Raw genomic sequence first — 267,152 nt, 5'->3', positions numbered from 1 at the left:
TAATGCAAAGGGCAATGAGTCAGCCACAAATGATGCTGGTTCAGAGAGATGGGCATCAAAGCAAGATTCTGATCCTCAGGAAGCAATCACCAAGGAGGGTAAAAAAGTGTCTAGGAGAATGGAGGGCAAGACGGAGCTGGAAGAACATCCTTCGGTGGGAAATGAAGGAGCTGAATGGGGCATCCGAGAAGCCCAATTTCAGAACTCCTGGGACGGGGGAAATGATCACTTTGATAGAGCAAAGCTAGTGGGGTAAGAGGGATTTTGAGGGAAGAACGCTGAATTGGAAGCAGTGGTTAATACCCGGGTTGAAAGGTTTGTTACCAGCTAGAACAGACTTTCAGAAAGTGTGGTGGATGATAGAAGAGATGTTGCAGCAATCTGAAGAACATTTTATGGGTTTTTTTTTTTAAGATTTTATTTTTAATCTACACCCAACATGGGGCTCAAACTTAGAACCCAGAGGCCAAGACTCGCATGCTCTACAGACTGAGCCAGCCAGCCACGTGCCCCAAGAAGAATTTTTTTTTCAAGTTTCAGTCGTTTTCTATTTATTTTCATTCCTATTAGATAAATTAAAACCAGCATATCAAAGTATTAATGAATATTCCTTGGATATTATTGTACAAGATAAAGCTAAATTTATTTTTAATTAGTTATTTTAAAGAAAAGTGTTAAATAATGGTGCAGGTATGATAGACAGAATATGGAAAATAATGACAGCAATATGACAGTTTTTAGAATTTGGGAAACACCAAGTTAGAAATGAGAGTTTGGGAGAGATGAGAAGTTGGGAAAAGATTAAAAGACTGTGGACATTAGGAATCATCAACCTAGAACTAATACTCCAGGCCTAGACTGAATTGTATAAAGGAGAATTGGATAAAGAGATAAGAACAGAATATGAACAAGAAATAGCTTTCTACATTTTAATTTTTTTAATTGAGATATATCAACATATAAAATTGTATTAGTTTCAGGTGTCCAACATGATTGGATGTATGTATATATTGTGAAATGATTGTCACAATAAGTGTAGTTAACATCCATCCCCACACATAGCTACAGTTTCTTTCCTTGTGATGAGAACTTTTAAGATCAACCCTCTTAGCAACTTTCAAATGTTATTGTTAACTATAGTCACTATGGTATACATTACTACTCTAGGACTTACTTATCTGATAACTGGAAGTTTGTACCTTGAACCACCTTCACGAATTTTGCCCATGCCCCAGCCCCATCTCTGACAACTACCAACCTGTTCTCCATGTCTGTGAGTTTTTTGTTGTTTTAGGTTCCGCATATAAGTGAGATCATAGAATATTTGCCTTTCTGTCTGAATTATTTCACTTAGCACAACGCCTCAGTGTTGTCACAAATAGCACAATTTCTGAAACCTTTTTAATAATTAGAAAATTAGTGGAAGCAAATATCCTGCTTATAAGAGCAACAGGAATCCTAAAATACCTCAAAGTAACTTTAATAATGTATAGGACTTATATTCGGTCAATCAATAAAACTAAAGTCCTTTGAGTTCAACCAGGAATATATTTCCATAAGCAGTGTAATAACTTGTTTGTAGATAAGAAGGCCATAATATAAAAGATAATGTTTTCCCTGAATCCATAAATTTGATGCAGTCTCTAAATTCTAAAAGGATGAGTTAGGAAACTTGACGAAATAATGCAAAAGTTCATCCAGAATGATAGTGAGAAAAACCAGAACGTTCTGAAACAGATGAGTAACGGGGGGACCTAGTAGCCTACCAATATTAAAAGTTGAAATAAAGGCACAGTATGCTGGGATTGGCACAGGCCTGGCACATCCATCAGAATAGAGTCCAGAAATAGCTCCAAATGCACATGGGAATTTGGCTGGATATGATAAAGGTGGTTATTTTAAGGGGAAAACAATTACTCAATGGTGGTTTCTTGATTAGCTACTTAAGGGAGAGTGTGGGAAGCTGGATTTCTATTTCATTCGTTATGCCAAAAGATTTAAATGTAGAAACAAAACATTAAAAGCGAAAAACGGGTGAATATTCTTTTAACCTTGGGTTGGAGAAGGTCTTTCTAAAATGGCATGCCAACCAGAAACAGACTGAAACACTTTTTAAGTTTTATCATGTTCTCAACTAAAACGTCTATTTGGCAAACTCAAACTATGAAGATTAAACTAGGAAAATATTTTTTTAGATTCTAAGTGATCTCTACACCCAAGGTGGGGCTCAAACTCACGATCCCAAGATTAAGAGGCACACACTCCACTGACTCAAGGAGCTAGGCACCCTATGGAAAAAGATTTCAAACACATGAAAAAGATTGACACAGTGTATCAGATTTCTGAGTTGATAAGAAAAGGAAAAAACAACCCAAACGAAGGACATGAGCAGATAATTCACCAAAGAAACAGAAATTACCAACAAACATGTTCAACCACAACCACAAGTGATATGAAATACAGCAATAATAAAATACTTTTTATCTGACAAACTTGAAAAAAATTCATAGCATCAATTTGGCAAGTATATATGGAAAACAGGCACTCACTGTGTAAATGTAAATACACCTTTTCTGGAAATCAGTTTAATAATATTTGTTAAAAATTTGGGCACCTGGGTGGCTCAGTTGGTTAAGCAACTGTCTTCGGCTCAGGTTATGGTCTTGGGAGTCCTGGGATGGAGTCCCACATCAGGCTCCCAGCAACATGGGGAGTCTCCTTCTCCCTCTGAGCTACCCTCTTATGCTCTTACTCTGTCTCTCTCTTTCAAAATGAATAAATAAAACCTTTAAAAATTTTGTTAAAAATTTAAATGTACATAGTTTCGACTCAAATTCCATTTCCAGGAATTTATCCTACAGAGGTGGTTACACAAGTGCACAAAGCTAGATGCACAAATGTGCTAATTGCTAGGCTGTTTGAAATGATGAAAAATTGGAAACAACCCCAATTTCATTAGTATGGCACTAATTTATAGTAACAATGGAACACTAAAGCTGTTAAATTGAACACAGAAGATATCGATGTTCTAAACACAAGTTCACAATAAGTGAATAACGCAATGTGTGGAAAAGCACATTTTTAGAAAAAAAAAACTCGTAAAAAACACATTTTTAGAAAATCATTTATGTATAAGTTTTTATGTAGGTCTGGGAGAAAATACACCAAATATTTGATGGTGATTACTTGAGGTCTCAGAAGAGAGCGGGCTTAATTTGATTTTTTTTTAAATGTATATTGCGGGCATCTGGGTGGTTCAATGGGTTGAGCCTCTGCCTTTGGCTCAGGTCATGATCTCAAGGTCCTAGGATCGAGCCCCACATCAGGTTCTCTGCTCAACAGGGAGCCTGCTTCTCCCTCTCTCTCTCTCTGCCTGCCTCTCTGCTTACTTGTGATCTCTCTCTGTCAAATAAATAAATAAAATCTTTTTTTTTTTTAAAGATTTATTTATTTGACAGAGAGAAATCACAAGTAGACATAGAGGCAGCCAGAGAGAGAGAGAGAGGGAAGCAGGCTCCCTGCTGAGCAGAGAGCCCGATGCGGGCGGGACTCGATCCCAGGACCCTGAGGTCATGACCTGAGCCGAAGGCAGCGGCTTAATCCACTGAGCCACCCAGGCGCCCCAATAAATAAAATCTTTTTAAAAATGTATATTGCTTGAATTTTTGTGTAGATCTTTCCTGGACATCAGAAATTATATATATATATATATATATATATATATATATATATATATATATATTAAAGATTTTATTTATTTTATTTGACAGATAGAGATCACAAGTAGGCAGAGAGGCAGGCAAAGAGAGAGGGAGGAGGAAGCAGGCTTCCCACCAAGCAGAGAGCCCGATGCGGGGCTCGATCCCAGGACCCTGAGATCATGACCTGAACTGAAGGCAGAGGCTTTAACCCACTGAGCCACCCAAGCGCCCCATATTTTTTATTTCTTTAAAAAATTTATTTGAGAGGGAAAGCATGTGCTAGGAAGCATGAGTGGCTAGAGGGGAGCGGGAGGAGGGGGGTGAGCAGACATTCAGGGTTCAATCCCAGGATTCTGAGATCATGGCCTGAGCCGAAGTCAAGTGCCTAACCAACTGAGCCATCCAAGTGCTCCAGAAAAAAAAATTTTTAAAAGAAAAACCAGTAGTTCAATATTCAGGAAGGATGAAGACAGGGGTTGTGCTCTGTGACAAAAAACAGAGGCAGAGGGGCACCTGGGTGGCTCAGTGGGTTAAGCCGCTGCCTTTGGCTCAGGTCATGATTTCAGGGTCCTGGGATCGAGCCCCGCATTGGGCTCTCTGCTCAGCAGGGAGCCTGCTTCACCCCCTCCCAGTCTCTGCCTGCCTCTCTGCCTACTTGTGATCTCTGTTTGTCAAATAAATAAATAAAATCTTTTAAGGAAAAAAAAAAGGCAGAGGCAAGCATGAAGTAAGTGTCAGCACCAAGGAGCTGGCATGTGAAGGTTCAAATCCTAGACTGGCACATAAAGCCAAGTTTCTCACTTTCAGATAACACAATGACTCCTTTGGGAGCTAGGGATGGAGACTAGGACCTCCACAGCGATGGAGTTAAGAGTCAGAAATAAAGAGAGTTCAGATAGAAAGGTCTCAGGTTAGGCTGGTGCTTGGAGTGCATGTGAGCCCTCAGGCTACCTAAGATTGGAGTCCTGGGAAGAGTGTGCAGTTTCTAGAACTTACGATGTGCTGCAACTTTACAAACTTGATAAACCTCTTATAAAGGATGGCAGGATGAGCACCCCTGGGAGGTGAGCCCAGACCAAGCCCTTCCTGCCTGACACAGGTAAAACTCACCTGGACTCACCTGGGACTACATGTCCCCTCTTAGGGTCACAAGGGCATTTTCAACACTTTCTGCCTTTCTAGACCCCAGTACAGCAGAGGACTCTAGGACAGTACAGCTAGACGTAAGAGGTACTGGGAGCACTCAAGTCAAGAGGGAGACAGGAGCTTCATGGAGAGACCCTCCTTGGGGAGGTAATGCATTCAAACTACAGAGAAAAGAAATACTTCAGAAATAATACTCAGCCTTATGTCTCATGGCCCATATCACCTTTGAGATATTTCACCTCTGAAGAGAGATTTCAATCAAAGGTAACTAGGGTCAAGTCAAAGTCTTGGGAGCAAACTTCAAGAGATTCCCAATAACCCAAGGATGGGATAATTTGATCATCAGGAAGGGTAAGAACCATCATGGATTGAAAGGCAAATGTAGTTCAATTCATTCGTTTATATTGACAAAAAATTTTTCTCACCTTTGGAGGATGTTAGAGAATCAATTCATTATTTTGAATTATAAAGCTTCTCTACAAAGAAACATTCCGGCTAATAAATGACGATGGAATTTTAGACTTAGAATATCACCATGAAGTAATGAGTCCAAGTACTGAGTACCAACAACCGCGCAACATCCTATAGCACATGGTAAGAGACAACCAGATCTTATGGATCGCCTGATGAAGGAATGTACCATCATCTACGAAGTGTTCTCACCCCTGCTTCCTCATTGAACCTAGGAATGGGATCAAGCCTGTAGATGCGGCCGCCAGTTACAGGAAATAAGAGGAGACAGGATTGCACGGAATACCAGCAAAGGCGGACAGCAAAATCGAAACGCTGGCAAACACCTCAGGGCAAGCTCCCTGGGTTCTTCAGCAAATATTGCCCGGGGAAACAAAGAGATGGAGAGGCAAGCTATAGATTAAAAGAAATTAAAAAAGACATATTGCCCACTGCAATCCATGGACCATATTTGGATCTTGACTCAATCAAACTTGACTGCTTTTAAAAGATTTTATTTATCTATTTGACAGAGACAGCAAGAGAGGGACCACAATAGGGGGGAGCTGGAGAGAGAGAGCAGGCTCCCCACTGAACAGGGAGTCTGAGCTGGGATCATGACCTGAGCCAAAGGTGGATGTCTGAGTCACCCAGACACCCCTAATCAAAGAAACTTAAAACAAAAAAACCTTGCTTCTTGCGTTTATGAGACAATTGGGAATATAATCACTGACTGGATATTTGAGGAATTATTATTAACTTTTAAGGTGTGATAGTGTATTGCGGTTATATATTTTTAGAGCCCTTAGAGAGAGGATACTGAAATATTAATGGGATAAATCACTTGAGGTCTGGGACTTGCTTTAAAATAAAACAGAGAAGGAGAAAGAACATGCCAGAAAAGACAAAAACAAGAATGGCCATGTGTTGATCATTGTTAGGCTGGATGAATGTTCTGTCTGAGCTTGGGTCTATCTGAAATTTTCCACAATAAAAAGTGGTGGGTTGTTTCTTTTTAAGTCACTGTGATGAATCAAAAAATTTCCTCCTTTGAAAAAAAATGATGGTTGGGAGCAAATGTTCTAGGAAACCCCTCCCAGAACATACTTTCCCTCCAATTAAAAATAACCTTTTATTTTTATGAAGCAATATACATTCATTGTAGAAAGCTATCAAATACTGAAAAGCAAAAATAAAACACTGTATTTCCACCACCTAGAGGTTACCATTTACAAACTTACTGTATACATCACAGGACTTTTTCTTTGCATATGTTTTTTAACAAAACAAGATCACCCTGCCCATGCTGTTTTGAGAGGTGCTTTTCTCCATTGATGGGCTCCACCACCCGGTATCAATAGATTTTCATCTTATCTAATATCCAGGCCATACATACATTTCCTTAATTGTGTCCCAAAGTGTTCTGGCATCTTAGCTCAGCTGCCATAACAAAATACCACAGACCAGGTGGCTCAAACAACAGACATTAATTTCTCACAGTGCCAGAGACCGGGAAACTTAAAATAGCATGGTGGCCAATGTGTGTTCCTGGTTAAAACCTTCTTCCTGGCTCACAGACAGGTACCTTCTTGATTTATTAAATCCTTACTTAGCAGAGAGAGAAAGTACTAGAATGAGGGAAAGAGAAGGTTGTGGGGGGGGGGTCTGGTCTTCCTTTTCTTAGAAGAACACTAATCCCATCATTAGGACCCCACCATCATGACCTCACCTATACCTAATCACCTCTCCTAGTCTGGCTTCCAAATACTATCACTTTGGAGGTTAAGGCATCAACATGTGAATTACCGACCGAGATTTTTTCTGGAACTAGGAATGGCCTCTGGTTGGTATGTTTCTTGTCCCTTCTAATGTGGTACATGGTCTTTGCTTCTTTTGCTCCCAGAACTCTGACTTGTGGAATAGCCTGGGTCATTCGTCTTAAGGAATGTCACACTCTCCACCTATGCTTGGTTGCCTCCTCAGGGTACCTCTACAGTTTACAGGTACCAGCAAGTTGGAGCTTCTTGTCACTTGCTGTTCAGACCCAGGTGCCCCTGATGCCTGAGCCCTCAGAGTGGCAGCCCATTCTGGGGGTCCAGATGGCATGAGGAACATGTTTGGCTGGGGACTCATCCAAGCCAGCCACTGGCCTCTGCCACCACCCCAGGGCAATCTTTCACCACCAGAAATGGCTGTGAGTCAGAAACCCTAGGCTGGAAGCACCAGAAATGGTGTCACCACCATCTAAAAAAAAAATTTCCACTGACCAGTGGTGACCTTATGCTGATTGTGTTTGACATTCCTGCCTTAAAGCCCAGGGATGGGTGGGAAAGTGAGATGTACACATTCCAGAAATTTCAGAGTAATGAGGGGAAACCTTCTGGAAGATTAGAAACTACAGGGAAGTTTTTAATTATATGTAGTATTTATTGCCCTGCCCATGGACATCCGAAGTTATTTTGTTCATTTAGTAACATAAAATATATCCCTGTATATGGGTCATAAAACTGTCATGGTTGATCTACTTAGAGATACGGAAATCTTAAAATGGAGAACATTCCCCTCATTTGGAGGTTGGGGCTGAGTGAGTGAGAAAGTCACGGGGAAAAGTTTGCCCCTCCCTCACCCTGTTTTGGTCTACCTTTCCCACCCCGGAGGCCCTAAAATAAGGGAATAAAGATGGTCCTAACAGGAACTTTTCCCAGAGGCAAACCCACACACCCATGGTGGGAGGGTACCCTGACAACAAAACAGACTTCCGAGGGACAGTTAGTGTCTAGAATTCCCTCCTAGGGTGTGAGCGTGGATTATCTATGTCGTTCCCACCTAACCTTGCCGAGGTCAATCTTTGCTCTGAAAGAGACTTGCCCCCAGCCCCCCTTTTCTGGGGTGGTTGATTATAGATGATTTCACTTCCTTTGCCATTCTAAAGGAGGGGAGGGGTATTGCCCTGTCCACCAACAGACCACTTGTCTTTAGACCTTGGAGGGAGAGGCCATTCTGGATTGACAGTGTGGGGTGGGGAGGGTCCAAGAGGACAGCAGCTCCGGAGGCCAGCCATTGCTCCCAGAGGTGCAGATGAGGACACAGCACAGAACCACCAGACCAGGCCCAGGGAGAGGGTGGAGAGGGCACAGTGATGGAGGCGCCCCGCTGGGGAAGCAAGTGGTGATCCCTCCCAGAAGGGTGAGTAGGATGAGCCTAGGTGGCTTGAAAGTGACCTAGGGATGCTTGGTGCTGGGTGGGCCCAGTAGACATAAGTTTCCATCCAACCCGTGGTATTGTAGCCCAAGAGAAAATCCTACTGCTCAGGTGACGTGCTAATCAGTACTTAGAGCATGGCTCTCCACCTGGTGATTTTGCTCCCCCCAGGGAACATCTGGCCATATTACTCGTTGTCAAAACCCGGGATGGTTTTTTCTCCTGGCATCTCGCAGGCAGAGGCCATAGATGCTGCTAGACATCCCGCAATGCACAGGACAGTCCCCTCCCCCAACGATAAAGGGATCTGAAATGTCCCTAGCACTGAGGTTGATCAACCTTGAGGGTTGAGGTCAAGAAGGTTTGAGTGAGTGTATTTAATACTTTGCACGTGGTAATTTCTTTGATGGGGGAGCCTGGCTAGCTCAGCCGGTAGTGACTCTCCAGTCACTCTCCATCTTAGGAGACTCTCAGTGACTCTCCATCTTAGGGTCTTGGATTCAAGCCTCATGTTGAGTGTAGAGCTTACTTAAAAATATATAAAATTGACCGTGCTACCTTGAAATTCCTACTGTAAAACCTAACGGCTTTATCCCACCCACAAGTCTGCGTTTTTGTTTTTGCGTGTGCCCGTAAGACTTCTTACGCTTCGTCACTTGCTAGCACTTCAAGTCTGCATTATTTTTTGTTAACAATTGGCTATTGGCCCCTGATGTATGCATAATGTAAGTTTTAAAATCTGGGCGCCTGGGTGGCTCAGTGGGTTAAGCCGCTGCCTTCGGCTCAGGTCATGATCCCAGGGTCCTGGGATTGAGTCCTGCATCGGGCTCTCTGCTCAGCAGGGAGCCTGCTTTCTCCTCTCTCTCTCTCTCTGCCTGCCTCTCTGCCTACTTGTGATCTCTCTCTGTCAAATAAATAAATAAAATATTAAAAAAAAAGAAATTTTAATAAAAAAAAATAAAATCATATTTCTGGGGGCGCCTGGGTGGCTCAGTGGGTTAAGCCTCTGCCTTCAGCTCAGGTCATGATCTCAGGGTCCTGGGATTGAGCCCCACATCGGGCTCTCTACTCGTCGGGTGTGGAGGCTGAGAAATTAAGGCCATCCCACCTAAGGTTTAGCCTTAGCATAAGTACAGCCATCTTAGCTCTGGCAGCCATCTCAGACCCCTGTGCCCAAGGACTGAACTTCCACCTACTTTACTTTAGTTCTAAGGACCCCCACCCTGCTTTAATAACACGAAGCCCCACCCTGCTTTAGTTCCAGAGACCTCCACCCTACTTTAGTATCAGGAAGCCCACCCTGCTTTGGTTCCAGAAACCCCCACCTCGCTTTAGTAACAGGAACCCATAAATACCCCTGCCTTAACTAAGCTTGGGGTCCAAGTCCCTACTCCGCTGGTCGGGTATACTTGGGCCCAAGCTTAAGTATGTCACCTCGGGGTCCAAGTCGCTACTCCGCTGTGTCGGGTATACTTGGGTCCAAGTTTAAGCTTGTCGAATAAACCCTCATGGGATTGCATCGGTGTCGGCTCCGTGGTGGTCTCTTTGACGCGAGAACTCGGGTACAACACAGGGAGTCTGCTTCCCCCCCCTCTCTGCCTGCCTCTCTGCCTACTTCTGAGCTCTCTCTGTCAAATAAATAAATACAATATTTAAAAATAAATTAAAAAAAATAAAATCGTATTTGTGTTTTTATAAAAGTCAGTTTTATTGAGGTATAACTCATATATAATAAAATGTACCTACCTGAAGTCTACATTACAGTGAGCTTTGACAACTCTCTCTACCTACAAACTCGAGTTTTAAAAAGCCCCGTTTAGGTTTAAGGACTAATGGTTAGAAACAAGGACTTTGAAGTTGATCAGATGTGGGTTCGAATCCCAGCTCTGCCTTCCAAACCTTGGTTTTCTCATCAGTAAATTGGACTAATAAAGTCCACTTGAGGGGTTATCCTGAGGATTAGAATGACCCACTTGAAGTGTTTGGCTCAGAGCAGGCCTGGCATATGAAGAAATGCGTTGTCAGTGGTCATAATGCTCATGATTATTCATGTTCTCACCCATTTCTCTATACACTTGGCGAATAGAGAGTCCTTTTTTTCTGTATGTACATGTCTTCCCAGGATGATCACACTTTTCCCAAGGTTACAAATAATCATATATACACGTGCAGCTTCCAAACTAATATTTCCAACTTCTTCCCCGACCCGGGCTCCAGAAGAACAGGGCAGTTTCCCACAGGCCCTGCTCAAAGACATGTCCGCAACAGCACTCATTAGCTTTCCCCAAAACCACCCATCATGTCTCAGACTGCCCATCCTGGTGGATGTCATCGCATCCAGAAATCTTTTCGCAGAAATACCTGCTTCCTTTCTGCCTCACATACACCCCTCGTTCGTTAGACTGTCAGTTTAAGTGCTTCAAAACAGACCCAAGCAGCCATGGTCCAACCTACGTGGGAGGTTATTTCTTGATTACAAAAGCGTCTAGATATGGAGCCCCTGGGTGGCTGAGTGGGTTAAGCGTCTGCTTTCGGCCCGGGTCATGATCCCAGGGTCCTGGATCGAGCCTCGCATTCGTCTCCCTGCTCTGCGGGGAGTCTGCTTCTCCCTCTGCCTCCCTCTCTCAATCTCTCTCTCTCTGTCAAATTTTTTTTTTTAAAAAAGCGTCTATACAGGGGACACCTGGGTGGCTCAGTGGGTTAAGCCTCTGCCTTCGGCTCAGGTCATGATCCCAGGGTCAAGGGATCAAGCTCCACATCAGGCTCTCTGCTCAGCAGCGAGCCTGCTTCCTCCTCTCTCTCTGTGCCTGAGTCGGCCTACTTGTGATCTCTATCAAATAAATAATTTTTTTTTTAAAAGTGTCTAGACATAATCAATCCATAATGGACCTGGAGGCTCCAGGATATCCAGACCCAGGCCTTTTCCAGTTGGTGGCTCTGAATACCGAGGAAATTGCCTTTGTTCCGTAACGTTTGCGTGGCCTATTACCAGGTCCATTTTTCATGTAGTAGGATGGTGCTTGCTCAGGGTACAACAGACTGCATTTAACCCTCATATCCGTTAAGAGGCAGTGGCTTTGTTAGGTTGAATCACGTTAAATTGTCATTTTTGTTGGCCAAATGTGGTAGCTCATTGGCCATCTTATATAATTCAGCCCAATAGTATCTCTGCTTTACAGATACGCATTCTGATGCACAGAGAAATCAAGTAATTTGCCCAAAGTCACACAGCAAGTGACTGGTACAGAAGGAATTCAAATCCAGATCTTCCCTGGAATCTGGGCCCACAGAAGATTCTTCCGAACAAGTAAGGCTCGGTTCTTCCGTCCATAATGTACACCAATGAACACTGGAGAGCTAAACAGCAGTTTAAGAGGGCGACAGCAAGAGCTGAATGTGGCTATGTAAGAATGTCACAAGACCATCTATAATTTTTTTTTTCCAAATGAGTGATAAGACATTCTTTTTTTTCTAGAAGTTGAGTGGACAGAACAATGGCTCCAGAACAGTGTGACTGAGAAGGCTCCTGAGAAGAGGGGAGATTTCAGCTGAGTCTTGGAAGCAAAGGAGGTTTAGTCCCATGATGGTGGGGAGAGCGATAGTCGGTGGTTATAAGCTCACTCTGTGCTATTTCACAAAACTTGAGATGTTATCTATGAAGATTCGGGTCTCTGTCATTACTTGATTGTGTGCACACACGGGTTTTTCACACTCATACATTGTATCTGCGGATCTCTTCCTGTTGCGTCTCTATGTTTCTCACTTTGTATATGTCTTTCCGTATCTCCATCTGTTTTTGTGTCTTTTTTTTAAAAGATTTAATTTATTTATTTGAGAGAGAGCGCGTGCATGTGTGGGGGAGGGGCAGAGGGAGAAGGAGAAGCAGTTACCCCACTGAGCGTGGAGTCCTATGTGGGGCTCGATCCCAGGTCCCTGAGATCCTGAGCGAAGCTGAAGTCAGACGCCCAACCGACTGAGACGCCCAGGCCCCTCTGTCTTTCTGTGTCTTGGTGCTGTTTTGTCTCTCCCTGCCCTTCCTCTCTTCCTTTCTTGATCTTCACACACTTTCTCTCATCTTCCTCTCCTCATCTTTGCTTTCTAATTGGTCCCATATATGGCGCCTGGGTGGCTCAGTGGGTTAAGCCACTGCATTCAGCTCAGGTCATGGTCTCAGGGTCCTGGGATTGAGTCCCGCATCAGGCTCTCTGCTCGGCAGGGAGCCTGCTTCCTCCTCTCTCTCTGCCTGCCTCTCTGCCTACTTGTGATCTCTCTCTGTCAAATAAATAAATAAAATCTTTAAAAACAAAATAATTGGTCCCATATAAATCCTAAGTGCACTTTTTTATTATTCATTGCAAATACAAAATGGTTTGATGTGCCCTGGCCCTCATTAAAAATGCGAAGGGACAGAACGTTCTATCCTTCCACCTAAATCTCTCTTCTGTGTTGTTGCTCCTTCCCTTGGCCTTTTATTGAATCAGTTTGTTTTTATTTTTATCAAGTTAGACCTGTACATGGTTTTAAAAGTCAAATACTAAAAGACTAATCTGGAAGAAAAGCAACCTCACCTTATTACACTCTCAGCCTGCTTCGCAAATTGAATCATTTTCAACGCTTTCAGCCATTTCTCCTGGTAGGTGGGTACCTATTTCTCAGGAACATGCTTGTACAGCTATTTCTTGATTTTTTTTTTCAGTTTTCCCCATGATTTTTTAAAACAGAAAATGAGAATTTAACTCTTACACTTCCATCCATACCAACTCTTCCCTTCTTCCATCATCCCTAAAATATGTTGTATCCCAGGGCACCTGGCTGGCTCAGTCAGTGGAGCATGTGTCTCTTGATCTCAGTCAGGGTTGTGAGTTCAAGCCCTGCATGAGCTATAGAGGTTACCTAAAAATAAAAAGTAGTTTTTAAAGATTTTATTTATTTGGGAGAGAGCGAGCGAGCGAGAGAGTGAGCACAAGTGGGGGAGGGGGCAGAGGCAGAGGGAGAAGCAGACTCCCTGCTGAGCAGGAAGCCTGATCCAAGGCTGGATCGCAGGACCCTGAGATCGTCACCTGAGCTGAAGGCAGACACCCAACCCACTGAGCCACCCAGGTGCCCCAAAAACAAAATGTTTTTTTTTTTAAGTCATAACCAAATTTTTGATCAGAGCAGAATTCAGTGTTTGTAATGTTATTATATATATATTATTTCCAGCCAGGTGACAGACTGTGGTTGTATTTTCTTCCTTGGAGTTTTCTTTCCCTGGAGATAATTGTCTCAAGTTTCTGTTTGTCTCATCTCCAGGTACCTAACACAAATTCAGCCTCAGCAGGTGATCCATCTCATAAAAACTTTTCCTTGGAGAGATCTGTCCTGTAGCTTTTCCTCTCCCTCTTACATTCTAGATGCCCGCTGTCATCCTGGGACACAGCTCTCCTCTCTCCCTGCTCCTGCTCCTGATTTCCACGGTCCCTCTTTCTTGGATTTGCCCCTCATTTTATGGGAGCCTATTCCTTCACACACCTGAAAATGTCCTACCGTAACTGGATTGATAGTTTGGGTAGGTACAGAATTCTAGATTTACAATCAGCTTTCCTCAGAATTTTTTTAAATTTAGTAATCAGTCTCTTTTAACAGTAGTCTTCAACAAAAATACATTTATACTAATATTGTGGTTCTCCATGGAACTGGAGAACTTAAGAACTGAGCTAGAATTGACATACAACATTTAGGTGTACAATATAATGATTTGATGTATCTGTATTTCTTCAGGTGTTGTCTGATGATCTTCTACTTTTCTTTCTTTTTAAAAATTAGTCTTCTAGGGGCGCCTGGGTGGCTCAGTGGGTTAAAGCCTCTGCCTTTGGCTCAGGTCATGATCCTGGGGTCCTGGGATCAAGCCCCACATTGGGCTCTCTGCTCAGCAGGGAGCCAGCTTCCTTCTCTCCCTCTCTGCCTACTTATGATCTCTGTCAAATAAATAAATAAAATCTTTTTAAAAAATTGGTCTTCTGCTTTAAAAAAAATTGTTCTACTTTTCAATAATATTGTTGAGAAGTCTCAGATCATTCTGATCCCCTATAATCCCCTATTATCCTCTTTATCAACTCTCAGGATCTTTGGTTTGTCTTCTGCGTTCTGAAATTTCAAGATGTTTCATCTTAATATAGACTTATTTTAATGTTATATTAGTACATATGGGATATGAGGGTCTCTCCATGTAGAAATTAAGTTTCTCAATTCTGGCAATTTTTCTAGAGTCGTTATTATTATTATTTTGGATAATTTCTTCCCACCTAGTTTTCTCTTTAAAACTAATGTTTTTTGATGTTGGATCAACTCCTAAATGGATTCTTGGGTTTTCTTATTTTTTTTCCTTCTTATTTTTTGTATCTTTGTCATTTGTTCTATTATCCAGGGGATTTTTTTCACCTTTTCTTTCAAACCCTTCTACTGAATTTTTCATTTTCAATACCACATTTATAATTTTTTAAAAGATTTTATTTATTCATTTGACAGAGAGAGAGATCACAAGTAGGCAGAGAAGCAGGCAGAGAGAGAAGGGGAAGCAGGCTCCCACTGAGCAGCGAGCCCGATGCGGGGCCCGATCCCAGGACCCCACAAACCACGACCTGAGCCAAAGGCAGAGGCTTAACCCACTGAGCCACCCAGACACCCCTCATATTTATAATTTTTTAAAAAGATTTTTAAAAGGTCAAGACACAGTGAGAGAGGGAACATAAGCAGGGGGAGTGGGAGAAGGAGAAGCAGGCTTCCCACCAAGCAGGGAGCCCAACGTGGGGCTTGATCCCAGGATCCTGGGATCATGACCAGAGCCGAAGGTAGACGCTTAATGACTGACCCACCCAGGCACCCCCATATTTAAAATTTTTTAAAGGCTTTTTTTGTTCTGAATGTTCCTTTTTAAAAATTTTTTATTTATTCATTTGACAGACAGAGATCACAATCAGGCAGAGAGTAGACAGAGAGAGAGAGGAAGGAAAGCAGGCTCCCTGCTGAGCAGAGAGCCCGACGCGGGGCTCCATCCCAGGACCCTGAGATCATGACCTGAGCGGAAGGCAGAGGCTTTAACCCACTGGGCCACTCACGCACCCCTGAATGTTCCTTTTTTAATGGTCTTTTGTCTTTGCCTCAAGGATGAATTATCTAATCTTATCTTTCCAACAACTAACAATATTAATTTTTTCTTTAAGACTTTCTGCTCCTGCTTCTTTCAAGGTCATTTTTTTCTTTGTTGCTTTGATTTCTATCTTTCATATCACATGCTGGGGTGACCTTCAGCTCTCTATTTATATATCAGTATCTGAAGGTCTTTCTCTTGAGCAAGTCTTACTCCAGAGAGGACTCCACCAATCACCCATGGACGTCTGGGAAGAGGAAATCAAAGGGAGAGGGGCTAGCCGGAGAGTTTGCTTGCTGTTAAGTCCCCTGCCCTCAGCTGTGTTACATCCTCTGGCCCAGAGTTACTCTTATTTAAACCTCCCCAGAAAGTCAACATCACATCTTCAGTTTGGATTTGAGGAGAAACTGTTACGTTGCTCAGGTTGGTGAAGGGGATCCAAGAATCTGTTTCTTAATCAACTTTGCTTTGATTGTGGTAAAATGTACTTAACATAAAATCTATCATGTTAACCCTCTTTAGGTGTACAGCTTAGTGGTGTCAAGTACATTCACGGTTGTGCAACCAATCTCCAGGAACTCTTCAACTTGCAAAACCAAAACTACCCAAAAAATAACAACTCCCCATTCTCCGCCCCCAGCTCCTGCAACCACCATTTTACTTTCTCTCTCTATTTGACTATTCTAGGGACCTCACAGAAGTAGAATCATGTAGTATTTGTCCTTTGGGAACTGGTTTATTTCACTAGTGTAATGTCCTCAAGGTTCATCCACGCTGGATGAACTGAATAATAGTCCATCGTATATATGTACATTTTGTTTATCTGCGATCTGTTGATGGATATTTGGGTTGCTTCTGTCTTTTGGCTATTGTGAATAATGCTTCTGGGTGTGCAAATTTCTTACAAATTTTTATCTGATCTCTTTGTTAACCCCCATTTGCACTCCCACATTTGGGGATATCTGGTATCTGTAACAAGGGAGGCTTTCTGGTGGCTGTGATGCCAGATGGCTTTCTACTAGGCTTCCCCACTGCTCATTAAGTCTGAGCATTCTGTAGTTGGCTGTGAATAAGCTACCAGTGTCCTTTTGCTTTTTAACTTCAAGACATTTTGTTGCTATTGTCTCCTTTCTGTCTTCTTTGTCCTGAAGGTTTCTATCTTTTCTTTTTTAATTCTTTTTAAAAAAAGATTTTATTTATTTATTTGACAGACAGAGATCACAAGTAGGCAGAGAGGCAGGCGGGGGTGCGGGGGGAGCAGGCTCTCCGCTGAGCAGAGAGCCTGATGCGGGGCTCGATCCCAGGACACCGAGATCATGACTGAGCTAAAGGCAGAGGCTTAACCCACTGAGCCACCCAGGCGCCCCTGAGGGTTTCTATCTTAAAAGAAAATTGTTCACTATCTTTCTAGTGGGGTTTCAGGAGGGAGAAGAGGTAAACATGAGTGAACCTCCATATTTACTCAAAGTCCCTAAACTGTGTTACTTCTGAGTGATACGATTTATGATTTTTTTTCCCCTTGTGGGTAAGTGGCTTTCAGTTTTTTAAATATTATTTCCCTAGTGTATAGATGTGGTTATGAAAAACAGTTGGCAGGTCGTCAGAAAGTTGAACATAGAATGACCATATCACCCAGTGATGACACTCCCAGGCCAAAAGAATTATAAACGCATGTCACGCAAAATGTACACATGAATGTTCATGGTGGTATTTTTCATAATATCCAAAAAGTAGAAACAATTCGGCTGTTCTTTGGCAGATGACTAAAAAAAAAACAATGTGACATTCCTCACTGCATTCTAGACAATGGAGTAGTATACAGCCCCAACAAGGCATGAGGCATATATATAATCTGGATGAACCCTGAAAAATACCATGCGATATGAAAGAAGCTGGACACAAAAGATCACATATTTTATGACTCCATTTATACAAAATTTCCAGAATTGGAAAATCTATATAGACAGAATGTAGACAAGTAAGGGTTAGGAAGGGGCTAGGAGGGAGGGAAGAGTGGGGAATGACTGCGATACAGAATTTCTTTTTGGTGATGAAAATGTTCTGGAATTAGAGGGGTAGTGATGGTCACGTGACCCTGTGAATACGCTGGAAACCGCTGACCTGTGTACTTTAAGGTGGTGAATTTTATAATATGTGAATGATATCTCAATTTTTTAAACAAATTTTTTTATTTTTTATAAACATATATTTTTATCCCCATATATCTCAATTTTTTAAACGTCTGTGGTTAGGCATAGGAGTGAAAGGTAGGATAAAAAAATGTAAGTAAGGGACATAAAACTTCAATAGTACATCAAATTCTCTTTTAGTCATGGCTTGTGGAGAAGCGGAATGCAAAGATTGGGATCTACATTGTAGGCCAAACCTCTGTAGCTCACACGATATTTAACCATCGCACGGCTGGGATTGGGCCATGATGCTATGAAAGGAAGGTGCTCTGGTGGGCAGTAGAGGAATAAGGAGGCAAGACCACACGGAGAAATGAAAAGGCTGGGGTTCTAGTCTCAGCTCTGTCCCATGGGTCTCTTGTTCTCGTCTGTAAAGTGAGAAGTTTGGATTAAATCCTGAGCCCTGTCCGGGTAAGATCTAGTAGCATTGCATCGGGCCCCAGAAATCTGCTGTTCTTGTGTTTTAATTCTGATGCTCATCTAAGTTTGGATATCTCTTTTCAGGAAAGGAAGTGTTCTGATGGTTTAAAAAAAAAAAAAAAGTGACACTGTGTGTGGTCTGAGACTCTTGAATTTCTGAAATCCTCTTTGTGAAAGGTCAAAGGTTGAACGAGCTAAAAAACGTTGTCCTGTGCTAAGTACATTTGCCAAGAGGAAACATTTAGCAAATAGGATTGTTCTAGAAAGAACTGGGTATCAAGCCCATTTACTTGGGACCCTCTTCAAAGGGGATAAGCTACATCTGTAGCTCATGCCTATATTCCATGCTGTTTTAAGCCATCCTGCCTTTCCCTGTCCTGTTCCTATGCTTGGAACACTCTTCCAATCTTTCTGGATAATTGTTAAGCACCCTTCCAGTCTCAGTTCAAGTTTTCTTTGGTCCAGGAAGCCTTCTAGACCTCTCATATTGAGCTAATTATCCATTCTTTGTGTTCCCCTAGTGCTCTCTGTTCCCTCACCACCATTAAACTAGTTAGCTGTTGCTGTATTCCCAAGGACCTCGAAACATAGTGACTGAAAACACCAGTGATTAGAGTCCCTAAGCCAAGCAGACATTCGAGGGGAGGGGAATTAGCTGCTACTGTTTGGAAGGGGGAGCATGATAGAATATGGGGACATATTTTAGGACCACCACAACCATTTTGTATTACATAATATTTAATTAAATGTTTCTCTGTGTATCCCCTACTAGTCTTGGGGCACCCCCATACCAGGGCTCTGACACAGGGCTTGGCACTGAAGGGAGTGCTGATATTTAACTATTTCTTGGATGTCGGGGAGTTTCATCACCCTGACCGTGGAGCAGTGGGACCTTCTCTGGCCTCTGAGAATGGGCTCAAGAAATTCAGATGGGAGTGGTCCAGGATGTCCAACCTTTCCTCCATGAATGCCCCACACATTCTCCTAGCAAATCCCCCAGCTGGTAAACCCACTAGGATAGGATATTCGTCAATGTCGCGGAGGTTAAAATCCCACATATGTGTTGTGGAGACAGAGGAAACTCAACATGCCCATATTGTGTGCCTCTCCCTGTCCCAAACCTGCTGTTCCTCTGGTGTCATCATTCCCGTAAAGGACCTAGCCACCATTCTGTATTTCCATCTCTGTTTTGCCCCCCAGATTACTCATACACTAAGTCTTGTAATGAGGAACAGTCACCCGCACCCCGGGGGAAAATACCCAGTTAGGGCATGTGGGTGTTGAGATCCACACATGCACTGAACATTGTCTGTGAACTGGGAAAATGATAGGTCTCATATACACATACCTACTTTCAAATTTATATAACACGTAAAAGCACAAATTCACTTAAAAGTATTCCCGAGTTCAGAGCAATCTTTTGTAATACATATTTTTTTCTATCAGCAGGCAGCACAAGTATCTTCATGGAGATCAGTGAAACTTTTGGGTGTTAAGGAGAAATCTCTAAAATTAGTGCCCCAGATATACTTGTGCATATGCAAAATGTAAATGAATTATGGAATAGCCATACAATGGACTAACAGCCATGAAAAAGAATGAAGAAACTCTTTAGAGACTAGTAGGAAAGATCTCCAAGATATATTGGGCTTGTTTATTTTTTTTTAAGATTTTATTCATTTATTTGACAGAGAGAGAGATCACAAGTAGGCAGAAAGGCAGGCAGAGAGAGAGATTGAGGGAGAAGCAGGCTCCCTGTCGAGCAGAGAGCCTGACTTGGGGGCTCGATCCCAGGATCCTGAGATCATGACCTGAGCCAAAGGCTTAGCCTCAACCCACTGAGCCACCCAGGCTCCCCTGTTTGTTTTGTTTTGTTTTTAAAGGTTTTATTTATTCATTTGAGAAAGAGAGAGAGAGCACAAGAGAAAACATGAGCTGGGGGAAAGGGTAGGGGGAGAGGGAGAAGCAGTCTCCCTGCTGAACAGGAAGCCCTCTTCAGGGCTCAATCCCAGGACCCTGTGATTATGACCTGAGCCCCTGAGCCAAAGGCAGATGCCCAACCAGCTGAGCCACCCAGGCGCACCCCAAGATATACTGTTTTTTGTTTTTGTTTTTGATTTTATTTATTTATTTGAGAGAGAGGCAGTGAGAGAGAGCATGAGAGGCGAGAAGGTCAGAGGGAGAAGCAGACTCCCCATGGAGCTGCGAGCCTGATGCGGGACTCGATCCCGGAACTCCAGGACTGTGACCTGAGCCGAAGGCAGTTGCTCAACCAACTGAGCCACCCAGGTGCCCCCCACGAGATATATTGTTAATGAAAAAACAAAAACAAAAACAAAAGCAATGGGTTGCAATTTGTAAACAGCAATGCTTACAAAACAAAACAAAAACAAAACAAAAAAAGCAATGGGCTGCAAGTTGTAAACAGCCAGAACTCAAAGACATTGTGGGCTTGGCACCAGACCACTGCAATAAAGCAGATACTGCAATAAATTAAGTCAAGTGAATTTTTTGGTTTCCCAATGCACATAAAAGTTATGTTTACACTATACTGTAGTCTCTTAAGTGTGCAATAGCATTATGTCTTTAAAAAACAACATATAGGTGACTCCTGGGTGGCTCAGTCAGTTAAGCATCTGCCCTCGGCTCCAGTCATGATCTCAGGGCCCTGGGATTGAGTCCCACATCAGGCTCATACAGGGACCCTGCTTGTGCGCGCTCTCTCTCTCTCTCTTTCTCTGGCAAATAAATAAATAAATAAAACTTTTTTTTTTTTTTTTAAGTATATACCTTAAATTTAAAATACTTTATTGCTGGGGGCACCTGGGTGGCTCAGTGGGTTAAAGCCTCTGCCTTTGGCTCAGGTCATGGTCCCAGGGTCCTGGGATCGAGCCCCACATTGGGCTTTCTGCTTAGCAGGGATCCTGCTTCCCTCTCTCTCTCTGCCTGCATCTCTGCCTACTTGTGATCTCTCTCTGTCAAATAAATAAAATCTTTAAAAAAAATACCTTATTGCTGGGGTGTCTGGGTGGCTCAGTGGGTTGAGCCTCTGCCTTTGGCTCAGGTCATGATCTCAGGGTCCTGGGATCGAGCCCCACATCGGGCTCTCTGCTTGGCGGGGAGCCTGCTTCCCCCTCTCTCTCTTTGCCTGCCTCTCTGCCTGCTTGTGATCTCTGTCAAATTAATAAATAAAAATATTTAAAAATAATAAAATGAAATACCTTATTGCTAAAAAAACGCTAACCAATTTTGGAACTTTCAGCGAGTCATAATCACTGACCACAGAAGACCATAACAAATATAACAATAATGAAAAAGTTTGAAATATTGCAAGAATCAACTAAATATGATGCAGAGACGTGAAGTGAGCAAATGCTGTTAGAAAAATGCCACCAGCAGACTTGCTCACCCGGGGATGAGCATGAATCTTCAGTTTGTGAAAAATGTACTATCTGCAAAGCACTATAAAATGAGGTGTGCCTGTATATGTCCGTGACAAGACTGGAGCCTCTGGAGGTAGAGCTGTGGACCACACGGTCTGGAAATTAGGAAGAAAGATTTTTCATAATATCTCCTTAGACGTTTTGGATTTTGTTTTTTGTTTTTTGTTTTTTTTTTAAAGATTTTATTTATTTATTTTACAGAGAGAAATCACAAGTAGATGGAGAGGCAGGCAGAGAGAGAGAGGGAGGGAAGCAGGCTCCCTGCCGAGCAGAGAGCCCGATGCGGGACTCGATCCCAGGACCCTGAGATCATGACCTGAGCCGAAGGCAGCGGCTTTAACCCACTGAGCCACCCAGGCGCCCCGTCGTTTTGGATTTTGAATGGTGTGACCATATTGCCTATTTTTCAACACCAAATTATACTAAAATTTTAAGACGGGAGTCCTCTGAATAGGCTGGAATCAATGGATTTAGAATCTCTCTCTTTAACATTACCTAACACCCATCCAATCTTCTCTGGCAAAACCCTTGAGGAGCCCCCCACTGTTTTGTAGGTCAATTTCAAATTCATCTACACGGCATTCACAGCCCTCATGATCTGGCCCTTTTCGGTTTTCTCTCTCAGCTTTCTTTTCTTTTCTTTTTTTAAAAGATTTTATTTATTTATTTGATAGACAGAGATTACAAGTAGTCAGAGAGGCAGGCAAAGAAAGAGGAGGAAGTAGGCTCGCTGCTGAGCAGAGATCCCAATGCGGGGCTCAATCTCAGACCCCAAGACCATGACCCCAGCCAAAGGCAGAGGTTTTAACCCACTGAACCGCCCAGGCGCCCCTCAGCTTTCTTTTCTAAAACCTTAATCCAGGGATGCTGACTTCTTGCCAGCTCCCCAAGGGGGCCAGATTGCTCACCTCCATGCCATTGTTCAAGTTTTCTCTCGTGGGAGAAACCTCTCCCCAACCTCCCCAGCTCAACTCCACGCTTGTTTTGGGATTCAACTCATACGCTACCTCCTCTAGGAAGTACTTCCTGCCCCTCCTCCAAGATGAGTCGGACATCCTTTCTCATCTGTTCAGGCTTCTCTAAAGGTTTCTTGTCACCCTTTCTGGCCAGGACCCCTCGTAGGTGCTGTAGGTACAGAAATCAAAAACATAGCCTCTGCTCCTGAGGAAACAGCAGATTGGTGGAAAGGCACCGATTAGGATAAAATCAGTGCCTCCTCACAGAGTTCTAAGTGCTCAGACTGGTAAGTCAACTTGAGTGTGGAATTTTCAATCTTCCAAATGACTGAACAGACTCTGCCTTCCTCCCCCGGCCTCCTAGGACCCTGCGCACACAGCGGCTAGTTATTATCACATTGTAGTACAGAACTCAATTGTCTCATATATCTCTACAAGATTGTGGGTTCCAAAGGTAGTGGGGCGTGAAAAACAAAAAAAAAAAAGAAAAAAGAAAAAAGAAAAAAAAGGAGGGTTACATGAAGTTGGTGGAATCATGATCAGGTCTTAAAGAATGGAGATGATTTCAACCCTTGTAGGTGTGGAGGCGGAGGGACATTCCAGCTTGAGGGAACAGGGTTAGCAAAGGAGAGATGTGGCAGAGATCAAAGAAGACACATGGTTCCCTGTGGCTGTGATGAAGGATGAGTGGGTGTGTCTGTGCAAGTCCTTGCACATGGGGGAGGGGGCTGTGGGAGACAAACTGACTTTAGATTATTGGAAAGATCTTGAGGAAGAAAGTAGTGCAATCATATCTGAGTTTTAGGAAGGATACTATGGTGGTGGTTTAGAAGATGGATTGGATGTGGGGTTGCGGTGCTGTAGCAGAATACAATAGACCAGGGCGGGGTGGGGGGTTATAAACAACAGACATTCATTTCCCACAGTTCTGGGAAATAAAAGTCCAAGATCAAGGTGCTGGCAGATTTGGTGTCTAGGGAGAACCTGCTTCCTGGCTCATAGACAGCTGTCTTCTTGCTATCTTCACATTGGCCAGAAGGGACAAGGGAGCTCTCCGGGGCCTCTTCTCTAAGGGCACTATCAAGTTCATGAAGGCTCTGCCAATAAGGAACAACCTCCCAAAGGACTCGCCTTCATCACACTGATGGTTAAGATTTCAACTCATAAATTTTGGAGGGACACAAAATTCAATCCATAGCAGGGGGAGAGAGAGGCAACAGGGAGCTCTCGTAGGGGTCAGCAGGACTTGGAACTAACTGAACATGTAAATTGGGGAGAGTCTTCCTGGACCTTCCCTTCCCTCAGTCCCCATGTGCATCAATCACCTGATACTGATTTGAGCACTTTGACCGCCACTGCCTTAGCTCAGTCTACCCCATCCTGGCCTCCTGTCTAGGGTAGGCTATAAAACTTCACGCTTTCCACTTACACTGCTTAAGAAAAACAGCCCCAGTCATTCATATATATATATATATATATATATATATATATATATATATATGTATATGTATATGTATATATGTATATGTATATATGTATATGTATGTATTTGTATATTGCCATATATGTATATGTTTGTATGTATATGCAATGCAGCTTTATCAAGATATAATTCACATACTCTGTAATTCACCTATTTAAAGTATACATTCCACTGGTTTTACATTTTTACGATCCCCAAAAGAAACCCCCTACCTCTTAGCTGTCACTCCTCAATGCTACCGTTCTGCCCAGTCCTCGGCAACTACTCATTTACTTCCCGTCTCCACAGATCTGTTTATTGTGACATTTCATATAAATGAGATCATACAATGTGTGATGGGTCCTTTCACTTCGCATCATGTTTTCGAGGGTCATCCACACACAAACATCCCATTGTAAAGACATACTGTATTGTGTTTACCTGTTCATCGGTTGGTAGAAATTTGTATTGTTTCCCACTTTTTTTTAATTGAAGTGCAATGAACATATAGTGTTCTGTTAGTTTCAGGCATACAATATAATGATTCAACAATTTTTTAAAGATTTTATTTATCTATTTAACAGAGAGAGAGAGATCACAAGTAGGCAGAGAGGCAGGCGGTGGGGGGGGGCGGTGCAGGCTCCCCGTTGAGCAGAGAGCCCGATACAGGACTTGGTCCCAGGACCCTGAGATCATGACATGAGCCGAAGGCAGAGGCTTAACCCACTGAGCCACCCAGGTGCCCCAACAATTTTTTTTTATAGAGAGAGAGAGAGCCCACAAGTAGGCAGAGCAGCAGGTGGAGGGAGAGGGAGAAGCAGGCTCACCACTGAAAGAGAGAGGCTCCATCCCAGGACCCTGGAATCATGACCTGAGCAGAAGGCAGACACTTGATAGACTGGGCCACCCAGGCGTCCCCAAAATTCAACAATGCTATACATTACTCAGTGTTCATCAGGGTAACTGTACTCTGTCTCCTTTACCATTTCACCCATTTTTTGAACGTTATGCTTAATGCTACTGTGAACATTCGTGTACAGGGTTTTGAGTGGACATATGTTTTCAGTTCTCACAAGTATACACCAAGAAGTGGAAGAGCATCCTATCTGACCAACTGCCAGACTCTATCCAAAACAGCTGTACCATTCTGCCTTCCTGGAAGCAGCATATGAGCTTTCAATTTCTCTTCGTCCCCACCAATATTTACCCTCTACTTTTTTTGTATAAAAGCTATCCTCCTGGGTGTGAAGGGGTGTCTCATTAATTTGGAGTTTGGATTTGCATTTCCCTGATGACTAATGATGTTGAGCATCTTTTCTTGTGCTTATTGCACATTTGTGTATCTTTTTTAGAGAAATGTCTATTCATATCCTTTGCTCATTTTTTAAAAAAATTTTAAAATTTATTTGACACAGAGAGAGAGATTACAAGTAGGCAGAGATGTAGGTGGGGGGGGTGGGGGGGGGTGGAAAGCAGGCTCCCCATTGAGCAGAGATACTGATGCCGGGCTTGATCCCCGGACCCTGAGATTATGACCTGAACCAAAATCAAGAGTTGGATATTGAACCAACTGAGCCACCCAAGCACTCCTTGAAGATTTTATTTTTAAGTAATCTCTCCACCTAACATGGGGCTCAAACTCACCACCCCACGATCAAGATTCACACACTCAACCAACTAAGCTAGCCAGGTACCCCAGTCCTTTTGCTTTTTGATTTTGAAACAAAAAAAATTGTTAATTTTGATGAAGCCCAATTTATTTTTTCTTTGTTTGCTTATGCTTTTGGTGTCATATCTAAGAAACCTTTCCCAAATGCGAGGTCATAAAAACTTATGCCTGTATTTTCTTCTCGGTGTTTTATATTTTAACTCTTATATTTAGAAGTTTGGTCCATTTTGAATTAACTTTTGTCCAACTTCATTCTTTCAGATGTAGCTATCCAGTTATCCCATCAATGTTTGTTGAAAAGACTATTCTTTCCCCATTTGGTTTCCCTGGCATCATTGTCAAAAATTTATTTACCACAAATGTAAAGTTTTCTTTCTGGACTTTCAGTTCTATTCAATTGATCTGTATGTCTATCCTTATGCCAATACCACACTGTGTTGCTGATTGTAGACTTGACATAAATTTTGAAATCAGAAGGTGTGGGTTCTCCAACCTTGTTCTTCTTTTCCAAGATTATTTTGACTGAGTCCCTTGAATTTCCATATGAATTTTTTTTTTTAAACATTTTATTTATTTATTTGACAGACAGAGATCACAAGTAGGCAGAGAGGCAGGCAGAGAGAGAAGAGGAAGCAGGCTCCCTACAGAGCAGAGAGCCCGACATGGGACTCGATCCCAGGACGCTGGGATCATGACCTGAGCTGAAGACAGAGGCTTTTAACCACTGAGCCACCCAGGCGCCCTCCATATGAATTTTAGAATCAATTTTTGCAAAAATCCACCTGGGATTTTTGATAGGGATTGGACTGAATCTGTAGCTCAATTTGGGAAGTATTCCCGTCTTAATAATATTAATCTTCCAACCCATTAATAGAGGATGTCTTTCCACTTATTTCACTCATCTTTAATTTCTTTCAGCGATGCTCTTTGTAGTTTTTGCAATATACATTTTACACTTGTTAAATTTATTCCTAAGTATTTTATTATTTTGATGCTATTATAAATTGAGTTTTCTTAATTTCACTTTCAGACTATTCATTGCTAGTGCATAAAAATTAAATTGATTGGGGGGCCTGGGTGGCTCAGTGGGTTAAGCCTCTGCCTTTGGCTTGGGTCATGATCTCAGGGTCCTGGAATCGAGCCCCGAATCGGGCTCTCTGCTCAGCGGGGAGCCTGCTTCCCCCTCTTTCTCTGCCTGCCTATCTGCCTACTTGTGATCTCTCTCTCTCTCTGTTAAATAAAAAAAATAAATAATCTTTTAAAAAATTAAATTGATTTTTGTCTGTTGGTCTTGTATCCTGCAACCTTGCCGAGCTCATGTTTTAATAGCTTTTTAGTGGATTCCTAAGGTGTCTATATACGAGATCATATCATCCATGAACAGAAATAGTTTTACTTCTTCCTTTCCAATCTAGATGCCTTTTATTTAATTTTGTTTAATTTTCTTGCCTCGTTGCCCTGGCTAGACCTCTAGGACAATGTTTAACAGAAGTGGTGAGAGAGGACATCCTTGTCTTGCTGCTGAAGGGGAAGTATTTGGTCTTTCACTGTTAAGCATAATTCAGGCTTTTTGGTAGTGATTTGATCTTTTTGTAACATAGGCATTAACAACTACAGATCTCCCTCTCTGAGCTTTAGCTGCATTTCCTAAGCTGTGGTATGTTCTCACCTTCATTCATCGCAAAGTACTTTCTGATTTCATTGATGATTTCTTCTTTGATCCAGGATGATTTAGGACTGGGTTGCTTAGCTTCCAAATATTTGTGAGCTTCCCCAATTTCTTCTAGTTTTGATTCTTAATTTCATTTTATTAAAGTTGAAGAACATGCTTTGTATGGTTTCAATCTTTTTGAACTTTTTTTTTTTCAATCTTTTTGAACTTATTGAGATGTGTTTTGTGGCCTGACATACCCTGGAGAATGCTCCAAGCGCACTTAAGAAGAGTATATATTCTGCATTTGATGGGTAGGGTCTTCCACTCTGTTTGCTGGGTCTAGTTAACCACTCTCCAAGTCCATTTCCTTGTTGATCTTCTGCCCAGTAGTTCTCCCCATTATTAAAAGTGGGAAGGCTCCTACTATTTTAGCAAATTGTCTGTTCCTCCCTGTGATTCTCTGTTTTACTGCATGTATTTTGGGGCTCTATTGTTAGTTGTGTACGTGTTTATGATTATTATATCTTTCTGATGGATTAACCCTTTTATCATTATAAAATTTCCCCTTTTAAAAAAATTATTTATTTATTTGACAGAGAGGGACACAGCAAGAGAGGGAAAACAAGCAGGGGGAGTGGGAGAGGGGGAAGGAGGCTTCCCAGCCATCAGGGAGCCCCATGCGGGGCACCGTTCCAGGACTCCAGGATCCTTACTGGAGCTGAAGGCAGACAATTAATGACTGAGCCACCCAGGCGCCCCTAAAATGTCCCTTTTATCTCTAATTGTTTTTTCTTTTAAAATCTCTTTTGTCTGATGTTAGTATGGTTTCTTCTATTTTCTTATTGCTATTTTCATGCTATTTCCCTTTTACTTGAGCCTTGGGCTTTACTTAAGCGGATGCTGGCCACAGGTGACTGGACCAGGGACTGCCTAATACAGAATCTGAGTGGAAATAGTTAGCCAAACTGGGCACCTGGGTGGCTCAGTGGGTTGAAGCCTCTGCCTTCGGCTCAGGGCATGATCCCAGGGTCATGGGATTGAGCCGGATCGAGCCCGCATCGGGCTCTCTGCTCAGCGGGGAGCCTGCTTCCTCCTCTCTCTCTGCCTACTTGTGATCTCTCTCTGTCAAATAAATAAATAAAATCTTAAAAAAGAAAAGAAAAGAAATAGCCAAACTAATGAGATTCCCACTGCTTAGGGAGGAGACAGGAAAGAAAAGAAGGATGACATGAAAGAGGGTCCGTAGGCCGCAAAAGACAGAAGAGACAATAACCAGCCGCCAGCCCAACCTCAGACTCTGAGTAGATTTCCAGTTCCAGCCTCTTATGTCCTTACAATATACACATACCCTTTCCTTTAACTAAAATGTTTTCCAAGTTAGCTGCGTTTCTTGCAAATGAAATACCAAACTACCCTAACAAACACTGAATTTTGTGCCAGGAGTAGAGTTGCAATAAACAGAATCTCAGAAGAGGTATGGAAACCTCCATTATGGAGAGAGGAAGAGGAAGAGCTGATCGATCTCTTGACATCCCTGAAGGGGAAGTTAGAAGTCCATGGGCTGATAACACAGTTAATGAAGTCTTGGTATTCAAATTCTACAGCCACCAAAGGTAAAGCTTTGGTGGACTTTACTGCCATTCCTTTAGAGCACATTAAATCACCTGAAGTACTTTAAAAAGCACGGATGCCTGGATTTCATCCCCCAGAGATTCTGATTTAATTGTTCCAGGGCAGGGCTAGGGCGTCAGGGTTTTCCAGATCTCCCCAGCGGATCCTAAAGTATGTCAACATTTGAGAATCACTGCTTGAGGGACATTCTAAAGGAATAAAGAGTATAATGACTATAGGGTTAAGTAGACACTTTTTATAGCATTAAGTAATTTGCATCAAGAAGGAACAAATATTAGTCCCAGGGCACCTGAGCAGATGAGAGTATTGAAGGCCAGTCTGGTCCTGCAACAAGAAATTCCTTTTACTATTAGCCAGAGGTCGAAAACCGCTGAAAATTACACCCCTAAAGTGAATACTCATTATATTCTACTTCTTGAGTTGTAGGTTTATCGACGTTCATCTACATTACACACCACAGTTAATATACTTAATAGGTATTCTTCGCATGTCTTCAAATACGTTACCGCAAAAATTTTCTGCCAAATATTTCATAATAACAAAAGATACTGTAAAGAGCCAAATGACAGCATTTGTGGAGTTCACAACTGTGCCGGTTTTCTGTGGTTAAAACCGAGGTCTCGATTATCCAAGACTGAAGTCTTGGCAGCTGGAATAGCAGTATCTTGAGAGAGTGGAGCTCCCCAGTCTCCTGGGCCCCTCCAAATAATTCCTCCTGCACTCACGATTACCCAGCAACTATGATGAGTCACCTCGTAATGAGGAACATCTGGTCATAGGAGTTTGGAAGTATCATGAAACCAAGGATGGTGTGCAAAGTCTGAGCAGGGAAAAAAGGAATGACAGGCAAAAAGAATCGCAGGAATTTTCTAAGGAGTTGTTGCAGGAGTGACTATGTAGGCTTGAGTCCCGTGGGTTCATAATCAAGGAAATGGAATAAAAAAAGAGGGTAGACGGTTCATTTCCTTCCTCCTTTATTTCTCTCGGTCTCTGCCTGTCTCGGTCTCTGTTCCCTCCTCCCGCCCCCATTTTCCGTCTCTTCCTGAATACATCTTGGCTGCTTGTACTTTGTCAAGCTGACACGGAAGAGCCTGATGGCTCTTGGCATATTGTAGAAGAATAAAAACCAAGGATGAAGGAGAAGGCAAGGACAGCGTGGCGGCCACTGACCTGCTATGGCTGCCTCCCACCCCCCCACCCCACCCCACCCCCCACCACACCTCATCTTCTTCAGGAAAATTCACCACTGATGAAAGACTAATTAGCAAAACATATTTGGGGGGCTGGGGCTGGGGCATGCAGAATAAGAGGCAGGTCATGGGGAAGAGTCCAGCCAGGAACAAGGAAGAAAGGCTGTTAATCAAAATGAAATTACTGATAACATTGGGAAAGGAGGAAATCAGGCGGTTAGGCCCGCGGGGAGGCAGGTCTTAAGAGTAAAGTGGGTGGACCATCCCATCTCTGCACTTGGCTACAGCCAAGCTGACATTCTGCCAATGGCCATGCAGGTTGTAGAAATACTGAAATGCCTTCTTATCAGCTGGTAAATTGCTACCTCAAGTCCCCTGATGCCTCACCCCTGTCCATCGGCCTCCAGGCCACCAGACCTCCCTCTCATTTGGCAGCTAAAGGGTTAACACCCAGCCCAGCTGTTGGCTTCCTGGACTCAGACTTAATGCTAAAGTCAGTGTCTGTTCTGAGTAGCGGCCATGTGCTAACCAGCTGCTAAATATTTTGAATATCACCCCTAGCTGTGGCCACAAAAAAGCAAAAGCCGAGTAGGTGTGATCATTTCGGTGCAAAAAATGGCCTAACACACTGAGTTGAGGTTTTGGCTTCTGCTTGAAGTGTTGGCAGGAACAGAACAGATGGGCAGGCCTGGGTTCTGCTTGATTTGTACAGCAAAATAATTCCTTAGCTTAACGAACAAAGATGTAACTCAAGCCAGCATACTGCATAGCCGGGGGCCCTCTGGCCGTGACCACCTCCAAATGAGTTAGAGACCCAGAGCTCCTTGAAGAAGAGGACAGAAGCCTTGCAGGAAGGCTGCTTCAAAATCATTCAGTTCTCCAGACTGGTTGGTAAAGAAGATGGACAGGGCTTGAAAAATAATGGAGGGTTACCTCAAGCTTAATTAGGTGTATTGATATGATAAAAATACTCTGTTTCTGTTTACCCACACCATCTGGCCGCTGGCAGGTGTAGCAGCATAGCCTCACAGGGACCTGGTCCGCTTGACCTAGGATGACTAAGGGTTGGGTTTGCTCATGATGATCTGAAAGTTCTAAATCCCAGGAAAACACTGGCAGACAGGGACAGCTGACCACACTAACTGACTCCTCATCCTTCAGCTGCTACATTGTGAGATCATGCTGATTGGCCTTGAACATTAGGAAGTAGCAGGTCTCTTTCATGTCCTACTGAGACATGAAGGTAATGGGGGGGTGTGAGGTAAAACTTGAAGAAATATGAGGACCTGCCACATGAGTGAAGATCTTCGGAGACCACCGCAATAAAGAATAATGGAATATATCATTTGAAATGAAGGGGAGGGGGCGGAAATGAAAATCAAGTTCCTACATTTTACACCCTTTCACCTAGTAAGGGAGTTTTGGAAGCAGCACATACCTCTGTTCTAATAGGGTTTTGTTTTTTTTTTTTTTTTCGACTGTAAGTAACCAAAGTTCATTCAACGAAGCTCAAGGAAGGGAACTAGATGACAGAGACCAACTATTCTGGATCTGAGGCTACAGTGGAGTCCGACGAGTAGACTGAAATTCAAGGAAGCTCTGGATCCAGGAAAACTCTAGGAATAAGAATTTCTGGATTTTTCTCTTTTTTTTTTTTTTGCTTAAAATTTCTTTTAAATTTTTGGGGCACCCGGGTGGCTCAGTGGGTTAAAGCCTCTGTCTTCGGCCCAGGTCATGATCTCAGGGTCCAGGGATCGAGCCTCTCATTGGGCTCTCTGCTCAGCAGGGAGCCGGCTTCCCCCCTCTCTCTCTCTGCCTGCCTCTCTGCCTACTTGTGATCTCTGTCAAATAAATAAATTAAAATCTTTAAAAAAAAATAAAATTTCTTAAATTTTTTAATTTAAAGATTTTATTTATTTATTTATTTGAGAGAGAGAGCATGAGTGGGGTGGTGGACGCAGTAGGGGCAGAGGGAAAGGGAGAAGCAGGACCTGGAGATCATGACCCAAGCCAAAGGCAGACAATCAACCAGACGCTCAACCAGCTGAGCCACCAGGCGCCCTTATGGATTTTCTTCTATCCCAGATTATTTTCGTGGCTTGCCCACTATCATCCCTGTTCGTGTTTCTCTCCATCTGATTCCGCATTTCTCACCCGAAAATCCCAGGAAAGAGACTCTGCCTTTTCTTTCTTTATTTATTTTTAATATAGTTTGACAGGTACATAATTTAAAGAGTTAAATAATTCCAAAGGCTTGCTAGGAAAAGAAAAAAAAAATAGAAGACCCCTTTCAATCCTTCTCCATTTCCAGCTCCTTTGAAGCAAGGACTTTTCAGTTTTTGTGGCTGATTATTTGGGTATTTGGTATTTATCTTCATATTTCCAAATAATCAGATTATATTTTGAGGGGCGCCTGGGTGGCTTTGTGGGTTAAAGCCTCTGCCTTTGGCTCAGGTCATGGTCTCAGGGTCCCCGGATCCAGCCCTGCATCGGGCTCTCTGCTCAGTGGGGAGCCTGCTTCCCCCCCACTTCTCTCTCCGCCTGCCTCTATGCCTACCTTTGCTCTCTGTCAAATAAATTTTTTAAAATAGATTATATTTTGAATTACTGAGATCTTTCAGGTTTAGCCTTCATCTGTACTATCCACAATGAGATCTAGCTCTCTTTCACTTCCTAGTCATACACACAAGCCACCATCTTCCAAATCTAAGTTTGCTATGTAGTTAGAAAGATATTAAGAGTTATGTTTTTATAACTATATAAATTCCATTCACTACTGAGCCCCAGGTTATAATGTTATTGTTTTCCCATGTGTTTTCCTTGGTGTTAATAATGGCCTTGTCTTTCTGTTTGCATAGTTTTCTAGGTATTTATTCCTAGATGAAACAATGACATATAAATGTCTTCTCATTATTTTCAAACATATGGAATAGACCATCCCAGAAGTAAATGTATGTTGCTGTGCTTGCCAGGTGAAGGGAAATTATTAGGTCGTCTATCAGTTTCATCTTCTTAAAGAAATCCCTCCTAGAACCTTCTGACTTCCACTCCAAACAGGCTGCTATCTAGGCTTTCACTCAGCTGCGGTCTTGGAATCTCCTGTCACCAGTGCCATCTTTCTGGTGTTGGATACCTTCATCCATGGATCCTAAGTCTTCCTCCTTCTTGTTTAATCCCTCCACTTTAGTAGTATACACTCCCGGTAGCTTCTGAGAAAGAGTGCTCAGAAAATGTTCAAGTCCGTGTAGCAGAAATTGCTACTTATTCTACCCATGTGTGTCTTCTGTTTTTCTAGAATAATAGAAGTTTTATTCATTTTTTTTAGGTTTTATTTATTTATTTGACGGAGAGAGAGATCACAAGTAGGCACAAAGGCAGGCAGAGACAGAGAAAGGAGGAAGCAGGATCCCTGCTGAGCAGAGAGGCCGATGCGGGGCTCGATCCCAGGACCCCGAGATCATGACCTGAGCCGAAGGCAGAGCCTTTAACCCATTGAGCCACCCAGGCGCCCCTAGAATAATAGAGGTTTTAGCTGGGCACAAGACCGTCCAAAATAAAGTTTGTCTTTCTACATTCTCTAGCTTCCCTCGTAGCTAAGTCGCCATGTAGCCAGATTCTGACCAATAGCATGTAAGCAGAAGTGTCATTTGGCAGCTTCTGAGAAACTTCTTAAAGAAATAGCTGGAAAAAATGTCCCTGGTTCCTTCTTTATCATCCCTTCCTCCATCTGGAGGATGCTACCGTCCTATCCTGGACCACGAGGCTGAGAGCCACACCCTGGCCATGGCCGAGTGGGGACTGGAATGAAACTAGGTTGCATGGAACAAAGCCACTCTAGTGACCTGGATTTCTATGTGAAATGGGAAAAAAATAAATTATAACTATTGTTTAGGTTTTTTTGTCACTTGACTCTAAAACTGCCTTAATGAAACTATCTTTATTCTAGAGTAATCATAATTGTAGGTTGGCTGTGCTTGAAATTGCAGGTTGGAAGTCATTTTCCTACAGAATTTTAATGCGTTGCTCCTTTCCCTCCTAGCTTCCAGAGTTACTATTATAAATTCTAATTTGGATCGTTTGTACCTTCAGAAACTTACATAGTTCTTCTTTTTAACTCCTCTATTCTAAAGTTCACAAGGCTTTGCCTTGGTGAGGTTCTTAGTTTTTTCCTCAATTGCATCAAGACTCTTGATAGGTCCTTTTTTTTTTAAAGAGAGAGAGAGAGAGAGAGCACGTGTGTGCACACTTGTGTGTGTGCACAAAGGTGGGAGTTGGGGGGGGAGGGAGAGAGAGAGGGTCTTAAGGAGGATCCACACCCAACACAGAGCCATCAGGGGACCAGATCTCACCACCCTGAAATCATGATCTGAGCTGAAATCAAGAATCAGACGTTTAATCAACTGATCCACCTAGAAACCCATGCCCTTCCATTCTGGGAAATTTTCTTAAAAATTTTCAGTGATATTTCCCCTCCATTTTTTTCTCTTTCTTTTTCTATAACTTCTATTCATATATTGGATTTCTTGGGCTGTTCCTTTAAGTACCTCATAATTTCTTTCTATCTCATTTTGAACTACTTTTGGGGATATTTCCTTAACTTTATCTCTTAACCACTCTTCTGAGGTTTTCATATTTTCATTTCCAAGATCTTCTCACCACACCATGATTCATATTTTCCTGCTTCTTTGCATCTCTGATTTTTTTTTTTTTTTTGGATGCCAGACATTGTGAGTTTTTACATTTGGGTGCTGGATTTCTTTGTTTTCCTTTAAATATTTTTGACCTGTCTTTTGGGATACAGCCAAGCTACTTGGAAATAAGTATGTGACTTTGTTTTTCTTTTTTTTAAGACTTTATTTATTTATTTGAGGAGGGGATAGAGAGAGAGAGAGAGAGAGAGAGAGAGAGAGCGCATAAGCGGGGGTAGGGAGAAGCAGACTCCCCTCTGAGCAGGGAGCCTGACACGGGGCTCAATCCCAGGACATGGAGATCATGACCGGAGTTGAAGGCAGACGCTTAATGGGACTGGGCCAGCTAGGCACCCCTGTGACTTTTCTTCAAGTCTTTCTTTTAAATTTCTTTCTTTTTTGTTTTTTTAAAAAGATTTATTTATTTGACAGAGAAAGATCACAAGCAGGCAGAGAGGCAGGCAGAGAGAGAGAGGAGGAGGAAGCAGGCTCCCCGCCGAGCAGAGAGTCCGATGCGGAACTCGATCCCAGGACCCTGAGATCATGACCTGAGCCTAAGGCAGAGGCTTAACCCACTGAGCCACTCAGGTGCCCCTTTCTTTTATATTTTGTTGGTGAGGACCAAAGCAGCATTTAGTCTAGGGCTACTTTAGCTCTCCTACCAAGGCAGTATCCTTCGGAGTACCCGGAATGTTTTGTGTATTATGAGATTTCTCCATTCTGGTTGTTAGGAATGTGAACTAGTCCCAGACCTGTGTGATCTCCAGAAGTCATTTCACTTGTTCCTTTCTGATGGGAAACTCTTCCTATCTCTCTGCACCTCTCTCTCCACGATTTTATCCCGTAAACTCAAGCTCTCTTGGCCTCAACTCTGTCTTCTCAGTTCCAGGTGGTCTCTGTATGGGTTCCCCTCTTTTTACTACAGACTGGGACTTCTCTCCAGACAGCAAGCTGGGGTAACGGTAGGACCGACCTCATTCTTTTCCCCTTCCTCAGGGATTACTGTCCCGTGCCTGACTATTGCCCAGTGTTTTGTATATTTTGTCCATTTTTTAATTTTTTTTAAGATTTTATTTTTGAGTAATCTCTACACCCAATGTGGGGCTCGAACTCACAACTCCAAGATCAAGAGTCGTGCGCTCTACCAACGGAGCCAGCCAGGTCCCCCATATTTTGTCCCTTTTTAGATCATTTAACATCGGAGGGGGAACGAAGTCCCTGTTATTCCATCATGGACAGAAGCTGAAGTCTCCTCTCTTGTCTCTTCACATCAGACAACTCTAAAGGTCCCAGGCCATGGTATGATTTGCCCGCCTTGGGATCATGGGTCTTCCTACCCTCCGGTCAGTTGTGACCAGGGATCATTCTACTGCTACAGTGGGCTGCCCACTCGGTGTGGGCTATGGGACGACGGGTTGATTTCCTTAGAAAAATCTGTGGGCATGGGAGGGTCATGGCCAACTTGCATAGAACAACCCTACTGAGGAGACCTTCTTTGACTCGTTGACTCGTTGACATCCATTTGAGTGAGGAGAAGAAGAAAAAGGAAGTTTTGAAACTAGCCCAGGCTGCAGAGCAAGATGCCCTTGGGGCCTTGCTAACCCAGTGGTGCTGGAGGTGTTGACCAAACCATTAGCATTATGAACAGAAAGTCACAGCGCGGGGCCTCCCGGGCTCTGAAGCAAGACCGCATTTCAGCATATAACTTCAGGAAGCATCCCCTAGCTTGCTGCTTCTGAAGTCTGGTGTAACTATCTGGAATGTAAAGTTACCATGAGACCTGAACCCCATCTCTCCTCAAAATTGGGCAACTTGGAAGTGGGCTCTCCTATAACTTGGAAGTGGGCTCTCCTATAACACTCCAGATCCTGAAGGCCTAAGTAAGTTACTTGAGCATGTTGTTGATGTCTTTATATCCTTTCTCCCTTGCCTGTCAAGTCAGCTTTCATTTGCCCCAATGTTCCTCACCTTCAAAATCAGCCCATGAGGCTCTCTGCTCAGCAGGGAGCCTGCTTCCCTACTTGTGATCTCTCTCTGTCAAATAAATAAAATCTTTAAAAAAAAAAATCAGCCCGTGAGAGGGAGCCCCTCTATGATTAATTAAGCAAGGGAAATTGGCGCTGGCCAATTTACAGATGGTTCTACGTGGTATGCTGGTACCACCAAGCAGGGGACTGCCTCAAGCTTTATTATGCTACAAGCCCATGGACAGTCCCACTGGGAAGATGGCAGCATAAAGGAAGCATTTCCCTGTTTATCTTCTTGCAACAATCCAAGAGCAATGTAGAGAATAAGAAACAGAAATATAGGGGCGCCTGGGTGGCTCAGTGGGTTAAAGCCTCTGCCTTCGCCTCAGGTCATGATCCCAGGGTCCTGGGATCAAGCCCCGCATCAGGCTATCTGCTCGGCAGGGACCTGCTTCCCCCTCTCTCTCTGCCTGACTCTCTGCCTACTTGTGATCTCTGTCTGTCAAGTAAATAAATAAATAAATCTTAAATTAAAAAAAAAAAAGGAAGAAACAGAAATACAAATTTCAGCAAAACACTGAAATAGCTGAAACCTCAATCCACGATACAGATTGAGATGGAAACACTGCCAAAAGTACTGGAATTCTAGCAGAGGAGCATGTGGAAGGAAAGGGGACAAGTCACTGCCATTGCCTACCTCAAAAAGCGCCAGCAGTACATTTCTCCAATGGTGAAGGGGCAACCGTGGGGCACAAAAGCCCCTTCAGAATGAGTCTCGGATGGCTGGGATAGGGGAACTGAGTAAGCAGAGAGACAGAAGCAAACCTTCGTTTTAGATGTTCAAACAAGTTGATTAGACAGAAGAAAGTAACTGGGGACAAAAACCATCAAGAGAAGTTAACACCAAGGGTGCCTGGGTGGCTCAGTGGGTTAAAGCCTCTGCCCTCAGCTCCAGTCATGATCCCAGGGTCGAGCCCCACATCGGGCTCTCTGCTCAGCAGGGAGCCTGCTTCCCTCTCTCTCTCTCTGCCTCTTTGCCTACTTGTGATCTCTGTCTGTCAAATAAATAAATAAGTAAATCCTTGTTTTAAAAAAGAGAGAGAGAGAAGTTAACACTGGGGCACCTGGGTGGCACAGCCGTTGGGCGTCTGTCTGCCTTCGGCTCAGGTCATGATCTCGGGATCCTGGGATCAAGCCCCACATCGGGCTTCCCTGCTTGGCAGGAAGCCTGCTTCTCCCTCTCACACTCCCCTTGGTTGTGTTCCCTCTCTCGCTGTCTCTCTCTCTGTCAAATAAATAAGTAAAATATTTTTTAAAAAAGAAGTTAACACTATCACTATTTGAAGACAACGTGATCGCTCCTTAGGAAAACGAAGAAAATGAACTGAAAAAATAAAGTATTGTAAACAGTAACTGAATTCAGGAGGGAGTCCTAAAGTCCTAACAGAGCAACAGGCTTCTTGGGGACCTGTCAGGAATCCCGTGGCAGGTCAGCTCTGTCAGGTCCCCTGTGTCACAGAGGGTATGGTGAATTATGCACTCTGGAAGAAACACTTATTCTGTCTTTGGGTTTGCTTTCCCTGCTGGTTATGCCTCTACTTTACCATTCTTGGAACTACTGACTTTGCGTAACAACAGAGTGTCTGGATAAAATTGTCTCCAACCAAGAAATTCACTTCCCGGGAAAAAGAAATGAGACAGTTGGCAAGCCATGGGCCATTATCGTATTTCCCATGCACCAGAAGCAGCTGGCCTTCTAGAACAATGAAATGGTGTTCTGAAAACAGATCTAGCAGTATCCAAGAGACCGCACCTGTAAGGCTGGGACGCTTTCTTGTAGAAAGTGATATGTGATCTCAAACTCTCGCCAAAATGCAGTGTCAGTTCTCTCTCGGCCAATACAGAGGTCCAGAAGCCTAGGGCTGCAGTGGAGGGCTGGGGGGTGCAGGGTGACCGCTCTATTACTTTTCTCTCTAAAAATATTTGCTTCCCATCCCCCAAGTCACTCATGCTCTGTAGACATAATGGTCTAGGGTGAGGTGTTGTCATTGAGGAACCCAATTAGGGTTCCCTGGTCATTTGGGACTCCTCCTCCCACTAGGGCAATGGCAGGAAAGGGTGTTCCTGTGCTAGCCTGCTCCCCTGATTATGAAGGGGAAGTAGGGTTGTTACTCCCTGATAGGGCCTGGGAGGGTGGTGGTTGCCTCCTTGAACCACCACACCCAGAGGCACAAATTAACAGAAAACCATCACAATCCACATAAATATACTAATTTTCCTCGCCCACTATTGTATACATCGGGGTTTGGAGGGAGCTAAGTCTACCAGTTTGTTCGAGGTTTCAGAATAGTAAGAATAAGGCACCTGGGTGGCTTAGTGGGTTAAGCCTCTGCCTTCCGCTCAGGTCATGATCTCAAGGTCCTGAGATGGAGCCCCTCATCCTGCTCTCTGCACAGCGGGGAGCCTGCTTCCCCTCTCTCTGCCTGCCTCTCTGCCTATTTGTGATCTCTCTCTCTCTCTGTTGAATAAATAAATAAAATCTTTAGAAAAAAAAGAATAGTAAGAACCAACACTTGGCTACAGAGAATATAGGAAGAATGGGCAGCACGTTGAAGTAGTGAACTCTGAAACTTAGAAAGAATGTTTAAAGTGGCCTGAGATGTCACATCTGTCTTATCTGGATGTGACTTGATGTTGCCTCCTTTTAGAGACACTCTGTAGCTGGAGAGGTGGAACAAAGTACAGGTGTGGGTTCCCGGGGCTTAGTTCTGGGCCCTCTTCTGTCTACGTGCTGTACCTAAGCAACCTCAACCTGTCCCATAGCTTTAAATAACTCCTAGCTATTGATGACTCCTAAACCGACATGTCCAGCTCTAGCCTCGCCTGCAAATCCAGATTATACATCCACCTGGCTCCTTGATCAGCCCTTTGGAGGCCTCATAAGGATCTCAAATCAACACGTCCAAAGCAAAACTACTGATTTCTGGCTCTCAGCATCCACTGAGCTGCTCCTGCTACAGTCTCCCTTTCTTCAAGAAATGGCCCTATAAGCCACCCTGTTGCTCAACACAAAAATCCAGAGCTGCTCTTGTCCACTATGATAGTCCTCAACCGCATGTGGCTATTTAAATTTAAATTAATTAAAATTTAATTTAATTTAAATTAACATCCCAGGTTTGCAGTTTTACTAGCCACATTTCAAGGGCTTGAGAGCTACCACATTGGACAGTCAGCGACAGAGCATGACCACGATCATGGAGAGTTCCGCTGGACAATCTTCTCTTGCAAGGTTGCCAGTGACTTGTCTTCCTCGTCACCTCATGTAATCCATTAACAAATCCCATGCATTTTACCTCCAAAACATTCCTTGAATCAATCCATCTCTCTTCAACCCACTCCTAACACCCTGGTCTATGCCGCCATCACCTTCCACCTAGACTGCGGAACTCACTTTTTGGTTGCCCTAGTTCCAATCTTCACCACCTATAACCATTTCCCCTCCAGTGAGCATGATTTTAGAACTGAAAATCAGATCATGCCTTGCCCCTGCTACAGTCCTTCCATGACTGCTGTGCCAGACACTGTAGTTTTACCCTTGGGCCCTTTCTTTCCTTCTGCCTCAATGACAGAACCTCTTAAGTTCAGGTGAGCATACGGAAACCCAAAATAAAGAACACATTTTCCAGAGTCCCTCCTTGCTCTTAGGTGTGGTCATGTGACTGAGTTCTGACCAGAGAGAGCAGTGCAGTCTCCTGGCATGTCTTTAAAAAGAGCAGGCTTGGGGCGCCTGGGTGGCTCAGTGGGTTGAGCCTCTGCGTTCCGCTCAGGTCACAATCTCAAGGTCCTGGGATAGAGCCCCGCATTGGGCTCTCTGCTCAACCGGGAGCCTGCTTCCCCCTCTCTCTCTGCCTGCCTCTATTTGTGGTCTCTCTCTCTGTCAAATAAATAAATAAAATCTTAAAAAAAAAAAAAAGGCAGGCTCCTCCTGCTGCTGTAACAGGCATAATGGTTGAAGCTGGAATAGATCACAAGGTGAACTTGGGAGCAAAGGTAATGTCCTATGAGCAACAAGATAGAAGGAGCCTGGGACCCTGCTGTAGTCGGGAAATGCACCAGCCCTGAAACGCCTACAGAGATTTTTACACGAGAGAGAAATAAGCTTCATTTTGTTTAAGCCCTAATTACTGGAAGTTTTCTGTCATAGGAGGACGTAATTCTAACTGATACAACTTCCCAACACACTTGGAAGAAAACCCAAACTCCTTACGAAAGCCTGGAAGGTTCTGCACAATCGGTTCCCACTCCAGTACAATCCCCTCCATTCTCCCCTCACTCACCATGCCCCAGTCACGCTGGCTTTCTTTTTGGCAGCTTCAAAACACCCAGTTTCTTCATGCTCTAGGGACTTTGTAGTTGCTTTTCCCTCCGTTTGGATTGCTCCCCCTCGGATCTTCTCATGGCTGACTCCTCTTAGTTGCTCGGGTCTCACCTTAAATATCACTGAGAGACATCAATAGAGGGGGTTACCCTGACCAATCTAAAATACCCAACAAGGCACCCTCCTTTACAAAACCTTATTTTAGAGGCGCCTGGGTGGCTCAGTGGGTTAAAGCCTCTGCCTTCAGCTCGGGTCACGATCCCAGGGTCCCGGGATCGAGCCCCACATCGGACTCTCTGCTCGGCGGGGAGCCTGCTTCCCTCTTTCTCTGCCTGCCTCTCTGCCTACTTGTGATCTCTGTCAAATAAATAAATAAAATAATAAACCTTTTTAAAAAATACCTTATTTTAATTCTCTGCGTAGGATTTATCATTACCGTCTGCCTCCCCCTCCTAGCCGGTAAGCTCCATGAGGACAGGAATTTTGATTGTTTGGTTTGCTGCTGGACTTCCACTCTAGAACAGCGCCTGAAACCCATACGTGTCTGTCAAACACCGTTCCACGGATGGCGTGGTGGTTAAAAGCAGGGTTTCTAGAGTCAGACGACGACCCATATCAGCATCCTGGCCAGGCCACGTACCAGTCATGTGACCTAACTCGAGTCATGTGACCTAACTCGAGTCGTATAACCCAAACTCTCCGTAAAATGAGATTTCCCGTGGCATAGCGTAGCCGTAAAATGAAAGAGCGTTTTAAAGCACTCCCGCCCGTCTCTCCCTTCCTCTGAGGGCTCCCTTCTTTTCCTACTCCCTTCGGTCCCTTCCATGACCACTTTTCTGCTTTTCGTACCTCTCCGCACCGTCTAGTGGTGACTGGGCCTTTGAAATTTGGCGGGAATCAGCGCCACCATTCAGGAGGACCAGGGCTGCGCACGCGCGAGACACCTACTCTTTCTCGCGCGCTAACTTTGCAGCCTCGCCAGCCAATCAGAGCTAGCGTCGGAGCCCGTGTTCCGAGGATTCACCAATCGAATCTGGGAGGCGGGCCGCCGTGGAGGCAGTGGCGAGAGGGGGCGGGGACAGGGAGAGGGCACGCGCGGCTCTCGCGGCAGTGTCTCTGCGGGCCAACGGGAGAGGCCTGAGGGTGAAGGCGGTGGGGCGTGGCGTTGGGGGCTCCGGCAACCCAAGGCCGTCCAGTGTCGAGCCAATCAGAGTGAGGAGGTGGGAGGAGACTAACCAATCAGCGTGCAGGATAGGCAAGGCAAGGGGTTGAGGAGTCTCTCGCGGACGTCTCCGGCTCCCTAGCTTCTGTCAGGGGAGCCGGTTGTGCGGAGGAGGCAGAGGAGGCGGGAAGACGGCTGTGGTTGAAGGGACGATTGCGGACTTGCGTGGAGGAGGTCCGAGGCAGCGGGCAACCATGGTGATGGCGGCGAAGAAGGGTCCAGGCCCGGGTGGCGGGGTCAGCGGGGGAAAGGCGGAGGCGGAGGCGGCCTCGGAGGTGTGGTGTCGCCGGGTGCGGGAGCTGGGCGGCTGCAGCCAGGCGGGGAACCGCCACTGCTTCGAGTGCGCCCAGCGCGGCGTCACCTACGTGGATATCACCGTGGGCAGCTTCGTCTGCACCACCTGCTCTGGCCTCCTGTGAGTGGACTGGCGCCGGGTAGGCGGGGTGGGGGTGGGGGGAAGGGGCTGCGGAGTGTTGTCGGCGTTGGGGACAGCATGGATCCGGGGCGAAGCGACAGAGCCGAGGTCCGGGCGGCGGGGAGGCCTGGGGACGCTCCTGATGCGCGGAGAGGGTCGTCGGCTGCAGAGAGCTGTCATGGGGAAGGGACCTAGGCAGGGGAGACAAGACACGATTGGAGTCGCGCTGCAGGGGAAAGGAAGGGCACCGGACAAGAAGCGAGAAACTCCCGGAGGGGTGGGGGGGACCGAACCGAACCGAAAGTGGGGGGAGAGTTCAAGGGAATAGGGGCGGGGGTGGGGGGTGGTTAAAGGGCCAGAGAATGACACACACCTTGAATGGGAACTCTCTGGAGGTGGTGAGGGGCGAATAGGAAAGGGGGAGAATAAGCTGGGCTCTGGAGGGAGGCGTCCTTTTCTTCCTTCCGGCTTGTGCCCATCCTGGAGTGTGAGATGGAGAAACCCCTTTTAAATAGGTAGGTTAACCCGGGCTGACAGCCTAGAGATAGTGACCGGTAAGGAGCCCCGTTCCGGCGTTCAGGGGCAGGTCCTAATGGTGCAGGGCTCTGGAGTGCAGGTCTCCAGCGATGAGAGCGGATGCGTTTACCCTGTTAGAGAGCTTAACTTTTCCAAACGTGTGGGGATCTGGATGAGCCATCCTTAAGTGTAATAGTTTACACCTTTAAGCTTCTTGTTGCCATGGCTTGATCCTGGCAGTAGCATCTGGCAGCTCTTTCCAGATTTGGGGGAGTTTTGTTGTATAATCTGCAATGCTACACTTGGCACCGGCACTGTATTTGGTCATGCCCCAGCTCATTTAGAGCCACACAGTTCCAGGCCAGATTTCTGGTTACAGAGTAAGGTTCTCCCCACCCCCCCACCCCCCACCCCCGCATAGGAAATTAGTTAGTTAGATGGCGATTAACATTTGATACCAACCCGGTATCTCAATTCTATCCAAGTCCATCAGGAGATTCATTCTGACTTGTTCAGTATTGCTTTAATATATTGGTGTGTCCGTTTTGTATTTAACAAGGGGGGGCTTTCCTTGTTTCTTCTTACACCTTTAGGAGCCAGGGAGGGAGCAGTATTGTTCTTGCATGACAGATGGGAGAACAGAAGCAAAGAGAGGTTTACTGATTTATCCAGGGCCATATGGGGGTTGCTGTTTTCAGCATTTGTTATTGGATATTAGTTCTGATCATGGCAGACCAGAAATGAAGATCCAGCTCTCCTCAGATACCGTGTAGGATTCTCTCTCTCTCTCTCTCTCTCTGGGATTTTTACCTCCTTTGCCAAACTTCTGTGTTCTGAGCAACCTCACTTGTGTGTTAACGACTTTGGGTCTAAGTAAACGCTAGTAGGGCTCTTGGGACAATGATTAGAACCCAAACAAGAAGGTGTCAAAAGGTAGAGACTTAAATGAAGCCAAAAGGATAGAATTGAGACTGGGACAAGTACTCTGAGGAGAGAAGGAGCGAAGTTTAGGACTATTTATAGCAGAAAGAAAAAGAACAGATTCCCAAAGATCCTGTTACGAAGAGGAAAATCTGATTATAGAGTCTGGGAGCAGGGGGATAAAACTGACGGCATATCAGAGTCTGAGTCCTAGGAAGGAAATGTTTGGAAACAGTATTAATCCATCCCCATGGTTTGCTGCATGGCACAAAAGATAAAGCACCGACTAAATGGGAGGGCTGACACTATTTTCAATATTTTATGATCTTGGGTGCCTAGGTGGCTCAGTGGGTTAAGTCTCTGCCTTCAGCTCAGGTCATGATCTCAGGGTCCTGGGATTGAGCCCCACATCGCATCGGACTCTGCTCCGCGGGGAGCCTGCTTCCTCCTCTCTCTCAGCCTGCCTCTCTGCCTACCTGTGATCTCTCTCTGTCAAATAAATAAATAAAATCTTTAAAATATATATATATATATATGTATGTATGTATGTATGTATTTTATAGATCTTGGTTTAAAGTATCCCATATATAACATTTCCTTTCTATAATGAATATCCCTCAATCAGTACAGAAGGAGGGTCAGGGGATCTGGCACACATTAAAAACCTGTTCTTTTGCTAGAACAGTTAACTCCTTAAATATCAGGGCACATTTTGCAGAACATGACCACCTTTCCCTGTGTTCATTATTTTTGGTCTTTAGTGAAAAATCAAAAGGCCGGGCCAATAAATGAAGCTGAAACTAAAGGGCATGTTGACATCATAAGGAGAGAAAGAGGAAATTCTAGAAGCCAGCTGTAGTTTTCCTGGCTGTGCCTAAGTTCTTGATGGTACTTCTCCTGTGCTAATTGAAGTTCTAATTAGCATGAGCTAAGTAGGGCAAGGCAAAGGAACCTTATAAAGAAAGGGTCTTCACAAAGTACTGCCTGTGCCCTCTGATGCACCTTGGGCAAGGCTGGGAGCTGGCGGGTGGGCCGTGAACAGAAGGTGGAAGTGCTTATCGCTGGGCGCAGAGTCAAGAGGAAGCAGGCACAGTCTAGCAGGCCGTGGAGGGGCCTGGCTCCGTGGGGACACATAGACCAATTAATATCTTAAACCCACATGGTTGATTGCCCGCAGATGAGGATTTCTCAGTGCTGGGAAGTGAATATCATGGTAGGCCCCAAGAGGCTGCTCACTGATTCAGTCAATCTGTCAACATACATTTATTGAGTGTCCGAGTGTCTATTAAGCTCCAGATAACGGTCTTAGGCACCGGAGATATGGCAGTGCACAGAACTGTACCCATCTTCATGTAGCTTACACCGTAGTGGAAGCCATGGGCTTTAAGTCCATCATTAAATATATAATTACAGGTGGTAATAAGTGCTGTGAGGTAAAGCTCAGCATGGGCTAGAGAGTGATGGGAGCTCACGTTGAGGTATGACAACAGAAAGAGAAGAAATATTCTTTGTTTAAAGGACGAGGGTTTTGGGGCGCCTGGGTGGCTCAGTTGGTTAAGCATCTGCCTTTGTCTCAGGTCATGATCCCAGGGTGCTGGGATCGAGCCCCGAGTTGGGCTCCCTGCTCAGCGGGGTGCCTTCCCTCTCCCTCTCCCTCTGTTACTCCCCTTGCTTGTGTGCTCCCTCTCTCTCAAATAAATAAAACCGTTAAAAAAGGGGGGGGGCATCTGGGTGTCTCAGTGGGTTAAAGCCTCTGCCTTCAGCTCAGGTCATGATCTCGGGGTCCTGGGATCGAGCCCCGCATCAGACTCTCTGCTCGGCGGGGAGCCTGCTTCCTCCACTCTCTCCCTCTGCCTTCCTGCTCTGCCTACTTGTGATCTCTGTCTAATAAATAAATAAAATCTTAAAAAAAAAAAAAAGATACAATCTCCTTTAAAAAAAAAGGACGAGGGTATTGAGGGGGGCAAGAATTCAAGTACAACATTCAGCACCATAGCCAGAGAAAGAAGACAACGAGACTGGCTTTATTTTGAAAGCCAGCTTTCTGCCGAGGATGTTACAAGTATGTCCGCCTCTTGGGGGAGTGGAGCGTTCTGGGGGCAGTGAGCACTATTACCAGAGCTCCCAGCTGGCTGCACGGACTGATGTGGCAGAGTTGACTGTTGTAGCCGAAGTTGAATTTCCCAAGATCTGCAGAAAATTTTCGATTTTAATACTGGTGGGTGGCTATAACTATGGCTTCATCACTACATGTGAGAGCTCATTCTCATTTTCTTTTTTCATGAGAAATATTTTCTCAGCTCTAGCAGAAAACCACAGCGTTGGTGTGAGGGATTGAGAGAGAAGCTGCTAGTTTGGGCTGTTTCTAAATTTACATTCATGCTGCCACAATTGTAGGTCCCAAATTTGACCTAGTTTTATTCATTTGGTTTTCGTCCAATACCTAGTTTCCTTAACCTGGATATAGGTCCTTTTCATTTCCCCAACATACACATCTGCCTATGTGTTTTGTTGTGTCTGACTCTTCTAGTAGAGAGCACAGCTAGGACAGGGTACAGATTGCTGCTAAAAAGTACTTTTGCCAAAACAGTGCTTTCAGTGGTTTGGTTTTTTTTTTTTTTTTTTCTTGTTCTGGTTTTCCCACCTGCCTCAATGATAGACCATGTTTCTTTAGTAAAAAATAGATAGGGCCTGAAATGTCATTAACATCAGGAATGGGCACTGTGTTTGACGCCCAGTTTTTTTCAGCAAAGTCTGTGGCATGCTTCCCTAACCTGGCTGTTTGGGTCCATTTTTTTTTTTAAGGTTTTTATTTATTTATTTGACAGATCACAAGTAGACAGGGGGGGGGGGGTGGCAGGGAAGCAGGCTCCCCACCGAGCAGAGAGTCTGTTGCAGGGTTCGATCCCAGGATCCCAAGATCATGACCCGAGCCGAAGGCAGAGGCTCAACCCACTGAGCCACCCAGGCACCCCATAGGTCCATCTTTAATCCATAGTCCTTCAGGACTCAGTAATAGATACTGGTCTCCTCTACTTCTGCACAACTTTATTCCAGTAGTGGGATTAAGTCAGGATTTGGGTGGACAGAGCTCTGGGCTGCGTGCCTAGGAGAGGTGCTTGACAGCTCTTTCTTTGTGACAGGTCCCTAACTTCCAGGTGCCTTAGTTTCCCCATCTGGCTTTGCTGGTAGTGGTTCCTCGTTGAAGCTCTTTTATCTCCATGGAGGAAAAGGCATAGTGTGTTGCTCAATAATTCAGTACTTTTCCATCCGTCTGGGTGAGAGAGGCAGACGTGTCCCTGGCCCCGGTGTGAGTCCAGGCCCTCCGTCGCCTCCCACTTCACCTTTCATCCAAAGAGATGAGAAGAAGGGGGAAGAATGTCAAAGAAACCAAGAATGAGCCTGAAGAGGAGGGCAGGGGACAACAGTTCATCACTGTCACTAAGGAAGAACTACAGGAAATGAGTTGAAGCGGGGATTTTTGGTTAGGAAGAAGTTCCCTAAAAGTAGTGAAATTGAGCCTGCAGCAGGGTAAGTGGGGAGCTCCCCTATTAGGGACTAGTAAGAGTCTCTAATAGGGACTCTCTTTGGTGATGTTTGGATCCAAGATAAGATCCCTGCTCAGAGACAGAGGACTGGAATCCCAGGAGCAAAGAAACCCCCTGGGGTGGGGGTATGAACCTGCACACAAAAGATTCAGAAGTCAGGAATTCCCAGGTCCAAGTTTGGCACAAAGGAAAGAACTTGGGTGCCCGGTAGAACTGTTTTTTTCCATTGTTTGACCTGACAGAAATTCTTATCTGAGCTGCTGAGCAGGTCTGAGACTTTCACCAAGCAAGACAGAAGCGAAATACAGGCCGTGGTAAGGGTAACAACCACAGGAAAACAAAAGGTGTGGGATTTGTAGGAATAGTCCTACGCTTGCTAGCATCAAAGGAAAGGGAGAGAGAGGCAAGGAGAGAGCCCTGGGCGGGCTTTAGGGTCCCTGCAGGTCCCTTGGCTGCCAGTAATTCAGGGCACTTCAAAGTGGGAATGCCAGTCAGGTGCCCTGTGAAACCAAAGCGGAAGGCCTCCTGAATGGGCCAAGGCTCGAGTCCTAGTAACGTACTTGCTTTCCGTTGGAAACACTTGCCCTATTCTGGGCAAATAAATTTATCTCTGTGTTTCCCCAGCACCACCTGGTCAGAAATAACAGAATGGATTTGCTGTGATACCCGAAGGGCAGTGTCTCCTTCTAGCTCTCACTTCTTTTGGGGGGAAAGCTGTGAGTCATGTCGGGAGACTGGGGGCAGCTTGGAGATTGGTTCTGTTTGATTCCAGGCCAGTGACTCAGATCTGGCCCCTCGCATGCCCCTGCTATGTCCCCAGTGAGCCCCTATACCCCTCAACCATTCGATTTCAGCTTCTGGGAGGAGAGGGGCTCTTGTGTCTAACCTGTTCCTGTCAGCCAGCAGTGGCCTCTCTCTGATTCAGAAACAAAAAGCTCTGACTCATAGGCCATGTAACTAGGTCCTCTTCCTGGGCTGCAGAATGTTGCCTTGTAGAGAATTCTCCCTGCCCCCAAACTGTGGCTCTAGTTATACATAATCCAGTCTACAGACATCAAGGTCAGAGCACTGCTTTTTTGTGCTGTGCTACGGAAACATCCTGTTCCCTCGGATTCATTTGGCCCAAAGCACCTAAGTCACTTATTTTCTCTGCTTTCCCTTCATCCTATCTACGCCCCCCCCCCAAAAGAAACCCTCCAGCCCAAGCTCAGCCATAGGAAGTTCTGTTGTTCTAATCATCCCCTCCAGACTGATGAATGGGTCAAGTCCCTCCCCCTCCCCCACTAGGAAACACATCTCCCTGTTTACACTTTGCTAACAGTTCCTGGTTCTCCTTTCAGGAAATGTCAATGACCTTTTTGTGATAGGCTCCGAATCTGTTTTTCTAGTGTTAACGTAATACCTTTTATTTTTCCCATGGCCATTTCTCTTCCTTCCCTGACTGCAGCATCCTGGTACCACATTCTCCCTGATCCGGCTCTGTGTATGCCTAAATAGCACCCAACTGGGTCGAGAAGTATCTTTGCCCAGGCTTCTAGGGTCACTATAAGCCAGCGCCCAGTGATCAAGGACTAGGTCCTACATGATAAGTTATCTGTATGATACAGAGTGATAACTGTTGTATTCCTCCAAGTGCCTACCACAATACCTTGTATTTTGCCAAAGGATATATTTGTTAGTGGGAGGGGAAGGGTTGGAATCCCTGGGATCACAGGGACAGAGAGGTCTGCTCTGGCTAAACTCGGACCGTTTGGCCTTTGAGAGGGAAGGGCTTAGGGATTAAGGTGACCAAGAGCTAGTGAAAGAATATAAAAGGCTGTCTGGACTTCAAGACAAAACTAGGCCATGAGTAAAACAGGCTTTAGGAGAGAAAACTGGAGTATCTCTGAAATGTGCTTAGAAGAGTTTTCGGGGCCGATCAGATTTAAGAGCTATTGTTTGACATGTAATTACAAAGCCTTGCTTTTGGATTTCGCTGCTCTAATCTTTCCTTGGGGCATCAGACCTCTTTGATACTGTCTTTTAAAGGAGTATTTTGAGACCCTTTACTTAAAAGTCTAGCAGCAGAATTGCTGAAAATGCCTTCAATTACAGCCTTCAGTGTCCTGTCCTTCATTAGAATCCTGCAATCCGTAATTTATCATTAAAAGGGGCTACTGCTCTTCACTGTTCGCCCTGGACTGTGTCACCTGTCCCCCCCCCCCCCCCCCACTGCCTCGGTGTAGGCTTACACAACACTGCCATTCTTCTAGACTTGCAGGGACACCTTCATTTTGTGCGTGCACCTGTAAGCCTGAATTTTTTCTACGGTTTCCATTTGGTAAACTGTGTGGTCTCTGCCTTTCTCTTTGCTTTCCTGATGGCATCAACCAGGACCCTCTTCCTGAGTTCCTTTTATTTTCATATCTTGGTTTGCCCTTTCATTTTTTTCCCCCCAGGGGAGTTTAAGTCTGAAAAGCCACATGAGCTGAAACTGTCTTTCCTGCCGGTGCCTGTGCTCATTCACGTGCTGGTCCCAGGGGCTGGTTTACTCATTGTGGTTTGGCCAGCTCTGTTTTCATCCGATAAGTGCTGGTGGTCTAGACCAGAGTAAAACTTAAGGGAAAAGGGAAGGGGAACTTGGCCTAGCGCCAAGTTTCCCTTGTGAGAACACTCCAGAGGGCAGTTGAGTCGGGGCAAGGAAGCCTTCTTGTCTACTGTAATCTCCACAGGGCTTCTGTGGGCACAGCTAGACTCTTAGAGAGTTAACAGAACACAACAGAGCTGGCACAAAAGCATCACTATGGGATGCATGTTCCTGATTCATGCCAATCTCCTATTCATGGTTGAAGCTCACTTCCTCCTGCTTCATAGAAAGATCCAGAGCTGAGAAAACCTGGATTATCTCTTTTCCCAGAGATCTCTTCCTGAAAGAGAGGGGCCCTCTCCACTCCTACCACCACACTTTCTGTTGAGACAAAGAGGAGGGGTAGGCAGGTGTAAAACAGGAAATGGGAAGTGGGCACATCTCTGAGCTCCCGGAAGTACCCCCCCCCGCCGCCTGCAGTGGTAAAACAGGAAATGGGAAGTGGGCCCATCTCTGAGTTCCCAGAAGTGCCCCCCAGCCTGCAGTGGTAAAACAGGAAATGGGAAGTGGGCCCATCTCTGAGTTCCCGGAAGTACCCCCCGCCTGCAGTGGTAAAACAGGAAATGGGAACTGGGCCCATCTCTGAGTTCCCGGAAGTACCCCCCCGCCTGCAGTGGTAAAACAGGAAATGGGAATTGGGCTCATCTCTGAGTTCCCGGAAGTACCCCCCCCCCAGTCTGCAGGCTGAACACGGAACTGAGGCAAAGAAGAGAAGCCTTCTGGGTGGGCGGGCTCTGCCTTCCTCTCCAGAGTGACAGGGAACATGACACATTCTTGACTGTCATTAAAAGCCTCCAAAACATTCTCGCTTCCCTTCTTTCCTTGAATTAGGGATCTCTCTGAGCTTAATTCATGTGTTGTTTTATCCTTTCTTCCCACCTCTCCTCCCATAAACAGACCTGCAGTGCTAACTGCATTGTGCCTCTCTTCCTGTCTCTTTCCCACAGGAGAGGCCTAAACCCCCCTCATCGAGTCAAGTCCATCTCCATGACAACTTTCACTGAGCCTGAAGTGGTATTCCTGCAATCCCGTGGAAACGAGGTGAGCCACCACCGATGGAATGCCTGCTGGCTGTATAGTTGCCCTACTGGCCAGGGGGCGCTTTGCCTCAAGACTGTAGCTTTCTTTTTTGGTCGAGTTTCTTTTATTATTTAGTGTATAGTTTATCTTGTCTATGTATATTTGTATATCTGTGGAATCTTGGTTATACAAATTGTGCTTTGTCTAGGCCCTTGTTAGAGGAATGGGGGGGGCGGGGGAGGAGCAAAATCTCTGTAGGGGGTGACTCCTGGGCACTCACAGGGAAGACTGCCCCTGGACAGTTAGAGCTCCACATTCCTGAACATTCAGAGTAGACAGAGCCGGCCCCCTGGAGTAAGATCTCCTGGAGCCAACTCTACCAACCCGACCCTCAGCAGCCTGGGATTAAGCCCAAACGTGTCCTCGAATGTGGGTTAGACCCCTTCCCCAGCTACATCTGCTGGCGGTGGGAAGACACCATCCTTGGTGTTGGCGGTCCTCCTAGCTTGAAGGTGATTGGCTTACTTGGAGGGGGCCGACCAGGGAAGGCTCTGGAGGGGTGTTCTAGAAGCCACAGCTCTAACAGTTGTCTCTGACCCTACCCCCCTCCAGATTTAGTTCCCCATAATTCTCATGGCCCTCTCTTTTCTAAGTTGTGTCATAACATGTAATTATAAATCTATTTTTCCTTACCTAAGGCATGACCTCCCCATTAGATGGTCAGCTCTGTGAAGACAGAGATGGTGTCTGCTTTGTAGATACACCCAGACTCTCAGCTGTGTCTGTGCTCAGTAAAGAACGTATTGATGAATAAAGTAGGGGTGGCTCTCCCCATCCCATGCTTTCTGCCTGAACGCCTCTCTTACCTGATTCCACGCCTGTAGGTTTGCAGGAAGATTTGGCTGGGCCTTTTTGATGCTCGGACATCTTTAATACCAGATTCCAGGGACCCTCAGAAGGTGAAGGAGTTTCTCCAGGAAAAATACGAGAAAAAGAGATGGTAAGGAGGAGAGCCATTGCTGCACACACCCGTGTCCCACGACATTCTTCGTCGGACGGTCCAGTTTCCAGACTTGAACTGGGGCTTTTCTCAAAGGCCAGACTTCAAAATTATAAAGCTGCCTAAAGGACAACTTGTTCCCAGTCACTAACCTCGCAGAGTCGATGCCTCTCTTTTGGAGAGACATTAGATTGCTTGGAGAAGGGCTGGGCCTGAGGGAGTATGGGGCAGGGTAAAGCCCAGCTGGGCCCATATATGCAGAGAGGCAGCTGGCAGCACATGTCCTAGAGCCCTGTGCTTTAAAAACCCAGCGTTTTATCCACAGTTTATGTGTGTTCTGTTCTCCTGGTGACAAGAACAGCATCTCTGCCCTGCCCTGCCTTGTCTCTCCCCAGTGGCACTTTCCGTGGCTTGATCTCAGGGGTGTGTGCATGTTGGGGGGATAACTCTAGGGCATAGAAGAGAAGGCAGACAGCAAGGAGATCATCGTGGACAAAATAGCATTTTGGAGACCCCGCTGGGCGGTGTCCTCCAGACAAAGAAGATACCTTCAGGGTGGAACATACATACGCTGGAGTGGAGGGGATTTTATCAGACGTAGCAAAAGCTGGCAGGATAGACTGTGAGCACTTGGAATAGGAGGGGGCAGAACCTTTCTGTGAGACTGGAAAGGAGTTGGAAAATAGCATCACCTGTCCAGCAGCATTGCTGGCAGGTTATTACTTGAAACCCAAACGGTTTGATGTCAGAAAGAGAAAGGAGAAGGGGAGAGAAAACCCGGCCCACGTCAGAGCGAAGTGAACATTCCCGCAGAAAAGAACGAGCATCCGACAGTAAAGAGGGACCCTCAGGATGGGCAGAACTTGGCTGAGTTACGAAAGTCCCTTCAGTTCGAAAAAGAAAATCAGTGGGCAAAGGCCAGGGGACTCGACTGCTGTCACCTGTGCTTCCCAGATGCCTACACTTGAGCATGGCACACGGTGTTACCCTCTTCTCTCAGCCTGACTGTTCTTTCTCCAAGGTATGTCCCCCCAGACCAAGTCAAGGGGCCCGCTTATACCAAAGGCAGTGCCTCCACCCCCATCCAGGGCTCCGTCCCGGAAGGAAAGCCCCTGCGGACTCTCCTGGGGGAGCCTGCGCCGTCTCTATCCGCCGCTGCCTCCACCTCTAGCCAGGTAACTCTCAACACCCACCTTCCGCCCTCCAACACTAGCTAGGGATTCGGCAGACAGGGATGTCTGTTTCCTAAATCCAGCCCCAGCTCCGGACTTAGCAGACGACAGTAGAGGAGATGTGAGTTAATTCTCCGCCCTGCTGTTACCTATGTCTCGGACTCACCTTGGCCTCCTGTCTTCAGGAAGAAAGAACCCAACAGGAAGTGCTATCTAGGGAAGTCAGAGTATCAACCTCAAACTTGACCATTGCTCCAAGGAAACACGGAGGGGCAGGGACAATGCCTCAAGCCCCTGGGAAAGAGGAGGAAGTCCCAGCTCCGGGGCTGGGGACCTGGCGGGGAGGAGGTACTCTTGGCAATGTCCCTGTGTAGCTCAGTGTTCCTGTCACTGATAGGCTCTGAAATGTCTGCTTCTGGGAGCTGGTGCGCTGAGAAGACAGGTTAGGTATGTGAGGGGCTCAGGCAGTTGCTGCCCAGGAAATCTCTCCGTTGAGGGCAGTTTCTCCCTCTCTTCTCTCTCCACGTGCCTATCTGGGGGCAGCCTAGAGAGCCACGCAGGGGCCGGGTCATGTCTGGGACTCCCAAGTGCTCTATGTCATCATGCCTTCTCCTCTCAAGTCTGTCAGTCAGTCTCAGCCTCGGACGTCCCAGCCCCGGAGCTCTCAGCCGCCTCCCCACTCCTCGGTCAAGAAAGCCAGTACTGACCTGCTGGCCGATATAGGAGGAGACCCCTTTGCTGCTCCCCAGGTGGCACCAGCTTTCGCTGCATTCCCAGCCTTCGGGGGTAAGTGGGACCTGGGAAAAGAACATTCCTACAATGTATTACCCCTGACACAAGGCATTCACGCCCTTAGGGTGACCAAGTTTCCCCCCTACACCCCCCTGCCCCCCGCCGGCTCTTAGCTCCCGTGCCACAAATGAGTCCGCTGACAATTCTGAAGCATCAGGGTTGGAAGGGCCGGGGTCAGATGAGAGTGGCCAGGATTATATCTGTGAGTTTGACCAGAAAACATGACAGTCGGGGACTCTAGCGCCTCCTCTTAGAACACTGGATCACCTGTTTATTACTGTCTTTTTTCCATTAAAATGGGGGCAGGGAGCTTATCCTGTGTTCCATTTCCCCTGCCCTCTTCCCAGAGATCAGCAACCGCCAACAGAGGGTTGAATAAAATGGTATCTAGCTTTCCGTTTGCCTTTCAAGCCCCTTCCCCCACCAAAACCAACTTTTTTCCCCCACATGATTTAGCCCAAAGTAGCCCCTGACAAAAATGTGAATGCCTCATGGAATAAAGACAGAAGATGGTAGGGAGTGAACTTGGGAGGCCTCTGACATCGCCTCTCCCCCAGCGGGCTTCTGGCCCTCTGCCCAGGCCCCTGCCATCTCTCCCTGAGCAGGACCCTGTGGAAAGGCAGTGTCCCATCAGTGGCCTTTGGCCTTCCCAGTTAGTGCATATTTTATCAATTATATGTTCATTTTATATATGTGGACTTTATGTTCCCTCCACCTGTAGGCCAGACACCCTCCCACGGAGGCTTTGCCAACTTCGATGCCTTTGGCAGTAGCGCCGGCCCGTCCGCGTTTGGAAGCATTCCTCCCGGCAGCCAAGGCCCGTTCCAGGCCCAGCCCGCACCCACAGGTAGACTCTGCCCTGCTCTCTTCCCGTTCCCTTCCGCTCCCCTCCTTGCTTCCGTCTGCGTTCATGTATTGCCCTTCATTCGCATCTGCACCGACCTAGAGAGCTGAGCAGAGGGGGCAGAGGAGACTTCTTGGCAGGGAAAGGGGCTCCCGCTCCATTTTGTCCCGGAAAGACAGCAGCCCAGTTGCCGCAGGAATTGTGGGGGTGTGCATAGGAGAGCTCTGACGGGCAAGCTGGAGAGACCCCCAGTACTCGAAAAACCAAGAGCGTACGTGAGATTTCCTCTAGAGTGCTCTGATGGTCCGTGCTGGACCCTGCACAAAGGGCGAGGGCTGGGTCAGAGTCCAAGACAGTCTCCAGAAGTCCTCACTCATTCCCATTAGAGCAGAAGCCTGTAAACTCAGTGTTGTGTTGTGCAGCAATTGAGACACACACACACACACCCCCAATAGAAAATGCCCTAAAGGCCGCTGCTGTAAAGCACCTGTTCCTCCCCGAGCCCCCAGACATCAGGTCTTCATAGCCTTGGGGCCGGCCCTCTGCAGTTGCCCATCCTGCACACACAAGAGGGCAGCCGGTGTGCTGGAAAGACCCGATGTCTGGGGAAAGCCAGTGACTTACACTCTCTCTTTCTCCCCTTCCCCCCCACCCACCCTTCCCCCTCTCCACCCCCACTGCCAGCCAGTCGGATGCTAACTGGAAGTTACAGCTTTGGTGAGTTTTTCTTCCCACCCCACAGCCCACCCAAGCTAGAAGCCTGTCTCAGGTGCTCTGAGCAGAGAGCTCTGAGGTCTGGAAGGAACCTTTCCAAGGTGGCCAGCTTCCCCATGAAGCAGCTCGGCAGTTCCCTGTCCTACAGCCCACAGCGGGGCAGAGCTGGGCCCAAAGCCCAGACTCCCCTACTCTCTCGCTCTGCCCACCACCTTCCCACTGTGCACCGCGAATTGTCTGAGTGCTTTTGTTTTTATTCTAGTTTCGTTTTTTTGAATGGGGCAAGGAGGGACATTTTATATTGATCGCAGTTAAAATTCACAAAGAAGTCCTCATGTTAACCAACTTAAAGTACCTGATAGGGTAGCCTTGAAAGCCAGAAAGCAGAAACTCTTAGACACAATGAAAATGTAACATGGCAACAGAGAGGCAGACTCACAAGATTAATAGTAGATCAAGTAGGTAGACAAATATGGAGGAAAGTAGGCCATTTGACTAACACTTGAACAAGTTTGACCTAATAAATAGGAGTAGAACTTCGTAATCAAAAGACAGGATTTTAGTAGAACTTTGTAATCAAAAGACAGGATTTTCAAACATAGAACACTTTTATAATCTGACCACAGACCAAGAGACAACACATAAACTTCTAAGAAGTAGAAATTGTTGGGTGCCTGGGTGGCTCAGTGGGTTAAAGCCTCTGCCTTCCTCTCGGGTCATGATCCCAGGGTCCTGGGATCGAGCCCCACGCTGGGCTCTCTGCTCAGCGGGGAGCCTGCTTCCTCCTCTCTCTCTGCCTGCCTCTCCGCCTACTTGTGATCTCTGTCTGTCAAATAAATAAATAAAATCTTCAAAAAAAAAAAAAAGGAGTAGAAATTGTTCAGGCCACATTCTAAATGATAAAAGGTGTCCTAAAAGATGTCCCATAATAATGTTTCATTGTCCTTGAAGGCGTGAAACAGGGAAAAGATAATTACAATATGGAAAACAGATAAAAAGCTAATAGCCATCATGTGTTTTTTTAAAACTATAAATAGGGGGGCCTGTGTGGTTCAGTCGTTAAGTGTCTGCCTTCGGCTGGGGTCATGATCTCAGGGTCCTGGGATCGAGCCCCACATGGGGCTCCCTGCTCAGCGGGAAGCCTGCTTCTCCCTCTCCCACTACCCCTGCTTGTGTTCCCTCTCTTGCTGTGTCTCTCTCTGGCAAATAAATAAAATCTTAAAAAACAAACCTCATGTAAATAATAAAGAATAGAATAACACGGAACAGATACAAGCAGCTAGTAATACCCAGAAAAAGATGAAAGTGTTTTCAACCTGACGAATCAACGGAAAAACAGAAATTAGGGTCAGATGATAATTCCGCACATTATATTCACAGAAGTTTTAAAGACTAGCCATGGCCGGTACTGTGTGGGGTAATTGGCCCTTCTGCATGTTCCCAGTAAGAAAGTAAGTTGGCACAGGAGTATTCAGTGTAGCAAGAGGGAAGTGTTCTTGGAATGAGAGCTCGAAAGGAAGCAGCCTGTACAAGGTGGTAATAAATTGGTCTGGCCAGAAATGCATGCCTGTTGGGGCATCTGGGTGGCTCAGTGGGTTAAGTGCCTGCCTTGGGGTTATAGTCCCAGGTGGCTGTTGGGCTCCCTGCTCACTGGGGAGCCTGCTTTTCCCTTCCCTCTGCTCCTCCCCCTACTCCTGCTCATGCTCACTCGCTCTCTCAGTAAATAAATAATTTTTTTAGATTTTATTTATTTATTTTATTATTTATTTGACAGACAGAGATCACAAGTAGGCAGAGAGGCAGGCAGAGAGAGAAGGGGAAGCAGGCTCCCCACTGAGCAGAGAGCCCAATGTGGGGTCCTGGGATCATGACCTGAGCCGAAGGCAGAGGCTTTAACCCACTGAACCACTCAGGTGCCCCAATAAATAATCTTTTAAAAAAAAAAAAAAAAGAAAGAAAGAAAAGAAAAATGCATGCCTGTCCCAATCTGTTGCCTAAAGGGCCAACCTTTAAAGGAGAGAAGGAAGGTATCCAGAGCCCTCTCGGGCTGAAACTGGGGTGAACTTTTGTCCAGTGTCTGGTCATCTCTAAAAGAGCCAGTCTGCAGCCCACCAGAGCCAGCCAGCCCTTGTGAGCCACTGTGAGGAGCTTCCCCATATTATCTCCACGAGAACGGAAAGATCTCCATTTTGCCGTTGACAAAACCGGCTCAACGTGGCCGGTGACCTGGGCAGACCCGAATGTCGGATGAGTGGCAGCTCCCATTCACTTCCCACCGCACCGAGATCACGAGGGTGGTTCTCTTGAGTGCGCCATAAAGGAGTACTGGGGATGAAGTAGGGAGACTTGGGTGAGAGGTGGGTGTCTTTTCTGACAAGCCTGGTTGTATTTTTATATTTCTGAGGGGGAGTCTGGAGAGGGGAAGTTTCTAAAACTGCCGTTTCCCCCGAAACTGCTAGAAGGCATGTCTACCAATCCGGCCGCAGGGAATGAGGCGCTGGAAGTGTAGAGGAAGCAGAGGAGCCAGCGCAGGTATTCCATTCCTAGGTTCCCCAGAACCAGCGGAAAGTGCTGGATCCACCTGGCCGTCGCGAGGGCCGGCTCTGCCCCCTAGTGTCCACCGGGAGACACACAGCCTGGCAGCAGCCGGACAGGACAACGGCACCTCCCCAGCTTGGGGAGCTCCTGACCCAAAGGCCCAGAGCAGGACTGGAGAGTCTGACCTAAGTAAGGACAGGAAGCTGTGTTCACTCAGAAATTCCACATACCCCCAGTCATAGCCCAGGAAAGGCCAGGGGCCCCCGAGAATCAGAAGATTCAATACCAGGCTGCTGGCTTCCAGTCTTCCTGCCCGCCTGGGGCCTGGAGAGGACGCAGACCAAGTGTGCTCAGTGGCGTGGTAGCCTTGCACTGGTTCCCGTCGAAAGCCCAGGGACTGAGAAGGAGGGTGGCCAAGGCGAGCAACCTTGGAACCTCGGAGCAGGCAGGGCCGGCCGTGGGCACCTACCTTCCCTGCTGGACTCAGCTTCTCCAAGTCCGAGTGGAGATGCCTAGCACTGGAAGGATCCCCTTAAACCAAAGCGCTTTGGCCTTGTCCTTTAGGGAAGGAAGAGCATGGAGCTTCAAATGACAGTTCTGGGGTCTTCAGAAAAGCCCCCAAACTTAGGGGAAGCCAGGCTAAAGTTTGAGGGAGCCAGGGAGCAGCATAGGCTTGAGAACCAGCCTGGCTTGGCCACCTCCCTTGCTTTGTGTCTTACCTTTTCCTTGCCCTTATGCCCCTCCTCGAAGGGGGTGGGGAGAAACTGCCCTTTGACGGTTGCCTGCTCATCCTTCCCACTCTCGACAGGGTTTTCCCCACCAGTTTTCTCATCTGAGTCCCCCTGCATTCTCTCCACCTCTGCCACCACATTCCCCCTTCCCCACAAATAGGCTTCCTTCCCCACAAATGGGCTTCAGGTTACCCTCCTTTAGGCAGCTTCTGTAGCCCCACCGGGCTGGGCTGCTGTCTCACCCCCTCCGCACCGCCATGCCCCTGGGAAGAGGAGCCTGTGGCCTTCACTCGCTTTTCTTATCATCCTATTTTCTTTCTCTCTCTCTCTCTTTTTTTTTTTTTTTCCCATGCTTGGTGGCATAATAGACATGCCGTTCTGTACCTTGATTTATGTTTTAATGAACAGTACGGCTAGATCTTTTTTCATCAGTACACAAAGCGCTTCCTCATTGTTTTTTTATGCCTGCACAATAGTCCTGCTTATGTGTACACTATAATTTATTTAATCTGTCCCGTGTTGATGAATACGTAGAACGAATGATGAAGTCTTTCGCTGTCGGCGCTGCTGTTAATTACCCTGCATGTGTCCTATTTTGCACGTTTGTAACTTACATCCATGAGAAAACTCCTGGCAAGGGAGAGCTGGTCTAGAGGGGGACGCAGTTGATACAGAAACAAAAACACGTCCCTACAAAGATGTCAGTGGCCACAAGGGCAAAGAACAAGGTGTCAGGAGAGGAAAACCAGGCTCATTCAATCAGAGTTCAGAGGAGGCCCACCTGAAGACACAGTTCTGTTAAAGCCCGAAGGCTGGGGTGGACCGTGGGGGGGGGGGTGCTCCTGTTCAAGGTGGAGACAGAGCACATGGAAAGCCTGGAGCTGGGGGTCCAGGAGAGGCTCTGGTTCGCTTGTGTTTGAGCCAGCCATCGTGTTTCCTTTGAGACCTTGCCTGGTTTCTCTGACCCCGGAGACAGTTTATTATATCAAAAGTTACGATGATACCTCGCCATTGTGCATACGTTACAGATTTCCAAATACTTGCCGAAAATACTTAACCTAGGGGCGGGTGGTCTTCCAGGCCTCCGAGGAGAGGGCCCGCAAAAACAGGCTCAGGAGAGTAAGGTGGTTTGCTCAGGTCGCAGCAGGAGCCAGAGTAGGGCCCAGACTGGAGTCCAGGTTACCTCGCTCTCCCTCTCACGCTGTCCTCCAGCAGACGACTTCGGATTACACGTGTGGCAGACACCATGCAAAGCGTGTTTGCCTTTGGTATGAATCTTCCTGCACTCAGAAAAGTCAAGCCTTATCCATCCGTAGCTTCATTTTGCCCTCACAACAGCCCAGAGTGGTGGACCAGACCCCATCATAGAGATGAGGCAAAGGCTTTCTCCAAAGGACAGGGATGTCTTGGACTCGCTCCTCAGGCTGTTTTGGAAGCTTCCCACATGGGCTCGCCCTCGGGGATTTCTCTTTTGCAATGTGATGACCAGAGAAGGTAGAGGAACCCTGAGCTAAGCTCCTGGCTTAGGGTGGCCTCCCGAGAGGGGACAGCTCCAGTGGGAGCGGGAGCTGAGCTGCCCGTGCAGGCTCCGGCGCGGGGCCGCACCTTCCAGGAGAGGCTCCTGAGCGTCTGGGCTTTCTGCCCCTCACAGTTCCTCCCCCCCATCCCCTCTACCTGCCCCTTCCTAGGATTTATCCATAAATGCTGATTTGAGGAAAGGACAGACATTTCCATGTCTTGAGGGAAAAAAGGGAACCGCAAGTCAGCCTACAGCCAGAGGGACATGGACCTGACCTGAAGGCGGTTTGAGCGCTAGGGAGAAGGAGGGCCGAGGGCCGTTACCTAGTACTCTTGGCGGGACTCAAGGCCCTCGGAACCAGACAATCCAGGGGACTCTCTCAATGGGTGCACTCATGCCATCACTTTGCCGCGTCTCCCCAGCTCCCCCCACCTCCATCTCGCCTCCTGCCCCTTCGCTCCTGCCTCACCCCAGCACGACCTGTTCTGTTTCCTGTGATCGCCCAGGGAGCAGCCAGGTGACTCGGTTTGCGGCCTCTCCTCTGGCACCGGCCAGTCAGCCCAGCAGCCTCGCAGATATGGGTGGCCTCCTGGCGCCCGGACCATCGGCTGGAGGTATCCCTAGCAGGTGGGTTCAGAGGTCGGGGACTCTGCCTTGGGGCCGCAGAGCCTTGCTTTTCCCGGCCTGCTGAGCTCCTCCCATGGGCTGGGACAAGGGTCTGCCATCTCCTGGTCCCTTGCCCTGCCTCTCCCCTTGATGCCCCGGGGCCCTGTGTGCTGACTTCTCTTCCCACATCACAGCATCTTCGGGGTGGCCGGCCCGGTCCCCACGCTCCAGTCGGCCACAGCTGGTGGAGGCGGCAGCACTGGCCTTGCCTTTGGAGGTGAGTCTTGGCTGTGAAGACCCTGGGAGGAGATCCAAGGCCAAGAGGAAACTGGGGACTCTGCAGGGAGGGGAGGGGAGAAAACCCAGGAAACTCGAGAGGAATGCTGTCTCCCGAATGTTAACCAGATGAGAAAAAATTAATTCTCTCTTTCTCCCACCTCTACCCCCTTCTGCCCTAAGCAGCCTTCACCAACCCTTTCACAGTACCTGCTGCTCTCCCGCAGCCGCCTTCTACCAACCCATTCCAGCCCAACGGCCTGGCCACAGGTAAGTCTCCGGACTCTGCCCTGGCCCTGACTCTCTCCAGGGCGCAAATCCCTCTCTCCTTCTTCCCTTCTGTCTGTCTGTCTGTCTCTCTCTCTCTCACACACACACACACACACACACACACCACTGTTCGGAGGAGTGGCCGGCAGCCTCGGTCCTGAAATCAGCCCCCTTGTCACCCTTCACCGGGCCAGACCAGGCTGAATTTCCAGGACGCCTAGTGGGCAAAGTACGACCACTCAAGTCCCAGAATGAGAACTTCAGAATCACGACACACAGACTGCTGCTTCCCAAGCTGGTTCTGCGGACCGATGTGGCAGGGACTCTCCCTTCTCGCCCCTCAGCAGTGGCCCCCCCAACCCCCACCTTCTGTGTCCTACCTGCAGCCCTGCCCCTGGTCCCTGCTGTCATCGGCCTGGAGTGTTGGGGATCTCCTGGCTCCCTGTTCCTCCCCTGCCTTTGTTGTTGTTCTTAAAAACCTTGAGGCCAGGAAGTGTGCCTGGTGGCTGCCAGCGCCCCTGACAGGCGTGGCAAACGCCACTGTTGACAGCTTTACACCCCTTACTGGCTTTTCCCGGCAGCCCTAGGAAAGGGGTCCAGCCTGCTTTTAGAGAGGAGACCACTGAGGCCCACAGAACGCTGATACTTTGCTTTCGTTGGCACAGTTTAATAGGTAGCTAGCAGCTGACCCTGGTTCCAAGCCATGCCCCTGCACGGCACTGCAGTGCCCTCCGTGCCACAAGCCACTGTGGGCAGGAAGAGGCCTGGTTTGCTAGGTGGCGCGAAAGCCAAAAGCTTCCGTGGCTCGCTCCGGGTACTTTTACTGGGTACCTCTGGTTAGGGACACACACTAGCCCATGTCCCCCGTCTTGGAGAGATCCAGGAAGAACCATTCTCCAGCCTGCGTTCCAGAATTTCACCTGAACTTCGCGTCCTCGGTCCACAGGGCCCAGCTTTGGGATGAACAGCGCTGAGCCTGGCTTCCCCCAGACAGGGCCACCCACCAGGGCCTTTGTCAGCACCTTCGCACCACCCCTGTTCCCCGCACAGACCTCGGTGACTCAGCAGCAGAATGGTAAGGGATTCAGACTAGACCCTCCTTTCTTATCCCCAGCACACCCCCAGCACCCCCAGGGATGCAGCCGGGAGGCCCTGACTATTAGGACTCTCAGGGAGCCAGACGTCTGAGCTAGTTCCCTTTTGGACCGGTAGGGGGGGCCAGAGAAGCCACAGACCGGCCTGGTGTCCTCTGACTCTGCTCCACACCCTCCTTCGCAGACTTCAGCAAGGCCAGGCTCCTGCGGCCACTGTGGGAGGGGGGCGGGCCCCAGCCTGCAGGCCCGCCGGTGGAGTGCTGAGCCCCAGCATGAGGGGTAGGGCTGCGTCTGCTGAGTTTCTGCCCCTGCTTTCCAGGCTCTTCCTTCAGCGACTTAGGACCAGCCAAGTTGGGCCAGAGGCAACTGAGCCAGCCAGCCGGGACCTCCACCAACCCCTTCGTGGTGAGTGCGGGTATGGCCTCTCTCTGGGGGTCGGGGACAGAATCCTTTGAGGAGAACAGGGCAGTGTGGGCTGGAAGCCCTGCCTTGACCACGCAGGGGGTGCTGGGTTAGTCCGTGGGTGGTGTTGGCTCCCACACTCCCCTGCCCCCCGCTTGCCTCAGTCCCCTGACTTTCCCACAACCCCCAGCGCGGTAATTCTGGGGGAGAAAGGAATGCTGGACCGCATCTTTTCTCTGGCCTCCAGCTCTTGTCCCCTAATCCCCTAATTTGTGGTTGTTGTTTCTTTCCAGACTGGATCCTCATCAAGCCCGTTTGCCTCCAAACCTCCAACCACCAACCCATTCTTGTAGCACTGTGGCCTGGTGGGGGGGCTCTTCCCTGCCGTCTGGGGCCCCTCTACTCCCAGGAGCTCTGGCGACCATTTGCCTGTGGCATTTCTGCGGGTCTGAGACCAGAATGGGCCTTGTTTTCCAGGGAAGCAGTCTTGGGGATGGTGGAGGTGCTCATGCTTCGCTTGGGGCTTGCAGACAAAAGGGCAGCTTCCCAGGTCAGCTGCCCCCAAGGCTTCTCCCCTCCTCTCCGCAGCCCTCACCCAGGCAGGAGACCCAGGAGGAGAGAAGGCACGGCCTGGCCTAGAGGACTGATGGCGTTTGATTTCTCAAATTCCTAATCATGATGACAGGAATCTTCACCTCCTGCCCTCAGCATACGTAGTGGTCCCTTCACTCCCGGCCGTGTGGGCGGAGGAAACTGTGGGCACGGACTGACCAGCTTCCTGTGGGAGCCAGCCTCCCGCCCCCCAGTCCCGACTTTCCAGTGCTGGTCTCCTTGTGGACAGAAGCACAGTGGGCAAAGTTGGGTCAAGGTGTGGGGTTGACCTGGGACAGTGATCAGACAGGCTGAGAAGGCTGGCTTGGGCCGGCACCCCCTTTCCCTCCCCACCCCCACCAGGCCAGGAGGCCCTCCATGGTTTTGCTTCCCCGGCAACCTCCCTCATCCTGGGTACTCAGGATGAATAATAGTTTTGCCTACTACTTAGACATGCCCAACTCCTGTCAAGCACTTTAGTTCGCTGTGGTGTCATGTTTGGATACCGGTGTTTTATATTTATACATAGAGAATTTTCTAATATAGTCTATTATATATACACACACACGCGCGCACACATAGAGATATATAGACACAGGCCGCCATTCTGCCCCCAGATAGCTCTCTCACATGGGGAACGGAACGGACCCCCATCTGTGCCTCGACCAGCAAAGCCAGAGCTCCAGAGGGTGGTGGGGGTGGGGGGCAGTCACGAGTCCTGAGCACCCCAGAGCCTGGGCTTTTCCAGGGAAAGGCTTTGTGCAATTGGCTGGTTTGGTTTTTTTTTTTTTTTTTTCCTTTCTTTTTCCCATGTGCCTCCCCCACCCCCCAAATCTCTGAGCCAAAGCTGTGGCAGGCGATGTTGGAAAAGAACTGCATTTGAAAAAAAAAAAAAAAAGGAAATGGCTCCCAGGGTCTCACTTTGGCGCTGCGGGCCCCGGACAGGTATTCTGGCCGGACTGGGTTAGCAATGTTGGGCGGGGGGGGGGACTCCGCCAGGGGTGCAGGGGTGCCAGCTGCAAGATGCAGACGCTGGGGCCTGAGTGCAGGAGTGGGCCGCCCCCAGGCCCCGGGCGGGGACATCCTCAGCCCCTCCCCAGACTGTTTTCAGCCAAGGGTGTTGTGTCAACAGCCACGGTGTCCAGGCTGTTTGTGTGGGGACAAGGTAGCCAGTGTGGGTTAAACACCTCACGGGGCAGGGGCAGAGGAGAGGCCCAGCGTTCAGCCTTGCTCCCAGGAGACCTTCCTCCCTTTTCCGCATTGCCCAGGGACTCTCTAGGCCCTTCAGCTGCTCATTCTTGGGATTCTCTGGGTCTTTCCACCCAGTGACCTTTAACAGCAGAACAGCAAGGAGAGGTGGGGACTGTGTTAGCGGTTTATTTCCTTTGAAGACTTCTCTAGAAAGATTTCTAGCTGCTGCTGTTTGCCCAGCCGGGCATGGCCTCCCCTCCTTCGCCAGGCTCAGACCCCGTCCTGCCTTGGGTCTGTGTTCCCCTTCTCCCTGCCCCTTTCCTCCTCCTCTCGCCGGGATCTCCTAGAGACCACCGTCCCTGGGGCTCTTCGTGTTCTGTCCCCTTCTCTCAGTATTTTTCTTTATCGCACTTGATGACCTCTCTGTCCCTTGTCCCTCTCTGTTTCCCATTTCCTCTCTGTAGAACCAGTTAGGGGAGGAAGCTGGTCTGGTGTGGAGGAGGAGGAGGACCCTTTTCTTACTTGTTCCCTGGCCACCCCAACTCCCTCTCCTAACCAAGAGCACTGAGGCTTGGAGGCGAGACGGAAAGGGCCCTTCAGTCACTCTCCTGCTGTTTGTTTCCCAAGGATCTCCTTACTGCTCGGTGGGTGTCCCGGGCCCAGGCCCTCCCTGCGGTCCCCCTCCGTGCGCCCCAGGGCACTCTGTCCAACGTGGACTCCCGCCAGCTCACTGGCCAGGGCAGAATGACCAATCAGAGAAATGACACTGGGTCAGCCTCCAACTCCAGGACAGAAAACCCGAGTTCCCTGGGCACAGGCCAAGACGAGGACCGCAGCTGTCCTGGCATGCAGTAGCCACTGTGCCGCCTCCCTGGGGCCTCCTGTATCCAGGCGAGCAGCAAAGAATGGAAAAATCCCTGGCCTGCTAGAAGATGTCTGAATGACTGGGCCATGTTCCTCTGACCTCGCCCCCAGCCCGCCCTTGCACGGCCCTGTCTGTGGTCACATGTCCGAACCCCACTGCTGGTGAACCGGGGAACCCCAGACACACTGTGGAGCTTGCCCAGGCTCCCCCTGGGCTTCTGACCAGGCGGCCGATGCTGTGGTGCTCTGCTGACTAAGAGTCCTGTGGCTTGGCCCCAGCCTTCGGGAGGTCACCTGCCTGCCCCCGTGGGTGAGATCGAAGGAGACAGTCCCAAGGACCACTGGGAAGAACGCCATTCCCCCCACGTTGGGGCCTGGGAGCCATGCCGGGGAAGGCTGAAGGAAGGAGATGGGGGCGCTCCCTGTGACCCCTACACAGAGTGGGGAGAACTCGAGTGGGGAGGGAGGGGCTGATGGGAACAGCCCAGCCTGAGTTCCCCAGCCTCCTCCCTCTAGGTTCTTGTCACTGTAATGAGATTCTCCATAGGGATTTAAGAATGTGGCGATTCCATCCCACGGCTACCCTGCACCCCAAGGAGGGAGGTCGAGAGAGACCCCCGGGCTTGGGAGGAGATGTTCTCACCCAGCAGAGCTGAGGTTCTGCCATTTCCTGTCCCTGGGGAGCAGCTGGCGTTACCAGGGCAACAGGCTAAAATAAATCTTGTCTGGGTAGGGCCAAGGGCAATGTTGCTAGGGCAACTGATTAGGCCAATTGTTCGGCTCCAGGCTTTTCCTGGTACCCAGCATGGCTAAATCACCTGGCACTGCCTGCCCAGAACGCAGGTACTCAGATCCCTGCTCCCTCCCGCTCCCATCTGTGCCCAGCACTTCTGGGTTCAGTGACACAAGGTGGCCTGGAGCTGGTCCTTGAGGCAGCCATGATTGCACAAGGACTGGGGTGCTGCACGGTGGCCTGGCTGACGGGGAGCGGGAAGGAGGAGGGATGAAGAAGGCGCCTGTGGGTAGCTTCAGAGCACAGCCCATCGAAGGACCTGTGGATGCCCTGTTCCTCCAAGCAGCACCAAGCCTGGGAAGGGGAGGGGCCTCCAGATCTCTTTTTTGCTTGCTGCTTTGCACACCGTAAGTCTGTGAAGACCACACTGGAGGCAGTGGCCTTGAACATACTTCTGTCTGGGTGGCCACTTCTAGGTCTGTCGCATACCTGCTTCTCCCTGGCCGATGCCCACCAAAGGCGGTGACTGCCACCGGCCCCAGTGCATGCATGAGCTGACGGCACCTCCCCTGCCCCTTGGGAAGCTATGGCGGACCCGGATGCACCTGGTGGAGGCCCCGGGCACCCCCTGCCTACCAGCCAGCCGCCCCCCCTCACCATGCTGGTTGGTGCTATGCACCTCACTCTCAACGGGACCCTTGAAAAGATGGTCAAGGATCCTAGCTTGCTCGCACGCTGCACTATGGCTTCCCCAGTGTTCCAGAAGAGTCCCACACAGGCCTGGGAAATGGAGAAGCGTCAGTGGGACGGCCTGCCCTCCCAGCTCAGACTGTCATGGCCTCTGGACTAGCCTGAGACAGCGCAGGCTTCCCTTGCCTCCGTATTCTTGTTCTATCCTCTCCTCCCCATATGCCCTCTTCAACAGGGGCCTCGGCTGCGCACTTCCCCCTCCTCTACCCTCTCCGCAGCCCCCGCTTTAGCTCTTACTTGCCACAGAGCGATATAGGAGGTCCTCTAAGGCTCCCACCCAAGCATCAGCTCCTGGGGTGTCTTGCAGAGTGGGCAGTGACTAGAGACATCACCCCCCACCCCACCCCACCGCAGGAGTCTGTGGTCCTTGGAAGGATCAGAAGAGGGGTGGTGTAAAATGTCTGAATCCCAAACCTATCTCAAAATCTTAGGACGGAAGAGGCAGAGGGTATCTCCACCACAGAGTCTGCACCTCTGGTCAGAGCCTTCAGCTGGCCCATGGTGGCATTTGGGGACAGCGGTGCTGAGAAGGGGCTGAGGGCAGTGAGAGGTTTCTTCCCAGGTTCTCCTTCAGTGGCCCCTTGGCTGGAATTCTGGGGGTGTGGTCTATGCACAGGGACCCATCTAAAAGCTCACTTATCTGAAGACCCCTCCTGTCACCCTAAACGCGGAGAGAACCTGAAACTCCAGCTCTTCTGAAATCAGCACAGCCCAGTGCTTGGTGGCCCTGAGAGCTAGGCTGGCTTGGGAAAAAGAGCATGGGACCATTGTTGGGGGGGAACGCAGGTGCTGGACGCCTAGAGTGGGAAGTGGCGGGAACAGAAGGTGGCGCCGCCTGTCAGGGCCGTCCCCAAATCGGCAGGACTGCGGATCGCTTCCCGACGCAGTTCCACTCACACTGGCCTCACTTGGCCGCTCCCTTAGCAGTCAGCTCAGATCCGAGGAGACGCCCACGCACTCCCCGCCTCCGCAATCCCAGCCCAAGGGTGCTTGGGGTGGGGTGGAGGCCCGGTCCCCTAGACTTCCCCAATCAGACTTCACTCCCACGGCCCGACGTCCAGCGCCGGGGGCGCGCGAGGGTTAACCCCGCGGGGGTGGGGACTCTGGAGCGGTCTGCAGAGAGAGGCAGGGAGGGAGCGGGCAGGAGGCGTTTGGAGGCGTGGGGAGCCGGCCGGGGTCGAGCCTCCGAGGAGGCCGCTGGAACCTCGCGACAGCCATTGCCGCATACGCCGCGCGCAGCGAGGGGACACCGCAGACCCCCTGCCCCAAACTTCAAGTCCCGGAGCAGGGGCGAGACGCTGGGCATCAAGACGGGTGGCAGCCTGTCAGGACGCTGCCCCCTTCCCCGGAGACCGCCACCTCCACCCCGCCTCTGCTGAGTCTCAGCCCCGATTGCCTTTGGCCCGGGGATGAAGCCCGGAGGCGGTGGCCCCACGGCGGCCCCGGAGTCCGACCTGGCGGACAGGCCGCTGGTTCTGCCGCGGCCCTGGGCCTGTCCGGCTGACGTACGGCTCTGCGGCCACCTGCGGAAGCAGAAGTCGCAGCGCCGCCGCTTCTTCGTGCTCCGCGCCGACCCGCCGCGCCTCGAGTGCTACGAGAGCGAGAAGAAGTTCCGCGCGGGCCGAGCGCCGCCCAAGCTCAGCGTGAGCCTGGCGGGCGCGTGCACCATCAGCAAGCGCGTGGACGCGCGCCAGCGCCACCTGATCGTCCTCTACACGCGCGACCGCAGCCTGGGCGTGGCGGCGGCCTGCGAGGCGGAGCAGCAGGCGTGGTACAGCGCCCTGCTGGAGGCGCGCGCGGCCGCGGGTGAGGCCCGAGCCTGGGGCGGGCGGGGCCGAGGGCGAGGGGCCGGGGCTTGGGTGATCGCGAGTTTATCCGGGGTTGTCCCTCCCTGTAAGTCTCCGAAATCAAGTTCAAATATGAAGCGTTTACACGTGTTTAGTTCTCGGGGCAGTGACTCCAACCGCCCCGGCCCAACAGCCCCTGTGACCGGCCCCCTTTCTCTCCAGGTCCCAGCCTCCACGAGGACCCCGGCGCCTGGATTCTCGCTCCGTTTCAGGACGTCTGGCCCGTGACGCTGCGGCCCAAGGGACTGGGGCGAACACAAGGCCTGGGCAGCGGCCGCTACCGCCTGTGCCTGGGTTCGGGGGTGCTGAGCCTGCTGCGGAAGCCCAAAGGCAGAGGCTCTGGGGACACCCAGGCTTCGCCTCCGCCGCCCGCCCTGCGCCTGTCCCTGCTCAGTGTGCGCCGCTGCGGCCACGCAGACTCCTTCTTCTTCCTGGAGCTCGGCCGCTCGGCGCCCACGGGTCCCGGGGAGCTGTGGCTACAGGCGCCCGACGCCCTGGTGGCCCAAAGCATTCATGAGACTGTACTGGCCGCCATGAAGCGACTCGGGGAGGGCGGTGCCACTGGCAGGGCTGAGCCACTGCCAAGGGATCCCCCGACCGGCGCTTACAGACCCTCTGCCTCCCAATCTTCTCCGACCCTGGCCTCGACAGCCCAGTCAAGTGGCGGGAGCCCTCGCGGGGGCCTCGGGGAGAGAAACAGGAAAACCCTCCAGATGCTGGCAAAGGCAGCCTCGCACCCCAAGGACTTGGAGCTGGGAGGGGGCTACGTAGCCATGGGAGCCGGGAGCAACTATGAGCCCATGGGGGGTGGCGAAGCGGGTGGCTACATGGTGATGGCACCCCCTGGCCTTGCGGCCTCTGCCCACGCAACTCCCCACGACCAACTCCAAGTTTGCCAGGGCACTGAATACGTTCCCATGAGCCGCTTTCTGCCAGGGTCCTTGTTCTCCAGCTCCCTGCCCGGCTCCTCTGAGCTCGGAGCTGGGGAGTCTGGACCTTCCTTTCAAGGACCCCGTCGCAGCCTGGGGGAATGTTGGGGACCAGCAGGGGCGCATCCCTCCTTGCAGCCGCCCTCAGAGCTAGCAGGGGAGTACGTGTGCATCAAGTACGTGGCCCCTGACTACTTAGGAATGGGCACTGCCACACAAGAACCCCCCAACGGCCGCCTCAATTACGCTGACCTGGACCTGATCCCTTCACTGGAGGTTCGAGGCGACAGCAGGAACCCACAACACAGCTATGCCCGCATCGAGTTCCAGAACCTCAGGGAGGCTCCGGTGAGATGTGGGCAGCTCCGCCCTGTCTAGCTGAGGGATGGATGGGGAGGAAGAGAGAGAACAGAGCCAAGTTATGAATGCCTTCCTGCCTGCTCCCCTCAACCCCCCTCAAACTGTTCCCAAAACAGAGGGACCCCTAGGGCCTGCTCTCAGGTCAGCCCTGGCCCCCAACCCTGCCCCCAATGACTGGTCCCTCAAGGACCTGCTCCTCCCCACCCCGCACCTGCAGGGCCTGCCTAGTATCTCGTTGCAGCCAAAGAACTAGTCCCGGCCCCAGGGCCCCAGAGCAGGAGGTACTGAAGCACCAGGTATCTTATCTCTACTGCTTCCTGAAAGTGCTGTGCCACTCCCTTCCTCCCTAATTTCCCTCTTCCAGTGACAACACAATCACAATACAACTCAAGTGTTCGCACAATCCTCCCTTCTCTGGAGCCTAGTGGACCTGAGAACCTTCTTGCTTCCGTATCCTTGTCTTCTGTATACTGTACTGTGGACCCCGACACCCTATGCCCTACACCCTATTAAAGTGGTCCTGCTTGGTCAGCCTCGAAAGGCCTTAGATCTACAGATTCCCCTGCCCCCTTGCAGGGGTGACCGATGAGTAACGAGAGTTTGAGAGGTGGACAGCCTAAGCCACGTAGAGGAAGAGAACCCATCCCTGTCTCCATGCCCCACTCGGCTACTCACTTACTACAAGGAGCTTGTTTGCAAACCAAAACACTGTTTTATTGTCAACAGAACCTGCGGGGGGGGGGGACCCACAATGCCCACAGAAGAGCTGTGTTCAGTGGGCTTCTGGAGTTCGTGGGACAGACGGGTCAGTGCAGCGAGAACAGCTGGGCCCGCCACTGGGGCCTGGGTGGTCAGATACAGGGTCTGGGGAGCCAGCAGGGGGCGTGGGAGCCCCCGAGGAGGCAGGTCTCGGAGCCCCCTGGCTCATCTGCAGGAGGCCAGTGAGGGCGATCAGCTCAGGCCCACTGAGCCAGGCGGTGGAGCAGCCCGGGGAGGGGGTGCGAAGGACCCAGGGAGTCATGACAGGAGGTGGGAGCAGCAGCTTCAGAGAGCCCATGACCTGAGGAGAACGAATGGAGAAGTGTCTCCTCCCAAGCCCTGCGGGGGGAGTGGCCCCAGGCTCGGGCAGGAATGACACTCACCTGCTGAGGGGCCTCGGACAGGTACAGCGGGACACGCTGGCCACAGGGCAGCAGCGGGTCTGACAGAAAGACATCTTCACGGCACATCACTGGGAGCCCTGGGGAGGAAAAGCCAGGAGGGCAGCAGGCTGGGGTTCCCACACCAGCGAGGGCCGCACTGGTTCCCAGACGAGCTCACGCAGGGAACCTCCAGAGCCTGGGGGACCAAGCCAAGTACCTGCGTCCCTGGGCACGTGCTCTGCGTTCTGATGCCCTGTTGCTGGGGCCCGGGGCCTGAGGTCCCGGCCTGACGCTGCCTCATACAGTGGCCAGAATGAGGGATGACACAAAGTCCGGCCTGAGAAGGAGGCGCCTGATGCACAGCTGGGCCCCTGTGCCAGAGGCAGGAAAGATGGATCCCTGCAGCTTCGGCCCCCTCCCGGGGCACCCCTGCCCCCTCCCAAGGCCTGGGCCACAGATACTCCCAACTCACCCACACCAGCCGGGGTCCTGCTTTAGCCTTGTAGCTGGGGTCCCACGGTGCTAGGACCGTCATCCTCGAGGGGGCCACCTCCCAGGCCATCTGGGGCGGCAGGGCAACTGCAGGGGTGGGGTTGAAGAGATTAAAAGAGGCTCAGGAGTCCGTGGAAAGGTGTCTGGGGCGGTAAAGACTGCAAGGCCTGTACCTACCTGGGGTTCCCCGGGACTGCTCGGCAGCCAGGCCTGGGGGGGCCCGGGGCAGCAGCTGCTCTCTCCGGGTCCAGGAAGGCCTTCGGGACCGGGGCTGCGGGCTGGGAGGGGGAGGTACTGAGGTGCAACCGTCACAGCCTCCCCCTTATCTCGGAGGCAGGGCCCGGGGGATCTGGGGCCGGGAGTCTGAGCACACCCGGTCCTCAGTGTGGGCGGCGGCGGTTTCCTCCCACGGTGGGGCCCCCTGTCGGATTTCCCTGCGGCGGGGCCCCTCACCTGTCCTGTGGGGGGGTTCCTGGCTCCCCCAGTCCTTCCTCTCCAGAGCTCCAGACCTCGCCGGGGTCACTGCCCGCCGAGGGGCCTTGTTTCTCGGGCGCCTGCTCTTTGCCCGCGTCCCACAGCGGAGGCGGCCGGGGCAACATGCCGCGTCTGACGGGGAGGGCAGCGCGGGCAGCAACTCGGGGCCCCGCGTCCGCACTGTCTACACCGTCCACGCCGTCCACGCCGTCCACGCCGCCCGCGCCTCCCACCTCGCTCCTCCCGGACCCACGAGGCTCCCTCCTCCCGCGGCGGCCCGCCCTCTCGCCGCCCCGCGAGCGCACGTCGCCGGCCCACCTCGCGGGGCCTCGCGACCACGCCGGCGCCCAGCGCGTTTCCGGGCCACGTGGCGCGCGCTCCCGCCGGGGTCTCGCGGGCGCCCCCTGGCGGCGGGGCTGGCGGGGTCCGCGCGCCTTCGGCCACGGAAGAGCGGCAGTGCCCCGCGGCAGGGCCACCTCCTTTCCCACGACCCACGGCATTCATTCGCAGACGGACACACACACGCATACCCGAGGGGCAACCTATGGGGCCCGGCTTCTTTATTGCACTTGACACAACATCTGGGACCGTCTTCTATCCTAGACCCTCCGCCACACCCAGGGGCGGCCAGGGGCCTCGCTGGGCCTTGCTGGGCCGGCCGGCTTCCAAACCCTTGGGCGGGCCGAGGGGCACCCAAGTAACAGGGCCAAGCCTGAGGCCGCCCTCACCAGAGTCCTTGCTAGGGAGCAGAGCCGGACGCGGCTGTCTTCTTTGTTCCTGGGTTCCCGGCCGGATCGGAGCCCTGTGACCCGACCTCGACCCCTATGGCCGTTCCAGCAGTGCGTGGATGACAGCAGCGATGTAGGGGAGGCCCCTTCCCGGGGCCCCCTCCTCTTCCAAGATGTGGTGGGGCTGGCACAGGGACTCCTGGGGGGAGGGGCCCGGGTTAAGTGCCCGTCACGTTGTTCTCTGGCTTCCCTGTCCTTCTCAGAAGGCAGTGGGGGAGAAACCCTACCAAAGCCTGGGCAAACAAGGCTGACAGGATGGCCCTTCCAGGTGGAGGTGGCCAAGGTCAGGGGCATCCTGGACATGGGTTGGGGACAAACGAGATACAAGGAAGCTGCCAGCAGGTGACAGAAGGGCGATGACACAGGAGGCCAAGGCTCAGGGGAGCAGAGACCTGTCATTTCCAGAGGGAAATGCTGGAACAGGCAAGCTGACAAACAAAGCCCCTGGGGCATGGCCAGGGCTGGGCCTGGCCACAGCAGGAGCAGACGCAAACACACACACACAAGAGGCGGCCACGGTCTGTACAATTTATACACAGAGACAGGGACCCAGCCTGGGCCCCTGTATCCCCTACAAATATAGAGTTCTCTCTACAAAATATAGATAATTTAGCTCCCCAGAACAATGTGGGGGGTGGGGGAGGGACGGCAAAAGGAGAAAGGTTGAGATCAACCCTCTGAGGGAGCAGAGGGCAGGGGCTGGAGGGATGAAGGCACCATCCTACTGAGAGGTGGGGGAGGGGGCGGGGCTACAGGAGGGTGGCCAGAGGCTGGGGGCCCAGGGTCTGGGTACACCAGAGTGGGGCCTCTGAGGTCAGTGTTTGTGAGGGGAGGGGGCTCACTAGTGTCTTTGGTAGGGGCTGAAGGCACCACTGGTAGGGACCGGGGTCGCACAGGAGTCATAAATAGAAATAGGGTGATGGGGGCGGGGAGAAAGGGTGACTTCAGGTCCTAGGAACCCAGGAGCCGAGTGTAGACGACAAAGAGCAGCAGCATGAGGACCACGTAGAAGAAGATGAAGCCGCCCAGACCAGAAGGGGGCCAGACGGGCGGGGGGGCCCTGCCCCCCACCCGCTTCACAGCCTCCATGGTGGTCCATAGCCCCTGGGCAGTGCCCTGGAGGAGATCCGAGGGCGAGCACAGGTCGGCCTAGGAAGGGAGTAGGGACAGACGGACAAGGACAAAGAGCAGACGTCAGCAGCAGCAGCAGCAAGACAATCCTTCCCACCCCCTGCCCTCACGTGCCAGGGGCTGAGCCACGCCCACATGCGCAGCGCAGGGCAGGGACACATGCAGGGCAGGGACACATGCAGGACAGGGACTTGCGGACATGCTTCTTTCTGGGGAGCAGACACCCCTGTGAATGGAGCCCCGCCACCCATGCGGAGTGCTCAGCTGAGCCCGGAACGTCGCCACCCTTTATAGGAGGGATCTGCCCTGGGCTCCCCAGAATATACCCCCCATACCTCAGGCACCCCCATTTTTCGACAGGCTTCTAAGAAACTCTCCACATTTTTCCGAGACTTGAGAGCACTAAGTTTTGGCTGGGGGAGCGTGAGAAAGGAAAAGGAGAGGAGAGTAAGGGAGAGGCCCTGGCCGTCCTCTGTCCCATCCCCTGCCTCCCGCCCGGGGACAGAACTGACCACAGCGGGTGAGGGCACGTGGATGAAGGGCACGGAGCGGGGCCGCAGCTGGTTGGCCAGCTGACACAGGATGACCCCATTGGCCAGAGCTTCTGCCAGGTCCTCGGGCAGGGGCCGCTGCAGCCTTGACTCAAGGACCTGGGAGGCAGGAGGATGGGGGAGGGGTCAGGTTCGCTGGGGACTCCACCTGCCCCTTGCGTCCTCAGTGGAAGCACCCACAGGGTAGGGTGGGAGGCCAGGGAACTCGAGGAGGCTGAGCGGCCCCCTCAACTCCCCACCGTGCCCGGCCCCGCAGATCCCACCTCTCTTACCTGGCGCAGCTGGGCCATTAGCTCCTTTTCATCCAGAAGCTGGGGGGATCGCCGAGGTCTCAAAACACAGTCTGGGGAGGAAGGGCCTGGAGAAAGGGGAGGAATGTGGGCTTGTCTCTGTCACCCACCGCCGCCGACTTCCTAGCTGGGTCACAGTGTCTGGCACTCCCATCTCCTGCCTCCGTGCTTGTGGGATTTTCAACACAAAGGACAATAGACTAGCGACTTCCCAGGCCAGAAGGGGAGTCCGCAGCCCAGGGCTGAGGGCTGGGTTAGCGCAGGGGACAGGGGAAACCCACCTGAGCCACTCTGCGAGGAAGAACGGAAGAGGAAGCTGTTTGGTCTCTGAATGGAGCCGAGTGGCCGGGGAGCAGGCACTGTCGCTGGGGGCCAGAGCCAGAGCCAGAGACCGGTCAGAAAAGACACCCTTCAGAGTCCCCCTCTTCCCTCAGGCCCCCAGGCCCCAGCCACCCCCTCACCTACAGAGTCCCGCCTCCTCTTCCCCCAGTCCCTGTCCCACCTGGTCCAGCCGCAGGAGGGGGGTCCTGGGAGGTGGGGGCGGGGGCGGGGGCTCCCTGTCCTCCTGAAGTTCCCGGCTGGGTGGCACTGGACTTCGGCATGCCACTGAGGACAGACAGGAAGCGAGTTAGAGGGGATGGCCGGGGCACGGCGCGCAGGGACAGAGCTCAGGGAGGTGGGTCTGCGAAGACACATACTCATAGGAGGCCTGAGTGGACGAGGCAGCGGCCCCTCCGCCAGCAGCCCTGATCCCCAGCTTCAGAAAACTGGAAAATGAAGGACATGTGGGGTCAGCAGCGCAGGCAAGGGACCCGCCAACCCCAAGGGGCAGAGGAGCTTCTGAGGACCCATTTCCCCTCATTTCCAGGCCCCCGCCCAACCCTGCCCCCTTGCCCATACCTGTCCTTCCTGGGGGCCCCCCACAGCGCACTGTGCTGCTGCTGCTGCTGCTGCTGCTGCTGCTGCCGCCGCTCCCGCTCCTGCCACAGCTGCAAGGTGTCGGGGCGCCGCCGCTCCTCCCCGGCCGGCTCCTCCCGCCTGTGGGGCAGAGGCAGGACCAGTGAGGCAGAGCTGGGTCCGGGGACAGGAGGGAGGCGAAAAGGTGCGGGGTCAGGTGGCTCCGGGGTACCTGCTGCTGGACGCCTTCTCGGTGTCCCCTGCCACAGGGCTTAATTCTGGTGGCCGCTGCTCCTAAGGAAGGAGCAGCAGGAGATGGAAGTGCTCCCCCAAGCCTGCGCCGCTCCCCGCCCCCCACAGGTCCCTTGCACACTGCACAGGACCTGCACGTGGCCAGGAACGGGACCCTCACCTCAACAGCGCCTCGCTCCTCGTCCTCCCCAGGCACGTGGCTGTCAATGAAGTCAATCTGCTCAGGGTCTCCGTCAGCTGGAGAGGCCAGGGCATGTCAGCAAGCCTCTGGGGGCCTTTAGGTACTCGTACCTTACCCCCCACCCCATACCCTGACCCCACCACTCACCAGAGCCATCCTCTCTCCGCTCCCTGGGCCCCCGAGGCTCCCGGGCCAGCTCTGAGATCCGGAAGGACAACTCCGAAAATTCATCTGTTGACTAGAAATGCAAAAACGGGAGCGAGCTGCGCTGTAGTGCTGGGGGTTCGTGGGGTTCAAGCCCCTGGGGTCTGCTGCTGAGCCAGCCCTTCCCCGAGATACCTGGGCAAGGGAAAAAGACCACTCCAGACACGAACAGTCACCCTGATACTCCCAGGCACCAAGCAAAGGGTCCTGACTCAGAGTTTCTCCCCCAGAGCCAAGACCCCCAATGTCCCGTGGAAAGGAGGCCCTTACCTCATTCCCAGACCACCTCTTGCTGCCACTGTCGACGCTGTGGAAGCCTGAGTCCAGCCCACCATCGTACCGACGTCCAGGAAATAAGTCCTCAGCAGGGCTGGTGGCCGCCAGGGAGAGCCAGTCAGTCCAGCACCTCTCATCCTCCCACCAAAACCCACGAGTCCGTGCTGCCAGGAAGGAGCAGGAAGTAACCAGGCGCTTGCTTCCTTCCCACTTGGGACTTACCAGGGACTGAAACTCGGGGGGCGAGAAGGGGCCAGGTCCCCCAGCGCAGACCCCCCACGCCGCCCAGCTTCTGTCGACAAGTACTTGAAGATATGAAGTTTCCCCTTCAGACAGATCTAGGTATAAGGAGGCACATGGTAGGGGTTAAGGGAAGGGGGCTCCCCCGGATCCTGCCTGGCTACTCAAGGGACTCATCTCCCAACTCCTACCCGTTCCCAGCCCCGTCCCCATGGTCTAGGGCAACCCGCCCCCCTCACCTGAGCCGGAGGGCTCTGCAGGGGGTTGCTGTCCAGCAGAATGACCTGCAGGTGCCTGAGGCGGCAGAAGGAGACCGGGATGCGGGAGACACGGTTACAGGAGAAATCCAGGCGGACAAGAGGAAGATCCCCCAGCTCTGGGGGTGGGTGAGGGAAGAGTCAGGAGCCTGCCCAAGGGTGGGGCCTTGTGTTCACTTCCTCTGCCCTCTGCTCTGGCCCACTCGCCACCCTTGGGGCCACCACGTCCTCTGGCCTGGCTGGCTGGCTGAGGGCGTGCCCCGAGAACAACCTCCCTGCTCCTCTTCCTGCTTGAATCGGGCCCACCTCCAGGCCTCCCCCGCCCCGAGCTCCTGCCCAGCTCATGGGCTTCTCTCTCCTCTGCCCCCCCCCGACCCACCCCATACTCCGGCCATTCCTTCATCCCTGACTGACCGCCCCAAGACCCAAACTGCGACACTGCACATGGTCAAAAACCATGACTTGCAGCCGAGGCTGCTGAGGGTGAGCGGACCATGACCTGCACAAAGGCACCCAAGCAGGAGGGGCCTGCATTCCCACCGGAACTTTACGAGCTAAGCCCTTCCCACCCCAGGCAAGGCTGTGCCCACCCACACGAAAGGGTGCCCTTTTTCTACTTCTCAAACATGCCCAGTGGGATGAGGGGTGACTAGAGACACAGAGGAGCACTCACCACCCCCAGGCCCAGCGCGGTCCGAGTGCTCGTGAGCTGGCTCGGACCACCCTCGCACCACATCAGACAACCTCCAGCCCTGTGAAACCCCTCATGTGTGAAAATAAAGCCAGAAAGGCTTCTGGGCCTTTCCACGTGCTGTTTGCTCAGCTGGGACACGCAGTTTTGTGACCATCTTTCAAAGTGCAGCTCAAGTGTTGCCTCTTCCGTGAAATCTCTCCAGAGACAGGTAGGAATTTACTGCTCCTTTCTCGGTGTCCCCAGGGCATTTTTGCTTGGGTCTCTCTTACGGTCACATAAGATCAAATTATGTGATCGGATCTCTGATCAAATGCTTGTTTACAGTGCTACCGACTTAGCGGGAGAGAGGGCCAGAGTAGAAGGAGGGGGAGCCCAGAGAAAATGGGTGACCACCTGACCGCCTCTCTTGTTCTTTATTGTTCATATTTTTATTTTTTAAAGATTTTATTTATTTATTTGACAGAGAGAGAGAGACCACAAGTAGGCAGAGGGGCAGTCAGAGAGAGAGGAGGAAACGGGCTCCGTGCTGAGCAGAGAGCCCGATGCGGGGTCGATCTCAGGACCCTGGGACCATGACCTGAGCTGAAGACAGAGGCTTTGACCCACTGAGCCACCCAGGTGCCCTCTCTTGTTCTTTAAAACCAAGATTTGCACGGCTCCGGCTCCCGTCCTTCCTACCTGGCCCTGGCTTGCATCTCTCGCCACATCCGTGCCTGGCAGTGCTCCCTCCCACCCGCACGCTTTGCACATGGGTTCCCTCTGCCTGGGATGCATTCGGAAGGAGAACTTTCCTTCACAGGTCAGCTCCTGCCACCCCTCGGGGGGCGGGGGGCAAGTCTTCCTCAAGCTCCCCGAGCAGGGCCACATGCCTCCCTCTAGCTCCCGCAGCTCTTTCCATGGCCTGCTCTAGCACGTCCCTCCACTTGTCTCTCCCCGGGAAGCCCGGACATTTTCAGAGTTGGCCCTAGGTGTGAGTGACATCCCCGTCTACCTGACCCCCACCTAAAACATAGGATGCACACAACAGTGCCGGCGGAATAAGGGAAGGGGCACCTGCTTTGGAGCAGAGGCTATCAAATGTTGGAGTGGATCACAATTAGCTCATTCAACTGGGGTCGGGGGCTGCTTGGGCTCCAGCTCATGGCTCCATTGACTCGGAATCTTTGGGGGAGGAGGCATAGGGCATCATCTGACTCAGGTGCCCGAGAGCTTCCACTGGCTGAGTGATGGCCCTGGGTGGCCCTGAAGGTCCCTTCCAACCTTGGGATTCTGCAGAGTGCCAACCCACTTACCCACTCTCCTTTCTGTGCCTTGTTCCTCATTTGTGAAGATAAAGTTAATAACCCATGCCTTGTCAGCCTCAGAGGGATGCCAGTCAAGAACAAATAATTTAGTTTGTCTTATACACTGCAAAACCCTGGGCACCTAGGTCGGTGATGTTGAAGAGTCTTCGGGACTTCTCCAGTGCAGACATAACACACTCTCTCCACACCCCCACACCCCCACCAGATCTCTATTCTCCTCACCATCGGGCAGGGTGCTGAGCTGGTTCCTGCGCACACTGAGGTCCCGCAGGGAAGGGAGACTGCACAGCTCCGCCGGGAGGGCCTGCAACTCATTGCCGCTCACATCCTGCAGTGAGGAAAGAAGTAGGCCAGGAGCCACGAGACCAGGGGCATCAGAAACTGCCTCCAGCCCCTAGCCACGTTCTTCGGTGCCCCCCTCCCCAAACTCTCCAAAGGCCCCTGGGGCCTGGCTCGACGGCCCCCTTCTTGCCCTGCCCTCACAAGCTGCCGCAGGCTTCCCAAGGCGCTGATGTCGGGAGGCAGAGCCCCTAGTTTGTTGTTGCTGATGATGAGCACCCTCAGGGGCAGCTGGCAGATGTAGGGTGGCAGCGACGACAGCTGGTTTCGGCTGTGGAAGGGAGAAAGGCATGGGGCTCACTCCCGAGGCCCGGCAGCCCCGTGCTGCCCTCTCTCCGGGGCACTGGGAGGGGCACTCAGGGTACGGTGCGCTGGGAGGGACTTGGGGCTCCCACCCTCTGCCGGCCATGCCTCCCTACCTGAGGTTGAGGTAGGTAAGGGCTGTGAGATTCCCCAAGGCTGGATTCAGGCATCTCAGGCAATTGTGGTAGAGGCTCAGGCCCTCCAGGGACACCAGCTGGCATGCTGCCTCCGGCACCTCGGGGAACCGGTTCCGGGACAGGTCTAGGAGAAGCAAGACATCAAGGGAGAGCTGGGGACAGGCCCAGCCCCTGGACAGAAGGGCCCTCGACTTTCCCAGAGCCAGCTGCCCAGCAGTCCGCCTCCCCGTTGGACCTAAAGAATCAGGCCTGTAAACCTGGGCTCCCTGGAGAGAACAAAGCTTTCTGCAAAACCGAGCACATTCCGAGCATTAGCAGAACAGCAAAGGCCGCAGGGTCACTGGGTTGGAGAAGCCCACACTCAGGACAAACCACCTTCAGATACACAAATGAAGGGCTATCCTGGAAAGGGTGACTGGCTTCTAGAACTCTTGCGGTTCCTGCTGTTGCTCCAAAGGAAACAGCAAGGTAATGGGCCAGGCGGCTCAAAGTGAGTATGGGCAGCTGCCCGGGGAGACCACTGAGAAAGCTAATCCCTCTTCGCCCCTCCACGGGGGCCTCGTCCCCAGCCTCAACCTCTTTTCAACACAGGGGAGAAGCCAAGGGTCATTAGAGTCTGGCTCTAGAGAATAAGGCTCCTGGCACACTGGACAACGGCTGTTCATCGGCCCCTCTGATCAGCAAGCCAGCTCCAAAGGTTTGTGAAGGAACAGACACCCAAGGACCAGGAGGGGAAGGCGAGCCGACCAGGCTGGAGGCAGAAGCTGGAGTCCTCAGGTCCCTCCCACCCCAGCCTCTTCAGAACCGGCCTCTTTCCCACCCTCTCCCAGTCCCACTGGCTCCCCTCTACTTCCTATCTTACCGACCCAGGCTTCAGGCGCTCAGCACTTTTGCCTGTGTCTTGGTGTGGGTGAGGAGCCGGGAGGCAGGTAGGGAGAGTGAAGTCTATGACCACCGCTTATTTCAAGGGGTCGCTTGCTACTCCAATGAAAGGAGTCAGGCATGGGCTTGCTGCCAGTCTGGGGACACTAACCGCTCAGAGCTCTGCAAGCCTGGGTTTCTGTTTCCTCTCCTCCCCTGCACAGGGAGGGGCCCAGGGCCTGCAGGGGGATGTCCCTGGCGATAGAACTTCTGTGAGCTTCTTAGGCAGCCCTCCCCAGGAAGGCGTGAGCCAAAGCTGATGGGAGGGAAGCTGGGGTCTATCCCCCAAGGAAATGAGTCTTGTGACAGGAAATGGAGTAGAAACAATCTATCAGGTTCTGTGTCGGTGTCTGGTGGGCCCTATGTTTCCCAGGGCGGATGACAGCCCGAGACACCAGGCCTCCTTTTTCCTCCCTCTCTGCTCACAGCCCTGGTGTGCAAGGAGAGAAGACCTTTCAAGGGAGAAGAGCAGGTTGCCCCGAGGCGGAGGTGGCCAGATGCAGTCGTCCTCTGTTGGCCTGCCACCTGGCTGCTCTCCCTGCACCTACACAGGTGTGCGTGCGCACTTGTGCGTGCTGGGGATGACGCTGGGGGAGGACAAGATGGGGCAAAAGCTCGGAGCGGAAGGGAGCCCAGGCTGGAGGCGGCAGGGCACAGGAGGCACAGGATGTGGTCTATAAGACTGTGAGCTGCACTTCTCCTTTGCGAGAGCCGCCCCTCCCCGCCATCTCAGGATTCATCCTGCTTTCGGGGGCCCCAAGGAACAGAATCCAGAGGATATCAGAGACCTGTGCCATAGGAGATATGCAGGGAAAACCATGCTTCAGAAAGAGCGGGGAAAGCAGGAGAGGGCTCATAATACTTTAGCGGAGTGTTGGAAGTGTTTGGTCTGGGCGGTAGGGCGAGGTGTAGAGGACAGGGTACACGCAACCCTGACTGTCACTTCCCTTTTCCACCCCAAACTATCAGCAATCTGCTTGGGGAGAGGGATCAGAGGAGAACGTTCTGGATAAGACAGAGTCCACCTGGCCTACAACCTGGGTCCAGAAAGGATTCAGGATTTCTGCATGGAGAGCGGGGAGAGGCCCGTGGGAAGCGAGGATTTTCCCGCTCCAACACACAAGCTCCCTCAGAAGGGCCTGCACCCCGAGCCGGAATGCTGGTGGAGGAGCGTGGGAGGGGGCAGGAGCTGGGAGGGGCCAGGGAGTTCTTGGTAGTTTTCCCCAGGAGTCCACTCACAGAGGCAGAGCCCTAAGGAAGTCAAGAATAACATTTGGTCTTTGTCAAAAAACAAGCAAGGGGGAGGGGAAAGGGAACAGACGGCGAGTGTCACACAGCTGCTGAGGTCAATCTGAAGCTTGGGGGGGTTAGGCGGCTGGGGGAGACGGAGAGGGAGAGGAATGGCTCCTGGGGCTCACTCGGTCCCTGAACTCACTCTCTGCATGGCGGGGAAGCGAGTTTACCCAGCAACCCAAGTAAAGTGGAGAGGTTTAAACCGGTCCTCCCCAGAGCAGTGGAGAAAACAAGGCCGGTGCCCTCGTGCATGTTTGCAGGTGAGAAGGCACCTGCTGGAGAAGAAACACAACCAGTCTCCGAGCTGTGTCCTCGGGAGGGAAGACACTCACCCAGCCCCAAGTCCCACCCTGGGCTAGGCTGGGGTGGGGCTTCGGGAATGCAGGCCTCCTCCCCGCTCCCAATCTCCACCCCCCAGCTGCCAGCCCAAGGTCATAGGTTGTTGCCTCCTGAGCAGCTGTGGCCTGACTCACCTGTCATGGTAGAGTCCCCCACACCCTGCCCTCAAGAGACACCAGGAAGGGGGCGCCTGCGTGGCTCAGTGGGTTAAAGCCCCTGCCTTCAGCTCAAGTCATGATCCCAGGTCGTGGGATCGAGCCCCTCATGTGGCTCTCTGCTCAGCAGGGAGCCTGCTTCCCCCTCTCTCTGTCTGTCTCTCTGCCTGCTTGTGATCTCTATCAAATAAATAAGCAAAATCTAAAAAAAAAAAAAAAAAAAAAAAAGAGAGAGAGAGAGACACCAGGAAGGAAGGAGCACGATTAGAGGGATCTGTGAGTGGGGGAGTAGAAGGGCAGTGGGACAGTCTCTAGTCTCGCAGCACTCCTAGCCAGGAGATAAGATTTCCTTCCTTTCAGCAACTGCCTCATGTCCTTCCCTCTAGGGGAAAGTAGAAGCTGAAACGGGAATTCTAGGGTCTCTATGAGGTCACAGGCGCCACAGTGACCTCACACACGCGAGAAGGAGGGGGAGTCTCGGATAAGGGGGTCAGGAATAATAGATGGAAGAGCTCGAGGAGAAAAGAGTTAGGGGACATGGAATATTTGCTTCTTTCCCATAGGCTAGCAGGGTGAAGAGTCGAGAGGGCCTGCGACCTTAGGGGGCGGGACAACAGGCACGGTAAACAGCAACACCAGGTTGTTAGGGGTAAATCCTAGGGAAGAGAAGGCCTAAGGCTGCTCGCATCTCGGTGGAACGGGGGGGCGGCGGGGGAGAGTTGGGAGACGAAGTGGAGGAAGATAAAGGAGTCCTCAGAGGGGGCTCGTGGGGGCCGCTTTAAGGGACGATCAGAACTGAGGTTGAGGAGATCAGGAAAATGAGTCAGCCCGGTGAGGGGCGGGACCGTTCTACAGGTGCGCAGCTATGCAAATAAAGAGAAGCAGAAGACCGGGGAATTCTCCCAACGCTCGGCCGGGGCACTGGGCGTTCCGTGCAAACGAGAAACGCGTTCATTGTCTGGTAGTTCTCAAAGTGGGGAGGGGGAGGTAGCAGGGTTATGCAAATCGGCGGGGTCGAGAACCCCGACGGTCAGGTGAAGGGGCGGGCCAGGCTCCGGAGCCCGGTGAGAAACAAGCCAGGGGCGGGGCTATGCAAATGAGGGTCCCGGCCGGGGTAGGGGGGCCGGGTGCACTCACCAGCCTGGGTGATGTCTGACAGGTCGTAGCTGCGGGCCGCGCCCCGGGGGAAGTGCTTCAAGCGCCGGTTAGATAGGTTCAGGGTCCCGGTGGCCACGGCCTCCTCTAGGGCCCGCTCTGCACTGCGGCTCCCGGGCAGACCCGGAGACCCTGGAACGGAGGTCGTGGCTGCCGCCTCCTCACCCCCGGCGGCGAGTGGGGCCGCTACCGCCGCCGCCATCCGCTCCCGGCGGCTCCCGCTGCCTGACTGACGGGACCGGCCGTCCCTCCTTCCCCCTCCCCCTCCTCGGAGCCGCCGTAGTCGCTTCAAGAGGGCGGAAACGGGCTCAGGGACCCGGCGAACCAATAGCGGCCCCGAGACGCGTCGGAAGTGGCTAATCAGAACCCGCCGGGGGGGTGGAGACTCCTGCTCCGGAGTGAGGCGACAGAAGGGAGGGGGCTAGAATGGAGCGCTCGCCAACGGCCGACGCTCCAGGCCGGCCCGCCCCCCGCAGCCGCATCCAATCGCAATGCTGAGGTCTGGAGATGGAGCCAATCAGGTCTAACCAGGAGACGGAGACGCCGGCGCTCTACTAGAAGAGATAGAGGCGGAGCGACCGCAAACCGGGGCTCCAGGTTTTCTTCCAACGGAGACCAATCGCAAGGCAGATAAAAGCGACTGACTGTCACAAAGGCCAGTTAGAGCCTCCGGAGGGAAGCTGGCCCGGCCTCTTCTCTGAGGGACGGCTGTACCTACCAATAGTATGGGCGAGAAGGCGGTCCCTTCGCCTAGGAGGAGGCGGGTGAGCTAGAACTTTGAGACTGAGGTAAAGAATGTGAGCTCTGCGCGCCGCCACGGCTGGGAACAGTGCAGGGGCTGGAGTGGCGCGTGCGAGCTGGAACTGTTAGGGAGCGAGTCCGCTTTGAGCGCGCGAGGGAAGCCCGGGGGTGGGGGGCTGGAGCCAGCCGATGCCTGAGGCCAGCGCGCAGGTGGTCTTTGCATCCGAAGGGACCGTGGAGGCCACTCTGGCCCGTGGAGGCTGAGGCCCTGCGGCGGTGTCCGGAGCCCCGGCGGACGGAGGGCTTACCAGAGACCGGAGATGCCCAGCTCAATCCTGGAGGAAGGGTTGCGGGAGGACCGGAGAGCCTCCAGAGCGGCCACCCGGCCCCGAAGAGCGCGCCTGGGCGGGAATTGTGATGACAACCCCAGGGCGGACGGGGGGAGCTTAGTCCAGAAGGGACCGTGCCCTCTAGAAGAAGGCCTCCGTTTTACAAATGAGGAAACTGAGGCGGAGGGAGGTCGATGGGTTGGCAAGAGCGAACCGCAAGTTACCGCTTGCTCTAGAAGCCCGATTTCCCACCGGTTGCCCAGCAGCTCCTTCGGTGGGCTTTTTCTATCCGCACCCTCCTCTTTGCCTCCTGAGCTGCAGTGGAGGCATAAAAGGGGACCCGGACACCGGAGGAAGCCGACGATCCTTCTTCTGTCTGCGGAGAGATCTTAGCGTTCTCTTAGGATACAGTCAGAGTCGCCTGACCGCAAACCACTGAGAGTTTCTTATAAATCACATCTCAAATGTTGACATTCCTAAACATTTATTGAATGATTAAAATTCCATCCCCGGTGCCTTCAAAACTTAGTTGTTTACTAGTCCCCATGAATAAGGGAGTTTGGGTGGCTGACGGTTAGCTCGCGCAATAAAGTCTGTAATGCTAGGCAGCGGAGGGCTGGTTTTCCAGGACTGGATTGCTTCAAGTTCCTGGAAGATCCGGTTACTCCTTGAATTTATTGGTGTAGATCCTTTGGTCCTACCTGGACAGACACCCCCCCAACTTCTGCTGTGTCTCATACATGGCACCCCTCTCCCCTGTAAGACTACATTAAAAGCTCAGACTGTGGGAGATACCCCAAGTTTCAGAGTAACTCTAGCCCTTTCTTCCACCTTGATAGGTTGTCCTTCATACATGCCTTGATGTTACTGTCCCAAACATGCTTTGGGTGTGTTTTTACAAGACTCAAGAGTTTGTGCTGAATTATCCCCACTTTCATCTTCAGACTCTTAAGAGAGTCTAGCGGGGTCACCGGTCCCCCTCAGCTGTCAAACTGAGTTGATGCTTTTTTGTTGTTGGTTTTTTTTTTTTTTTTTTTTTTGAGTTTATACTCTTGGGTTATAAATCGCTGGAGGCCCTGGCCTGCTGAGGTAGGAAGAACTCACCAGTGTTTCTCTACGGAGCTGAGTTAATGCAAAAAAAAGGGCCTCAAGTGGAGGGACCTCAGAATTACTCCCCAAAAGGAAAGGCCTCATCTACCAGTAGTTCCCACTTTCTCTCTCCTGTAAAATGCATAACCCATGAGCCCCTGGGGGGGGGTGGCTAACGCTGAGCTAGAACCCAGGAGCTAAGAGCAAAATCCCAGGTCAGGTTGGGGAAAATAGGTCACAGTGGCTGGGCAGTGAGGTCACAGAGAGGTTTGTCTTCCCAGACTCCATGGGGGAGGGGCCTAGGAGGCAGAGGGGCCCCAGAGGTCCCCCAAGCCCAGGCGGGGGACATGGTGTGGGAAAGGCAGCAGGGACGGGGGCCAAGGAGCTGACTACGGGGGGCCTAGGGGCACGGAGAGATGAGGGCAAGAGCAGGGAGGGGGCAGTCAGGATGGTGAGGAGAAGCCGGAGGCGAAAGCTGCAAAAAGTCACCAGGCTGTGCGGACGGGAGGAGGGGCTCCGGGTGAGGGGGGAGCGAGCCAAGGGAAGGACTAGAAGATGGTAGCCAGAGGTCGGGGGAGGGGTTCTTTGGAGCCGGTGGACCAAGGAACACGGCAGACAGGGAAGGGTGACCCATGGGCCTAGAGAGAAAGACGGGAGGATTTGAGCACGCAGAGCCGGAAGACAGGGCGGTGAGCCCCCAAGAAAGTAGCTAATGAAAGACAGGCTGAGAGAAGGCAGCAAAAGAGGCCTGACTCTCATGGAACCCCTGTGCTCCCCATTCTCGGGCAGGTGAAGCGGAGCTGCCCTTCATGTGGCCCAGAGCCTGGGGGTGAAGAGAAGAAGGGGAGAGGGAACCCTATTTCTGTCCAGCTGTTCCCCCCAGAGCTGGTGAGTCCTCCATAGGGAGGTATTAAAGAATAAAGGGCAGGGGGCCAGACCACGGAGGGACCCCACTGAACCCTGCTTCCTCCCTCCTGCACCCCCAGGTGGAGCATATCATCTCATTCCTCCCAGTCAGGGATGTAGTCGCTCTGGGCCAGACCTGCCACTACTTCCACGAAGTCTGCGACGCCGAGGGCGTGTGGAGACGCATCTGTCGCAGGCTCAGTCCTCGCCTACGAGAGCAGGGTTCTGGGGTCCGGCCCTGGAAGAGAGCTGCCATTCTTAACTGTACACCTCCCCCAGAAACCCCCACTGTCTTTGCCTCTGTCCTACCTTATTCTGGGGTCCCTCCTGTTCCACAGAGTTGCCTCCGCATTCCTGGCCAAACTTCCGGGGCCCCTTTCTCTGGAAGAACCCATTAGATTCAAAACATATGCTGTCAGCGCTACAAGCTTCTAGCCCCACCTTCTGAGGGGCCCCATTACTAGCATCCCTAACAAACCTCTCTCCATAGTCAAACTCTCTTCCAAATCTTACCCCGGACACCACCACTACTCCCCAAACGTGGAGTCTTCCCTCCTCTAAACCAGGGTTCCTCAGCCTTGTCACTGTTGACATTTGGGAGCGAAATAGTTATTTGGAGTGGGGGGCCTGTCCTGTGCATTTCAGCATGTTCATCAGCATCCCTGGCCTCCCCTCACTAGATCCCAGGATCAAACCTCCCCCTAGAAGTGACAACCAGTGTTCCCTGAGGGACAGAGTCACTCCAGGCTGAGAAACATGCTCTAAACCATTCCCAGGGAGCCCCTACCCAAGTACTTGATTTCATACACTGGAGATGGAGATCCTGATCTGATCCCAATAGCAGATCTGGAGCCTGGGCTGAGCGGGGTTACTGGCCTTTCTCGATCATTCTTTTTCACTCCTCCTCCTGCTGCTTTTCTATGTGTTATTTTCCCTTCGATGTCTCTGATGCAAGGTTGGCCTGAAGCGCTCCAAAGCATGTGTAGTGCCCTGGGCTGAGGGGGGGCAGAGAACTCAAGTTCAGGCATAGGGGATTATTAAAGATATGCTCTGAGCTTTCCAGTGTCCTTTGGAAGGGACTGCAGTCCAGTCTTAGGTCTGGGAGCTGCTAACTACCACGCTGCCCGAGAAATCTAGTCCGTCCAAGCTCTGATTCCTCTCCCTTGTGCCACGCTGACCCCCTGAGCCTCCCATCTCCTTCCTTTCTCCAGACACGAAGGGCCTGTACTTCCAGGCATTCGGGGGCCGCCGCCGCTGTCTCAGCAAGAGCGTAGCCCCCCTGCTAGCCCACGGCTACCGCCGCTTCTTGCCCACCAAGGACCATGTCTTCATTCTTGACTACGCGGGGACCCTCTTCTTCCTCAAAAATGCCCTGGTCTCCTCTACCCTTGGCCAGATCCAGTGGAAGCGAGCCTGCCGCTATGTTGTGTTGTGTCGTGGAGCCAAGGATGTGAGAAGCAGAGCCCACCCCTCCTGCGGGGATCCGGGGACCACACCAGCCCTGAGGTCTTCTCCTCGGGACAGCCGCCCTCCTGTCCCAGGAACTGAGAAACAAGTCTTTGTTTCCCAGCCCTGAACTCCAAGTACCTCATCTCTCACCCCATTGGGTGGTGAGAGGCTCCCGTGGGCCCAGCCTCATTCTACTCCCAAGGCCTAGACCCCAGACATCTTCATCTCTTCCTACAGTTTGCCTCGGACCCAAGATGTGACACGGTTTACCGCAAATACCTCTATGTATTGGCCACTCGGGAGCAGCCAGGCATGGTGGGCACGACGGGCAGCAGGGCCTGTGACTGTGTCGAGGTCTATCTGCAGTCCAGTGGGCAGCGTGTCTTCAAGATGACTTTCCACCACTCCATGAGCTTCAAACAGATTGTGCTCGTTGGTCAGGAGACGCAGCGGGCTCTTCTGCTTCTCACAGGTGTGGCCCAGAGCAGTGGTTTGCAAACTGCTCTCTACAGATTCTTCGGGTCCTGAGGCAGGGGCGCAGGAGGCCTCTCACATGGGTTCTGCAGGCCACCTCATCCTGCTCTCAAATCCAAGAGCTTTGCTTTTTGTCTGCCTCCTAGTCTAAGATGCTATGAGTTTCATTTGAATAAAGGGTGCTGTGGTGGTGGTGGTGGGGGAGTTGGAAACCACTATTCTAGCCAGGCAGGGCCCCAAGTTCCCAACACTCCAGTTCCTAACACTCCAGTTGGATTCTGCCAACTCTCACGGCTAGGTGTTCTCTCCACTCATCTTTCACGCTCAAGGACTTGCCTGACTTATTTTGGGTGGTAAAGGGCTAGAGTCTGGACTCAGGGTCACTCTTCCATTATTCCATTTCTACCTTTTTTCTTCCAGCCCCATTCTAGGACAGTAAATGTTTCATCCGTATGCCTTAGAGAGTCTCCTGGGAACTTAATGTGGATATTGGGGGGGTCCCCTCCCCCCCATAATTGTCTCCCTCTCCCATCTCCCAGAGGAAGGAAAGATCTACTCTTTGGTAGTGAACGAAACCCAGCTGGACCAGCCACGCTCCTACACCATCCAGCTGGCCCTGCGGAAGGTGTCCCGTTGTCTGCCTCACCTTCGTGTGGCCTGCATGGCTTCCAACCAGAGCAGTACTCTCTACATCACGGGTAAGAACCACCTACCTTCTGCAGACCCTGGTCTTAAAACAGACCTTCCAGATACGAACAGCACCCCTCTGTGCTGGACCCTTTCGGGCATCCTAGTGAAAAGATGAGTTTAGGTTCCCAGATATCATAACTGGTACATTGCTAGTGGGGGTGAGTCACCCCAGATCTTATAACTTTTCTCCCAGGTAGGGCCTTATCTCTAGGAAATAGGTGCCCAAAGCTGCTAAGCTGAGGGCTCCTGACCCCCCAGACCAGGGGGGAGTGTATTTTGAGGTGCATACCCCAGGGGTGTATCGTGATCTCTTTGGGACCCTTCAAGCCTTTGACCCCCTGGACCAGCAGATGCCGCTTGCTCTCTCACTGCCTGCCAAGGTAGGAGCCTGGAGAGGTGGGGCAGACCAGGGGGCGGGCAGAGGGGGGTTGTGTTAGGGTTTGAAGGGTGCCAGAGGTCTGAAATGTGAGCAGGGATCAAATGATTCCTCAGGAAGGGACAGGGGACCCAGAGAGAGGGGCGAGGCAGCGGGCAAGGCCAAAAGAAGGCAGCTAGAATTGCCAGGTTAGCAGCTGGGAGACTCTAGAGCTCAGGGTTCCCCTGGAGGGAACTGAATCGTCCCCTCCTCTTTCTGCTTTACTTCCTAGATCCTATTTTGTGCTCTTGGCTACAATCACCTTGGCCTGGTGGATGAATTTGGCCGGATCTTCATGCAGGGAAATAACAGATATGGGCAGCTGGGGACAGGGGACAAAATGGACAGAGGGGAACCCACACAGGTGAGACCGTTTCTCCGTTACTGTCACCCTGACCCCCTTCCTCCAGTTCCCTAAGCCCTGGATCTCTCCACTTCTCCGCCGTCTTTAGAATCCACTCCTTACTCCCTGGGGAAGTTAAGCCACCCGTAGGTAATGCCCGTGATACTACTGGCACATGTCTTTCCCAGGGTTGGCCCTGTGAGGTGCCAATAGGAATTTAGCGAAGCAGGGAGACCGGGCGGTGGGCTGGTCTAACCGGAAGAGGTGAGCTGTCATCAGGGGCCTGGTAGGTCAGATCGGATTTGGGCGGGCACAGGGAGAGGCATTCTGTATAGTGGGGACGAGAACTTAAAGCAGACACTTAAAGCACACACTTAAAGCAGACAGAGTGTTTCACACATCAGTAGATAGGAGGCGGCGCAGGTGGCACAGATTTGGGAAGGAGTCACTGCAGGTTCGGGAGCAGCCCCTCCCCCCCATGACTGAGAACAGGAGGCCACGGAATGAAAAGCCCACTGGGAGACTGTTGAGCCCCAGCAACACTTGAGACAAGAGCCTGGGGCAGTGAGAACCTAAAAGAAAGGATCCCGGAGATGTTTTTGAAAGGAAATGAACAGGCCCTAGAAACTGCTGAGATATGAGGAGAAGGCCCCGAGGACAAGAGAGGTTCTGGGGTGAGACCCCTTGAAGAAAGACAGCATCCCTACAAACTTGGGAAGGGATACTGGCTTAAGGAAAGAGAAAGAGCGTGAATTTGGACTTTTTCTAAAGTGGAAATGTCTCGCTGGCATTAGGGTCCATGCTGAAACAAGGCTGACCTGGACAGGAGTAGGGATAGAGGGGAACATCCCGGGCAGGGGCCAATGTCCTAGGCAGAGGGAATGAAAAGGCTGTCGCTGACGCCCGATGGGCACATTCTTGGATGCCAAATCCCAGAAGCCGTGGGCTCAGAGAGTTTCAAACAGGAGGGAGTGACTCAGGCTGACAGATAATGCAGGAAAATACCCACTGACACGGAAAGATGGTCAGGCCACAGTTTTCAGTGGAAAAAAAAATTATTTTACATAATACAATGCCATTTTTGTTTTAAAAATATACAATTTGTACACACACACACACACGCGCGCAGCAGTGAAGAATATCCAGCAAGATGTTTGTAGTAGTGGTAGGATTCCCAGTGATTTTTTTTTTTTTTTTTAAGTAGGCTCCACACCAAGCGTGGAACCCAGTGAGGTACTCCGACTCACAACCCTTAGATCAGGACCTGAGCCCATATTAAGAGCCAAGCACTTAACGGACTGAGGCACCCAGGTGCCCCTGGCCAGTGATTTTTTTTTAAGATTTTTAAATTAAATTAAATTAAATTTTATTTTATTTATTTGACAGAGAGAGAGAAATCACAAGTAGGCAGAGAGGCAGGCAGAGAGAGAGGGGAAAGCAGGCTCCCAGCTGAGCAGAGAGCCTGATGCCGGGCTCTATCCCGGGACCCTGAGATCGCGACAGGAGCCAAAGGCAGAGGCTTAATCCACTGAGTCACCCAGGCGCCCCTAGCCAGTGATTTTTAATTTACTCTTTGCTCACCAATATTTTATAACTTCTCTATCATGACCATAAATTACTTGCCTGTGTCTTCAAAATTAAAGCCCTCGTAATCTCAGGAGAAAGTGTGCGAGAGGCTCTCGGATTTGGCCCCCGGGAGGTCAAGGGCGTTTGGAGAGAACACGTCAGTAGCTTAGTAAGGAGAGAAGCCAGATCACAAGAAGGTGCAGGAAAGCCTGGCCATGGTGAGAGCAGGAAGGGGTCGACCTCAGACTGGTCACGTAACCAGGTCTGCTGCCTGAAAAGACGGAGGTTGGAAGCAGCAGGAATCCGGTGGCCATGTTGTTTTTTCAAAATAGGGCAGCCAATTTGAAAGACAGGCATAGGACCAATTGAACTTGCTGGAGACAGGAGAGAGGAATAAGTGGAAGGAAAGTCCTTCCTGGGGGCTGGCCTGGAGGGCGGGAGGGAGTCTTTCAACTTTGGGAAGAGGAAGGATAGCCCTCCTCCTGGGGCTGGAAAGCAGGATGAAAGGCTGGGCTGGCACAGGCCTGGGGTGACAGCCAGGGAGCGGGTCGCAGACCCTGGGCCCAGGCAAGTAGCCTGTTTTCTGGGGAGCAAAGATGAGGAACCGACGAAAGTTCTAGACCCCATGCAGTCCGACTGGGGCTTCAGGAGATCCAAGGAGGGAGAGATTGCTGTTGGTCTGCCTCCTGGCTGGGAGTGGGGTGGTGGGAGCTGGGGGACGCTGAGTCCCTTCCCTTTCCCCTCCTAGTTTCTCTAGATTCTTCCCTGAGCCTTCCTGTCCTGTCTGGGCCCCCAAATCCTTGGCGTTCCCACCTTAGGGATTCTGGCCCTGTGTCCTCAGGTGCATTATCTACAACGCCCCATTGCCCTGTGGTGTGGCCTCAACCACTCCCTGGTGCTGAGCCAGAGCTCGGACTTCAGCAAGGAGCTTCTGGGCTGCGGCTGTGGGGCTGGAGGCCGCCTCCCTGGCTGGCCTAAGGGGAGTGCCTCCTTCGTGAAGCTCCACGTCAAGGTCAGAGCATTGTCAGACCAGCAGGCAACCAGGGAGGGCAGGGGCCATAGAGCTAGACTGCACACAGGAACCCCCCCCCTCCCGGGGGCGGGGGCATGCCCCAGCACCACCTGCCTCCCTTCCCGGCCCCACACCACAGCCCCTGGCTCCCTCCCTCAGCAGACCCTGCTGGCCCTCTCTGACCTCACACAACCTTGGGGCTCGGCCAGCCCTAGCTCACTTGCTGGCTCGGGGCTGGCCGGAGAGGGAGGAACACAACAGCTGGAACTTCCTGGGAGCCCCTCAGTGATGGCCCCACTGAGCCACGCCCCTTCTCTCCTCCAAGGTTCCTTTGTGTGCCTGTTCCCTCTGCTCCACCAGAGAGTGCCTCTACATGCTGTCCAGCCATGACATCGAGCACCACCCCACCTACCGGGACCTACCAGCCAGCAGGGTGGTGGGGACCCCCGAGCCCAGCCTGGGGCCCGGAGCATCCCAGGACCCTGGGGGGACAGCCCGGGCATGTGAGGAGTACCTCAGCCAGATCCACAGTTGCCCCACGTTGCAGGATCGCATGGAAAAAATGAAGGAGATCGTGGGCTGGATGCCCTTGATGGCGGCACAGAAGGATTTCTTTTGGGAGGCCTTGGACATGCTGCAGAGGGCTGCTGCAGGGGTCGGCCCAGGTCCCCCAAACCCTGAGAGCTGACCCCTTCCCCTCCTCATCCTCACCCCCAGAGGGAGAGAGGAGCCCTAGGCCAGGAGCTAAGGAGACACAGGGCGGTAGCGGTAAACACTGTATGTGCACACGGTGGGGGTGGGGGGAATTGCTCGACATGCCAGGGTGGACAGGGAGCTGTTTTGTAAAAATGTTTGGGGGGCTGCCCAGGAGGGGCCCCCAATCTGACTATCATGGACAAGAGATTTGATGGACAAATAGAATAAAAGGCTGAAGTGAGGCCCGGTTTGGAGGAAAATGGGGCAGGGCACGGGGGCCCGATGCCTGGCTCGGTGGGCGACGGAGGACAGGAGCATGGCCGGGGCGGGCAGAGCAGAAGTGGCTCAGGCATTCAGGTGCTGCAGACCTGACCACCTACATCTCTCAGCTCGCTTTCCCCTCCCCCTCCCAAGACACCCCCCCCACCACCCCCGGCCCTGGCTTCTGGACCTGGAAGTCCAACCCCCACCTTCTGGAGCAATGCAGGCAACATATGCTACTCCGTTCTCTGGTTCTCTTAGTGGGGTCCTCTGTCCCTCAGACTTGCTCCCATCCTGAGCAGGCCACTTGCTTCTGACCTCGCAGAGCGTCCTACCCATTGCCCTTGGTCCCCAGGAAGTCAGTCCTCTCTTCCCCTTCTCCGATTTTCCTCCCGGGTTCAGTCTCATGCGTTGTCCCTGTCCCTTACGTTCTACTTTGTTCTACTCAGACAGAGGACAGGCCCTTCATCGGCCCGCACACCAGGCCTCCCTAAGCCACTCCCCCACCTCCAAATACTGTGGAGAGAAAACAGGCGAGCAGAATTTTCTCCTTCCGGTAGTCTGGCCCGGGGATGGGGAGAAGACAGTAGAAATTCCGTAGTGGAAAATAAGCTGGAGCCAGGGGGTGGTCAGGAAGGGGGTGAGTGACTGGATGTTGGGGGGAGGTCAAGGAAGGACGACCTGTGGGTGCCGGGGAGGCGGGCATGGGGAGGATCACGATGAGGGACCCGAGGCTGTGTTCGCAGGATGCTCGCGCACCTGGCAGAGTGGGCTTCCGGAGGACGGGACCCGATGCCTGCCCTGTGGCTGAGGCTTGATGCTTCTTCTGCCCTTCACTGCTCGACCCCCTACTTGGGTCAATATTTATGTGTCCTGGACGTAGAGAGGCCCCTGGACTCAGCACTGTCCCGACTACACTCTCCCTGTCCCGCCTTCCCCCCCGCCCGCCCCGCTGGCCAGTCCCCACGCCCACACAGCCGGGCTGCCTCAGCTGGCCCTGATTATCCCTGCTGCTGCCGGTGCCGCTGCTCAACTCAGCTGCCGCCACTGGCTCGAGGACCCCAGCGCCTCTCCCCCTGGCCATGCTGCCTGCTGCCACAGCCTCCCTCGTGGGGCCCCTCCTCACTGCCTGGGCCCTGCTACCTTTCGCCCAGGGCCAGACCCCCAACTATACCAGGTAGGTCTCGGCACCTTCCAGATAGCTTGAGTGAGCTGCAAAAGCCCTGATTCCTGGGAGTTTTGCCTGTGGATCCTGTGGATTCTTTTACTCACACACCACCCCCCCCCCAAAATCTCCCACAGCCCCAGCTTCCCGCTAGCCCCTAAGTTCTCTCTCCCTACTGCAAGACCACGGTCATCTGTGGGTCACCACTGTCCCCCCCCACCCCATTCCTCCACCCTTTGTCCCCTGTCCTCTTAAGTCTCCTCATCCACCCAGACCCTTGGCCCCCCTCCGTGGAACCTGAGAGCACCAAGACTCTGAACTTGCCTGGTAGCTGGACATCTGGATTCCAGGAGGGAAATCAGAGGTGGTGGGGGGAGAGGGGAGAGCGAGTGGGGGACCTGGGAGTCAGATACTCAAGTACTTAGCAAAGGGCAAAGGTTGGGAGCTGGGGAAATCTGGTCTCCAGGTTCAACGTGAGGGCCATAGCCGCCGCTCATCTCTCCGCCCCCCTCCCCCCCCATGGCCTCGTGGCTGTGTCCACATCTGGAAGTAGTTAGGCGGCTCCTGTCCCCGACTGCCAGGCAGGGCGAGGGTTGGGGGGGAGAGTGAGGAGCAGCCTGGGGAGGATTCCGGGAATTCCTGTTGGGGTGGGGGTGGGGATTGGGGGTGTTGGAAAGACAGCAAAGTTGCTGGCCCCACTTGTTAATCCTCTCAATCCCGGTCTGGCTGGCTGAGGCTGTCCCAGATCCCCAAGGCCTTCTCCTCCATCCTCCCGGCGTCCCCCCCCTGCACCCGCCCCCCCACCCCCCCATCCTCATTACCCTATCGGTCCCAAGCTCTCCTCCATTCATGGCTGACCCCTCTTCTGTTCTCCAGACCCGTGTTCCTGTGTGGAGGGGATGTGACCGGGGAGTCGGGTTACGTGGCAAGTGAGGGTTTCCCCAACCTCTACCCCCCCAATAAGGAGTGCATCTGGACAATCACGGTGAGAAGGTCCTCCTGATCACTACCCCCTCGTTGAAGTCTTGCACGCCTGACTGCTAAGGGAACCCCAGTCTGCCGGCCCCCTCCGGTCCCTGCACCACCGCTTCTCCCAGGCCCAAGCCCTGTTCCCTCCTGTCACGGAGGGCAGCAGGGCCCACAGTAACACGTGGCAAAGCCTGCTCCCCTACTCCCAACTCCGTTCTCGACCCTCCAATCTCTCCATGCCCTAGTTCTTGTCCCTGCCTGAGCCACAAGCTAGGGCAGCGCCCCAGCCCCCTGCTCTGCACCCTGATGGGGTCCCTTCCTGCTCAGGCCCCGTTTCTGTATGAAATGCAGGTACCCTCCGCCTGGGTTGTGTGTGCCTTGACTTTGCGGGTCCTCTTCCCTGTCCCTGCCTTCAGGTCCCTGAGGGCCAGACTGTGTCCCTTTCCTTCCGAGTCTTCGACTTGGAGCAGCACTCGGCCTGCCGTTACGATGCTCTGGAGGTCTTTGCCGGGTCTGGAACCTCGGGCCAGCGGCTTGGACGCTTCTGCGGGACTTTCCGGCCTGCGCCCTTAGTCGCCCCCGGCAACCAGGTGACCCTGAGGATGACGGCGGACGAGGGCACGGGAGGACGAGGCTTCCTGCTCTGGTACAGCGGGAGGGCCACCTCGGGCACTGGTGAGACCTCCCTCACCTCCGCCTTCCCCCTCTCCTGGCCCCGCCCCCGGCGCAGGCCCCGCCCCCAGCCTTAACCTCCACCCGGCGCCAAACCCGGCGCCCCAGAGCCTAGGGCCCCCATTACCTCCCTTACCCTTTTTCCTCACTAACTGCCCCTTCAGTCCCTCCTCCCCGTCTTCTCTCCCCCCTCCCGCTCCCACCCACCCCCTCTTCCAGGCCCCCCCCCAGGCGCGAGGCGGAAATGGGTCACCGACCCGCGGGTGGAATGGGCGGCCTGGGGTTACTGGGACGGTGAGTAACTGCCCGCCCCCGTCCGCAATCGGGCTCCCTCAGACGGGCGTGAGGGGGCACCCCCGGGCTGGGGAACTAGGTTCCCCCAACCCGGAGCCCCCTACACCCAGCCCGGGGCTCCCGATTGCGGTCCCATCACCCCCCTCCTGGCGGCGTAAGTCTCCCCTAAAATGTTTAAGGCAGAGACCTCCCCAAAGGGGTCTCTGGGCTGGGCCCCAATTTGAGGGCACCCTCACAACGTGAGGACTCCCGAGCCTGCACAGGGGACTTTTCCGCCGGACCGGGGAGATGGGATCTCCCCGGGGAAGAGGAACGATGTGGCCGCGGGGCAGGGGGAGGGGCGAGAAGGGACCGTGTCCAGCCAATGCCTCCTCCCCCTTCCACCGCCTGCCTGGGGGGCCCGGAGGTCCAAGACTCCCCCGAGCCCTTCTCTTCCAGGCCCCCTCTCTGCTAACCAACCCCCTCTTTCCTACCCCTCTTCTCGTCCCCTCACGCTGGGACCCAGACGTCTGAGTTTCCAGCACAGTCTTCCAGCCTAGAGCTCTCTCCGAGCTGACCGAGGGTCTCCACCGCCTCCCACCCCCAATACTTTCTCCCCTCCCCAGAGCACCAATTTTGCGGGGGGCGGCTGGAGAAGGCCCAGGGAACCCTGACCACGCCCAACTGGCCCGAGTCCGATTACCCCCCGGGCATCAGCTGTTCCTGGCACATCATCGCGCCCCCGGACCAGGTACCGACCCCCTGCCCGGGCCGCCCTCGGGGACCCAGGCGCCACTCTCCAGCGTGCAGCCAGCAAAGATTTACTGACCATCTGCTCGGTCGCGACCACTGAGCTCGCGCTGGTAGGGAGCAAAAACAGACCCAGAACTGCTTGCACTCAAACAAAAAGTGTAAAATCACACCTGTGACAAGTCTTACGAGAGCGAGGTACCCGACGCTGATCCATAAACGGGGTTGTGGGTGTATGTGGTGGCGCTGGAGGTGGAGGCCGGGTCTGTTCCCTGAGTGCGAGCCAGGACTAGACGGTGCCCGAGACGGAAGACGCCGCCGAAGGGTTCCCCTGGGCGTGTGACCCTCTGAGCTGGGGTGTGAACGCTTTTACGAGGGGGGTGGTGTACGGGGGACCCGGGAGGAGGAAGAGGAGGTGCCGCGAGCTTCTGGGCTTCCGGGGGTCCAGCCGCGCAGCCTCCTCTCTCCCCGGGGACAGGTGATCTCGCTGACCTTCGGGAAGTTTGACCTGGAGCCCGACACCTACTGCCGCTACGACTCGGTCAGCGTGTTCAACGGAGCAGTGAGCGATGACTCCAAGAGGCTGGGGAAGTTCTGCGGCGACACTGCCCCGGGGTGAGGGGATGGACCCGGGTGGTTGGTGGGTCCCAGCGTCTCCACCTTTCTAGGGAAAGGACTGGGCCGTGGGGGGAGACCAGGCTTAGCTGAAGAGGCGGGATCTGAACCCGTGAGCCCCAAACGGGTGGGCGGAGCTAGTGGGAGACCAGGCAAGAGACCCGGCTTGGCACTAGGACAGGTCTGGGTCCACCGATCCATGGAGAAGCGAGTAGGTCCTGCGAAGGCGGGAAGCTGGAACAGCCAACCAGGGCGGAGATGACAAGGCCCGCCTGACGCCCCCTCCTCCGTGCCCCGCCACCCGCAGTACCATCTCTTCCGAAGGGAACGAGCTCCTCGTCCAGTTCGTCTCTGACCTCAGTGTCACGGCGGATGGTTTCTCGGCCTCCTACAAGACCCTGCCGCGAGGTGCCGAAGGGCAGGCCCGGAGCCCCGGGGAGGATGCCCGGCCGGGTACCTCGCTCCCCAAGCCCAGACCCCCACCTGCAGAGACACCAAAGGCCTCGTCTGAAGCCCAGGCAACTCCGGGGGCCCCCGGTGAGTCTGGGAAGGGGGAGGAAGGGGATGCAGCCTGAAGAGAGCCGTTTCAAAGACCAACTTTCCAAACTCATTCATTCATCACTCACTGGTGCCTCCTCCTTACTGACGTCTGGTACTGGGTGCTGCCCAGAACTCTGAATGAATTCAAATCAATGAGGCCATTATAAGGGAAGTGGCCCTTCCTACCTGCTGGGTGGGTCCCCCTCCACAAACGTCGCCCCCTCTCCCTCCTAGCCGTGCCTGCTGTGTCCTGCCCAAAGCAGTGCCGACGGACAGGCACCTTGCAGAGCAACTTCTGTTCCAGCAGCCTGGGTAAGAAGCCCTATCTGCCAGCAGCTCTAACCTCCCCTCCTGTCCTCAGAGTCCCCCCTCCTGGCTCCAGCCTGAGCTGGCCTCCTGTCGCCTCAACCTCTCACGCCCACTCTCCCACAGTGGTGACCGCAACAGTGAAGTCCATGGTTCGGGGTCCAGGAGAGGGCCTCACTGTCACCGTCAGTCTCATTGGTGCTTACAAAACCGGAGGCCTGGACCTGCCCTCTCCACTCACTGACACCCCCCTGAAGTTTTATGTGCCCTGCAAGCAGTGCCCCCCCATGAAGAAAGGTAACGGATGTGGCAAAATGGGGAAGAGGACATAGCCTTATGAAAATGAGAGAATCTGGAGGACTGACAAGGAGGTACATCTTACAAGGTCTCAATAACACGCTCTCAACCCCTCCCTCTCCTCCCCCAGGAGCCAGTTATCTGATCATGGGCCAGGTGGACGAAAACAGAGGTCCTGTCCTTCCTGCAGACAGCTTCGTGGTTCTCTACCGGTCCAACCAGGACCAGATCCTCACCAACCTCAGCAAGAGGAAGTGCCCCTCCCAGCCTGTTCGGGCTGCTGGGTCCCAGGCCTAAAACCCAGGCTACCTTCCGGAGCCCTAAAGACTCCTTTCTTATCCCAATAAATGTTTCTTGATGGAGGAAAGGGTATCATCTCCATTTCTGTAGTCTGGGGGTCCATCTAGGAGATTTCGTTCATGCGTTAAACTCAACAGACTCAACAGACTGTTTGCTATCCTGAATAATCTTTTAAGAACCTAAGACCTTGTCACCTTTTGCTCAAAACTCTCCCTTATTCTAGGGGGTGCCTGGGTGGCTCAGTGGGTTAAAGCCTCTACCTTCGGCTTGGGTCAGGTCATGATCCCAGTGTCCTGGGATGGAGCCCCGCATTGCATGGGGCTCTCTGCTCAGCAGGGAGCCTGCTTCTTCCACTCTCTCTGCCTGCCTCTCTGCCTACCTGTGATCTCTGTCAAATAAATAAAATCTTTAGAATTTTTTTTAAATAAAAATTAAAAAATAAACCTGCTCCCTTATTCTCAACACAAACACACACCCCCACACACACACCACAGAGGTGTCGGATGTGTTAATTAGCTTGATTGTGGTAATCTTTTCACAACGTATACATGTTTTTTAAAAGATTTTCTTTGGGGAAAGAGAACACAAGCAGGGGGAGGCGCAGACAGAGAGGGACAAGCAAACCGTGCCCTCCAAGTGGGGACGGTGAGATCACCTGAGATCACCTGATCTCAGACCCTGAGATCACGACCTGACCTGAAATCAAACCCTTAACCAACTGAGCCACCCAGGTGCCCCTCAAGTTGTACACCTTAAACAATTTTTCTATGTCTAAGAGATCTCAATAAAGCCGTTAAGAAAAAGAAATGAGGAAAACCTCTTCCAGAGTTTTCCATCAGTCTCAGAATAAAATCTGAAGTCCTACTGCAGACTCCGAGGCTCTAGGTGATCTGCATCGCACCCTCCCAGTGATTGCTGTCCCCTTTGCAATCACTCTTTCAGTCTCAGTGGCTCCTTGACCATTTCCAGTACCCTTCTGCTTCGCAGCTTTGCCTTAGCTATCCCCTCCATCCAGAATGCGCTCCCCTGATTTCTCATGGCCCGCTTCCTAACTTCCATCAGATCTCAGCTCAAAGTTTCTTCCTAGTCACTCCTTTGTTCATTTCAAATGGCGGGCACTTGGGAATGAACCAGAAAACAAAGTCTCTGCTCTTGTAGGGAGGAAAAGTACATTCTACTGGAGCAGATAAAATAAAAAGCAGGTAATAAAATAATCAAGTGAAGCTATGTCAAGAAAACAAAAGCCTAAGAGGATAAAGAGATTTCTGCATTTGTTGGGGTGCTTTGGGATAAGATGAACTTTATTTTTGCTCTACTGCTAACCAGTCGTGGGGCTTGGGGTGAGATCCTTCACCTTGGGATGATGTAGTGGCAGGGCTGGTAAATCCTACTTCCTTTATGCAAATGCGTCTGATTTCTGAGTTCCACGCTGGAAAAGGAAGAGGAGCCATGGACTGACATCCTGATGCAGGAAGGTTGGGTGTGGAGATCCATTAGATATATCTATATATCTATATCTACAGAGAGAGACAGAGATGGACTGAGCATTCCTGAGACTTGGAAAGGAACAGAGCATGAGTCTCGTCTTTTCTTTTTTCTTTGAATTTTTTTTTTTAGATTTTATTTATCAGAGAGAGAGGGGGAGAGAGCAAGCACAGGCAGACAGAATGGCAGGCAGAGGCAGAGGGAAAAGCAGGCTCCCTGTCGAGCAAGGAGCCCGATGTGGGACTCGATCCTAGGATGCTGGGATCATGACCTGAGCCGAAGGCAGCTGCTTAACCAACTGAGCCACCCAGGCGTCCCAGTCTTGTCTTTTCTTGAGGTCCACTACATCTGTTTCCTCAGGCATCCAGCAACTGGTCAGAACAAGCATAGGGTCCACGTCCTTCCTAAGTCACTCATTCCCTGAAGCCAGGGGCTCTTGGCCTGCAGATATCTAGTGAGAGTGGCCTGAATAGGCACAGGACGGCTCTGTCAGATCATTCCTTAAGCATCACCTATTGTACTGGAAGCCTCCAAAGATATTCTCTCTTTGTCCCTTACAAGGAGGACATATGCTTTTTGCATCAGGAGGCATGTGTAGAGTGGGGTGGGGGTGCAGGTCCTAGCAAGAATAGAAGCTGGAAAAGAATCAAGGGGGGGGGCGCGGCTTTGGGGGCACCTGAGGGGCTCAGTCAGTTAAGCGGCCCACTCTGGATTTTGGCTCAGATCATGATCAGGGTCTTCGGCTTCACCGGGCAACAGGCTCCCCGCTCAGTGGGGAGTCCGCTTCAGGAGTCTCTCTCCCTCTGCCCCTCCCACTCGTGCTCTCTCTCTCTCAAATAAATCTTAAACAAAACCAAAACAAAACAATGGGGTCCCTGCAGTTTCCCTGCCTCAATCCTAGCCCAACTGGAAGCAACCTCCCAACTAGGACCATGGAAAACCGCTAAGATGGCTGCAGAGGCTTCTAGGAGAGCCTGGGATTAAAATAGAAAAAGAGGGCTTTCCTATGGGTTGTGATTCTAGCGACTTGGAGGTCTCAGTGGGGAGGAACAAAGCCCAGTTCCCAACTCCCAAACTCCGCCGGACCCCCTGACTTACTCCGGGTAGAGCTTTTTGGCCAGAGTAGCCCGTAAAGTTATACGTCACTGGGATCAAGCCAACACGTCATTAGACTCACCATTCGGCGCGCGCTGACGGCGGAAACGAGGCCGCCCTAGCCAATGACAGGAGCCGTACGGCGGAAGTGCAGAAACCGGTCTCTCGGGAAGATGGCAGCCTCGATCAGGCCAAAAGTTGATTGGCAGGTTCAGTGACCAGAAGGTAAGCCTCACAGCACGAGCGGCAGTTCGGAGGCTGAGGCACGAAGGCGCTGCGGGCCAACCTCAGGGAGGAGTTGGAGGCGCAAATAAAGGTCTCTGGAGAGATTGGAGAAAGGGCGGTTCCGGAGGGGGGCGCTGCGGCGGGCGGGGTCTGGCCAGAGAGCTGGGCGCCCGGAAGGGGCGGGGCCCGAGGCGGGGCGGGCGGGGCTTTTGGAGATCGGGAGCCGGGCCTGGAGACGAGGCCCGGGTTGGGAACAGCTAGGGGCAGGGTTTATGGGGTGGGCGTGACCATGAGGTGGGGCTTGGGGCGGGGCTTAAAGGGACCCGGGACAGAGCTGGAGAGGGGAAGGGTTTGGGGGGCCTGGGCCTGGTCTGCGGGAGCCTCATCTAGCGGGGTTCCGACGCGGCGGCGGCGGCATCAGACCAGGCCCTGCCCCCCCGATCTCATTCCAATCCCTTTCTCCCCTCTCGTCCCCCAGCTCTAGACTCCGGGCCCTGTCCCCTGAGCTCTGTCCTCGTATGTCCACCGTCCACAGCCTGCATGCGCCGTGGGGCGCCCCAGGACCAGGAGCTGGTGGGCCCGGGGGCTCCTGGGCGGGGGTCCCGGGGCGCCCCTCCTCCCTCGGGACTTGTCCCTGTCCTCGTCTTTCCCCCGGACCTAGTATTCAGGGCGGACCAGCGGAGCGGACCCCGGCAGCTGCTGACGCTCTATAACCCCACGGGAGCTGCGCTTCGCTTCCGAGGTGAAGGGATGGGCGCCTCATGCCCGGGATCTGGGTCTGGCAGCAGGACATTGGGGGATGTGCGGGCTGGAGGAGTGAGATGAGTGGGGTCAGATAGCCAAGCTTGGCGGGCTGGAAGAGTTACATCCAGCCCTGGGTTAGAAGGGAGGGAGGACTCTAATGTCCCTCCATGGGCAAGCTTGTCTCTGAAGCAATAGTCGGTCTCTGTGTGCCTTTACCCCTCAGTCCTGTGCACAGCGCCGGCCAAATACACGGTGTTTGACGCAGAAGGATATGTGAAGCCTCAATCCTGCATTGACATGTGAGTGAGGAGGGTGGAGGGGACTCACGGAGCCAGGGGTTGGTGCCACCTTTGTCTCAATTACCGAGCTGGTATCATACAGCTCAGACCTGGTTCTCTGCAACCTTTTTCCCCACCTCTGTCTGCGTCCCTAAGGGGAAGGCTTCTGGGAGGTGGGGCCTGGATCCACTTGGATCACTGCCTGTTACTCACTTCCTCTCACTGGGTCTTTCTCCTATTTTGGGACCAGTGTGATTCGCCACGTGGCCCCCATTCCCAGCCACTATGACGTCCAGGACCGCTTCCGCATTGAGCTGTCTGAGGAGGGAGCTGAGGGTCGAGTGGTGGGGCGCAAGGACATCACTTCGGTTCTGAGGGCCCCAGCCTACCCCCTTGAGCTTCAGGGACAGCCTGACCCAACACCCCACCCAGGGCCTCCTTCCTGGACAGCACCACCCAAGGCCAGACACTTCCCAGAGAGTGAGTCGGGGGATGGGAATTCTCGAGTTCTTTTTTTTTTAATTAAAAGAATTTATTTATTTATTTGACAGAGAGAGATCACAAGTAGGCAGAGAGGCAGGCAGAGAGAGAGTGAGTGAGTGGAGGAAGCAGGCTCCCTGCCAAGCAGAGAGCCCGATGCGGGATTCGATCCCAGGACCCTGAGATCATGACCTGAGCCAAAGGCAGAGGCTTAACCCACTGAGCCACACAGGTGCCCCGAGTTCTTGAGCATTACCCTAGAGATGGGCTCAGCTGGAGCTGAAGGGGTCTTCTGGCTCCATGTTTTGCTTCTTCGTAGAAGCATTCCTAGGAGTTTAGATTTTATATCAGTTTAGGCAAAAAGCAGGCTTTGTAGTTTCCCTGGTTTCCGGCTTCTACTTAGAAGGAAAAGTTCTTCCTTAGCTCTAACCTCAGTACTTCCTATCATTGCTTCCTTTCTGCTCAGTTCAATAAAAAACCCACACTGAGCAACTACGCCAAACCAAGCTGCGGGCAGCACATGGGAGACAGTCCCCTGCCTGAGGGACGTGTACAAGAGTCAATAATAAAGGCAGGGTGAAGAGAAAAAAGTGCTGAGGGCCCAGAGGGGAGAGGGTCTCTCATGCCTGTGGGGACAGAAGCAACAGGGAGGAGGGGACACTTGCCAAATGTCCCCTGGAGGCCCATCAAAATACACCTCCCATCTCCAGCTTCCTCCCTGGAGGGCGCTGGGCTGGGCAGGAAGGCGGGTGGAGCTTCTGATGACCTCTGTTTCCCAGACCGCCCCCCACAACTGGCCACCAGCTCCTTCCTCCTCTTCTTGCTGACCGGCATAGTCTCTGTGGCCTTCCTGCTGCTCCCGCTCCAGGACGAGCTCGGCAGCCAGCTGCCCCAAATCCTGCACGTCTCCCTGGGACAGAAGTTGGTGGCAGCCTATATCCTGGGTGAGCGTTGGGACCTAGGAGGGAGGCTAGCAGGACCCCACGGCTGCTCACCCCCTTGGTCTTCTTTCTCTCCTCTCCAGGACTCCTCACCACGGTGTTTCTCCGGACCTGAGCCCTCTGCTCACCCTCCCCCCACCTCCTGGGGCAGGGACTTGGACATGCCCATGAGACAGCCACTGTGATGCTTATGCCTCCGCCTCAGTTCCTACTCCCTCTTCTTCCCGCCCATCTTCCCTCCCCCAGGCACCCAGGGATTTGTATTCATTTTCCAAATTGAATAAAATAAATTTTTAAAATCAAACTGAGGGGCGCCTGGGTGGCTCAGTGGGTTAAGCCGCTGCCTTCAGCTCGGGTCATGATCTCAGGGTTCTGGGATCGAGTCCCACATTGGGCTCTCTGCTCAGCAGGGAGCCTGCTTCCCTCTCTCTCTCTCTCTGGCTGCCTCTCCATCTACTTGTGATTTCTCTCTGTCAAATTAATAAATAAAATCTTAAAAAAAATAAAAATAAAATAAAATCAAACTGAGAAACGGAGGGAGCAGCCCCTTCCTTCACACTTCTTTCCTGAAGTTTCTCCTTCCGGCCACAGGAGACCCAGGAAGGAGTGGGGGACAGTCAAGGAGCCCAGTGAGGATATAGAAGTCCTGGGTTCTGGTCCTAGTGTCACACCAGGAAAATGTGTGACCTTACAAGCAAGTCACTGAACTTCTCTGAGCTTCTCTTTCTACCTCTAAAATGAGGGGGTTGGGACAGCAGATTTTTAAGGTCCCCTTTAGTCCCCCAAATAGAGTCCGGTCCCTAAACTAATGTACTTAACCTACAAAGAAACAAATCTTGCCCAATCCCGCCCACTACACATATCCAGTCTCATAGTCTTGAGCCATCAGAGCCTCTTGCCAGGGCTGCCTAGATGCTTTTTTTTTTTTTTTTAAGATTTTATTTATTTATTTGACAGAGAGATCACAAGTAGGCAGAGAGGCAGGCAGAGAGAGAGAGGAGGAAGCAGGCTCCCTGACCTGAGCTGAAGGCAGAGGCTTTAACCCACTAAAGCCACCCAGGCGCCCCTGCCTAGATGCTTCTAATACCCAGAATCCTTTTCTGCTTTTTGACCCTTTATGTGCCTTATTTTTTCTCTCCCTTTAAGACTTAAGCTGCAGTGGTTCAGAAACACCAAGGTCCCTGCCAAGATTGGGGGCAATGGCATAGCCTGACATTACCTCAATTTAACCAGGCAAGAAAACTAAGGCACAGGAAAAGGACAGGATCCTCAAAAGGTATGTGTCCAGCCCTCAGATGCAGAGCAAGGGAGCAGGAAGGAAAGGAGGCATCCGGTGACACTGGCAGGTTGTTGACTATGGACCAAAATCAGCAAGATGAGGTTGTTAAGACAGACTCAAGTCTGTTCTCTGCTTCTGCTGCCACGTCGCCTTTATCCACCTCTGCTCCTCTTGCATCCTTTTTTTTTTTTTTAAGATTTTATTTATTTATTTGACAGAGAGAGATCACAAGTAGGCAGAGAGAGGGAGGAGGAAGTAGGCTCCCTGCTGAGCAGAGAGCCTGATGTAGGGCTCGAACCTAGTACTCCAAGGTCATGATCGGAGCTGAAGGCAGGCCCTTAACTGACTGAGCCACCCAGGGACCCCCCCACCTTTTTAAAAAGTAGACTCCACACCCAGTGCAGAGCCCAGTGTAGGGCTTGAACTCATGACCCTGAGATCAAGACCTGAGCTGAGGTCAAGAGCCTGACATCTGACCAAGCCACCCAGATGCCCCTGTGACAAATTTTCTTATAAGGACCCTGATTAGATTGGATTAGGCCCACCGTAATGGTCTCATTCAAACCTAAGTCCCTGTCTCCAAATACAGACTCTGAGATACTAAGGGTCAGGCTTCAGCTCTGGTGAGGGGGACACATTTCAGCGCGTAACACTCCCCATCTCCAGATCCTCAATTGAATCACGTCCAAAAAGTCCTTTTTGTTGTGTAAGGTAACATTCACTCACTCATTGGGGCGCCTGGGTGGCTCAGTGGGTTAAACATTCACTCACAGGTTCCGGGGATTACGACGTGAACATCTTTTTCCGGACCACTATTCTGTGTGCTACAAGAAGCAAATGGACAAGGTAAAGGGCCGAGAAACCGCTTTGGGAAATTTGTTCTGGACAGTATGTCAGGGAAGGAAATAGCTGAGGAGGGTCTGACCCTCTTCCCGGCTCCTGAGAACCCAGTCTGGATCGAGGGGCTCAAGGAGGTGCGCAGGCGCAAAGGCAGAGGCTCATGCTGGAACCAGGGTAGGACCTGTTGTGCCATACTGGGAGCAAAAGAGGACGGAGTAGCCCAAAGACCAGCCCCAGGATTTATGCAGCTGCTTGGACGGGAGAGTCCAGCCTGCGGCCTCCCAAGACGTGGAGAGAGAGCATTCCTACTTCTACCTTCTCTGGCCCTTCTGCCCAACCCTTCCCTGTCTCGAGTGAGGGACGACTGGGTGGAGAGAGTAAGGAACATGCATAAAGGTGTTTGTAAAGAACAGATGCCACCGTCCAGTTTATTCAGGCCCAAACCCCAGCCCCTCCCGCCACAGACCACCTGCTGGGGCTATAGGCTACAGTTCCAGCCATTCTCCCACTAAGAGGGGTGGCCCCTTCCCAGGGCCTAGGAAACCTTCCAGAGGCGTCGCTAGGTGTGGGGGACCCCCTTTCCTGCAGGGGAAGGGCTGTGCGATGAGCACGGGGATGCTCTCAGATTAGCTGACAGGATGGCCGGCCCATCGTGGAAGGCACAGCTCACCTGCTCCTACACTGCAAGGCCTGGGGGTGGGTGTCTGCGCTGGCACCTCGGCTGGGCCCCTTGCAGAGATGGGAAGGGCTGATGAGAAATCGGTCGGCAACGACAGGTGGTACTAGGCACCCCCATCACCCAGAAATCACTCTAACGGGAGAGCAAGAGCTCCGGGCATAAGCCCCAGCTTCTCCGCACCCCCCCTCGCACCCTCCCTCGCACCCTCCCACCATGGACCTCAGAAGTTGTTATCGATGTTCCAGACGTCCCCGCTAAGTGCGTTGGCGGCCCCCTGCAGCGTCCAGGTGAGAAGGGCCAGCTGGCGTCGGAAGCGGCTCTCCTGGAAGCCCAGGCCGGGAGCCACCCTGGAGGCGGTGGCCCCCGGGTCTCCAGAGCCGCCCGAGCGCAGCAACCGCACGTGGTCGAGCAGCGCGCCCAGCGTGTGGTCTCCGCGGCCCAGGAAGATGTGGCGGAACGGGGAGTCGGCCGGCGACACGTACTGGGACAGGAAGTAGAACTCCACCTGCGCCAAGAAGGGGATCAGGTCGGGGTGGGGGTTCCGCCGAGAGCGCGGGCCAGAACAGCAACTCCCCACCCAGCTTGGGACCATTGCAGCTGCTTCAAGTCCCACCTCCCTGTGGCTACCCAATCGGGGGCGGCCATTCCTTGACGTCACCAGCATCTGGGTAGGATGCGTCCTGGGGCTGTGTTTTGGGTTCTATCCCGTTCTGAGCCTTGGGCCTCCAAGCCTGCATCCACGTCTCCCCAGTGTTCCCTCTTCACCCATTCACTTACCCGGCTGAAGCCTCAAAGAAGTCTATGGTCTGCATTCCCCCTCAACACCAGGAACGTCCACAGCCCAGAGTCAAAAGTCAAAGGGACTGGCCAGCCCTAATTAAGTGCCTGTCTGTCTGTCCTCCCTGCAAAACGTCTTTCCAGAGACGGCCTCTCTCCTAGCGGGATTCGTGCACCTTCTTTCCACCCTCTCTGGTTCCTTCTGCTACCACCCATGGCCAAGCCCAGGGTTCGACCTACACTCTCTGATCTCCTTACCTACACGCCGTTAGTTTTCTTCTCTGGCTGCGTATCAGAATCAACTTGGGGAGGGCCCCTGGAGGGATCAGTTGGTTAAGTGACCACCTTGGGCCCAGGTCATGACCATGGAGTCCCAGGATGGAGTCCTGCATCAGGCTCCCTGTTCAGTGGAGAGTCTGCTTCTCCCTCTGACTGCCCCCCTGCCCCGCCCATGCTCTCTCTATCTCTCTCATTCTCTCTCTCAAATAAATAAAACAAATCATTTAAAAAAAAAAAAAGAATCCCTTGGGGAACTTTCCAATACCCACTGGGTGGGTGGGTGCCTCCCCAGGAAAATTGTCATCTCTACTCCAGTTCCCTCACCCACGGGCGGCATCTTCTGCCGCTCATCAGCAACCTGACACTCTCATCCAGACCTCGGTCTTTGCTAACTTCATTCCCTCTTCTCCATTTACACCCTGGCCAAATCCTTCCTAAAAGTCCACTCTGCCCACATCACCTCCTTCCTCAAACACCTTCCTAATTTCCTTGATGCCCGGACCCTTAAAAATCCAAAATTCTCATCCTGGCATTCAAGGCTCCTCATCGGTGAACTCTATCCCACTATTTGGTGTACCTCTGCCCCCTGCTTCTCCACAGGCTTCTGTTCTGGCTCTGCTAGCCCACACGCTGCTCCTAAGGACAACCAGGCCTGTGTCCCCACCACACCCTTACTCTGGGCCTCTCCACTCCGAAATGACTTTTCTTTGCACCGACCCAAGTTCTGTTCATTCTTCAAGGCCAACGTCATAGTCTAAAGCAGGGCTTGGCAAACCTTTTCTGCACATAGTAAATATTTTTGGTTTTGCAGACCATGTTGTTTCTGCTGCAAATGCTAAATTTGACCACCACAGCCAGCACACAAGCAGCCATAGACAATATGAAAATCAATGAGCGTGGCTGTGTTTCCATAAACACTTGCAGAAACAGGCACCAGGCCAAGTCTGGCCTACGGGTTATCATTTACCAACCCCTGGTCTAGAGCCACGACCTTCCCTGGGTCTGGCCCAGCTCTGTGCTCCTGGTTCTGAAGTACAGATTCTTAAACTCTCCAGCCCTGAGTGTGAATCATGTCTCTGACGCACAGATGGGGGGCATGTAGCTACTTAGGGGGTCAGGCAAGGGGAGGATCATTTTGTGTTCCTGGAGTCTGGGACAGCAGGGGTTAGAACAAGATCTGTAAATGAGAAGGAACCAGGCCCAATCTCTTGTCTCACCTGCAGGATCACTGGTGTCTTAGTGGAGGGGACAGCGGGGAGGAGAGGTGGAGAGGCCAGGAAGTGGGGAGGAAGAGGAAACTACAGAGAGAGAATGAGGAGGGTCAGGAGAAAGGAGCAAGGGCGAAAGAGCAAGAGCGGTGGGTTGGTAAACAGAAAGAATGAGTGATGCCAAGGAAAACAGGCAGGGACTGAAGGAGGACTCAATGTCGGGCATACACTGAGGGTCCGCTGTCTACTCTACACTCACAGAGGATGCTCCAGTTTTTAATTTTGCCCTGTAGACTTTCCCCCATGCCCACAGCCCCGACTTAGCCCATTTTCCAAAATCAGTGGGTGGCCAGACCGAGTTCTTGGCATAAAGAAATGGAAGGAAGCAGGGGGGATGGAACAGGAGATGTTGTGTGGGTTGCAAAGTCTTCAAAACTAAGCTGGAGGAATGGGCCAAGGACTAAGGTCTTGTAGAACTTTACCGGACACCTCCCCCAGGCAGCTTCTCTGGGTTTCGCCCGTCTTATTACCAGGAGGAAGAGAGCTCTCCTTGCTCTGAATTTCTTAAGCATTTGCCCCTCCTGGGCCAGAAGCTTGTGCCTCTTGTACGGTGGACGATCGTGTACATGCTTTTTCCCTCCAGAGGGGTGAGGAGGCAGTGGAGGGCCCTGTGTGTGTGTGTGTGTGTGTGTATATGTATGATGGGGGGGGGGGAGGGGTGGGCGGGGCCTCACCCGCATGATCCGCACGTTGTACATGCGCATCAGCCGCTCATCCCTCTCCTCTGAGCTGTAGATCTCCTTTCGCAGCTTCTCTGCCGCGCGGATGTAGTCCCCGCGCGCCGAGTACACCCACTGGAGGGTCAGCCCGCGGGCCTGAGGGTGGAGATGCAGACTGGGGCCAGCCGCGGGGGCCAGGACCCCGGCCTAGGCTGGGACCCCCCGGGCTGGCAGGTAAGAGGGGCTGTAGGGGGGCGGGATGCTGGGAGAGGGAAGACCTGGGTGGTTGGGAGGGTACCAGCTGGGTCGTAGGGCAGGAGTCAAGGGGCCGGGCTGCCAGAGGGGACTAGACCCTAAGGACTGTGAGGAGCCGGGGCAACGCTTTAAGGGGATATAGCGTCCCCCCACCCCCAGAAGCCAGGAGCAGGGTTTGTATCTTGGACCTTCAGGTCCCCGGAGAACTCGTTGAGGCTGCCGATGTGCCTGAGGACCACGTCCCCGTAGCGGCCGAAGTCCAGAGGCAGCAGGTGATCGTGGCTGAGCCGGATGAGGAGCTGCCCCGCGAGCTGGGCCACAGCCTGGGCCACAGCAGGCAGGCGGCCTCGCAGCATCGTGTGTAGGTTCTCGTACGTGTCATCCTTCGTGTGCAGGAACGGGTACACCTGGCCATCCTGCCGGGACAGGGCGCGGGCTGGCGCAGGGCCACGGGACACAGGGGCCGGGGGGGCTGCTGCTCTGGGGCAGGGCCAGGAAGTCTCACCTCCATGAAGGAGAACTCGACGGCAGGGACCCCCGCAAAGGCCGTGAAGGAATAGGCACTGCTGTCCATGGGCAGCGGCCGGATCCTGGGAGTGGGCAGGTTGGAGGGCGTGTGGCTTCGGCTCCCCCCACAGCTGTCTTCCCGCCTTCCTGGCCCCAACTTACACTTCGGCGTCCCAGCTGTGGCTGTTGAAGGTCACCTGCTCAAAGAGGGTCTGCCCACTGCGGTTAGGGGAGTCCACCTGGGGGGGCAGGACACGGGGCACGGGTCAGGCGCTGGCTGCCACCAGCTTCCCTTTGTCCCCGGCTCCCGGCCAGGCTCTTGCCTGCTTCAGGATGTTCTCTATGAGGCTGATCAGAAGGGGGCTGGTCTTGGCATGGAACTTGTCATCGCCTGTAGAGAGGGACAAAGGATGCCAGGCTCTAGGCTGGGCCCTGCGGCCACCGTGCACCCAGCGGGTGCCCCCCGTCCCCACTCACCCAGCACTGCATTGTCCAAGCTCACGTAGACCACGGCTTTGAGGTGCAGCACGCTGAGGTAGCCCTGTGGGTGAGGGACTTGGAGTTTAAACCCCCCTCCTCCCCACTGCCTGACCCCCTGCCCTGGACCCCCCATTACCTCCAGCCACTCCGTGGAGCCCACACTCCCAAAGTCCCCTCCGTCCCAGCTGATGAACAGCAGACTCCTGCGGGGCTGGAAGCCTGGAAGCAGAGCGGGTCAGGAGGACGGGCTCCGCTGGAGGCCCAGCAGCGATGCACCTTTGTCGTCTTCTGTCCTGCGGCCCTGGGGTCTCTCCGTCCCTCCCACCGAGCCCCCAGCCCAGCCCACCTCACCTGGTCTGCCCAGACTCCACTATCACAGGGACGGAGCTAGCTTTCCTCTGGTGTCTCCTGCCTAATGCTTCACTCAGACCGAGGACCATTACTACAGCTGCCCCTTGAACTTGGGTTTGAACCGCTTGGGTCCACTCACATGCAGATTTTCAGCTGAGCAGAGTCAGCGCCCATTCTACTCTCCTGTTTGCAGCAGGAAACAGGAGAAGCGACTTGCCTGGCGCCAGCTAGGATGTGAGGAAGCCAGGTTTGGAGCCCAGGTCTGCCTGGCCACTCTCTAGCCTGTGCCCGCCTGCCTCTCTGCCCTGTGCTGGCTCGGGCCACAGCCCCAGCTGCCCGGCCCAGGCCCTGACCTTACCATTGCTCACCATGGAGGAAAAGGTCCGCACCAGCTCCAGCAGGATGGCCGTCCCCACGGCGGACTTGGCCGCACCTGGGCCCCATGCATCCCTCTGGGCCCCGATGACAACATAGTGATCTGTAGGAGGGGAGACTTGGGGTCTACGTCCTTACACTGGGAGAACCCAGAGACGACCGGGGAGGGTGCGTGCTCACGGGGCCTCCCCACCATTTCCCAGTCCTGCACCCCCACAACTCTCCACCTCACAGCCCTGCAATCCTTGCTGTCCTCAAGGAGAGTGGCCCTCCTCCCCTCGGCCCTGCCTGGATGGCCTGCTCCCTCAGCAGGGTGCCTGGCCTCATGCTGGACTCCATCACCTCCCTGGCTGGGCCATGTCCTGCGCAAGTCCTGACAGGTTTTCCTCCGTCACGCCTCTCTCTAATCCACCCCGCCCCTGCTCCCGCATTCTCCTCTGAGCCACCACCCCCCCCCCCACACACACACACCGTGTCTCTCCATCAGCGCTTGTAGCTACCACCCTCTTTGGCTCAAAAACCCACTTTGATTGCCCATTGCTCTCGACATCTAGTTAGGTTTGAAAGGTTCATCTATCTCATGGGAAGTCCCGTTCATGCTGTAAGATCACCCAACTCATGCTTGCTCCCGTCCCGTGCCAGAGAACTCACTACTGTGCCAAGCTGCCCATCCCGTTTCTGATCAGATTTGACCATGGGATCTACTCTTTGCCACCGCTCTCGGTCCCAGATCAGCCTCAACTCGCCAGCCTCCCTCCCTGCTCAGCCCTGCCGCCCCCTCCACTGAGCACCACTCTTGCCCACACCCCCAGGGCCACCTGGGGTTCATGAGTGGTGGCTCCCCAACTTCTGGCTGCAGGGGATGCTGGGCAAGCTAGCACACCTGGCTCGGAGCGGCCCTCGATGCAGCCAAAGATGTTGCTGATGGGGGTAGAGACCCTGTGGTTGTTGACCCCGAGACGCAAGCCTGGCCCAGGGCCCAGGCGATAAGGGGAGACTGGGAGGCGCCCCTGCCACTCCTGGGGGGCCACAGGGCCTTGGAGCTTCCTGGAGAGAGGTGGGGAGAAAGGGTCAGAAGCGACACAGAGGCTCAGGCTGTAGAAGAGCCCAGAGCTCCCTCTTTGCGCTTTCCCTCCCACCTTCCGGCTCCAGCTCGACTTCTGCATTCTGCCTGCTGCCGTGGACAGTTGTGCAGGTTGTGTCCTGCTTAAACTGAGGCTGAGCCCACGCAGAAGATCGACCTTTTCCTACTTCATGCAAAAGCACTTTACAGGCTAGCTATGTCTCCCTTCCTCCTCCTATCCTGGCCCCCACAGGCCCCTCACCTTAGCAGGAGGGAGGCAATGTCCGCACTGATGGGCTGGGCGGGTATGTTAGGGAGGCCGGAGGACTGGACTGGAGGGAACTGGGTTTGATTAAAGGAAGGGAAGCCAGGCGTGTAGGGGTCCCCAGTTCCGAGATGCACCTGCGAGGAAAGGGATGTCCACACCAAAGCAGGGAGCTGGGCTCCCAGGGGTAGCCTACCAGCCTCATCCCAGACAAGGAGGTCCAGTTCTGGGGACTCCAAGAATCCACTGCTGGCTCCCCCAGACTCACATGTCCATACACAGCCCTGTGGCTGGACAGGCCGAGCTTGTGTGGGTCCTGGGAGAAGTCTGCTGGATCGGGGTATATGAGTACTCCTCCAGCCCCAAATTCCTGGGCACTGGCCACCTGGGGAAGGGGAGTGGCTAACGGACTCCTTCTCCCGGAGAGCACCCAGTTGTAAGGGCAGGAGAAGCAAGGAAAAGGGAAGTAACACGGTCTCCGCTCCGCTGTCATGGAACCACAGAGAGCCTGTGGGCACCGCCTGACCCTCATCTTCCCGCCTTCTCCCAGTGCCTTGGCACTGTCCCACTGTCCTCTGCATTCCTCCGTGTTTGTTCCCCATCCCAGCATTTTCTTACGACCCACTTGGTTCTCTCTTTTCTCTCTCCGACAGCCTCTTAGACGCGTCCCATCCGCTGCTATCCTGTTCCCCAGCCCCGCATCCTCCCGGTTCCACGCCACTCCCCCATTCAGGGACGCTCACCTTCTGGGCGAAGCTGATCTCCCCCAAGCGCACCAGCAGGAGGCGCCCCGCCGTCTCCACGCCCCGGGCCCGCAGGTCTTGCAGGTCCTCCGGCCGCCCGTAGTGGGCGTACACCAGCTCTCCCTGGGGATGGGGAGGTCGGTAAGGCGTGCCCTCCGGGTCCCTCCTCCGCCACCCGAGAAAGGGTGCGCGCTGTTCCCGACTTGGAGGCGGGACAGGGGGCGCTCACCGTGGCATTGCCCGTGGCGCTGTAGGGACAGTAGACGTCGTGGTCCTCCAGCGGCAGGGGCTCCCCGAGCTTGTCAGCCGCATCGACCCAGTGCAGGGTATTGGGATGAGCACTGAAGAGCAGAGGTGGTGAGCGTCTCCGTGGCCCCCCCGCGCGCCCCCCGCGCGCCCCCCGCGCGCCCCCCCCCCGCGCACTCACGGGTGGGGAAACTGCAGCCCGACGTAGTGCGTGTCCATCCACACGTGGTCCAGCTTTTGGCTCGAGAGCGCCCCCCGGATGTCCTGAGCCAGAGCGGCCATCCCCGCCGAGCCAGCCATCCTTTTCCGAAGGCTGATTTGCCTGAGCGGGAAGAGGCGGGATTGGGGCGCGGAAGGGGAGAGGGACTTCTGGACGCCTGGAGGAGAGGGCGGGAGGAGGGAATGATGCCAGAGACGTGGGGTCGCCCTGGGCTCTGGGCGGCGAGGGGCTCCTAAGTCTCTCCCTGACCCAGGCCATCACCATTCATCCGGTCACCACCTGGGCTATCTCTAAGGTCACCTCCTTCTGCTTGAAGCCTTAGCATCCGATACCGTGCTATCCTGCCCACCATCCCTTAGGTTTTTCCTTGCCCAGGCAAACTCACCAGTCTATCTACGGCCCCCCGACACACGTGCACACACACATACACACACATGCACACTGGCCACCCATGAAAACGCTTTTCTTCTGAAGGACTAAGTGGGCAGGGGCAGCCCTCCGTCTCCCCCGTCCTCCAGCTGCGCCGAACAGAGACATCTGATACTATGGTTCCTGATAGGATAGCAGGTCCCTTGTCTTCTTCCACTGTCACCACCTAAGTGAGCCTGTTGTCCCCCTATTCTTCCATCTCACTCCTGCCACAGACTGGCCCCCCCAGCCCCCCACCCCCGTCTCCCTGCCATGGACTTCACCTGTGCCTGCTCCAAGGCAGACTCCTCCCTCCTCAGCATCCTCATCCAGTACCCCTCTACCTGTTGCTCTGGCAGAAACCCAAGCTGTCCCTTGAGAGGCTAGGTCTCCTGTGGGGCTCTTGAGCTCAGGAGAGAACTCGGGTTCTTATACCACCCGGGCTTGGAGCAGAAGCAAGCTCCCCGCTCCACTGTTGGAATTTCCGACCATCTCTCCTCCGGTAAACCCCCTTTGAAGCCTTTGCCATCCAGCTCTCCCCTCTTCTGCCCTTCTTCCAGCCAATCTGTCCCTTGTCTGCTTTCATCAAGGACTTTGGCATCTGGCTTAGCATTTTCCTCTCGACACACGGTCCCCTCAGTCCATGCTGCCACTTCGAAATCCGTGTGCAGGATGTGCCTTAGTCCCAGCCTCCACCCCTCAGCTCTCAAGAGGACCCCTGCACCCCAGGGCTCGTGGTCAGGGGGGCTTTCTCGGTGCCATCCCTGCCGCCTCCTCCCAGCCCAATCCAGGAGCTCAAGCATCTGTTTGAAACTGCATCTGTCAGGCTCAGATGATGGCTCAGTCCCTTAAGCCTCTGCCTTTGGCTCAGGTCATGATCCCAGGGTCCTGGGGTCCTGGGGCCCTGGGGTTCTGGGATGGAGCCCCTCCTCAGGCTCCCTGCTCAGTAGGAAGTCTGCTTCTCCCTCTCCCTCTGCCCCTCCCCCTGTTCATGCTCTCCCTCTTCTTTCTCAAATAAATAAAATCTTAAAAATGAAAGAAAGAGGGGTGCCTGGATGGCTCAGTGGGTTAAGCTGCTGCCTTCGGCTCAGGTCATGATCTCAGGGTCCTGGGATCAAGCCCCGAGTCGGGCTCTCTGCTCAGCGGGGAGCCTGCTTGCTCCTCTCTCTCTCTGCCTGCCTCTCTGCCTGCTTGTCATCTCTCTCTGTCAAATAAATAAATAAAATCTTTAAAAAAAAAATGAAAGAAAGAAAGAGCGAGCTAGCCTGTGTTAGTTTTAGTGTGTTTGTAAAATACGTGATGCGCAGTGTGGATTCCTGTGCCTCACAATAAATTTGATGGGCACGCTGTAATATGGATAGACCTTGAAAACACCATGTTAAGTTAAAAAAAAAAAAAGTTTCTCAAAATTAAAAACACACACCAGAGATAGCTACATCCAAGCAGTGCCTCTTGGAATGATTTTTTTTAAAAAGATTTTATTTATTTGACAGATAGTGATCACAAGTAGGCAGAGAGACAGGCAGAGAGAGAGGGGGAAGCAGGCTCCCCGCTGAGCAGAGAGCCTGATGTGGGGCTCAAACCCAGGACCCTGGGATCATGACCTGAGCCAAAGGCAGAGGCTTTAACCCACTGAGCCACCCAGGCGCCCCTGATTTTTTTTTAAACTTTCCCCTTTGTATTTTTCCATATGGCTTAACTTTTAAAATAATGGACACAGAGGATTTTAGGCAAACATTTATGTTTTGAAAAATCTACATGTGCCCATAAAACATTACATGTATAGCAAGGCCATGTGTGAATTTAAAGACACACAGCAAACATCAGATGAGGTGCTTCTAGAGGAACCTGGGTGGCTCAGTGGGTTAAGCCTCTGCCTTTGGCTCAGGTCATGATCTCAGGGTCCTGGGATCAAGCCCCGCATCAGGCTCTCTGCTCGAGCCTGCCCGCCCCTTGCTTCTCTGCCTACTTGTGATCTCTGTCAAATAAATAAATAAAACCTTAAAAAAAAAAAAAAAAAAAAGATGAGTTGCTTCTGGGGGAGGGGATGGGAAAGAGGGCTACGGGCTAGGGAGGGAAATTTAAAAAGCCCTTCACTGGGGCACCTGGCTGGCTCAGTCGGTGGGCATGGGACTCCTGATCTCAGGGTTATTAAGCTTGAGCCCCACGTTGTGTGTAGATTACTTAAAAATAAAATCTTTTAAAAAACAAAACCAAACCAAAAAAAGCCCTTCACAGAGACGCTGAACCACCATGTCAGGAATATTATAAACTGTTCTTGGCACTCACCTTAAAAAAATTAAAAAACCCCTCCCCTTCCCATCTGACTTCATTTCTGGGGCACCTGGGTGGCTCAGTTGGTTAAATGTCTACCTTCGGCTTGAGTCATGATCCCAGGGTCCCAGGATCAAGCCGGCTTCTTCCTCTTCCTCTGCCCCTCCCCACTGCTCCAATTCTCTCTCTCTTGCTCTCACTCTCAGATAAATAAAATCTTAAAAAAAAAAAAAAAAGTCTTCATTTCTCTCTTTTCTCTTAGAATAAAATCCAAAGCAGTTTGGGTAGATATTAAGGCTTTTTATGGCCTGAGCTATATCCACCCTGACACCACAGGTCCCTGAGGCCACAGGTCAAAAATCCAAGGTCCATGATGGGGCCTTCAAGACTTTTCTGGGTCTGTCCCACCACTTGTCTGGATACCGGACCCCTCTGCTCTCCTTCAGACAACCACATGGACCTTCCTTCACTTCCTCCAAGAAGCCACCATTTCCCACCCCAGCCCCTTTGCACCTACTCTTCTCTGACCTGGAATGCTTTTCTACCTTCTCTTTGCCTGGTGAACAACTCACCCCTCAGGCTTCAGCTCATCACCTCCTCCAGGAAGCCTTCCCTGGCCCCTAATCTAAGTCGGGTTCCCCTGGTTATAGTCATTCCCCACATCCTTTACTTTTCCTTTGAAACAGTGACTGTAGTAATAAATACATTGTCATGAAAGTGATTATTAGTTCAGTACTGATTTTCCCCCACAGGCTGTAAGCTTCATAAGGACATAGCCCAGACTTTTGTTCTCTCCACTAACCCCACCTACTTAGCCGAGCACCTGCCACATAGTACAAGCTCAAAGACATTTGGTGGATAAATGAATGAATGACCTCATCAGTGTCACTGAGTCTAGCCACTCACTTCCCTTGCCACACCCACATCGGGCTTGTGCTTACTCAGAATTCCATCTCTGGAATCTTTACCCACTGGGGATTTACTGAGCACCAACTTAAATGCCAGGCACTGGGCTAGGTGCTGGACACATGCAGATAAATAGAACCTGGGAGATCAGATAAATCTTAAAAGTTCCAATATCCCACTCTCTGACTAGATCTTCCCAGGTTCCGGCTTGCTTCTTGACCCTCCCCTATGCCTGCTTTTCAACCCCACTGAGTGCTCCAGACTATCCCGTTCCTTCCTTTTCCATCCACCCTGGAATGGTGGATCCCTTCACTGCTCGCCCCCCTCACCACCCCCCTCTTGCCTCCCTGCCCTCTGATGGCATCCCCGGTGCCACACCTGCCCGTGGGACCTGACAAACCATCCGCCTGCTCAGCCTGCACCCAGAAGACCGACTCTTGCTCAAGAAAATGAGGAGGCCCCGCATGTTGTTGATGGCTCAGACGCAAGGTCTTTGAGCAAGGTGGGTCCAGTGTATGCAAAGAGTAGTAATACACCTTGATCAAGTTTCACACTGATCCCATGAAGATGAGAAAAATCTATCGATACTAATTACAACAGAAACATACACTAAGAACATACAGACATAAACTGAAGCAAAAAAATCAGATGATCATTTCAGTACATTCTGGAAAAATATTTGAAAAAAAAAAAAATCCAGGGGCACCTGGGTGGCTCAGTGGGTTAAAGCCTCTGCCTTCGGCTTGGGTCATGATCCCAGGACCCTGGGATGGAGCCCCATGTTGGGCTCTCAGCTCAGCAGGGAGCCTGCTTCCTCCTCTCTCTCTGCCTGCCTCTCTGCCTGCTTGTGATCTCTGTCTGTCAAATAAATAAATAAAATCTTTTAAAAAAATTTCTATGCAAGTCAGGAGACAAGCCTATCTCCTGTCATCATTACCTAAATTCATGTCCTCTCTAATGTGATAAAGCAATGAAAAAGAAAGGGTATAACCATTGAGAAAGAAACTTTTTATCTCTTACTGTCTATAGCTTATGTGAGCTTCTACTTAGAAACCCCAGGAGAATCCACTGAAATACTATTCCTGACCCAAGATAGTGCTCCTGGTGATTCTACCTCTTCTCTGGACCTGCCTGGGCAGCTCCTTCCCAATGGGGAAAGTGACCTCAGCAAAACAAGAGAAACCCCGTGTGGTCTGCCTCTGGCTGGCATCTCTCTCCCGTAATGTAGATGGAGGGGGGTGGTCTGTGCTCTTGAATGCATTTGCTTTCTCATTTTTTTTTTCTTGGTTTTTTTTTTTTTTCTGATTTTTCAAAATATCCTTCCTCAGAGCTCCCCCGCCCCTCCTTTTGCCCCCAGCCCCTAGAGCTCCCCACAGTCCCAGGTCAAAATCCACGGACCAGGGATGTGGCATTCAGGACTTTTCTGGATCTGTCCTGCCTCCTATCTGCATACTGGCCCCCTATGCTCTCCCTCATTCGCTCCCGAATCTCCCAAGCGTGCTGTTCAGACCCCAAGCCCTTTGCCCTCTTTTTTTTTTTTTAATTTTTTTTTTAATTTTTTAAAAAAATTTATTTGACAGAGATCACAAGTAGGCAGAGAGGCAGGCAGAGAGAGGAAAGAAAGCAGGCTGAGCAGAGAACCCGATATGGGGCCCAGGACCCTGGGATCAAGACGCGAGCCCAAAGTAGAGGCTTTAACCCACTGAGCCATCCAGGCATCCCGCCCTTTGCTCTCTTCTTTCCAGAACACTCTCCCTCCCCTGGGCTCCAAACAGACATCCTTCCCAGGACCACACTGAACAGGGAGGCCAGGGAGGCGAGCGGAAGGACTCAGAAGCGACCCCACATCAGGGTCCTAGGAGGAGAGGAAAGGAAGCGGAGTCCAACCAAGTGAATGAGGGTTTTCAAGGCCAGGGGAAGGGGACAGGCTGATCCTTACCTGATGGTGTCCTCCAGGCGCCCCTCCCCCAGGAACCGCAGGAACATGGCCTGGAGGTCGCTCCAGTACAAGGTGCCCTGGTGGGAGTCTGGGCCCGGCTCATAGTTTACGTCCTCGGGGACCACCAACACGTCATCCCCACATGCCTGGCAGGACCCGCGGAAGGCCACGTAGCCCAGAAGGAAAGCTGGGGGAGGGCAAGATGGAGACTCCCCTGGCGCCCCGCTCCGGACTCCGGACTCCGTAAATCCCCCCAACCCAGGCCCTTCCCTGGTGGGGGCGGGAAGACTCTCACCCCCAGTGAAGATCAGCAGGGCTGTCAGGACCAGGTAGGGGGCAGCCTTTCGTCCTGCTGCTGCCCAGAGTCCAAGGTTTTGCCTCCCCGCTCGAGAGCCCAGGTCGGGGCCCCTCAGCTCCATGGGGCAGAAGTGGGCTGCTGGCTCAGCCCCCTCCTCCCCCTCTTCCTCTTCCTCCTCGAGGCGCCACTGCTGGGTGCCCTCCACACGCTTGTAGATGGTCTGAGAGGGTCGTGGGGACAACCTTTGCTGCAGGGGGTGGGGGCACGGTGGGCATGAGACTGGGGAAAGAGGCACAGGGGGTAGGATCTGGCCATAACGGTCAGTGGCTCTGGAGTGCCAAAGGAGCACAAGGCAGGGGAAAGGGTCCCCAGAGGCAAGCTGGAGGGGAGAGATGGCGGTGGGAAGGGGAGGGACCAGCCTTGGGGTTTGGGGGGATGGTGGAAGGACCTGGAGAGAAGGCCTAGAGTGTCCCCCAACCCATTTGGTCTTACCGTTCTCTGAAGTAGACCCCAAAGTCGCTCCATGCTCATGCCCCCTCCTGAGCCCTGCGGGCCGTTCCCCCCACAGTGATAAACCGTTTGTGGGAGCCCCAAGAGGGCCCCTTATCAGCCCTGGCAGGCAGCCTGGGCCCAAGCTGTTCTTCTCCCCCCGAAAGGGGTGGGGGCACTGTCCTGGCCTCAGTCCAGCCTTCCAGATATGAACCCCCAGCCCAGGCTAGAGGACAAGGGGCTGTGCCTTCCCCTGCCAATCCCTCCACAGTCCCTCTCCCGCTCCTTCCCGGCAAAACAATCAATTTTTTTGACCTTGGGGCAGACTTTGGCCTCCTAGTTCCGGTCAGGGGTGGGGGAGGGGGGGACTGATGGCCGGGGAGTGCAAAAAGATAAGGATGCCGGCTCCTGCTTCCACCCCTCCCACTGTCCTTGGGGACCCCTTCCTAAGCCCCCCGCCATGAAAACCTCGCTCCCCCTCAAGTCATCCGGCACACAGCCAGCCGGGCCTTGTAACACATGAGTTCCCCGCTCCCAACATCTGCCCCCAAGCAATCCTAAACTGAATTGGTCACAGTGGTGTGACCTGGGGGTTGGTCTGGCCCTGCAGATGACGGTCTCATTAAAATCAGGCTGAAAAGTGGGTCTCAAGCCATTAACTTCTGCGGAGGGAGGGGCATGGGTGGGAGCATAAGGTTAAGCGAGACAAGTGAGCGCTCCAAGTCGGGGTTCTCCAGGATCTGCGGGTCGAAGCCCACCAGGCATTGGTGGAAAGTCCTGGTCAAGACCTGAGCACAACTGGATGACCTTCAACAACTCACGGCCTTCTCTGGGCACCTCTCTCTTTGGTGACAGAAGGACTTGATTTCTACCTCTTTTGGGTCTGGACACCCCAGAAACACATCACAGGCACGAACTGCTAAGTTTTACCCAGAATTTCACACATGGGTGCTGGTCCCCAAGCCCTAGCGAGGACCCCCAGAAAAGTAGCTCTGGAATAGAAGGGCTCAGGGGCCCCGTGTCGGGGTCTCCCTTGGGAAACCTCAGCTCCTACCCAAATTAGGAGAGAAACTCAGAGCTGCTGGGGCGCACTAGTGCCCCAGTCTCTGCCGCATTCTTGGCCACCAAGACCCGAAGGAAGACACCGCGCAGCCTGAGCGCAGGTCCGCGGAGGCTTAGGCACCGCCTCCCACCTGAGGTCCCGCCCACCGCAGCCCCAGCCTCAGGCCCCGCCCAAACCCAGCCCCGGGACTGGCCCCCGGCTCCGCCCACCCCTGCCTCAGGGTCGGGTCTCCGGCACCCTGTTCCCGCCCCAACCCCGCTCCTAGCTCGGACCCGTTCTCGCGGGCTTCTGCCGGATCCTCGCTGCGTGATCCTCCCTGGGTCGCGGTCCCTTTGAAACTTGAGGCTTCCAGGCTCCGGTGGCTCCCGGGGCTCTGCCCCGGCCCGCAGACTTTGCCCCGGCGTCCACCGCGGGATCACCGAGGGACTTGGTGTAGCCCTCTCCTCGCCTCCCCCCAGCCCCCCTGTCCCCACTCCCGCCACCCCACCCCCGGCCCAAGGAGGCCAAACTTTGTTTTCTTAAAACATTTTTACTCCTTTCAACCCAGAAACATCACAATCTAAGCGGACGAGAAGGGAGGGGTAGAGACGAGGGCATGGGCGGGTGGGGGTTTTGATCTGCGCCGGCGGAGGCCGAGCCGGGAAACCCTCTCCCCGCCTTTGGCGTCCCCTACCCCACCTCGGCGGGCGGCGGGCGGACGTGTGGGTGTTGAGGGGGCGCCCTCAGGGGCACTTCCGCTCCACGCACTGCTTCCCTCCCTCCTCATATTCCTGCTTGGAGATCCACATCTGCTGGAAAGTGCCCTGGGAGGAGAGGGGGGGGCGACAGAGGCCATCAGGACGTCCCTGGAGGAAAGGGGGTTTGGGGGGGTCGCGCCCTCCCACTTTCCACCCGTGCAGGCCCAGCCCCTTGGAAACCCTTCTCCTGCCCTCGGACCCCGGACCCCGGCCTTTCCACCCTCAGGGACCTCCCCAAGCCTCCCAGCCCTCCTTCCAATTCAGAGGGTGAGTACCCCCGCTCACGTTGTTCAGTCAAGACGTTCGTTCATTCATTCAACAAGTATTTATTGTCTGTCTGCCCTGGGCCCTGCGCTGGGCTAGAGCTGGGTAGTGGAGCTTACAGCCTCAGGCCAACCAGCCTCCCCGCCCCCCAGTTCCTCCTGTACCGGTCACTCCATCAGGCCTTACAAACTTGTCCAGTCCCCCACATTCCCAAGAAGAATCTTTGCTCTGCCCTCACTGGAGTTGTCTTGATTCTACATGCCACCCCCCACGTTGAACCTTCCCCCTTGAGGGTCTCTTGTGCTGGGCATCTCGGACTGTCCCTTCTTTGATGGTTGCTTCATCTCTTCCTGAAAGCTGGTGCCTGGGTCCCTGGTACTGTCCCTTTTTCTCTCCTGGGCTCAGAGTCCTGAACCTGCTCATCCACTCCTAGGACTTCTGCTCAGGCACTAAAACTCCACCCCTCCCTCAACCTCCCCTTGCTGAACCGGAATATTAGACCCAAATACTCAGCTGTCTTTTGGGCACTTCCCTCTGAGTCCCTCAGGACTGCAAACTCAGCATGTGCACCACTGAGCTCCCCCAGGCCTGACCCAGACCTGCTCCGGTGGTCTCTCTCACCTCCTACACTAGCGCTGGCCAATATAGTGGTGACGGAGCACCTGAAAGGTGGCTAGTCGGAATTGAGATTGTTCTACAGTTATAAAATACACAACGGATACTGAAGACTAAATCCAGGAAAGAGAATGTAAAAAAATCTCATTTTTAAGGGTGCCCGGGTGGTTCAGTGAGTTAAAGCCTCTGCCTTCGGCTTAGATCATGATCTCAGGGTCCTGGGATCGAGCCCCACATTGGGCTTTCTGCTCAGCGGGGACCCTGCTTCCTCTTCTCTCTCTGCCTGCCTCTCTGCCTACTTGTGATCTCTGTCAAATAAATAAAATATTTTTTTAAATCTCATTTTTATATTGATCACATATTGAAATGATAACATTTTGGATATAAATAAGGTACATTTTGTTAAAGATTTTTTTTTTTTTTTAAAGGAGGGACATCTGGCTGACTCCGTTTTTAAGTAATCTCTACACCCAATATGGGACTCGAACTCACAAGCCCTAGAAGAAGAGTCGCATTTCTACCAATTGAGCCAGGCAGGCGTCCCAAATAAAGTATATTCTTTAAGCTTAATTTCTCCTGATTCTTGGGGCTCTTTTAAAATACGGCTACTAGAAAATTTAAAGTTGGATGTGTGACTCGCATTACATTCCTGTTGGACACAGCTGCCAGGAGCTAGCACCCTGGGTGTCCTCCTGGGCTCCTTCCCTCTGTCTTCTTGGATCCAAATGCTGCCCACATCCCGTCCATTGGACTTGTGATGGGCTTCAGGTTCCACAGCCTGATACGCACTGCTCTGTCAAGACCCCGTCACAGTGGAGCCCACAGCAGCCCTGTTCAAGCTGCTCTCCACTCGGCTGCCCCGGTGAGCTTACTGACCTCCGGTCCGACCGCGTCTGCCCATCGCCTAGGTCTTGCCTGCCTCTTTCCGTAGCCCAGGCACCATCTCTCCCTCTTTGCCTCAAAAGTTCTTTAGTCTTCCATCTCAGTCTGAATGCTCCTTAGGAGGCCCTTCGTGACCCTTGAACTAGATCAGGTCCTCCCTTGAAGGAACACCCCCACACTTTGTCTAAGGGCCTGCCCCTGGAGCAGGGGCCTAGGTCGGGCACGCAGGTGGGGCCACAGGAACTGTATGGCTGATAGGTTCCCGGTCCCCAGCTGACTTTGCACTGTCAGCTTCCTGTATTTCTTTTTTTTTTAAAGATTTTATTATTTATATATATATTATCTCTGCTGAGCAGAGAGCCCAATGTGGGGCTCGATCCCAGGACCCTGAGACCATGACCTGAGCGGAAGGCAGAGGCTTAACCCACTGAGCCACCCAGGCACCCGCCCCAGCTTCCTGTATTTCTGACACTTGTCTGTCTCCCTAGGGGCTGCCCCTCTCTCTAGGCGTTATCCTTCCTGCTATGTCATGGCCCCACTGTCCCCTCAGTGGGACAGACACCGTGAGATGATGTTTTCATCTCCAGCTCCCCACTCAGCGTCTTGCCTTTGCCCAACAGCAGGCCCAGACAGAACTCCCCACCTACTGCCCCAGAACCAGCCTGCCTGTCTCCCCTTCTATTTGCCTCTTACCCAGCACCCTGTCCTCACTGCTACTCACTCTGTGACTCCGGACCAATGGAAGGAGCCTCCTCGCAAGGTCCCCCCGTGTCCAGCTCACACCCTGATCTCCAGAGACTCATGCCTGACGTAGTCTTCCCAAACACGACTGGGACTGTCACACTTCCTCCTCGCCCCAAATCTTCAGTGTCTCTCCTCTGCTTAGCACAGTGGGAGCCTCAGCCACAGTCTCAACCCCCACCAGTCTCTCCAGCTTCCTGTCCTCCCTGATTTGTCCTGATGGCAGAGTCACCCTTCTGGGAGCACTAACTACTCTTTCTCAAAAATAAGAGTAAGGGGCGCCTGGGTGGCTCAGTGGGTTAAAGCCTCTGCCTTCAGCTCAGTCCCTGATCCCAGGGTCCTGGGATGGAGCCCCGCGTTGGGCTCTCTGCTCAGTAGGGAGCCTGCTTCCCCCTCTCTCTCTCTGCCTGCCTCTCTGCTTACTTGTGATCTCTGTCTGTCAAATAAACAAAATCTTTAAATAAATAAAAATTTGTTGAATGAATGAATAAAGAGGCAAGGGGATGGAGCTGTGTGGGTCTGTCCCTTTCCCACAGCCAGGGCCCCTTCCCTCTCACCAGTGAGGCCAAAATGGAGCCCCCGATCCAGGGACTGAACTTGCGCTCCATGGTGCTGTTGCTGGCGATGAGTTTCAGCCGCATGCTCTGGGGGGAAAGAGGGGCTGGGGGAAGCAGACACCTGGGTTCCGGGAAGGGACAGGGCTGGAAGTGGGGAAGTCTGGGAAGCCACAGGGGGAGGGGTCTGCTCTGGTGGCCAGAAGCCTTGCTATTGGGGAAGGAGGAAGGGCGGCGTCCTGAAGAGCTAAGCCAGGACCCTGGTCGGGGTGGGCCCCTACCGGCGGGGTCTTCTGGGAAAGCTCGCGATTGAGCCTGTCCGTGAAGCCCTGGAGCAGCGTGTTCCCACCAGTGACAATGACACTGCCGTACAGGCCCTGGGAGCAGGGAGGAGCGCGCCTTCAGGGCCCAGCCCCTGCCAGTCTCCCCGCGGCCCCCACCGGCCCCCACCCCGGCCCCTCTGCCCAGACACAGTCTCGGGCCTCACCGGGCGGATGTCGATGTCACACATGCCGATGCTGGTGGTCACCACGTGGCCCACACCCAGCATGGTGTTCCCCGACAGGCCCTGCCAAGAAAGGGGACCTGGGGTTTGGGGCCCTCTGCCCTCTCTCCCCAGACCCCAGGGATCCTTCCCAGCACCGCCCGCAACCCCCCCCTTCTGGGAGCACTGCCCCCGCAACAACACGCAGGCCTCTGGGGAATCCAACCAGCCCTGAACCAATACCTCCCCCAGGGGGCCAACCTTGACATTGGAGGGATCAAACAGGCCCTCTGGAATGCGGAGCCTCTCGGCACCGTAGTCTGTGTTGTAGCCGTTGGGCATCTCATAGTGCACTGTGGGCATCTGTGCAGCCACCCTGCCCAGGAAACAGAGAGACTCTGCCAGGGGGTACTCACAGAGGACCAGGGACACCCCCAGAGTCCCAGACCTGCCCTCTTGCCCACCCCTGGGCCGGGGGGTGCCACTTACTGCTCGTCATAGGGAGAGTCTGAGACCTGCAGCACAGAGGCCTGGAAGTCCTGAATCACCTCCTGAGGACCCAGGGAGCTGGTCAGGGCCCCGGCTCCCTCCGCAGCATCCCCAGGCTGCCCACCTGCCAAGCCTCCCTGTCCCTTCCCCTCTACTCAGGGCAGGGGACTAGCTGCTGGGGAGGGCCTGGGGCTGTTTCGGGGGACTCGCTCCTCACGTTGCACATGTAGTTGTGCCAGGACTTGGAAACCTGGGGTAGCTTCTCCTTCTTCCTCCAGTTCGGAGGGGCGCCCTCCCGGACGGGTTCCTGCGGGGGCACAAGGCCTCTGAGCACCCTTCCTCCATTCCACCCCTGTCCAGCCCCCCCCCACCCCGTGCTGCTGCCGCCAACAGGCACCGGGTTCTTTGCTCTGTTGCCTACAAAAGCGGTCTCTCCGCCTTCCCTTGTCAAAGGAGAGAGAACAGGGAGAGGGAGAGCCTGTCCGCATGTCCCCCACTCTTGCAACAGGGACAGCTGATCTGAAAGCCCCCAGCCAGAGAAAGCTGAGGGCGCGGGGAATACAGCGGGAGACCAGAACCTTCAAGAAGCAGGCTTTTCCTGAGCTGTGTTCCACGGGGGGGGGGGGGGGGGGGTGGTCCAGGGTGGACCCCCGCAGGCAGTGTCTCAGCACTCCCAGCAGCCCCGTATGCTGTTAATGCCACTTTGCAGGGGGAAGAAACCAAGGTGCGGGGAGCTTTGATCTCCTGCTCTGGGTGGCACAGCGCTTACATGGCAAAGGCAGACCTTGAACCTGGGTCTATCCCTCTTGCCCTCATATATCCTGCTACCGGCTGGCTGTATGACCTTGGCCACATCCTCCAGCCAGTCCGATCTCCGATGCCTCGGTTGTAAATTAAGGAATTGGACCCAGGGTCCTCTGCTCCCTGCTCTGATATCTAGCGGGTCAGTGGGTCAACAGGCACAGGGCGAGTGCCCAAGACCCCCCGGAGACCCCACCTTTGCTGCAATCATGTAAGGCGGAATAATGTCAATGGCCATCTCCTGGAAGAGCTCCCGGCACTGCATGGAGATGAAGTCCCCTGCCAGCGGTGACTTGACGATGCCTGGAAAGGGAGGGGGGTGTTAGGGGCTGGATCTCCCCCCACCCCGCCAACTAAAGCATCCCCGACCCCTGTCGAGGCCCCCACCTTGTTGCAGGACGTAGCCATCATGTACTGGGATGGCTGTGGTGTGGGTGGCCCCACTGTCCAGCACCAGGCCCGTGGAACGTCCGTTTGCAAAGCTGGTGTGGGATGGGGAGGTCAAAGAGGTAGCAGCAGCAAGTGAGGGACTGGGGTTCAGGTCTGGCCTGGTCACTCTCTGCTTTCCTGGTCCAGCCCATCCACGGTCCGCAAATCTCTCATTCTGGCTTATGACCCATCAGTGGAGAAAGGTTCCTGAGACCCGTGTCTCTTCTTCCCTGTCTGAATCACAACTTCTTCCTCTTTCTCCTTCCTTCTGCCCTCCTAGTTTCTATTTAGTCTTTGTTCAGTGCTTTGTGGGCACCTTGAGATGTGGGGCCCTATTGCCCCAGCGCCTAGCACAGGGGTCAGTGCAAGGCAGAGACTTTAAAAAATGAATGCTGATTGGCTGTTTGTGGAGGAAACTCCTCAATGTTAGATATTTCTCCCTGTTCTCTCCAGTCCCAGCCCCTGCTGTCAATGTGGTCCCACTCTCCTCCACCCCCACTCCCCACCCTGGTTCAGCCTGATCCAAGGAATAGGAAAGAGCTGCTGATCTGGCCACCCCAGGGTCAAAGGCACTTAGCCCACAGGAGTCCTTCTGCACTAATGGTGTACAAGGTGGGTGTCTGCCCCTCCAGGACACTATCCCCACAGAATCAGGTCCAGCCTCCTGCTCTACACACCGCAATCCCCACCCTGGCCCTCCACCCAGCCAGAGCAGCCCATGCCAGAGGATACGCGGTAAGCACAGCCGTCTTGCATAAGAAGAAGGCAGGAATGTTGTACTGCTCGAACATCAGCTCTGTCAGCTTCTCCCGCTTGGCCCGTGTGTTCCACTGGGGAGAAAGTGCAGGAGGGGAGGCTTCAAAAAGGGAGAGGCACAGAAACCCACGCACACGCATGCGTGCATTCACACACACACACACACACTCACACACACACACACGAACTTGGACTGAAGAGAGAGATCAAGTCTCTTGATCCACACAGACCTTTAGGGTGTGAGAACTATGAAGAATTTCAAAGGTTACAATCCAAACCCAGCTGAAGAAATCAAAACTCAGGGAGAGTGACTTGACCAAGTTCACACACAAAGCCCTTGGTAGAGCTTGGTAGAGTCATAGTCTCTTGACTTCTGGCCACTATCAAGAGGGCCACTGGCCACTTTATTGTACAAAGGAGTCAAAGTATATAGACTCCTTTGAGCCTCCAGTTTATCCCTCTCTTCCTCACTTTAAGCATCTCAGAAGCAAGAAAGCAGAGAAGAGGAATTCTGGTAGGAACTGTGGGTTGAATTAAAATATCCAATGTTGGGACGCCTGGGTGGCTCAGTTGGTTGGACAACGGCCTTCGGCTCAGGTCATGATCCCGGGGTCCCGGGATCGAGTCCCGCATCGGGCTCCCAGATGCATGGGGAGTCTGCTTCTCCCTCTGACCTTCTCCTCGCTCATGCTCTCTCTCACTGTCTCTCTCTCTCAAATAAATAAATAAAATCTTTAAAAAAAAATAAAATATCCAATGTTATCCTCTTCCAAGATCCCAGCAAAAGGGGTAATTTAGGGGCATCTGCGTGGCGCAGTCAGTTAAGCGTCTGCCTTCAGCTCACATCATGATCTCAGAGTACTGGTTTCAAGCCCTGCATCAGGTTCCCTGCTCAGCGGGAAGTCTGCCTTTCCCTCGGCCTTTCCCCCTACTCGTGCTTTCTCTCTGTCTCTCTCTCAAATAAATAAATAAAATTTTAAAAAGGGGGCTCAGTGGGGAGCCTGCTTCCTCCTCTCTCTCTGCCTGCCTCTCTGCCTACTTGTGATCTCTGTCAAATAAATAAATAAAATCTTAAAAAAAATAATAAACTAAAAAGGGGGCGCAATTTAAAAAGATATAAACCCATGGCACCTGGCTGGCTTAGTTGGTAGAGTATGCAACTCTTGATCTTGGAGTCATGAGTTTGAGCCCTACATTGGGCATAGAGGTTACTTTTTAAAACAGGGGGGTGGGGTGCCAGGGTTGTGCAGGTGGTTAAGTGTCTGACTCTTGGTTTCAGCTCAGGTCGTGATCTCATGGTTGTGAGATCAAGCCCCTCATCGGGCTCTGTACTCAGTGCAGAGTCTGCTTGAGGTTCTCTCTCTCTCTCTCCCTCTGCCCTTCCTGCTTGTGCTCTCTCTCTCTAAAATAAATTAGGAAATCTTAAAAAAAAAAAAAAGGACACAAAGCCACAAAAGCCAACCAGCACATGAGAAGATGCTCAACATTGTTAGCCATTAGGGATATGAAATTTGAAAGCACAATGAGATACCACTTCATACCCACTAGAGTGTTGATAATAATTAAGGAAGAAAGAAGGACATAGAAACACTGAAACCCTTGTACATTGCGGTGGGAAGATGAAATTGCTCAGCCACTACAGAAAACAATCAGTTTCTCAAAAAGTTAAACACAGAATTACCATATGACCCAGCAATTCCACTCCTAGTTCCATATCCAAAATAACTGAAAACAGGTACTGAAATAAATCCACATACACAACTATTCAAAACAGCACTATCCACAATAGCCACAGATGGAAACAACCCAAAAGTCCATGAGTGGATGAATTGGAAAAACAAATTGTGGTACAGCCATACAGTGGAATGCTACTCAGCCATGAAACAGAATAAAATGCCAAATAAATGCTACAGCATGGATGAACCTTGAAAATATTATGCTAAGTGAAAGAATACAGACATGAGAAATCACATGTTGTATGATTCCATTTATAAGAAAGATCCAGAATAGATACAGTCATTGAGACACAAACCAGACTGATGGCTGCCAAGAGGAGGGAGAGTAGAGAGAAACTGGTTAATATAAATGTACTTTCTGGGGCACCCGGGTGGCTCAGTGGGTTAAGCCTCTGCCTTCGGCTCAGGTCATGGTCTCAGGGTCCTGGGATCGAGTCCCACATTGGGCTCTCTGCTCAGCAGGGAGCCTGCTTCCCTTCCTCTCTCTCTCTGCCTGCCTCTCTGCCTACTTGTGATCTCTCTCTCTCTTTCAAATAAATAAATAAAATCTTAGAAAAAGAAAAGAAAATGTACTTTCTTTTGGGGTGGTGAAAATGTTGGGGAACTAGATAAAGATGACAGCTACACAACATTGTGAATGTATTACATGCCATTGAATTGTTAACATTAAAAAAGCTAATTTTCTGTTGTGTGAATTTTACCTCAAAAAAGAGATAGAAGAAGAGATAGAGAGATACCCTCAAGGTTTGGGAATAATAAGGAAGGAAAAAAGAGCAACATAGTTTTGAAGGTTGGAAATCAGATAGTTAAGTGGTAACTGATTTAACAGATTCAAGAACATGGACTCCTAAGTTGGTAGTGGAAAAAGCCAGGAACAACCTGTGTCAAACTGTAGAATCCTCAGAGGGTTCAGGAATTGGTAGTTTCAGGTACCTGTGGCAGTTAAGGTCAAGGGCAAGCTAAAATAAGATTGTTTAAAGCCATTCAAGTGACAGCTCCCAAAACTCTCTCCCCAGTTCCATGTCACTGGGATAGTACCCACCCCAACCTCTGCAGAAGACTGGAGATTTATTCCCTAGAGTAAAACTGAGGGCCTCTGTCCTGGTGAGACACTTGACACAGTCAGGAGTGAAGACATTATACTTAAAACAGGAGAAGTAAGTGATTCCATGCATATTAAATGGTGATAAACTCAGCCCTATTCCCTCACTTGGCTCCCAGAAAGGGGATGGCCAGTCCTGTCTGTAGGGTACAAGTCTTTCCCATGAGTTACATCAGAGATCTAAAGATGCCAATTATCAGAGGCTGCTTAACAATCATCCCAGGCAAGTCATCCTGTAGCAACATCCTTTATCATGACAGTCAACGAGTGCCCCAACCCACAGAGCCTCCAGCCAGTGTTTCAGTCCACCACTTGCAAACATAAGCACACAACCAAGGATTTCTCAGAATCTGAGAAAAGTCTCACAAATGAGATAGAGACCTCCCAAAAAGGGCAGGGGGAAAAAGCAATTTGGAAGAACAGAGATCATGCAGGGAAATGAAAACTTCCCAAAACAGAAACAAAACTAATATTATTCTGAGAAAACACATGATACTGCACGCATAAAGGAAGGACTGGAAGTCCTCTTTCTTTTTTTTTTATTTTATTTTATTTTTTTTTTATTTGTCAGAGAGAGAGCAAGTGAGAGCAAGCACAGGCAGACAGAGTGGCAGGCAGAGTCAGAGGGAGAAGCAGGCTCCCCGCTGAGCAAGGAGCCCAATGCAGGACTCGATCCCAGGACGCTGGGATCATGACCTGAGCCGAAGGCAGCTGCTTAACCAACTGAGCCACCCAGGCGTCCCGAAAGGACTGGAAGTCCTAAAAAGTAATATTCATGGAACAAAAAGAGCTCTTGGAGATTGAAAATACAGGAGGAGAGATGAAGAAATCAATAGAAGGGCTGAAAATAAAGTTGAGGGAATATCTTGGTAATTAGAGGAAAAGAGAAAAGGAAGGAAAACACAAGAAAAAAAGACAAGGAAATGAGAGGACCAGTTCAGGAGGTGCAAAATCCAAATGATATTTTCCAAAAGACAGAACAGAGAATATTGAGAGACATATATCACCAAGGGGTGCCTGGGTGGCTCAGTTGTTAAGTGTCTGCCTTTGGCTGGGGTCATGATCCCAGGTTCCTGGGATCAAGCCCCACATTGGGCTCCCTGTTCAGCGGGAAGTCTGCTTCTCCCTCTTCTGTTTCTGCTCTGTTTCTGCTCTCGCTGTCTCTCTTTGTCTAATAAATAAATAAATAAAATATTTTTTAAAAAAGAAATATATCATCAAATAAATAATTAAAACTACTTAATTAAATAATTACTGACATATTTTTTCACAGAATTGAAAGACATAGGTTTTCAGATTGAAGGGACATACTGAGTTTTTAGAGTAATGGATGAAAATTAAGCAATACAATATGGAGAAATTACACAACACGAAAGACAAAGTGAAAATTCTACAAACTTTCACAAAGAAAAACATTACACCAAAAGTTTATGAATTAGATAGTTCTGCCTTGTGTGTGTGTGTGTGTGTGTGTGTGTTTTGTTTTGTTTGTAAATTTTTAAAAATTTTTTTGTAAACAAATAATGTATTTTTATCCTCAGGGGTATAGATCTGTGAATCACCAGGGCTCTGCCATCTTGATGGCAACAATAGGTGCTAGAAGCACCTTCAAGATTTTAAAGAAAAATTATTTCCAATCTGGAATGTTATACCTAGCTAAGCTATCAATCAACGTCGGACATGCAAGGTCTTAAAAATTTTACTTCTCATGACCTTTCTAAGGCGGTTACTAGAGGATGTGCTCCAGGAAAACAAGGGAGTACATCAAGAAAGGAGTAATGAGATATAAGAAATAGGACCTCTAGCATAGGAAAGAGGTGAAGGGATGCTTTAAGAAGAAGGTGAAGAGAGATGTCAGGATGAGAGCTATGTCCTTTGTGTAGAAGGAAACAAGTCCAAGGTGGAGCAAATCAGTGGATCTTTGGAGAGACTTCTTCAAGAAGATGAAATTGATAGAATATCTAATGGAGGGGTGCCTCCATTTTTTTAAAAAGATGTTATTTATTTATTTGACAGAGAGAGAGAGATCACAAGTAGGCAGAGAGGCACGTGGAGAGAGAGGGGGAAGCAGGCTCCCTGCTGAGCAGAGAGCCTGATGTGGGGCTCAATCCCAGAACCCTGAGATCACAACCTGAGCTGAAGGCAGAGACTTAACCCACTGAGCCACCCATGTGCCCCAAATAAATAAATTCATTTAAAAAAAAAAAGAGTAACTAATGGAGTTAATGTTTTGAGAAAGGATATAAACAGATAAGTAATAAGCAGATGAATAATTTAGGGTCATATTATTAAATAAATAGAAGGCTAAGCAAAATAAAAACCAGTATCATATTCAGTTCTAAGAAAAAGAACTGTGCAGGAAAGAGAAGTGACAGTAGCTTATTGCCCATCCCAGACCTGATCAGCATACATAACCATCACTGTATAAATACAGAAAATATTTTTTTATAACTTTTAAAAAAGATTTTATTTATTTATTTGACAGAGAGAAAGAGAGAGAGCACAAGTAAACAGAGTGGGAGGCAGAGGGAGAGAGAGAAGCAGGCTCTCTGCTAAGCAGGGAGCCTGATGTGGGGCTCGATCCCAGGACCCTGGAATCATGACCTGAGCCAAAGGCAGCCACTTAACTGAGCCACCCAGGTGCCCCAGAAAATGATTTTTTTAAAAATTTAAAATAAAACTATATTTAAAGGTGGGGAATGAGGGAAGTGTGTAGTGTGAGCTGAAGGAGGAAAGAGAGCTCAAGGTTTCCTTCCTTCCTTCCTTCCTTCCTTCCTTCCTTCCTTAGAGAGTGTGCATGTGCCCAAAGCAGGGCAGGGTCATAGGCACAGAGAGAGAGAGAGAGAATGAATATCCCAAGCAGGATCCCGCTCAGCATGAAGCTCCAGGTGGGGCTCAATCTCAGGACCCTGAGATCATGCCCTGAGCCAAAATCAAGCGTCCCAACATTCTACCGATTTTCTATAGTGGGAAACCAATGCCTGAAACTGTAAAATCCATAAGCAGCATTTTGAGTGTAATATTTAGAGATATGGAAGAACATGACAAAACTTATCTAAAAGAAAAGCAGGTGCCTCTGGAAAAGGGGGATGGAAAGAAGGGGATATGAATGGTAGTTCTTTATAAAGCAAACTGATTCTGTACATATACAACATTGGCAAAATTTTTAAGTTAAAAGATCCAAAAAGGACTTTGGTGGGGGGGAGGGGAGGAACAGCAGTAAATAAGCCAGAATACATAAAATATATGAATGGATAAAACAGGAGGAGGGAGAGGGATAAAGACTAAAACCAGAGAGGAAAAAAGTGCTTGAAGGTGGGGTGGAGTTGGAAGAAAAGTCCGAAAAGTTAAGTGGAGTGATGATGGATGGCAGACGCTTTGAGGGTGGGGAAGAGGAGTGAAAGGCAGAAAGGAGGCAGGGAGCCCCTGGGGCAGGACTGGGGTTTGGGTAAGGCACTTACCGGGGCCTCAGACATGAGCACTGGGTGCAGGTTGGGCTCAGACTTGACGTGTTTACTGTAGGTATGATCCAGAATGGCACGGAAGCATTCCCAGTCCTCAACTGGGGCCAGGAGACCAGCATGGAGAGATGAGGGTGGGCCAGCAAGGGTCCAGGGACAGGAAGCAAAGCAAGGAGGGAGGCCAAGTCCAGGGGAGGGGAAGTGAGATCAGTTCCGGCAGAAATCCCCCCTTCCTAGGTATCTGTCGGGCCCCTGGGCTGGGAACCAGGCAGCTGTGGGGCAGCTGCAAGGTAGACTCCATGGGTGTGGGGTGATGTGTCCCGGGTTGTGGTGTGTGGGCTCCGGGTCTGTGGCGGGAGACGGTGGGTGGGGGCTCCTTACTCATGCCATTCTTGAGGGGCGACATGACCTCCGCTCCATCCCGAGGCACATGCAGGGCGTTGGTGTCGATGTGGAAGATCTTCCCTTTCTTCTCTTTCTCCCCCTCCAACTCCAGCCCGCCCCCCTCCTCCGCGGCCAGCAGCCCCACCGTGGTGGGGAAGTCAGCCTGGAGGGAACATGGGCAGGAAGAGGGATCAACCTCCTGCCCCTGTCCAGGCCCATAGCAAGGTCCTCAGCCCGCCCATGGGTTCACTCCCACATTCCTGGTCTCCAGAGCTTCTCTCTGGGTTGTGAGAACCCTGGTTCACTAGGAAGCATGGAGCGGAGTCTGGAGCTCCTAGGACTCGGGGATGGGGCTGAAAAGCTCACCTTGGGGCAGTCCTCCCCAGCGTACCCAGCGCGGACTGAGAAGGAGCCAATGTCAAAGACCAGCGCTCCCACCTCATCTGTGCAGGGAGACAGGTGTATGAGGGGACTTATTCCAAACTCTCCCCGCTATCCACCCCCCCCACCCCCGGCCCTGGATAGCTCTGAGGTCAGGAGGTCAGGGCAGAGACACAGTTTCGCCACCTTCAACGCTTGCCAGGGCAGGGCAGGTGGGAGCTCCGCCTGGAGTCTGGGGTCCTGGGAGTGGGCTCAAGCCTACAGAGTCCCTTCTTGCCCGGTGGCCTTATTCAGGCCACTCTCTTTGCCAAGAAAAAAGGGGCCGGAGGCGGGGTGCGGGAGGAGGTGAGTTGGATGGTGGAGAGTGAGCCCAGTGCGCGCAAGCTACCGACCCGGGAGGACCAAGGTAGGAGTGGCGCAGGACCCAAACCCGTTCGAGCGCCGGGTGACAGGCCCTGGGGTGCCCAGAGCTTAGGTCGCGCGGGTTCGGGGTGCAGGGCTGCCGGTGAGGCCGCGACAGGCTGGGGAGCCTGAAGCCCGAAGTTAGCTCACCTCCGCCGTAGACGCCCCCGCTCATAATGCCCTCTCAGCGTTGCTCACGGCCCGTGGGCGGCGGCGGGATCAGCACCGAGGCGGCCGGACAGCTCCCGGGATCCCGGGCGGGGCGGGGCGCGCGGTGGCCAATCAGGAGGCCGGATCCCCCGCCCCCAATGGCGCCGCCGATTGGCTACAAGGCTAGACAATAACCTGACCGGGGGCTGCTGCTTTAAAGGGGCAGACACCGCAACTTTAAGATTTGGGAGAGGATAGCCAAGGACTTTGAGACTGATCCCAAGGGATAGCCAGGTAGAGAGCAGGCGTACGAAAGAGATGGAAACCTTGTCCATCTGGACCAGGACGCCGCGGGATGACTGATGGGATCCCTGCTCCATTACTTTTGTAAATGGGGTGGAGGAGAGGGCACCGTAGTCCTGGAGAGTTGTCCATTCTCGGGCTCCTGAGCAAGGTTCTGCCAAACTCAAGCCTGAATGAAATCACAGGGCAAAGGAGGGAAAGGAAGAAGGGAAGAAGGAGAGGCACAGGAGGGGGTGTGTCTCCATCTTCTCCCTGTTTCTTCCCACCCTCGTCTTTCTAATGGCCCCTCTTTTCCATTCTCATCCCAGGTGCGTGGGCCCTATACATACACGTGTACCCGTGCTCAGCTAACCCATCTTTAGCTTCCTTCCCTCATTAGTTCTCTCCAGCTCTTTTCCTGGCCTGCCACCACCTCCACAGCAGTTTTAATAGCAAAGGGGAAGGCGCAGCTCCGACAGCCTGGCTTAGCTGAAAGACTCTTACGTGAACATGTGTGTAGATGTGTGCCTGAATGTACGGGTTTATGAGTGTCAGGGTATGTGTTCATATGCATGTGTGTGCGTGTGTATGTATATGCATGTGAATACGTTTTTTTTTAAAGATTTTATTCATTTATTTTTTTTAAGATTTTATTCATTTATTTGACAAGTAGGTAGGCAGAGATAGGCAGAGAGAGGGAGGAAGCAGGCTCCCTGCTGAGCAGAGAGCCCGATGTGGGGCTCGATCCCAGGACCCTGAGATCATGATCTGAGCCGAAGGCAGAGGCTCAATCCACTGAGCCACCCAGGCGCCCCAATACATTTGCTCTGAGGGCACTACCACCTACTTGCTGAGGGTGGGGGGAGCAATAAGACCATGGATGGTGGGTTTCAGCCCCCCCCCCACCAAAGAACAATGATGGCACAGGAAGAGGGTACCTTGTGACAGCCAATGCCCCAGCAGTTTCTCTGCTCACCAGATGCCCATTCTGGAAGAGGCTTCGCCCGCCCCTCCCCCACAAGGGACAGATGCTTTAAGATGGCTCATTGATTACCCATTGGCAACAATGGTATTTCACATGCCCAAAGCTGGCTGGGAGTCCAGGCCTGGCGCCTCAGACTGGAGTTGTCCGGGCTTAAGTGGGAGGGGTGAGCTGTAGGGGAGAAAGCTGACTCTATTGGGAAACTGAAATATTCCTGAGTGACCTAGTTATTGGCCTCTATAAATGAGACCTGGATGACTGAATGAGCCCCTTGACCTCTTGGCACCTGCATTTCTTTATTGTTCACAATTATTGTTATTATTATTATTGTTTCTGTTGTTATTGCTGAGGTGAGACTTACAGGGACACTGGAGTGGAAAGTGATTCTATTCGCAGCCTGCCCCTCTCCTTTTGTTGACATTTAATGACATTGCTTCACTCCTCTGTCACCCCATCCCTTAACCCGGTCGGGTCTGTTTCAGAGACTGCCCCAAGTCAGGAGAAACCTCACTGATAATGGGTCCAGCCCCTGGATTTACAGGGATTTCCCCAGACGGAGGCACAGCCCTGTCTTGGGTCACACACCCGACCGGGGCAGAGCCTGAGCTAGAACTCACATCTCTGATCAGCCAGTTGAGACATGACCTTATTTCATAATACTTCTGTGTCCCAGTCCAAGCTTCACCATCCCTAGCTGAAGGATGGCTGGGAGTGAGGACACAGTCTGATGCCAGAATCAAGTATCTGGCTAAGAGCTGGACATGCAGGACTGTTCAGTAAACACTAGTCCTAAGTAAACACTGGGGAGTTTTTGAGGCTTTACTACCATTATTCGTAAGTTAGAAATTGGTAGTGTTGTAATAAGAACTGAATTTTCCTCTCATGGTTGGTGGAGAAACTACAGCTGGCTGATTACACCCCTGGACTTGATTTACCTCCCAGTCAACTGTGGCCAATTTCCATGGGTCATTCTGTTGTATTATGATTCTGCCGCATTATGTATATAGTTCAGGTAAAAGATTACTAATATATTTCACCATCCACTCACTGATTCAGCAAACATCTTTGTGCAAGGCATGGGAGTACCAAGATGCGTAAAATCTATCCCTGCTCTCCAGGGGTTTTGGTGCAATGAGGAGCTCAGACATGCATGAAAGTGGGGGGAAGTGAGGGCCTGGAGGAGGGAGGGGCTACCTGTCTCTCAGAGCTCAGGGAAGCTTCTAGAAGTGAAGTGTGAGCTGAATTGTGAATAATGAATAGGGTTTCACTGGTGAACACGGTGGGTCTTCCACACCGAGAATAGCATGTGCAAAGTTCTAGAGACATGAACATTTCTGGCATACATGGAGTCAGGAGCTCAGGCTTGAAGGAGGGTTGCAGATAAGCTGATGGCAGAGACCAGAGTCAGGGGAAAATGAGACTAGAAAAGTGGCCAGAGACCAACTCGTTCATACTTAAACTCTATTTTGATTTGGCAAACACAAAACATCCAGTGCCTGGATGTAAAGCATTATAAGTGCTTTACAAATGTTAAGTAATTTAGCTCTTGTAATAATCCGACTATCATCCCCACTTTGCATGGGAAACAGGCATGGAGAGATCAAGTGACTGGGCCAAGGTCTCTCAGCTAGTACATGACAGAGCTGAGGTCTGAACTGTAGTGTGTGAAAAGTACTGATCCTGGGGGAAATGTTACCTTGCTTCTGTTCATTTCATAAATGTTCTCTAGGGGCCTGATAGACACCAGGAATAACATGGCTCACATAAGTTGATGTGACTCTCCTAGGGTTTAATGTCTATGCTGGAAGATGGAGGGTTAAAAAATTAATTCCACAAAATCATCTGGAAGTTCTCACATTCCAAGCCCACATTCGGGGTGGCCAAAGACGGACATCTGGTCATGAGGTGAAAGGTGGTGGGGCCTGCACCCTCAGACCCCACACCTTGGAAGTGATTTGGCATCTTGTGATGGTCTATTCCTTGCTCAATGAGCTCTCCCCCAGTCCTCTGCCAGAAAAATCAATAGTCTTGGCTTCACAGGGAGCCCCTCCCTAGTGAAAGTGGTGAGCGCCCAGAAAAGGCCGCAATAGGAGTGGAGCCAGCATTGCAGTGGAGCACAAACAACAGTGCAGTCGGGAGGCAATATTTAAATGAAGCCTGTGAAAATGGAACCGAATTTTCCCAGCTGACAAAGAAGTCGTCTTGGAGTGGGGGTGGAAGGCATTCTGGGAGGGGACAAGACCCAGCCTGTGTGTCATGAAGTTTGGCCCTTCTCATGGAATCAGTGGGCAACTACTGCATAGTTTTGTCTTTTTTTTTTTTTTTAAGATTTTATTTATTTATTTGACATGAATGAGAGAGATAGAGCATGAGAGGGGAGAAGGTCAGAGGGAGAAGCAGACTCCGCATGAAGCTGGGAGCCTGATGCGGGGACTCGATCCTGGGACTCTAGAATCATGACCTGAGCCGAAGGCAGTTGCTTAACCAACTGAGCCATCCAGGCACCCTACTGCACAGTTTTGAACAATGAAGTTATATGATTTAACTTGCATTTTAGAAAGGTATATCTGGAAGCTATTTGGCAGATGAATAGAGAGGAACTAACTTAGAGGCCAGGATACAGGCTAGGACTAGGGTAATAGTATTTGGCATATGGCGGAAGGGATGGATTTAAGCAATATACAAGAGGTAGCATGGACAAGATGTATCCACCAGTGACACAGATTGCTAGCTTTACATCAATGGCCGTCTCCCTTCTTTCTTTATTAATGTTTTAGGTGGGTATATGGCTAAAGACTACATTTCCCAGCCTTCCTTGCAATTGGCCAATCTCTGAGCAGAAGTTAGTGTTGTCCTCAAACAGGAAAGAACTTACGTTTTCTACCCCAGGTATGATTGTGGAATGCTGCTCAGGCCATACTAGACACAGAGGTGGATGCTAGGTGCTGAGGATGGCAGGCATGCCCCCACAGTCCTGGAGATCTATTTTAAAGTTGTCTTGGGGCGCCTGGGTGGCTCAGTTAGTTAAGCATCTGCCTTTGGCTCAGGTCATGATCCCAGCTTCCTACTCAGCCGGGAATCTGCTTCTCCCTCTGCCCCTTCCCACCGCTTATGGTTTCTCTCAAATAAATAAATAAAATCTATAAATAAATGAATAAATAGTCTCTTAAGCGGTCGAATTTTGGGGACTCTTTGTTATAGCAGCTTGGCCTAGATCTTTTCTTTTTTAAGATTTTATTTATTTATTTGACAAAGAGAGAGATCACAAGTAGGCAGAGAGGCAGGCAGAGAGGGAGGGGGAAGCAGGCTCCCTGCTGAGCAGAGAGCCCCATGTGGGGCTCCATCCCAGGACCCAAGACCATGACCTGAGCCGAAGGCAGAGGCTTAACCCACTGAGCCACCTAGGTGCCCCTTGGCCTAGATCTTAACTAGCTGATCATCTCTGGATACGGGGAATGAGGGTGTGAGAAGCTCCTGAGTGGGCAGTGATGCCATTAACTGGGCCAAGAGATTCAGAGACGAGTAGTGTTGGGCAGGGTGGGATGGGGTAGAAGAGGATTAGTTTAGTTTTGAACGTGTTGGAGGCGACATGTCTGTGACCAGTGGTGTAGAGTAAATGGTTTAAAAATCAGCTCTTCTGGGGGCACCTGGGTGGCTCAGTGGATTAAAGCCTCTGCCTTGGGTCCTGGTGCAAGCCCCACATCGGGCTCTCTGCTCAGTGGGGAGCCTGCTTTCCCCCTCTCTGCCTGCCTCTCTGCCTACTTGTGATCTCTGTCTGCCAAATAAATAAATAAAATCTTTAAAAAAAAAAAATCAGCTCTTCTGGAAAGGGGAGCCCTGAAAAGTTACTTCTATCCACATGACTTCACTGAACAAGGAGCTGGGAAGAGAGGTGCACACTGGGTTCTTGTGAGCCGGTGTGAACAGACACGCTGACTCCAGCACACCACTGTCTGTGAGCAACCACGTGAAGATACTCAGGTTGCAGTTAGACACATACCAAGTCTACACCGGGGGTGGGGAGGGTGGGGAAGAACTCTGGGCCTGACCTGGAGATTTGAGAGGTATAAGCAATTCGAGGACAGTCACAGTAATGGAGGAAGGCACCCGTGGGAAAAGGAGGCTGAGACTGGGATCCTGAGAGAAACAATGTTCGTGGAGGCCTGGAGGACCGAGGAGAAGCCTGAAAAAGGAGAGACAGAGGAAGGAGGAAGCGGCCCGTGCCCCATGAGAGCCGGGGTCTCCACATGTGCTCCAGGGCTCCCGCTTTCTCAGAGAAATTGGTCACCATTGACCATTCCCCAACCCTTCTGTATCCTTCACCTCCCCCAGACCCCTTCCTTCCCATTATCATCTACAGAAGTTCCAGTAGCTCCTAACACAACGCAAATACCTTGACTTCAGATTTTCCTCTCACCATAGGTAGCTCCACCTTTCCACCCCCACCCCTTCCAAGTCAAGATTCCCAGAACTTTGGCCACTTTGGTTATCTCCACTGCCTCCTTTTTTTTTTTTTTTTTCCTTTTTCTTTTTTACTTACCTTCAGCCCACCACAAGCAAAGCAGTCACTGCAAGCGCTCTTGCAAAGTCACTGATGGCCTCCACGTTACTTAATCTCATGAACACTTCTCAGTCCAGTCTTGCTTCATCCTTCCACAGCGTGGAACAGAGTTTGCCATCCCTTTTTGGAACATTCTTTTCTTTAGGGTTCCAGAACTCCACATTCTCCTGATTTTCCTGTTAGCTCTCTGGCTTCTCCTTTGGCAGCCTGTTCTCCTCTGCCTGACCTCTAATGTTGGAGTTCCTCAGGGCTTGGTCTTTGGCCATCTTGTCTTTTCCCTGAACCTCTTTATGACTTCATCTGTTCTAAAATGCCACTCATTCTCAAGGCTCGATTCCAACTCATATTATTCTGCTGAGCCCCAGACCTCCGTTGACAGCCACCAAATATTCTTCTCTGCACATCTCCTAGGCACTACAAACCTAACATGTCCCAACTTAAAACTTTTGATCTTCCTCCCCAAATGTGTCCCCTCTCAAATGTTCTCCTCTCAGCAAATGGCACTTCCAAACCAGCAGCACTAATTGTCATTTCAATGATCATCTACCATCTGTCTCCTCCGTAAACTGTAACCTTGTGGTTGTATCCTCCAAGCCTAGGGTGGTGCCTTGTACATCACTGAGACTAAGCGAACGAACGTTTGCTGCATGAGTTAGAACAAAGAAGCATATTAGCCAAAAGTAAGAGGAAAAGTGAAGCCAAAAGTGAGAGGAAGCGATGTCAGATGCACTACAGAGATTAATAAAATTGGGTTCTGGTCCTAGGCTGCCAGTTTTCTAAGTGACTTTTGGAAAGTCACTTCGCCCATCTGTAGATTGACAGGAAATTGAAGTGAATTATGTATAAGGTCCCTTCCAAATTCTAATGCCTAACTGACATCTATCATCTACTGCTAATATGTCATTGAATTGGTGCGTGCACATAAAAGGGATTTGTGCATAACAAAGAATGTGACTTTGGTTTCTTTTCTTTTTTTTTTGTTTTTTTTGTTTTTGTTTTTTTTTTTTTGGACAGAGAGATCACAAGTAGGCAGAGAGAGAGGAAGGGATGCAGGTTCCCCGCTGAGCAGAGAGGGCGATATGGGGCTCAATCCCAGGACCCTAAGATCATGACCTGAGCGGAAGGCAGAGGCTTAACCCACTGAGCCACCCCAGCGCCCCTCTTATCTTCTTTAAAAGCAAAAAACAAAAAAGAGAAAACTGTACTTTGAAAGCTTTTTGTAATGCCTTTAAGCTTTTGTAATGCCTGAGTTGAGACTACAAGAAGTTGTCTGCTTTGGTACTTTCACTTTTCCATCGGATGAGGGCTCAGTGAAGGCCGGTCATTTGACTTGAACCTTCCAAAGCATTTCCACAATGTCACAATCTCCTAACGATCGAACGTGACTGGCAGGGCAGGCAGCGGTCAACACTCATTTTACAGATGTGGAAACTAAGGCCTATGCTTACATTCTCAGTCCTTTACAGGGAGGGTCCATGAGAGCGTTCCTCCAGAGGCCAGTATTGATAATTACCGCACAATTAAGTCGCTAAAGCTGCCTTGGTTCCTATCTCAACTCCGCAGTCCTAGGAACCTGCTTCCACTACTATAAAATGGGGACAATGCTAGTCCTGACATTCACAGCACTGTCGTGAGGATTAAATAAATATGGAACTCAGTAAATATGAGGTATTGTTACAGGGTCACGCGCTCCAGTAGAGTTCTACAAAAGCCCACGCTGGGGGACTTCCCGGGCACGACTCTTCTCACCATTCCCAAGTTCAGGGGACCGCACCACTCCTCGGGGACTTTCAGAAGAGCCGTTCTCTCCCTCCGCCGCGTCAGGGCCGCGGGCCCAGGGCGGTTCGGATCGGGATCTCACCCTCTCGGTCCTGCCCGTAGAGGGGCGTGGTCTCACCGGGGCAGGGGCGTGGCGAACCAAGAACTGGGGCGTCAAGCTCCCCGGCCCAGTGTGGAGCCGCCCAGTCCGGGAGGGTGGGTCACGTGACCAGCGAGCGGGTTTCTCCCCCCCCCCCTTCCCCGATGTCGGTACCACTTCCGTCAGTCCCGGAGGGGGGGGTGTCTTGCTCCTTTTCGGGAAGCAAAGCATTCGTTTTGGTCCTTTTTGCGTCGAAGTAATTTGGTGTAGTATCTTTGTTGTGACGGAGTCAATCCTTGCCCCTTAAGGGGTCTTTTGCCTTCCGGCCTCCCCCCAACTAAGGAGTTGGTCTCGCCCAGCCGGGCCCTGGGCGCGGCGGCGACGGCCGCGTCACTGGCGGGCGGGATCCCTCCGCTCTGGGGAGAGCAGTGCTGGACGGTTGAGTTGGGGTGACTGAGGAAATCCATCCGCGTCGCCGCCGCTGCCGCCTCCGCCGCGGAGGAAGACAGGACCTCCCGCGCTCCTCGAGCGACCCTTCGCAGAATCCCACCGCCACAGGTACTTCCGCTGACAAAAGAAGTCCTCTTCTCCCCCAGCCCCAAATTCCCGTGGGGGAACCTCTCTTCCTTGTGTCGCCCCGGTCTAGCCTCTTGGGAGCGGACGTAGCGCCCCAGACCTCCCCTCCCTTCCTCTGGCTCCGTCGCTCCCAAACCCGGAAGGGGAACTGGGGGGACCCTCAGCCCCAACAATGCGCGCGCTCCCCGCACCGTCAGGGGCATTTTGCCTCACCCCAGACCCCATCCCAGCCTCTCCTGCCTCTTGCTCCTTGAGAAGTTGGGGGGCCGAATTCCGGGCTTCCTCTAGGCCCCGTCCCGCCCCCTTCTCCCCCATCACCACCCTCCCGTTTGCCCCTGGGTAGCACCCCTCGTGTCCTCCCATTTTGCACCCATGCCGGCGTTCGCCTTGCAGAACTCCAGAATCAGAGAGGCAGGCAAGGCCGCGAGGCCACCCTTCCCTTAGCCTCCACCCTTCCCTCGATCTGGGTTCTGTACGTGTTTTCTGGCCGCGTTACCCTAGACCGGAGACCTCGGCTCCCTGTTCCCTCTACTAGCCCTAACCCCAAACCCAGCTCCCGGACGCGCTCATCCCACGTCTAGCTTTCTTTTGGGCAAAATGGAGGTCGTGGGGGCCGGAGGGCCAGGCCCACTGCGCTTCGCAGCGAGGCACCGGCCCGCGCCTTCCAGCTGCCAGATCGGGGACCCTCCCATGTCCCCTCCCCTTCGCCCAGCCAGACCTGCGGAGGCGGTGGCACCCCCATTTTTCCTTGGGGCCCCGGCTGCTGTATGCCCAGGTTCCGGGGGCCGCCGAGGGGTCCTTGGAGGGTGATGGGGACTGAGGGCTGGAAGCGTCGCCCCCGCCCCCGGCGGCTTCCTCCCGGCCTGTTTCCTTCTGCGCCTGGCCTCTGGCGTTGCCGCTCGGTCTGGGCTACCGGCAGCTGGAAGGAAGGGGCTTTGTCCGGAACTGAGGACGCGGAATGGGAGACTTTGCCCCCCACCGCAACAGGCTCCCCGCTTTTTTGGAGGGGCATCCCCCGGCGCTAGTGTAGAAAGCTGAACTGGCAAGAGGGGAAATGTCAGTGGGGAAGAGGAACGCCCAAGGCCTGGGGGAAGTGGGAGCTGGGTGGGGGACGTCTGGGTCGACAGAGTGCAGCGTGCACGGCTAGATCACACAGGTGTCCGGAGAAGGCGGCAGGACTGCGGGCCCTGGAGCGGAGCCGGCCGGGCCCCTGGGGCCCCGGCGCGGAGCCCGGAGGCTGGGCTCGTGGGGTGCCGAGGGCGCAGGGCCGGGCCGCTTGGGGCCGCCAGCCCGCCCGCCGGCTCGCGTCTGGGAGAGAGCAGCTCCGCGCCTCGGGGCTGGGGACCTCTCCTCGGAGCACTAATTACTCGAGAGCGGCTCCCACGGGCTTTCTGCGGGCGCGCTGGGACGGGCGGCCTCGGCGCTGGAGGGAGCAGCGGCTTGGGGCTGCCTTCCCCGCCACCCTTCCCTCCGCCCGCCAGGGGCGGCTAATGGGGCGCAGCCGGCCCAGGGATTATCCGGGGTGAGCCGTCCCGAACCTATTAGTGCCAATCGGCTTTCCCAAATCCTGTAAACAGCCACCCCGGCTGGTTCTGGGTTGGGGCGGGAGGCTGGGTCGGGCGGGGGGATGGGGCCGGGGGGTGGGGTCACCCACCCTACAGGTCTCTGCCGTGGATGCGGTTGCCTTGGCAACAGGGCTAGGGTGGGGGCACTTCACCAATGAGGTGCTCTCAGTCCGGGTGACGGTTGCCTAGGCAACCCCACGAACAGCCCAGCTTCCCCCTCTGGTCTCTCCCCCACCCCAGTCGAAGCTGGGGGTGTGTGTGGAGGGTGTGCGGTGTGTGGGGGTGAATTTAAAGAGGCACCGCCCCTTTTAAAATTAGGTGCTAGGAGGGCGGTGCCTGTGCGGGCCGGGGCGGACGCCAGGTCTGTTTTCCAAGGGACTCTCCCCGCCCCCTCCCCTCCCCCCCGCCGTCCCCCCTTCAGTTCCTGCCGCGGGTGTCCCGCCCGGGCTGCTGTCCGAGGGAGGGGTTTCCCCTGCGCTTCCTCTTGCACTTCCCGCTCCGTTTCCGGGGGGCGGGAGGAAGATTGGGGAAGTCACCTCTTCCTGGGCAACATCCCTCCTGTGCCAAAGACCCAGATTCTGCCTGGCCGACCGCGGCCGCCGCTGCTGTCCCCTCCCCCCAGCCCCACCGGCGCTTACCCCTTCCGGGCCGCTCTTCAACCCCGCCTTTTCCCCCTTCCCCGGCGGCCTTGGGCCTGACGTCAGCCCTGCATCCCCCAGGCCTCGGGCCAGCGGCGAGGAGCTGTCTCCCCCAGCCCCCGTCCCGCGGCCCCCAGCCGCCCCCAACCCCGCCCCACGGGCCCGGCGCCATGAGTGAGCTGGAGCAACTGAGACAGGAGGCTGAGCAGCTCCGGAACCAAATCCGGGTGAGGGCCTGACCGCGGGGCTGGGGAGGCTGAGCCGCCAGGGCCAGGTGGCCTAAATGGACCGGGGTGGTGGAGGGGGGTGGATTCTTGTGTCTGCCGCTACCCTAGTCTCTGTCTCCTCTCCTCCACTCGTCTGTCACCCCTTCCCCTGCCTCCTCCTCCCCCTCTTCTCCTGCCTCTGAGGGGCTCTGCCATCTCTTTCAGGATGCCCGAAAAGCATGTGGGGATTCAACATTGACCCAGGTGAGATGAATCCAGGGCTGAACCTGGGGTTTGGGGAAGGAGCGAGGGTCGGAGGCACCCTGCTTGGTGGGCCCTGCTGCCTGAACCCTTCTGAGCGCTTTCTGCCTCTACCTCCAGATCACAGCTGGGCTGGACCCAGTGGGAAGAATCCAGATGAGAACACGGAGGACCCTCCGTGGGCACCTGGCAAAAATCTATGCCATGCACTGGGGGACAGACTCAAGGTGTGTGTGTGGGGTGGCGGGTGGTTGGAGCCGTGTGCTGAGGTGTGTGTGTGTGTGTTTGGGGCCGTGTGCTGAGGGGTGTGTTTGCCCTGGGCTGAGTTTGTAGCAGGCCGACTGGGGCAGGGGTTGCAACCTGGCGGATCTGGCGAGATGACCAGCATGCCTGTGTGTTGTTGAGCGTGTTTGGGAAGACAGTGACTCCCAGACAGCCCCAGGGGGTGGGAAGCAGGAGCACACTGGCAGGAACTTCCTGGCCGCTGCTGGGGTCAGCAGGTCTGCTGCTGCAGAGGGCCTCGGTGTCCTGTCTCCAGAGGGAGCTTCCCACCCTGACCCCTCTGCCTCTCCCCTGTCACTTTTCAATAGGCTGCTGGTCAGCGCCTCCCAGGACGGGAAGCTCATCATTTGGGATAGCTATACCACCAACAAGGTAGAGGTGGGGCCTGAGGCCAGATGTCGGGGGGCCGCGGGCCCTGGCTGGCTCCAACCCCTGGCACTGCCCCTTCTCTCCAGGTCCATGCCATCCCTCTGCGCTCCTCCTGGGTCATGACCTGTGCCTATGCGCCCTCAGGGAACTTTGTGGCCTGCGGAGGGCTAGACAACATCTGCTCCATCTACAGCCTCAAGACCCGCGAGGGCAATGTCCGGGTCAGCCGGGAGCTGCCTGGCCATACCGGTGAGAGGGACCTGGCAGGGCTCGGGGGCACGGTTGCAGGGGGGAGGGGCTGTGCCGCCCGCCCTGAGAGCCTCGGCTGACCAGTCCCTTCCCCCAGGGTACCTGTCATGCTGCCGCTTCCTGGATGACAACCAAATTATCACCAGCTCCGGGGACACCACCTGGTGAGGCCCTGCCAGGGCTAGGTAGTTGGGACTCTCCAATACTTCCTGCCTGGAGTGCCCCTGCCTTGGCGTTTAGTATGTAGCGTGTGCCCGGAGCGAGCAGGGGGTCTTCTGAACACTTGGCCTCCCTTTCCTGTGACCTGGTGGCTCCGTGTGCCCCCCTGCTCGCATGTTCTCTCAGGGCCGGGCTCGCACGGTTGGGGTGGCGGGGGGTTGCCCTGTATCCCTCTCTGATCGCTTCCTTCTTTCCGTCATGTCTCCAGTGCCCTGTGGGACATTGAGACAGGCCAGCAGACAGTGGGTTTTGCTGGGCACAGTGGAGATGTGATGTCCCTGTCACTGGCCCCCGATGGCCGCACCTTTGTGTCTGGTGCCTGTGACGCCTCTATCAAGCTGTGGGACGTGCGGGATTCCATGTGCCGACAGACCTTCATCGGCCACGAGTCGGACATCAATGCCGTGGCGGTAAGTTCCGGGTGGAGCCAGGCTGGCCCGTCTGCCAGGCTCCCGGCTCTGCTCTACCCTCATCCCGCTCCGGTCCCGTGCCCTGCAGTTCTTCCCCAACGGCTACGCCTTCACCACCGGCTCCGACGACGCCACCTGCCGCCTCTTCGACCTGCGGGCTGACCAGGAGCTGCTCATGTACTCCCACGACAACATCATCTGCGGCATTACCTCTGTTGCCTTCTCCCGCAGCGGCCGGCTGCTGCTCGCCGGCTACGACGACTTCAACTGCAACATCTGGGACGCCATGAAGGGCGACCGTGCAGGTGCGTGCCGGGTGCCAGGAGGCGGGGTGGGTGTTGGGCCCAGGGAGCCTGGGTTCTGACGGTTGTCCCTCACAGGTGTCCTCGCCGGCCACGACAACCGTGTGAGCTGCCTCGGGGTCACTGATGATGGCATGGCTGTGGCCACAGGCTCCTGGGACTCCTTCCTCAAGATCTGGAACTAACAGCTACCGCCCCACTGGGCCCAGGCCAAGAGGGGCCCTGCCCATGCCCACACTACAGACCAGGAGCTTTGGGGCTGGGTACACACCAAGCCTCCCTCCTCGGGCCACGGGGCCTTGGGTCCCTGCTCCCCTACCCAGGTTTGGTTCCTCCCGGGGGCCCCCACTGTGGAGATAAAGATGGGGATAGAATGGGGGAAGAGGAGGGGCAGAAAGCCCTCATCCTTTTGCTGCCCTGGGGTTGGGGCCTCGTCCCTCTGGAGGGCCAGAGGCAGGAGGTAGAAACTCCAGGGGCTGGCTTTTTTAAAACTGGTTTTATTTTAATTTTTATTATATTTTCAGTTTTTCCATAAAGGAACCAATTCCAACTCTGTACCTGGTCTCTGCCCTTGTGTCTTTCTCATTCCAGGTCTCTGCTCCCAGGGCAGACCAGTGTATGCATCAGGGGTGCGGTGGGGGTGGTGGGGTGGATACGGGTCCTTAGAAATCGGGACCAGGGAGAAATTCCCACAGGAATTTTTTCAGCTAAAGTCAGGCAGGAGGATCTTCTACGCAACAGGGCCATGCATGCTCCCAAAGACACACAGCCCTGAGTCCAGCTGGCTGACCAGTTGTCCCTGGCCACGGCTCTTTCAGTTCCCAGCGCTTAGCCTTGCCTCATTCCCCAAAGACCCTCTTCCCCAACAAAAGACACATGGCAGAAGGGGAGAACACACACCAAGTTTTATTGGGGGAAGGGGAGTATTTACAGGGGCGGGTAGAAGAGAGGGGAGTCACACAGGGTGGGGGTAGGGGAGGTTTGGGGTCCGGGGCAGACAAGGGGATACACAACAGCCCCTGCACCCACCCCAACCCAGGGCGGGTGGGAGAGCAGCCGGGGCCCAGGAAGACCCAGGAAGACGGGTGGGGAAGGACGACAGTGGGGTTGGAGCCCCTGGGCTGGGGGGCTCAGGGGCTTGTAAACATTGACCACTCTCAGAAGGGGATGGGGGTGGGAGAGGGCTCCCCCTACACTTCCTCACAGGGTTAAGGCCTCTCCAGGCTCAAGGGCCCCCTAAGTTCAAAGTCTCTTTAGCTGGGGGGAAGGGGAAGGGAGAGACAGGGAAGAGTGTCACCCCCCTCCCCTGCATTGGCTGCGGCAGGGGTGGGGGCGGTTACATTCAGTCACAACAGTATCCCCCCCGACTCCTCTAGCCGCCAAATACTGGCATGAGGAAGGGGGGAGCGGGGGGGCCAGCAGCAGCAAGACATTTCCCCCTGGCCCATCACCCCCTTATTGCTTTAGAGAGAATATTGTCTTTTCACGGACGCTAACACTGTTGAAACCAGGGAGAAGCGGGCGGAGGGTGCCCCTCCACCCCCGAGGCCAGCTTTATCCCCCAACACTGACCCAGTTGCCACTTTGGTGCAAAACAAAACAAAAACAAAAACAAAAATGTGGTCTCTCTGGGGATGGATGGGGAAAGAAAACAGGCCACTCCCCATTTCCCCAGGGCAGGAAGGATAAATACATTCATGGAGGGGAGGCAGTGGCAGACTCCTGCCCTAATACTGCGCTCTGAGCAATGAGGTCAATGGGAGAAGTTAAATGAAAAACCCAAAAGAAAAACGTAAAAAAAAAAAGAGAAAAGAAAAGAAAACACAAACGGAGACAAACCCAGGTAGGTGATTGGGAATAAGAGTTGGTGAGCGACAGAAGGGCAGCCTACCCCTGACCCAGGAGAGACGACACTTCCGTTCCGGACCCCCGCACCTTACCCAACATGAAAAACGCATCGGGGGAGCGGGAAGGGGAGAGGCCACTTGCTCCTCTCCCATTTGGTCAATGGAGGGGTCAGAGCAGAGCTGGGTGGTCCGCAGCCCACGTAGCTGGCTGCAGGCGGGGAACTCCCTCCGAACAGCCCCACGCCGCAACCTGAAGCCCCGCGCTGCCCACTCCCTCGGCTTCCTAGGCCCTCCTCCGGCCCCTTTCACAGGAGCGAACAGTCCCGAAGTGGTGCCTCTCTCTCCAGCTCCTGGAGGCACTGCTCCACTCCCACCTCGCGCCGGGTAGAGGCAGAAGGCGCAGCGGGGGCTTGTGGCCCGAAGAATACATTCATGTGGCAAGGCAGGGAGCTGACGCTTTCAGCTTCATGCCCAGGCCGCCCCCCCCCCCCCCAAATGGCAGCAGTGGGGGAAGCCCCTCACCAGGGCCAGAGCGGAACCTCCACCACCCTGACAACCAGATGAGGTTGGCACTGGCTGGCCCTTTCCCCTCTACCTCATCAGCCAGCACAGGACGGAGGCCCGGAGAGCGGAGGCGGCCCGACCCATTTGTGCAACTCTTCCCCCAAAGCAGCAAAGCCGAGGGGCTACTTTGGCCCCAACCCCGGACGCCTCTGCCACAGTCAGAGCAACAAAGGGAGCCGTTCACAGCGGGTCCGGCTGGCGGGGCTGAGGGGGCCTCGCTGTGCAAACTGCTGGCACCCCAGCTTCCAGTTACCCCAATGGCCCACCATGTGGGGCAGGGAGGGTAAGTGCAGCCTCGGGGGCCAGGCAGGACAGGTCCGTGGGGCCCGTGTTCCCACTGCCCCAAAATAACAGTGTGGTTTTTTCTTTCAATCTCCTAACCTTTTTTTTTTTCCATTTTCTTTTTCTTAAAAAAAAAACAAAAAACAAAAAGAACAAAAAAATCCCCAAAAACCTCTGTGGACCTTCCATTGTCACCCTCACTGTCCCTAGAGGGGGAAGGGGTGCTTAGAGTCTAGTTTTAAACAATTTTTTCTTGTCTCTCCTAACGTTTTCTTCAGGGTTGCTTAAAATGTTTTTTTTTTTCCCCAAGAGAAAACAAAAACAAAACAAAAACAAAAAAAAACCAAAAAACAAAAACCCTTCCCCCCCATTCTGTAAAGTGCCTCGTGGTGGGTGAGTTAAGGTGCATCGTGTGGTTTGTAACAAGTGCTGGGGACCCTGCCCCTGCTTCCTCCTACGCTCCCTGTGGGGAGCCTGCAGGCTGGGGACCCAAGGGTCCAAGCCGCTGCTGCCGCCCCTGGCCTACAGCCCAGGAGCTGGTGGGACGGGCTGGTCAGTAGTCATCCACGCTCTCGATCTCACCAGAAGGTCCGTGCAGGGAGTACCCTGAAGCCGGGGAGAAGCTGGGTTTGAGCTCTCCCCAGGCTCCTGGCCCCTGCTGAGTAAAAAGCCGCCTTCGTGGCCACACCCCCGAACTCACCCAAGATGCTAGGATCTGAGTGCAGCATCAGCGCCCGCCTCTTGGCCTTGCTGCCCTCCCCAGGGCCGAGTTTGGTGCTGTGGTTGGTCTGAAAGGCTGTCTGTAGGGAGCCACTGCTCAGCCACGCCTCCTGTGAGGCTCAGAGAGGGAGGCCGGGTCAGCAGGGAGAGGAGAGGAAGCCTCCCCCGACCCGCCAGGGGCCCGCGAGGCCTCACCTGCTGCTGCTGCCGCTGCTGGCTGGCTTTCTGCTTGGCCCTCCGCTCTAGGAACTGTTTGGCAAATTCTTTGGCTTCCAGCGTGTCCCCCAAGCAGGAACGGATATAATCGTGGACGTCGTAGGGGGATTCCACCTCCTTGAGGATCGCTACAGCCATGGGCACTGAGGGGCAGGAGGGGGGCTGTCAGGGTCCGCCCGGCACAGGCCCAGAAGCCCCGGCCCCGCCCGGCCCCGGCGCTGTGGCCTGTACCATCCAGGCTGCCCGTGGTGCTCAGCGTGTGCAGCATCTGCTCGCACCACTGGGTGAAGCCGTCCTGGGGCCTGGGGATGCCCTGCAGCAGCTTCAGCAGCTTCTCTTCCTCCTCTGTCTTTTTGCGCACGGGCCGACCCGACAGGTGGCTGTACGAGTCACTGTGTGGGCCGGGGAGGAACGAGAGCCAGGAAATGAGCGGACACCTGCCCCGTCCTTCCAACCCTGGCCCGAGGCCTGACGGGGCGTGCGGGCCCGGGCACCCACCTGAGAGAGGGGCTGCTCCGGCTGTTCTTCAAACCCAGGCTGCGGGCCAGGCTCCCGCCGCTCTTGAGGGTGTCCTCCCAGAGCCCCGGGCCGCCGCTGCCGCCCCCGCTCTTGTCGGGCCCGCCCCACAGCGGCCCGGCCTCAGACACCCACTGGTTCAGGGGGGCCGAGCTCAGGCCCCCAAGCTGCTACAGATGGCAAGAATCAGAGCGGCCCCAATCCGGGGACACACTCTAGAACAACTAAGCGGGGAGGCTCACCGAGGTGGCCCAGTGGGGGCGAGGGGAGGGCCGCCCGGAAGAGAAACGCTTCGGAGTCAGATACGGACCAGGGCTCAGCCTCAAAAGTCGGGGCTAAGCGACTCCCCCCACCCCGGGTCACCCTGGGAGCTGACTGCAAGGTTTTCCCCAGGGCTCCCAAACCGCTGCTCAGCGGGGGAAGGGCCGGCCTGCTCACCACGCGGTGGTTGGGGGCCTGGGCCCGCGACGGCTCCCGGGGCGCCGGCTGCTTGTGCAGCTGCCGCTCGCCCTCCAACTGCAGCTCGAGCAGCGTCTTCATGGACAGCCCCTGCTTGGCCAGGCCGGCCCACAGCGGGGGCGGGGAGCTGGGCGCCGGCGGCACGGGGACAGCGGCCACCGCCTGCTGCTGCTGGAGCAGCTTCAGCAGGAGCTCCTGCTGCCGCACCTGGACCAGAGCAGCGCGGTGAGGGCCAGCGGCCTGGCCCCGGGCCCGGGCGGGCGAACACCGGCGCGGGCAGGCGCAGCCGGGCACGCACCTGCTTGCGGCGAAACAGCTCCTCCTCCTCCTGCCGCCGCTTCTGCTCCTCCTGCTGCTGCTGCTGCCGCCGCTTCTCCTCCCGCCGCTTGCGCTCCTCCTCCTCCCGCTTCGCCCTGAGCTCCACTTCTCTGCGCTCTTGGAACTGGCACAGCCAACGAGCTCAGACGGCAGACCCGGGGGCCCCCCCCGGCCTTCCCTGCCTCAGCCCGACCCCCGCCACGCGAGGACCGCAGCCCCAGAAAACCCACTCACTTTGTGTTGCAGCTGGAGTTGTTCTAGAATTGGACCCTGAGTCGAAGAGTTAATTGGTATGTCCCAAAGACTGGCCTCACCGCCTGCAGGAGGCAAGGGCGGCGGCGGGAGGCAGCTCAGGCTCAGCTGGGCTGGAGTGGCCGGAGGGCTCGAGCAGACACCATGTCTGTCACCTCCTCCCCCAGCCCCCGCTCACCCAGGGACTCGGGGCAGGAACAAGCAGGCCACACACCTGACTGTGATGAGGCTGAGGTATGTATGTCCCAGAGGGGGCCCGAATCCGGCACCGACAAGGACCGGTTCATGGTCGGGAGCAGGTTCTGGTCCCCGCCTCTGAGGAGAAAAGCCGCCATTCTCAGAACTCCGAGTTCCTCTTGGGGCTGCCCTGCTCCCCCTGACAAGACCCCGGCCCACGAACCTGGGCGGTTTGAGAGCTTGGAGCTGCTGCAGGAACGCCGCGAGCTGCTGCTGCTGTGGTGGACTCAGGTCCCCCAGAGCCGCCTTCTCCCGGAGCGCGCACTGCGGGAGCTGCCGGCTGCCAACATGGGGACGGGCGTCAGGGGCGAAGGCCACCCAGCCCAGCCCGGCCCGGCCCGGCCCGGCCCGGCCCGACCCAGCCTCCAGGGCCTCCTGGGTGCCCCGTACCTGCCAACCAGCTGCAGGAACTGCTGGTGCTGCAGCTGCTGGTACAAGGCTGCGGCGGCCATCTCCTGCTGCTTCTTCAGCCGCTCCTGGTCCATGTTGCCCTGGGTGAGGACCAGAGCGCGCCTGTGGCTCTGACCTCCTCTCCCTCCGCACCCCTGCTGCCATCCGTCCGGCCCCAGCCCCGCTCCTGCTTCCCCTCCCCACTCCTCGCCAAGGGGGCCGTGCTTACCAGCAGTGGGGGTGGCGAGGGTCCTGGGGCAAAGGGCACGCGACCCCACATCTTGATCACCTCACCCAGGGGCTGGAAGCCCTCATCGCAGCCCCGCTTCACAAGCAGCGCCATGGAAAAATAGCCCGCCTGGAACCACTCTGCCATCTCCTGTGTTGTGAAGGGGCCTGGACCAAGGGAAGGACGACATTGGCCAGAGAGCCGTGCCAGAGAAGCCCTGAACGAGAATGTCAGTGTCCCCTGCCCCCAGCAGCCCCTCCTGCATGGCTCCTACTCCCCACGGGCACCTTGGATCTCCCCCTGGGGGTCCTTGTAGAACCACTTCCGGGCGGCACCATGGCTGAGGGGGAGGGCGGTGGCAGCCGCTGAGTGGCGCAGGCCCTGGGCCTGCATGGCAGCCGTGAACTGCTCCTCCTCCAGGGAGCTGTCCTGCAGGGAGGCCACCAGCTTCTCCGCCTCCTGGGAGACAGAGGAGAGAGTGAAGGCTCAACAGCCCAATCCCCGCAGCATCAGGATGGGCTGCAGCCAAGATCGGGGTGGGGTCGGGAGGTCAGGTTACAATGCGGAGGATCAGATGGGGAAAGCATGGGACAGGGCAGAGGCAGACGCAACGATGGCTCTCCGTCCCCGTGCGGCGGGATGCCCAGAGCCTTGAGGTCCCTCACACCTGCTGCAGGTGTTTCAGGCCTTCATCATCCTCCAGATCTCCAGGTGGGCCAGACGGTGAGCCTACCCCAGGACTCAGCGGCAGTCCCCTCACATCATCTAGAAGCAAAGACAGTGGAATGGGGGGCGGGGTCCAGAGAAGAGGAGGAGAGGCTTCCCTATGCACCCTCACCAGGAAAGTGGGACTCCAGTTCTACTCCTTCCTCCCAAGATGCCTCAGGTACGTCCATCCCACCACAAGGAAGAGGAGCGTCCCCCCATGCCCCACTCCGCTACCTTCAGCTGCCGGCAGGTCCTGGTCTGCGGCGTCATCCCCTTCCCCAGTAGCCCCCCAGAGTGGGCCCAAGGTGGGCAGTGGGGAGGGGGAACTGGGCTTCTCCTCCTGAGGAGGTAGTGGGGTTAGCTCCTTTCCTCCTGAAAGACACAGGTAATTACCAGAATTCAAAACCAAAGGGCCGAAAGGCCTTAAAAAATGACCTGACACAAACTCCCCCATTTGTGGCCCAAACCTAGATCTCCGAACCTCGAATCCACCCACCTAACTTTGCTCAACTCCTCTAACACCCAGCAAATCAGTACCACAAACTCCGTCTCGCAACACTGGACACACCGTACACGTGTCCACGTCACAGTCCAGAGCCCCCAGACCTACTAAAGCCGCGTTCTTCAGATTCTCCAAAGGATTTGCACGGATCACCTTGATGACGCCGGACTGTGAACTGCCTCCCCGCCTTTCAGGCACGGGCCTGCTCCGTCCCCCCCACCCCGCCCCCGCCCAGCCGGCCACACCGGCTCAGGGCCCCTCTGCCCACCTGGCCTGGCTCAAGGCCCTCTCCCTCCTCCCCACCCCACCCCGCAGGCTCACCTGCCTCAGGCACCCTCGTCTAGCCCTTCGGAAGGCTCTTCCTCCTCTTCCTCCAGGCCCTGGAAGTCAAGCTCCTGCTCCTCAGGAATGGGCTCCTTAGGGCCCTTCTGCACAGGGTTAGGGGACACGGTGGGGGAGCAAGAGGCAGAGGATGAACGGGTGGGAGTGAGAGGCCCCCGCCGGGGCAGGCCCCGCCGCCCTCCCGTGGCGCCCTTCCCTGCGTCTCCTCCAGTACCTTGAGAGGCAGGAAGGCCCCCGAGGCATCGAAGGTGCCCATCTCTTCGTCCTCGTCATCCAGGCACCACTCTGGGAGCCCGTCCTTGTCTTCCTCGAAGCCGTCGGGCCCCCGGCACCTCCGCAGGTGAGCGCTGCCTCCCCCACCCCGCCCTTCCTCTTCACCACACCCTCCTCGGTCCCCTCGCAAATCAAACTCAAACTTGCGACGCCGGTCCCCGTGTTCCCGCCAGCCAGCAGAGCGGGGGCCGCCATCTGGGCAGGGAAAGACAGAGAAGGAAGGTCAGGATCCCGGTCAAGCCGCCCACCAGGACCTCCCCTCCAGCCCGGGAACCAGCGGCATCTCCAGGTCTGCCCTCCCACGCACCCCACTCCACAACCCTTTCTGTCCCTGCACCGGGCCGCAGGAGCCCACCCTCACATGAAGGCTCTGTCACCCTCTGACCCCACGACACACATCCGGCCCCAACCTCACCAGGGCTGGCTGAGCGCCAGCGGTCGCCGTCTCGCCGGGGTCCTGCCCCGAGTCTCCAACTGCCCTCCTCCTCCTCCTCTTGCTCCTCCCGAAGAGAACGCCAGTTCTCGCTATCCGAGCGGGCATGCTCCTTCCTCGGGCCAGCCCCTCCCTCCTCAAACCCGGATCGTGCTTGGGGGTGGGGGAAGACACAGTCAGCGCAACGGCAGCCACGGTCCCGGGAGGAGCCCAGCTCCAGGCCCCCCTGTCCCCTCCGCCTCCCTCAGGAAGACACCCTCTACTGACACCACCCACTTAAGTCCCACCCCCCACCTCTCAATGACCTCTAGGACCAGGCTATCGCCGCTCTCCATACCTCCATCCCTCCTGGCCGACTTCTCAAACCTTCTCTCGCCTCTGCAGAAGGAAAAGGTGTTGGTCAGGACAGGACAGACTCCACCCAGCCCTTGCACGTGCGGCACCTCGGAACCCTCTGTCCGTTCTGCCCCCAGAGGGGTGGGAAGAGGGAGGGCGTTGGGGGGGGGTGTCCTAGAGAAATGTCAGGCTTGGGAGGGAGCGTAGGAGAGCACACAGGAAAAGGTCACGGGATAAACAGGTACCAAGAGAATCAGAAGTAAGACGAAAGGGCCGCAGGGAGCCAGTCTGAGGCCAAGAGGAAACTCTGTGACCAGGGCTTATTTGGAGGGTCTCCTGCTGCCCTCTAACAACAGAGACCCGAGCCACAGGGCTTCCCTCGGCTCTGCCACTATGCTGCCAGCACCTGTCATCCCAACTCTGGCTACGCTGGATCTCCCGGGGGTTTCGGCCGAAGGCCCCATCGCCTTCTTCAATGCTTCTTTGGTAAAAGCAACTGTCACCACGGCCTCGGCCTGGAGAAGAGACGAGATACATGTGGGAAACCTGCCGGACCACCTCTCTGCACCCTCAAACCACAGGCAGCACCCCCCGGCCCACCCCCAGAACCCCCCTCTACCTCGGCTCCGAGTGCTGCCCCTGCCACGGGAGGTGCCACCTAGGGGGGGACCAGCCCCTTTCCCCATCAGCCTCAGCACAGCCACACTGTTCACTGACAGGGAGAAGTTTCTCTGAGGAGGGAGCCAGGGGTGGGAGTGAGGACCCAGACACCCGCCCCCCTCACCCCTGCCCAGAACAAGCCCCACCGCCTACCTCCCCAGCTCCGGCTATGGAGGAGGCCCCTCTGCAGGGGAAGACCCAGCGCCCGGCCCCGCCCCGGCCCCGCCCCACCTGCTCCTCCTCCGTCAGCGGCTCCAGCGCCAGCGGCTGCAGTGGCTCCTCCTGTAGCACCGCAGCAAACTCCCTGTCCTGCAGCTCATCCGGCACCTGTCAGCGGGGACAGGAGAGCTGGGATCCCACCGGCTCCCAGGCCCTCTCCACCCGCTCAGACCAATCAGGCAGCTGGGCCACACGCCCCCCACCCGTCTCCCCGCACCTTGTTCTCCTTGACGTAGAGCGCCAGCATCTCCTCTCGCCCGTAGCGGTAGTCGGCCAGCTTGTACTTGGGCATGGCGGGGGAGGGGGGCGGGGAGGCCACGCTGCCACCACTGGAAAGCGCTCTCAACCTATGAAAGGAACACAGGGAAGGAAAGAGACAGGAGTCTGAGCAACCCTATTTTTTCTGGCTTCTCCAGACCCTCCACAGCGTGCCGAACTCACCACTCAGGCCCAAAATTGAGGGTCTCTGCTGCCATTATGGAGGTGGGCGTGTCCTCGAGGTCAGAGAGGCTGAAGGGAGGAGCGGGGACCTGGCACGTTCACTCTCCAAACACCTGCGGAGGCACACGGACACTAGGCCTGAGAGACCGCACACGCGGAGCACCACGACACAATCAACTACAGCCTCCCACACGGACTCTGAAAGGACTCACCTAAGCCAGCCACGTGCCACACACCATGAGTTACGCGAACTGTCACGAGGAGGGAAGACCTGGCAGAGAGGAGGGGCGAGGGCGGCTAGAGCCCCTTCCGGCTTTGGCAGCCTTCAGAGGTCGCCTCCCTCCGCCCCAGACTCACTTGGCAGCCTTGCCCACAGGAAGCAGGTAGGGCCGGGCCCGGCTCTCCTCAGGCAGGGGCCAATGCTGGAATGAACCAAGGTCCCCAAGCTACAGGATGATGATCTGACTGCAGTGGCGCCCGAGGAAGGAGCTTCACATCCAGGAAAGATCCTTACCGAAAGGTGAGGAAACAGAGCTGGCGTTAAACCAATGGGCCAGATGGGTCCCCCACTTCTGGCCCTCCGTCCTGCTTAATGGGGAGATCTACTGATGCTGGAAACTTCAAGCTGTCCAGCGCAGAGAACTACAGCCCCAGCTCCTCCTCTGTCCCCCACATTAGGCCTCAAGAGCAGTCAACTCCCTCAGCAGAGCTGAGCGAGACACGGGACTCAGCACCCTCCCTGGGCGGCGCGGCATTCGGGAAAGGGCTGGTGGAGACATGCGGGCACGCTCAACACAAGAACAAAACACAAACAAGCCAGCAAACCAAAAACCCATCAGAAGCCAGATACTCGAAAGACAAAAAACATCAGTTATGAAAAAAAATTTACAGATCAAGTTTGGGAGCAAACCTATTTCCCTTCTGAAAGAACTCAGGACTGCTTGTTTGGTGGCTAGAATCCAGGGATTTAATGTCAGGAGGAAAGCCAGAAGAAGAGGAGTGATGGCGGGGAGACCCTATTCCAAGGCCAAAGACAGGGCACGCGGAAGGCTGAGGGCAGGTAAGTCTGGCCAGTGACCGCCTCGGTCGGGCTGGTTTACCCAACAGCAATCAACACCCAGACCCTTCCCACAATTCAGGAAGAGCCCGTCACAACTACTAAGAACCAAGATGGGAAGGCTCTTTTTTTTTTCTTTTTCTAAATATTTTATTTATTCGACAGAGAGAGAGATCATAAGCAGGCAGAGAGACAGGCACAGAGGGAGAGAGAGAATCAGGCTTCCAGCTAAATAGAGAGCCAGATGCGGGGCTCAGTCCCAGGACCCTGAGATCATAACCTGGGCCAAAGGCAGAGGCTTAACCCACTGAGCCACCCAGGTGCCCCTGAGAAAAGAAGATTCTTATGCTATAAACTAAGAAAGAGCTCCCCTTACCATAAAGTAGAAATGAGGTCGATAGAAGCAGTGGCAGTGATCTGTCCCTCTAAGGAACGGCTCTGAGGAGGCAGCTCATCCCTGGCGGTTCCAAGCGAGGACAGGTGGGCAAGGTCTCAGGGAGCTGCACGGGGGCTTCCCTCACTGGCTGGTGGGGAGGCTGGACCCCAGGGCCTCCACGGTTTCCATCAAGTCCACGACTCCACACAACTCTGGCAAGAAAGGAGGAGCGGATTCTTCCCACTCTCACGTACAGCTGCACACGGAAAGATGCAGGAAAATGCCCCGACAGAGGCAGGACCCGGTCCCAGAATCCCAGCAGGAAATGCGGCTCTGGAGAGCATCTGGAACGGGGGGGACCTCCCCCGGTGCGGACTTTGCTTCAAAGCAGTCCCAAGTGGCCACTGCTGGTGACAGACAACCCCACAGCATAGGTGGCCGTCAGGAGACTCATCTGCTGCATCTCCCTTTCACTGGACTGAGGCAGGCCTCCCGGACGACAGAGCGGGGTTCATTCTTCCCATGCTAACACCCCTGCTTCATTCGACCCATGAATCAACCTTGAAGACATTATGCGACAGGAAACCACGAAGTCACAAAAGAAAAATACCACAGGACTCCTTTCATGAGCGATTCCTGAAGAATCCAGTTTAGAAGCAAAGAGAATGACCGGGTCGGGGCTGGGGTGGGTGAGGAGAGCCGGGAGCTGCTCAGTAAAATGGGTGCTGAGTTTTGGCCTGAAGGGGGCAAATGAAGCTGCTCCAGAGCCTGACCGTGGTGACAGCTGCACAACGCGAACAAACTTGACCTCACAGAGCCGGACACTCAGAAACTCGGCTGAAAACTCAATTAAATGGTATATTTAACCACCATTTAAAAAAAGGTTTAGGAAAAAAAAAAAAATTGGGGAATAGCTACTGCATATCTAAGTCTTCCTCACCCGAAGGAAAACACCCCATACCCCTTCAAGCAAACCTCAGGAAAGACTGTTCTGAGCTTCTTGCAGCTCATTCCAGAAGAGCCACTTCTTCAAGGGGAAGATGGGGGACAGAAGAGCCCTGAGGGTGTGGAAGGCTGCTCCGGGGACAGGGGACCACTCACCCTCCCTCCCTTCCAGGGAGTGGCCACGGCAGCTCTCCTGGACTCTCTCCGCTCCTGGCCTTCGCCTTTCCGTCCCGGCTGGAAGGAGCAAACCGAGGAGGAGTGGCTCCCGGTGTGAGAAGCAGGGCAACTGCGGAAGCAAGGAAAAGGCAGTCAGGGCAGAGGAAGCCGAGGGGCAGCTGGAGAAAAAAAAGTCGCGTCTCCAGGTAAGCCTCGCCACCAAGTCCTGGCAGCTGATGGCCGCCGGCCGCTCCCCAAACTGCGGAAAGTGGGGCCAAGCAGCTCCCGAGCCACCCCACGGTGCCCAGCCCTGCAGACCCGAGGGAGTCTTCTCCAGGTTTCCTCCAAGCCAGGGGTTCTCAATGGGGGAGAGGGGCTGTGCTCCCCAGGGGACACGTGGCAGTATCTGCAGGTGGCTTTGGTGGGCACGGCCGGAAGGTGCTACTGGCGTCTAACGGGCGAAGGGTGGGCACGCTGCTACACTGGCCAGAACACAGAGGGCGGCAGCTGGCCCAACACAGCAACACACTGCCAAGGTTGAGGGCCCTTCCGCCGCATCACTAGCACCGGTAAAGCCTCCTTGCTGTTTGGGAAGAACGAAGACGAGAGAGCAACTGATTCGAGGTCGGTCTCCCCGCTGAAGACCAAGCAAGGAAACCGTTTCCTAATTACACGATCCCATGAGAGACAGCTGAAATCCTGCCAGGAGGGAAATCCTCAAGAAGAGATTTAAAACGTTCTGCTAAGTTTCTCGACCACAAACTCTCAAAGCCAACTGTTTGGGTCCCTGGCCGGGACAGGGAGTAGACAGCACTGGGCACAGCACCCTTTCCGGGCTTCCTCTTCTAAGGATTTCCTCAGACTCCTTCCAGCTTACCTGCCACCCTGTGGTCCTACCTTCTCTCTGCCTCACCTCCCTACTCGAGCTCCCTCTGTCCCTGCCTGCCCTGTCTTCCTTCTCAGGCCTCAGCACTGCCTCTGTAAAAGCTCCTTCTCCTGGCATTGGAATTATTGCTATTAAAAGGCTGCCCCCTGCTGGAGTTGAGACGAGAGGACACATACTGCTCCAGGGTGCTCAGAACAGGCTGGCACAACAGGAGGGAAGCCTGTTCTCTGGGGTTCAGAACTCTCAGAAGAAAAAGATGCAAAGAATAGGCAGTCCTAGGACATGCTAAGTTAACGTTATTTCCTCATTCCATCACCCCTAAAATTAGCCCCATTCCAGAGCAACGTGCCTTGGCACAAAGAGGTACCACTATTAACAGAAGTGGAGTCCCAAATTCCCCAACATCTGAGCAACCAGCAAACCGCCCAGTTCCGAGCCTGTTGGGAGAGGACTCCGCCCTTTCTCAGGATAGAAAGATTCTCCAGGCTTAGGAAGGGGTACAACCGCGTACCCCCCCGCCTGGTCAGTTAGCACAGCTCTCTACTTCTCTGAGCCATCACGAGAAGTAACACCCGTTGGCGTGTCTACTGGTTAAGTTTTCAAAGCGCTTTCACACTTTACCTCACTTGATCCCTTCTGCCTACTTGCCCAGTCTTGGGACCCAGCCAGGGAAAACAAGGGAGGGAGGATGCAGCTGCCCCCACAGGGGACCCCATGTTCCTAGACACTATTTGAGACTGGAGAAGGGGTAGTTTTAAGCCACTTTAAATTTCTCCTTAGAATTTTTTAAAAATCTTTCACATAGCAACCTCTCTTCCCTTTCTCTGTTCCGAAGTGGGGCTGCTTTTTCTATTCCCAACTCCAACCACACACAAGGGCACACAGCGGTCCCTGGATTCATCAGATCACATAACTAACTTGTCCCCTGGCTAAAAAAAAAGGCAGGCCAGAGGTCTAGGAACACAACTCACTTGACTGTCATCACCATATGGGACCCTTCCGGCTTCTGGTCCTCGGGCCATGGCAGCAACACCAAGCCCAGATTTGTTTCAGCCCTTCCCCATTACACAGAAGACCTACAACTAGGAAATAAAACTGGAGCTGGGTGAGAGATTGGTGGTCTGGGGCTGCACAGGGAAAAAAGTACAGGGGAGCGATCCGGAGGGCAAACTTCCACATCAGGAGTGGCAAAGGAACCAGCCTGTTGGTATCCATGGGGCTTGGGATGAAGAGACCGGGGGTTGGGGGGCGCCCAGGTACAACTGGCATTGTCAGCTGGGAGGGACAGTGGAGAGAGGAGGTGTGCAGGGTGCGTTCTGGCTAAGCAGCAGTAAGAAGCAAGAGGGGAGTGAGCCTGGGGTGAGTGGAGGAAGAAATAAGAGGCCGGCAATAGACTTAGCATCTCCCAGGGCTGGAGCCCTACGAAAGACCAGACCAGGAAGCTTACTGGGAATTGTGGTAATGACTGGGTAAGAGATGCAAGATGAGGGTCTCTTTCAAGTTAACTTGGGGAGGGGGGGTGCAAAGTGTGAGGGGCCGTGGCCGGGGAGCTGCTGCATCAGAGGCGCTGGGCTGGGAAGAGCCTGGCCTGGAGACAGGAAAAGACTAAGGTGTTAGAAACGGCCGGGCAACAAGGAGGAAGGAGACCCCAATGACCAAGCACTAATGTCGCCCGTCGAAAGGAAATTTAGCTGAAGACCCAGCGGAGGTGCTTCGGTGAAGAGGCAAGGCTTCCACGTTGGCCAAAGTCATGGAACGCCTGGACTCCAAGACCCGCAGGGCCCAGCTAATTCCGACAAGAGCCCAGAGACACACTGGGGAAGTCTCCCGGGAGTGCCGGGCATTAGGGTCGGGGGGCCCCCGGGCGGGCCCGCCGGAGGATGCGGGTGGACGGGAGGGGGCCGGGCAGGGCTGCCGAGGGGCCGGAGGGCGACCGTTAGGAGCGCGGGGGTGGGAAGGAGGCGGGCCGCCCGGGAGGACAGCGTGCCCTTCAGGGAGGGGGTGCCAGGTGCGCGGGGCGAGGGGCGACGGCGGCCGCCCACCCGGAGGGGGCCGGCCTCCCTCGGGGCCGCGCCGGGGAGGGGCCGGCGGGAGGGCGGACGCACCGGGCGGCGGCGGCAGCGGCCTGGGCAGAGACGCGGGAGGGTCCGTGCCGGCGGCCCGCGCTCTCGCTCTGACTCTCGCAGGCTCGGCGCGGCCGCCTCGGCGTCGGGGGCGGGCCTGCCCCGGGCCCGGCGGCGGGCCGGGGTCCGCAGGGCCGCCGAGCGCTTACCGCGGCGGGCGGCGCGAGGCTCCGGTGCCGGGGCGTTGGCGGCGCGCGCGGCGGGCCAGGGGGCGGCGGCGGCGACGGCAGCGGCAGCGGCGGCGGGGGAGGGGGCGCTGGCGCTCCCGCGGCGGCCGCTCCTCTCTGTTTGTGTTTGTAGCAAGATGGCTGCCCGCCTCGCACCACGTGACGCGGCCGCGGGGCCGCCCCCTCCGCCGCCGCCGCTGCTGCCGCCGCCGCCGCGGCCGCCCCCTCCGCCGCTCCGGTCCCCAGCGACCCGCACGGCCTCGCGCCCGCCCCGCCTGCCCAGTGGGGAGCCCGGACGCCCGCCGCCCCCGACCGCCACCACCCCCCGGCAGGTGACCTGAGGCCTGGCTCGTCACGTGACGCAGGGCCTGCAGCTGGCCAGGGGGGTCGGGAGGAGGTTCCCCACCCCCCCGGGGCGCTCCCCGGCTGCCCCCCGTCTCTTTCGCGGCACGTGACATGCGACCGTCGCGACGGAGACCACCGCAGGTGGCATCTCAGGGCTTTCCTTGCCAGTAGGCTTCCTCCAGGAAGCCCGCCTGGGTTGAAGGAGATAACATATAATCCAGAGCTGCATTCATCAGACGTCCTGGGATATGTGAAACAAGTGAGGAACTAATGATTTGGAAACTGTCCGAGGCAGCCCTGGCTGCTGAGACCCATTCCGTCCGGCTCCGCCACCGACTAACTTCTAGACCCCGACGGGGGAGAGTCAGGTGTTAATGCTGTTCTCCGCCCCACCCCACCCCCCATCTCCACTCCTCTCCCTTCCCCAAGTGCTGAATTAAAATAGGTGAATATGAAAGGCTGTTAAAAGAGATAAATTATTATGCAAATGTAAGTAGATTGGCACCTTCTTTGTTTAAAAAGGGGCGTTTCAAGAAAGACTTTTTTAAAATCCCTAAACTTTTTAGGATCAAAGTTGTTATTTTTTTCCTCTGTGTATTTCCACCTTTTTTTTTTTTTTTGCGGGATGGGGGTTGGGGATAGTTATTCCAGAATGTATACCTCACTTTCCAGCTTCCTAAAACAGCTGTTAGCAAACACAGTGTAATCCTTCTCAGGACCGGGAAAGGTAAAGTCAGACTGGGAACTGGAGTCCCTTGGGTTGTGCCATATTGGAGCACAGACCTCAGGAGCTTCCAGAAGGCCCTTTGTTCCTGCACCTAGTGTTCCCCAGGCTTCTAGGCACTTGCAGTTTTAGTGTCTGTTTTTTTTCCCCCCCAGTTCCCTTCACATTCCTGCAGTCAGGATTTCTATCTTAATGCTACCAGTCTCACTGTTTGCTGGAAGATGGCAGTTGTTTAAAGCAAGGGTTCCCGTGCGGGTTTCATTCATTACTACCTGTGGCCTTGAAAATAATCTCTTCCGTCTCTTGAATGTATGGTAAAACATTTAACATAGTACTTGGCACAGGGCAAGGGCTCCACAAATGTTAGCTGACAGGGGCTTCTGGTTCCAGCAGGGTGGACAGTAATAGATTGTTAACACTGTATAAAAATGTATCAATAGGTGGCTCAGTGGGTTAAGCCTCTGCCTTCCGCTCAGGTCATGATCTCAGGGTTCTGGGATTGAGTCCTGCATTGGGCTCTCTGCTGGCAGGGAGCCTGCTTCCCCCCCTCTCTCTACCTGCCTCTCTGCCTGCTTGTGATTTCTCTCTGTGTGTCAAATAAATAAAATCTTTTTTTTAAAAAAATGAGTATGCCTAATATTTTATAAATAAATAAATAAATAAAAATGTATCAATAGAACCCAGGCTTGAGTGAGAATTCTTCACCTAAAGTTCATAAATGTAGGACAGTTTTTTGTTACTCAAAAACTTGTTGCTGCTTTTTGTTTGTTTTTTAACTTTTCTAGATTGTGCCCAAGCGATTCAAGTTCCCAAGCAGCCTAGCTAATCTCTGAATGAGTAAGGTTTTAGCATGTTTCAATTGTTAATTATCAAATGCCAGATTGCAAATTTTGGTGGAGAAATGGTATAGGAGAAGCGGGGAGACCTCTGAGGAATGCTGTCTGTAGGAGATGATGGGGGCCTATGCTGAGCTACACGGAAGGCATTTGGGTAGGTGTAGGAAAAGCATGGGTCTGCTTTACAGTAGCCGCAATCCAACTGATTGGAGAAGAGTTCGTGGATTGCTAGCTGGATAAGAAGGGAAGTGGAAATTCAGCTGAGGGCTTTGAATGCCACCATAGCACCCATTAGTAGGTGGCAAGGAGCACATGCTGGACTCCAGGGTACAAGATTGGAGTGATCAGGGGCGCCTGATCAGCCTCTGCCTCTGACTCAGGTCATGATCTCGGGATCCTGGGATCGCGAGTCCCCCATTGGGCTCTCTGCTCAACGGGGAGCCTGCTTCCTCCTTTCCCTCTGCCTGCCTGACTACTTGTGATTTCTCTCATCCTGTCAAATAAATAAAATAATAATAATAAAAGAAAAAAGACTGATCACCGAGGGTTCCTTATGTTCCAATTTGTGACCCTGGCCAGGTAATCTCCCCCAATTGTAAAACTGGGAAACATGTTGCAGCTCCCCTGTTGCTGAAGTCACTGTGGAAGGTAAATCTGTTCAGTGCCCTCTTTGAGAATGGAAACTGAAATCAGAACTGTGCATCTCCCATACAAAATGAAAAAGAGAATTACCAAAAAATCATGTAGACCTAAAATATTTTTGTTTATTCAGGTGTTAGGCTGTAAAATGTCTTGGTCTTTGTTGCTTTAAATTGGCATGTTTTGGGGGCACCTGGATGGCTCAGTCAGTTAAGTATCTGTCTTCAGCTCAGGTCATGGTCCCCGGGATCCTGGGATCAAGTCCTGTGTATGGCTCCCTGCTCAGCCGGGGAGTCTGTTTTTCCCTCAGGATGCTGCTCCCCCTGCTTGGGCACACTCTCTATCTCTGTCACTATCTCTGTTGCTCTCCCTTAAATAAGTAAAATATAAATAAATTAATAAATAAATAGGCACGTTCTTGAACTACAAAAAGAAACTGGTTAGGTGATTAATGGAGGTGAAAGGGAGGTCTCAAGTCTAAATGGCCAAGCTCTGCCTTTTTTTCCTATTGGCAGAGTCCTCTGTGGTATTTGTCTTCAATGAAATGCAAAAAGATTAGGGCCCTCTTAATGTCAAATCAGTTTATTATAGTGCCTGACTTCACCCACCTAAATCATGAACCTTTATATTCATCTGGATGTCAAAGTTTAGAGAACATATTTCAGATCTCATGAAAAGACACATATACTGAGTAAAGGAGTGATAGTTCGGTTTTTTTTTTTGAAAAAAAAATTTTTTTTAAAAGATTTTATTTATTTGACAGAGAGAGAGATCACAAGTAGGCAGAGAGGCAGGCAGAGAGAGAGGAGGAAGCAGGCTCCCTGCAGAGCAGAGAGCCCCGATGTGGGGCTGGATCCCAGGACCCTGAGATCATGGACCTGAGCCAAAGGCAGAGGCTTTAACCCACTGAGCCATCCAGGCACCCCTTTTGTAAATTTTTTTAAAGAATTTGTTTATTGGGGCGCCTGGGTAGCTCAGTTAAGCATCTGCCTTCAGCTCAGATCATCATCATACGGTTCCTGGATCTAAGCCCCACTGGGGTCCCTGCTCAGCAAGGAATCTGCTTCTCCCTCTCCCTCTGCCTCTCCCCCTGGGTCCTGCCATCTCTTTCTCTTTAAAAAAAATTTTTTTTTTAATTTAAAAAAATTATTTATTTGCAACAGAGAGAGAACACAAGCAGGGGAAGAGGGGCAGAGGAAGAGGAAGAGGCAGACTCCCCACTGAGCAGGAAGCCTCACATGGGGCTCCAACCCAGCACCCCAGGATCATGACCTGTGCCAAAGGCAGACACTTAACCAACTGAGCCACCCAGAAGCCCCTGGAGTAATAGCTCATAGTCTGTGTTTATTGTTAATTACTAGACAAAATGGGCCTCAACATGAATTTATTGCAAGAGTTACTTTCTGCCATGAGCCAAGTTTTTGGTCTACCAAACCTAACAGCTTGTCAAGTCATCAATGACCTGCATGTTGCTGAATCCGCTGGTCCGTTATCTTATGTGGCCTGTCTGTGGTGTCTGTCACAGCTGGTCACTCCCTCCTCCAGGAAATGCTTTCTTCACCGAGTTTCCAGGACACCATACTCCCTGGGTTTCCTCCTACCTCTTTACCTACCTAAGACTCCTTCTGAGTCCTTTGCTGGTTCCTTCTTTCTTCCTCAGCTCACAGGACTCAGTCCTTCCAGACCTCTCGATTGTACCAGGAGGGACTGCACAGACTTGAGCCCCACTGCTAGACATTCCTATCTCAGCTTAGCCACTGCTTCCTTTGGGAAACCTTAGATCTCCCCAAGGTCATATTGACTGTTCCTCCTTGGGGCTCCACTAAATCCGGTACATGCTGCCCGTTTAGCTCTGGGCACACTATTTTGCTCATCTTGTTGGCCGTCCACACAGAACTGTGAGCTGCTCAGCTCGGTATCCTGTGACATAACTGGTACTCCAATAGCCTATCAGGTCTTCTTCTTTTTTTTTTTTTTAAGATTTTATTTATTTATTTAACAGAAAAAGAAATCACAAGTAGGCAGGGAGGCAGGCAGAGAAAGAGGGGAAGCAGGATCCCTGTTGAGCAGAGAGCCTGATGTGGGGCTTGATCCCCAGGACCCTGAGATCATGACCTGAGCCGAAGGCAAAGGCTTAACCCACTGAGCCACCCAGGCACCCCTATCAAGTCTTCTTGATGCACCTTTTATTGCTGAGGACTTTTCCTTGGTACGGATGTGCCATTCTGTTTAACCATTTACCCATCAAAAGACACCTGGGGTGTTTCCAGTTCGGGGCTAGTACAAATAAAACTGCTACAGACATTCATGAATGTGTGTGTGTGTGTGTGTGTGTGTGTGTGTGTGTGTGTTTTAAGATTTTATTTATTTATTTGACAGAGAGGGAACACAAGCAGGGGGAGCAACAGAGGGAGAGGGAGAGGGAGAAGCAGACTCCCCGCTGACCAAGGAGCCCGACCCAGGGCTCAATCCCAGGACCCTTGGACCATGACCAGAGCCAATGGCAGACACTTAATGACTGAGTCACCCAGGTGCCCCATGAACACGTTTTAAATGCCTTTGAGTGCTTTTACTGGGTTGTATGTTGAGTGTATGTAATGTTGGTTAATTTTAGAAGAAACTGCCGAACTATTTTCCAGAGTGGCTGGACCATTTAACATCACCCACAGGCAGTGTGTGAAACATTGAGTTCCCCTGCATTCTCTTGGTATCATTAAGTCAAGACTGTTTCTTGTAGACATTCTACTAGTCACGTGGTGGCACCTCATCACGGTTTTAATTTGCATTTCCTTAAGGGCAAACAATGCTGACTCTCTTACATGCTTCTGTGCCATCCTTATACACCCTTTTTGCCAAAGCGTTTGTTCAAGACTTGCCCATTTTCTAATCGGGTTTTTTGCTTTCTCGCTTGAGTTTAGAGAGTTCTATTCTGGATACAAGTCCTTTGTCTGATAATAAATTTGCAAATATTTTCTCCCAGTCTATGGCTTCTCTTTTCATTCTCTGAATATGGTCTTTCACAGCATGAAAGCTTTTTTATTTTTCCCCTTTTTGCCATCTTGAGATACAATTGATAAAATGTAAATTTTCTTCTAATAGATTGTGCTTTTCATGTTGTCTTAAGGACTCTTCACCTAACCCTATGTTCATGAAGATTTTTTCCTTTATTTTCTTCTAAAATTTTCATAATCTTACATTTTTTAGACCTATGATCCATTTTGTGCTAATTTTTTGGCATAGGGCTAAAGTTCAAATCTTTGCCTTTTTATCAAATTGTTTGAGCACCTTGGTGAAAAGACTTATTCCTTCCCCTTTCAACTGCTTTTGCACCTTTGTCTAGCTATATTTGTGTGACTCTATTTCTGGGTTCTTTATTCCAATTTATTGATTTGTGTGTCTATCCCTTGGGAGATACCACACTGTCTCCAGTGTGTTTATGTAGTAGTAAGTCTTAAAATCAGGTAGTGCAAATCCAACTTTTTCAAAATTTCTTTAACTTTCCTTGCCCTTCCATATTAACTTTACAATGATAAAGTTGTCTATAACTACATAGACTTTTCCTGGGAATTTCAAAGGAATTGCCTTAAACCTAGAGTTCAGTTTGGAGAGAACTGGTATCTTTACTATGTTCAGTCTTCCAGTACATGGATAAGGACATCTCGCCATTGCTTTAGATCGTACTTGAGTTCTTCATCAGGGTTTTGTAGATTTTAGCATACAGATCCTATACATGTTTTGTCAGACATACACCTAAATACTTCTCGCTCCTACTTCCCTCCTCACCCCCTGTATATCCCCCCATTGTAAATTGTATTGTTTTTTTTAAGATTTTTTAAAAATTTTTATTTATTTGACAGAGATCACAAGTAGGCAGAGAGGCAGGCAGAGAGAGAGGAGGAAGCAGGCTCCCTGCTGAGCAGAGAGAGCCTGATGCAGGGCTCGATCCCAGGACCCTGAGATCATGACCTGAGCTGAAGGCAGAGGTTTTAACCCACTAAGCCACCCAGGCGCCCCTGTATTGTATTTTAAATTTTGGTTTCCAGTTGTTTATTGACAATACATATAAATACGGTAGATTTTTATATGTTAATCTTGTATCCTGTTAAACTTGCTAAACTCATTTATTAATATTATGAGTTCTTTGTAGATTCCTTGGGGCTTTTTATTTATGTAGTCATGCCATCTACAAATAGAGACAGTTTTATATCTTCCTTTCCAATCTTTTTTTTGCCTTATTACACTGTATCCTTTCCTTGCCTTATTGAACTGGCTGGGACTTTAACCACGAGAGCTCCTGATTTTAAGAGAAAAGTGAAGTTTTACACCATTAAGTATGATTGTAGCTGTAGGACTTCTGTAGATGTTCTTTTTTTTTTTAAGATTTTATTTATTTATTTGTCAGGAGAGAGAGAGCACAATTGGGGGAACATCAGAGGGAAAGAGAGCAGCAGGTTCCCCACTGAGCAGGGAGCCTGATGTGGGGCTGAAGCTCGATCCCAGGGCCCTGAGATCATGACCTAAGCCAAAGGCACTCAGCTGACTGAGCCACCCAGGCCCACCTCTGTAGATATTCTTTTTTTTTTCTTTTAAATTTTTTATTTATTGGATATTTTATTTATTCATTTGAGAGAGAGAGAGAGCAAAAGGAAGGGGAGAGGGAGAGGGAGAAGCAGACTCTCTGGCTGAGCAGGGAGCCCGATGCGGGACTCGATCCCAGGACCCCGGGATCATGACCTGAGCTGAAGGCAGACACTTAACAGTCTGAGCCACCCAGGTGTCCCTGTAGATATTCTTTAACAGGTTGAGGAAGTTCCTTCTATTCTTTGCTGAGAGTTTTTTTCATAAATGAATACTAAATTATGTTAAATGTTTATTTCTGCATTGATTGGGAAGATCATATACATTGTTTTGTTTAGCCTGTTAATATGGTAAATGAGAGCTATCGGTTTTTTTAATATTGAACCAGTCTGGCAACTTCGGACTAAATTCTGCTTGGTGGGCGCCTGGGTGGCTCAGTGGGTTAAGCCTCTGCCTCCGGCTCAGATCATGATCCCAGGATCCTGGAATCAAACATCAGGCTCCCTGCTAAGTAGCCTGGTTCTCCCTCTCCCTCTCCCTGCTGTTCCCCTTGCACATGCTATCAAAGGAATGAATAAAATCTTGGGAAAAAAAAAATAGGGCGCCTGGGTGACTCAGTCATTAAGTGTCTGCCTTCGGCTCAGGTCATGATCCGAGGGTTCTGGAATTGAGTCCCACATCGGGCTTCCTGCTTGGTGGGAAGCCTGCTTTTCCCTTTCCCACACCCTCTGCTTGTGTTCCTTCTCTTACTGTGTCTTTCTCTGTCAAATAAAATCTCTAAAAAAAAATAGTCTATTAAAAAATTTTGGTATTTGAGAAAGTGCACCTGCACAAGAAGGGGAGGAGCAAAGGGAGAGGAAGAAGCCAGCTCTCTGCTGAGCAGGGAAGCCCCATAAGGATCTCAGGACCCTGAGATTAGGACCTGAGCTGAAGGAAGATGTTTAACTGACTGAGCCACCCAGCCTCCCGGCATTTGCCTACTTCTGTGTCTGTGTGTTATTCTGGTAATTCTCTTGACATTTCAAACTTCTCATATTTGCTACAGTGATCTGTAATCAGTGATTACAATTCACTGAAAGCTCAGAGGATGATTAGCATTTTTCAGCAATAAAGTATTTTCAAATCAAGATGTATACTCTTCTTTAGACCTAATGCCATTGCAAACTTAACAGACTACAGTATCATGTAAATATAAATTTTATAGGTACTGGGAAACAAAAAAATTTGACTCACTTTCTCGTGATACTTTTTTGCAGTGGTTGGGAACCCAACCCACAATATCCCTAAGGTATGCCTGTATTATTCTCTAAGTAAGTATCTTTGGCCTATGAGGATCTTTAGTGCTATCCCTACTTTCGTTTCTGGTAATCATAAATTGGGTCTTCCTTCTTTTTTTTTTTTTTTTTTTTTTGGGGTCTTCCTTCTTTTTTAGGATTTTATATTTAAGTAATCTCTACCCCCAACATGGGACTCAAACTAACAATGCCTGATCAAGAGTGCATGCTCAGGGTGCCTGGGTGGCTCAGTGGGTTAAGCCTCTGCCTTCGGCTCAGGTTAGGGTCTCAGAGTCCTGGGATCGAGCCCCGCATGGGGCGTCTCTGCTCAGCAGGGAGCCTGCTTCCCCTTAGCTCTCTGCCTGCTGCTCTGCTTACTTATGATCTCTCTCTCTGTCAAATAAATAAGTAAGTTGCATGCTCTACCAACTGAGCCGGCCAGGCACCTCCAGTTTTCCTTCTCTTGTTCTTGCTTTTTTGTCAGCCTTGCTAGAGGCTTATCAACTTTATTGATCTTTTCCAAAGAACCACCTTTTATATTGAGCTTCTCTATTGTTTTTGTGTCCAGTTTTATTGGGTTTTGTTTATTGTTTCTTTACTTCTCTTCCTTTGGCTTTATTTGGTGCTTCATTTTCTAGTTTCTTGAGGGGGAAGCTTAGATTGCACTTCTATTCTTTTACAAATACCCTTCAGGGCTCCTGGGTGGCTCAGTTGGTTAAAGGACTACCTTCAGCTCAGGTCAGGATCAGGGAGCCGCCTGATTGACTCCGGTGGACTCCCTTCTTAGCGGGGAGTCTGCTTCTTCCTCTGAAGCTCTCCCTTCTCATGCTCTCTCTCTCAAATAAATAAATAAAATCTTTAAAATACCCTTCAGTGTTTCCAGAATATTCCTTAGTTCCCTGAAGAACTCCTGTTTATCCATCAAAAAATCAGCTCAAGGGGCGCCTCGGTGGCTCAAGGATTAAGTATCTGCCTTGGGCTCAGGTCATGATCCCAGGGTCCTGGGATCGAGCCCCGCATCAGGGTTCCTAATCTGCAGGAAGCCTGCTTCTCCTTCTCCCACTACCCGCTACTTGTGTTCCCTCTCTCGCTGTGTCTTTCCCTGTCAAATAAATAAAATCTTAAAAAAAAAAAAATCAGCTCAAATACTTTGGAGGCAGAACAGGGCTGTGGCCAGCCTTTCCTCCTCACCCCCACAAAAACCCCCAAATTGTGATTATGGAAGAATCTGAGGCTAAAAGGAGAACTACAGGATTTAAATGGTGCTGGGAGAGAAGTTTTCAGGAACCTGACCCCTTTCCAACCTCTAGTCAAATGGGGTCATAAAAATGCCAACTCACATGTGTAGGCTTGAGTTTACCGGGTTATACTGAGTTTCACAGTTGCAAAACGAATTATCATCCTCATTTGAGTGCTGGGGCAACTCAAGCAGACAACAGTTCTAGGTCCCCAATGCAGTTCTAACTCGTTGTTTGTTTGTTTGTTTTTTATGGTCTAACTCATTTTTGAAGGGAACTCTCCAAAAGCTATACCAATCTGGCCAGGGGAGAAACCCTACCGGCCCTTGGGAGCCACGAATCCCGAGGCGCCGTCCCTCCCTGCCCGCCAGGGGGCGCAGGTCCCTGCTGGGGTGGGCAGAGGCAGAGGAGCTAGCTGGTGGGTAAAGCGGGGGTGGGGGAGTGGGGGAGGGTCTGCGTGCTCTGAGGGGAGCCTTGAAGGCTGGACCTAGGGCTCATAGCTTGGGTCCCCAAGGGCTGACTTGGGGGCTCAGCCCTTCCAAGAGACAGGGGAGAAGAACGCGTCCCCGTGTCCTACAGGGGAGACCGGAGGCAGCGTCTTCCGTCAGCAGGGACCTTGGGTGGGAGATCGGCTCTGCCAGCTCCGCTACGCCTTCTCCGACCGGCGGAACTGCGATGGACGCGGGAGTCCAGATCTGCCTTCAGGCCCCTTCACCTTCTCTTGAACTCTCAGCCCCGCCGGTTGTCTCTGTCAGCCCCTATCCCCAATCCTCCACGCTCCTATTAGAGTCTCCTCTCTCCCTTTCCCCGCTTCAGGACCCTGCCGTGGGCCAAGAACTGGGACTGGCCTAGGAAAGCTTACCCTCCCGAGCTTTGACTTGGTACACGCCTCCTGCCTCCGCGCCCCGCTTGCGTGGCGCACACAGGGAGGAGCGGGTCTCCCGTCGCTCTCGCGTGACTTAGACGCAGCGCGCGGTCGCGCGAGCGCCCAGAGGGGCGGGGAGAACGGAGGCCGGGAAGGCGATTCGTGGTTCGCGGGGACAGGCGCGCGTGCGCACTGCGCAGCCCCGTCCGGAGCCCGGAGCCGTCCCGGCGCCCGCGATCTCGCGATCCTGCAGAGCGCCGCCGTTTCTTCTCTTCCCGGGTCGTGTGTGTCCGACGCTGCGCGCTCGGTCCGTGCGGGTGGGCGCCGCACTTGAGTGGCTCGGCCGGGAGCGGGCCGCGTGCTCGGGGAGAGCACCGTGGACTGGAGAGTGTAGGCGCGGAGGAAGGGGGTGCGGTGGGGGCCTGAGGTGGGGGGCGATGCCCAGAATGAATAGACACTGAGGGGGAGGGAGATCCGGGAGCTTGAGGTGATGGGGAGGGGACCGAGGCTGGGAGGCGAGAGGGGAGTTGAATGCGCCCCCTCCTGTCTGCACCCTTTGGGCTGGAAACAGGGTAGGGAAGGCAGCGAAGTCGCTTGTCACCTCTCTCTGATCTCCCTTATCCGCGTCAGGGCACACAGCATGGCGGAAAACCGAGAGCCCCGCGGGGCCGTCGAGGCTGAGCTGGACCCGGTGGAGTATACCCTTCGGAAGCGGCTCCCCCACCGCCTGCCCCGGAGACCCAATGACATTTATGTCAACATGAAGACTGACTTTAAGGCCCAGCTGGCCCGCTGCCAGAAGCTGCTGGACGGAGGGGCTCGGGGTCAGAACTCGTGCAGTGAGATCTACATTCATGGCCTGGGCCTGGCCATCAACCGTGCCATCAACATTGCCTTACAGCTGCAGGCGGGCAGTTTCGGGTCCTTGCAGGTGGCTGCCAATACCTCCACCGTGGAGCTGGTCGATGAGCTGGAACCAGAGACTGATGCGCGAGAGCCTCTGACCCGCATCCGCAACAACTCGGCCATCCACATCCGGGTCTTCAGGGTTGCCCCCAAGTAATGGAAATGAGGATGGCCACCTTACCCGCCCACCCCCACCTAACTAGGCTCAGATATGGCTCCTCTTGTACAGAGGACTCTGAATTGAGAGAGAGAGTATTATCTCTTGTTGGGCCCAAGCAGTGGGTCTTCCCAGTCTTTGTGGTTTGTAACCATCGTCCTAGGCAATAAAAACTACCAATTTTGTTAGCATGCAGCCACCCCACTGCCATTGTTTCTCCCCTGTGTAAATTCTGTATGTATGGGGCAAGGGAGAGTAGGAACCTTTACAAGTGTGTATGTACAGGAGGGAACCCCAAGTGTTTTCTGCCTCAGCAGAGTGCATTAATAGTACTCTGGACAGTGTAACAAAACAAGCTTTAGTACAAGAAAAAGCCTGAGAATTCCAATGTTTGCTTTGAATTTTTTTGTACTCTCAGAGGCAGGTGGAGTGGATAAGGTGTACACTCTTGGCTGCTGAAAGCGCGCCTGGGATGGTTGTACACTCAGGAAGCGGCTGGCTTTTTTTTTTTTTTAATTAATTAATTAATTTGACAGACAGAGATCACAAGTAGGTAGAGAGGCAGGCAGAGAGAGAGAGGGGGAAGCAGGCTCCCCGCTGAGCAGAGATCTAGATTCCGGGCTGGATCCCAGGACCCTGAGATCATGACCTGAGCGGAAGGCAGAGGCTTAACCCACTGAGTCACCCAGGCACCCCAGCAGTTGGCTTTTGATGGCGGTTCCCAAGATGAGGAAAGGGAGAGTTTAAGGATGAAGGGAGCAAAGATTGGGACCTCCTTTGTGTCAGGCTCTGTGACAGGGAGTAACACTGCTTCATTTGATTCCGGGTCCTGCTGGGCCCAAGTGGTTTCAAGCAGCTGTGGTGCAGAGCCCTTTAGACGCACCCGGGTGGGCTGCTCTAGTGGGAGAGGAGAGGTAATAAGTATTTTTTGCTTGGGTATTTTTTTTTTTAAGATTTTTATTTATTTATTTGACAGAGAGAGATCACAAGTAGGCAGAGAGAGAGAGAGGAGGAAGCAGGCTCCCCGCCAAGCAGAGAGCCCGATGTGGGACTCGATCCCAGGACCCTGAGATCATGACCTGGGCCGAAGGCAGAGGTTTAACCCACTGAGCCACCCAAGCGCCCTTGCTTGGGTATTTGTGAGGGGATCTGATTTCTCATGTTTATCAAGCTAAAGTCATCGAAAGCAATGTTTGTAAAAGTGTGTGATCCATTTGCGGGTCTCAAAATCAATTTACTCGGTCCTAGCCTTTTGGAAAGTTCTTTCTCTTTACAGAAACAGACCTGAAATGGTAATGTTTTGTTAGTGCTTTTCAGTTACAGATCTGTGTGTACTACACACGGGCTAGTTATCATATAAATTGTGTTTTTTACTGTGGATGCAAGTCACAAGAGTTTGAAAGCCTCTGATCTAATAGCAACAGAATTTTACTCTAGTTTGCTTGCATGCTTTGGGATTCTGAGTATCAGGCTTCTCATTTGTCAAAATCCTTCCCTCCAGCTTGGTTATTCCTGTCGTGGGACTTAGATTCTGGGTGATGACTGCCAGCAACTCCAGAAAGACTCCTTACAGGAGGACTAGTGCTTCATTCAAACAAACATGCTGAATGCCTACTGTGGGCCAAGGCCCAGGGTGGGCCCTGGAGATACAAAACCAATTAAAAAGCCCCTGCCTTTAAGGAGCTCCCCCATTTCATTAGGAAGGTAGATAAACCTTTTTTGCGAGTGAAGTGAGTTACGTAAGAAATAAGACTGGCCATGATTTGGAAATGTGGAGAGTGAGATGGCTAATGGGTGGGGTCCAAAATGGTTTCACCTTTGACCTTGGGTATTGAAGGATGAATAGGAGTTTGCCAGGCAAAGAGAAGAGAGGCCATACCTAGCAGAGAGGTCCGCATACACAAACGGGGTTCATGAATAGGGTGTGTTGTGGGACTCAAGGGTCACTCAGGGTGGCCAGAAAGCAGGAAGCACCTGGGAGGCTTAATGGAGACAAAACGAGAGGCATTTCTCTCAGATCCCCCCACCCTCCATACCGCCCACCTCATTCCCCTGTCAGCCTTGACCGACTGCAAGGCTCCCTTGCCCCAAAGCCCCCCAGTAGCAGCATGGAGATCCAGCAGGGAGCTTGCTGGAACTATGTGTCTCCCTGCACGTATGTGTTCTTGTCTCTCTGTGCTCCTGGCCTGGGCCCAGCCGAGGTGGTGGCAAGCAGCCCTTTTGCATTTGGTTTGTTTTGGCAGCTACCTCTCCCGGCCCATTTGTTATTTCTACTCCCTTTCTCTCAGTGCTTGCCAGCGGGGCTTCCCTCAGTGGCAGGTCTGCAGAAACAGCCCCTAGACATCGCTGCTGAAGGGAGAGAGGGTTAGGGAGCTCGCCCTTTCACGTGTGTGGGCAGGTAGGGGGCATGGTGAGTCTGAAATGACCCCCTGCTTCAACACCAGATCTGCAGAGGCCAGAGTTGAAATGCTTTGTTTCGGGGTGCTTGGGTGGCTCAGTGGGTTAAAGCCTCTGCCTTCGGCTCAGGTCATGATCTCAGGGTCCTGGGATCGAGTCCCGCATCATGCTCTCTGCTCAGCAGGGAGCCTGCTTCCTCCTCTCTCTCTGCCGGCCTCTCTGCCTACTTGTGATCTGTCTGTCAAATAAATAAATAAAAATCTTTTAAAAAATTTTAAAAAATGCTTTGTTTCGGAGGAGGATACAGACCTCTGCTCAGAATCTGTAGCATTACTGAGCACGGGCTCGTAAGGATCCGTGTTAAGCACCTGGCCTTCCCAGAAAGGTATAAACCAGTCCTCTAAAGTCAACAGGGTGTAAGACAGATTTTTAAAAAGACAAATAATTGGCGTAGTGCTTGGAACTGTCCCTGGCATTAGCATAGGCTCCATCAGCCGTAAAATCCACTATGGTTAACATGGGCCATTTTGCAAAGAAATTTCGGGCCTCTTGGTGGGAATAAGGAGAGGGGAAGAAAGGTGACTGGCGCAGGTTTGGCTTATAAGGCCAGAGCTTCTAGTTCTGTTAGCTCTTACGTTTATGGCTTACCCAGCAGGGAAGAAAACAGGCCCTCAGGATACAGGAACTGGTTTGGATAGGGTGATGATCCTCCTAGGGAGGTCCTTGTCCTCTGTCTCAGGTTGAGTTCCTGGTGTCTGGTTGGGAGTTGGCGGGAGAATGGTGTGTTCCGGAAACACTTGAACCTCTGGAGAAGTTGGACTAAAATTCTGGGCTCAGTGTAGTTCCTCAAGGAGCAGGTGTCCAACTGCATGGAGGTTTGGGATGAAGTGAAGTGATCCTACCAAGCAAATGTCTGGACGTGACCATTTAAGACTCTGTCTTCTTGGGGCGTCTGGGTGGCTCAGTCGGTTAGGCATCTGCTTTTGGCTTGTGTCGTGATCCTGGAGTCCCAGGATCAAGCCCCACTTCGGGCTCCCTGCTCAGGGGGGAGGTCTGCTTCTCCCTCTGCCCCTCACCCTGCTCATGCTCTCTCTCTCACTCTCTCAAATAAATAAATAAATAAATAAAAACCTTAAAAAACAGAAAAGCCTCTGCCTTCTTAATGGCATTATAAGTGCTTTTTATTCATATGTTTTGGGTTAACCATATTTTCCAGTTTTCAATCATTTTTGTAATAAGAAAACAATTTTTCGGGACGCCTGGGTGGCTCAGTGGGTTAAGCCTCTGCCTTCGGCCCAGGTCATGATCTCAGGGTCCTGGGATCGAGCCCCACATCGGGCTCTCTGCTCAGCGGGGAGCCTGCTTCCTCCCCTCCCCCCTGCCTGCCTCTGTGCCTATTTGTGATCTCTCTCTCTCTCGAATAAATAAAATCTTTAGAAAGAAAAAACAAACATTAAGTTTTTAAAAAGTTTGTTTCTTTGTTCTCTAGGTGGGGTGATCAGGGGAGTTAGTTATCAAACTGATGAGCAATCCCAAGGAGAAGTGATTTCACTGCCCAATCCAATAACCAATAAATATCACCAGAGGACAGATGCACTGACCACTCTCTAACAAGCCTCTGCTTCCTCGAGAAACACCAAATGTCTTGCCACAGCAAGCCAAAGGTGGACCTTCGCTTTCATGGGACCTCCTCAGTCCCTTCCAGTTCAGAGTCTGTGAATTCTGTTCACTTCCAGAAAAACATAGTTTCCTGAGAGTATTAAACTCATTTGCTGGTTCATGAACTAAGACAAGAGCAGAAAAGCTCCCTTATATACAGATCAGGAGATGCCTCTGGGGCAAGTAAATAGGTTCTTGATATCTGTTGGTTCTTAGTAAACCATGAACCATTCAAGAAAATATTCACTAAATTTGGATCCTTAGGAGTAGGTCTAAGGCTTCTGTAAACTTGCCTTGAGGAGATCTTGACCTATATTCTAAGTAGAAAGAGCCTATAGGCTTGATACCTGCCTCTTAACCCACCAGCAACGTCCACAGTAGTCACTGCGGTCATAGTCACTGTGATCGCAGTCACCATTTCACCCAGTGGTGATCAAGGGCAAGTTTCTCCAAAGTGCAGTCAGCGCCTGGACCCTTGGATACCTCCATCCACACCCCACAGTTCTCGTGACACCTTCTGGTGAGTTGCTGGGGGGAGGGGCAGCTACAACAGCAGAGATACGGTGCCATTAGCCTGTGCCCAGCTCCCCAGAGGGAACAGGGGAGGGTGCTGGAGGAAGTCCGGAGAAGATGCTGGAGGTTTGGTCTCTAGCCCTCCAAAGGGAGGACAACTAGGAGGGATGCTGAAGCAGAGCTCATGCAGTAAGAACAGCCAGGCTTTATTGATCACCCTCCTCCGGGTGTTACATAACCAGGACAGCCAGGGGAAGCAATTACTAGCATCCACCATCCGTAGGCTCAAAAGCAAAGTCACCAGTCCAAGCCGGCTGCTCGTAAGTGACAGAGCTCAGGCCACTAATCTGGGCTCCCTTGTTTACAGGACCCCCGTTACACTGCTGGGCCGCACAGCCAATGCTTGTTGAGAGAAGACACCCGGATGTCTGGTTCTCCCGGCTCCTTTATGGCCCAGCAAGCAGCCCTTGCCTCAGTTTCTCCAAATCGGCCTTTGGACAAGACTTTCTTTGGTTCTCCAGCAGGAATCTGTTCTCCAGCCTTCTTGTTCTTTTCCCAACTCTCCAAGGGCCAGGAAGCCCTCCCCCCCACCCTACCCTCCACAGTCCCTGACCACCTCACTTCCCAGCACAGAAGGTCTTGCAAGCCGCTGGCTGAACCCTGCAGCCAAACTGAGAGCCACTGAAGGGAGGCCCAGAGTCCCCCCCCCCACTTCGTCCCCAACACAACTCCAGGCAGCTGGGGCTTCGTGCTGCCTTGAGGTCTGGGGGAGCTCAGGGGAGCTGTAAATTTGCTTCTCCTTGGACTTTCGGTCTCAGGCGGCTGCCAGGAAAGCTCCATGGAACAGAGCCTGCCTCCACCCCCGCCATCCTTTTGTCACACCCATCCCTTTTCAGACCCTGCCTCAGTGGCTGCTGCTCAGGAAGTGGATGGAGGCTTCGCAGGCCCCCCGAGATCCCGGAGCTAGGCTGTGCAGCCTGACTCCAGCAAGCACTGAGACGCTGAATGGCTCACTTCTCCACTTTAGATCTCCCCTTCTCTGAGGTCTCTGGAGTGGAGGGACCACCTATAACACATACCATAAATAGGCAACATGCCGCGTCCCTGGGGGTCCCAAGCTGAACGAGACTCACCCTACACCATCCTCTGCTCTTTCTGATGAACAAGTCACCTGTGCTGTGTGACAACAGAGAGTTCCATTCCCTGCGAGTCTGTATGAACGGCGCCCACCCCCCCACCGGAGTTGTGCAGTGCTTCACCTTGAAAGCCGTGCATGGTGGCCCAGCTGGCAGGAGACCTAAGCCACATCCATAAATGATGGCAGTGCAGAAGGAGAGAACTTTCTGCCGGGGGGGATCAGGGAAGGCTTTATAGAGGAGCATAAGGCTTCGGTTTGGGTTTTGAAGAATGGGGAGGGGGGAGATAGTGGTGAGAAGGTGATGCAGGTGGAAAGCACAGAGTGAGCCAAAGGCGGGAAGCATCTAACTGAGTTCTTGTGATGGAAGGAAAGGGAATGAGCAAAGTCAGAGAATAGGCTGGAGAGGTGGGCAGATGGCAGAACACAGAGGGTCTCAGAGCGGATGCAACCGGGAGCCACAGCAGGCTCCTGCTCAGGGGTATGACAAGAATGAGGCTATTCAAAGGGGAAACTAGTGGGGATTGACAGGAGAGTTTAGGGAGGAGACCCTTTGCAGCAGCCAGCACCGTGCCAGAGGGACATACAGAGGCAGATGGAGGGGGCAGGGGTGGCCGGTGTGAGAGGGGGAGCCCCAAGGAGCTTCCTGTTTTCTCTCTGCTTTTCAGGGGCCCCTGATATCAAGGGCAGGTAGCTGGACCATGCTGGGCAGTAGCCAAGAGAACCTGGGTTGAAGTTGGCCCCCATACCAGGCTCTGCCCTCTGGCAGAATTGCTACAGCTTAGGGGGTGGGTATGGGAAGGACCGAGATCCTCTCCTGCACCTTCTCTCCCCAGCTGCAATCAGAGGGCTTTCTCCCAAAGTCCCAGAGGATGAGCCAGCACCAGCCCCGGCCAGCAGGCCCTACCACCTGGGCACTGGTGCTTACGGTCCATCTCTCCTCCTTCCTTGAAGGCAGAGGTGAAGTCAGGCCTCCGACAAGTTGCTATGAGGGAAACAGCAGGTCCCGCAGTCCAAAAGGCTCCTCCTCTCCTCTGTCTCCTTAGGCGGTGTCTACCCCCCACCCCCATCCGTCCCCGGCCCCCCTCTCCATGGTCAGGTCAGGGCAGTGACGCAGGAGTCAGGGGACCGACCGGACAGCAGTGGCTGGAGGGTTGGGGGGGGGGTCGGGCCGGAACGCATATGTGGACGTGTGTGGACGTGAGTGTACGTGTGCTTGTCCCACAGCTGGGATCCGGGAGGGAAGCAGACCCCGGCTCCGAAGGCCAAGCAGGGCTGGGAAGCTGCCTGGGTGCTGAGAGGCAAACTGGAACTAGGGGCATAGTGGGGTGTGCAGACTGGGAGTCAGGATGCCAGGGTTGAGGCGGGACCCCAGAACAGGGCCTGGAGGTGAGCAGAGGGCAGAGGAGGGGGATCCGAGCGAGTCAGGCTCTCAGGACTTCCCACAGGAGGCACACACCAGCCTCTGCATCCTGCCTCTCCTTCTCCTGACCCCCTCTTTAATCATGCTCTACCCCACCTGACGGTTCCCTCCTGCACCTCCATCCGCCTTTATTCAAGTCACACTCAGCACAGCTTCCCCGACTGCCCCAGCTAAACCTGCAGCCTCCGCCACCACTCCTGGTCCCTTCCACGCCCCGTCTCCTTGGTCCGTTGTTGCCATGGCAGATCCTCCTTTAATTCATTTTTGTCTTGGTCTTCCCACCTCGCCACTAGAATGTCAGCCCCACCAGGGTAGCCCCTCTTGTCTGTTTCATTCTATCCCCAGGTCCCCGGCCACAATTAGGTACTCATATGTATTTCTTAGATGAATATTCATTTCCCAGATAAACGAATGAATGAGTGCTTCCCACTCTTTACAAAAAAAATCCAAATTACTTAAAAAAAAAATTAAGACTTCTTATTTTATTTTATTTTTTAAAAAGATTTACTTATTTATTTATTTGACACAGAGAGAGAGAGAGAGAGAGATCACAAGTAGGCAGAGAGGCAGGCAGAGAGAGAGGAGGAAGCAGGCTCCCCGCTGAGCAGAGAGCCCGATGCAGGGTACGATCCCAGGACCCTGAGATCATGACCTGAGCCGAAGGCAAAGGCTTAACCCACTGAGCCACCCAGGCGCCCCTTCTTTATTTTATTTTAGAGAGAGTGTGCCTGCACACATGGCGGGGTGGTTCAGAGGGGGAGAATCTTTCCAGCAAATTCCCCGCTGAGCGTGGGGACTGTGCAGAGCTCTATCACCTGACCCATGAGATCACGACCTGCTGAAACCAAAAGCCGGATGCTCAACCAAGCGAGCCACCCAGGTGGCCCAAATCCAAATTCTTAAGAGCGGCATTCAAGGCCCTTCACAACCTGATCTCTCCCGAACCAGCCCTCTGGCCTAGTGTCTTGCCACCTTTGCAGTCCACACCCTCCATCCTGACACACCTGACCCCTCCCCCCTTTCCCTTGCTGAACTGGCTTCATTCCCACCTCACAGCTCTTCCTACTGAAATGCTGGGGGCCAGTCAAGGCTGAGCTCATGTCACCCTCTGCATCAAATGTTCATCGACTCCCCTAGCTAACAATGAGCTCTGCCTCTTCCAAACCCTTCCGGCTAGGCTCTGAACGCTCCGGTCCTCACACACTGCCCTGTGTACCCATCTTATCTCTGTTGTAAGCTACAAACTCCAGGAGGCGGGAGCTAGCTCTCAAACACATCTTTTTTGTCTTGCAAAGTTTGTAGTCACCTGACTTGCACAAAGAAGGCACTGATCCTGTAAATAAAATATCTTTAATGTCACGGAACTGGGTAGGAAGCGAGGGAAGATACGTAACTACCTGTATTTGTAGGACTTTGGAACTGGGACGTCATCACACACCCTGCTTTGACAGGTCAGGGCACTGAGGTTCAGGACTGAGACCACTTTCCAAGGTGTGAGAGGCCAGCCCACCTCCGACTCCTGCTCTAGGGGGCTTGGCCCCCTGCTTCCTAGAAGCCCCTGAGGCTTCGCTGCAAATCTCAGCCACCATCTGGGTGGTGGTGGGGAACAGCCCTGTTTCAGAGTTCTACCGAATTTCGGAATTTCGCCACGCAGGCTAACCTATATCACAGGTCAAAGCCCCAAACAACAAAGAACAAAAAGGATGTGAAAGTGCACACGCGTCCTGCACAACAGACCATGTGCCCAGTGCCCTCAAAGTTCAAGTTCTGGGTTTTCAGAGTCCTAGAAAAGTGAAGAGTGGGGGAGAGAAGACCCCCACATTTCTTACTCCGTGTGCCCCCATCAAATTCCTCAACATGAACAATACTGGCTTCTGGAACATGTACTGGAATTGTGAGAAGGAAGGCAGCATGCCTCTGCCAGGAACCGGCGTTCCCAGCTCTGAACCCCCGCCCGACTGGGACGTGCCAACCCGCCCCCCACAACCACACCCCCACCCCGGGATGGGGGGAGCCACGGGGTCCCCAGCCTTTCCCGGAATGGGAATGCGCACCTCCCGCCGGTGCGCACCCAGTCGCGCCTCCCAGACCCCGGGGTCGGCGGGGCACAGCGGTGTCCCCGCTCCGCTCCCGCGGCCGCTCTCCTGCCACCCCGGCGAGCCCCCGACCCAGGCGAGCCCCCGACCCAGGCGTCCTGCCCCGGTCTGACCCCTCTGGCCCTTACCTCTGGCGACCCCTCACGCACACAGCCTGCCCCCCACCCCCACACACGCACGCACACATGCTGATAACAGCCCCGACCCCCGGCCGAGCCGCAGTCCCCGGGCCAACCCCGGCCGGTCGCCGCGCGCCACTCCTCGCGGACCCTGGCCGAGAGCCTCGCGTTCGCTCCGTGCGACCCCGGCTCGGCGGCCCCTGGACGGCGGCCCCCTACTTCGGGCCGTGGGGACGGACGGCCCTGCCCCACCGCGCTTCCCAGGATGAGGGCTCCCGGCAAGGGCGCCGGCCGAGCCCCTGGTCGCTGAGGGGCCGGGGGGAGGCGCGGAGATGGGGGTGTGCGGTGAGTACTCGCCGGCCGGAGGAGCCCCCGCCCGCCCGGGCCCCTGTTTGAGCAGGAATTTACCGCCGGGGCTAGTGGCCCCGAGGTGACTGGGTTCAAGGACCGACAACTTGCCAAGGACCCCGGAAGGGCAAGGGGGGTGGGGCAGCCTCCACGTGCCGGCAGGGCTCAAGGAGCCCCTGTGCAAGGTGAAATCCGACCTGGACAAGGGGGCGCGGTTGGGGGGTTCGGGGAGAAGAGGGGCTGCTACGTGCGAGGGGGGAAAAGCGGATACCTGGGTCTTGGAGCAATCACCGGGATCTGCGAGAAGGGACGCCTCTGTCACACCGGGATCGAAGTTTGGCCTGGAGAAGTGGATGCCGGTAGTTTAGGGGGGAGGGTGTGTGCCGCAGCCGATTGAATGAAGGCAGAGGAGGCAGAACCCCAGCGCTGGGAAGGTGGGGGGTCCGGAGCGCCTCGCTGGGGGCAGTGGAGCAGGATGTGTGAACCTGCCCCTCCAAAGCCGTACACTCAGCCTGGCACTCTTTTCTAGAATGTCCTGCCCTGCTGCTTCTGCTGTCTTTGCTGCTGCTTCCTCTGGGCCTCCCAGTCCTGGGCGCCCCCCCTCGCCTCATTTGTGACAGCCGAGTCCTGGAGAGATACATCCTGGAGGCCAGGGAGGCAGAAAATGTCACGGTGAGGCCCCCTCCTCAGGACATTCCACAGAACTCACTCTCAGGAGTCCAAAGGTGTCCTCCAAGATCCAGGAACCGGAGTCCCCCTTCCTGGGACTTGGTTCAGGGGTGGAGAAGGTGGGAAGTCAGAGCCCCCAGTGGAAGTGATACAAGTGGCTGTCCCCAGTGCACACCTGGAAGCTAGGTAAGGGCCAAAGGCGGACGGAGCTTTTGGGGAGCCTGACCCTCCACCCCCACCCTGCGGGGTGCATTTCAGGTGGGCTGGGCTCAAGGCTGCAGCTTCAGTGAGAATATCACCGTCCCAGACACCAAGGTTAATTTCTACACCTGGAAGAGGATGGACGTGAGTTTATTTTTTCCTTCTTCTTGGGGAGACTCATTGTGGGAACCTGATGGGGTGGGAGGGAGAGCGATAGAAGAAGATGAAGGCCGAACGCAATATGCTCCTTCGTTCATTCATTCATTCATTCGTTCGTTCAACAAAACGGATTCTGAGCCTTCACTTTGCTCAGCCTGGTGCTTGCGGCGGCTGAGAGGGAGGGGGCGGACTTGGGCTGCCGACTCCAAGTCTCCGCTCGCTTTAGGTCGGGCAGCAGGCCGTGGAAGTCTGGCAGGGCCTGGCTCTGCTCTCGGAAGCCATCCTGCGGGGTCAGGCCCTGTTGGCCAACGCCTCGCAGCCGTCTGAGACCCTACGGCTGCATGTGGACAAAGCCGTCAGTAGCCTTCGCAGCCTCACTTCCCTGCTGCGGGCGCTGGGAGCCCAGGTGGGTAGGAGCCTCCATCACACCTCACCTCCAGGGTCTCCCCCCTTCCCCCGACTGCGGTAACTTGCTGTTGTCTCCTTGGCAGAAGGAGGCCAGCTCCCTTCCAGAGGAAGCTTCTGCTGCTCCACTCCGAACGTTCACTGTTGATACTTTGTGCAAACTTTTCCGAATCTACTCCAATTTTCTGCGGGGCAAGCTGACGCTGTACACAGGGGAGGCCTGCAGGAGAGGGGACAGGTGACCAGGTGCTCCCGCCCTGGACACGTCCACCACCTCACTTACCACTGCTGCCTGTGCCACGCCTCTGCACCCCCCACTCCTGACCCCTGTCGAGGGGTGAGCAGCTCAGCACTAGTCTGTCCCACGGACACTCCACGGCCAGGGGTGACATCTCAAGGGCCAGAAGGACTGTCCAGATCTAAGGATGTCATAGGGCCAGCCTGAGGCCCCGGAGCAGGAGGAAGTCGGAGGAAATCAGCTTAAACTTGGGAACAGAGCCTTGCTGGGGAGACACCAAAACTCACCTCAGTGCCCTGCTGAACGGTGATGCCAGGCCAAGCTGGAGGGCAAATACCTCTTTTTTGCACCTATCAGGCAAGGACAGGAGGGACTGGAGAATTTCGGGGGCAAGCCATGAATTCTCCGGGTCTCATGGATACTCCCATGACAGCAAGAACCCACTGGACAAAGGGTGGTGGGAGCCATGACGATGGGATGGGGGCTGGCCCCTGGCTCTCCCTGGGTCCAAGTTCTGTGTATTTTTCAATCTCACTGGCAAGAACTGAAACCACATCATGGCTCTTGACTTTTCTGTTTTCCCGGGAGCCCCCTACTTCCCAGGCCCTGCTCCCACCCTGGCAGCAGGCCACAGCCCTGGGAAACTAGAGGTGGAGGGGGTCCGGCCCTACGTGCTGCCTCTCATGGCCTGTCTGACCTCTTGACCCCACTGGGCTTGAGGCCACAGCTCTGCCCACGCCGGTCAATAAGGTGGTTCCATTCAAGGCTATTCCTCAGTAGGCAGCTGGCAGCCCTCTTTAGTGAGCTACAGCTGCCATCAAGGAAACAGGAGCCCCTTTGGGGGCTGGTGGCAGCTTCTAGTTCTGGCCAGTGGCCCCTTATTTTTTCTTAATTCTTCTCTGTGGCGTCTCTGGCTAAAGCCACATTCCTGCATCAGTCTTTGCCCTCTCTAAATTCAGCTGACCCCTTTCCTTGCCTGGGGAGGGTCCCCATTAATGCTCTCTCCCCTGGAACTTGCAGAAGGAGCCACATTCCCGACAGCAGTCTCACCGAGCACTCCGTGCCCAGGGCTATTCTAGGTGGTTCGCTTCCATGACCTCATTTTATTCCTTGCATGACTTGGAGAAAGTTTCCACTGTCATTCCCACGGAACAGATGGGAAAATATACTAACTGCCCAAAGCCAAGGTAGCGGGAACCCCCAAGTGCCCCCAGCTCTCACCTAGTCACTTACCTTCCTTATAATCCCTCCCTGTGCCCTGCTCCCCTGGGATGGGGGACACAGAACAAACTAACTCAGCTTCTGCTCTCCATCCCTACTTCTAATTTCACCCATTACTCCCAACGATCCACCTCAAATTCCTCCCCAGAAATAATGCTTCAGCTGCAACGTACCCCAAGAGACCAGTCCTGACCATTATCATATATGTGGGGACTAGTCTTTCTGCTCGTATCACAAAACTTAGAGAAGTCAGCCCGTACCCCTGAAAATAGCAAAAGAGAGAATGTTTGCAATCTGCAGCAGGACAAATTAGGTGTAGGTTGGGGGACTGGAGGGTATTTGCCAAGTATATGTGTGTGCTGGGGGCAGGGGTGAAGCGTGGTGGGAGAAATCAACGCAGAGATAGACCCAAAGGAGAATTTTCACCTTGGCCAACCCAGCTCCTGGGGTACAGTGCCCTCTTCAGGCCCATTCAGGAAATGTTAGCGAAATCTACAAGTGAAAGAACTCTTAAGAGTGGTGATCTTTGCACATTCCAATAAAAATTTGTATTGCAGGAGCACCTGGGTGGCTCAGTGGGTTTAAGCCTCTGCCTTGGGCTCAGGTCATGATCTCAGGGTCCTGGGATCGAGCCCCGTGTCGGGGGGTCTCTGCTCAGCAGGGAGCCTGCTTTGCCCCACCCCTGCCTACGTGTGATCTGTGTCTGTCAAATAGATAAATAAAATCTTAAAAAAAAATTTTTTTTGTGTGTTGCGGTTTCCACGGCTGGCATCTGGTTCTTGCCCCACTGCTGTGAATCAGGAAGGGAGGAGTTTGTCTTTCTCGATGGCAAAAAGCTAAGAGAACTGTCCTGAAACCCAAGGCATGCAGCCAAGAATGGCAACGGGGACCCGAACCCAAGGTTTAGGACTCATGACCCCCAAGCACATCTTAGCCTATTGTGCCACCTAGACGTTCCCGGGCCCACCCAGTACCTGGATCTTTTTAACCCACAAGTCAGGGCCACCTACCTTATTCCTTGACTTCTTTTCAGACTGCTTACTGCTTTCCATCAACGAAACAAAACAAAAAAGTTAAAGTTAATGGAACCTGAACTATATGACCTAGGGCCAGTGTGTTAAGACATTAAAAATGTAACTCAATGCTCAGTGCATTAAAGCCTCTGCCTTCGGCTCAGGTCATGATCTCCAGGGTCCTGGGATCGAGCCCTGCACTGGGCTCTCTGGTCAGCAGGGAGCCTGCTTCCCCCTCTCTCTCTGCCTGCCTCTCTGCCTATTTGTGATCTCTGTCTGTCAAATAGATAAATAAAATCTTTTTTAAAAAATGTAACTCATTTATTCCACATTTACAGAGTGCCTACTTTGTGGCAGCCTTTGCACCAAGCACTAGGAAAACGTGAAATGACAGTCTGTGCCTCTTGCAGTCCACTGTCCTCCAAAGAGACACCCCACACCCCGGAGGGTGTTGCCAGATTTCAAAGGGTCTTCCAGTGCAGGCTGGGGATGTGAACTTTCCTCTGTACTATTGTTATGGTGATTCACAATATATTAAACTCAGGAGCCTACAGGATCTGCGGCGATTCTCACCACAAGCCCATGAAACAGGAAGCCCTTAGGTATCAACCTTATTTCCAAGATGGGGAGAAAACAACCTAGTTCCACCATGTAAGATGACGGAGCCAGCTCTGCTCACTTCCTGGCAGGACAGGAGCCGGCATGGCCCATTCTGAGTCAGCAGGTTACATAATTGTTTAATGGAGATGCTTTCTGTGTGTAGAGTGCTCTGCGATTTACGAGGTGCCTTCCTGGGCATCTTCTTGTTTGCTCTCCTAACTGCATGAGGAGGGCAGAGATGGTGGGGGAATCTCCATTTTGCCGAGGAAGAAACCGAGGCCCAGAGAGATTATGGGCCTTGCCCTGGCAGTAGGACACTAAGCGGAAGATAAGGACCAGGAAGGACCCAGGCTCACTGATTCCTGTTCCCTCTTCTAGCAGAAGCAGGGATCATAAGGAAAGGCGAGTAGAGGGAGTGACTTGGAGGGGAGGAAGCAGCTCCAGGTCATGAAGCCATTAGGCCCTTCCCTCTCTCAGTATCAGCTCCGCCCCAAGGGGCGTCTGGGTGGTAAAGTCGGTTGAGTGTCTGACTCTTGGTTTTGGCTCAGGTTATGATCTCATGGGTCATGGGATCAAGACCCTAGTTCAGCAGGAAGTCTGCTTGAGATTCTCTCCCTCTGCCCCTCCTCCAATCAATCAATCAATCAATCAATCAATCTTAAAAATAAAATCTCCCCCATGTTCCATCTTCTGCCTTCTGCTCCCACTTCTTCCCTGTTATCCTCCCCACCAGCCAAGTCCCCCAGAACTAGGGACCAACTCAGCCACCTCCTACAGCCCTAGCTCCCACCTTGACTGCCGCCTATTGGCCCAAACCTTCTCCCTGGGCCTCACCATCAGGCTGACCAAATGCGCCTGTTTGACCCCAGCCCACAGGTCACCTAAGATTTTCCTGAACTACTCGGAATCTTCTTCTCATCGTAGCAGATGAATGTTGCTGGATTTGAATTAGCTAAATGGGTCCTCTTAGACATTGGAATCGAAGGTGAATGTTAACTACATTTTTTTCCCCAGCTGGCTGAAGGTAATTCCTCTACGATTCCATTATAAAATGACATTATGAAAGATGACTGGCCACAGAAAAGCAGACAGTAGTATGGTTTCCCAATTTATGTGAGTCATGACCAAATGTCCATGAACTCTTTCCCCCACAAACAAGATTTTATTTATTTATTTATTTGACAGAGAGAGAGATCACAAGTAGGCAGAGAGGCAGGCAGAGAGAGGGGGGGGAAGCAGGCTCCCTGCTGATGCAGGGCTCGATCCCAGGACCCTGAGATCATGACCTGAGCTGAAGGCAGAGGCTTAACCCACTGAGCCACCCAGGTGCCCCTCTCCTTTTGATTTAAAAAAAAAAAAATGGATTAATAAAAAAATTTACATGACCTGCCCACAATTTCTGCTTTTAAAAGAACTTAGCTGTGCTAGTCTCTCCATTTTGCAGAAGAGCAAACTAAGGCCCAGAGAGGGAGAGTACTGTTTAAGGAAACACAGCAAAGCCAGGACTGGCGTTAATTCTCTGGAGCGCTCCCGGGGTTCTTCCACATGCCGGGGTCCCTCTACACCTCTGCCTACAGCTGCTAGGCTTGACCAAGTGACAAACCCTCAGGGGCCTTGTGCATTCTGACACCCCCAAATGCAGAGCCCTGTGGTGTCCTTCCACACCACCACCCCATCCTGTCCTGCCTCGCACACCAACCCCCACCCCAGACAGGTTGGAAGCTGTGACTGTCCCGCTCTGTGGCTCTGTGGCGCCAAAGAGAGGTCAGCAAAAGCAGCCCTCAGAGGACTTATTGCCCAACCGGGAGGGGCTGTGGGTCAATTTGCTTCTGCGGCTCTTCCCTGGGTTAACCATTTCCTGGCTCTGTCCCTCTCTTGATTGTTCTCCTAACCTGGTATGGAGGAAGGGTCCACCAGGGTCGGGGCTGGGCATCCTTTACACGTCCTGCTTTGGTGTCAAGAGGCAGAGAGGATCTCTCTCTCCCCTGATCTGACCCCTCGGTGGTCCTATTGGTGCTCATTTAGGCAGGAGTCCCCAGGTCTGTGAGGGGGTTGGGGACTTCCCTCTCCAATGCCTGGTGCACGACTGTACCGGCCCTGACAGCTCGTGAGAATGGCTGCCCCAGGCATCCCCTTTCACTCGTCAGGGGCAAAGGCCCGGTGCCCTGGGCACAGATTTGATGGCAGAGAGTAGGGGGCTGCTGAGGTGAAGGGAATGAAACCAAAGGTTTCTAGGAACACCTGGGTGTGGTGGGATATGGGAAATTTGGACACGATTCATTTCCTTGGAGTTCAGTTTCTACATGATTTTACAGTGAGGAGGACATGAGGTTCAGTGAGGTTAGCCCGCAAGGATGGCTGTTTCTGGCTTCTGGAAAGTTCTCAATCTGCTCATGTCCCCTCTCATGCTGTCTTGATGTTAGTGTGCAACTGCACCACCATCTCTCACCTCTGACAGCCTCCTCTCCTGTCGCCCCAGCTCCAGCCAGGCCCCCTCTGGTCCACATCTCCCCAGGGTGTCCGGGTGGCCTTTTGAAAATGCAAGTCGGAAAAAAAAAAAAAAAAAAAAAAAAAAAAAAAAAAAAAAAAAAAAAAAAAGAAAATGCAAGTCGGGTCAGGTAATCCTTGTTGTTTAAAAACTTTTGGTGGTACCTCAAAGTATTCAAGGTTCCCCAAGCTGGGGCCCCTGCCTCTTCCCAGTGTTACACACACACACACACACACACACACACACACACTGGCCATTCCCTTTTTTTTTTTTTTTTTTTTAAGATTTTATTTATTTATTTGACAGAGACCACAAGTAAGCAGAGAGAGAGGAGGAAGCAGGATCCCCGCTGAGCAGAGAGCCCCATGCGGGGCTCGACCCCAGGACCGGGATCATGACCCAAGCTGAAGGCAGAGGCTTTAACCCACTGAGCCATGCAAGCAACCCCGACACAGACCATTCTTTAAAAATGTCATGCTCCCTCTAAGCCTGGAACATTCTCTCTTCCTGGATGTGCCATCCCAACTTCTTTGCTTCATTACCATCTCTCTGTGGCTTAGAAAGCCTCTCAGGTGTCACCTCTTTCCAAAAACCTTCCCTTCCTGTCACCAGGGACCTGGGGGACCAGGGACCCCTACACGCTCCCTACCAAAGTGCTTGTCTGCTTGGCCACCTGTGGTCAGCCCCTCAGAGAGGGGCATGTGTGGAGAGAAGCCCTGAGGATTGCAAAGTGTGCTGGGGCAAGGAAAGTGTGGGCCAGAGGAGGGCGTTTGGTATGAGCCCAAACTAGAAGGTAGGGGTGAGTTGGCTGTGGGCAGGACTGCCATGAGCCCCTGAGAGGGGTACTGCTGTGGCCGGCTTGCCACCAGAGCTTTCTCTGCTCGCCTTCTACTCCACAGATAAAACAGAGGCTGCTACAGGCACTTGTCTGGCTTAGGCAGTGGAGCCTGCGACCCTTGATCTCAGTGTTATGAATCTGAGTCCCATGTTGGGTGTAGAGATTACTTAAAAATAAAATCTTTAGGGGCACCTGGGTGGCTCAGTCAGTTGAGCGTCTGCTTTTGGCTCAGGTCCTGATCCCAGGGTCCTGGGTTTGAGCCCTGGGAAGGGGGACGGGGGTCCCGGGTCAGCGGGGGAGCCTGCTTCTCCTTCTCCCTCTCTCTCTGCTGCTCTTCCTGCTTATTCTCCCTCTCTCTCACAATCCGTCAAATAAATAAATAAATAAATAAATAAAATCTTTGAAAAACAAATGAACAAAAAACAGAGGCTACTAAACATGCCTCGGGAAGGTCCCCTCCCGATCCCTCCCTTTGTAGAGCCGGCTTGTCCCTCTGATTGTCTGTGTTCTGGACTTTTCGGCCTCTTTCATTTAATAACATATGCAGGTTCTCTTTCCACTATCAGAACATCTTGATCTATCATCATTCCCTTCTTCTTTAAGCCAGAAATAAACTTTAACAGTGTTAGTACATCAAGTGATATTTCTGAAATTATTTTTATTTATTTTCAAATATTTTATTTATTTGACAGAGAGAGAGACAGACAGAGAGACAGACAGACAGCAAGAGAGGAAATACAAACAACCCTGGTACCCCGTGAAATAATTTTTAATTGTGGAAACAGACTCAGAACATAAATTTACCTTCTTCACCATTTTTTTCCTTTTTTTTTTTTTTTGAAGATTTTATTTATTTGCAAGAGACACAGCAAGAAAGGGAACACAAACAGGAAAAGTGGGAGAGGGAGAAGCAGGCTTCCCGCCGAGCAGGGTGCCCGATGTGGGGTTCGATCCCAAGGACCCTGGAATCATGACCTGAGCCAAAGGCAGATGCTTAATGACTGAGCCACCCAGGGGCCTCATTCTTAACCATTTAAAAATCTTTTTTTAAAAATCTTCTTATTTATTTAAGTCATCTCTATACCCAACATGGGGCTCAAACTCTCGATCCCAAGATCAAGAGTCCCGTGCTCTTCCCACTGAGCCAGCCAGGCATCCCTCTTCTTAACCATTTCTTTTTTTTTTTTTTTTTTTAAAGATTTTATTTATTTGACAGAGAGAGATCACAAGTAGGCAGAGAGGCAGGCAGAGAGAGAGGAGGAAGCAGGCACCCTGCTGAGCAGAGAGCCCGATGTGGGACTCGATCCCAGGACCCTGAGATCATGACCTGAGCCGAAGGCAGCAGCTTAACCCACTGAGCCACCCAGGCGCCCCCTCTTCTTAACCATTTCTAAGTGCACATTCAGTGTCATTAAGTACATTCACATTGGGAAACCATCACTGCTGGCCATCCATGGAACCTTATCATCTTTCCCAATGGAAATTCTGTCCCAGTTAAGCACTAACTCCCCATTCTCCGCAATGGCCATTCTACTTCCTGTCTCTGGGAGTTTGACTGCTGCAGGTAACTCGGATAAGCGGAATCCTGTGATATTTGTCCTTCTGGGTCGGGCTTGCTTTACTTAGCATCGTCTCCTCCATGGTGTGGCATGTGTGAGAATTTCCTCACTTCAAAGGTGGAATGATATCTCATTGTACAAACACACCTTATTTTGTTTGACTCTTGGATTGCTCTCACCTTTTGATTATGGCAAATACTGCCTCTCTTCAAGTCTTTGCTTTTTTTTTTTTTTTAGTCTTTTTTTTTTTTTAAGTCTTTGCTTTTAATTATTTTGGGTCTATACACCCAGAAGTGGAATTGCTGGACCCTATCATAAGTCTATTTTTAATTTTTGAAAGGTGCCATTCTTTTTAATACCTCCATAATATTCCTTCATATGAAAAAATATTCCTTGAGTGTGATCCAACTGTCTATATGCTGGTAAACACTTAGGTAATCTTGATTTTTTTTCCCCCTATTATAACCCATATGCCAATGATCATCTTTAAGGTGTGCCCATGTGCCAGGCTGTAGGTAAATACACATGGAGTTCTGTGCATAGATTCCTAGAAAAATAAGGCGGGTTGAAACCATGCATGCTAGAAAGGTTTTTTTTTTTTTTTTTTTTAAGATTTTATTTATTTATTTGACAGAGATCACAAGTAGGCAGAGAGGCAGGCAGAGAGAGAGAGGAGGAAGCGGGCTCCCCGCCGAGCGTAGAGCCCGATTCGGGGCCCGATCCCAGGACTCTGGGATCACAACCTGAGCCGAAGGCTGAGGCTCTAACCCACTGAGCCACCCAGGTGCCCCCACGCTGGAAAGTTTAAGAGTCCCTGTCACATTACTTTCTGAGAAGTCTTCCTCAACCTTCAGTCTTAGCACCAGTGTATTTGAGTGTGTCTACCTACATCCTGGCCAACAGGCAATGCTTTCAGTCACTTAAACAGTGGTTACTGTGACAGTTGTAGTTTTGACTAGCATTTTCCTTTGTACTAGTGAAGCAGAACCTCTTTCCAGTGTTCACCGACTGGTGGCATGTCTTCTGTGGGACTTGTCTTTTTCAATTCTTTGCCATTAAGCATTTCCAGTCCCACCTTATTTGACTGGCCAGTCGTTTATGCCACCGTTGCCAGCTATAGAATTTTAGGTTTGAAATGATTTTCCGTTGGAATTCTGCAGACAATGTTCCACGGCCATTTAGAACCCAGGTTGCTATTGAAAAGCCTGACGCCATGCTGATTCCCGATCCTTAGAAAGTATGTGACTTGCTTTTTTCTATCTGAAAGTGGTTAGGGTCTTCTCTTCCCCCCTGCTACTCTCGAATCTCATGACGTGCCTTCCATGGGTGTCCTTGCATTCATCAAAGGAGACCCCTTCTAATCAAGAGACGGTATCTCAGTCCAGGGAAATCTTCCTGTGTGGTTTCTCTTAAGGCATTTCTTCTCCTTGGTTCCTTCTGTTTTGAACCATTTTGTTTGGATGTTAGACTTCCCAGATTGGTTCTCTGAGTCTCTTTCTCTTGTCTTTCTTGCTTTCCTTCTCTCCTGCTCTCACTTCATTTCTCTTTGTTGGAGATTACATTTCCACCCTTATAGTTTCCATCTCCCAGAGGGCTCCCGTGTTCTCTGTCTGGTTTTCATGGCATTCTCCAAAGGTTGTCAAGCGAGGAGGGTCAGAGGTGGATAAAGTGGCCTGGGCTTATTGTGCCTTCCCCTCTCCCCTGAGAGCCGCCTCTGAGGTCCCACATGGCTCCTCCAGTCTGGACTCTGGTGCTGCTGGCGGGGGCCGCCTGGGGCCGGGGCCACCTGCCTGCCCCTGTCCGGTAAGCTGGGCTCCGGGAGTGATCAGAGGTGGCTCTGAGGGAGGGCGAGGGGCAAAGCTGGAGGGCATAAGCAGGGTAACCACGAAGGGCACAGCCCTGGGGAGGAAGAGGATGATGAACTGGGATGGTGGCGGGAAACCTGCCGCCCGAGAACTTGGAACTGAGGGGTGTGAGCAGCTCAGTGGGTACAAGACAGAGCCCGGACTTGAGAGAGAGGGAGGGGGCACAGAGCTGGGGAAACAGACAGGAAAGAGGGGTGGGGCTCTCAGAAAATGGGCAAATTCAGCAGACAGGAGACTTCAGGTAGAGGCAGTGAGACCTGATGGATGGCTTGGTGTCCTGAAGCTTGTCTGGGGACGATATGAGCAAATAGAACTTGAATGAGTAAAGGGGAGGGCTGTTTCGTTTGGCCCACGCCACCTGGGGAGGGACAGCCGGCCTCTCTGTGAGGTTCAGGGAGTTTGCAGGGTTCAGAAGGGCCAGCCCTCTGTAACTCATCTATATGTTCAGTGGCCTATGGCTGAGGTAGGACCACTTGCCACCCACGCGGCAGCAGGGGACTCACAAAGTCCCCACTTTGGGTCTGAAGGAAGGAGCTTCCCCAGGTTCAAACACTTAAGGACCGCTCCAGAAAGCAAGCCTCTACCACACAGGCCACCTCGGGCACAGAGGCGCTGAGGGGCCCTGTGGGGGTAGGAGGAGCTCAGAGGGGAGACGCTTTTTCTTTTTTCTTAGGAGATAGATGAAAAAAAAATTTTTTTTAAGATTTTATTTATTTATTTGACAGAGAGAGATCTCAAGTAGGCAGAGCAGCAGGCAAAGAGAGAGAGAGAGAGAGAAAGAGAAAAGCAGGCTCCCCACTGAGCGGAGAGCCCGATGCAGGACTCGACCCCAGGACCCTGGGACCATGACCTGAGCCAAAGGCAGAGCCTTAACCCTCTGAGCCACCCAGGCGCCCCAGATGAGAATTTTTTTTAAAAATATTTTATCTATTTATTTGACCGAGAGAGAGATCACAAGGAGGCAGAGAGAGAGAGAGAGAAAGGGGGAAGCAGGCTCCCCACCAAGCAGAGAGCCCGATGTGGGGCTCAATTCCAGGACCCTGGGATCATGACCTGAGTCGAAGGCAGAGGCTTAACCCACTGAGCCACCCAGGTGTGCCCCGACAGATGAGAATTTAACATAAGGAGGCTGGATGGCCTTTTGAAAACCTTAAAGACGACAAGTAAATATACGTTCACTGCGCACACTTTGGTATGATATGGCGAACACGAAAGGAAACGTCTTCCAAGAATGACCGCTCAGAAAGCTCGCGATCATCGACGCTTATGATTCTTGATAATGACAAATATTCCTTCCACCCCGCCTTCTCTCTTTTTCCAAATCAACCCCAAGGAAAGAGAAGCCTCCGGACTGGAAGGCAGTTGCTCGCAACTCGAGGGATAACTGTAAGTTGGAAACCAGCACAGCTCAGATCTCTCTCCTTCCCTAAGACGGCCACCTCCAGTGCCCTCGGGGCTGAGTGATGGCACAGACATGTAGTGAATGTCAGAGGGTGGAGGAAACACGGAGGAGTAGAGGCCAAGCCCTACGTGGAACAGTCTCGTTCGAATAACAGCAAAATGTATGCGCCTAGACAAAGCCCCTGGCCCCTCAGCTTGCCACCCCTGTCCCAGAAGTCATTCTGCCCTGACCCCTGCCATGAATCTCTCCTAAGAGATTCTTACTTCTCAGATTCTCTTTTAAGAAACTCTGCTCTGGACCCCAAATCTCCTAGTGGCTGCCTTCTCTACGCTTAGAAACCCGGCTAACCGCCAGCCCCCAGTTTGGCCCTCTCCCCCCGTCCTGGCCTCAGAGCAGCCCTTTCTTCCCAGCCGTTCTCACCCAGTGTGACTTTGAGGATAACTCCAAACCCCTCTGTGACTGGACCCAAGCGTCCACGGATGACGGGGACTGGATTCGAGCCAGTGGGCCCTCCCCGACCGGCACCACTGGTCCCCCCGGGGGGTACCCCAATGGAGGTGAGGAAGCCTAAGCTTTAGGGAGACAGCTGGGAGGTGGGCTTGGGCAGACCTGGGCACAGGGAGGCAGCTGGAAGTGGGCGCCTGGACTCTGGACGGGGGCGGCAGGGCCCCCTCGCCATCCTGGGCTCTGCCTTCCCCAGAGGGCCACTACCTGCACATGGAATCAAGCACCTTCCACCGGGGCGGGGTGGCCCGTCTACGCAGCCCCCCCATATGGGAGCAAGGCCCCCTCTGCGTGCACTTCGCCTACCACATGTTCGGGCTGTCGTGGGGCGCCCAGCTCAGACTGCTACTGCTCAGGGACAGCAAGGAAAAGCACCCCAGCGTGCTCTGGAAGCACATTAACACCCAGAGCCCCTCCTGGATGCCCACTGCTGTCACCGTGCCTATGGGGCTTGTCCTCCCCAGCCAGGTGAGGCCAAGGGCAGAGGCTTGAGCCCCAGGGGGGAATCTGGGTGTGTGTGGGGGGGGGGTTGGGCAGGAGGGGCCAAAGCAAGGAGGGGCACGGGGCTGGGCCGTCTGAATTCAGGCAGGGAAACTGGGAGCCCGAGGCAAAGGAGCTTACAGGGTGAGTGGTCCCCTCCTGTCTCCCACAGGTGATGTTTGAAGGAGTGAGGGGCAGCACGGCTTACCTGGACATCTCTCTGGATGCCATCTCTATCCATCGGGGCTCCTGTAATCGCGGTAAGCCCCAGTCCCTCTTCCTCTTCCTCTCTGCCTCCACCACCTGCCCAGGGTGGCAGAAGTAGCTCAGGGACCATGACCCTGCTTTCTCTCGGAGTTGGGGCTCCTTGCTTCCCTCTGCCTCCGCATCTCACACCTCTGAATCCTGAAGCAGCCACGCCGAAAGAGAGGTTCTCTTTTAATAGGGTTGTAGTGATACCTTTTCTCGGGTGACCAACCATTCCAGTTTGCCCTAGGCTGCCCCCTTTTTTGCCCTGAAAGTCTGGCATCTCGGGGAAATCCTCCGTTCCCGGCCCCAGCTGGATGTCTGGTCACCCTAGCTATTATCCCAGTTTCACCCACACCCAACCCTCTCAGTTGACATTAGAGACTCCAGGGGAGCAAATTCAAGGGAAGGTAAATCCCAGAAGCTGAGTGCAAGGAACTAACACTCACCGAGGACAGCATTATGCTAGCGGCTCCTCACTCACCATCTAATCTATGACAGGCGGGTACTGCCGTTCCCAGTTACAAATGAAGACACAGGCAGTTTAAGCAATCTGTCCCAGGAATTAAGCCCCCCCACCGGTGGACAGCAGGCCACAGACCAACACTCGGAATTCTGACCCCAGGCTGCGGCGTCCTTTTTGGAGCTGCCTCCTCCTAGAAAAAGCTAAACCCTCCCTTCTCCCTCTTCTTCCCCTCAGTCTGCATGATGCAGACGTGCAGCTTCGACATTCCAAACGATCTCTGTGGCTGGAGCTGGATCCCAACAGCCTCTGGGGCCAAGTGGGTCCAGAAGAAGGGGCCTTCCGGGGTGCCCAACGTGGGGCCCGAGGATGATTTCTCTAGCCCTGGTAGTGAGTAACGGCCATGCTTCCGCCCTTGGCCTTTCTGGGCTTCTAGTGACCTCTGCAGAAGCTTGCGATGTTTGCCTGACTAACCGCGCAGTAATAACTGCCCCAGGACGGGGCGAGGTGAACCCCAGCGACCTCAAACCTCGGTCCGCAGAAGACTCAGCAGAAAGCAAACTACACACACTCAGCTTCCCCCGCCAACCCCCGCTTCCATCCCACAAACTAACCCTAACCCTAACCCACGTTCCCTAATTTTTTTTCCCTAAATTCCCACCTCTTTGTTCTGTGTCCCTTCGCATTTCTCCATCCACAATCCTCCCCTCGTTTTCCTGTTCTTTCCTCTTCTCCTCCGTCTCCCCCCACCGCCCATACGCCCTCTGGCCCACTCCAACGACTTTCTCTCCTTCCTGGGCTCTTTCCCCGCTGCCCGAGATCGGCTTTTTTTTTTTTTTTTTTGAAGATTTATCTATTTATTTGTGAGAGAGAGAGAGAGCACAAGTAGGCAGAGAGTCAGGAAGGGGTGGGGAGGGCAGCATGTGCCCCGCTGAGCAGAGAGCCCGATGTGGGGTTCGATCCTAGAGCCCTGGGATCATGACCTGAGCCGAAGGCAGAGGCTTATCCCACGGAGCCACCCAGGCGCCCCGAGGTCAACCTTCTAGAAAGACCTTAAGAGCCACCCCTCCCCTTCACTCAGACGCCCCGGAGAGTAGGGCGGGGCACCGCCCCCCACCCCAGCCCCGCCGCGTGAGTATTAGCACCCCAGGCCGAGCCCTGCGGCGTCAGTAAACGCTGGCTGTTGTTTTAATTTTCTCTCTCGCTTGTTCCCTCTTGCTTCCTATTTTTCCATCTTTCCTTCCTTTTCTCCCACTTACCCCACTCCCTCCGCTCCACCCCTTTCCGCCCTTCCCGGAGCCCGCCTTTCCCGGCAGGGTGCGAGCGCGCTCACCTGACAGCACTGAGTGGGAGTCAGGGACGAGCACGCCTGCGCAGCCTTAGGCCCCTCCTCCGGCTACCAGTTGCGTCACGGAGCGATCTCCAAGCTGATTGGCTGCCTGAGCTGCTAGGCGGTCCAATGGGTTGGGAAAAGGAAGAGGGCAGGACTCAGCGGGCTCCGAAAGCTTCCGAATCCAAAGTCCAGGGTCCTGCCTGCTTCTACTGAGAGGATGCTGCGTTTCTTACGGCAGTGCCTGCGTCCTTATCAATTCTTGCCAAGCATTTCTGGAAGGCTCGAAGGCCGTGGCCAGATGTGGGTCCCCCTCAGCGCTGGCTGATCCTAGGCAGCTGTTGGGGCTTTCCAGGCCCAGGACCCCTGCAGTCCCAGAGTCCTGTCGCTGTGCCCGACTCCCTCAATTTCAGCCACCTCACCTTACCGGCCCTTTTCCTTTGTAGGTGGCTTCTACATGCTCCTGGATCCCAAGAATGCTAAACCGAGGCAGAAATCTGTCCTCCTGAGCCCGCGGAGCCATTCCTCTGGCTGTCTAAGCCTGTCCTTCCACTATATCCTCCGTGGACAGTCACCTGGTGCAGCCCTCACTGTCTCTGCTTCCGTCTTGGGTGAGCCTGGCAGTCGCTGGCTTCCCAGGACCTGAGGCTCATCTGCGAGGGTTAGGTTGACAGGAAACTATGGGGCATCCCTTAGGGTCTAGGGAAATCTAGGATATATGCAAGGTTACTCCATGGAGTGGACTCGGGCTTCTGGAAAAAACAGATACAAGTGCCAGGAGAGGGAGAGAGAAGGACCTGCTCCCATTTGGGAGAGAGGAATACGCTCCCAAGTATTCCCCTTTCATTGCAGGCAGCATCCGGAAACACACTCTCTTCTCAGGACAACCTGGACCCAACTGGCAGCCTGTTTCTGTCAATTACACAGCCCAGGGACAAATTCAGGTACAGAGGAGTGAGAGGTCAGGATCCCTTGCACATGGTAGGCACCTCTGATATCTGAAACGGATTGAGGGTTTGGGCACTGGGAGCAGGGTGCCTGGGTTCCTGAATATAATAAAATTAGATGGGGGGGAGGGCTGGGGCAATTGGGCTGGTGCAATTGGGCTGGTTTTTCACTCCCAGCCCCCTTTCTCTGTCTGTTCAGTTTACCCTGGTGGGTGTGTTTGGAGAGACCCCAGAGCCAGCTGTGGCAGTGGATGCGATCAGCACTGCTCCTTGTGGGGGTGAGAACCAGGCCCCGGAAGGACCAGATCGCTCAGAAAGGGGGGGGGGCAGGGAGGGTCAGGGGGGAATAGAAAGCATGGTCCACGTTGCTCCCATCTCCTATTTGACTCCTAGAGAGCTTTCCTCAGTGTGACTTCGAAGATGATGCCCATCCCTTCTGTGACTGGGCCCAGGCATCAGGGGATGGCGGACACTGGACCCGTGCAAATAAAACTATGCACATCCAGGGTACAGGTGCTTCTGGAGGTGAGGATTGAGGATCCCTCAAGCCAACAAATTACTGAATCTTCTCCCAGCTGGGGCAGGGTGGGGGTTGACTGGTGTGATTGATGGAAGAAGATATTGGAGATGGTGAAGACCAGCCAGCAGGTGTTTCCTGGGAAGCTGCCCTGGTGCCCGAGCTGTGGCGAGAGGACAGAAGTAGAGTGAGTTGAAAACTTTCATAGCTGTGGGGTCACTGAACTCCCCAGAAAATGCAGGCATCTCACTTCGCAGAGCCCAAGGCTTCAAAATCCACAATCTCATTTTCAGTCAAGACATTTACTGGTGCAGCCCATGATTTGGTTTTCCTTTTCTTTGGGCTCCTGCCTTCTTCAGTTAGAAGTCCAAAACCAGCAGTGGGTGAGGGGTGGGAAACCTGCTACAGTGTGGGGAGTTGTGAGAGAAAACCATGCTGGGCTGTTCCTGTGGCGGTTTGTCATCTTGTCCTTCTTCTGACTGTCTTCTTTTTTGCCCAGAAGGTCGCTATATTTACATAGAGGCTGACAAGTTCTCTGAGGCGGGCCAGTCTTCCAGACTGGTGAGCCGGCCCTTCTGTGCCCCGGGTGCCATCTGTGTGGAGTTTGCCTACCACATGTATGGCCTCGGAGAGGGCGCTAAGCTCAATCTCCTGCTGGAGAGCCCTGCGGGCAGTTCCCCATCTACTATCTGGCAACGTGTTGGGTCTCAGAGTCCTGACTGGCTGAACACCTCTGTCACCATCCCTTTGGGGCATCAACAGCCCATGCAGGTGAGAGACGGAGAGGGCGCACCCCCGCCGTCAGCATCTGTGGGGAACATGGTGTTGGGGGCCATAATGCCTGGGTATAATCGGGGCTGAGAAGAGGGACCCCTGGAAAGGGAGCAGAGCAGAGGTGAACTTGGTGTCCCTGAGAGGGACACTTGGTTCCTGAAATGGAGTGGGGGCAGCGTTGGATTGTTGAGACTAGAACAAGGTGGCCTTGTGGCAGAGGACAGACTGACCAGGAGAGTCCCTGAGCTACCGGGGATTCATCTGCATTTCTGTCTTGTCTGTCCCTCATTACCTTCAGCTGATCTTAGAGGCCATCAGGGGTACCAACACTGCCTTTGTTGTTGCTGTGGATTTTATCTTGATCAATCATGAGACTTGTCGAGGTAAGACGAAATCTAGGGCCCCAAAAGGGGGGCCCTGATCTGAGATGACCGTCTCTGGAACTGGTGAAAATCAAGTTCTCTCTCATGCTTGAGTTTTCACACAGCTTTGTGTTCCATGTTCTGCCCACCTCGACCTTCCCGGTCTTACCAGGGATGCTTGCTTGAGTAAATGTGGCTTTCATGCGGTGAATTTCTGTGGCTGGATCCGCAACCCCTTATCTAGTGGATGGGCAATCTTGAAGGGAGGACTGACATCCTGTTCATGTTGTGTTTCCTATATCTGGCACAATGTCTGACATATATTGGGAGGAGTGTTTGTTGAGAGTTTGTTAAGTGAGTGAAGATTGGCGTTGTAACTGGGAGAGGTGTGAGTTACTCTTTGAGCTGCCCCCTCGAAGCGACTGAAGAAGGTGACAGTATGATTTTGACTAAACTCCAGGGCCTGTTTGTTTGTTTGTTTGTTTGTTTTTCTTTGCAGGAACAGTGCCAACAGAGCTTCCTTCCAAATCTCCAGTTCCCTCCCCTGGCCCTTCTGAAATTCCTGTCTCCACAGGAAAACCTATGACTCCCACAGAGAAAACTGTGGCCACCACAGAAAAACCCATGCACTCCCTAGAAAATTACACTAGCCCCAGTGAAATAGCCACTGTCCCCACAGAAAGACCCATGCCCCCCCCAGAAAAACACACTGTGCCCAATGAAATAGCCACTGTCCCCACAGAAAATACCATGGCCCCCACAGAAAAACCCACTGTCCTCAGTGAAATAGCCACTATCTCCACAAAAAATCCCATGGTGCCCTCAGAAATGTCCACTGTCTCCCCAGAAAGATCTACCTTTCCCCCAGAACAATCCACCTTTCCCACAGAAAAACTCACCATCCCCACTCAAAAGCCCACCATCCCCACAGAAGAGCCCACTATTCCTACTGAAAAACCCATTGTCCCTTCTGAGGAGACCACTGTCCCTCCCGGAGAGTCCACTGTCTTCACTGGAGAGTCTACCATTCCCACTGAAGAATCCACTATCTCTACTGAAGAGTCTGATGTCCCCATTGAAGAGAATTCTCTAAGCCTTGAAGAGCCCACTATCTCCACAGAGGAGTCCACTGTCCCCATTGAGGAGTCCACAGCCCCTCCTGAAGAGCCCACTGTCTCCACAGAAAAGCCCACTGTCCACACTGAAAGGACCACCATCTCCACTGAAAGGACCACCATATCCACTGAAAGGACCACCATCCCCACAGAAGAACCTACTATCCCTGCAGAAAAACCCACAGTCCACACTGCGGGGACCACCATCCACACAACCATCCCCATAGAAAAACCCACCATGCCCACAGAAAAGCCTATTGTCCACACTGAAAAGCCCATGGTCCCCATGGAAGGGACTACTGTTACCACAGAAAGACCTACAGTCCCCACGGAAAAACCCACCATCGCTACCGAAGAGACCACTATTCCCACAGAAAAACCCACCATGCCCACAGAAAAGCCTGTTGTCCACACTGAAAAGCCCATGGTCCCTGTGGAAGGGACTACTGTTACCACAGAAAGACCTACAGTCCCCACAGAAAAACCTACCATCACTACCGAAGAGACCACTATTCCCACAGAAAAACCCACCATGCCCACAGAAAAACTCATCATGTCTACAGAAAAACCCACTATCCTCACAGCAAAACTCACCATCCCCACTGAAAGGTCCACTGTCCCTACAGAAAAACTCACTGTCTCCACAGCTAAACCTACCATCCTTACTGAAGAACCCACCATCCCTACAGAAAAACTTACTGTCCCAACAACAAGACCCACCATCCCCACTAAAAGGTCCACAGAAAAAACTACCATCCCCACAGAAAAACCCACTATCTCCACTGAAAAGACCACTGTCCCCACAGAAAAGCCCACTGCCCCCACTAAAAAGACCACAATCCCCACAGAAAAACCCACTGTCCTCACTAAAGAGACCACCATGCCCACAGAAAAGCCCATCGTCCCTATAGAAAAAACTACCATCCCTGCAGAAAGACCCACTATCCCCACTGAAGAGACCACCGAGTCCACAGAAACATGTACCATCCCCACTGAAGAGACCACCGAGTCCACAGGAACATGCACCATCCCCACTTTAGAGCCTACCATCCCTACTGAGAAGACCACTATGCCCACAGAAAACTCTTCTGTCCCCACTAAAAGGCCTACCATCCCCACAGAAAAACCCACTGTCCCTACTGAAAATATCACCAACCCCACAGAAAAACCTATCATCCCCACTGAAAAGCCCACCATCCCCACAGAAACACCCACTGTACCCACTAAAAAGACCACCATTCCCACAGAAAAACCCACTGTCCCCACTGAAAAGACTACCATCCCCACAGAAAAACCCACTGTCCCCACTGAAAAGACTACCATCCCCACAGAAAATCACACTGTCCCTACAGAAAAGCCTACTCCCCTGACTAAAAAGACTACTATCCCCACTGAAAAGACTACCATCCCCACAGAAAATCCCACTGTCCCCACTGAAAAGACTACCATCCCCACAGAAAAGCCCACTGTCCCTACAGAAAAGCCCACTGCCCCCACTAAAAAGACTACTATCCCCACTGAAAAGACTACCATCCCCACAGAAAAACCCACCATCCCCACTGAAAAGACTACCATCCCCACAGAAAAACCCACCATCCCCAGTGAAAAGACTACCATCCCCACAGAAAAACCCACCGTCCCTACAGAAAAGCCCACTGCCCCCACTAAAAAGACCACCATCCCCACTGAAAAACCTACCATCCCCACAGAAGCATCCACTGTCCCTACAGAAAAGCCCACTGCCTCCACTAAAAAGACCACCATCCCCACTGAAAAATCTACTGTCCCCACTAAAAAGCCCACAACTCCTACGACACCCCAGCCCAGACCAACACTTGTACCAATTAGGCCAACAGTCTTGGTGATGCCTCCTACGACTACCCCAAGTACCTCCATGACCTCTACAACCCCTGGACATACTCCAGGTATGTGATGTGAACACTGGACAAACAGCAGAAAGTAAGATACCGTGAGTAGGAAAGAGACTTAGATAAATGGATGCCTCTAATGGAAAAGTACAGTCCTAGAGGAGAGATGAATGGAACATGGTAGCTTTAGAAAAAATAAGGACCACTGTGACCAAGAGGGAAGCAGGAGGTGGGGGTGGAGGTCATTGGGAGCCAAACACTAGGCTTATAACATTTTTTTTTTTAATAAGGATATAATTCATCTACCATATAGTTCATTCTTCTAAAGTGTACAATTGAGTGTTTTTTTTTTAAGATTTTATTTATTTATTTGACAGACAGAGATCAGAAGTAGGCAGAGAGGCAGAGAGAGAGAGGAGGAAGCAGGCCCGCAGCGGAGCAAAGAGCCCAATGTGGGGCTCGATCCCAGGACCCTGGAGCCAAAGGCAGAGGCTTAACCCACTGAGCCACCCAGGCACCCCCAATTGAGTGGTTTTAGTATATCCACAAGATTGTGCAAACATCAGTTTCTAAATCCAGGACATTTTTTAAAATATATTTTTTTAAGATTTTATTTATTTATTGGACAGACAGAGATCACAAGAAGGTGGAGAGGCAGGCAGAGAGAGTTTGGTGGTGGGGGGAGCAGGCTCCCTGCTAAACAGAGAGCCTGATACGAGGCTCGATCCCAGGACCCTGAGATCATGACCCGAGCCAAAGACAGAGGTTTAACCCACTGAGCCACCCAGGTGCCCTTCAATCCAGAACATTTTTATCAGCCCCAAAGAAACCCCCTACCCATTAGCGCTTACTCCACATTCTCCCCAACCCCCACCGTGCCCCATCTCCTGGCAACCCCTAATCTACATTCGGTCTCTGTCCATTTTGGACATTGCACCCACATAGAATGATGTAATACGTGGTCCTTTGTGACTAGCTCCTCGCACTCGACACCGTATTTTAAAGGTTCATCTGTGCGCTAGAATGTCAAGTTCATCCACATGTCAGATCGCCCCTCCTTTTTATGGCTGAATCATAGGGACCTCCGTCTTAGAGAACTTGAGGGTGGGAAGAGAGGAGACAGGACATCTCCTTGAGAAAAGCAGTGGAGTGAAGGACTGACACAGGCTGTTGTCCCCATAGCAAGGTGTCCGCCAAATGCCCACTACGAGCCCTGCGCCTGCCCAGCATCCTGCGAGAGACCCAAGCCCATCTGTGGGCCCCTTTGCAAACCCGGCTGTGTCTGCAGTTCTGGCTTCTTGTTTCATGAGTCCCGCTGCATCAACGCCTCTTCCTGCAATTGCTTCTACAACAACAATTACTATAAGGTAAGACCACCGGGATGCCAGAGCCCCTAAGGGAGATGCCAAGTGGGTTCTAGTTCCATCTGCTCCCAAGGGGAGATGACTTTGGATCCATGGGACTGTCCCAAGGGGCCAGCTCACAAGCTGGTAGAATTATACAACGGTGGAGTGATTCTTTCCAAATGTGGCTTTTCATCGTCCTCTCTGTTCGTGCGGTAAATATCGGCTACATACCCACTTTGGCGCAGCTAGTACCCACTGGGCCAGCCAGGTGCTCCAAGGCCTTCCTCATCTCCTCCTTGAGGAAAGCTGGGGGTCCCGGCATACGCAGAGAGCCCTGAATGCTGAGTAGAGCTTCGGGCATGTTCAGGGCAGAACACAGCGTTCCAGAATTTTCTTCCAATGGGACTTGCAAATCCTGTCAAAACACAGGAGTGGGGGCGCCTGGGTAGCTAGCTCAGTGGTTAAGCATCTGCCTTCGGCTCAGGACATGATCTCAGTGTCCTGGGATCAAGACCCGCATCGGGCTCCCTGCTCAGCGGGAAGCCTGCTTCTCCCTCTCTCATTCCCCCTGCTTGTGTTCCCTCTCTCCCTGTGCTTCTTCCTGTCAAATAAATAAATTATTTTAAAAAGAAAAAAACAGGTGGCTCAGTGGGTTAAAGCCTCTGCCTTCGGCTCAGGTCATGATCTTGGGGTCCTGGGATCCAGCCCTGCATCGGGCTCTCTGCTCAGCAGGGAGCCTGCTCCCCCCCCCCCCCCGCCTCCTGCCGCCGCCTGCCTCTCTGCCTACTTGTGATCTCTGTCAAATAAATAAATAAAATCCTTTAATAAAAAAAGAAAAAGAATAAAACACAGGAGTTACTGTCTCCCCGAATGGATAGCCCCTCCACACTGCCCACCCCTCCGAGAAGATTTGACACAAGCCAAGGCTGTAAAGGAGTGCAGGCTTTAGGCCATTGTTGTCCAAAAGGGATCGCATGCAAGCCTCACCCATTATTTTAGGTTTCCTGACAGCCACATTTTTTTTAAAAGATTGTATTTATTTATTTGACAGACAGAGATCACAAATAGGCAGAGAGAGACGGGGAGAAGCAGGCTCCATGCTGAGCAGAGAGCCCGATGTGGGGCTCGATCCCAGGACCCCGGGATCATGACCTGAGCCGAAGGCAGAGGCTTTAACCCACTGAGCCACCCAGGCGCCCCAACAGCCACATTTTTAAAAACTAAAAGGAAACAGGTTAAATGAATTCCAATAATGTACTCAATTTCTAGTCTCATTTCAACATGTAATGAAGTTATTAATGAGACTGCGTACATCCCTCCCCCCCCCATACTAATTCTTTGAAATCTAGTGTGTATTTTTACACTTTGGGTATATCTCAGTTTGGACCCACATTTCATGAGCTTGATAGCCACAAGAGGCTGGTGGCCACTCTATGGGATGGTGCCACCCTAGAATCAAGCCAGTTGGACCTTTAAGCCTGGGCTCTAGCATTCACTTGGTGGGTGACCTCGGGCAAGATTCTTTTCCTCTTCCGTGTCTACAAAATGTGCCCATAATTTCTACTTACCTCATTAGATTGTTGTGAAGTTGAAATTAGATCCTGACGCAGACCTAGTACTTACTAAATGTTACTATTATTAGCTAATTATGATAAATATCATATGTAAGTTATTAAAAGCGTATTAAGTTATTCACTCCCGCCCCATGGCTTTTCTCAGAACTGGTGTTCTTCCCATCTGTCATCTGAGTTCTTTTTGTCTCTTTGGGGACTACTTTTTTCCCCACTTCCCTTTAACCAGCTTCCTGGGTGTCCCTTTGTCAGGATTAGGATAAAGCTTCAGCCTCAGAAAGATCTATCACAACCGTCAGCATTCAGCATCTCTTGCCTGCCCTAGGAGACATCTTTGTATGTCTTATAAAGATTTATTTATGCCTCCAATGAATGTTTTTTTTTAAGATTTTATTTATTTATTTGACAGATAGAGATCACAAGTAGGCAGAGAGGCAGGCAGAGAGAGAGGAAGGGAAGCAGGCTCCCTGCTTAGCAGAGAGCCCAGTGCAGGGCTCGATCCCAGTACCCTGGGATCATGACCTGAGCCGAAGGCAGAGGCTTTAACCCACTGAGCCACCCAGGTGCTCCCCAATGAATGTTTCTGGAGTCTGTTCAACCCTCCTGGAATTGGGACCACCACGAATAGGGCATGGTCCTTGCTCTCCTAATGCTCTCAGATCCTGGGGGACATGCTGGGTCTTGGGTCACTCTGATACAGCAAGTGTTTCTAGAATGAGAGCTTCTGCCAAGCATTGTGCTATGTGTTGAGGTTATGATAGTGAGTAAAGAGACATGGTCCCTCACAGAGTGCTTGCAATTAGTCACAGAAATTACCATGAAGGTGCAATCCTAGTAAGTCCTGGGAAAGAAAGGTACCCAGAACTGTGAGGCTGACCTAGTGGGGGGGGGGGTGCTCTGAGAAGTCTTCCCTAGAAAGCTGTGGCCCTTGAACTGAACTCTGTGTGCTGGTCGCATAAGAATAATGTAGAAAGGAACAGAAGAGCATTCCGGGGTGAGAAAGCAGCATGTGTTAATGTCCTGTGGTAGACAGGAATATCTGGTAGGGGATAGGATGAGGGAGAGTATGAGCAAGGTTAGGTCTGCAGGTGTGGTGGGGAAGGAGGGAGGGCCCCAGGAGCTATGGCGCTGTGACTCTGGATCCCTTGCTCCCAGCCTGGGGCAGAGTGGTTCAGCTCCAACTGCACAGAGCGTTGCCGCTGCAGGCCTGGCAAGCGCATGGAGTGTAACTTCTCCCAGTGCGGGCCGCACACAGTGTGTCAGCTGAAGAATGGCCAGTACGGATGCCAACCCTATGGTGAGACCCTCCCACCTGTCAGAGTGGGTGGGACGCCAGGGTCCCAATCCCTCCCTTGGCCAGAGGAACCGGGGCATGCCTCTGGGTGGGCGAGGGTGGCCTCAGGGCTTAGTTCGTCCTTCCAGGCGCTGCGCACTGGCTCCCCTCCGCAGGCACTGCCACCTGCACTGTGTACGGGGACCCTCACCAAATCACCTTTGACGGGAGACACTTCAGCTTCATGGGCAAATGCACCTACATCTTGGCCCAACCCTGCGGCAACTCGACAGGTAGGGCCCTAGAGGTCCCTGGGCCAGGGGTATAAGGTCAGAACAGCTGGGCAGGGGAGCACAGTGGGTGGCAGGCAAGGGCTGGGAGTGGGGGCAGAGCGAGGAGACACAAGATGGGAACAAGACCTTCTGCAGAGTGAGGCTTGATAGGTCCACCCCTGAAGCAGGACCTTTGCAGGATCAGACTGGGGGGGGGACAGCGCACGGTAAGACACTTCTCTTTATCAGCTGTTTCCTGGGCCCGCGTTTAGCTAGCACCTGCCCAGAATATTGGCGATAGAGGGAGGAGAGAATCCTTTACAAAATCTTTGCCCTGGAGGGTGTCCCAGTCCCTTAGGGGAGACAAAGTCTCAAGAGAGTTTACAGGTGATTCTAGAAGCAGGTCGACAGTCACATCTGGGTCCCGCCTCCCCTCTCAAACTGCTGACCCGGGGTCTGGGGGGACCCCTCCATCCCTGCAGTGCCAGGTTCAGGGGACACTCAGAAATGCTTGTTGAAGGACGTCTGAGTGGCTCCGTTGTTATGCGTCTGCCTTCAGCTCGGGTCGTGATCCCAGGGTTCTGGAATCAAGTCCTGCATCGGGCTCCCTGCTCAGCTGGGGGTCTGCTTCTCCCTCTCCCTCTGCCCACCTGCCCCCTGCCCCCGCCACTAGTGCTGGCACAATGCGAGCTCTCTCTCTCTGATAAATAAAATCGTAAGGAAGGCAGGCAGGCAGGCAGGCTTGCTGAATGAACCCCTGGGTGCTCTCCATCCCGCTGCCCACCCAGAGCCGTTCTTCAGGGTGGTGGCGAAGAATGAGGGCCGAGGACAAGAAAGCATGTCCATCCTGAGCAAAATCTACGTGACGCTGCCCAAGGTCACCATCACGCTGCTTGGGGGCAGGCGCGTGCTGGTGAGTGTCCTTTTTTTTTTCCCCTTCAGTCCTGCCCGTGCCTCCAGGGACAGACAGCCTCCAGAGCATTCCTCCCTCGTGTTACCGAGGATTGCCAGGGAGGGCTGTCGTGCCTTCCAGTGCGGACGCGGGTGTCTGCGGGGGTTTCTCCTTGACCGCCCCCCCCCTGTGTGAGTGTCTCTTCCCTTGACCCCCACCTTCCAGGTTGGGAGTCGGCAAGTCACCCTCCCCGCCATAGCTTCGAAAGGCGTCTTCTTGGCTTTAAGCGGGCGATTTGTGGAGCTGCAGACGGTGTTTGGTTTGCTGGTGAAATGGGATGGTGACCAGCAGCTGTATTTGAGTGTGCCCAGGTGAGGGGGACACAGGCTGCTGCCACGTCTACCTGCTCTGTTCTCCCTCCCTCTCCCAGGACCTTCCCCCACCCCCCACTCCCCTTCCCTTCCGGGCACTAGCTCTTAATGGGGGAGGGTAGGAAACACCTCACCTAGGCTGAGGAGACAGTGTGATAATAGCAGGCTATACATACAATGCTTTGGGAATGTGCTAGAAGGAGTCGCCTGCCCTTTCGGAAGAGTGGCCTCTGAGCCCACGGGATGTGAGCGGAAGGGGACCAGGCGGGCATTATGGATGGCTCCGGGGTGAGGCGGGAGGTCCTTGTGCACTTGGCAGCTGGTTCGCACCCTGGCTCGCAGCCTGCACCTGTTAAGCCTCTGCTCTGCCCTTCTCTGCCCTGGTCCCTTGGGCGATGGGAGCCCCTTCTCTCCGTCAACGCCGCCTCCCCTCCCCATGGCCCCAGCACCTACTCCAGGAAACTCTGTGGCTTCTGTGGCAACTACGACGGGGACAGTAGCAATGACAACCGGAAGCCAGATGGCAGCCCGGCGCAGGACATGGAGGAGCTGGGCAACAGCTGGCAGACAGAGGACAAGGACAAGGAGTGAGGACATCCCCACCCCCACCCCCACTGCCTGCTCTCCTGCTCCTTCGCCCTTCTGAGAAGCACGCACCCTGACCCGCATCGCCCCTTTTCTTCTTTCTCCTCTCCTGCATCCCCCCCCGCCCCCGCCCCCGTGTCTGTCATTCTTCTCCCTGTCCCATTCCGGCCAAGTTCACGAGCTTCTTGCCACCATGCTCACTCCCACCTCTGCTGCGCTCAGGTGATACAGGGCAGCCTCCCGGGCTGGCTTAGCCTCAAGCCTCCTTTCGGGCTCGGGGGTTCCGACGCCGTCCGCTAGGGGCTGCTGTGAGCCGCGACACTGCTGGGGTTGGGGCCCTGGGCGGGGATGGAGGCGAGCCTTGAGGGCACGTGGGGTGGGTCCGTTCTAGGTGCCAGAAGAACCCGGCAAATCCTCCGTCTTGCAACCAGAACTTTCTGAACAGCCTATCGGCATTACAGTTCTGTGGACGGCTCATGGATGCCCGTGGAACCTTCGAGTATGGAGGGGGATGGACGGTAGGGCTGTGAGAGGGGGTCACTTGGCACCAGGGCTCCTTCCCTCTGACTTGGCCTCTCTCCTCAAGGGCGTGTCTGCCTCACCTCAAGGCCTCTCTGTTCTTCAAGAACTGCGTGTCCGACATGTGCAAATTCCAGCGGCTGGAATCAGGGCTGTGTACCCACATGGCAGCCTTGACCGAGATCTGCCAGGACGCTGGCTACACGGTGAAGCCTTGGAGGCGACCCCAGTTCTGCCGTGAGTTGTGCGGAGCGGCGGGGGCCCTTCCTTCACAGGCTGAGGGGGACCCCTGGTGGAACCCCTTTGCTTCCACATGCACGCAGGGAAAGCTGCGGTCAGAAACATGCACTGAGAAAAACCACACTCCCTGGCAAACTCGGAGCCCTCTCCCAGCCTCTCCAGGCTATACGGAGCAATGCACGTCTGTGTAGACGCGTGCCCAGGTTGTCCTCTGCACACAGAACATGCGGACTCCCGGCGTGAGTGGGAGCGCTGTAACTGCCTCATGGTCCCCTCACAGCCTCGTGGAGCTGGCTGTAGGGCAAGACCATGCCCTTCCTTGATCGAGGCCCCGTGGGTGTTCTCACCCTGCTCTCCATCACCCTGACTGCTCACTGTGGGCATGTCTATACAGCAGCTGAGATGCTCGGATCTGTCTGCTCCCTGGGGCCTGCCTCTTGGTCGCTCCCTGCAGGCCACTCTCCTCGGTCCTGCTTCTCCCGGTCACTCTCTGCTTCTCAGGATGGGGCAGAAGCCTCTAGGCAGGGGGCCCTCCGAATGGGGGCCTCCCAACAGACTTCGTTTCCTTGTCTCTGTCCTGCCCTCGGCTCTTCTCATGTCTGCTTCTCCCTCCCCCAGCTCTGACCTGCCCACCCAACAGCAGGTACCGTCTGTGCGCCCCGCGGTGCCCCGCCACCTGCTTTCCCAGCTTCTTGGGCATGTCCTGTAAGAACCGCTGCGTGGAGGGCTGCGAGTGCAACCCGGGCTTCGTGCTCAGCGGTCTCCAGTGCATCCCCCAGTCCCAGTGCGGGTGTCTGGAGCCCACAGTGGGCTACTTCAAGGTGAGCCTCTGGCACTGGGTCGCTCCGCTGTGCCGCCTCCCGTTCTGGAGTCTGGGCGAGCCCGGGTGCGGGACAGAAGGCCGGGAAGCCACTCCATGTAGACAGCTTGGGGGAAGGACGTTCGGGGCCAGATCTGCTTCCCCATTTCTTTCTCCAGCTCTGCAAGGGAGCCCTAGCAACTTTTTCCCCACGCTGCCTGCCCGCAGAGCTGAGACCCCTGGCTCTCTCCTCTACATGCCCCAGAGTCATTTTCCCAGAGTTTCTCATCCTCTGAGGGCCTAGGCCCTTCTGTGTCATCTGCACAAGCACAAACATCTTTCCAAACACCATGGACCCCTTTCTTTGCAGAAGGACTTTGGCGCTGATGTGAGCCCCTGTCCACACACTCCCTTAGAGGCAGCATTTGGAGCCAGACCCTCGTCTGCCGTGCTTCTCTCTTCCGTCTTTGCCTCTCCCTCACCTTGTCCCTGGGAATGGCGTCTGTCACAGCCCTCAGCCCGGCTCCGGGCTGTCCCGCTGAACCCTCTCTCCGAGCCTTGCTCTCATGTCAGCGTCACCTTCTCTGCAACCCCTTTGTCTCTGCTCTGCCTCCCAGCCACCATGCCTGTCGGGAGTCCTTCACCTGCTCTGAAGCTCCTTTCAAATGCCGCCGCCTCCTTGAAGCCTCCCCTGATAAGCAAAGTCAGAAGGCTTCCCTCTACACTTCTGTAGCAAGTCCTTATTTTCTGTGCCAACGGCAGGAAACTCGTTGGGTCCCCTGTTGTCTTCTCCGGGTGCATATCGTGTGGGGCACCTGATGTATTAATTTATTTACTGGCTCCCCTCCCCGCCACACACACACACACACACACACACACACACACACATACCGGTCTGGGTTGTGAACTGTTGGGGGCAGGGACATTGTTCATCCGGTTCATTCCTGAATCCCTAACATCTATCTAGTGCAGAAAGAGAACCATCTGTTGAGATAGCATAGGAGCATACAAGTAAATGACTGAAGACATGGGCAAAGGCCAGACTTTGCAGCTAAGCCTGGAGCTTCGGGCTGATGGGGATGGCTCCATGGTGAGGAAGCCAGGGATCTGAGTTGCCGTGCGCCTGGAGTCAGACCTGGAAACCATCTCTTTCCCTCCCTCCCTTCGCCCAGATAGGGGAGCAGTGGTTCAAGCCCGGCTGCCAGCAGCACTGCACCTGTGAGAGCAACAATAGGGTTCGCTGTGTGCAGTGGAGGTGCCAGGCCCAAGAGGTCTGTCGCCAGCAGGACGGCATCTATAGCTGTCATGCCCGCGGTGAGAGCCAGGTGGAAGTTGATGGTGGGGAGAGTGGGGCTGGGGGCGGGGGAGACTCTCCATGTGGCCTCAAGCGGGGGCACGGCTCTACCCTAAAGCAGGCACCCCAGAGAGCTGGGACCTGAACCGGGGGGGCGGAGCGCTGAAAGGCATCAGCCCAAGCCACAGCAGCCTCTTCCCAGAGCTGGTGAGGTTTGGGCAGTCCTCGCACTTGGCCTTTCCAGACCAAGCCGACCACACGGAGGAGCTGAGGGTCCCTTTCCATTCCGACGTGGACTGGCCGGGATGGCAGCTCAGGGCTCGGGGGTCCGCGAATTCCATCTCCTCCACCCCAGGGGCCGCCACCTGCAGTGTCTCAGGGGACCCCCACTACCTGACCTTCGACGGAGCCCTGACCCACGTCACGGGCACCTGCACCTACGTCCTGACCCAACTTTGCCAGTCGAGGTCGCTAGAGAGCCACTTCGCCGTGAGCACCACCCACGAGTTTCGCGGAGGGAACCTGGAGGCCGCCTACGTCAGAGCCGTCCACGTGCAGGTGTTCAACCTGAGAATCTCACTGATCAAAGGCCACAAGGTCGTGGTGCGTGCCTCCGCCCACCTCCCCGGGCCCCGCATCCCCAGTCGGCTCCGCGGTTCTTCTCAGCCTGTCCTCGTGGGAGCGGGTCCGGCTTCTAGATCCCCTGGCGGTAGCTCCCAGCAGACCCAGCCCCGATTTCAGAGATGCGTGGCCATCCCTGTCTGATCCCTGGCCCTGGGCCCTGTTGTCCTTGTCCCAAGCGCCTTTCCCCCACTGACCTCCCTGCCTCTGTAGCTGAATGGCCGCCGGGTGGCCCTACCTCTGTGGCCTGCTCAAGGCCGGGTGAGCATAAGGCCCAGTGGCTCCTTTATCCTCCTCTACACGGACTTCGGGCTTCAAGTTCGCTATGACGGGAGCCACCTGGTCGAAGTGACGGTGCCGTCTTCCTACTCCGGCCGCCTCTGCGGGTTGTGTGGTGAGCTCCCCGGGCATCTGCAGCCGAAGCGGGGACAATGGGCGGGAGTCTGTCTCGGGCCTGCTCATCTCTACATTTAATTAGGTGAAGAAGAGATGCACCTTGGTCTGTTGAAGGAAGAGTGGACGTAGACTCTTCCGGGAGGCAGGGGAGTGGTCCCGGGTTGGGTCTGCTGGTAGGGTGCCTCAGGGAACCCTCCCTGGCCCCTCCTCCAGGCAACTACAACAATAATAGCCTGGATGACAGTCTGCTCCCCAACAAAACGCTTGTGGCCGGCTCTGACCATCTGGGGGTCGCCTGGAAGTTACCAGAGTACTCTGAACCGGGGTGAGCCAGGAATGCGGGGAGCTGGACCTGGGGAGAGCCCTCAGTGGGCAGCCTGGGGGGAGATTCCCCCTGCATCCCGCATCTCTCTGAGCCTGGAATGGACCTCCCTCGCTCCCATTTGCTCCCGTGTGTACTGATCTCCAAAGAGAGCCCTCTTGGGAAGTCCATCCTGAGAGCCAACCTGGTTCCTTCCTGCTGCATCTTCTGACCTTCCTCCTTCCTCCTTCCTACCTTCTCCTGTCCTTATCCCCCCTCCCGTTTCCCCCCTCCACGTCTGCGTCAGCGTTTGGGAAGTGTCCCCCAATTCCAAATTCCCGTCCATTCCCTTTTCCTCGTTTAGCTGCTTTGTTGAGGGGGCCAAGCCCTCCCGATGCCTGGGGGACAAAGAAGCAAACATCTGGAAAAAGAATTGTGATATCTTAACGAACCCTCTGGGTAAGCATCCCTTGCTAGGCCACTTTTTGCTCCCCTAGTGGGAAGTCGGGGAGGGCGACTGGTCAGGAAGGGAGGAAGGATGAGACACGAAAGGGAGGCAGAGCCAGGAAGAAGGCAAGCAAAGGGAAAGCCGAGGTGGTGTTCTCGGGCGTGCTGACGGATCAGTCTTTGTTTTTTTTGTTTTTTTTTTTTTTTTAAAGATTTTATTTATTCGATAGATCACAAGCAGGCAGAGAGGCAGGCAGAGAGAGAGGGGGAGGCAGGCTCCCTGCTGAGCAGAGAACCCGATGTGGGGCTCGATCCCAGGACCCTGAGATCACGACCCGAGCCGAAGGCAGTGGCTTAACCCACTGAGCCACCCAGGCGCCCCTGTTTTTTTTTTGTTTTTTGGGGTTTTTTTTGCATTTCAGATGGTGAGTTCTTAATAATTACGGGTTTTTAAATTTTTTATCTATTTATTTTGAGAGAGAAAGTGTGAGCAAGGGGCGGAGCAGAGGCGTGGGAGAGGGAGGGGAAGGAATCTCATGGAGCCTCCGCGTTGAGCACAGAGCCTGACACGGGGCTCGATCACACAACCCTGGTCTCAGCCCAAACCAATAGTTGGGTGCTTAACGGACTCAGCCCCCCCCACAAGCACCCCAAGAATTACTGGGTTTTGCTTGAAATGGGTGTGGAATTCGCCCCAACGTGGCGACGTGGTTCTTGTCCCTTCTGAGTTGACTCTTGGTACGTTGTTTCATTCTCCAGGACCCTTCTCCCGGTGCCATGCGGTGGTGCCCCCCCAGTCCAGCTTCGCCAGCTGTGTGTATGGCCAGTGTGGGACCAAAGGGGACACCCTGGCCCTGTGCCGGTCCCTGCAGGCCTACGCATCCCTGTGCTCGCACGCCGGCCAGGCCCTCACCTGGCGAAACAGCACCTTCTGCCGTGAGTGCCCCGACCACCTGCTCCCGAAGCCTCCAGATACCTTTCTGTCTTCCTCTCCTTCATGTCTGAGTCTCTGCTCTCCCTTCATAGCCTGGCCCTCAGCCCGACAGGGAACCCTCCTCCCCTGCCCTCTTTCCAGTCTCTCTAAGCCGAACCCCCCTTCTCAGCTTGTCTGCTCCATCTCCTCCATCTGACTCCCCCTCCTCACCCCACACCACGTTCCTCATTTGCTTCTGCGTCTTTCCCGTCTGACCTGGGCCAGCCAGCCCCGTTCCCTTTCTTCCTTACTCTCTTTTCCAGGAACTCTTCTTTCTTTTTAAATTGTGGCAAAATATACATAACATAAAACTTCCCATTTCAATGATTTTTTAAAAAGATTTTGTTTATTGATTTGACAGAGATCTCAAGTAGGCGGAGAGGCAGGTAGAGAGTGAGGGGAAGCAGGCTGCCCGCTGAGCAGAGAGCCCGATGCGGGGCTCGATCCCAGGACCCCAGGATCATGACCTGAGCTGAAGGCAGAGGCTCAACTCACTGAGCCACCCAGGCACCCCTAATGATTTTTTTTCTTTTTTTAAAGATTTTATTTATTTATTTGACAGAGAGAAATCACAAGTAGACGGAGAGGCAGGCAGAAAGAGAGGGGGAAGCAGGCTGCCCGCTGAGCAGAGAGCCCGATGCGGAACTCCATCCCAGGACCCTGAGATCATGACCCAAGCCAAAGGCAGCAGCCCAACCCACTGAGCCACCCAGGCGCCCCCTAATGATTTTTAATACCCAGTTCTGCGGTCTCCAGTACATTCACAGGGCTGTGCCCCCGTGACCACTCTCGGTTTCCAGAACTTTGTCATCTTCCCAAACTGAAACTCTGCACCCATGAAACACAGACCCCATCTTCTCCCCATCCTGGCCCCGGGCAACCACTCTTCTGCTGTGTGTCCATGACTTTGACAACTCCGTGGACCTCATATAAGTGAGATCACACAGTATTTCTCTTTTGGTGAGCAGCTGATTTCACCTGGCATGTCTTTAAGGTTCATCCGCATCGGAACGTGGGCCAGAGTGCCTTTTTTTTTTTTTAAGATTTTTATTTATTTATTTATTTATTTGAGAGAGAGAAAGAGAGCAAGAACATGAGAGGAGAGAGGTCAGCGGGAGAAGCAGACTCACTCCTGAGCAGAGATCCTAGTGTGGGACTCCATCCCAGGACTCCAGGACCACGACCTGAGCCGAAGACAGTCGCCTAATCAACTGAGCCACCCAGGCGCCCCCCTGGGAGTGTCTTTTTTTTTTTTTTTTTTTTTAAAGATTTTATTTATTTATTTGACAGAGAGAGATCACAAGTAGGCAGAGAGGCAGGCAGAGAGAGAGAGAGGAGGAAGCAGGCTCCCTGCTGATCAGAGAGCCTGATGCGGGACTCGATCCCAGGACCCCGAGATCATGACCTGAGCCGAAGGCAGCGGCTTATCCCACTGAGCCACCCAGGCACCCCTGGGAGTGTCTTTTTTAAGGCTGAAAAATATCCCGCCCTATGCATAGACCTCGCTGTGTGTATCCATTGGTCTGAGGACCGTTCTCGGGCACTCTTGGCCCCGAGGTCAGGCAGCTAGAAATCACTGCCTTTCCTCACAGGGCTTTCTTCTGCTTTCTTTCTGGTTTCCTCTTAGCGCTGAAGTGTTCCCCCGGCAGCAGCTACCACCCCTGTGCCAACCCCTGCCCGGCCACCTGCCTCAGCCGGAACACCGCAAGAGACTGCCCCATGGAGCTGCCCTGCACGGAGGGCTGTGAGTGCCGGCAAGGCCACGTCCTGAGCGGAACCTCCTGTGTGCCCTTCAGCCAGTGTGGCTGCGTCCACCAGGACGGTTCCTACCACCCGGTGAGGGGCTAAACCGCGACGCCCCGTGTTAGGGGGGCAGGAGGGCTCAGAGCCTGTGAAGGGGTAGCGGTGGGTGGGGCAGGGGGCCAGTCTAGGAGGCTGAGCAGCAAGCCCAGAAGCCAAAAAGGTTGAGGAAGGCTAGGGATGGAGAGAAGCAGTCAAGGGTAGCAAGCCTCGGGGGCGGGGGGTGCTGGTGCGTTGCGGGGCGAGTTCAGTCCGACGCCGGCTTCCGGTCTTCCCTTGGCTCTGCTGATGCCCACGTCCCACAGGTCGGGGAGAGCTGGTACCCAGACAACACGTGTTCCAGGCTCTGCACCTGTTCCACGCACAGCAACATCTCCTGCCGCCAGAGCACCTGCAAGCCAGGCCAGCTGTGCCGGCCCCTGGACGGCCTGCTGCGCTGCCGAACCTCAGGTAGGAGACCCTGGAGTGCAGCGGGGGGGGCCACCGGTGAAGTCTCGGTGGCCTCCTCTCTCGGGATCCCTCCCTCTCCCCCTCTCCCACCACCCACCTGTAGCCCCCTGCTCCCCTCCCTGCCTTCCTGAAGACCTTTTGTTGGGGGGCTGGGGCGGGGGATGCTGGCCCTGTGCCGTCAGGAAGGGTCCCTCGCGTTCCCTCGTGGTTCTCTCGGCCACGAGCTTTGACAGGACAACACCCCCCACCGGCCGCCAAGCCGCCTTCTTGTGGAGGCTGGACCGCTCCTCAGCCCTGCCCCTTCGCCAGGCGTGGGAGTGTGTCGCACCTCGGACCGCTCCCCGTACGTGACGTTCGATGGCATGCTCCATACCATCCAAAACACCTGCACTTACGTCCTGCTGAAAGTGTGCCACTCCACCTTGGACCTGCCTTTCTTCAAGATCAGCGGCAAGCACGGGAAGCGGAGAGGCCGCTCGGCTGCCTTCTACCTCTACCGGCTCCATATCGACATCTCTGACACCCGGGTCACCTTGGGAGAGGGCCACCGCGTGCTGGTGAGCTGGGCAGCGGCGTTGGGGAGGGGGAGAACGCCAGCCACAACGTCTGTCTTTCTTCCCACTCACCTGCCCTGCCGGCTTCTCTAGATCAACGGTACGCAGGCCACCCTTCCCTCAACCCGCCAGATCCGGGGGGTCAAAATCACGGCCAGTGGCGTCTACACCGTGCTCAGTGTCAACATCGGGCTGCAGGTCAAGTTTGATGGCAAGGGCTTCTTGGAGGTCCAGCTCCCTGCAGCCTACTACCAAAAGGTGGGGGCAACCCCTCGCTCTTTTCCCCGGGAGCCCGCCTCCAGAGGGCGCTGAGCCCTCTCCAGACCCAAGTGGTCATTCCCCACAAAGGAAGAGGGCTGGAAAAAGGGTGCCTTTTTCTTAGGAGTGGAAATGCAGGCGCCCACGAGAAAGGAAGGCTCTTCTACCTGCCCCTGGCCGGCCACTGAGAACCCCTCTGCCCCCTGCCAGGTCTGTGGCTTGTGCGGGAACTTCAATGACGAGGACGAAGATGAGCTCATGATGCCCAGCGATGAACTAGCCCAGAATGACACCGAACTGGTGGACAGTTGGCAAGATAGGGAGTCTGACCCCAAGTAATTGTCCCCAAAGCCTTTCCATCTTCACAGGAATGCAAGCTGGGGTCCCAGACTATCCGGCAGGGCCTAGGAGGACCGGAGCCTTCCTGTCTGTCTGTACCTTGACAGAGGATGGCTTCTGGGTCCTGGGAACCTCTCAGGGGAGACATGAAAGTCTTCCCTGTGTGGGGGTTTCAGAACGCGGGAGGGGACAGAGGCTGCAGGGAATGTGGCCAGCGCTCATTCCAGCTTCCTGGTGAAGACCAGGGGGTCTTCCGAGTTACTGGGGAGCGCCAAGTCATTTTCACAGGTGCGGGCAGTGGCTGTCCCTCTGATGATCTCTTTCTCCTCTGCAGATGCCAACCAGATGACCAGACGGTCCAAGCAGAGATGAAGGAGAAGTCAGATACAAACTGCAGGTTGGCTGACCTGGTCAGAGCCCAGGAGCGGTGCCAGACGGCCTTGCGGGCTCCAGCCTGGGCGAAGTGTGCCAGCCACGTTGTCCTCGGGCCCTTCCTGCTCAACTGTACCAACAGCCTCTGTCAGGGGGGTGGAAGGCTGAGCCGCGCCCTCTGTGAATCTTTGGAAACCTTCGGGGCCGCCTGCCGGGCCAAGGGCCTCAACCCCCCGATCTGGAGAAACAGCAGCTTCTGCCGTGAGTGTCCCCTACGGTCACTGCAGAACCCCCACACCTCGTTTCTGTCTCTGTACCCCTTCAAGTGCCTGTCTTCCTTTCCCCTTGTTCCTGACCTGGGCCTGACCTCGTTGTTCCGATGTGGCTCATTCACAATTCCCTCGCAGCCGGCACCCCTACTACAGGGACAGCACGGGCAACTTCTCTTCGCCCATTTTTTCCCAAAGGAAATGGGATGGTTACTCCTCTGCATGGCTCCTGCCTCCAAGGTTAAGTCCAAGCTCCTTTCGGAGATATCCGAGACCCTGCCGTCTGTCCTAGCTGGTCCTCTCTTGCCCCTTTCGCTGTGAGCCTGCCCCACCCCCTGCACCAGACCACCACCCCATTCCCCCACCACCGTACAGAGCTGGCTTTTTCCCCTCCCTGCCTCTATCCGCATTGCTTCCTGCGCCTGGAAAGTTCTTTCTTCTTGTCACCTGGCAGGCTCCTGGGCATCCTTCTGCAGCTCTTAAAAATTCTTTTTCAAGTTAGAATTCATATACCGTGATATTCACCAATTTAAAAAGTATAAACAGTTTGCTGTTTTTGTAGGATTTTTTTTTTTAAAGATTATTTATTTATTTATTTGACAGAGAGAGATCACAAGTAGGCAGAGAGGCAGGCAGAGAGAGAGAGGGAAGCAGGCTCCCTGCTGAGCAGAGGGCCCGATGCGGGACTCGATCCCAGGACCCTGGGATCATGACCTGAGCCGAAGGCAGCGGCTTAACCCACTGAGCCACCCAGGCGCCCCTGTAGGATTTTTTTTTAAGATTTTATTTTATTTATTTATTTATTTATTTATTTATTTTTAAAGATTTTATCTATTTATTTGACAGATAGAGATAACAAGTAGGCAGAGAGGCAGGCAGAGAGAGAGAGGTGGAAGCAGGCTCCCTGCTGAGCAGAGAGCCCGACGCGGGGCTCAATCCCAGGACCCTGGGATCATGACCTGAGCTGAAGGCAGAGGCTTTAACCCACTGAGCCACCCAGGTGCCCCTTGTAGGATTTTTTAAAAGATTTTATTTATTTGACAGAGAGAGATCACAAGTGGGCAGAGAGGGAAGCAGAGAGACAGGGGGAAGCAGGCTCCCCTCCGAGCAGAGAGCCCTATGCGGGGCTCCATCCCAGGACCCTGGATCACGACCCGAGCCGAAGGCAGAGGCTTTAACCCACTGAGCCACCCGCGCGCCCCAAGAACTTTTTTTTTTTTAAGATTTTATTTATTTATTTGAGAGAGACAGAGAAGGGATGTCTTCTCTGCCCAAGAGAAGGGGTGGGGAAGGGAAACGGGAGAGGGAGAAGCAGGCTTCCTGGTGAGCAGGGAGTCTGATGTGGGGCTCGATCCCAGGACCCTGGGATCACGACCCCAGCTGAAGTAGATGCTTAACTGACTGAGCCACCTAGGTGCCCCTCTTTATTTATAACTTAATTAACTAATTTTTAATTAGTTAAATTATTAATTTGGCCTCACTCCCGTGGGACTTGAACTCATGACTATGAGGTCAAGACCTGAGCTGAGATCCAGAGCGGGATGTTTAACCGACTGAGCCACCAGGTGCCCCAAGAGTAACCCTCTATTAGTGTTATGAGCTACACACGTCTTTCCAGTTCTTATTTTTTCATCTTTGACTTGTTTTGTCAGGTATGTATGTATATACATGTGAGATAGCGTATGTTAGTCTTTGTTCTGTGGCTTCTGCATTTCGAACCATAGTGACAAATACACATTTTTTAAAGTTAAAGAATTTGCTTGTGTTTTGCTCCAGCATTTTTATGGTCTGTCTTCCTTCCTTCCTTCCTTCCTCTCTTCCTTTCTTTCTCTCTCTCTAAGTAAGCTCTACACACAGTGTGGGGCTACCAACTGAGCCAGCCGGGCATCCCACATTATAGTTTCTTTTCTTTTTTTTTAATATTTAAATGTTTTATCCACAAGGATTTTTAACCTGCTGCACAATATAAGATACGAGTTACCTTTTCTTTTTGTTTGTTTGTTTGTTTGTTTTTCTTTTAAAGATTTTATTTATTGGGATGCCTGGGTGGCTCAGTCAGTTAAGCCGCTGCCTTTGGCTCAGCTCATGATCCCAGGGTCCTGGGATCGAGTCCCGCATTGGGCTCTTTGTCCAGCAGGGAACCTGCTTTTCTCTCTGCCTCTGCCTGCCAGTCCGACTGCTTGTGAGCTCTCTCTCTGACAAACAAATAAAATCTTAAAAAAAAAAAAAATTATTTATTTTAGAGATGGGGGGAGGAGCAGAGGGAGAGGGAGAAGCGGACTCCCTGCTGAGTGCATAGTGCATAGCACCGCACCCCCTCCCAGACCACGGCCCTGAGATCACAACCCCAGCCAAAATCAGGAGTCGGAGGCTTAATGGACTGAGCTAACTGGGCCCCCCCTTTTTTGAGCACTTTATTTATTTATTTGACAGAGAGAGGCACAGCGAGAGAGGGGATACAAGCAGGGGGAGTGGGAGAGGGAGAAGCAGGCCTCCTGTCAAGCAAGGACCCCGATGCGGGGCTCCATCCCAGGACCCTGAGATCATGACCTGAGCCGAAGGCAGACACTTAACGGCGGAGCCACCCAGGCGCCCCCCTCCGTCCAGCATTCTTAAATCACCAGTCTCTTCTCCCACTGACCAAGATGACATGATTTATTGTATACTAAGTTCCCCTGCATATTTGGGTCCCTGTCTGGGCTTCCTCCCCCTTCCATTGCTCCGTCTGTCTCCACTTACCAGCGACCCAGTATTGTGACTGTTGAGAGTTTCAACTGTGTTTTCAATTCCAATAGGGACATTCACTCCTCACCACTCTTTTCTTGTCTTTCCTTTCTAGTTTTGTCGTTGTTGTTTTAACGTTTTCCTGGCTTCTCTGGTTTGTTCCTGTCTTCCTCTCCGCTTTACTATCTTCTCGCCCTTCTAAAAACCCGAACAAAATCCTGCTGGTGTATTATACTGGGATCATCTGCATCGTATCTGTTCACTTAGAGACCGACTTCTCTATTATGTTACAGACTCTCGCTCTCTGTCCACATTTCCATGTGATCACAGGTACCTCCCGGAAAGGGTTCTATGGAGCTCCTCCAACAGAGTGAATGCTGCCGTGCTCTGTGCACCTGTTACACATGCACGCCTGTCCCATGCTCGCTGACCATACACATCAGTGTCACCGTGGCTGCTGGCTGACCTCTGTCTCCCACACTGCACTGGGAGGGCCGTTCTTACTCCTTTCTTTCCCCGGGGCCTGGCATGGAGCCCGATCTCAGTAAATGTTTACCCCCCTCTCCCCCAGCTCTGGAATGTCCTGCCCACAGCAGCTACTCTACCTGCCTTCCCTCCTGCCCACCTTCCTGCTTGGACCTGATGGGCCAGTGCAGTGGCCCCAAAGTCCCCTCCACTTGCAAGGAGGGTTGCCTTTGCTTGCCCGGCTACGTGCTCAGTGGGCAGCGGTGTGTGACCAGGAGTCAGTGTGGTTGCATCAACGACTACGGCAGCTCCTTCCCCGTGAGTGGGGATGGGAGGTAGGGATGGGGACCCCTCGCGGTTGGTGTTTTCTGCTTTCCTATTTTTCTGTCAGCCTGGGCACCCGTGTCTCTGTGGCTGGCCCCGGGGGATGCAGGCTGGTGACCGGGCAGTGTGCTGTCCGGCCGGGCCTGGGCTGGGTAGGGTATATGGCAGTTTGAGGTTTGGGATCTGATGAATCCAGACAACTGGGATGGGGTCCGGTATAGCAGAAGGAGCGGGGACCTTGGCTCAAATCCCATGGGTACCACCCATGAGTGTGTGGCCTCAGTTTTGTCATCTATAAGTTGGGTACTTTCCTGAACAACAGTGTATGTAAGACACCAAACGTGATGCCTCTAAAAGGTGTACAGGGACAGCAGGCTGCAGGTGGCCTGTGGCTGCCTCCAGCCTGGGCCAGCAAATCCATTCAGACCGTGGGCTTCGGCTGACCAGGCGGGAGAAAGGGGAACTGGCCCTTCCCTCTTCACTCCCTGATTCTCCCCGTGCCTTCTCTAGGAGGGTAAGACCTGGATCTCCATTCGCTGCACCAGGAGCTGTGTCTGCACCTTGGGGACCATCCACTGCCAGCCCTTCAGTTGCCCCCCTGGCTCCCACTGCGAGTCCAAGGCCGGGGGCACTGGCAGCTGTGAAATTAACAGTAAGAGGGACCACCAGGGAGGCGGAGCAAGAGGCAGGAGCCGAGGGGCTCAGGCTGGGTAGGTCTGGAGACCGAAGGGGCCACAGCACAGGGTGTGGAGCAGGCCTGTGACCTAGTTTGGCCTAGTTGGGGCTCTTACCAACTCTGTGGCTGACTCCAGGACTCACTCTCTTAAGTGCAGAAACAGGAGATGGGGCCAGGTTTATCATTGGGGCTGGCAAAGAGAGAAGGCTGAAGGTCAGGTAGCCAGGGAGCCCTGACCAGAGTCATCAGGGCCGTAGAGGGATGGGGCTGTGTGTGTGTGTGTGTGTGTGTGTGTGTGTGTTATATCTGGACAGGGTCCCTTCTCAGGGCTGGCCCTTCTTGGCAGAGTCGGACCAATGCTCCATTTACGGGGACCCCCATTACCGTACCTTTGATGGCCTCAGCTACCTCTTCCGCGGCCGCATGACCTACACGCTGATAAAGGCCATCGGCGTGCTCCCTGCTGGGGTGGTGCCTTTGGTCGTAGAAGGGCGCAACAAAGTGTATTCATCCTGGAGCCCTATCTACCTGCACGAGATCATCGTAATGGTCTACGGCTACACAGTCCAGCTCAAGGCTCATCTGGAGCTGGTGGTAAGAGCCAGGCCAGGCCAGGAGGGGCTGGGGAGGGAGGCCAGGCCGTGGGAAGCCCCTGAACACAGGTGAAGCCAGGACTCCTTGTTCCCCGGAAAGGTCCCGGCCTGAGCTGCCTTGCCATTGAGTTCAGAATCGGTGCCCACACTCAGAGGCAGAGGAAGGTGGTGGGATGAAGCCAAAGGTTGGAGAGAGACGGGGAGCGAGAGGGGGAAGAAGAGAGCAGGGGGTTCAAAGGGGAAGCTGGGCTGAGTAGTACAGGGGCATCCGCTCGGTCAAGAGTTTTTGCAAGGAAGAGGTTGTGGCTGCAAAGGGAGGCGACCTTGGAGAGGTCTTTGCCACATGGGGTAGCAAAGCCTACTGGGGAACCTCAGAATGATGGCACCCAGATACCGAGCTGTGCAGAGAGGCAGCGGAATTCAGGCTTACTGCAGACTCTCGGCGGCTCCCGCCCGCCTTCTCCAGGTCAACAACCAGAGGACGGCCATCCCCTACAAGCCCAGCGACCGGCTGCAGGTCACCCTGCGGGGCCATCGCCTGTACCTGATCACCGACTTTGAGATGGTTGTCACCTTCGATGGAGGCAAAAACGCAGGTACCTGCGAGTGGGGAGGGGAGAGCAGAGGTGATGCTCCTGCGCTGGGTCAGGGAAAGCCACATCGTCGGCGGGCCAGCCACGGTGAGGAGCCCCGAGGGAGTCCAGGGCCCCCAGTGCCAGGGGAGCAGCCAGGAGCGGCGGGGAGGAGTGGGAGAGCCTCACTTCTGGACACCCTTCCTCCTGCAGTGATCACGCTGCCCAACAAGTATAAGGGGCTCGTGCGTGGCCTGTGCGGGAACTTCGACGGGAACAAGAGTAATGACTTTATCCTGCCCAATGGCACCATCACCCAGAACCTGGTCACCTTCGGCAACAGCTGGGAGGTGCAGAGGATCACGGGAGTTAACCTCGCCCGCTTCTCAAGGTGAGAGGGCTAGGGCTCAGAGCACAGAGGCCTGGCCCCTGGGGAGGTAAGCATCAGCCCGGTGCCTGCCCACGTCCACTCACCCCGTATCCTTAGCAGAGAAGGACCCCCGAGGGCCTGATTTTCTCATCCTGCCATTGCCTCTCAGACCCACTGTGGGGGCACCGGCCGTATGGGCCCCAGGCTGTGCCCTGTGCCTCCCCATTCCTCCTCCTGCCACTTCCTCCCAAGGTCATGGTCCTCAGGGGCCTCACCTGGCCCCCTCTTGGTCCCTGCTCCAGGGCCATACAAGAGGAGGAAGAGGAGGAGAAGAAGGAGTCAGGCTTCCATGTGTCAGAATGCAGCCCAGAGCAGCTGGAGCTCATCAACAGCACCCAGGCGTGCAGGGTGCTGGGGGACCCCCAGGGCCCCTTTGCTGCCTGTCACCAGACTGTGGCTCCTGAGCCCTTCCAGGAGTGAGTCAAGGCCCCAGGCCACATGGAAGTGGCCTTTCTCTGGGTCCTGCTGCCCATTCTGTGATCGAAGCCCCATTTGGCTCACTTCTTTCTCTTGGTGGCTTCCATTCCTGGCGATTCCCCTCCCCACACGCCACACTCATGCACGCGCACACACACACACACACACACACACACACACGGGCACACACCCTGCCCGCTGTCTTTCTGCTGGGTCTCCTTGCTCCCCACCTCTGCAGCCCCCTAACCGCCCTGCTGCCCCCAGGCACTGTGTGTTTGATCTGTGTGCTGCCCGGAACCCCAGAGAGCAGGAGGAACTGCGATGCCAGGTCCTCAGCGGGTACGCCATCATCTGCCAGGAGGCGGGCGCCGCCCTGGCCAGCTGGCGGGACCACACCCGCTGCGGTGAGGCACTGACCTTCCCCAGCAGCTGCTCCCCGACCCTCGAGGCGGTTTCTGCCCCCTGCTCAGCTCTGAGCCCCGACCCTTGCCCGCCTTGGGCCTCCCGCCTTGTCCTCCACTTCCGACTCCCCGAGGACCCCGTCCTCCCCAGCCAGCCTCCCTCTCAGCCCCGGCCTGGCCCAGGAAGCCTCACCCCAGCCCCGCCCTCCCGTCCCGTTCTGGTTCTTGCCCGGGCCCAGCCTTGCTCTGCCACTTCCTTAGCACACTTTAATGTCAGACCAAAAGACACCCGAAGTCGGTCCCCTCTTCCGGCCTCCTGGCCTATACCAAGCTCTGTGTTCTGGGGGGTGACCGCGTCCCCCCTCCAGCTGCCCGACCCTGTGGTCCCCATACCTGTAGGCTCCATCCCTGCCCAGCCACCTGCTCACTCCAACTTTCCCGTCAGCCTTGGCGTGTCCGGCCAACACTGTCTATCGGAGCTGTATGACCCCCTGCCCAGCCTCCTGTGCCCACCTGGTGGCCCCTAAGGACTGCAAGGGCCCCTGCGTGGAGGGCTGTGCCAGCCTCCCGGGCTACGTCTACAGCGGTGCCCAGAGCCTCCCTCTGGCCCACTGTGGCTGCACCAGCAACGGAGTCTACTACCAGGTCCGCACGGGGAGGGGGAGGCCCTGCGGGGACAGGAGAGTCCGAGGAGGGAGGAAAGCCAGACTGCCTCCTCCGGGCCCTTTTCCCCTCTGCAGCGGGGTGACAGCTTTGTGACTGAGGATTGCTCTCAGCGCTGCACCTGTGCCCGTTCTGGGGCGCTGCTGTGTGAGCCCCTCAGCTGCCGTGCTGGGGAGATCTGCACCCTGGCGAACCTCACTCGTGGTTGCTTCCGAGGTGAGCCTAGACCTCTCTGGTGCTGCCCCCGTATGTGGGCGGGGGTAGGGGGTGGATGCTATGTCCTGTGCCCGAGACCCCTGCCGTCACTGTCAGGAAGTTGGACCACTTAATCCTGCTCTTTCTTCCTTTCTCATGAGGGTCCGAGGGAGTGAACAGCTGCTTCCTGTCAGGCACGGGGCTGGGCCTTTTCCTGGCATTAGCTCCCTATGCCCTCCCCTCTCCCCGGCTGCGGGTATCCTTCTAGAACCTTCCATAACCCCGTTTATCCGCACAGAAAGCCCGTGTCTGCAGAACCCGTGTCAGAATGACGGGCGGTGCTGGGAGCAGGGAACCCATTTCACCTGTGAGTGCGAACTTGGTTATGGGGGACACCTCTGCACAGAGCCTTGGGATGGGCCAGCCCCTGGAAAGCCAGGTGAGAACTTTATCCCAAGTTCCCAGGTGGCTGAGGAAAGGGATTCCAAGGCTGGTCTTTGAGGAGCACTGGCCAAGATGGCACCCCGGACTCTAGGGGACCAGCAGATGAATGGGGCCCCTTAACAAGGCTGGTGGGAGTTGTGTGTCCAGAAACTCAAAGGGATCCTAGGGGTACGGTGTCAAGGCCTTGGAGCAACAGCCTTCTGGAGGGAGACGTAGCCACACCCCATGAGTTAGTGGTCGCCATCCTTCCTGGATGGCCACTTAGGATCCAATGAGAGTGTCTCCTCCCCAATGCCCTCCTGACCTGTATCCCTACGTTCCGTTGCCCGCACCCCAGAGGCATCCAACTTTGTGGCCATCCTGTTGGGGATGCTTGTGCCTGTGGTGGTCCTGGTGCCCGCAGTGACCAGAGGATGTCTTTCCAGGAAGGGGAGGAGGAGGAGGTGAGTTCTGGGAAAAGGGACGAGCAGGGGTGGGTGGCGATGAGTCAGCAGGGGAGCGGGCACTACCCTCTGTTCCCCACAACCCCCAGGGAGAAAGTGTGGAGCCAGAACAGAGCCAGGCTAGCAGACGCTGGTGAGAACCATTCCTGCCCCAGCACCCCGGCGACCGGGAGCCGAGTCTGCTTCTGACACAGGTTTTCTCACTTTTCTCCTCAGATTTTGTTCCAGACCGTGTCGTTCAAGTTCCTCAGTTTTGAGTTGTCCTCAAAAGAGGAGAGAGAAAATAAAATTTATTTTTTGAAACGTGAATTCCACGTGATTGTGGGAGAGGAAGGGTCTGTGAGGTGGGCCCTGGGGCAGGAGAGTGGGGTAGGAGGGACACAGGGGTGCGGGCGGTGGGGGGAGGCTAGGGCTGGGTGCCCTGCAAAACGTCTGGACGGGAGGGGGACCAAGGTCTGCCTGTGCTTCGGACAGTCGTTTGGGGTCAGGGCGTCCAGCCCTCTGGCTTCTGGGCAACAGGAGAAAAGACTGCATTGTCCATCTTCCCGGGAACCTGGGGCCATGGAAGGTGATCCTGAGGATTCTGACATTTCCGACAATGAGATTCATCACCAGGTGCAGGCTGGGGATGGGGAATGTGGCTTTTTCCAAAGGGCGACGGCCTGTGACCCTCTGGAGGCCTCCCCTTCCTGAATCAGTTCCATTTCCTAAAAGGGCATGGGGTTACTATGGCAACTGAGGGTGGGGTCCGGGAACCCAGGAGTTCGGAGCCCCATCCTAGCAGGAGTGGCCGGCTAACCTCAGCCTGAGGCCAAAGGGCATCTGTTCTGACCCCTCCTGACCCCTCCCCCCGGGTCCCGTGCGTCCCATCAGCCAGGTCCCATCAGCCAGGTCCCCGCTTCGGGGTAGGGGCTGGGACATCCTGCTTGGGCCCCAAGAAGGAAAGGAAGGCCACCAGCTGGGGCTGGGGTGGTCAGGGTGGAAGACCCCAAGGGATGGGGAGGGGGGTGCCAAAGCAGGCAGGACACTGGGTCCTGTGCTTGCTCTCTGAGATGACCCTTGAAGCCCCCTATGTTTAAGGATTTGAGTTCCTAGCTGGGTGGGGAGGGGTCCGCGGAGGAATGTATGGCCCCTGACCAGGCTGGCTGCGGGGAGCCCTCTGGAGCTGGGCATGGCAGGAGCACTCAGGGGGCTCTACGAGCTGGCAGGTGCTTTAGCCTGGGCATGGGGTCTCCCTGCTGCACACCTGCCCCCATGTCAGCTCCCTTCACCTCCTATTTGCCCGTTTACCTGTTACTCATTTGCGCCCTGTCATCTTGACCTCTGTTCCTCGCTTCAAGAACTTGAGGTCACCTTATCTAGCCCAGATATCTGGTTGGCAGGGGAAGGGGCTGGCCTGGGCCGGCATCCTCCAGACAGACGACCTCCTCTGGGACCCAGGCCCCCTCCATCTTTGGCAGGAGAGAGTCCCTCCCAGATGCCTTGGGTGTACAAAACACGGGAGATGGTTCGAGGGAGGGGACAGAGGATTCCAGAGTATTCGGGACTCCAGAAGAGGTTGCTACAGGTAGGAAACTGCAGACAGGATCACCACCCGGGGTTCCCTAGACTGGGAAGGGCAGCTGTGATTTGGGGTCCTGCACGGACTCCAACACACCAGGGAGCAACTGAGGCAGAAACTGCACGGGCGCCCCAGCTAAACGTCGCTGGCCCCTGCAGGTGTCCCTGAAGGTGGGCAGACTGGGAGGGAAGAACAGAAGACGGCCACAGAGGCTAGCAGGGGCTTGACCCCCCATTCCTGTCTTCCTGTTTGGGAGGGAGAAGTTGGGGGAAGATACTCAGGTGGTTTCCCCTCCCCTTCCCAAGAGGCTGGGAGAACCTGCCTGGGCAGCATCTTGAAAGAGGGAATTGTCTTCCCAAGACTCAGCCCAGAGCGAGTGAGTGTGAGTGTGTGTGTGTGTACACCCGTGGGGGGTCCACATCCCTCATACCAGCTCTCTGCCCCTCCCCCACAGCCCATGCAGCCTTTCCCCCCATTGCCTCTAAACCAACCCCAAGCTGTCCACATCTGGCCCACATCTGTCTCCATCTGAGAGGACCCCCACCCCAGCCAATGCCCCCCACTTCCCCATCGGGGGCTGTAGGGCAGGGCTATAAGCTCAAGGCTTCCCCTGGCCCCCTCCCAAAGGCTGGGGAACTGCGCCGGGGAGGGAGGGGGCAGCCCCACCCCGGAGGTGCCCCAGGCTCTTGGCAGAGCCATCTGGAGCCGTTAGAAGCAGCTGCCAATGACTCATCTCCCACTGCCCCCACCCCACCACCTCAAACACACCCTGGGACTGGGAACCAAGCCCGCAGCCCCCCACAGCCCTGTCTCCAGACCTCCGACCCCTCCTCCATACCCAGGCCCCATTCTCCGCAGAAACCTAGTCCTTCCCCCACTCCCAATCACCTCCCGGACTGCAACGCTTCCCATTTTCTTTTATTTATACAAAAAAAAAAAAAAAAAAGTTTTAAATATAATTTAAGAATCCCTCCAAGCACCGGTGTCTGTCTCTGGTTTCCACCACCACCTCACCCCCCCCACATTCCCTCATGGACACAGCTTGGGGCTCCGTGGGGGCAGGAAGGTGTCTGGGAGTTGTGGGACCAAGGCACTATTCTGGAAACAAACACGACAATGAGTCCGTTTCACCCCGGGGCAAAGGAGGCAATAATAAAACAGGCCCTCCCCACCCCAACACAGATAGTTAGGACAAGGACAGGAGAAAAACAAAACAAGGAACAATGACAAAAAATGGGTGGGGGGGGGGAGGAGGAAAAATAAGACCAAAACAAAAAATTAAAACTCGAAAACCTTCAATATGAAGGCAGCAGATGGGGGAGGGGCATTTACAAGGGAAAACTGAGTTCGGGAAGACAGCAGCAAGGTCGGGGACATCCGCGTCCAATGATTTGGTCACTGGTCCACGACGCCCCTTCCCGCCTCCCGCCGAGACGCGGCACGCTCCACTCCGAGCTCTCAGGCTAGTCACCCTCTTCTCTTTGGTCTGCAGGGCAGTGCACTGGCCCTTGGAGGTGAGGAGGGACACGGGGGGGCCCTAACTGGGGATCAGAGGGAGGCTGTGGGAATCGAGCCCAACCACCCCTGGGAAGCTGGCAGATTAGAGGCGCTTCCTTTTCCCTCTGGTCACACCCAATCCTGAGGGAAGGGCTTCCCGCCTGGGGGGCATGTGATGATTTCTACACTCCTATGGCAGAATCCTTAAATCCTGTCTCTCCAAATTGCCGGCTCCCCCCACCACCCCCCACCAACCCCCATGGGTTCAAAGTGCAATCCAGTGGGGCCCAGGTATGGTGACCTCTTGGGTCCTCTATCCGGCTCTGCCCAGGAAGAAGGGGAGCTGTGTCCCCAGCTGGGAAGTTCCTGCCGCTCCAGAGCCGTGGGGCAGATAAGCAGGTGCAGGTCAGTACTGGGGGGCTGGTGCTCCTGACCCGCCTGGGGTTCCAGGCTTGGCCTGGGACTTCATGTGCTGGACACTGGCCAGGATTTTCTTCTGGTGCCCCGCCAAAGTGACTCCAATTCGGAGTAGGTCCCTGGGGAAGGAGGGAGAGAGCTAGGTGAGGCCACAGGGCTCCCAGGGAGGTTGTCTTAGCGCTAGACACCACGCCCCGCCCCTGGAATGTCAGCCAATCAGGAAGGCCGGCAGGGGAGGGGTACGCGTCAGCAGTTGCCAAGAGCTGCGGGCAGTTTCCAGAGGTTTTTAGGAGCTGGAAGCAGTCCTTCTGCGCAGCTGCAGTGGAGGGGCGCAGCAGGGCCGGCTGCAGCTTGGGGCTCCGGCAAGGATTAGGAAAAGGCAGAGAATCAGCGAAGGGGTTGGAATGAAAGAGAGAAAAGCGCACAAGATGACGGTGGGGGAAGAGGCTGCACAGATTTCTCTAGGGGAGAAAAGAAAAGTCAGAAGGAAAAAGCCCAAAAGAGGAAGAGGGGGTAGGGAGGAAGGGGCGGGGCGGAACGAAAACGAGCTGCCCCCACCCCCGCCCCCCATCCTGAGGCCTGGAGCCCGAGATAAGGGAAAACAGCAGAGGTGGGAAATGGAGCGCAGAGACCTGGGTCAGGGCGTCGCTGGAACAAGTCAGGGCAGTGGGGGGGGGGGGCATGGTCTGCCCCACTGGGAGACTGCCTCCCGCCCTCCGGTTCCAGATCTCTCTTCCTTCCCTGTGTTATTCAAACCTGGGCTGCAAAGAGAGCCTGGGAGGGAAATGCGCAGGCCGAGAGGCAGAGAACCAGAGAGGCCAACTAGGGGGACCCAGGGCCGGGGAGGCGTTGGAACCATAAAACCATTTAACATTAAAGCTGGAAATGGTCTCCAAAACCCCGTCCAACCTTCTCCTTTTATGGGTGGGAACGCAGCCAGAGCTGACACTTTGTTAATGTGAGAGCAGGGTCTGGAATGTAGATAGATGCACAAGGAGAGATACACAGGGCAGGATAGGAGCAAGATGGCCAGGGGCTGAGGTGGCTCAAGGGGGTGAGGAGGGCCCCAGGCCCTCAGTCCCCAGAGCTGCTACTTCGGGGTACTCTGGATGACAGAGTTGGCGCCAGGAGTTGCCTGCAAAGGTCCCCACTAAACTGGCAGGCCCGATTCTGGTCCCCAGGGGCCTCGAGACTGCCTGGATCTCAGCCGCCACCTCCAGCCCCTGCCACGACTTACTCAGCAGAGATCTGGCTGACCAGTTCGAAGGACCCAAAGCCGGCGGCTGCAAAACTTTCTTCGTATTGTCCCATCTTGATGGCTCGAAGCCACTCACCCACCGAGCTAAAGGCGGAGTAGTGAGGCTGCCGCTGGTCCAGGAGCGGGTGTGAGGCCCTGGAAGGCAAGGGTGGGGAGCGGTGTGCTGAGTTCTGGGGCTCCGTCAGGGTGGGGACTTTGAGCCACAGACGAGGACAATGGACAATCCCACATACCACCAGAGGGCCAGACACTTCTGAGGGGGAGGGTGGGGTGGTTCTCAGGTGGTGGCAGAGTGTGGGAAGGAGGCCTACCCTCTGGGGTTCTCACCCGCTGTTCTCCCTGGCCACGATTTTGAGACTGGCCGGGTTCCGGATCATCTTGTCGAGGGCGCTGACCACCTGGGGGAAGCGGGGCCGTGCGTTCCGGTCCTTCTGCCAACAGTCCAGCATGAGCTGGTGCAGGGATGTGGGGCAGTCTGGGGGCGGGGGCAGCCGGTAGTCCTGCTCAATGGCGTTGATCACCTGGAATGACAGGCACACACACTGGGTGAGGATCTGCCAGGAGAACAAGGATGCCAGACGACCCCCAGAAGGTGGTGACTCAGCAGATGCTGGGACAGGTGCCACAGGCCCCGAGAATGGCAGATTCAGGGTCCTCGCAGAGGTCGGAGCTGGCGAGTCACTGGTTTGATGCCCCAGTGGCTCCTGGACCAAGATCTAGATGAGTGACTTCCCAACCCTCCCCTCCCTCCTTCTCCGTGTCCTTCTGTGACCAGACGTGCTGTATCCAAGTCCTGGATACAAAGATCAACTCTACTTTGTGCCTCCCTCAATGACCCAACAGTGATGAGCTCTCTGGGGACCCCACTCCCCCCAACACCCCATACCCTCCCCCACCCCCGTGAGAGAACATTTCAGGAAAGCTCCGTAGGGCCATGGGACACTTACATCCTGATTGCTCATGTCCCAGTACGGTCGTTCCCCAAATGACATGACCTCCCACATCACAATTCCGTAGCTCCAGGCGTCACTAGCAGATGTGAACTTCCGGAAGGCAATGGCCTCGGGGGCTGTCCATCTGATGGGAATCTTTCCGCCCTAAAGATGCAAGAAGAAAAGGTGAGCTAAGGGACTCAATGGACCCAGGCATCCTGCCCCCACCTCTGCCTTTCCCCCAGGCTCCCTTTCTTGCTGGGACTCAGACACACAGCTCCTTAACTCTTTTCTTTTCCTGGACACTGGAAGTCAGGTTCCCTAAGCTGACTGCCCGCCCCCTCCAGTCTGTGCCTATATCCTGTCCCTGAACCAGAACTGTCAACTCTTCCACCTCCCCACCTTGCCCACCTGGCCCTAAGAACCGAGTTCAGACGCGGGTCCCCTGGCCTCACCAGAGAGCTCGTGTAGGTGGGATCTGAAGAGTTCTCCTCCAGGAACCGGGAAAGCCCGAAGTCTGACACCTTGCAGACGAGGTTGCTGTTGACCAGGATGTTGCGGGCGGCCAGGTCTCGGTGGACGTAGCTCATCTCCGCAAGGTAGCGCATGCCCGAGGCGATGCCCCGCAGCATACCCACCAGCTGGATGACGGTGAACTGCCCATCGTTCAGCTGGAGATTGGACAAGGGAGAGGACAAGGTCAAGACCGCTCACCCGCCCTCCCCCCTGCCCTCCGTGCTCTGAACCCGATCTGCCACGCGCAGACCCATCTCATTCGTGCTCCCGTGCATGGCAGGCCTGCTGACGTCCCAGGCAAGCCCTTTTCCCTTCTCTTACCCTTCCTGAGCTCCCTCAGCTCTCGCTGCACTAACGGGACACGATGCTTAAGATTCTGAGGAGGGGCGCCTGGGTGGCTCAGTTAGTTAGGGGTCCGACTCTTGATTTTAGCTCAGGCGATGATCTCAAGGTCGTGAGATCGAGCCCCTCCAGGGACTCCGGGCTCAACCCACACAGTCTGCTGAGTCTGCCTCTCTCTCCCTGCCTCTGCCCCTCCCCTCCAACTGCTCTCACTCATGCACACTCTCTCAAATAAATAAATAAATAAATAAATCTTTTTTTTTTTCTTTTTTTTTTTAAATTGTTGTAAAGAGATTACGTTGGGATAATTGGTGTAAAGAGATTACGGGTGGCTCAGTGGGTTAAAGCCTCTGCTTTCGGCTCAGGTCACGATTCCAGGCTCCTGGGATTGAGCTCCGCAGGAGTCTGCTTCCCTTCCTCTCTCTCTGCCTGCCTCTCTGCCTACTTGTGATCTCTGTCTCTCAAAGAAGTAAGTAAATTCTTAAAAAAAAAAAAAAAGATAGTCACATGAGCACCTCAAAAATGTAAAAAAGAAAAAAAAAGAGAGAGAGAGATTACGTTAACATTTTCTTCTATTTACTCTAGCACGGAGCTCTACATCCAGGGCGTACTCCACAAATGCTTATGAACTAGTATGTTCATTTTATGGGCTATAGGGCAGCAACAGTTTGGATAGTCGGAATGTGCCCAGAGCTACCTGTCTACAGGCGCAGACGCATCGGGGCCAACCCAGAGCAAACTTGCTCAGTCCTCCTGGACCAGCTGTGTGTAGCTTCCAAGAGCAGTGAAAGACGGGGTGTGATCAATGACCACAGCCCCAAAACCAAGACCGAAAGCTTGACCTTGACCTCGACAGAGTCTGCTCTCACCAGATAAGCTAGCCAGTCACAGTGAAAGAATCCCATACTCTGGGTTCAGGAAGCACCCAGAGGACCCTTGGCGGCCAAGCAGGGTGAGGGACAGAGTCCAAAACCTGAATCCTGAATCCATCCTCCAAGCCTGCACCTACCCGAGGCCTTGAATCTCAGCTTGTGGAAACCCCGCTGGCCAGATGCTCAGGGCAGACCCTGGAGTCTGTGATTCCTCTCCCCCTTACCAGTCACTTAAAATCCAGCAGCAGGTTCTGCCTCCAAAACATGTTCCGAATGCAGTCACTTCTCCACATGCCTCTACAACCCTCACACCCCAAAGGACTGCAAGTCTTCCCACTGGCTCCTGGCTCTTGGTCCCCAGCACCACCAAACAGAGCTCCTGAAATCACCCCTCTCCAGCTGAAATCCCTTGGCAACCCCTTGAACTTCTAATCAAATCCAAATTCCTTAAGGGCGCAAGACTCATGGGGTCTGACCACTATGTACAACGAAATGTACCACTGTTCCTCTGCTCAGGCCAGTTTTACTGGCCTTTCTTCCTTCCTTTATTTATTTGACAGAGAGAGAGAGATCACAAGTAGGCAGAGAGGCAGGCAGAGAGAGAGGGGGAAGCAGGCTCCCTGCTGAGCAGAGAACCTGATGCGGGGCTCGATCCCAGGACCCCGGGATCATGACCTGAGCTGGAGGCAGAGGCTTTAACCCACTGAGCCACCCAGGGGTCCCACTGACTGGCCTTTCTGCCTTTTGTTTTGCTTTTTCTGCCTTTTGTTTTACTTATATATTAGAGAGTGTACAAGTGCGCATGAGCACAGGGAGGCACAGAGGCAGAAGGAGAAGCAGACTCCCTGCTGCTAAGTGGAGAGCCCGATGCGGGGCTCGATCCCAGGACCCGGGGATCATGATCTGCGCCAAAGGCGTACACTTTGCCAACTGAGCCATCCAGGTGCCCTTGACCTTTCTGCCGTTCAACCTGTCCACTCTGGTTCCCCCAACATGCTTCTCTCCTCCACCTGTTCGGGGTTGGCTCTTTCCCAGCCACACAAAGGTCGGTTCTTCTATCATAAATCCCCTCCCCCTCCAGGCAACCGGGCCTTTTCCTGGTACCAATGGAACACACCATTGTGTCGATGGTGGAGGGTCCGCTGTCATCACACTACCGAGGCCTGCCTTGGCACCTCTCCTGACAGCCAGGAAGCCTGTCTCCGACGGGGTGCTGTGCGAGGCACACAGCACCCCGATGTAGGCTGGCCACGGATATTGATCCTACCTAGAGAAACACGCTAACCAACCCCACAGCGAAAAAGCCAATCGATCTAGAAGGCGACCCATTCAAGAGGTGCAGAGGCCCAGCTTTTCAGCAGGTCAGTGTCCTAACAAGGGGCTGTTCCTGGATGTCGAAGAGGCTCAAAGAAATGACCACTGGGTTCCATGCTTGATCTGGAACTGGATACTGGTTTGCAGAAACCGGGAGGAAGAGACACGTGAGGGGACAACCAAGGAAATATGAGTAGCAACTGGGGACTGAATGATGTCACAGAAAAGTCATCCTTCTGTTAAATGCAATGTTACTTTGCTCTGCAGGACAACGTTTTTGAATTTTTTAAAAAAGGATGTATAGTAATGTGGAAAAATAAAATAATACCCAGGAAAACCTGTTCAAGTGACAAAATATGCTCCTGCCCAGCATCTCAAGCCACTTCCCCAAACTGTTTGTTAAAAGCTTGTTTAGGGGGCGCCTGGGTGGCTCAGTGGGTTAAAGCCTTTGCTTTCGGCTCAAGTCATGATCTCAGGGTCCTGGGATCGAGCCCCACATCAGGCCTGCTTCTCCCTCTCTGTCTACCTGCCTCTCTGCCTACTTGTGATCTCTGTCTGTCAAATGAATAAATAAAATCTTAAAAAAACACAAATCAATACAAATCAAAGCTTGTTTGGTGACTTGTCTCCTCTGTTACACTGTCAAGAGCAGGGATGTCCGTGGCTTGATTCCCAGGATGTAAGGACAGTGGCTGAAGCACCAGAAGGTGCTCAGGAAGTACTTGTCAAGGAGACAAATGACCACCCCTCCAAATCCCGGGTCCGCCAGCCCCACAGATGGGCCATTTCCACTCACGGCCGCAGGAACGGCCGGTGCCAGAAACTCCAGCTGTCCTGGAGGGAGGACGAGGAGCAGAGGGGGTGCGACGTGCGCCCCAGCATCCGTCCTGGTTCTGAGCTCCTTGGCTGTGCCGGGGGAGGCAGGGGGCTCACCCGCAGGAAGGAGTCCAGGGCGCCGTTCTCCATGAACTCGGTGAGGATCATGACGGGCACGCTGTTGGTGACCACGCCTTCCAGACGGATGATGTTGGGGTGCTCGAACTGGCCCATGATGGAGGCCTCACTTAGGAACTCCCGCCGCTGCCGCTCCGTGTAGCCGCCTTTCAGGGTCTTGATGGCCACACAGCTCTCCTTCTTCCCCGGGGCCTTGAGCCGCCCCCGGCACACCTCGCCAAACTCGCCTTCGGGAAGGATGCTGAGGGTCAGCCCTCCTCTGCCCGCTGGCCTGCACCCCCCTTCCCTGTACTCCCCGCGCACCCACCTCCCTCTCACCTGCGCCGATCACCTCCTCGATCTTGACGTAGGAGACATCGATCTCCTTCGCAAATTCCCGTACAGCCTCATTGGGGTCTTCGTAAGTGAAGGGGTCAATGTAGACCTTAGTACCTGAGGAACCACACGCGGGGTCCCGTTAACAGAGAGACAACCTCCCCTGCACTCCGAGGCCCGATTCTGGGCCCTGCCCCAGCCCTGTGTCCCTCGGCAGAGGCCTACCCACCGTGCCCGATGAGATACTGCCCATGTTTGTCCGAGTACTCGGCTTCCCTTCCGCTGCTCTGCTTCCTGAGGCCGATGGGAAAGAAACGGTAAATGGAATCACCCATCTCTGTGTTTCCAGAGGGACGGGACAGGGTAAGGGGGGCGGGGGAGGAGGAGCGGGGATCAGAGAAGCTTCCAAGAGAAAACAACTATCCACGGAGGGAGGCTCGCAGGCAGCAAGAGGGCAGGGGGCGGTCTACACCCGCCCTCCTCCCAAGGGCCTCCGGGTGCCCCAGAGTGCTCACCTGAGGCAGAGAACAGCGATGACAATGACCACCAGGACCAGCACCACACCCACGACGGCCGTGCCTGCGATCAGGGCCAGCTGCTCCCGCCAGCTCTCATTCTCTGGGGGAGAAAAGCTTCGATCAGAAGAAGCCGACGGCCCCGGGGACCCCACACCAGCCTCAAGGCACGAGTCGTGTTCCCCTGAGAACAGGCCCCCGGCGGTGGGGCAGGTGCGGGAAAGCACCACGGTTTCCAAACTGCTTTCCGCCGGCTCGGGCTCCTGCGAAGTCCCTCCGGGAAAAGGAGGAAGTTTCCCAACCTCGTTACGGCGACAGCGGGTTTCACTGCGTTCAGTTATAAATACTGGTGGCCACAGGAGGCCCCAGGGGCTACGACAATGTCTGCAGTCAAAATGTGGAAATAACCCAGATGTCCGTCAACAGATGAATGGGTAAAGAGAACACACTAGAGCCAACAATGGACAACTTCTAGCCGTAAACGGTGTGGACTACACACCCCAACACGGACAGACCATGTGGCCAGACCATGTGGCCCCTGCGCCGAGTGGAGGAAGAACCTGTTCACAAGAGGCTCCCATTTGTGTGATGTCCAGTATGGGCAAAGCCACGGAGACAAAAGTAAGGCAGTATTTGCCGGGGGCTGGGGGTGATTGAAGGGGTGTCTCTTTTTGGAAGCCAAAACGTTCTACAATTAATTGCGGCGATGGCTGCTCAGCTCGGGACAGGCCAAAAGCCACTGAACGGTACTCTCTTTTTTTTTTTTTTTTTTTAAGATTTTATTTATTTATTTGACAGAGAGAGATTACAAGTAGGCAGAGAGAGAGAGGAGGAAGCAGGCTCCCTGCTGAGCAGAGAGCCCGATGCGGGACTCGATCCCAGGACCCTGAGATCATGACCTGAGCCGAAGGCAGCGGCTTAACCCACTGAGCCACCCAGGCACCCTGAACAGTACTCTCTTTAAAGGGGGAGTCGTACGGTGTGTGACCCAGGTCTCAAACTGCAAAAAGGTTTAGAAAGCCACTGGGCCAACAAGCGTACCACAGCCAGCGGGTGTTGGGGCGCCTGGGTGGCTCAGGGAGTTAAGCGTCTGCCTTTGGCTCAGTGTCCTGGGATCAGTGGGCTTCCTGCTCAGCAGGGGCTCTGTTCCTCCCTCTGCTTATGCTCGCTCTCCCTCCCTCTCGAATAAGTAAGATTTTTAAAAAAATCTTTACAAAAAAAAAAAGAACAGGTGTCACCTCAGTTAGTCTTTGGAGCCCTTGGGAGAGAGACCTCGTGGTATCTCCAACTGGGGAGGAGAGAAGGGGCTGTAGGGTTGGGCTTCTGCTGAGAGCCACACAGCTGGAACGCCACTGGGCAGGCTTTCCCTCCCAGCTGTTGGTTTTGGCTTCTGCAGCCGATGCTCCCCTCACTAGGCCTTAAAAGGCCCCGTGGTTGACAGAGCGGAGTGTGGGAATGTGACTTTAGGGGTCCTCCAAGGGCAGAGGAAAGGCCTCCCGCGCGACGGAGGGGCAGCGCCCCTGCCCATGCCCTGCCCCCCACAAGGCTCACCATCCAGCTGGGTCTGGCTGTGGTGCTCCTGGCCGAAAGGTCCGTAGCCGGCCTCGGAGCGTGCTCGCACCTGGACCAGGTAGCTGGCCCCCCGCTTCAGCCCCCGCAGCTCAGCCCGGTTTTCCGACGTCTTCAGGAACCGCACGCTGCTGGGGCCCTCGGTGCCCTGTCCAGGGGGAGGAGGGGCCAGCCGTAAGCCAGGGCCCCCCGGTTTCCACTGCTCTTCCCACCTCTCCCGGCCCACCCCCACCCCAACCCTGTGCCCCCAAGACTTGCATCCTGGTGTCACCGTGTGGTAGGTGAGGCCCGCTGGGTGTTGGGCTTTCATTATAGCATTGAATCCTTTCCACAGTTCTGTGGGACTGGTACCATTACTGTCACCGTGTTAATACTGGGGATGTGGAACTCTGAGAAGCCAAGGGGCTGCCCCAAGGTCACGCAGCTAGTACTCAGCCCAGGTGGACTTCAAACACCTCTCAGAGGGGCGCCTGGGTGGCTCAGTGAGTTAAAGCCTCTGTCTTCGGCTCAGGTCATGATCCCAAGGTCCTGGGATCGAGACCCGCGTTGGGCTCTCTGCTCAGCGGGGAGCCTACAGCTTCCCCCTCAACACTCCTCACTGCATACCTCTCTGCCTACTTGTGATTTGTCTGTCAAATAAATAAATAAAATCTTAAACAAACAAACACAAAAAACCACCTCACAGGGGCCCAGAATTTAGCCAGCCACGGAACTTGTCCCACTGTCAATCCCAAACCCCGAGGGTGCCACCCCAACGTCACCTTCTCGTGGTACTTGACCTCGTAGTCCAGCACGGCCCCACTGGGGGCCCGGGGAACGGCCCACGCCAGGCTCAAGCTGCTGGGTGACGACCGCGTCACCCGGATGTCTGACACGGGGGGCGGTACTGTGAGGGAGAGGGTATTTGCACATGGCACGTCTGGCCCTGATCTTTCCCAGCTCTGCCTCTGCTGGCTACACTCGTCTCAGCTGTTTCAAGAGCTCCCTCTGGCTCTCTGCCCCATCCTGAAGTCTGCACCTCTTTTCACTCTTCTGTCTGCCTCTCAGCCTGACCTTCCGTGCTTCCCAGCGACCCCAGGGCCCCCCGCCACTGTCTTTCCCCCCTCATCCCTGTAGGCTGCCCGCCTCCCTCCTGGCAGGCCACTGGCTCCCCATCTCACCCTCACGGTCAGTGGTGACATTCACAGCCTCAAACGGAACCGGCCCGGTGGCTAAGGAGGACACCCCGTTCAAGGCGGTGACCTCGAAGGTATAGGTGAAATCTGGACGCAGCCCGCGCACCGCCACCCAGGGCTCCACAAGGTCCCGGGGGCCAGGGTCGAAGGTCAGGTCTCCTCCGCAGGGGGTACAGGACCCCCCAGGGCGGCACTCCCGGCAGCGCAGCGCGTAGGTGAGATCCTCTCGGCCCCCAGACTCGAGGGGGGCACTCCACTCCAGGCGCAGGGAGGAGCCGTTCAGACGGGGAACCACGCTTCTTGGAGCAGAGGGTGGCGCTGCGGGACAGCAGGGCGTCAGAGGCTGACCCGATCATCAGGGAGGGACAGCGGGGCACCCCAGGAGTCCTCACCGGACGTCCACCCACCCACCACCACCTGAGGGGTCACCCGTCACTCACTGGTACAGGGGGCACCCCGGAAGTCCGTGCGGGCCCGGAAGTACCCATTGCGGCACTGACAGGTGGAGGAGCCAATGGTGTTGGAGTGGCTGTTGGCTGGACACGGCTGGCAGGACCCCTCGCCAGACAAGGGCTTGAAGGTGCCTTGGGTACAGGCTGGAAAACACCACAGGCATCAAGAACATTCAGCACCAGGAACATTCAGCTGCTCCCACGGTTGCACGGGATGCAAAGTGGGGCGCAGGGAGGGAAGAGCTCAGAACCCAAACGTCTAAGAGAAGAGAGAGACCCTTCGTTCAGATCAGGGATTCTAAGCTTTGTTAACCTCAACCCCCACACCCCCCACCACCACCACAGGACACCCTGTGGCGGTCTGGTGAAGCCCACAGACCCCTGCTCAGAAGTATGTTTTTATTTTATTTTACTTTTTTTTTTAAGATTTTATTTATTTCTTTGACACAAAGAGAGAGAGTGAGCGGCAGCGAGAGAAAGAACACAAGCAGAGGGAGTGGGAGAGGAAGAAGCAGGCTTCCTGCTGAGCAGAGAGCCCGATGCGGGGCTCGATCCCAGGCCTCCAAGATCTTGACCTGAGCCCAAGGCAGAGGCTTAACCCACGGAGCCACCCAGGTGCCCCTGCATTTCTTTATTGATAAGCTAAAAGAGGCAGGTCTAAGCGGCCACCGTAATACTGAAGACGTGATAGGCCAAAAAGAGCATCTTGACACCATCTCGGAACGGGCTAGGAAAATAGCCACGATCTGAAGGATGTGCATGTCTCAGGTCCTGCTGTGACCGCTGGGCTCTGTCCCTGTCATTCAATTTCAGGTGGAAATGAGCGACAATAAGGTCATTTTTTTCTCTCTATAAAAGTTCACAGACCGCTTACGTTCTAGCTACAAAACCCAGGTTTTGAACGCCTGCTCTAGAGAAACAGCTGAGTGAGTATTCAGAACTAGGGAGTTAGGGGAAACCCACAATGAACAAGAGATAGAGATCATGGTGCCTTGGTCCCCAGAGCCCGGCAAAGCGCCCCCATCCTGAGAACAGCCCTGGTGTCCAGAAAGCGGTTGCAGTTAGGAGAAAGACGGCACAAGAGCTCGGATCGACGCTGGGGCTCTGAAAACAGGCCCTCTGCGTGCCCCTGAGGACCTAGAATGTTCCAAATAGCAATGTAAGTGGGTCCAAGAGCGGGGGTATAGGACACTCCCTGCGTGGACGGACAAGCTTTCCAGGAAAGACGCCAGCCCTCACCTCTGCACCGGGTGTTCCCCTCGACGGCCTCAAACCCTGCAGCACAGCTGCACCCCGTGACCGGCTGCTCGGCCCACTGGCCATCCTCCCGGCAGTACAGGCTGGGGCTGGGGCCAGGGGTGGGGACAGCGTCAGCCACGCAGCTCCCTGCCACGGGCACCACGAGCTCCCGAGGCACGGTCTCCGGGAAGTGGGTGAGGTTCACGGTCAGCTGGGCGCACTTCTTGTAGAAGAGATGCAGGGACAGCAGGGCCATGCAGGCTCCCTGGTCCTGGAAAGCCAGGTAGAAGCCAGCCTTGGTGAGTGGGCCCAGACGCAGCGTCTTGACGTTGACCTTGCCGGTTGCCTCGGCCCCAGGGCGCTTCCGGGTCAGGTGCTCGGCGGCCACTGTGTCCACCTGCCAGGTGAGGGAAGAGACTCGTTGCTGCGGTCCTCCGCTCCCCACGGACAGGATAGGCGGACTGTTTTCCTCTTCCCAGCTCACCCTCTCCCTGAGCGCCTTAGCTCCTGTTCCAGAGCCTTCTCTCTACCTTTCCCAGGGTGCCCTTTCCTGCAGACCCCAACGTTACCCATTAATGCTTGCTCAGCTCCTACACTGCATCCAGCCTCTGTCCCACACCCCCTTTCTGTTGAGTCACTCATCCCACACCTACTCTGGGCCAGGCCCTGCACTTGGAGCCAAGGGAACAGAAACGAAAGAAACGGGTATGGGATTTTTTTTTTTAAATCTTTTTTTTTCTTAAAGATTTTATTTATTTATTTTGATAGACAGAGATCACAGATAGGCAGGCAGAGAGAGAGGAAGGGAAGCAGGCTCCCCGCTGAGCAGAGAGCCCGATGCAGGGCTTGATCCCAGGACCCCGGGATCATGACCTGAGCCGAAGTCAGAGGCTTTAACCCACTGAGCCACCCAGGTGCCCCAAGAAAAAGGTATGTTAAAGGCATGATGGGACCTATGACAGTGGAGACCCCAGGGCGGGCGCCATAGCAGGAATGTCCTGCGGGAGTTGAAGCTTTCAAGACAAGTAGGAATTAGGTAGAAGACCCGGGGAGAAGGCGTGCTGGGGTGAGGCATCAGTTCACACTAAGGAGAGGTGTCTGAAGGACAAGGTGTACTCAGATCAGAGAAGGGCAGAGTGTGGCCCAGACGACCGCCCCCCGTGGGGGGACCCTGCCCAAGACTCGCGACTGCTCCACACAGCAGACCACCTTCTTCCCTCCCCAGACTGCAGCCTCCTGCTTCCAGCCCCCAGTGCCCCTGCGTAGGGCCTTGGAAACTCATCCACTGCTCCCAGACCAGGCGGACTAGCGGGGGGGGGGGGGGGGGGGGGGGGGGGCACACCCCGGGCGCCAGGGTACCTTGATGTAGGGGTTCTCCATCCACGCTGGCGTGAAGGCTGTGGCTGTGTCAGCATCACTCTCAAAGTAGAAGACAGTGAAGGTCTCCTTGCAAGAGCGCCCGGCCCGCGACAGGGAGAGGCACTCGAGCATGGTGAAGCGGAGCGTGGCGTACACGTGGACGGCGCCTCGGCGTGGGACCCAGCCGGTGCGCAGCCAGTGGGCCAGGCCCGGCGCCCGCTGCACGTCGCACACCTCGTACGTCCGCACACTGTGCTGTTCCTCATCCAGGCCGCTCAGCTCCTCCCACTGTGGGGAGAAGGGGGTCAGCTCGGGGGTGGGGGAGAGTCGGGGGTGGGGAGGCTGTCTGTCATAGATCCAGGAGGGGCTAGAGGAAGGGGACCTCTGAGAGCAAGGGCTCAGAGGACATCTGTCCCCGCTGCTGGGATGTGGAGGGCTGGTGGCGTGCCCAGCAAACCAGCGCCCACACACCGTCATCCTTCCTCCTCCTTGGGGGTCCCTCCAAGCTCTGGCTTCTGGGCCCAGCTCTTACCTGCCCCTCCACCTGAGGGAACGTGACCCACTTCAGATCGGCAGTTTCCAGTTTTGTGTTCAAAAGGGTCTCTAAGACAGACAGACAGACGGACAGACAGTCAGCACAGGAAGACCAGATCCCTGGGAACTGACTGAGGCAGGTGCATCCTCCAAGCTGGTGGAACTGAGCCGAGAGATGAAAGGCGGGGGGGCAAGCGCTGCCCTGTGCTGCCCCCTTTCCCATCGCTGTTTCTGAGTGCCCACCCCACCCCTCCCAGTGGGCAGGCACCGGGCTGCCCCCGCTCAGGTCTCCCAGATCTAAGCGTGTGAGAACCGCTGTGCCCTGAGGAGAGGGGAAGAAGGCCAAACAGCTCAGACAGGGTTAAACTAGAGCCACGACCTGGCCTGACCCAAGGAGGGCAAAGAACTGTAGGCACCGCAGGGTGGGGGGCGGGTGTAATTCCCTCCTCCAGGGCCTGCCTCCTCGCCACTCCGCGGTCCCTGCCCCCAACCCAAATCCTCCGCTTCCCACTCCCCTCTTCCAGGCCCATACCCCCTTTTCAGACCAAACCCTCCAGTCCTTCAGATCCCCAAGGGTGGTACTCAGCTCCCCATGCCCAGCCCTGCCGCCCCCTCCCCCTGGCCCCACGCCAAGAGCTCTCGCTGCTGTCAGAGGAGGAAGTGCTGGAGGCCAGGACGCTTGGGTTCCCGCCCTGGCCCCTGCCTGCAGAGGCCTCACATCTGGATTTGGTTACGGGAAGGAAAAAGGGAGGAGATTTTAGGGGTGTGTGTAAGGAGGGGTTGAACACACCTGGCTCTGCTCTGGTCTCAGGGGAGGGGCCTCGAGGGAGGGGCGGGGCTCTGGCGGAAGGGGGGGATTAGGAGAAACATCACAGCCTCTGGCAGTGGAGCGTGGAGGGAGGGCAGGGGAATCCCTTGGGGAGGACAGTGCCATGTGGGGGGCCCCCCAGGAGAGCCAGCAGCACACCTGGGACCAGGTTCCCCCAGCCTCGCTCCCCGCTCCCACCGCTGCTCCGTGGGGGCTGCGGGAGAAAAGGGAAGGGAAGGTGGGTGGGTGGGGCAGCCTCCTCCCAAGGACTAAGTAATGTTCTAAGGGTCAGGAGGGACCCCGGCCAGGCTGAGGTGAGGCCTGGGCCCCCCGGGGGTGGCAGGAGCCAGCCCGGCACGCTGGGGACAGGATGCCCGGGTTCTGGGAAGGGGGTGGATGGAGGCTGCCGTCTCCACCCTCCATTGTTCCCGGCTGGATAGTGTTTTCCTGTCTCCAATTCACACACTGTCTGTTTCGGGGCTGTCCTCCGCACACTCGGAGCGCCTCACTTTCTCTCCTCCTATCTCTCGGGCTCAGAGAGCCTCCAGCTGTCAGTTCTTCTGCCTCTCACCTCCCCCCTGCCCTCTGGCCACTTCCTTTTCTGACCGTGGCCATCCCTCCCGTTTTCCACCTCCCGCCTTTCACGTTCACAGGGACACGCAGCCACGGGCAGGTTACTTAACACCTCTTTAAGGCTCAGTTTCCCCATCTGTAAAATGGGGGCAACGATCCGTCCCACCTTAGGGCTGCTGGGAAGGTGAACATGTAAAGTGCTCAGCGCAGGCCTCGGGCTTGGAAAGCACTTAGGTAGCAGCCTGGAAGCCTGATCCCCTTTCTCCTTTGCCATATTTTGCCCTGGGGTGGTGGTGGGGGGACTCTCCCCACTTTGCGGGCCTTCCTCCCAGTAATTCCCCCTTCCGTCTCCGAGCCGGGCAAGGGTCTCCTCTCCCCATGCCCAGCCTTTGATCCCCGGCCCAGAGCAGCACTGCCCAGTCTGGGGAAGCGGGGTTTCTAACTGCCTTTGATCCCACCTCCTCAGCAGCCCCCCCCAGAGACCCTTTTGATTCCAGGCAGTGAAGGAGAGTAAGGAGGCAGCTCATTGAGAGGAGATTAGGGCTGTAGGAGGAGGGTTTATAGGGCTCTTGGCTCCCCCTCTAGGGGGTGAAAGGAGGGAAGACTCATGGATGAAGAAACATGTTGGGGGGCCAGAAAAATCAGAAATTTAAAGAGATCTGTACTTAAGCTAAGTTCAGGTGTCACGGGGACTTTGAAGGTTAGTTTCTGCTGGCCCATAGGGCTGGGGAAAGGGACTCAGGCCGGACTCTGGCAGGGCTGGGGGTCTAGACAGCATTTAAAGGGCTGGGGTGCAGCCTGGGGAAACCAGGGAAGGGGCCTCACTGCGGCAGAGGCAGTGGCTTTGGGGGAGATCTGGGCGACGGGAGAGTTAGCACAGATGGTGGCCGCCCTGCCAGGGGCCCAGGGAGCTGCAGCATCAAGGTGTGAACGCGGAGGCTTGGGGGTTGGGGGCAGTTTTCTGGAATCGCACAAAGTTCTGCCTTGTCTGCAGTTCCTCCAGAAACGTTTCCTCATGTTTGGCAGTGGTGGGAAGAAGGATAGAAACTTCCCAGAGACTGAAGTAAGGAGAAAAGGCGAGGCTGCCAAGGGCGTACAGAATCAGGGCTAAGAGTCTGGGAAGCCGGGGCCGGGGCACATCCCCGGACCGAGCTCCACTCCTTCTCTTTCCCAAACAAAAGAAAACTCCACTCCCCACTGGGCCGCCTCCTCCCCGCCCCCCGCCCGGTCTAGCACTATTGGTCCGAAGTGTTCAGGGTTGGGGTGCCGGGCTACGGGCAGAGAGGCCGGCCCTTTCACTTCGAGGCCCAACTTTGGGGGCCCCTGGAGTGCCGGGGTGCCCCCTGGGAAACTCACCTTCTAAGGCGGCGGCGAGCGAAGCCCAGCAAAGCAGAGCCCGGAGTTCCATGGCGCCGCCTCTCTCGGGTTGGATCCGATCCGAGTTTGGGGGGCACTAGCCCCCCCAGGTCTGAACCCCCCCCCCGAGAGGGCAGACGCCGACTCCCCGCGCGGGACTCTCGGTCGGGGCCCTCAGCGCGGGCCCATGCGGGCGCGCCCGGCACCGTCAAGGGGCGGCGGCACCCAGGTGTGGCCCCGCGTCCCCGCCGCGCGCGCGGGCGGGCGGGGGGCGTCTTCGCACTGGCTGCGCCGGGAGGGCGCAGAGCGAGACGTGGCTGGAGTCGGGGTCCCTCCGGGGCCTCGGGGTCCCGCCCCGGCTAGCTGGGGGGTGGGCCGGCCGCTCGCGGTCTCCCCCCCTCCCCGGAGCGGTGCTGCTCGCGCCGCCGGGCCGAGTGCGCTCCGCGCCGGCCGGGAGGGTGGGAGCAGAGCGGGAACGGAGCGGGAGGGAGGGAGACTGCGGCACGGGGCCGGGCGGGCCGGGGCTGGGCCGGGTTGGGACTGGGCCGGGCGGCGCCTGGCCGGGGAGGGAGGGGCGCGCGGGGGGGGGGCGGGGAGCTCCCCCCTCCCCCAGCCCGGGCTCGGCGTGGGGGCCGGGGCGCGCTGATTGGAGCGCGCGCTGCTGAATAATTCATGAGGGAAGCCGAGCGGGGCGCCGAGCGGAGCAGGTCGGGAAGTTGGGAGAAAGTTTGGAGAAGGGGGAGGGGCGGCGGGCGCGGAGCCCGGGGACCGCCCAGACGTGCACCGTGGCCGGGTCTGCGCGTGTCGGGGCCGGGGCCCAACGACCCCCGGGGCAGGTCCCAACCCAGCACGCAGCAGGCCACGGAGAAGCACATCCAGCCGCACCGAGGGCCTCCCGGAGGTGCGCGTAGACGTACACCGCGCCCTCGCAGCCGGCTCCAACCTTCCCGCGGACTTCGGATTCTACTTCTGGATGCGCGCACCACCCCACTGTTTGGCGCAGGGGACCATGTTTGGGGGAAGCTTTTGAGGATGGAGGGTGGCGCGTTGTACCCCGAGGCAGCGACCCCAGCTTAGATGACCCTGGAGCGAACGTTCACACAGTCATTCAACAAACATTAGGTCCATAGCGCAGGAAAATGTGGGAAGTGGGGCAACTGGTTTGACACGGGGAGGAGTAGAGAAAAAAGGGAAGCAGGAATAAATAAAAGGTAGGTGGGACCGAGAGAGTAAAGGGTCTGGATAGATTCCCAAATCACCATCTTCACTCTCACTGGGAGAACTCTTGGCCGCCGAAGTCCTGACCCCTGGGGCTGGGCCCGGGCTGCCGCTGTCTTTCCCGAGGCTGTTTCCTGTCTGGCTCCTGGGGGCCCCCGGGATGTCTGGGAGGGCCCTTCCTCTCATTGCCACCACCTCCCTCCCCCGCCCCCCACCCCATCAGTTAGAGGGGAGGGTCCAGGAAAGCAGTGCTCCTCCCACCAACCCCCTTCCAGGTCAGGGTACCTCTAGTGTGGGTAGCGGGATGGATGGAAGGCTCTGCCAGGAGTCGGCCAGGGAAGAGCCGAAGGAAGGGGTTTCGACTCAGAAATTTAAGGGAGACAGAGTCTGGAGTTCCTGAGTTGCCGAGAGAGGGAAGGAGGAATCCTCGATGCCCTGAGAGTTTGGGGCGGGGCGGGGCGGGGGACTGGCAAGGGCCGCTCACCCCGCAGAGAGGACAGCCAAGACCCGCAGTGACCTCTTGTCCCAGCGAACTTATCTCCCTGCCACAAGTGCTGCTCCCCACACCCCTGCCCTTCCTCGCCGCCCTGCCTGGGTCCTGCTCCGGGGTGGGGGGTCACAGAGGGCAGGAAACAGCCGGCTTGGCTGGAGCCAGGCAGACCAGGCCAGGGCCGGGAATCCCCTCCTCCCTCCCGGATTCCAGCCCTGTCTCTCTTCTCTTATTCAGCTTCTCCTCCAGGTTATCTGCCCACCTCCTCAAGCAGAACACACACACACACACTTTTCCTTGATTTCACTGTGCACTGCAATTCTTTCCTCTAAAAATTATGTCTCTATCTCCCCCTGGGCTCTGTGCTCAACCTCCTTCAGCCCTCCACTGTTTGAATTGTCATTTGGTGGGGGATGCAGTTCATACTTATGGGGTGCGTTAGAGGGGTGCATGACCTGGGTAGTAGAGAGAGACCCACCCAGATGCACAGAGAAATGAGGCTGGGGGGGGTGGGTGAGAGCTGATGAGACAGAGGGGTGCAGAGGCATAATAGCTCACCTCAGATTAGAACGCTGTGTCTCTGAGAACCAGGCCCCTTTTGCTAGATGGAAGAGAACAACTTAGGTAAGAAAATATCCAGTCGCTCTTCTGTCATAGGGTCCTTAGCACTCACCACCCAGCATGTAATCCAGTCCCCAATACCCAGTGTATATGCAGACCAATCAATAAAAGAATGAATAAATGGGGTGCATGACTGGCTTAGTCAGAAGAACCTGAGACTCTTGGTCTCGGAGTCTTGTGTTCAAGCCCCATGTCCAGAGTAGAGATTACTTAAATAAACGTTAAAAATTTTTTAAGGGAAAAAAAAAATTTTTTTTTAAGGGGTGCCTGGGTGGCTCAGTGGGTTAAAGCCTCTGCCTTCGGCTCAGGTCATGATCCCAGAGTCCTGGGATCGAGCCCCACATCCGGCTCTTCTGCTCTGCAGGGAACCTGCTTCCTCCCCTTTCTCTCTGCCTGCCTCTCGGCCTACTTGTGATCTCTCTCTGTCAAATAAATAAAATCTTCAAAAGAAAATTTAAAGTTATAAAAATATTTTTTTAATATGTAGAAGAATAAATAAAACAAAACCTTTATTAAGCATCTACTATGTGCAAAGTGACCACTGTACTAGTTTGGAGATTTATAAAGCATGGCTCCTGGTCTCAAAGATCTTATAAATGCGGCAGAAATCCCATTATTTCTTCTCTCCACGGAGATGATATCTGAGAGTTGGACTCCCCAATGCGCAGAGGTGTCTGTCTTGTGGGTATAAGGTCATTTCCTCTACCCTCCATCCACACAGAGCCATGTCTTAGAAAAGTTAATTCAGTACCCACTGTATTATGTTACAGAGGTGAGCAGCGATGTCACTACCTGGACGGATGCTTGTCCCATAGACCCCAACAAAGCTCAGGCCCTCCTTTCCTTATTATTAGAGCACTTTCTTTGTCCTCCAACCACAGTATTAGGTGATCACCCCGTTCCCTGCCCATGATCAGTATGCTGCGCTCTTCACCCCAGGAGTACCTGTCTGGTGTATCCACACCCCACCCCCAATAGCTGGTTGAGCTTTTTCTTTTCTTTTCTTAAGATTTTAAAATGTTTATTTGAGAGAGAGAGTGAGCAAGCCTAAGTGGGCGGAGGGGCAGAGGGAGAGGGATCAGGCTTCCCACTGAGCAGGGAGTCCAACACAGGGCTCCATCCCAGGACTCTGGGATCACAACCTAAGCTGAAGGCAGCTGCTTAAGTAACTGAGCCACTCAGGTGCCCAAGATTTTTTTATTTTATTTCTTTTCTTTTTTTTTTTTAAAGATTTTATTTATTTATTTATTTGACAGAGAGAAATCACAGGTAAGCAGAGAGGCAGGCAGAGAGAGGAGGAAACAGGCTCCTCACGGAGCAGAGAGCCCGATGCGGAGCTCGATCCCAGGACCCTGGGATCATGACCTGAGCCGAAGGCAGAGGCTTAACCCACTGAGCCACCCAGGCGCCCCTATTTTATTTCTTTAAAGATTTTATTTATTTATTTGACAGAGATCACAAGTAGGCAGAGAGTCAGGCAGAGTGAGAAGGGGGGGGGGAAGCAGGCTCTCCACTGAGCAGAGAGCCCACTTGGGGCTCAATCGCAGGACCCTGGGATCATGAACTGAGCCTAAGGCAGAGGCCTTAACTCACTGAGCCACCCAGGCGCCTCTAAGATTTTTTATTTTTAAGTAATCTTTACACCCTGTATGAGGCTTAAACTTACAACCCTGAGATCAAGAGTCCCATGCTGTGCTGACCCAGCCCACCAGGGGTCCCGGGCTTTCTTTTTGGACTTTTCCTCTTTGTAGTAAACAACAAATCAGCCCTTTTCACCATAAATCACAGAAACTGTCACCCCTCTTCCCAGCCCCCGCCCCCGGTCGTTGGGTCCGCCTCACCCTGCCCTGTCTAAAGTTTACTGGAGGCCCTTGAAGGTTAAGCTTTTGCACCCCTCACCCACCTGTCTCCTCCCATAGCCCTGGTTAATGAATGCCATCAATTTAAACAGTTTTTAAAGGTGAATCCCAGCACAGGAATGTTTGCAGTGGCCTGAAATCTTCTGGCTCTTGCACAAATTTGGCAGAGCTTTCCACAATGCTGAGAATGAGTTGTAAAACTCAGTGAGATCTTCCTTCCTTCCTTTCTTTCTTTTTTTTTTTTTTTTAAGATTTTATTTATTTATTTATTTATTTTTAAAGATTTTATTTATTTCTTTGACAGACAGAGATCACAAGTAGGCAGAGAGGCAGGCAGAGAGAGGGGAAGGGAAACAGGCTCCCCGCTGAGCAGAGAGCCCCACGCAGGGGCTCCATCCCAGGTCTCTGAGAACACGACCCGAACCGAAGGCAGAGACTTTAACTCACTGAGCCACTCAGGCGCCCCAGGATTTTATTTATTTATTGGACAGAGAGAGATCACAAGGAGGCGGAGAGGCAGGCAGAGAGAGAGGAGGAAGCAGGCTCCCCGCTGAGCAGAGACTGATGCAGCTAGATCCCAGGACCCTGGGATCAGGGCCTGAGCCGAAGGCAGAGGCTTTAACCCACTGAGCCACCCAGGCACCCCTCGGCGAGATCTTTCTAAATGTTCAATCATGAAAGAAAAGAATTTCAACCAGCCTTAATAGCTGGGAGACAAGAGACATAGGAAATATTACAAAGTCATTACCATATGAAGAAATAGTCTGAGTACACATGTATTCGAGGTAGGATGTGAAAAGTATGATACAGGGATGTTAAGTAATTACTATCGCTATCGTGTTGTTTTTCCAGATTCTGTACCATTTATAGTATTTGACACATTAAATTTTACAACTGGTTGTGATATCCATATTTACATAAACATGAAGTTTTTATATCTAATTTCATATTTTTAAAAGATAATTTTTAAATTTTTAAATAAACATATAATGTATTATTAGCCCCAGGGGCACAGGTGTGTGAATCACCAGGTTTACACCCTTCACAGCACTCACCATAGCACACACCCTCCCTAATGTCCATAATCCAACCCCCCTACCCCCGTAATTTCACGTTCTTTAATTTTGTTTTTATTTTCTTAGGAAGGGTTCCCCAAATCGTATAAACTTCAGGACTCATGAAATCTGAATCCATTCCTTATCTGACCGTCACCAATCTTCCTGAACTCATCAAATATGAAGATGTAATAAATATTTGACATATGTCAAAGATTTCATTAATTCGTTACTGATTGTGCTTTGATTGTTCGTGGCCCCAAGTTTCATGAAAGCAGGTACAACATATGTCATGCTCACTGTTAAGCCCAGTGCAGGTCTGGCCCATGATAAATGCTCAGTAAATGTGTGTTAACTACTCATTCCTTTAAATCATTATTTTTAAATTCATTTGGCAATTTAAAAAAAAAGATTTTGGGCGCCTGGGTGGCTCAGTGGGTTAAGCCGCTGCCTTCGGCTCAGGTCATGATCTCAGGGTCCTGGGATCGAGTCCCGCATCGGGCTCTTTGCTCAGCAGGGAGCCTGCTTCCTCCTCTCTCTCTCTCTCTGCCTGCCTCTCTGCCCTACTTGTAATCTCTCTGTCAAATAAATAAATAAATAATCTTAAAAAAAAATAAAAAAAAAGATTTTATTTATTTATTTGACACAGAGAGAGAGAGATCGCCAAGTAGGCAGAGAGGCAGGCAGACAGAGAGGGGGAAGCAGGCTCCCTGCTGAGCAGAGTCCGATGCAGGAATCTACCCATGATCCTGAGATCATGACCTGAGCCAAAGGCAGAGGCTTAACCCACTGAGCCACCCAGGTGTCCTGGCAATTATTTTTTTAAAGATTTATTTATTTTCGAGAGTGACTGGGGAGAGAGACAGAGGGAGAGGGAGAGAGAACTCTAAGCAGACTCCCTGCTGAACCCAGAGCCCTACACAGGGCTTGATCTCATGACCCACGAGATCATGACCTGAGCTGAAATCACAAGTCAGACACCCCTCACTCAGTAATTCTTTATTGAGGTTTTTCTATGGGCCAAGACTTCGGACTCAAAGTCATCCTTGACCAGTCAGGGGAAGAAGCAGGCATGAAACTTCCTCAGAACACAGGAGGTTATGTGTGGAGTATTGGTGGTGTCCTACAGAGGGTCCTACGGGATCAACCTGCAGGTTCAAGGTGAGCTTTCTGAAGATGATGCTGTGAACCCTCTCTCTATTTAAAAAAAAAAAAAAAAAAAAAAAAGGGCAGAAGGAATAGCAAACACAAGAGTGTGGACATGGTGGTTGAGGTGCCTGGGTGGCTCAGTCATTAAGCGTCTGCTTTCGGCTCAGGTCATGATCCCAGGGTCCCAGAATTGAGCCCCACATTGGGCTCCCTGCTCAGCAGGAAGCCTGCTTCTCCCTCTCCCACTCCCTGTGCTTGTGTTCCCTCATTTGCTGTCTCTCTCTCTGTCAAATAAATAAAATCTTTAGGGGAAAAAAAAAAGTGTGGACATGGTGAGATTGTCCCTGAGCTGCCAGAGTTTGGGACACCAGGGTGTAGATTGCTAGGAGAGTGACAGTGGACGAGCTGAAGAGGTGAGCAAGACAGCCTCTGTCATCATAGGACATTTCGGGAGTGCGGGCTTGTCCTGCACATCTTGGGAATGACTGAAGGGTTTTTAGGCAACCCCATCAGATTTGTACAGAAGGATCCCACTTGTATCACTTTAGAGAAAAGGCTGAAAGGGATCAAGACTGAAGGCAGAGAAACCAAAGGACAGTGAGAACTCGAAAGGGCAGAAGTGTTCTCGAGCACCTAGAGCAGGAAGGTCTTTGAACCTAGTCATGGGAGTGGGGGAGACTGAAATCAAGCACGATGCCAGTTTCAGACCTGGGCGGCTAGGTAGGAGCAAGAGTACCAGGGGCCACAGGGGAGGAAGATATGCAGGCAACCAGAACTGAGCTTAACTGGTCCAGAGCTCAGAGGTAGCTTTCTGGCTGGAGATAAAGAAATTACTGGCGTATGTTGGTGATGGAGGCTGCCCCATGGGCGGGGGTTGGAGTAGACTATAGATTGGAAAGGCTGAGGAAAGTCTTACACTTTACCTTTTATTTATTTATGTCTGCATTTGTTTTTAAAAGCGAACATTATCATATTTAATTCATCATAAGAACTTTGTTAGAAGGGCAACTGGTGGCTCAGTTGGTTAAGCGGCTGCCTTAGGCTCAGGTCATGGAATCAAGCCCCGTATCCGGCTCCTTGATCAGTGGGGAGTCTGCTTCTCCTGCTCCCTCTGGCCCTCCTCCTGCTCATGCTCTCTCTTGCGCTCTAATACATAAAATAAAAATTTTTTTTAAGGATTTAAGTAGTCAGAGAGGCAGGCGGGGGGGGCGGGGAAGCAGGCTCCCTGGTGCCCCAGGTGCCCCAAGGGCCCCCAGGTGCCCCAAAATAAAATCTTAAAAAAAAAAAAGAGCTTTGTTAGGAAGGAAGGATGGGCATTATTCTGACATCCACTTTATTCATGTTTTAAAAGATTTGAGAGGGGTGCCTGGGTGGCTCAGTGGGTTAAGCCGCTGCCTTCGGCTCAGGTCATGATCTCGGGGTCCTGGGATCGAGTCCCGCATCGGGCTTTCTGCTCAGCAGGGAGCCTGCTTCCCTCTCTCTCTCTCTCTCTGCCTGCCTCTCTGTCTATTTGTGAGCTCTGTCAAATAAATGAATAAAATCTTAAAAAAAAAAAAAGATTTGAGAGAGCGAGTGTGCATGCGTGCGAGTGAGGAGGGACATAGGGAGGGAGTGAGAATCCTCAAGCAAAACTCCCTGTCCGGTGGCCCGTCCAGTGCACTCAGCCAGTCATCAGCCGGCTGGCTGACTTCACTGTGGCACTCAGGATACAGCCAGGCCTTTCAGCCCCACCCCCGAGGACCTGTAGGACACTGCACGCCCTTTTCCTCCTCTCACCCAGGCCAGCCAAAGGGCATTTCCTTTCCTTGGCTTTGGCCCCTTTCTCTTGTGTAGCCCCTCACTTGAAAGCGGGGTGATTTACGTGCCCTAGAACTTTGCCCACCCAGCCCCAAATCTTGGGCTGAAAACAGAAGAGACGGAATTGCGGGGGACCGAAACAGCTAGGACTGGGAGCAAGCTTAATAGGGAGGTGGGAAGGGGACCAGCAGCGCTCACAGCAGAAGCCAAGGCTACCAGAGGGCAAGGAGAGAAGGGAGAGTGAGGGGTTGAAGACAGAGCTAAAGGGGAGGCGGTGGTGGAGTGGGAGTAGGGGAGAAGAGGTATCGGTGGCTCATTGTCCCAGCAGGGGGAAGTCTTTTGTTTCGTTTCTTCCCTTGGCAGCCTGACAGGATATGAGGCCAAGCCCCCCCCCCATGCCAGCATCCCCCCCCCCCAACTGGATGTGGCCCTTCCCTGACCATTGTGTCCCTGCCCTGGGGGCAGGGGCCTTGGCTCTAGGAGGGAACAGAAGCACTATTCGTGGCTGGGGTCTAGACTACCAGGGTCCAGAAGGGACCAGAAGACCCCGCGGGGGTGGTTCATGGAGTTGAAGCAGAAAAAGCTTTGTGCCTCAGGAGGAGCAGGAAGCGGAGCCTGGGTGGGGCCAGCTCAGAGGGTAGCAGGTCGGGCCAGGGGGAGGTAGGCTGGGCCCCAGAGGAGATGACGCAGGGCTTCAGGCTTTTCCCAGCCCCCACTACTCCAGCCTATGGGCCTGGGAGCTCACCTGAACTCGTGTCCCCCCACCCCCTCCATTCCCAAAAGTTGACATCAACCCCACCAGCTTAGATGGGATCTGGCAGAGCCCAGCAAACTAGATGTCCTGCCTGGGGCCTCCACATCCACTCGGCTGGAATCCTTCCCTCCGTGGAATCCAGGAGTCTGGCCTCCCACTCTGGTCCTCCAGGAATCCTGGAATTTCATCCCTCCCCTCCGCTCCCTCCTGGACCATTTTGCTCCATCAGCTGTTCCTGCAGGAAGGGCGCCCAGCTCAGCCTCGCCTCTCTTCCCGAGCCTTTTGTTTGCTGGGTCTGCAGGAAATTGCAGGGGCGGTGGCCAAGGGCTCATCTGCCCCAGGGGCCTGGGGGAGGGGGTCCGGATTCACCAGACTTAATCCTGGGGAGCTCACGGCAGGGGTGGGGAGGGCGGATCCCCCGGGAATTCTCATTTCAGGCCAGAAATCGGGAGTGGGGCACCTGCGGGCTGGATTGGACGTCCTTGTGCCCAAGGGGCAGTTCGGATGTGTTCGGGGGGGGGGGTGCCCAGAACTGGAGGCTGGACTGACACTTTGAGGTCATTTCACAGGTTGACCCAGGAGGCAGCATCAGGGGACAAAACCCCGTATCCTGAATCCCAGAACCTCGTCCTACACGCCTCGGATGCCGGGGATCGCAAGCGGCGGTGAAGCAGCAGGCAGGTCACATCAAACGACTCTGAGGATGAGCTAATTCCTTTCTCCATAAAAAAAAAAATGGTGGGGAGGAGGACCCGCACGTAGCCCCAGAATTCGCGCCTTCCCAGCACGCAACCGCAGACCCAGGCGAGGCGCAGACGCTCTAGCGGGCAGGCGCCCTCTCGTTGGTTGCCCTCTCTCTCTGAGGCCACCCTGGGCGCAGCCATCTTCCCTTCCCAGCAGGAGGGTCGGGGGTGGGGGGGGGCCCGCTGCAGTCACGTGAGGAGCACCCCCCGCCCCGCCCCCGCCCGTGCCAGGGTCTGTATTGCGGCTGCGAAGCTTATGGCAGAAGTTCCTGTTTCGTGGAGTTTAACTTTCCATTGCGACTAGGTAGTCAGGGAACCAGACAAGTGCACGACATAGGTGGTGGTAGTGCTATGGAGAAAAAAGAATAGGGAAGGGGCGTGGGGTGGAGGCTGTGGTTCAATTTAAATGGGACTGGTGGAGGAGATGTCACTAAGAAGTCGGTACCTGCGCCCAGGAGACAAAGGAAGCTCAAGGCTTCTGGGCCATAGCGCGTTCTTGGAGGCTGGGGCAAGGAAATGGGGAGAGGTGAGGGTGCTTTGCCTATTGGGTAGGACTTGGGGGGGTGGGTGGGTTGAGTGGCCATGTGACACAGAGAGCACCCTGGGTCACTTCTGAGCACAGGGGACCTTGTTAACATTGAACTCAGGCAACAGGCGTACTGTAGTGGGACCGTAGATGAGGAATCATGAGGTAAGTGTGGTTATCCTAATCATGAAGGCTTTTGGCTTTTACAGTGGGGAAAATGGGAAACTGTTGGAGAGTTTTAAAAAGACAAGGATCATGAACTGATTCTTGCTTTAATAGCATCATTTTTTTTTAAATTTATTTGACAGAGATCACAAGAAGGCAAGAGAGGCAGACAGAGAGAATGAGAGGGAAGCAGGCTCCCCGCTGAGCAGAGAGCCCGATGCGGGGCTCGGTCCCAGGACCCTGGGATCATGACCGGAGCCGAAGGCAGCAGCTTAACCCACTGAGCCACCCAGGTGCCCCAATAGCATCATTTTTATTAAAAAAAGATTTCATCTTAGGGGCGCCTGGGTGGCTCAGTCGTTAGGTGTCTGCCTCCGGCTCACGTCATGATGCCAGGGTCCTAGGGCTGAGCCCTGCATCCGGCTCCCTTCTCCTTGGGAAGCTTGCTTCTCCCTCTCCCACTCTGCCTGCTTGTGTTCCCTCTCTCCTTGTGTCTGTCAAATAAATAAGTAAAAATCTTAAATAAATAAATTATTATTTCATTTTATTACGTATTTTTTGGAGAGGGAGAAGTGGGGAGGGGCAGAGAGAACCCCAAGCAGGCTCCATACCACTGTGGAGCCCCGATGCGGGGTTGATCCCCAATCCAGAGATCATGACCTGAGCTGAAATCAAGAGTTGATTGCTTGACCAACTGAGCCACGTAGGTGCTCAAAGGGTTTTTTGTTTTTTTTTTTTTAAGATTTTTATTTATTTGACAGACAGATCACAAGTAGGCAGAGAGAGGAGGAGGAGGCAGGCTCCCTGCCGAGCAGAGAGCCTGATGTGAGGCTCCATCCCAGGACCCTGGGATCATGACCTGAGCCAAAGGCAGAGGCTTTAACCACTGAGCCACCCAGGCGCCCCCCAAAGGTTTTATTTTTAAGTAATGTCGCACCTAACTTGGGGCTCAAACTTACAACCCTGAGATCACGAGTCACATGCTCTACAGACTGAGCCAGACAGGAACCCCTTAATAGCATCCTTCTAACTACTCTGTTGAGAAAAGACTCACAGATGACAGGGGCAAAATAGAAGCAGGAAACCAGTTAGGGGGCTGTTGCCGTAATGCAGGTAAGACATGATGGTGGCTTGGACTAAGGTGATAAGATGTGTTTGGATACCGGTTATATTTTAAAAGTAGGGGCAAAAGGAATTGCTAATTGGTTTGAATGTGGATGTGAGAGAAGATAATATCAAGCATAACTCCAAGGTTTTTTATCTAAGGGAATGGAAAGGTGGGAAGACCACAGAAGTAGTAGGTTGTGGGAGTAAGTTTAGGCATTTGATTTTGGGCATACCAAGCTTGAGCTGCCTATTTGAAGTCCAAGCAGAGTTGTTCATATATTGTTGGACATACAGTGTGGAGCTCAGATCTGCGCTGGAGGTACCCCCTTGGGGCACCATCATAGAGATGGCGTTTAAGACCATGAGTTTGGGGGCACTTGGGTGGCTCAGTGGGTTAAAGCCTCTGCCTTCAGCTCGGGTCATGCGAGCCCTGCATCGGGCTCTGTGCTCTGCAGGGAGCCTGCTTCCTCCTCTCTCTCTGTCTGCCTCTCTGCCTACTTGTGATCTTTGTCTGTCAAAATAAATAAATAAAAATCTTTAAAAAAAAAAAGACCATGAGATTGGAAGAGATCACCGAGGGAATGGGTGTAAATGGTGAAAGGAATGGGTGTAAATGGTGAAAAGAAATCTGAGGACTGAGCTCTCCGTCTTCCTTGGAGCCTCCAGTCCACAGTGGCATCTTGGCTGTTTCTCCAACATCTAGGGAGTGTTTCAGAGTTAAGATGAAAGATGAGGAAGCAAAAGAAAATGAGCAGGAGGAAATCCATGACTGTGGTCTAGAAGACACGTGAGGAAAGTGGTGGAGAAGGTAGGAATCAAGCAGAGGCATACCTCGAGGTATTACAGGTTTGGTTCCGGACCACCACAATGAAGTGAATATTGCAATGATTCCTGTCAAGTCAATTTTTGGTTCCCAGTGCACATAATAGTCATGTGTATGTTCTACTGTAGTCTGTTAAGTCTATAATACCATTTTGTCTAAAAACCGTGTGCATCTCTTCACCAAAAAATACTTTATTGTTTAAAAATGCTGGGGGGCTCAGCTGGTTAAGCATCTGACTTCAGCTCAGGTCATGATTTTGGGGTCCTGGGATCGAGCCCCGCTCAGCTGGGAATCTGTTCTCCCTCTTCTCCCCTCCCCCCGACTTACAGTCTTTCTCGCTCACTCTCTCAAATAAATAAATGAAATCTTAAAAAAGTTTTGCTAGAAAGAACTACAAAGAGGGGCGCCTGGGTGGCTCAGTGGGTTAAAGCCTCTGCCTTCGGCTCAGGTCATGATTCTAGGGTCCTGGGATTGAGCCCCGCATCGGGCTCTCTGCTCAGCGGGGAGCCTGCTTCCCCTTCTCTCTCTGCCTGCCTCTCTGCCTATTTGTGATCTCTCTCTCTGTGTCAAATAAATAAATAAAATCTTTAAGAAAAAAAAAATAAATGAAATCTTAAAAAAGTTTTGCTAGAAAGAACTACAAAGAGGGGTGCCTGGGTGGCTCAGTCGGTTAAGCATCCAACTCTTGATTTCAGCTCAGGTTATGATCTCAGGATTGTGAGATCGAGCCCAGCAGCTCCACATGGAGCCCACATAAAGCCAGAGTAAGATTCATTCTCTCTCTCTCTCTCTCTCTCCCCTTCCCTCCCCCCCACTCCTGCTTGTACACATGCCCATGCTCTTTCTCAAAAACAAAGAAGTGAAGCAGTAGTATAGTGTATTCAAAAGATCTTTTGTTTTTCTTTTTAAGATAAGTGGGGGGAAAAAGCATATTTATATACTAATGGAAATGACGAGCCAAAAAGAAAAGAAGATGATGAAATGGGAAGTAGTGGCAGGTTGACCTTAGCCGGGAGCATGGTCAGTTCAGCCCTAATATGGGGAAGGCACCGCAAAGCATGGTGGGAGAATAGGAGCTTTTAGTCTCCTCTGTTGGCGTCTCTTTTCTCACTGAATTGGGAAGTGAGATAATGAGCTGAGAGTAAGAACAGTGCAGGAAGCAGAAAGGATTGAACAGAGGGGTAAGGATTTAGGTCATCAAAGTACAGGAGAGTGAACAGACCAGAGAAATCTTGTTGGAATGCTGGGCAGTATTAAGGCCCACTTGAGGTTCATGGTCATGAATTTGAGAGGAGCTCCCATAGTTGGGTGTTCCTTTAGCCATATTCAGCTGCTCTGGGCAGGCTCAGGGTAGACCAGGAGTTGCACCTAGCAGGGCTGTGGTTTTGCCAGGAGGTTAATAAAGAGAGAGAGGGACAAAGGAGTGCTTTTCACTGACCATGAACTTTAAGCTGGGTAGGATGGGAAGTGAGTGGAGGGCAAGATCTATGGATTGGACTCCGGTGAGGTGGAGGGTTGTTGGGGTCAAGACACCTTTCCTTGACCAAACTTCAGTTGGGCTTCTCTGAGCCCTCTTTGGACTTGGCCTTGACCTTGGCCCTCATCCTTGCTGGGCCTGCCTAGCCCAGATTAGGCAGAATCTTCTTGCCCTTGATATCTGATCACCCTGGCCTGCCTTCAGCAAGAATCCCAAGTCTGTTTAGTTAGAATCCCCCTAGTCTTGGTGTTTCCTCCTGGTAATTACCCATCACCAACTCCCTCATTCTACCTGTTGGCTATAAATCCCCAGCTGCCTTGGCTGTATTTGGAGAGGAACCCCATCTCTCTCCCCTATTGTGATAGCTTTAACACCAATCACAAAAGTCCTGAATAAAGTCTTCCTTACCATTTTAACCAGTGTCAGATTAATTTTTTCCTTGGCGGGCATACCAGAGAAGGGGAACAGAAAGGATGAGGGGCTGCGGTTATTTTCCAGCAAGGACAAAGTCTGGGCATAACCACTGGCTACTGCGGAGGGTGAGAACTGCACCGATCCGTGTCGATCTGTGGAGTTCAAGCAACTGCCACACCAGGGTGTTGGAAATCTTATCAGTATGGATATTGAAATCATCAAAAACTGTGACAGGATGGTGTGGGAAAGAGCCACGAACCAAACTCCGTCGTGGGCAGCCTTGATGACTTCTGAAAATGCCACAGTTCAGCTGTTCATGAGACCTCTCCCTGACGATGCCACATTTGGGCTGCTTTGAGCCCGTTCCTCTCCTAGGGGAATGTGTGCAGATAATTGACAGCCAAAGACTATGGCAGTAACAGCGGTGTTCATTTCCTGAGGCTCAAGTGACAGCGTAGC

General features: G+C 53.5%; 15 protein-coding genes and 2 long non-coding RNA genes across 41 annotated transcripts; 9 read left to right on the top strand and 8 right to left on the bottom strand.

The window, feature by feature from the left end:
* The first annotated feature begins 42,494 nt into the window (after positions 1 to 42,494).
* On the top strand, positions 42,495 to 64,995 carry AGFG2 (ArfGAP with FG repeats 2). 6 transcript variants are annotated; one of them, XM_004761513.3, is made up of 13 exons: positions 42,495 to 42,912; positions 51,471 to 51,564; positions 52,428 to 52,543; positions 53,565 to 53,718; positions 54,336 to 54,501; positions 55,229 to 55,354; positions 56,036 to 56,068; positions 61,360 to 61,480; positions 61,654 to 61,736; positions 61,919 to 62,005; positions 62,952 to 63,080; positions 63,419 to 63,504; positions 63,795 to 64,995. In XM_004761513.3, the coding sequence occupies exons 1-13, from the start codon at positions 42,692 to 42,694 to the stop codon at positions 63,852 to 63,854; spliced, it is 1,476 nt and encodes a 491-aa protein (XP_004761570.1). In that variant the 5' UTR covers positions 42,495 to 42,691; the 3' UTR covers positions 63,855 to 64,995. The 6 variants fall into 6 exon arrangements, with proteins under 6 accessions (XP_004761570.1, XP_004761572.1, XP_044930979.1 ...); XM_045075044.1 differs by having other exon boundaries at positions 42,500 to 42,671; XM_045075043.1 differs by having other exon boundaries at positions 42,500 to 42,694.
* Positions 64,996 to 65,057: 62 nt separating this feature from the next.
* Positions 65,058 to 71,302, top strand: LOC101671264 (insulin receptor substrate 2). Its single transcript, XM_004761517.3, has 2 exons — positions 65,058 to 69,436; positions 69,640 to 71,302. Exons 1-2 carry the CDS (start codon positions 69,040 to 69,042, stop codon positions 70,782 to 70,784), a joined length of 1,542 nt encoding a protein of 513 aa, XP_004761574.1. The 5' UTR covers positions 65,058 to 69,039; the 3' UTR covers positions 70,785 to 71,302.
* Positions 71,303 to 71,458: 156 nt separating this feature from the next.
* SAP25 (Sin3A associated protein 25) lies at positions 71,459 to 72,999 on the bottom strand. The gene is made up of 6 exons (XM_004761524.3): positions 72,854 to 72,999; positions 72,578 to 72,678; positions 72,381 to 72,487; positions 72,126 to 72,279; positions 71,909 to 72,006; positions 71,459 to 71,826 (listed from the first exon to the last, which is right to left on the bottom strand). The coding sequence occupies exons 1-6, from the start codon at positions 72,997 to 72,999 to the stop codon at positions 71,539 to 71,541; spliced, it is 894 nt and encodes a 297-aa protein (XP_004761581.1). The 3' UTR covers positions 71,459 to 71,538.
* A 561-nt stretch (positions 73,000 to 73,560) lies between these two features.
* Positions 73,561 to 84,829, bottom strand: LRCH4 (leucine rich repeats and calponin homology domain containing 4). 2 transcript variants are annotated; one of them, XM_013061046.2, is made up of 18 exons: positions 84,564 to 84,829; positions 80,698 to 80,842; positions 80,423 to 80,549; positions 80,162 to 80,267; positions 77,924 to 78,060; positions 77,667 to 77,782; positions 77,439 to 77,538; positions 77,112 to 77,202; positions 76,944 to 77,020; positions 76,764 to 76,825; positions 76,535 to 76,672; positions 76,333 to 76,401; positions 76,137 to 76,240; positions 75,916 to 75,999; positions 75,617 to 75,702; positions 75,306 to 75,443; positions 75,129 to 75,206; positions 73,561 to 73,801 (listed from the first exon to the last, which is right to left on the bottom strand). In XM_013061046.2, exons 1-18 carry the CDS (start codon positions 84,781 to 84,783, stop codon positions 73,697 to 73,699), a joined length of 1,983 nt encoding a protein of 660 aa, XP_012916500.1. In that variant the 5' UTR covers positions 84,784 to 84,829; the 3' UTR covers positions 73,561 to 73,696. The 2 variants fall into 2 exon arrangements, with proteins under 2 accessions (XP_012916500.1, XP_004761580.1); XM_004761523.3 differs by lacking the exon at positions 73,561 to 73,801 and adding an exon at positions 74,177 to 74,811.
* Positions 84,830 to 84,853: 24 nt separating this feature from the next.
* FBXO24 (F-box protein 24) lies at positions 84,854 to 94,562 on the top strand. Of its 4 annotated transcripts, none has more exons than XM_004761522.3 (10): positions 84,854 to 85,345; positions 87,530 to 87,628; positions 87,727 to 87,910; positions 88,858 to 89,096; positions 89,333 to 89,567; positions 90,109 to 90,267; positions 90,518 to 90,639; positions 90,907 to 91,038; positions 93,425 to 93,595; positions 93,921 to 94,561. In XM_004761522.3, the coding sequence occupies exons 1-10, from the start codon at positions 85,307 to 85,309 to the stop codon at positions 94,281 to 94,283; spliced, it is 1,743 nt and encodes a 580-aa protein (XP_004761579.1). In that variant the 5' UTR covers positions 84,854 to 85,306; the 3' UTR covers positions 94,284 to 94,561. The 4 variants fall into 4 exon arrangements, with proteins under 4 accessions (XP_004761579.1, XP_012916502.1, XP_004761578.1 ...); XM_013061048.2 differs by lacking the exon at positions 84,854 to 85,345 and adding an exon at positions 87,027 to 87,191 and having other exon boundaries at positions 93,921 to 94,562; XM_004761521.3 differs by lacking the exon at positions 84,854 to 85,345 and adding an exon at positions 87,027 to 87,260 and having other exon boundaries at positions 90,587 to 90,639.
* Positions 87,781 to 89,483, bottom strand: LOC106006717. Of its 2 annotated transcripts, none has more exons than XR_006605245.1 (3): positions 89,375 to 89,483; positions 87,956 to 88,641; positions 87,781 to 87,884 (listed from the first exon to the last, which is right to left on the bottom strand). It is a non-coding gene; the product is annotated as an uncharacterized LOC106006717 (long non-coding RNA). The 2 variants fall into 2 exon arrangements; XR_001180989.2 differs by lacking the exon at positions 89,375 to 89,483 and having other exon boundaries at positions 87,956 to 88,027; positions 88,454 to 89,033.
* Positions 94,563 to 95,530: 968 nt separating the features above from the next.
* PCOLCE (procollagen C-endopeptidase enhancer) lies at positions 95,531 to 100,506 on the top strand. Of its 2 annotated transcripts, XM_004761525.3 has the most exons (10): positions 95,531 to 95,729; positions 96,594 to 96,702; positions 97,103 to 97,361; positions 97,578 to 97,652; positions 98,258 to 98,382; positions 98,860 to 98,996; positions 99,304 to 99,533; positions 99,771 to 99,848; positions 99,969 to 100,139; positions 100,270 to 100,506. In XM_004761525.3, exons 1-10 carry the CDS (start codon positions 95,635 to 95,637, stop codon positions 100,434 to 100,436), a joined length of 1,446 nt encoding a protein of 481 aa, XP_004761582.1. In that variant the 5' UTR covers positions 95,531 to 95,634; the 3' UTR covers positions 100,437 to 100,506. The 2 variants fall into 2 exon arrangements, with proteins under 2 accessions (XP_004761582.1, XP_004761583.1); XM_004761526.3 differs by lacking the exon at positions 97,578 to 97,652 and having other exon boundaries at positions 95,534 to 95,729.
* A 2,644-nt stretch (positions 100,507 to 103,150) lies between these two features.
* MOSPD3 (motile sperm domain containing 3) lies at positions 103,151 to 105,991 on the top strand. Of its 3 annotated transcripts, none has more exons than XM_013061069.2 (6): positions 103,151 to 103,244; positions 103,723 to 103,986; positions 104,212 to 104,287; positions 104,517 to 104,746; positions 105,526 to 105,690; positions 105,771 to 105,991. In XM_013061069.2, the coding sequence occupies exons 2-6, from the start codon at positions 103,785 to 103,787 to the stop codon at positions 105,800 to 105,802; spliced, it is 705 nt and encodes a 234-aa protein (XP_012916523.1). In that variant the 5' UTR covers positions 103,151 to 103,244; positions 103,723 to 103,784; the 3' UTR covers positions 105,803 to 105,991. The 3 variants fall into 3 exon arrangements, with proteins under 3 accessions (XP_012916523.1, XP_012916521.1, XP_012916522.1); XM_013061067.2 differs by having other exon boundaries at positions 103,201 to 103,335; XM_013061068.2 differs by lacking the exon at positions 103,151 to 103,244 and adding an exon at positions 103,423 to 103,490.
* Positions 105,992 to 106,137: 146 nt separating this feature from the next.
* Positions 106,138 to 122,600, bottom strand: TFR2 (transferrin receptor 2). Of its 2 annotated transcripts, XM_013061066.2 has the most exons (19): positions 122,291 to 122,600; positions 121,796 to 122,045; positions 121,501 to 121,687; positions 115,935 to 116,075; positions 115,737 to 115,848; positions 115,508 to 115,630; positions 115,033 to 115,149; positions 114,762 to 114,901; positions 114,320 to 114,483; positions 113,420 to 113,539; positions 112,847 to 112,929; positions 112,708 to 112,771; positions 112,554 to 112,621; positions 112,393 to 112,469; positions 112,229 to 112,313; positions 111,912 to 112,139; positions 111,484 to 111,624; positions 108,705 to 108,990; positions 106,138 to 107,790 (listed from the first exon to the last, which is right to left on the bottom strand). In XM_013061066.2, the coding sequence occupies exons 1-18, from the start codon at positions 122,327 to 122,329 to the stop codon at positions 108,706 to 108,708; spliced, it is 2,424 nt and encodes an 807-aa protein (XP_012916520.1). In that variant the 5' UTR covers positions 122,330 to 122,600; the 3' UTR covers positions 106,138 to 107,790; position 108,705. The 2 variants fall into 2 exon arrangements, with proteins under 2 accessions (XP_012916520.1, XP_004761591.1); XM_004761534.3 differs by lacking the exon at positions 106,138 to 107,790 and having other exon boundaries at positions 108,204 to 108,990.
* Positions 122,601 to 123,859: 1,259 nt separating this feature from the next.
* Positions 123,860 to 145,666, bottom strand: ACTL6B (actin like 6B). 5 transcript variants are annotated; one of them, XM_045075039.1, is made up of 16 exons: positions 145,293 to 145,666; positions 143,032 to 143,663; positions 137,719 to 138,190; positions 137,152 to 137,228; positions 136,783 to 136,948; positions 136,402 to 136,502; positions 130,079 to 130,176; positions 129,305 to 129,399; positions 129,114 to 129,220; positions 128,334 to 128,423; positions 128,117 to 128,178; positions 127,889 to 128,003; positions 127,631 to 127,711; positions 127,425 to 127,520; positions 127,147 to 127,233; positions 123,860 to 124,153 (listed from the first exon to the last, which is right to left on the bottom strand). In XM_045075039.1, the coding sequence occupies exons 3-16, from the start codon at positions 137,741 to 137,743 to the stop codon at positions 124,073 to 124,075; spliced, it is 1,281 nt and encodes a 426-aa protein (XP_044930974.1). In that variant the 5' UTR covers positions 137,744 to 138,190; positions 143,032 to 143,663; positions 145,293 to 145,666; the 3' UTR covers positions 123,860 to 124,072. The 5 variants fall into 5 exon arrangements, 4 of the variants coding, with proteins under 4 accessions (XP_044930974.1, XP_004761593.1, XP_004761592.1 ...); XM_004761536.3 differs by lacking the exon at positions 145,293 to 145,666 and having other exon boundaries at positions 143,032 to 143,165; positions 143,523 to 144,570; XR_001180984.2 differs by lacking the exon at positions 145,293 to 145,666 and having other exon boundaries at positions 127,147 to 127,250; positions 143,032 to 144,570.
* Positions 145,667 to 145,812: 146 nt separating this feature from the next.
* Positions 145,813 to 151,035, top strand: GNB2 (G protein subunit beta 2). The gene is made up of 10 exons (XM_004761548.3): positions 145,813 to 145,959; positions 148,262 to 148,407; positions 148,612 to 148,650; positions 148,768 to 148,874; positions 149,238 to 149,301; positions 149,385 to 149,547; positions 149,645 to 149,711; positions 149,975 to 150,176; positions 150,265 to 150,481; positions 150,557 to 151,035. The coding sequence occupies exons 2-10, from the start codon at positions 148,351 to 148,353 to the stop codon at positions 150,661 to 150,663; spliced, it is 1,023 nt and encodes a 340-aa protein (XP_004761605.1). The 5' UTR covers positions 145,813 to 145,959; positions 148,262 to 148,350; the 3' UTR covers positions 150,664 to 151,035.
* Positions 151,036 to 151,368: 333 nt separating this feature from the next.
* Positions 151,369 to 166,274, bottom strand: GIGYF1 (GRB10 interacting GYF protein 1). Its single transcript, XM_045075040.1, is given in 30 exon segments — positions 151,369 to 153,777; positions 153,872 to 154,001; positions 154,087 to 154,250; positions 154,339 to 154,499; positions 154,606 to 154,793; positions 155,062 to 155,289; positions 155,381 to 155,524; positions 155,635 to 155,717; positions 155,867 to 155,967; positions 156,053 to 156,169; positions 156,280 to 156,380; positions 156,509 to 156,675; positions 156,796 to 156,967; positions 157,176 to 157,273; positions 157,451 to 157,588; positions 157,964 to 157,978; positions 158,053 to 158,146; positions 158,275 to 158,528; positions 158,749 to 158,919; positions 159,104 to 159,144; positions 159,509 to 159,617; positions 159,722 to 159,833; positions 159,994 to 160,089; positions 160,199 to 160,328; positions 160,423 to 160,535; positions 160,635 to 160,693; positions 160,780 to 160,931; positions 161,856 to 162,067; positions 162,957 to 163,086; positions 166,115 to 166,274. Coding segments are annotated over 25 exon segments (3,102 nt in total). The 5' UTR covers positions 160,458 to 160,535; positions 160,635 to 160,693; positions 160,780 to 160,931; positions 161,856 to 162,067; positions 162,957 to 163,086; positions 166,115 to 166,274; the 3' UTR covers positions 151,369 to 153,724.
* A 10,520-nt stretch (positions 166,275 to 176,794) lies between these two features.
* On the top strand, positions 176,795 to 177,885 carry POP7 (POP7 homolog, ribonuclease P/MRP subunit). 2 transcript variants are annotated; one of them, XM_004761550.3, is made up of 2 exons: positions 176,795 to 176,938; positions 177,262 to 177,885. In XM_004761550.3, the coding sequence occupies exon 2, from the start codon at positions 177,272 to 177,274 to the stop codon at positions 177,692 to 177,694; it is 423 nt and encodes a 140-aa protein (XP_004761607.1). In that variant the 5' UTR covers positions 176,795 to 176,938; positions 177,262 to 177,271; the 3' UTR covers positions 177,695 to 177,885. The 2 variants fall into 2 exon arrangements, with proteins under 2 accessions (XP_004761607.1, XP_004761606.1); XM_004761549.3 differs by having other exon boundaries at positions 176,796 to 177,021.
* A 9,974-nt stretch (positions 177,886 to 187,859) lies between these two features.
* Positions 187,860 to 189,758, top strand: EPO (erythropoietin). Its single transcript, XM_004761552.3, is given in 5 exon segments — positions 187,860 to 187,884; positions 187,887 to 188,056; positions 188,312 to 188,398; positions 188,640 to 188,819; positions 188,905 to 189,758. Coding segments are annotated over 5 exon segments (618 nt in total). The 3' UTR covers positions 189,061 to 189,758.
* LOC106006719 lies at positions 188,389 to 203,114 on the bottom strand. Of its 3 annotated transcripts, none has more exons than XR_006605243.1 (5): positions 203,069 to 203,114; positions 201,235 to 201,431; positions 194,340 to 194,419; positions 191,288 to 191,318; positions 188,389 to 189,038 (listed from the first exon to the last, which is right to left on the bottom strand). It is a non-coding gene; the product is annotated as an uncharacterized LOC106006719 (long non-coding RNA). The 3 variants fall into 3 exon arrangements; XR_006605244.1 differs by having other exon boundaries at positions 202,995 to 203,069; XR_001180990.2 differs by lacking the exon at positions 203,069 to 203,114 and having other exon boundaries at positions 201,235 to 201,987.
* Positions 197,972 to 233,240, top strand: ZAN (zonadhesin). 4 transcript variants are annotated; one of them, XM_045075036.1, is made up of 46 exons: positions 197,972 to 198,578; positions 199,974 to 200,026; positions 200,453 to 200,599; positions 200,743 to 201,014; positions 201,199 to 201,286; positions 201,973 to 202,125; positions 203,512 to 203,676; positions 203,918 to 204,009; positions 204,212 to 204,290; positions 204,406 to 204,537; positions 205,032 to 205,300; positions 205,602 to 205,686; positions 206,165 to 208,705; positions 209,831 to 210,015; positions 212,721 to 212,862; positions 212,988 to 213,131; positions 213,899 to 214,023; positions 214,228 to 214,373; positions 214,820 to 214,960; positions 215,350 to 215,457; positions 215,545 to 215,714; positions 216,336 to 216,538; positions 217,689 to 217,830; positions 218,166 to 218,413; positions 218,645 to 218,825; positions 219,041 to 219,152; positions 219,493 to 219,587; positions 220,335 to 220,511; positions 222,176 to 222,384; positions 222,654 to 222,798; positions 223,108 to 223,355; positions 223,446 to 223,610; positions 223,821 to 223,945; positions 224,284 to 224,582; positions 227,886 to 228,097; positions 228,614 to 228,755; positions 229,126 to 229,373; positions 229,839 to 229,968; positions 230,158 to 230,335; positions 230,617 to 230,790; positions 231,056 to 231,195; positions 231,638 to 231,837; positions 231,933 to 232,071; positions 232,349 to 232,489; positions 232,832 to 232,937; positions 233,027 to 233,142. In XM_045075036.1, the coding sequence occupies exons 1-46, from the start codon at positions 198,502 to 198,504 to the stop codon at positions 233,124 to 233,126; spliced, it is 9,573 nt and encodes a 3,190-aa protein (XP_044930971.1). In that variant the 5' UTR covers positions 197,972 to 198,501; the 3' UTR covers positions 233,127 to 233,142. The 4 variants fall into 4 exon arrangements, with proteins under 4 accessions (XP_044930971.1, XP_044930968.1, XP_044930969.1 ...); XM_045075033.1 differs by lacking the exons at positions 197,972 to 198,578; positions 199,974 to 200,026; positions 200,453 to 200,599; ... (5 more) ...; positions 204,212 to 204,290; positions 204,406 to 204,537 and adding an exon at positions 233,154 to 233,235 and having other exon boundaries at positions 204,556 to 205,300; positions 233,027 to 233,070; XM_045075034.1 differs by lacking the exons at positions 197,972 to 198,578; positions 199,974 to 200,026; positions 200,453 to 200,599; ... (6 more) ...; positions 204,406 to 204,537; positions 233,027 to 233,142 and adding an exon at positions 233,154 to 233,240 and having other exon boundaries at positions 204,556 to 205,300.
* Positions 233,241 to 235,398: 2,158 nt separating this feature from the next.
* EPHB4 (EPH receptor B4) lies at positions 235,399 to 253,040 on the bottom strand. The gene is made up of 17 exons (XM_004761554.3): positions 252,496 to 253,040; positions 249,757 to 249,827; positions 249,225 to 249,512; positions 247,866 to 248,262; positions 246,615 to 246,770; positions 246,160 to 246,492; positions 245,761 to 245,885; positions 244,982 to 245,147; positions 243,431 to 243,533; positions 243,145 to 243,209; positions 242,919 to 243,032; positions 242,580 to 242,827; positions 239,058 to 239,273; positions 238,618 to 238,767; positions 237,998 to 238,191; positions 237,650 to 237,805; positions 235,399 to 236,531 (listed from the first exon to the last, which is right to left on the bottom strand). The coding sequence occupies exons 1-17, from the start codon at positions 252,545 to 252,547 to the stop codon at positions 236,402 to 236,404; spliced, it is 2,964 nt and encodes a 987-aa protein (XP_004761611.1). The 5' UTR covers positions 252,548 to 253,040; the 3' UTR covers positions 235,399 to 236,401.
* Positions 253,041 to 267,152: the final 14,112 nt, after the last annotated feature.

Source organism: Mustela putorius, unplaced genomic scaffold (assembly GCF_011764305.1).
Source record: "Mustela putorius furo isolate JIRA1106 unplaced genomic scaffold, ASM1176430v1.1 tig00000139_pilon_pilon_pilon, whole genome shotgun sequence".
NCBI lineage: Eukaryota > Metazoa > Chordata > Mammalia > Carnivora > Mustelidae > Mustela > Mustela putorius.
Note: the sequence above shows the minus strand (reverse complement) of the source record. Positions and strands in the feature narration are given on the sequence as shown.

What these genes read in the sequence shown, in the direction of transcription:
- LOC101671264 (XM_004761517.3), top strand. Translation starts at nt 69,040, where the DNA reads ATGAAGCCCGGAGGCGGTGGCCCCACGGCGGCCCCGGAGTCCGACCTG. An exon ending in GGAGGCGCGCGCGGCCGCGG is followed by an intron (nt 69,437 to 69,639) that starts GTGAGGCCCGAG and finishes CTTTCTCTCCAG; the next exon opens with GTCCCAGCCTCCACGAGGAC.
- MOSPD3 (XM_013061069.2), top strand. Translation starts at nt 103,785, where the DNA reads ATGCGCCGTGGGGCGCCCCAGGACCAGGAGCTGGTGGGCCCGGGGGCT. An exon ending in AGCTGCGCTTCGCTTCCGAG is followed by an intron (nt 103,987 to 104,211) that starts GTGAAGGGATGG and finishes TTTACCCCTCAG; the next exon opens with TCCTGTGCACAGCGCCGGCC. An exon ending in GGCCAGACACTTCCCAGAGA is followed by an intron (nt 104,747 to 105,525) that starts GTGAGTCGGGGG and finishes TCTGTTTCCCAG; the next exon opens with ACCGCCCCCCACAACTGGCC.
- TFR2 (XM_013061066.2), bottom strand. Translation starts at nt 122,329, where the DNA reads ATGAGCATGGAGCGACTTTGGGGTCTACTTCAGAGAACG. An exon ending in CTTGGACAATGCAGTGCTGG is followed by an intron (nt 112,622 to 112,707) that starts GTGAGTGGGGAC and finishes CCCTCTCTACAG; the next exon opens with GCGATGACAAGTTCCATGCC. An exon ending in ACAACGTGCGGATCATGCGG is followed by an intron (nt 108,991 to 111,483) that starts GTGAGGCCCCGC and finishes TTCTTGGCGCAG; the next exon opens with GTGGAGTTCTACTTCCTGTC.
- LRCH4 (XM_004761523.3), bottom strand. Translation starts at nt 84,783, where the DNA reads ATGGCGGCGGCGGTAGCGGCCCCACTCGCCGCCGGGGGTGAGGAGGCG. An exon ending in GTCAGACATCACCCAGGCTG is followed by an intron (nt 80,843 to 84,563) that starts GTGAGTGCACCC and finishes TGCTTCTCCTAG; the next exon opens with ACCTGTCCCGGAACCGGTTC. An exon ending in GCTCAGCACCCTGCCCGATG is followed by an intron (nt 78,061 to 80,161) that starts GTGAGGAGAATA and finishes ACCCACCCCCAG; the next exon opens with AGCTGGGGGATCTTCCTCTT.
- EPHB4 (XM_004761554.3), bottom strand. Translation starts at nt 252,547, where the DNA reads ATGGAACTCCGGGCTCTGCTTTGCTGGGCTTCGCTCGCCGCCGCCTTA. An exon ending in CCGGGGTGCCCCCTGTACCA is followed by an intron (nt 246,493 to 246,614) that starts GTGAGTGACGGG and finishes GCTGTCCCGCAG; the next exon opens with CGCCACCCTCTGCTCCAAGA. An exon ending in CCCTGGACTCCTTCCTGCGG is followed by an intron (nt 239,274 to 242,579) that starts GTGAGCCCCCTG and finishes TCCAATCTCCAG; the next exon opens with CTGAACGATGGGCAGTTCAC.
- ZAN (XM_045075036.1), top strand. Translation starts at nt 198,502, where the DNA reads ATGGCTCCTCCAGTCTGGACTCTGGTGCTGCTGGCGGGGGCCGCCTGG. An exon ending in GGCTTGTCCTCCCCAGCCAG is followed by an intron (nt 201,015 to 201,198) that starts GTGAGGCCAAGG and finishes TGTCTCCCACAG; the next exon opens with GTGATGTTTGAAGGAGTGAG. An exon ending in CTGTATTTGAGTGTGCCCAG is followed by an intron (nt 214,374 to 214,819) that starts GTGAGGGGGACA and finishes CCATGGCCCCAG; the next exon opens with CACCTACTCCAGGAAACTCT.
- POP7 (XM_004761550.3), top strand. Translation starts at nt 177,272, where the DNA reads ATGGCGGAAAACCGAGAGCCCCGCGGGGCCGTCGAGGCTGAGCTGGAC.
- AGFG2 (XM_004761513.3), top strand. Translation starts at nt 42,692, where the DNA reads ATGGTGATGGCGGCGAAGAAGGGTCCAGGCCCGGGTGGCGGGGTCAGC. An exon ending in AAATACGAGAAAAAGAGATG is followed by an intron (nt 52,544 to 53,564) that starts GTAAGGAGGAGA and finishes TCTTTCTCCAAG; the next exon opens with GTATGTCCCCCCAGACCAAG. An exon ending in CCTCCACCAACCCCTTCGTG is followed by an intron (nt 63,505 to 63,794) that starts GTGAGTGCGGGT and finishes GTTTCTTTCCAG; the next exon opens with ACTGGATCCTCATCAAGCCC.
- ACTL6B (XM_045075039.1), bottom strand. Translation starts at nt 137,743, where the DNA reads ATGAGCGGGGGCGTCTACGGCGGAG. An exon ending in GCCCCTCAAGAATGGCATGA is followed by an intron (nt 136,503 to 136,782) that starts GTAAGGAGCCCC and finishes TCCTGGCCCCAG; the next exon opens with TTGAGGACTGGGAATGCTTC. An exon ending in TGGCTACGTCCTGCAACAAG is followed by an intron (nt 129,221 to 129,304) that starts GTGGGGGCCTCG and finishes CTCCCTTTCCAG; the next exon opens with GCATCGTCAAGTCACCGCTG.
- GNB2 (XM_004761548.3), top strand. Translation starts at nt 148,351, where the DNA reads ATGAGTGAGCTGGAGCAACTGAGACAGGAGGCTGAGCAGCTCCGGAAC. An exon ending in AGCTCCGGAACCAAATCCGG is followed by an intron (nt 148,408 to 148,611) that starts GTGAGGGCCTGA and finishes CATCTCTTTCAG; the next exon opens with GATGCCCGAAAAGCATGTGG. An exon ending in GGGATTCAACATTGACCCAG is followed by an intron (nt 148,651 to 148,767) that starts GTGAGATGAATC and finishes CTCTACCTCCAG; the next exon opens with ATCACAGCTGGGCTGGACCC.
- FBXO24 (XM_004761520.3), top strand. Translation starts at nt 87,027, where the DNA reads ATGGGGGAGGGGCCTAGGAGGCAGAGGGGCCCCAGAGGTCCCCCAAGC. An exon ending in AGCTGTTCCCCCCAGAGCTG is followed by an intron (nt 87,629 to 87,726) that starts GTGAGTCCTCCA and finishes CTGCACCCCCAG; the next exon opens with GTGGAGCATATCATCTCATT. An exon ending in CAGTACTCTCTACATCACGG is followed by an intron (nt 90,268 to 90,517) that starts GTAAGAACCACC and finishes CTGACCCCCCAG; the next exon opens with ACCAGGGGGGAGTGTATTTT.
- SAP25 (XM_004761524.3), bottom strand. Translation starts at nt 72,999, where the DNA reads ATGTTGCCCCGGCCGCCTCCGCTGTGGGACGCGGGCAAAGAGCAGGCG. An exon ending in GGAACCCCCCCACAGGACAG is followed by an intron (nt 72,679 to 72,853) that starts GTGAGGGGCCCC and finishes TCCCCCTCCCAG; the next exon opens with CCCGCAGCCCCGGTCCCGAA. An exon ending in GCACGTGCCCAGGGACGCAG is followed by an intron (nt 72,007 to 72,125) that starts GTACTTGGCTTG and finishes TTTCCTCCCCAG; the next exon opens with GGCTCCCAGTGATGTGCCGT.
- PCOLCE (XM_004761525.3), top strand. Translation starts at nt 95,635, where the DNA reads ATGCTGCCTGCTGCCACAGCCTCCCTCGTGGGGCCCCTCCTCACTGCC. An exon ending in TGCGGCGACACTGCCCCGGG is followed by an intron (nt 98,997 to 99,303) that starts GTGAGGGGATGG and finishes CGCCACCCGCAG; the next exon opens with TACCATCTCTTCCGAAGGGA. An exon ending in CTTCTGTTCCAGCAGCCTGG is followed by an intron (nt 99,849 to 99,968) that starts GTAAGAAGCCCT and finishes ACTCTCCCACAG; the next exon opens with TGGTGACCGCAACAGTGAAG.